Here is a 288,358-nt window from a genome sequence, read left to right as displayed (position 1 = left end):
CAACGCTCTGGCGGCCGCCGATTGCAGGAAAGTGAGACAGAGAGCAGCTGGAAAGGAGGACAGAGTGTGCTGCTGGACCCCTCTTCATTGTACAGGTAGCAGGGGGCCCTCTGTGCACATATATATAGCGAAAATCGATAGATATAGATATATATGTGCACATAATGAATGTGGAGCTCGGGGCCCCCCAGGACCGCCGGGCCCATGACAACCATTATGGTTGTCATGCCCTGATGGCGGCCCTGCTGCTGAGTCCATACACACACACACAGACTGCTGAGTCCATACACACACACACACACACACATACAGACTGCTGAGTCCAGACACACACACACACACAGACTGCTGAGTCCATACGTCCAGACACACACACACAGACTGCTGAGTCCAGACACACACACAGACTGCTGAGTCCATACGTCCAGACACACGCACACAGACTGCTGAGTCCACACACACACACAGACTGCTGAGTCCACGCACACACACACACACACACTGCTAAGTCCAGACGTCCAGACACACACATACAGACTGCTGAGTCCAGACGTCCAGACACACACACACAGACTGCTGAGTCCAGACACACACACAGACTGCTTAGTCCAGACACACACATCAGCCATCTTCTGGCCTTTGCAGCAGCAGCATGGGCTGCTGCTTAACGGCGGGGGCAAGGCTTATGTGCGGGAGGCGGGGCTTCGTTTGGTGGCGGGGCCTGTGCTGGGGAGCCTGTTAGTGCTTTCTCCGGCCACAGACAGCCCCCAGCCTCCAGCTGAGCTGCACTGCCCTGCATTCCCTCGGGCTGTCACACACTGTTACAGCCCGAGGGAATATCATTTAGACACATGGCAAGCAGGTTGCTGGCATTTGGAGGGGCACAACATGATGTAGGGGGGGCCATGTCCCCCTCTGGCCCCTCCTAGCGACGCTCACTGCAGCTCCACTCATCCTCACCTTAGAGAGGCACTGGGAGAACATGACAATTCTCATACTGAGGATTATGGTCAAGAAAGCACTAGCAATGAAGGGTAGTTATTTTGAACTTTACAGTTTAATAAAACATGCTACCCTTTTAGCATCTCTGTGCTAAATTCAAATATATTTAACCCCTTAAGGACCAAACTTCTGGAATAAAAGGGAATCATGACGTGTCAGACACGTCATGTGTCCTTAAGGGGTTAAAGTGTCAGTCAGAATCAAGTTTGACAAATTACACAAAATAATTTCAGGAAAATCTGAGACAAGAGGATTGTCACCGTGCGGCATTTAAAAAAAACAAACAAAAAACAATGAAGTCAATTACTGCTTCTTGTTTGAATAATAAATAATGCCGCTGCCTAAAATTTTTATTTTGTTTTAGTACACAATAAGAGGATTCTGATTAGTATTCTTTGTTGTTCTTGTTATTTATTTTATTTGTGCATAGTGGGAACAGACATGTCTGCACCGCCACAATAGCTGGTGCAAGCAAATATTTATACATATTATAACATTGGTGAGGCACAGAAAAACTTTGCACATTTTTTGTTTGTTTGAAAATCAGAATATGGAACGAGATGGATGTTAAACATAGAGCAGTCTCATACGATTCGACATACTGATTGATTAAGTTAGTGCTTGGTTGCATGAGTACAAGTTAACTCGCTATAGTTGTAGTGTGTTTGGCTGAGCTTTCCTGACATAGATTATGTGAAGCAAAAGGTGCTAGATGTTAGGCACGTCTAGTCCAACAGTGTAACAATAATGAACACAGCTTCACTACAGTAGTTGAATGTCAGGCTAGTTGCCATCACGGGACAAGTTAGGTTAAAGAGCATGCTATTGAGCTTGGTAAACGCTTGTGGAACAAATTAGTAACATAGAAAGTCACATATGTGGTTCTAAGGTAACGGCTCATTTTTAACATAGCATTATAAGAGGTACAACTGTTTCGCTACGGCAGGCAAGACTATAAGAGTAAGTTCAAGCAATGCAGGAACACAACGGGTGCCCCAAGTCCTTGGGTGTTCTGAACAGTTGTAAGCATATAAATGTATGTGAACATAAATAAAGAGCATGGCTAACGAGCAAAAGGAAAGTAAATTGGTCAAACAGTGCATATTACATTAGCAAGCTGAGGTAACGATAGACATAGGAACAGTGCACCAGTTATAGCCTGTACGGTGGGGTTATGTATTATCACCGCTCTTGGGCTTGTAGGAGCATAGTCCGCCTCTGGTGCAGTCCTTCTGGATTATCCGATGCCAGCTCTGGAGGCTTGACAGGTGGGCCAGGTATAATAGTAGAGTTGGTGCTGCGGCCATGCTCCGTCCCCCGTAGGGCCTGAAGGGGCTCTCCGTTTGTGTCTGTCGCTTGCAGGGAGCTGTGCTGCATTGCGGTGAGTCACGCTGCTGGCAGTGTTAGTCCTTGCATACGGGGTTGTGTTTTGTTGGTCGGAGGATTCCGGTGCCGCCGGTAGGTGAGTGGGTTGGGCATGCTTGGCGGACTCGCTCTGGTGTGTGCGAGGGCGAGTGCCGGAGTCTGAGGGGTATTTTGCCATTTCCCACCATTCTGGTCTCCGACTTTGTCTCTGTCTGGAGGCCGCTCTGGGGGTCCGGGGTGGGTATCTGCTTAGGTGGCGCTGGGTGACCGGGCAAATCCATGCAACCATTTCCCTCAAGGCCAGGTGGAAGTGCCGACCCTTGGTGCGGAGTTTTGTCCATAGGTTGGCACACAGCCGGTCGAAAAACTCCAGGGTGTGCATCGGTGGCGTGGTGAGGGTGCTGTTTGTTGCCCCCGCGAGGACCGGGATATCCCCTGCTGGGGGGGGTAGCAGGGCAGTGTTTGATTGACGCTTATGAGCAGGTCCCGTGCCGGGAGATTGTCTGATTAGTATTCTTTGTCTCTGTACAATGTCAGGTGAAGCCTTTTTTTAGTTCATTTCCTTCTACATTTCCATTTAATATTAATTGTTTCAGAATTCCCCTCCCCCCCCCCCCCCCCTATTTTCTAAACTTTGAGATTTGTTTAATTCCAAACTTTGAACAATTTTGGGCTGCTTACGTCAGATCATATTCTGACTTCCGAATAGCCATGTGCCAGAATCATGAAACAAGTGCTTGCATAATGCACAAACATGCTCATTTTGATTCATGATTTAGAGCAGGGGTAGGCAACCTTTTAGCAGCACTGTGCCGATATAGGATTGTGATGTCCCGTAGCGTGCCGGTCCTATTTTTTTTTTTTTTAAATTGAGGTGTGTATGCTGCCGGATTCTGCTTGTGTTATATATACTGTGTTACGGTACACCCTGGTATAAGAGGGGTTAATACCGCTGAGGACATTCCCTTTCCGAATGAAGAAGCAGCTAACAGCAGTTCCAATTAGCCGAACAGGAACTATACGAAATCCTTCGCGAAGCAAATAGCTGAACAAGTAAATCATATGAATCCAATACCCCCAAGTACGAGACCAAGCTCCGTATTGAGGTAACCCTCAATAAGCAGAGATCTGGTTTATTGAGGGATACCTGCCCGGTATTTATGCAGGTCGCCCACCTGGTGGACACTCCCCTAGGGGACCAGATGGAAGACTGGGACAATGTGGATACAGTAGCCAATCACAGTGGCACAAGCATAAACACTCTCCTTTGATGTAGATAAACCCTCCTCTCTATCCTAGAGATAATTGGGAAATAATCCAATTATCTCCATGGATAGAGGCTAAACTCCATTTTGTACCTGAACATAAAAATACAATAAAATCAATAACTTTACATTACACGAACAGAATCCCCACATTCAACGTATCCCCAGATAGCTGGGATCTGAGCACACATTATTACCGAATGCCGCTCAGATCCTATGCATACAGTTCATGGAGCCAAAGTCTTTCACATTGTCTTTCGTTATATGAATGGGCTGCATGGGATAGCTATCTGGGGTGCGTCTATTCATGCCGGAAAGTACTGAACGGACCAACGTTTGTGTGTTGGATGGCAAAGAAGGGAGGTCGGCGGCTTCAGCGGTGTTCGTGCAAAATAGTGTCCGTTTTCAGTTCCATAGTTTGGGTGGCGAACACCGCTGGCCGTTCGGGACTTTAAAATGGCCGCCACCACGTTGGAGTAACATGAACAGCGACCTCCCAACGTTCACCAATTCAGCTGCGGTTAACCGAAGGATAGACGAAGGCAACGGAATAGAGCATAGTTCCAAGACAGAGGGGTCTGTCACATACTGTAATTGCTTTGTATTGTTGTATTTGTGCGTATATGAGCTATTATATTGTATATGTTCAGGAGTTTGTGGTATTGCGTATGATACATATGAATGTGGGCTGTGTATGGGGGCTGCTTGTGGAATTGTGTGTGTGGGTGGATATGTCACATTGTGTGTTTGGTAGTGTGTGTATGTGTGGGGCTGTTTGGGGTATTGCATGTGCAAGGCTGCATGTGGGGTTATGTGCATGTATGTGGATTGTTAGCGGGTTACTTTTGTGTGGATTGTATATATATATGTTTGTTTGTGGGCTGTTAGTATTGTTTGTATGAGGGGAGGGTTATTGTGCATTTCTGTGTAAATCTAGCAGTGTAGGTGGCTTCCCTGGGTTCCAGTGGGGACCAAGCTGGCCAGGTACAGGTCAAGGACAGGAACTGCAACAGCAGCTGCAGGCTGCTCTACTACATTGTGGATTCCCATTCACAAGTGTTGGGAGGAAGTGATCTGCAATGCATAAATTGAGGATTGTCCTTCACCACCTTTTCGTATTAGCAGATACCTGAAGTTTCACTGGGACTCCTGATAGCCAGAGCCTGTTTGGCTCTAGCAGCCTTGAGTGCCGTGCAAAGACACCTGGAGTGCCGTGCATGGCACTAGTGCCGTAGGTTGCCTACCCCTGATTAGGAGCATTGCTCCTATTGCCACAACAAACACTATTGGAATGGAGGAGAAACTGGCAAATAAGTAGCTTACCGGTAGTTTGCTATGATAGACAAGAGGTGTGACCAATCATGTGGACGGCATCTCCTGTCCATTTAAGAGATGGAAAACAAAAGATATTGATGGCTAGGGTACAGATTTATTTTATTCACAGATCAAGTGACAACTGATCAAAAGAGGGAAAAGGGAGACAGACTCTTTGACTGCCATTACTGATGGAGACAGACCGGTGTGTTTTACCATTGCTGTGCCTGTGGGGGGATATACATGCAACATAGTCTACTTTTTATGGATCATAAGGGCCCCTTTTTAGTGACCACTTAGAGAAAAGTACCAAGTAGTTTCCCCATCTTGGTGGTTAGAGCAAAGTACCTAAGTAGTTTCCCCATCTTGGTGGTTTTGATAGTAATGAACCCTGTGGTGATAATTGTATTTAGCTCCCTCCACCACTGTAGACACTGTAGACACTGTAGACATAGCACTTTTACTTATAGCTCAGAAGCTACTTGACTATGAGTATGATGAGCCAAACAATTAGAAGAGGAGAGTGTAGAGACGTCAGGCAGCAGCCTAGTCTTTTCTCCTCTCCAGCAGCTAGTGTGCACTTCCCACCTGCATTTTGTCCACCATCTCCAAATCCATCTTTTTTTGCTTTGGAATCAGTTTGTAGAAGCTGATAGAACACTGTTTTTTCCTCACTGTTTTATATTTCTCTATGTCTTATCAGAGACAGATTATTTTAATTGCTATATGCTTTGGTGCCACTGCATGACCTTGAAAAACGTCCACACACTGTGGGGCTGCAGTTTACTGCACAAGTAAAGCCTACCTGCACTGATTGTGTCCAGGGCTGGAGCAAGGAGTTTTGGCTACACAGTCGAAGATGCAGTTTGCACCTCCCCCTTTAAAAAAATGCATCTTCCCCTGGGGCTCTCGTAACCTCCTTTTTAATTCCTTACCCTCTTTAGCGTATTGTATCCCCCCTTTACTATGTCTTCAATGCGTCTTCACCTGTGTGGAAAAAGTCTCAGTAATATAACAGGATAAAATAGGGGTGCAATCCTCAGGAGTTGATCCGTCCCGATAATAAAATATCCGTATATGTGGAGAGACAAGGGGAGATACGACAGACAGACAGGTCAAAGATCCAAAGGTAACATGGATAAAATAAAAGTAGTAGACTCACATTTAAAAGAGCTTAAACCAGCTCTGGAGTGGATGGCATCTAGTGGTACAATCCCCGCCATGGGATACAATGGAGAGGTGTGTCCGTCAATCCAGTTTGGGTATCCAAGGTTCCAGGGTATATAAAAAACAATAATAGTGCTCTCAATTTGAAAAGAATGTAGTATATAAAATATATCAAATATACTCACAAGTATAGAGCAGATGGAATTGCTCTATTGTAGTAGCATTGGTGGAATAATCCCCACCTAGGATTTCTTTGAGTTCAAGATCAATAAAAAACATCAGCAATAAAATAGTTTTTAAAGAGTGTGTATAAAATACAATAAAAAGAGAATTGGTACAGCTTTAAGTAACCCAAAAAAACTTTTATTGCTAAAATACACTGATAAAAACCATTAACGCTTTTCGCCACGCAGGACTTCTTCAAAATGGAATAAACGTATATGTTTACATTATGGTTAATTAAAGCTGTACGAATTCAATTGACATAGGCAGGTTCGACATGAAGTAAAGCATGCTGACCATGGAAGTGTCAATCAGCACACTCTGGTGACATTCAAAGCCGGTGCTCCCTATAGGCCAACTAAGTGGCCACCTAGGCCACTGCTCTATTAGTTCAAGTGTGCCGTCAGCCATGTTACCGGGCGCTAGAGAGCACTTACATTGCTGCTCACTAGCGCCCGGTAGAACACCGGTGCTGCGGCATCCACCTCAGCCCTCAGAGCCAGAACCCCTCCCAGGCACCCAATGCTGAAGCAGCACGCTCCCAATGCTGAAGCAGCAGGCTTCAATTGCTCGCTCTCTTCCCTTCCCTTGTACGTGGGGGCAAGTGGGTGGGAGGATAGCAGAGGCAGGGCTGAGATGGGCCACCAGGTGCAGTCAACATAGGAACATCAATGGAGGTAAGAAATGTGTCAGAGAATGTGTAATAGTCTGCTTCAGTCAGTATGTTTGTGCATGTCAGTCTGTATGGGTCATTGTGTGTCTGCATGGGTCATTGTGTGTCTGTATGGGTCAGTGTGTGTCTGTCTGGGTTATTGTGTGTATGTATGGATAAATGTGTGTATGTATGGGTCAGTGTGTGTGTCTGCATAGGTCAGTGTTTGTGTCTGCATTGGTCAGTGTTTGTGTCTGCATGGGTTAGTGTATGTGTTTGTGTCTGCATAGTTCATTGTGTGTGTCTGCATGGGTCAGTTTGTGTCTATATGTGTGTCTCTGCATGGATTAGTGTATGTATATGGGTCAGTGCATGTGCGTTAGTTTGCATGGATCGGTGTGTGTTTATACCTGAGTCAGTGTGTGTGGTAGTCTACATGAATGGGGGCGGCAAAATATTTTTTGCCTAGGGTGGCAAAAATGCTTGCACTGACCCTGGTGACACTTTGTTTTATTTCATTCCAGTGCAATGTCATAACAGCAGGCTAACATAAATCACCTGCCTGATTGCACAGATTTATAGAGTTATTCTACTGGTCAGCATGCCTTACTTTCTTTGATAACACACTGGTGGTAGCCTACCAGTGGTAGGTAGTAGTGGAGGAGGTCCAGCTTTACTTGCAACCATACGTGCAGGATGATTACAGGAAGATTGCTGTGCATTTCCTCCATAATGTGAAGGCAAGTCAAAAGAAAAAAGGGATTCCCACACACCGTGTTTAACAGGATGTCCCCACATGGTGGAACTCCACATTAGACATGCAGAACAGGCCATTTCCTTGTTATACAAAACACAAAGATAAAGCACCACGCTTACAGCAGCAGTAGCTTAGTATCCAACAGCTTAAAATACATAGTAAAAACAAAGAGAACCAGCAAAGTTTATTGTATGTGTAGAAGCCCCTAAAGGGTTACATGTTAAAGGGTTTGTAAAATACCCCTTCCTGTCTCACTGGAGATTCTTGGCTGATATCAGCATATCTAATGGCTAGTGTAGGACTCACCTATTGAGGCTTGCCTTGACGTGGCTGGTGAGCTTATATATTCAAATGGCCATTGGAATACAACCAAAGAGCCTCCATTTCCTTGTTAAACCACCTCATTACAAAAATGGCTGCTGCTATTCCCATTTTTTAAATGCCTTTTAGTGTAGGGCTTTTTGAAATAAATGCCCTTCTTTATCTCATTTTTCATTAGTACAAGGTAGAAAAAGGAAAAAGATTGCAATAAATCGTTATAAAACTATAAAGTTCTTCTAATTCCTATTCATCCAGATATATCATAATCTAACAATTAAGAATTGACATTGCAAAAATGCCTGGTCTTGTCTAGCCATTATGCTAAGCATTTAGGCAATATTGTAGATGTTTTCCTGCTTTTTGCCTGCCCAAATTTATTTCCATTTTTTTTTCAGTAATGAAATTCCGATGAGCCAGAACACAACTTTGACAAAATTCTGCTGTTCCAAAAATATATATTTTTTCAGACTGAGTGGTGTGAAACTAATTTTCACGCTGTGTACAAATCTTTTTTTCCCCTAGATACTGACAGAATATTATTAAAGTAACAGTGCACCTAGTCTATAATGCTTCCCATTAACTTCCTTCACACTATCATATCAAGATTTCTTTTAAAGTCTTTATTTATCAGTTTGAAGAAGAATAAGAGGTACAATAGCCTTAAAGACAGGCAAAAAAGAAAAAACGCATAGAACGACAAAAAGCAAAGGAAAATTACCCACACAGAAGCCAGTGACCATATAGAGCAATATAGATCTTAAAAGTATACTTTATAACAATTCACAAAGATCCCAGAGAACTATGATGTATGATCCACAAGGGTTATTATAGGGAAAAATAAATGAAAACCATTGGTAGTATAAGGAAGAATGTATCAAATGTGTGTATCAAAGCGCCAATTCTTTCTTTTTAGAGGTAACTGAAATGCATGACTCACTCCCATAGAAGCAGAGTAGATGAGGTGAGCTATAGACATCGAGATGGTTGAATCACAGCAATATAGAGATTAAATCAAAATCCCAGGACCTCACTAAAGTGGCACTTTAGGATGTTTGTATTAGACCTTGGGGAGAAGAAAAGAAGGCAGAGCAAAAAGGGAGGAATCTACAAGGAATGAAGAATGGGAAGGAGAGACCCATATATTATTATTATTATTATTATTGGCATATATATAGTGACAGATTCCATAGCGCTTTACAATATTATAAGGGGGGGGGGGGGGCTAACTATATAAGACAATTTCAAAAAAACTTACAGTAACCATAGGTTAAAGAGGACCCTGCTCAAACGAGCTTACAGTCTATGGGAGGTGGGGTAAAAAACATGATAGGACAGGAGACAGCAATCAAATAAGGTGGGAGTGAAGCAGAGTTGTCCTTTAGGAGAGAGCAAGAGACAGGTATGTGAGGTAGAGGTTACTCTGGGAGGCCATAAGCTTTCCTAAAAAGATGGGTTTTAAGGCACTTCTTAAAAGATTGAAGACTAGGGGAGAGTCTGATGGTGGTAGGCAGTTGATTCCATAGAAAGGGAGCTGCCCGTGAGATGTCCTACAAGCATGAGTTGGCCGTACGTGTGCGAGCAGCGGACAGGAGAAGGTAATGGGCAGAGCGGAGAGACCGAGAAAGGTTATACCTATAGATCAGTGAAGAGATATAAGAGGGGCTAGAATTGTTTAAGGTTTTATAGTTATGGGTTAGTACTTTTAATCGACTCCTACAGGATACAGGAAGCCAATGTAAGGATTGACAGAGGGGTGAGGTGTGAAAGGATTGACTGGAGAGGAAAATCAGTCTGGTGGCAGCATTCATTACAGACTGCAGCTTTTGGGAAGATCAATGAGAGTTACAATAATCCATGTGAGAAATTACTAGAGCATGGGCAAGTTACTCAGTAGCATCTTGTGTAAGAAAGGGGGTTATACGGGCTATGTTTTTAAGAGGGAATCTACTGGTAACATACTGGATGTGAGACTCAAAGGTGAGGCCAGAATCAAGTGTAACGGCAAGACAGCATGCATGCAAGGATTGACTGATGTGGATACCACTAAATTGAAGGGACAGTGAAGGAGGATGATCAGTATTAGAAGGAGGAAAGACAAGAAGCTCAGTTTTAGAGATATTTAGTTTCAGAAAGCAGGAGAATATCCAGTCAGAGATGGAAGAAAGGCAAGCAGTGACACATTGCAGGACGGCAGGGGAGAGGTCCGGGGAGAAGAGATATATCTGGGAGTTAATAAGTTTGTCTAGAGAGGCAGTTTAAAGAGAAAATAGAAGGGGATCAAGGACAGAGCCTTGGGGGACTCCAACCGAGACAGGATGAAGGGAGGAGGTATCATTAGAAAAGGAGACACTGAATAAGCGTTGGGAGAGATAGGAGGAAAATCACGAACAGACAAAGTCACAGAGACAGAGTGATTGAAGAGTTTGAAGAAGGAGAGCATGATCAACAGTTCCAAAGGCAGCAAAGTCTAAAATCCAGAGTGCAGAATAATAATAGGAGGTAGAAAACATTTAAAAGAGCTATGGCCAGCTCTGGTGTGAAGGGCATACAGTGGCATAATCCCCGCTTATGGGATATGTGAAGAAAGTGCGTATATTCATCTACAATTTATTTAATACTCCTGACAATCTTTTGTTGTTCTAGTAAGACTTATGTTATTTTATTGGCGCAGCCCTACTCCATCTTGTTGTATTGCTTTATCAATCTGTTGAAGGATTTGAGGGGTCTCCTTCATGGGTTGCTGCTCGTTTACATCTTTGTCTGTTAATTAGCGCTGACTTCTTGTTGTATTTTGGAAAGTAGTTTAGAGGCTGCTGAGGTCAAGGGTGGGTTAATGTGAATATTAAAGTCCCTGAGAATTAGGGAAGGAATAATAGAGGAGAGGAAGTAGGGTAGCCAGGCAACAAAGTGGTCAAGGAAGAGGAGAGAGGAACCAGGGGGGTGATAAATAACGACAATGTTAGCAGAGATGGGTTTGAAAAAGTGAATTGAATGAATTTCAAATGATGAGAAAGAGAGGGAAGTGGGGGTGGGTAGAGGTTTCAAGGAGCAGTGACATGAGAGTAGAAACTCTACACAACCACCATTACATTCAGAGTGTCTTTGGTTGTAGGTAAGTTGAAGACCACCAAAGGATAGGGATGTAGGGGTAACATGGTCAGAGGGGGAGAGCCATGTTTCTGTTAAGTAAGTCTAGGAAATTAGAGATTAAAAGGTCATGGACAGCAGTGGATTTAGTTATATTGCAAATAGAGCATGCATTCCAGAGGGCAGTATGGAAGGAGGATTTAGAGGAAGAGTAACATGAGATGGGTATGAGATTTGTGTTTTTTTTTTAGTTAATACATGGTGGGTTTGTTAAGGTGGGACCAGGAGAGACATCACCAGCTGCTAGGTGCAGAAGGATAGAAAGGAAGAGAAGGTGGAGATAGGCTGGGAAGGTATAAGTAGAGTGCATGGGATGAATAGAGGATGAAAGGTGGGAGCAATGAAGATGGTGTTACCAGGGACAGGTGAGCAGAAAGATATGGATATTTTAGTAATGAGAGAAGTTAGAGTGAAAGTGAAAAATAGAAGGCAGAACATGATTAAGAGATAATGGGTTTGAAGCAGATAGAATTATAGGAAAAATATAACAAAGAGTGGAGAGGAGAAAATGAGTAATGAAAATGAGATCAGTTCACATGTGAAGGAAAGGTCAGGAGTAAAAGGATTCAGAGAAAATATTAAAAAAAGACCTGATTGTGCAATACGTATTACAACCAGTCATAAATACATGTTGAAATTGTGCAGATAATTTAGCCAATTTTTTTTGGCAACTTTTAGACCTGTCATGGACTTTTAATCTGTCCATCTCCACTGCCTTATTTACAAATCACTGTGTTGAGGGTGGGTATACTAGAGATTCCCCATACTTCTGCAATTGTATGACTAGTTGAGAGAGCAATTTTGGCAATGTTTTTTATGAGTTCTAGTTACTGTATCCAGTGGCTTGTCTGGCAGCCAAGACCATAGGTCTAAGGTAATTTCTGCCTGTAGAAGATCAGATGCTATATGGGAGAACCTACACCACAAGTACTAAACAAAAGAACAATCCCACCAGAGGTGCAAGTATGTGACCCTGGAACCACAGTGTTTCCAACAGGAGTCCAAGGTGATACACCCCATCTTGCAGAAATAGATTAAGGTAGGTTACCATCGGAACAATGTTTTTTTATTCTTGTTCTTTGTAGTTAACAGATCTTGCTAATGTTCTTTCTAGTAAATGCTGGGTTACACTATTATATTCAGTGGCAGCTCTAGACTTGGCGAGCCCCTAGGCAAAACTTAAACATGAGGCCCCCACTAACACCATTAGTGAAAACAAAATAGCGGTTGACTTGTGTGTGTATAAAAATCTGTAGATATATTGAAGTACAGACTTGTAGCGTTGGATGTAGAAACCTATTCTCTGTATTCATCGTTCAGAGGCTTGCATTGTTGCGGCTCACTGTGCCGCTGCGTTATGACCTCTCTGACTGTTATGGCATAAATTGCAATAAACAGATTTCAATTTGCAATTATGCTCATTGTTTATACACAATTGTAAGGTATGGCTGCATAGCCTGGCAGTTGTGTATACATAAGTGCTGGAGTGAAGGGGTTATTGGAAACAGAAATGTTTATTTTGGTTGGGCTTTTAAAAAATCAGTCACAATGTGTAGTTATCTGGCTGTTTGTATTTCTGAGTGTGAGTATCCTTGTATCTGTATGTATGTTTCTCTGAGCATGTGTATGTTTGTGTCCTGCCTGTGGCCTTTCGGCTCTGAGTTTTTGACGAAGCTATGTTTTATGACGGTGTGTATAATGATTGCCTTCAGCAGGTGATAGGGTGATTAACGAGTTAAATGTGGAAGGGTGAGTGTAAAAGAGCAAGAGGGTAAATAATACATGGTTGGGACGTGAGTGTGACAGAATGAGGAAGGGTGTGTGTGACATGGTTTGAAGAGGGAGTGTTGCAGGGTGAGAGGAGGTATGTATGACAGGATTAAGAGGTTAATGTGATAGGGTGAATGTAGCATGCTTGGGGTGGGAGTATCACAGGGTTGGGGTGAATGTGGCATGCTTGGAGGAGTGAGTGTGATAAGTGCTGCATGATTGGATGGATGAGTGTGACTGAATCAGGAGGAGTTAATATATGTGTGTGAGGATGACAGTGTGTGTGGGGGTGGTATTAGTGTCTGGGGAGTGTCAGTTTGTGTTAGGGGTAATAGAGTGTATGGAAGGGGGTGCCAGAATGTGAAGGGGATGACAATGTGTATGGAGGGTGGTGCCAGGGTGTGGAGGGGGTACAGTGTGTATGGAGTGGGGTGCCAGTGTGTATGAAGGGGGGTGCCAGAGTGCAGAGGAGAGTGACAGCCAGGGTGTATGAAGGATGATGCCAGAGTGTGGAGGGGTGACAGTGTGTATGGAGGGGGTGCCAGAGTGCGGAGTGTGGTGTCAGTGTGTGCAGAGAGTGGTGACAGTGTGTTTGGAGGAAGTGACAGTGTGTATGTAGGGAGGTGACAATGTGTATGGTGGGGGGTACCAGAGTGTGGAGGGGGTTGACAGTGTGTATGGAGAGGGGTGCCAGTGTGTGCGGACGGGGTGACACAGTGTGGCATAGTGTGAGAGGGTAGGTGACATCAGTGTAAGAGAGTGGGTGACATTAGTGTGAGAGAGAGGGTGACATAGTGTGAGAGGGGGGTGTGTGACGAAAGCACCTTTATCACTGGAATTTGGAGAGTCCTGCTTGCCTGCCTCTTGCCCTGTGACTATGGCCCCTGGGATGTATTGCCCTTTAAAAGCTTTATTTGGGCATATTTAAAACACTTCTTCTGCCCCTTTAAATCCATGGGAAAATGTGCCTCTTCCCCTCCCCCTTTTTCCTGTCCTATTGTTTCTCCAGCAGGGCGTTATCCCAGGGACACTAACAGACCATTTTAAACTGGCTGCTTTGTCCCTCCTCAATCTCCCATCAGCCCTTGCTATTTTCTGACCCCCACCCTTCCTTGTACTATAGGGCACTCTTAACATTGGACATACTGAGCGCTCAGATCCAAGCTATCTGGGGATATGTTGGATATATAGGTTAAACATTGTATTATAAGAGTTATGTATTTTTATGTGGTTTTTGTAACAATTTCTGACTTGGAGATATTTCCTGTACCTGGAGATAATTAAGTTACCACAGCCACTTAAACCAATTATCTCCAGGATAGAGGAGAAGATAGACTGGCCGCACAGCCTAAATCTGTGGAACTGTTTTGGGCATGAAAGCCATGCTTGTGGTCGGTCAAATGTGACTTCCATAAAAGAGGGTGACATAGTGTAGGGGGGGTGACAGAGTGAGAGTGTGGGTGACAGAGTGAGGGGGGTAACATTAGTGTGAGAGGGGGGTGACATAGTGAGAGCAGGTGACAGAGAGGGGGTGACAGTTTAGAAATGGGGTGACATAGTGTGAGGGGGGTGACACAGTGAGATGGGGTGACAGTGTGAGAGGGGGTGACATAGTGTGAGAGGGGGTGACAGAGTGAGGGGGGTGACAGATTGAGAGGGCGGGTGACATATGTGAGGTGAGTGACAGGGTGAAAGGGGGATGACAGAGTAAGGGGGTGACATAGTGTGAGGGGGTGACAGGGTGAGAGGGGGTAACATAGTGTGAGTGAGTGACAGGGTGAGGGGGGTGAGGGGGGTGATAGAGTAAGAAGGGTTGATAGTGTGAGAGGGGGTGACAGTGTGAGGTGGGGGTTAGGGTGAGAGAGGGGTGGCATAGTGGGGGGGTGACAGGGTGAGAGGGGTGACATAGTGTGAGGGGAGGTGACAGGGTGAGAGGGGGTGACAGAGTAAGAAGGGCGTTACATAGTGTGAGAGGGGGTGACATAGTGTGGGTAGATGACAGGGTGAGATGGGGTGACATAATGTCAGAGAGGGTGAGAGGGGGTTACATTGTGTATGGGTGACATAGTGTGAGAGGGGATGACAGGGTGAGAGGGGGGGTTGAAATGTACCTTTTTTTTTGGTGGTCCAGTGGGCTCCATCTGTCCCTGGGGATCTGGTGGGCTCCCTGTGTCCCTGGTGGTCCAGTTGGCTCTCGGGTCTGCAGCTCCACCGGGTGTGGGCTGCAGACCACATGGTAAATGTCTTGCGATCTCCAGTCAAAACGTTGCCGTGGTAACCCGGGGCAACGCTCTGTTTGGTTGAGATGGAGAGACACTTTAGTCTGCAGCTCACACCCGTCAGAGCTGCAGGCTGAAGACTGGCTCTCTTCCAGGGCAGACCGATACATATAAAGGGCAAGCCGCCGGGCCCCCTCCTGTGTCGGGTCCTCGGTCATAGACCGAGTACCCGACAGTTCAGTCTGCCCTATGGCAATTTAGGTGGCCGTGAGGCCTTAGGTGGCTGCCTAAATCACCTAATTAGAGAGCTGCCTCTGATTATATTGCTAACCAAGCTTTCAAGTCCCTCTCCCAAGCCAATACATATGAGAGCATCCAAGTAGTGGGGCTGGATACCAAGGTTGACTATAAGGAGGAGATTTATCTTTGCTGCGTTGGGGCGTAGCGTATAGGCATGATTTTTCTAACAGAAGTGTATCTAAAAATCTATGGAGTTGCAAGTATCGGGAATGATCAAATGTAATAAAAGGATTTTGGTGTTGAGGAAGTTTGGTAAATGGTATAAGAATTAGGTATTTATTGTTTTAGCATGCCACGTCTGCCTTTTGTTAAAAGGACTATACTGTTGCCACCATTAATACACAATCTCCAAGACAGTCACGCTATATGAGCACACAATAATGTTATGAAATGATTGATCTGAAATGTATTGTTATTTTTACAGTATAGACCCTTTATTTAATACCCAACAGTTGGGTAGAACACAAACCATTTACAACCATTATACATGCCCAGGAAATCTCTACAGTTCTCCAATAAACTTTGAGTATGGCAGCTATATATTTGTTCAAGAAATGCTTCCTTAGTTTTTAAAATATACTTAACTTCAACCACTTCCCAACTGCTCTTTTATACAAATAACGGTTCCCTGTCCACTATTCATGGAACAAGTGTTAGTTTTATGTTACACCCAAATGCCTCATTTTAATTTGAAACTGGGTTGGAACCTTCTTCATCATTGCCTGACTAATTGACTATGGCACCTTTTGGACATTCTTTTGTTGGTTATTTTAGATGGAGCTGTAAAAAATGTCATGCAATCTGGTAAGTGTATTTTTATTAGACATTGTTACATTCATGTTACATTTTATATACTGGAATATTTGTTCATATTCTGCCTCATTAAATGCTGACTTACACTAATGAACACTTATACGTGCTCTTTGCTGATTTGCTGATTGTGTCTACTATAAAATCCTCTTACTGCACATTTAAACGTGCATTAGTTATGAACATGAACAGTTACACAATTTAGAAAGTCTAGAGATTTCTGTAATCCTGGGAGCTGGCACCGAAATGTGTGTTTATAAGTAAAAGATAAACTTTATCCTACTTACTATATTGTATTGTATGTGTTTTGTTATTAAATTTTTCCTTTTTTTGCAACTTATTCATAAATATACCTTTGTTGTATTGGTAAATAGAGACACTATCTAAATCTAATAATAACTAATAATGTAGACTTATTTTTTTTCTCTTCAAAATACATGTTAAGGAGTACTTAAAACAGTGACAATAATGCTGATATGCAACGCCATCCCTATGTTATGACTTATTTTTTATTTTATTTTATTTTCTCTTATTCGATTATTTTTTTTGTTATTCTTAACCCCTTAACTAACACGTCTGTATACTATGTTGTTGTACTGCGGGGGACTTGCCTTCCAACGGGCATTAACTCCCTCACATATTTGCCTTGCTCTGGCCCTGGAAGGCCCCGTACCAATATAATGTTTGTTCTTTTAAGTTTGCATAACTACCAAAAAAAAAAAACCTCAGTCTGCTGCCTTTTACTCTGACGCAATCTGAATGTGATCTGCATTGTACTTCTTGACATGTCAATACCTATTTCTTGTAACTATGATATACGTGCAGACTGAACAAAATAAAGAATATAAAAAAAAAAAACAGTGACAATAATAAAAAAAAGTGACCATAAAAAAATATATATAAACTTTATTAAATTATCTAATTTTAAACCGTTAAAGGAGCACTATAGGGTCAGGAACACAAACATGTATTCCTGGCCCTATAGGGTTAAAACCACCATCTAGCCACCCTGTCCCCCTCATGCCTCCCTAAATATAGTAAAATCTTACTTGTATTCAGGGCCGTCTTTAAGGAGGGGCAAACGGGGCAGCTGCCCTGGGCCCAGTTACTCATGGGGGGCCCAAAGCAGCTGCCCCGTGGGCCCCGCTGCCTGCAATAAAATTTGTTGTTTTTTTAAATATATCCCTACCTAATGGGCCCGCGGTGCTAGTATTGCGGCTGCACCGGGGCCCGCACACTAAGGGGGCCCACCGGGTGGCCCATACCCTTAGGGCCACCCAGTGAGCATGTTCCAGCAGGGGTCCGGTTGGCGCTGTGGCCCTTTAACAGCGCGACCGGGCCCTTGCTTAACGGCTGCATGGGAGGAAGTGACGTCCGCAAATCACTTCCTCCCACCTCACAGACATCGGGACGCGCAGGAGGCTGCTGAGCCAGCATCCAGTGAGGAGGGGGAGCAGACCCCCAACTCCCAACTACCCCAGCCAGCACACTGGACCCCAGGGAAGGAAGCCTCTTTCAAAGGTAGGAAACTGAAGAGTGTCTGTCTGTGTGTGTCTGTGTGTCAGTATGTCTGTGTGTGTGTGTGTGTGTGTGTGTCAGTTTGTCTGTGTGTGTGTGTCAGTATGTATGTCTGTGTGTGTCAGTATGTATGTCTGTGTGTGTCAGTATGTCTGTCTGTGTGTGTCAGTATGTCTGTCTGTGTATCAGTATTTATGTGTGTCTTTCAGTATGTCTGTCTGTGTGTCAGTATGTATGTATGTCTGTGTGTCAGTATGTCTGTGTGTGTTGAATGCAACACCGCTACCCCACACTGCCACTGTCACAACTCACCGCCACTGTCACCCCACAATGTCACTGTCACCTCACACCGCCACTGTCACCCCACACTGCCACAGTTTCACATAAAGTAAAATATAAGGGGAGTTGGAGGCTTTCCATGTTAATGCATTCTTTGCTGTGTTATAAATGGTTTGTTTTTCTGACAATCAGATGAGAAACACGGATTTACCAAGCCAGGAAACGGGGTAAACTGAGAATAAATTGCAAAGTTTAGGCTGAAATACCCAGACCGCGTAAAAATTCTATATCTCAGTTACATAATTGAGTGTGTCAGTATGTATGTCTTTGTGTGTGTCAGTATGTATGTGTGTGTGTCAGTATGTATGTATGCCTGTGTGTGTGTCAGTATGTATGTGTCAGTCAGTATATGTCTGTGTGTGTGTCAGTATGTCTGTGAGTGTGTCAGTATGTATGTGTCAGTCAGTATATGTCTGTGTGTCAGTTTGTATGTCTCTGTGTGTGTCAGTATGTATGTCTGTGTGTATGTCAGAATGTCTGTGTGTGTCAGTTTGTGTGTCTGTATGTATGTCGGTGTGCCAGTCAGTATGTCTGTGTATGTGTCAGTATGTATGTCTGTCACAGTGTCAGTATGTCTGTCACAGTGTCTGTGTGTGTGTGTGTCAGTGTGTATCTGTATGTTGTCAGTATGTATGTATCTGTGTGTGTGCCAGTGTGTATACCTGTGCATGTATCTGTATGTAGCCAATGTGTGTATCTGCAGGTGTATCAGTGTTTGTATCTGCATTTGTCATGTTATGTATCTGTGTGTCTGTATGTTGTCATTGTGTGTGTCTGTGTATCTGTATGTTGTCAGTGTATCTGCGTATGTGTCAGTGTGTGCATGTGTGCCAGGTTGTGTGTCTGTATGTGTGTGTGTCAGTGTGTGTAAATGTGTCTGTATAGCTGCATCTGTATGATTGTGTATATCTGTGTATCTGCAAGTGTTTCTGTGTGTGTATGTGTATCACAGTGTGTGTGTGTGTTTGTGACAGTGCATGTGTATTTGTGCATACATCTCAGCATTCAACACTACACGCAAATACACACCTGCATTCAAATTTCAACACTACATATAAACACACCTCTTTTTTTAAACAAAAAAATTATATATAAACACACCAGTGTATATATAAACCAACACTACACATAAATGCATACTTGCATTTAAATGCCATCTCCACATACAAACACACCCCTACATTCACACAAACATACTCCATACAAAAACATGCTTACACTCAAACACACAAATACTGCTCAGTGCTAAATACAACCCTGCATGCATGGGAAAATGGTAGCGCCCCAGCTGTCAAAGCATTGTTGGAGTTGCATGACAGATGGGGATCTACCTTTTGCCCCCTCTTGCCCAAAATAATTCATGCACCAGAGCCCTCTCTACTTTACGTCCGCCTCTGCGTTTATGTGGGGGGCATGATTGCATGCCAGGGAGGGGACGACAGGGTTCAGGGGGCCCAAGCAAATGTTTGCCCAGGGTCCAATCCATATTAAAGACGGCCCTGCTTGTATTCAATATTGCAGCTGCTTACTTTGTCCCTGTTTCCTTTAGACCTGCCCACTGCCTGCTGACATCAGCAGAAGTGGTAGCCTGATCCAATCACAATCCTTCCCTATAGGATTGGCTGAAACTGACAAAGAGGCTGATCAGGGGCAGAGCCAGCACAATTCAAACACAGCCCTGGCCAATCAGCATCTCCTCATAGAGATGAATTGAATTAATGCATCTCTATGAGGAGATACTGAATGTTTGGATGCATTTTAGGCAGCCGTGACCCAGGAAGGATCTCTAACAGCTACCTGAGGAGTGGCCAGTGCAGTTATCACTAGGCTGTAATGTAAACACTGCATTTTCAGTGAAAAGACAGTGTTTACAGCAAAAAGCCTGAAGGTAATGATTCTACTCACCAGAACAAATTCAATAAGCTGTAGTTGTTCTGTGACTATTGTCCCTTTAATTTTAACAGGCTAAAGACTTCATTATATTTTTCTTACAAAGTGTTTAGGATTAACCTTTTCCAGAAATAATACCAGTGGAGTGCATCTGTAAGCTAATATTCCTGCTAAATGTTAAAGAGCCATCTTTAATAGTGGTATCTATTTATGATTAGGCTAAGCTGTATGTTTATTCATGCATTGCATAACTTGCCAGACATGTATGCTTAAAACTATCAACAGGTATGGGATATCAGGAATAAATACTTATCCATAAGGAAAATACATATCCATACACAGATCAGCCATAACATCAACATCACATGCCTAATATCATTTAGGTCCCCCTTGTGCTGCCAAAACAGCTCTGATGTCTGTCAAGGCATGAACTCGACAAGACCTATGAACGTGTCCTGTATTATCTGGCACTAAGATATTAGCAGCAGATTCTTTAAGTGATGCAAGTTTGTGTTACATGTCAAAGTAAAATCCGCATGAATGCCAGGACCCAAGGTTTCTCAGCAGAACATTGTCCAGAGCATAACACTGACTCCTTCTTCCCATAGCGCATCTTGCTGCCATCTCTTCCCAGGTAAACAATACACATGCACCCAACCATTCACCTGGTCTAAAGGAAATGTTATTCACCAGACCAGAGAACCTTCTATTTCTCTGTGGTCCAGTTCTGACTCTCATGTGCCCATTGAAAGCACTTTTGGCAGTGGACATTGTCATCATGGTCACTCTGACCTGTCTGTGGCTATACAGAAAACTGCAATACACTGTGTGTTCTTACACCTTTATACCATGGCCATCATTAAGTGTGTCAGTAATTTAAGTTACAGTAGCTCTATGTGATTGTTCCAGATGGGCTAGCCTTCACTCCTTGTTAAAGTCACTCCTTGACAGGTGCCATTGTAAAGATATAATCAATGTTATTCACTTCGCCTATCAGTGGTTTTAATATTGTGGCTGATCATCAGTTTAAATCAGTGGTAGTCAACCTTTTTCTTACTACCGCCCACTAATGCATCTTTTTGGTTGAAAAATTTTCCTTACCGCCCACCAGTTATCGCGCAAGTGTGGAATATTTTTTTCGAAAGGAGGGTGTTTTAAAAAAAAAAAAAAATGTACGTTCATTTATCTTTTTATTTCCAATTAATGCATGTTTATAATGTTTTTAACTTTATAAAGTTTAATGAGAAAACAATAAAGTAAATAGAAATTACCTTTACTAGTGATTAATGAGATCCTTGAGGTTGATGCTGCAAGACTAAATATTTGATATCCGGTTCGATTTTCGTAAGGAACAAACAAAGATCTCCTCTTTCGGTGATATTCAGACGACTTCTCTGTTTGCGCATAATAGGATTTCTCATCTGTGCGTCAACTCCCCTCTTCTCCCTTTTTTTCCCCCTTTTTTTAACCTTCCTTATAGCAATGCCCAGTAGGAAGGCTGAGCTAGGTATCCCACTATAACAGACTGGCACACAGGGCCGCCATCAGGGCATGACAACCGTGACAATTGTCACGGGCCCGGCGGCCCTGGGGGGCCCGGCCGCCCGGGCCCCACGTGTATCAGCGGAACTGCCGCCGGTGCATCTGCACCGGGGCCCACACGCTTATGGGGCCCATCAGGTGGCCCAAGCATTTAGGGCCACCCTATGGGCCCTATTATCTTCAGGGGCCCGGTCAGCGCTGTAATAGCGCGACCGGGCCCCTTTAAAAAAAAAATGCAGCCGGAAGCAAGTGACGTCCGGTCACTTCCTCCCAGTTTACTCGGCGCGGGAAGGAGGAGAGAGAGGCTGCGAGGAGAGGCAGCCGACTCACATCATCCCCAGCCAATGAGGTGTATGTGTGTATGTCAGTGTGTGTGTGTATGTATGCCAGTGTATGTGTATGTCAGTGTATGTGTGTGTATGCCAGTGTATGTGTATATGCAAGTGTATGTGTATATGCCAGTGTATGTCAGTGTATATGTGTATGCCAGTGTATGTGTGCCAGTGTGTGTATGCCATTGTGTGTATGCCAGTGTGTATGCCTGTTTCAGTATTTGTATCTGTTAGTGTGTGTGTGTATTCCTGTGGGCAGGATTTGGAGGCGGGCCCTGTGGGCGGGCTTGAAGGGGGGCCCAGACCTTGAGCTGTGTTAGAGGCCCCAAAATTGTTGATGGTGGCCCTTCTGGCACACATACATACATACATACATACATACATACAGACACACAAGACACACATACAGACTGACAGGCACACATGCAGACACACACACAAACATACAGACAGGCACACATACACACAGACACACACACACAAGACATACATACACACATACAGACAGACACAAGAAACATATACATACAAAGACAAGACACACATACATACACACATATATACAGACAGACACACACACACGACACATACAAAGACACACATACATACAGACACACAAAAGACATACATACAAAGACACATACACACAGACAGACACAAGAAACATATACATACAAAGACAAGACACACATACATACACACATATATATAGACAGACAGACACACACACACACACACGACACATACAAAGACACACACACAGACACACACAAGACATACATACAAAGACACACACACAGACATACATACAAAAACAAGACACATATATACAGACACACACAAGACACATACATAAGACACACATAAGACATACATACAAAGACACATACACAAACAAACACACATTATATTTAAGTCACCCTCCTGTTTCCTACCTTTAAGGTGCAGGAGGGTGACTTTCCCTGGGGTCCAGTGGTGGCTCAGGTGGATGGGAGTCAGAGTTCCCACTCTGACTCCCTCCTCCTCCTTCCTCCCGCGCGGGCTCTCAGTATGCTGGGAGGAGTGACCGGGAATCACTTCCTCCCAGCAGAGATGATGTCATCACAGGGGGCCCGGTCAGCGCTGGGCGCTTTACCAGCGCGACCAGGCCCCCTCACAATCCACATCCATCGGGTGGCCCTGACAGCATGGGCCACCCGATGGACCCCTCTATATGCGGCCCCGGCGGATTGCCGCCCGGGCCGGGGCCGCAAGTGGTGATGGCGGTACCCGGTCGCAGGGGTACCGCCGGCTCGCACCCGCCCGCCCGCTCACCCAATCATAAAAAAATTTGAAAATCCCTGCCGCCCACCTGGAATCCCGAAACGCCCGCTAGTGGGCGGTAGGGACCAGGTTGACGACCCATGGTTTAAATAGTAAATATATTGTGGCAAAACTAGCCACTTCATTGTACCAAGAACTGTTCATTCGTTTAATTCCATCTGTAAAGACTATGTCCATTCGTTTATTGGGCACCACGAACAGAACATAGACATATTGTTCGTGGAGCCGAACAAAGTACCGAATGGAGGTCCACACAAGGGAGTCGTGTGTCTACAATTAAAAACTGGCAACATAGGGAAACCGCAAACACCTAGTGGTTAAATGGGTGGTCGCCGTTCGTATGAACGAACACGTGGCGGCAACATCTTGGCGCACGAACGCCCAGCGGTGTTTGGTTGTCGAGTGCATGGAACTAAAATCGTCTACTCAACCTTGCGAACACCGCTGGACTTCCATACCGTTCGTGCAGATAATTCCGTTCATCATAATTGAGCGGCGTTCGTCTAACTTAAAGCACCGACAGTCAGACACACGACTACCCAGTTATAGATGTGTATGTTCGTTTGTTAATTCATATGAACTCCCGAAAGAAGTCCGGTCAAAGCCTGCAATTGCCTGGAACTGTTTTGGGACTCCCTCCTCGTGGCTGACCGGTCCATAACTTCACCCGAGTGGCTTTTCTATTCTAACAAACAGATCTGAGACGTATTTCGACAGATTGGGCGCTAAGACCCCAGCTATTCAGTAAAGTGTATTTTGGGGAGTTCGGATAAATATATTTTAACCAATATTGTGTAATTCTCTGTACGGAGAGATAATGTAATTAAAGATGTGCTCTTACGCAATTATCTCTCCAGTATGGAAAAGGATTAGGGAAATGTTACTGTACACTCAGTTTTCCACAAGGTCCACCAGGGGAATTCCCCTAGAATGTCATTCAATTTTGCAGGTATTCCCCCCAATTCCATATCACATTATTCTCTTCCTATACCAGTGGTGACTTATTATATTCTCCTAATATTTGGTAACGATATACCTTATAATGTTCTGTTAGTACACTGAGCATAATGGGAAATGTTTTTAAATGTGTGAATATAAGGTTAATGATCACAGGTAAATCACGTACACTCAGCTGCCCAGTTGCTAATTTTATGGCAGTCACTGGCAGCTTGCTGTTTAGCATACTTGCCCCTACCTGTGACATGGTATGTGGGGGAATAAGGGAGCTGTAAAACTTTCATTTTACTAATATGGATGTCATTTACTAATATGGTAAGTAAAAAAAAGGCCAATAGAGGGACATGTCCTAGCATGAACTAAGAGCGGATGTATGTGAGCAGAGCTCCTGTTACAGTCTAGGCCATAGCTACAATTGAAACTACAAACAAGCACCACATACTTCCTTTCTAGATCCAGCGATGAGCCAGGGAAGCCCCCCAGACCTCAAATCACCTAACCCATCAGAAAACAGACTGTCAGCATTCCTCGCAAGATGGCGACAATGCGGAGGCTCCATCACCATTATCTGACACTCCCTCAGAGTCAGATATACTCTCAAAATCAGAAACACTCCTGGCAAAAAAAAAAAATACATGGCATGCTACATGATTGAAGAGCTATACTATCCACAGACTTTTGGTTAATAACAGCTAATCTCCATCGAGAAATATTGTCCCTGGGAGACTGCACCGACACACTGTAGGGCAAGTTTGATGAGATATATGAAGTTCATAATGAGGTAGTCGAGAAGTTAAACTCTTTAGAAGCCAGCCACAACACACATCTGCAGAAAGTAACAGACACAGGATATAGACCAAGGCAGAATAATTTAAAGGTGCAGGTATCCCAGAGAAGGTCACATCAGTAGAACTTAAGCCCTATTACTATGCCCTCAGAAGGAATAATGTATTTAAAGTAATGGAAACTAGTCTCAAAGGACCACCCTACACCAAATGGATCCCCCTGTCTTCCCACCCTATACCAAATTGATCACCCCGTCTTCCAAAACTGGCATCCAAATGACAGAGTCTGGACTGTTCCATATGATGAAATACACTGGCTTTGGGGAGAGGGGAGGGAGGACTTAACAGCGTGCAGATAAAGGTTAGCTTTGTAGTCAACACTTTCTAAAGTTATGCATAAAAAAAACAAAAAAAAACATAGCAAACAAAGATACTGTATATACTCGTGTATAATCCGACCCGAATATAAGCCGAGGCCCCTAATTTTACCCCCAAAAACTTGGAAAACTTATTGACTCGAGTATAAGACAAGGGTGGGAAATGCAGCAGCTACTTGTAAATTTCTAAATAAAATTAGATCCTAAAAAAATTATATTAATTGAATATTTATTTACAGTGTGTGTATATAATGAATGCAGTGAATGTGTATGAGTGCAGTGTGTGTATATGAATGCAGTGTGTGTGTGTGTGTATGAATGCAGTGTGTGTGTGTGTGATGCAGTGTGTGTTTGTGTATGTGTTGCAGAGCCTTGGTGGGGTGGGCATTTTTTTAATTATTATTTTAATAATTATTTTAATAATTGTTTTTTGTTATATTATTTTTTAAATATTATTTTATTTTATTAATATATTTTTTTTCGGCCCCCCTCCCTGCTTGATACATGGCAGGGAGGGGGGCTCTCACTCCCTGGTGGTCCAGTGACATTGGCAGTTCAGTGGAGGGGGGCTGGCAGAGAGCGTTTACTTACCTTTCCTGCAGCTCCTGTCATCTCCCTTCTCCTCCGCGCCGGTCCGGTCAGTTCCCCTGTCAGCTCCCAGTGTAAGTCTTGCGGTGACCCCGCGGCTCTCGCAAGACTTACACTGGGAGCTGACAGGGGAGCTGACCGGACCGGCACAGAGGAGGAGGGAGCTGACAGGAGCTGCAGGAGAGGTAAGTAAACGCTCTCTTTTTTTACATTACTTTTAGTGTGGTAAGGTCTTTGAAGGCCACTACTACTGCTCAGTCCACTACTACTGCTTATTAAGGCCACTCCCACAACGAGAGTAATACAAGATAGCACCACTGTCAACCAATTGCTGCTCTCCTTTTGTGCTACCTACTATAGATAGGCGATTGTGTTATGTTTCTCAACATGTTTGCTTATTTTCTAAATTTGTTTCCAATGCTATGTTACAGAGCCTCCGCAAATAGCACAAGTACGGTATATCCCCAATGGTCCACTGATTTACAATATACATGCTGAAAGCCAGAGGTCACACCCACACAAACAGAGTCAACTTTTAAGGGATGCAACTAAGTTCCTGGTTGCTATCATAAGTTGTCATAGGGATGCACTTCTGCAAGGTTAATCCACCTACATTTTTCTATCCCCAAGGCTCAGTAGGGTTCCTCTCACATTCCTCTAACAAAACACTACTAGACCAGTACAGTGACCCAAATGGGCGTTTACGCATTCTAGTTGGCACCTTAAATTCTGAACCAATAATTTTTGTCTCTACTTATTCTACTAAGATTATCTACCTCTCTACCTCTCGCTTTAAGGAAATCCACTCTATGAAAAGGGTTTGACTAGTGACTAGTGATTAACTGTAAACCTGACCAACATTTAGATGTCAAAGATGCACATAAAAACCCACGAAGCATAAAATACAGCTTATTAAATCATTCACAGCCCTATGGTCACTATTCTGGCTCAAAGATACTTGGAGGGAACACACACCCAGTAAGAGTCATTATACTAATTAATTTATGACATACCAGAAATACTCACGTAAAGACCTTTGATTGCAAGTGATTGCTTACCTTCATTCTCACTAGATACTTGGACCAGACGGACTATCTAAAGCTTATTTCATACTCGTTCCTCACAGCTAGCATCTCAAATTACATGACTTTACAACGACTTTAGAGAAACTGACCATATTCCTGAAGGGATGCTGAGAGCTAACATTATTACCATGCCAAAACCTAAAAAAACACCAACAAGTTGTGCAAACCTACGCCTCATTTCTCTACTGAATATTAATATTAAAATCTATGCAAAAATATTAGCCACAAGATTAAACCTGATTTTGCCTTCTCTAGTATCCAAGGAACAGATGGGTTTCATACCCCACTGATAGGTCTCAGACAACACTGTGACGAGTCCTGTCCCTGTTAGAAACAATATAAAGAGGAAAAACATACTTAGTATCTTTGATTCAGATGCTGAAAAGGCTTTCAAAAGGCTAAATTGGTTTTATATGCAACACACTTTAAAGAAATTAGTTTTTCGTCCATCCTTTCTCAAGTCCATAATGGGGTTATACAGTTTACCATCCATACATAAATGTTTAACTCATGCTTCATTTCCACAACACTGAATAGTGAATATTACTAATTGGATGAGGCAAAAGTGTCCCCTCTCATTTTTGTTTGGGTCCTAGTGCCTTTAGTTTATAGGATCTTCTCACGTTATCGCAGTCCATGGAGTCCATGCAATCACTAATCACTATACTAAACACATATGGCTGAGTATCATATTACATAAACAATACCAGCAAGACACAAGCCATCCCAATACATTACCCCACACAGGTTTTACAGGAACATTTTGACTGAAGAGATAGGCAACTGGCATACCTAGGGGTTCAAATAGCTTTCAACAAAACTAATCTTGTTAATGTCAACCATAACAAAGTACTAGTTAAGATAAACACACTTCTGGAAACACGGTCCATTTGAGAGGTTTTGTAGGTGGGCAGGATACAATGTAAAAGATGAGCATCTTACCACTAATCCTATACCTCTCTAGAATGCTTGCAATCTCCTTGACTAACGCCCTATTGAAAAAGTTTCAGTTACTGATCAAGAGAAAGTGTCTTTAAGTTTGGATTCTAATATTGTTGAATGGGTAGGCAGTGGCTGAGTGACTGGCAGCAGAGGGTTGTAGTCAATAGAATACATTGGAAGCAAGGTTTTGTTACCAGTGGGGTACCTCAGGGATTTGTACTTAGACCAATTCTCTTCAATATTTTTATTAGTGATATTGCAGAAGGTCTTGATGCTAAGGTATGTCTTTTTAATGATGATAAAAAGAATTGCAACAGGGTTGATGTTCCAGGCAAATAGCAAACAATCCACATTGGAAAGTTTTGAGAACTAAGGCCTGTTTGGAGAAAGCATCTGTTGGCTATCTACTGTTTCTGCCTGACATCACCGAGATGGCTCACCTATCGATGTGAGGTCGGAGGTGGACTAACCAAGACTGCGGACGCCGTCCTCACCGGTTGCTGCAACACCCACTTGGTAGAAGACGAATATCATCCACAGCCATCCAGCATCATCGGTCAGGTTATTTAGCCAATTTTGCTTTCTTCTTTTTTGGAGCAGTTCTATAATATTTTATTCATCTATATTTAGATGATTTACCTTTTTTAATTAAATAAAATAACACTTTATTTTTCACCTACAAGTTTTTATCTTTTATTGGCATCACACGGATTATACACGGATCCTGTCACGACTTTAACACAGTATATTTTTTTATCTTTGATTGCTACAGCCACAATTATCACTCTCAGGCTGTCAGCCCAGATTTTTTTCGGTGAGAGACTAAGCATTTTGGCTGTTAGTCAGCAATACTAATTAGCCCTTATTTTATTTCCATTTACATTTTTATGTTTTGGTTTATTTACTGACATTTTGGATCTATTTTTTTGAATTATCACTAATTTTCTACTTTTGCACTCGATCTTTCTTGTATTGAAAGTATATAAATTCATAAATACCCCAGTTGATCTTGCTATTTCATCCAGCAGATAAAAGGTGGTTTATGATACACACTCTAAAAGACTGGTATATATTATTCATCCAATTTGGGACTTATATATTTATACTTGGACTATTTGCTGCTATGAAACATAATGCTGTGATTTTATACTGAGTATAACTTTGTCTGCCTGAGTACACACATTTGCATTTTAAGAATTTCCTCATTTTTAGAAATTAGAATTTTATTGTGTAACTATAAGGCATTCTCTTCTTTTTATTGTAAAAGCTCCTGGATAAATTGTATATTTTCTAGGTAAACTGGAAAAATGGTCAGAGCTGTGGTAACTGACATTTAATGTGAATGAGTGCAAGATAATGCATCTGGGGCGTATCGCATATTTGAATCAGTTCTAACTTTAAAATCTGAGGAAAGGGATTTAGAGGTAATTATTTCAGATAAATTAAAGATGGGTAGACAATACAATAAAGCAGCAGGAAATGCTAGCAGAATGCTTGGTGGTATAGGGAGAGTCATTAAGACCGCACTTGAAGTATTGTACGCAGCACTGGAGACCGTTTCTCCAGAAGTATATTGATATAAAGGATATATACTTTGGATAGAGTTCAGAGAAGGACTACTAAACTGATTCATGGATTGCAGGGTAAAACTTATCAGGAAAAGTTAAAAAATCTTAAGATGTATAGCTTGGAGGAAAGACAAGGCAGGGGAATATGATAGAAACATTTACATACATAAAGGGAATCAACACAATAAAGGAGGAGAGTATATTTAAAATAAGAAAAACTACTACAAGAAGAAGATATAGTCTTAACTTAGAGGGGGCAAAGGTTTTAAAATAATATCAGGAAGTATTACTTTACTGAGAGGGTAGTTGACACATGGAATAGCCTTCCAGCTGAAGTGGTAGAGGTTAACACAGTGAGGGAGCTTATGCATGTGTGGGATAGGCATAAGGATATTCTAGATATAAGATAAGGCCAGGAACCAATGAAAGTATATATAAAATGGAGGAGTAGATTGGCCGAATTGTTAGTTGAGTTCCACCTATAACATACCCTCATCCAGCATGTTTTTACATCTCCGTGTAAAGAACAAAAGTTGAACACCCCTGTCAGAATTAGTAATAACCGTCTTCTACAAATGTTACATGGGAACAAAAACATCTATCAAACCTCTCTCTATCTGCTACCACACAATCCTAACCATCGCTCTTTCCACAAAGCCTCCTTACATCTTATAGTGGCAAGAGGAACTTCAATGCTCATTCACACCGGAGGAGTAGAAAAGTTCTGCAATTAACATGAATAATACATCTCAAAGCACAACCCATTGAGAGGCAATCAGGAAAATGTTAAACATGTGGTACCTGCTAGATAAGCCCAAATCTACCCAAGTGTTTCCAAAACCTACTGGAGGTGCCAAGATTAACCTGGAACAAACATTTTGGGTTGCGCACAGTTGAACAAATATTGGAGTTATGTTGTAAAATTATTAGAGAAAATTCTACCTATAACTATTCTATTATTACCTCAACACTTTCTGCTACACATGTTCGTGACACCTTTTGGAGACATCTTGCACATAATTCTGGGGGTAATCAGGAAATCATCGCTACCGCTCCCAACTTATCCAATCATTGATAACTCATAGAATGCTGAACACCACTGGGAAATCTCTGCAAATATGATAGACTTGGAACCAGTTCTACCACAGTAGACATCCGATCAGCCAAACGAATTCCCCAAGTTCCGTGAGTCCCCCTTACCCCTTAACCCTTCATGTACATTATTTTCACCCTCCACCTGAAGTATAAACAGGGCAACTAGGGAACAACCCATCATAGAGGGTTAATTTGTGACCAGCATTATGGACTTACCAAATGATTATAGCATTGTAATGCAATCTCCAAGTTTAAGGTTCTACTATCGCCTACTAGAAAATTAATTGTAACAGCGTGACAATACTCTGATTGTCTCATGCTTATTAAGTATGCCTTGTATTTTGAAACCTCAATAAAAATGATATAGAAATTATATAAAAACTGAGATTTTTTTTTTTTTTTTTTAAGGCCAATAAAGGGAAACTATACTGTCAGGAAAACAAAGTTGTTTTTCTGGCACTTTAGCCCCCCTCCCCTCCCCCCCCTGCTATGTCTAGGCTAGTCTCCTGCCTCCCCGTGGTGCAGAATAGATTTTAAAAAAATCTGTCATTAAGCTGAGTTCAGCACCGAAGTCCCCGGCGCTAGCTGTTGCTCCGCCTCCATTCCTCATCGGCGGGGGAGATCTAAAGGGGGTTTTGGTGACGCTGGATGTCCTCAGCCTGGAAGTCCCTAGAGGTGGGCTTATCCCACAAAGGTCATTATTGCACTGCAATAATTACCTTTGCAGGGTTAAGGAACCTTGTCTGGGTGCCTATAGAGTCCCTTTAAAACCAGTCAAATTCTGAAAACAAAAATTGTTTTTGAAAGCAGTTTATATTTATCAGCTGTTTCCTGCTGATAGAATTTACCTGAGGCCTAAGTAATTTTTGCCATTACAGAGGTCATTTAAAACTGGCAATTTCAATCACATTTTTTCAGTCACATTCCTATTAAAACAATAAAAAGTTTCAAGCACCACCATTAACATTAGTGGCACATTAACAACTTAATTAGAAATTGCCTTTATTGTTGTAGTTATGACAAATGAGATCAGGGACATTTGCAATTTGAAATAGAAGTCTCAATCAGGAGATGATTATGAAATCTGTTTTTCATGATATACTGATGTCATGAGATTCCACTTGTGCTGAGCCACCTACAGCATTCAGAATGCTTCATACAGTAAACAAATATCTGTTTTCACTAGCATCATGGTATAAAAATAAAATGTTATTGCGTGTAATCAGAACTGGAGCCTGTGCTCTAGTTTACAAACGCCGGTGAGTCTATGAAGTTTCATATCTCCCTCAATGTTTAATTAGAAAACACAGCATTTCTCAGTAGATTGTGAAAGGTGGAATGCTCATGAGTTCCTTCTTTTTGAGCAGGTGATGAGAAATGAATTGGGTGGCTCTGGGAAACCGTGGCAGTGCTGGGACCAAAGGTTTAATGATTAGCACCCTGCAATAAAAGCATAGTTTATGGAAAGTTCAGTTTATTGCAGTCATGGTGCAATAAAGATTTATGGGTGGAATTAAGCCTTAACTCTGACCTTGACACTGTTTACACTGGCGGATCTTGTCACATATTTCAGTCACATCAGGTGCCTGCCATTGGGTAGTCTCATGAACATCTGCTACCCCATTGGCCCTAATGCCAAGACGGGCACATGAGAAGGAAGTGGAGTATTTAACTTAATCATTTAATAATTGTTGCTTTTGTTCATTATCTTATTAAGCACTTTAAGTAATGCCATTAGGATACATAGATACTCACCTGAGGCCATTAATTAATTTACATTTATGAGACCCATGTAATTCACCTTTTTGAAATTTATAGCTTTTAAAAGGGTATATAGATACATAGTGAAAGGAATGTAATAACTCATTTAGGCTACTGTGAGACATCTAGTGATTCTCAGAGGATGCTGGGAAGCAGATCTGTCAATCAATATTGTGCAGTTTGTTTCTAGATTTCAGTTTAATAGGCATGCTTTGCTTCCTCACATTATATGGTAGGTGAGATATTTAGATGTAAATGTGTCATGACCTTTTGGAACACTGTAGTTTAATACTTACATTTCTTTACATAAAACAATTCTAAGGTTTATTGATGGCCAGAATTCTCTATCATTTAATGATTGGCAAAAATACACACGTTTTGAGAATGTCATATGTTATCATAAAAAGTGATTCCTGAACTTCTATAGTTTAATAATATTTTATTGTATATTATGTCATTTAGAGAATATTCTGATGCTTTTAAAATATTACGTACTGCATTACTACCACAGGAGAGATTTACTAAGCTGTAATATACTGGCTATTTTTCACATCACATGTAGCTGAGTATTTCTGCTTTTAAGTTGAAAAAAATCTGCTTACTTTACAGAATTGAAGAATGTATTAAGGCTTTTTTTTTACATCCAAATAAGCAAAATATAGATCAGAAAAAGAGAGAATAGTAAAAGGTGGTTGGACTTCACAAATTCCATGCAAAGAGGGAAAAGAGCATGCAAATAGGTAAATGTGGTCTATGTGCAAGTCGACTTCAGGGATTCCAGGTATACGCAATATCAAACAATGTACATGCCTAGTCTGTATACCTTTCAATATAGGCATCTCATAAGTGGGATGTAAACCATCCAAACCAATCAGTAAACGTGCAGTTATTACCTGCAGACTGAATAGCGAGCTATTGTAACAGGTCATGCTGCTAAGCATTTTCTATAGAAATCAGGACTATTGGCAACTATGAAAATAGATCTGTTGAAACATTCACTACAGATGGTGTAATTTCCAATGCTAAAAGGAAACATTATGCAATTATATGGATCTCATATCTCGAAGCATGAAACTGAACTAGATTAGAATGCAAAGGTGTGTACCATATCTACTTTTAATGAACACTGTGTAGCTTTTGTTCCTGGTTTGGAACCAAATATATGTTGAGATGTTAATTATTTGTCTACAGCATAATGTTAAAGTCTACAAAATAAGTGTTCTACTATACATGCCCCACAGGCAATGTGAATGGTGAGATTTTTTTAAAGCTTTTTACGAGCAGAGTAAGCACCTGTGGCCTGTAGCCAGGTGCCTAGTCTGCCTAATGGGAAAACCGACCATGGATTCTGAAAAATAATGCAGATGAGGATTACCCATAATGTGATAGGCAGCTGCATAGGGTCCAAGGGTTAGACAGGGGTCAAACAATGAATTTGCTTGGGCCAATACACCATTCCTAAGTGAAGAATGAAGCGGTGTCCATACTTGTAACCGGAGAAGGGCCCCATGGCCTCCCTCAACATTTGACCAATTCAATATTCATGGAAAAAAGAAACAAACTTACTTTCATATAAGCAGTCATTATATTAGATATTGTCTTTATTAGAAACTTTTTGATATTTTAATAATAATTTTTTTTTGATAATACTGCAATGCATAGGATTGAAATAAGTAACATGAAGACAGTCCCTGAGGAGGCAGGCAAAGCTTACCTGGATCAAGGAACATGTTTGAGTGTGGGGGTGTGTGTAGGGAAAGGGTGATGGGGTGGGGCTGGATGTGGTTGCAGGAAGTGATAGGTGTTATAAATAGGAGAAATGTTAGGTACTTTCCCCCCCTGCCATTTTATAATCAATTGGGAATTATTTCCCTCCCTCCCTTCCTAACACCCTTTTTCCATTTAGTTACGTTGTTTATTTGTTTATGTTTCACTGTTTTTTCTCACTTGCCTTTGGTCACAGCAGGCGGGTGGTTGTCCTTGTCAATTGTGGGTTGGACTAGGGGAGTCCAACGGGTGTGAAGGAAATAGGGGCCGATCCCTCTCCTAGCCTCGGTGAAGTTAAGGTATGGTTTATTACAGAGCCAAAGGTCGGCTAGTGGTTGGCATGGTATTGGTGGAAGGCCAGGTTTTGTGTCCAGTGTTGGTTTGGATGAGGGGGGAGGGCAAGTGCCCGGGTGAGTTCCTAGGTTACGTATAATTGATTGGCAAGAGCAGGTATGTCTATGGAACATTGTTAAGTTATATTGTTAAATTATGTTGTTTGATGTTCAAATTATTAAAGAATATATATTTGATACAAAGTATTGGTAATATCGTTTGGTGATATATTTAATAAAAAGCTGTGGCCTATTTTCACCAACTATGTCTCATTTTGCATTATTGGGATGTAAAAGGGGCACTACACATAACTCCCCACTACGTCCACACAAGGTCAGCTGACTAACAAATCCACTTAAAACTTAATGTGTGTTATTATTATTATTTATAAAGTGCCAACAAGTTCCATAGTGCTGTACAATGGGTGGACTAACAGACATGTATTTGTAACCAGACGAGTTGGACGCACAGGAACAGAGGGATTGAGGGCCCTGCTCAATGAGCTTCAATGCTAGAGGGAGTGGGGTAATGTGATGATTCATGTGTACTTACCAGGTACCCCAAAACCCAGTGTATCTGCAGTAAATACCAAAATCCAGTTGCCAGATGATTTACTAAAAACACCCTAATATTTGTATACCACTTGTGGGTATATTTTATATATATTTTGATATATATACTGCTGCACTTACTAAATCATTTGAAACTACACTTTATTTTATAATTATTATTGGATGTCTTTCTGTCTTCTACATGAGCTATATATATATCTAAACTATCCTGTTTCCTAATATTTTATATTATCAGTGACAGTATGTATTATTTGTTTGGTGTAAACAGGACTTTTGAGCCAGGGGAGCGCTGCACCCTCCCCTTTCCACTCAATAATTCAATAGCTGATTAATAAAATCACAGTAGGCTTTCCATTTCATTTAAAAAAGGTTCATTTTGGCAAACTATTTATGTACAGAGGATGGGGAATTTTCATGCTATAGCAGGAAGCGACCTTTCTAAAAACTGACACATAATGTGTCATTACATGCTGTGGGATTAAGATGTTCTTTCCCTGTAAGTACTGGGTCTAGCCTAAACCATGTCCAGCATAGTACATTGGTATATTAAGCGTATGCACAGCTTTGCAGCCTTGGAAACTCATTATGAACTTCCAACTTTTTTTGTACTGATGTCACTTTCAACTTAATAATACTCAGTAATGGTTGTTGGAACCGAAGACAGATTGTTGTACATGTCTTTTGACAGCACCTACTATTGAATAGGCAGCCCGAGCAGGGTACAAAGGTAGTGATCAATCTCTCTATTATACAAGGCTTCACGCTCTTTTCATTTTATTAAAAATCAAATAGGTCAGGAAACACATATAGCATGACTTAGAAAAAGAAGGATTAAAGGAACACTATAGAGTTGGGTATTCAAACTTGTATTCATAATGCTATAGTGTCCCTGTTAATAACTTAATAACCCAATAGGTCCCCCTACTATCCGATGATTAGAGGGTTGGAAACTCTTTTTAACTTACCTCTTTCCAGCGCTGAGGCTACCTCTTTCTCCTCCTTTACTCAGTCCTACACATATACATACAATAAGTAAGCACAAACTTACCTCTGCAGTACATGCATACCTAGGGTAAGATCATGATGCTACATGCACACTAGTGTGCTTGTAGCGGAACCCCTTTTTGGCTGTCCCATCTATTGTTTTATGTGTTGGCACTGCTGAGGTTTTTCAGACCTGGGTTACACAGATTGACATTGCACCATCTATGGACATGCTTTGTTCGGTATACGAACAAAGTACCGAACAACCGAACCACCCTGATGTATATTAATCATGCAATTTACCTCCCTGATCGTTTCTCTCATTCCCTTGGTTCATACGAACTCACTGCTGTATTCCCTGGGTGGCCGTCATTTCGGCAGCCGAACACATGGCGGCGGCAATCTTAACCCCACGAACAGTGGTGTTTGGTCGTCGAGTGTCTGGAACTAAAAACGGACACTCGACTAGCCGAACACCGCTAAGACCTCCAGGACGGCAGAAAGTACCGAAAACAACTCACGAACTGCCCGTCATTCGGTAGGATGAATCCCACGAACTAGGGGATTCATCCGGTTACCGACTCCAATATGTGTGGCATAGCCTTTCGGGAGTTTGGGGGGAACGAATAGAGACTGACTGCAGAGCCAGATTTCATGGAACTAATTTCGGCATCTTTACCCATGCGGTCGGTCAAAACTTTACCTTTCTATAACTCCCGAACCCCTTGTCTGATCTGGGTGACTTTTGGATATGTTGCTCATCCAGATCAGGGCTACCATGGGGTATCATATTTAAAGGTATATTACACATATTTGGGGTACATCTGGAAAGTGGGGAAAAGTATGTACAGGATAATTGTATTATCTGTTAAGCCAAGGGGAGGAGATGTGTGGGAGGTAACGTCTATATCAGAGGTAGGCAACCTACGGCACTAGTGCCATGCACGGCACTCGAGGTGTCTTTGCACGGCACTCAAGGCTGCTAGAGACAAATAGGCTCTGGCCTATCAGGAATCCCAGTAAAACTTCAGATATCTGCTAATACGAAAAGGTGGTGAAGGACAATCCTCAATTTATGCATTGCAGCACGTAGAGGAAGTGATCTCAGATCACTTCCTCACAGCACTTGTGAATAGGAACCCACACTGTAGTAGAGCAGCTCGCAGTTGCTGTTGCAGCTCCTGTCCTTGACATGTACCTGGCCGGTCTGGTCCCCACTGGAACCCAGGGAAGCCACCCAGACTGCTAGATATACACAGGAATGCAGAATCCTGCATTCCTGTGTAATCCCTCATACAAATAGTACGGACAGCCCACACACAAACATACACATAATCTGCAGAAACGGAACACCACTAACAATCCACATACATGCACACAACCCCACATGCAGTCTCTCACATGCAACACCTCAAACAGCCCCCACACATACTACCAAACACACAATGTGACATATCCATTCACACAATTCCACAAGCAGCCCCCATACACAACTCACATTCATATGTATCATACACAATACCATAAACTACTCATGAACATATACAATATAATAGCTAATATACGCAGGGCCGTCTTTAATGTGGGGCAAACTAGGCAGCTGCACTGTGAGCCCCGCTGGCCTCAACTATTTCTAACCCCCGGCCGGTAATCCACACACACTAAGGAGGCCCACCGGATGGCCCGTGCACAAAGGGCCACCCGGTGGGCTTCTGTCAGCAGGGTCCCGGTGGCGCACTGAGTCGCTTTAACAGCGCGAGCGGGCCCCTTGCTTTTTGGCAACAGGCTGGGAAGAAGTGACGGCCGTGCATCACTTCATCCCACAAAGAGAGGAGCGTGCGGGAAAGAAGAGTAGGCAGAGTGGAGGGGGGCTGGCCGAGAGAGCCAGACCCCAACTCCCAACACCTTCAGCCACCAGCAGGAAAGGTAGGAAACTGGAGGGTGGGTTTAAAAGTTTAATTTTTGTGTGTGTCAGTATATCTGTATGTGTGTATGTCTGTATCAGTATGTCTGTCAGTGTGTGTGTTAGTATCTCTGTGTGTGTCAGTATGTGTGTGTCGGTATATCTGTGTGTGTCAGTATGTCAGTGTGTGTGTGTGTCAGCATGTCTGTGTCAGTATATCTGTGTGTCAGTATATCTGTGTGTCAGTATATCTGTGTATGCGTCAGTATGTTTGTGTGTCAGCATGTCTGTGTGTGTGTGTGTTAGTATGTCTGTGTGTGTGTCAGTAAATCTGTGTGTGTGTGTGTCAGTATGTCTGTGTGTGTGTTTCAGTGTGTATATATCTCTGTGTGCGTGTATATGTGCATACATCTCAGCATTCACACACTAACACTACACACAAATACACCCCTACATTCAAATTTCAACACTACGTACAAACACATGTCTGTGTTACACACCAAAATTATATGTAAATACACCTCTGCATTCAAAAACCAACACTACACAAATACATGCTTGCAGTCACGCCAACACCACATACAAACATATTCCATACAAAAACCTGTTTACATTCAAACACACAAAAAACGCTTAGTGCTAAGACCTGGAAACATGGGTAAATGGTAGAGCCCCAGCTGTCAATGCATTATTGGAGTTGCACGACAGATGGGGATCTACCTTTTAATCACTCGTGCAACAGGGAGGCCCAAAAAAATTCTTGCACCTCTCTACTTTAGGTCCCCCACTGCGTTGAGGTGGAGGACGTGATTGCACGCCTGGGGAGGGGGGACAGGGTCCAGGGGGCCCCAAACAAATGCTTTGCCCAGCGTCCAGTCAATATTAAAGACGGCCCTGCATATACGCACCAATACAACGATACAAACATTACAGTAAAAATAACACAAGCAGGATACGGCAGCATACACACCTCATTTTTTTAAAAAAAATAGGACCGGCACGCTACGGGACATCACAATCCTATATCGGCACAGTGCTGCTAAAAGGTTGCCTACCCCTGGTCTATATGATTGGTGTAATGTGTAATTGATGTGAATCCCTCCCTTGCATGGGAGAATCTCATAAAAGCAGGAATGTTGCCACTAAACTTCAGTTCTACTCCTGATACTGTGTGTCGTCCAGTGATTGGGAAAGGTGATGGGATATTATTGTATTTGATTGCTGACTGTGCTGGATATTCTCTGGGATTTACTACTTGTTCCTGCATCCTCTGGATATATTGGTGGAGTTAAGCTGTAGGAAATCAGCTCTTGGGGAATTGTTAAAAAATGCTGTGCATAAGAGGTTAAATTAGCTATTAGGGTTGTGCAAAACCCCATGTCACAGTTCTACGAATGTCCAGCACATATCAGAGTCATTTTCACATGTGTACTGATAAAATTATTTAAGGAAGAACACATTTAACCCCTTAAGGACAGACGATGGATATATTCCGTCATGATTCCCTTTTATTCCAGAAGTTGTGTCATTAAGGGGTTAACAGTGCTTTAGCCTATATTAATGATAATGACAATGATAAAAGTTTTACACACTGAGCTGATAAGTTGCATTGTTATAGCAAATACTTCTTCAGAACAAACAAAGCTAAAACACTCCAGTGTTCCTTTGACAAATATATTCTACTGAATAAGAGGAAGAAGAAACAAAGGACATGATACAAACAGAACTAAAAGATAACAAGGCAGCAAAGACAGGCAGGATTCAGGAAGATGACATGTATGGAAGTGTGTGTTGGGTGAATTTGTTTGGACAGATAACTCATTTATTTTCATAAAAGATCAATACACCTTAACATCACAAGTATAAAAGAAGCAAAAGAAACATATGGGAATTCTGATGAATTAAACTACTGAAGATAAAATGTTAAACAGAGTTTGTTTTTGTGAATAGGAACTGCTCTGCATTATGTGGATATATACCACCATCTACAGGTTTGCCTTCTGAACTACAAGAGCAAAAAATTATAATTAAAGTGTTTGGCTCAGCAATGTAAATGCAGGAATTACAAAAGCTAAAAAATGTGTTGAAAGAGGCAAATATATATACACTCTGCCCATGGGTGGCAAGATAATCATCTTGATCGCGTTTTCCTTTCCCGGGTTTTCCATTGAGCGCTGATTTTGGGCTTGTCAGGAATGCTTGGAGCCTACTCTAGATTCTGCAAGTCTCAAGTCTTGCAAGATTTCACTTCAGCCTAATCGTACAGACCAAAATCTTGTCAGAATTTCTGACAGGTTCTGTTCCTCCCCCTCAACATCTGTTCAGTTCGCTTTCTGCATGTGCATTCTTTGTTTTTACACCCATTCAACATGTTACATTTATTATATATAGATATTGTATATATTGTTTTATTATTTTCCATGAAATTTGATTGTCAAATAAGGATTTTTGAAAGAAAATCTCCTTAGACGTTGCTACTGCTTCTGTGTCTAATGAATTTATTAGTGAGAAGCATTTTAAAAATATATTTAATGCTTCTATGAATCAATCAGTTTCAAAGGTATTTTTTAGGCCCGTCCTCTATGCAGGAATCATATTCGAAATCTGTTGCTTTAGCGTTGTTAACAAATAATTCTGCCCAACCCAGATTTTGATGTGCAGAGGAGTCTGAGGAATGCTTAACCAGATGTTTTGATCATTCTGGTAAGGCCATCCAGTAAGGAAGCATTGTCCTGTGGTAATTCATAAGAAAAAATTAAGGACCAAGACCAAACAGAAATTAAGCATTTACCATGCAAATCTGACAAGTGCTAAATCACCACACAAACGACTCTCTTCTACATGTGAGGTGAAAATATTGGCTCAGAATGCCTCTAAGAGGAATAAGCCTGACTTCTTCTGTCTGGAGAATGGGTCCACAGGCACACGGTCTCTAAGAACATAGAGACTTAGTTAGATTAGATAGACTGGCTTGAAACAAATTAAAGGGTGAATGCCCAAAACTACAAAACCATCTTTTCCAAAAAAGGGTAATTTCACTTCAGAGTGGGACTTGTTTGTCGAAGTTCTGTGTAAATCTGGTAAAGATCCAAGAAGGTCTGGATAGAGCATTCAAATTATGTCAGGATTAAATACTTGACGTTATTCATCCACTGACCTGTATGTTTAACCCCTTAAATACACATGACATGTGTGACATGTCATGATTCCCTTTTATTCCAGAAGTTTGGTCCTTAAGGGGTTAAACTCACTGAAGAATCGGTAACAAATGGCAAACCATATGAAAATGACACCATGAGAGATTGGATTCAAACCTTCATATTAGTAGTAAACTTGTGTACCCTAAATTAGTTTGTAAACTATCAGCACTTCAATATGGAAGGGATACGATTGAAGATTATGCTAACAACACAGTATACTAACAATCTTAATATTATTAATGACAGGAGGCAAGTATTTTGCATTAACTTTCTTTACTAACTCCAGAGCAGCAAAGAAAAAACAGTTGAAATAAAGAACTAATCAAAACACAGTCAGAGTGTATATAAGTGAAAGCGCATACAGATCACTTCCTCTTGCCAAATGCGACATCACAAGTCCATAACTAAATGGTTAACTTTGTATTAAATCCAACTTGAAAACGGTAAGGGAAACAAATTCCTCCCATCCATGCTGATGACTTGTTAAGCTGAAAGAAAAGAGACTAGTTTCAGTGATACGGAACCGACCGTATGAATATATAACTATGAGCATACTTAAGTCAATGTTAGTAACTAAGTTATCTAACCATAAAGTGTTATCATAAAAGGTGCAATCACACATGCAAGAACAAGATACTCAACCCATAATAATTCTCATACAAGTAAATAGACATAACCCAGAACCAGAATTCTTCAACCTCCTAAGACTTCGTAACTTACTTCATACCAGGGTTGGGAATATCCATAAAAAAGGGCGGGGAGGGGAGGGAATACTCGCCTCCTGTCATTATTAAAATTAAGAATATTAGTACACTGCATTAGCATAATCTTCAATTTTACAACATGACAGGAGGCTTCATATTTAGCAATTTACCGCTTAGGTAGAAGAGAAAACGTGGCGTTAGACAACGGACGGAAATAGAATGTCCGAAACGTAGATTTGCGAGACCAGTCCGCTGCTTGTAAGCAGGGCCGGACTGGGGATACAAAGCAGCCCTGGAAAAAAAAATCTATGCCAGCCCCATAAGTCATTGCGCCATATATTGTTGCATGTAATATGCCACCCCAGATAATAGAGTTATGTTATATATATATATATATATATATATATATATATATATATATATACACACACATATATATATAGCTTTTTCTAATATAATATATTGGTCCTTTCAGAGTAAAACATTTAATTATACAGTAAGCATACTCACATGCAGACACAGACAATCTCACTGACACACACAAGCTCATTGATACACAGCCTCATAGACAAACAATTTCACTAATATACATAAGCTCATTGACATAAAAACCCAAGCTCACTCACTAGCAGGCACACACACACACACACACACGCAAGCAAGCAAGCTCACTAGCAGGCGCACACACACACACAGCTTAATGTAGTGTTTCTGGTGTCTATAGCCTGTCCCTGCAGGCTTTTGAATGTAAACACTGACTTTGCAGAGAAAAGGCAGTGTTTACATTGCTTCCTAGTGACACCTCTAGTGACAGACACTCAGACGGTCACTAGAGGCGCTTCCTGTGTCGGTGCGGATTGGCTGAGATCATCAAGCTTGATGATCTCAGTCATAGAGGCAGAGACCAGCACGACGTTGGAAAAAAAAAAGGTGAGTAAAACATTATTTTTAAAAACACACACAGACACCACGACTGACACACACACACACACACCATGACAGACACACACACACACACACACCATGACAGACACACACACACACACCATGACAGACACACACACACCATGATACAGACACACACACACCATGATACAGACACACACACACAGCATGACAGACACACACACACAGCATGACAGACACACACACACACAGCATGACAGACACACAGACACACAGCATGACTGACACACACACACAGCATGACAGACACACACACAGCATGACAGACACACACACAGCATGACAGACACACACACACACACACCATGACAGACACACACACACACAGCATGACAGACACACACACACACACAGCATGACAGACACATACACACACAGCATGACAGACACACACACACACAGCATGACAGACACACACACACACACAGCATGACAGACACACACACACACACTGACATACATACTCTTTGGTACCTGTGGGTGGGCAGACTGCTGTGCTGGCGGCCGCAGGGAGAACTTGATTGGCGGCCGCAGGGGAAGCTCTTCTGGGCCGGCGGCCGGTGGGGGAGCAGGCTGTTCTGGGGGAGCAGGCTGTTCTGTCTCTGCTCCCCCTCCCTCGCGCGCAGCTTAATGAGACCGGAGCTGGAATATGACGTCATATTCCGGCTCCGGTCTCTTTCTAGCCCGCGAGGGAGGGGGAGCAGAGACAGAACAGCCTGCTCGCCCAGAACAGCCTGCTCCCCCACCAGCCGCCGGCCCAGAAGAGCTTCCCCTGCGGCCGCCAATCATGCTCTCCCTGCGGCCGCAGGTCACCCCGGCCCCAGGTGCCGACGGCCCACCGGGAAATTTCCCGGTATCCCGGTGGGCCAGTCCGGCCCTGCTTGTAAGATATCCGAAAGAGACATGCCTGCCATAAATTCCGACAATGTCGCTGCTCCTCGCACGGAGTGAGCACCGAAAGATGGGTCTATCCCGGCTAGAGTAAGGAGCCATCTAATCCATCCTGACAGTGTGGTGACCGAAACCGGACCGTAAGGCTAACATACGACACCAGTAGTTGCCGGGATGTTGCCGAGCGTAACGTCTCCGTCTCCGACGCCGTCACATATGCCCGCAAAACCGCAACCACACATAGTTGAGGATCCGAGGCGAAGAACGGGTAGAAGACCAACGACGAATCGGATCTAGTCCATTGTGAAACGCGGAATGTGATCCCTACCGGGCCGATAGTAAAGGCGTCCTTATCGAACGCGCGTATGTCCAAGACTCGTTGGAATGAGACGAGGCACAGTAGGAAGGTAAATTTGGCTGTCAGTTGTTGTAAGGATAGAAGTTCGTTAGGTGGCCATCTTCTCAGTAGTCGGAGTACCACATCCCATAGATGCCGATATTTGGGAGCTGGAGGCCGTTTCAGTTTGATGCCTCGTAATAGTCGACAGATCAGGGGGTCTTGACCAACCGCTCTCCCCTGGGACGGTACATAGGCTGCTGATATAGCGGACCTAATGACATTGATGGTGCGATATGACTTACCTTCCTCGAAGATTGAAGAGAGGAAGTTCATGATTGCAGAAACAGGAGCTGTAAAGGGATGAAGGTCCCATCCCACGCACCAACGCTAGGTAGATAGGTACCTCTTTCGTATTCCTGGGCCCCACAGGCCCAGCAGTAGGTCTTCAGTCATTGACAATAAGACGTTGGTACACCATGCACCCTTGAGAGAGTCCAGGCCACTAAGGACAGGTGTCTGTCTAGAAGCAGGTTCCCCACTGGGTCCCAGAGTAGGGTTGAGTCATCCAGCAGGAATTGGATCCTCGCAAGACATGTCGAGGGGGTCTGGGAACCAACGTTGGCTCAGTCTTAGTGGCGTCAGAAGGGCTATGGTCACTTCCTGTCTCCGTACGTGGTGGAGTACTCTCGCAATCATTGCTAATGGGGGATGGCATATGCCCCTTGTTTCGGCCAGTGTTTGGTGAAGGCATCCACCGCCATGCATTCCGGGTCTGGGAGCCAGCTGTAAAACCTTCGTAGTTGATGATTGTTGCGCAAGGCAAACAGGTCCAATAGGAATGGCCCTCTCCGCTCATTCAGGCAAGCGAATATCTGTGGATTCAATTGCCAGTCACTGGCGTCTCTCCAATGTCTGGAGTACCAATCCGCTGTAAGATTCGACTCTCCTGGTAGATGTTTGGCCCTGATCGTGATGTTGCGAGGGAGGCAACAGTCGAAATCTTTTTTTTTGTTAACTCTACCAATGTCTGGGAGCGAGTTGTCCATCCAAAGAAGAATGCAACAGTTGTTTCGTCCATTTGCCAGGTTGCGGATAGCGAACGATTCAGCCAACAACTCCAGGCAGTTGATGTGCATCGTGAGTTCCTGGATCGTCCATGTTCCTCCTGTGGATGCATCCCCATTGGTAGCACCCCAACCCCTTTGGCTTGCGTCTGATTCCAGTATGAAATCCGGGTGGTTGCCAAAGATGGCTCGACCATTCCATGCTTACATGCAGTTGAGCCACCATTTGAGTTCCTGACTCACCTCGTCTGTCAGCGGAACCGGCTGGTTGTATGTGGGGTTCCGTTTAAGGAAGCGGGTCTTCAGCCAATGCATGGCATGGTAGTGCAGAGGGCCTGCAAATATGGCTTGGATTAAGGAGAGTAGGCCAACGATCTGAGCCAGTTGTCAGAGCAAGATGGAATTGACCTTGAGGACCCTGCAGATCTCTTTCCTGATGGCCTCACTTTGGAAGACAGGAGGTGGAGCGTGCAGGACCGGGAGTCTATCTCAAAGCCCAGGAATTTAATTGTTTGCGTGGGAGTCAGTGTGGACTTGGCCCTGTTGACAATGAATCCCAGAGATTCCAATAATTGCACCGTATAGTCGGTATGTTGTGATGCCAGGTCACTCGTTCTGCATAACCGGAGTATGTCATCCATGTAAATAATGCATCGGATCCCTTGTGTTCTGAGGGATTGATGTTAGAAATGTGGCCATCACTCTATTAGAGGAACTACAGTATTGGGAAAAAAGAAAGTACACCCTATTTGAATGCTATGGTTTTATATATCAGGACATAACAAAAATAATTTGTTCTTTAGCAGGTCTTAAAATTAGGTCAATAAAACATCAGATGAACAACACCACATGACATATTAACAATAATAATAATAACTAGAAAAGCTACAATTTCTGGGGAAATTGTGTGGTGTTCTTGCCTCCATCAGTAGTCTACAACTAGAGTGGGCGGAGTAACTGTTAGTATTTATTTATATAGCACATTTAATTGCAATGTTGTTGCCCAAAGTGCTTCACAGTTACATTAAAACATACAGTTATAAAAAATTAGCAGGTGTAAAACGCTTTGTCTATGACATCACTTGCTGCTGCAGCCTTGCACAGGTCAGAGTATTTTGGCGGTTGCCATCTTCAAACGGTCGTATTTTAAAAACTATAAATCCTACAGTGAAGAGCTTTATATTGTGAGAATCACAAGACCCAGACCTACAATTTGGTGTATAGTATGTCTCTGAGATATTAACAATGAAGGCACAGTCGCAGTTTAGAAATTGCCCTTCAAATGTGAGCTTTGCAGAGTGGAGTTTCAATGAATGTCAATGGAAGGCGTGAGTTGCAAACAAATGGTCATATTGTGAAAACTATCAGGACTATGGCTTAGCCGTGGACATTTCTAGTGGCAGCAGGGATAGCTGAACGTTTTGATATAAGATTTGTGTAGGTGGGCCTGAAAATGAGGGAGTGGTGGCAGTTTAGAAATCATGTCCTGATTTTTCAGCTTTTGCCAGCTCCCACTCTAGCTTTGCCATTCATTCCTATGGGACAAATTTCGCCACAAGAACGACGATATTCCGTGAACCATTCGGCGAAACGTTCCACAAAGTAATAGCAATCCGATCGGGAACAATCTGCACGTTTTGGTATATTTTTGTCTATGTAGTGTAAAAACTGTGGGAGGAGTTAGGGTGGCAAATTTGGCTATAATAAGAATAATAAGAATAATAATAATAATAATATATATGTGAGATAACATTAAGTGGTCTTGCTATGCAAGAACACTTAATAATAATAACAAAGTATTTAACCAGGAAAGGCACATTCAGATTACTCTGGTTTTCAAGTACGTCCTGGGGATGTTACCTTAGCACAACATCCAGGGGTTGTTACTGTGTCATGATTTATTTAAAAAAAATAAAGTCAAAATGGAGAAGCCATGTGTGAAAATGATTCATACCTTGTAGAACCACCTTTAGCAGCAATAACTTGAAGTAATCGTTTTCTGCATGACTTTATCAGTCTTTCACATCATTGTGGAGGAATTGTGGTCCACTCTTCTTTACAACGTTGCTTCAGTTCATTGAGGTTTGCTGGCATTTGTTTAAGCAGAGCTCTCTTAAGATCCCACCACAGCATTTCAGTCGGGTTGAGGTCAGTACTTTGACTGGGCCAGTGCTACGTCTTGATTCTTTTCTATTTCAGCCATTCTGTTGTAGATTGACTGGTGTGCTTGGGATCATTTTCCTGTTATATGACCCAATTTCGGCCAAGATTTAGCTGTCTGACAAATGGCCTCACATTTGACTCTAGAATACTTTGCTATACTGAGGAATTCATGGTTGACTAAATAACTGCAAGGTTCCCAGGTCCTGTGCCTGCAAAACAAGCCCAACTCACCAGAGGCGGCTCTAGACTTTATGAGGCCTTAGGCAAAACTCAAACATGAGGCCCCACTAACAAAAACGTGTCACATATACACATTGAGGCACTGTCTACCTGTGTATGTGCCTGAGAGTGTGTCTGACAGAGAGTATCCTTGTGTGTGTGAATGTATGTCTCTGTGAGCATGTTTGCGTTTTTGTCTGAGACCGTATGTGTATGGGGTAGCTGCTTGAAGTGTGTATGGGGGGTTGATGGTGAGAGGGAGAGGGGGGTAATGGTGAGAGGGGGTGATGGTGTGGGGGGTGATGTGAGAGGGAGGTGATGGTGATAGGGAGAGGGGGGTGATGTGAGAAGGAGAGGGGGATGTGAGAAGGAGGGGGTGATGTGAGAGTGGGGGGGTGATGTGAGAGTGAGGGGGTGATGTTAGAGTGAGGGGGTGATGTGAGAAGGAGGGGGGATGATGTGAGAAGGAGGGGGATGATGTGAGAGTGAGGGGAGGGTGATGTGAGAGTGAGGAGAGGGTGATGTGAGAGTGAGGGGGGTTATGTGAAGAGGAGGGGGGTGATGTGAGAAGGAGGGGGGTTGATGTTGATGGTGAGGGAGGGGGGGTTGATGGTGAGGGGGGATGCTGAGGATGCTGAGGGTGGTGATGCTGAGCGTGGTGGGGGGCTGATGCTGAGGGTGGTGGGGTGTGATGCTGAGGGTGGTGGGGAGGGGATGCTGAGGGTGGTGGGGGGGTGAGGCTGATGGTGGTGGGGGTGAGGCTGAGGGTGGTGAGGGGTGGTGAGGCTGAGGGTGGTGATGCTGAGGGTGGTGTGGGTGTGATGCTGAGGGCGGTGAGGGTGGTGGTGTTGGGGTGATGCTGAGGGTGGTGATGCTGAGGGTGGTGGGGGGGTGATGCTGAGGGTGGTGATGCTGAGGGTGGTGGGGGTGATGTTGAGGGTGGTGGGGGGGTGATGCTGAGGGGGATGAGGGGGTGATGCTGAGGGTGGTGGGGGGTGATGCTGAGGGTGGTGAGCAGGGTTGTGAGGCTGAGGGTTGTGGGGGGGTGGGGAGGCTGAGGGAGGTGGGGAGGCTGAGGGTGGTGGGAAGGCAGAGGGTGGTGAGGCTGATAGTGAGGCTGAGGGTGGTGGGGAGGCTGAGGGTGGTGGGGCTGGGGAGGCTGAGGGTGGTGGGGAGGCTGAGGGTGGTGAAGCCGAGGGTGGTGGTGAGGGGGTGGTGTGGGGGGTGAGGCTAAGGGTGGTGGGGTGGTGAGGCTGAGGGTGGTGGGGAGGCTGAGGGTGGTGGGGTGGTGAGGCTGAGGGTGGTGTGGGGTGGTGAGGCTGGGGGTGGTGGTGGGTGGTGAGGCTGAGGGTGGTGGGGAGGCTGAGGGTGGTGGGGAGGCTGAGGGTGGTGGGGGTGGTGATGCTGAGGGTGGTGTGGGGTGGTGAGGCTGGGGGTGGTGGTGGGTGGTAAGGCTGAGGGTGGTGGGGTTGGTGAGGCTGAGGGTGGTGGTGAGGCTGAGGGTGATGGGGGGGTGGTGAGGCTGAGGGTGGTGAGGCTGAGGGTGGTGGGGGGGTGGTGAGGCTGACGGTGGTGGTGAGGCTGAGGGTGGTGAGGGGGTGGTGAGGCTGAGGGTGGTGGTGAGACTGAGGGTGGTGGGGGGTGGTGAGGCTGAGGGTGGTGGTGAGGCTGAGGGTGGTGAGGCTGAGGGTGGTGGGGGGGTGGTGAGGCTGACTTTTCAAACCCATGCCTTGCTGCCATGTTCTTTTTAGAGAGAAGAGGCTTTCTCCTGGCAACCCTTCCAAACAAACCATATTTGCTCAGTCTTTTTTTAATTCTTTTTTTTAATTATACTGTCATGAACTTTGATATTTAACATTCTAACCGAGGCCTGTAGATTCCGAAATGTAACTGTTGGGCTTTTTGCAATTTCTCTGAGAATTGCACAGTCTAATCTTGGGGTAAATTTGCTGGGAGTCCACCCACTCCTGGATGATTGGCAACTGTCTTGAATTTTTTTCCAATTTTGAATAATCTCACTGAAGAATGATAGACTTTAACTTGTTTGGAAATGGCCTTATAGCCCTTCCCAGTTTGATGAGCAGCAACAATTTCTTCTCTAAGATCATTGATGATGTCTTTCCTCCTTGGCATTGTGTTAACACATACCTTAAAGCTCCAAACCAGAAAACTGCTAAAAACGTTGGCTTTTATGGAAGCGGTCACACTTGCTGATAATCAATTAATCAAGGGCATTTGATTAGCAGCATACTTGTTTCATACTTAGCCTCTTATTTCCTAAGGAAGCAGTAAGGGCGTACCTAGTTCTTCACACATGGCTTCTTCATTTTGGCTTTATTTTTGTTAAATAAATCATGACATGGTGTAATATGTCATGTGTTGTTGTTCATCTCAGGTTTGTATTTACCTAGTTTTAAAACCTGCTAAGGGACCGATAATTGTTGTTACCATAGAATTCAAAGAGTGTGTACTACTCTTCTTCACATGACTTTATGTCCACTAAAGCTTTCCAAGCTGGAGATTCACTTTCTGATATCCTTAACACTGCTGATTTGTCTTCTGATTCAACTTTTAAAACTTTATTATTCCATTCTATTTCTTTGTGTATATGGTAACTTTTTAATAATGTTTTCATTTTATATTGTAATGTTTATTATAGCTTTTAACTGGCATAGTAGAAGCCTCCTGTCTCTAATAAAAGTTTAAGATTTTCCCTATTGTAGTGTGCAGAAAAAAAGATTTTATTAAAGACAGGAGGTGAGTATTCCCTTCCAACATTAACCCATCCTATGCCTTATTTTGTTCTTTTTTGTACAGTTTAACCTGGATGGTGTTCAGGGGATCTTCCTTTGTTTCCCTTTTTTTTTTGTGAAGTTTATTCTTTCTATTAAATTTCTACATTTATGATTTATCTTTGGATGTTGCAGCCTAAAAGAGGATTTGGGTTACCTGCTTGGTATTATATTACCTATGCTGCATGCTGATTGGTTACCTGTATTCTATGTTTAGTTGTAGCTGTTCATTTTTTTTTTTTTTAATTTTAGTGCATTTAAACTTTTTATTTTACTCTTTCATTGCTGCTATTTGGAGTAGTAAAGTTAGTAAAACATAATACTCTCCTCCTGTCTGTAATATATACCATATTTTATTTGTAAATAGATTTTATTGAGTTTTGTAGCAATTAAATGCGGCAAAGTAGTAGGACGCGCAGGTCCCCTGCAATCGTATATTCTCTCAATACTATAGCCACGCAGGGCTGCGATAAGCAAATCAATTTTTTTTTTAACAATGCCATTGCTTGTGTAAATCACAGAAATCATTAAGAGTTACATAACAAACCATAAATTCAAACAGCGTTAGTGGCGTCAGTATGCGTACTGTACAATCTTCTGCTAGTGTGCCGTTATCGGGGGTTATTTTAACGTGACATAATAGTCTAACCCCTGATTTCTAAGGTCTTGCAGTGAGTGTGCCTTAGGGTTAATTGAGCCCTTTCTTAGGGGAAAGGTATGGGTCTGCATCATGCTATGTAGTTTTACCATAGACTGTGCTATGATTCTCAGAGACGGTTGTGGTTGTTGTCAGTCTCAAGGGTTGTTTTGTGGTCATTATATGGGTTGTCATCTCGAACTGTGCTATCAGAGGGGGTCTCCCTCGTGCCTTTAGTAGCCTGTATTTCATGGTTTTGTTTTTGTGTTGTGTTTCCTTGTGTGTTTGTTTTGTTCTTTTCGCTGTGCTAAGATCCGTAATGTAGTTAGGGTGGGGGGGAAGGATCAGTCTGAGTTAGGGAAATAGACAGGATAGCCGAGGGGTGGATAGTGTAGTATGATGTAGTTAGGTGGTTTAGTGGACGGGTGTAGAGGGAGAAGAGGTCTCTAAGGTAGCGGTGGAGGTGGGCCAGCGCACGTGGGTCTCCCCATCTCGCCACAGTCGGCATTTCCTCCTCCAGTACCCTATCCAGTGCCCTATCTAGTGCTTGCTAGATACATGTACCACGGGCGCCATTGTTCCACATGTTTGTCGCTTTGATTTGTTTCGCCTCAGCATTGTGGATTTCCTCCACCTAAAGCAGCAACTGAGCAAGCGTTGGTAGATTAGCACAGGGTCGGTATCAGTGATTTGGCTGTGTAGATCAGGTGTCGCAGAATCTCTATTTTTTGTATCATGAGATGGGTAGTATGGTTGAGTGTAGAAGCACATTTGCGATATCGAAGTCCGCTGTCTCCCTCAGGAACACCGCCGTTGTGGTTTTAATCTCGTTCCAGTATGGCAATATCCTAGTACAGTCCCACCAGATATGTCTTGTGGTCCCCACCACTGCCTCGCACCTCCAGCAGAAGTTAGACACCGTTGGGAATATCCTGTGGAGTAGGGCTGGAGTGCGGTACCATTGTGAGAATAATTTATTGTTTACTTCTTGATATTTGGAGCTAATCGAGCTTTTATGTTGCAGGAGGAGAATTTTCTCCCATTGGGCTTTGGAAAAGGATTGAGACGTTATCTCTTCCCATTGTCTTTTGAACGAGTCCTTGCATTCTAGGTTACCCACCAGTAGCCGTTGATGTAGGGTGGAGACACTGGAGTCTGTACCAGGTGCGCTCCTGCAGAGCTCTTCAAACCGAGTTAAGTCTCTGTGAATTTTTGTTTTGTTTGGTAGGTTGGAATAGAAATGCTGTAGTAGGGGTTGGTGGTTTATCGTCAGGTCTCGGAGGTCTCGTACCCCTGCGTTTGTGAGTGCCTGTTGGAGTGGTATGTGGTCTGCTTGTGGTCTTCTCCCAGGTCCGTATTATACATCAAGGGTATCAGCGGGCTGGGTCTCGGAGCTAGGTTCTGTTCATGCCTTACCTTATTCCACACTTTCAGTGTATTTGTGATAGGTGAGGTGCGTGTCTGGGCTGATGTGGCATATGTGTCTTTATACCAAACTGATGTCTAAGGCAACCCATAATTTGCGGGTTGGGGCTTCGTGCCATTCACGTATTCGTTGTAGGACCGTTGCTTGGTGGTATTTTCGGAAGTCAGGCAAGGCAAGTCCACCCCATTCTTTCAGAAGGCATAGCTTGTCGTGTGTTAATCTGGCTCTCTCACCTCTCCATACATATCGTAGTACTGTTGTTTTTATCGTGGTGAAGAAAGCCCTCGGCCGACTCAAGGGGATGGTGTGAAACAGGTAGAGGAATCTTGCTGCCCTGCCAGGAAATGTGTGCGTAGTTCCAGTCTTTGAGAATGTCTTGTACTGTCTTTAGGAGTGGGAGGAAGTTCTGCTGATAGAGGTGTGTTGGTGTGCGTGGCACCCATACCCCAAGGTAGCGCATTTTATCTGTGCACCAATGGAAGGGAAATTCAGCTTTTAGATGGGTGTACATTTCCTCCGTAACGGTAACATTTAGGATCTCACATTTGGTGAGATTTAACTTGAGGCCCATTAGTTTGCCATATATCAGAAACTCCTTAAGGAGTGCCAGCAGAGTGGTTTGAGGTTCTTCCATGTAGAACAGCATGTCATCTGCGTATGCAGGTATCTTGTGATCCATGCCTCTGTATCGAAACCCCTTGACCGATTGTGCTTTCCTAATGGTGGTGAGGAAGGGTTCCAGAGTCAGGGCGAACTGCAGGGGTAAAAGGGGGCACCCCTGTCTGGTGCCATTGCGTGTTTGGAAGCAATCCGTTAGTGCCCCATTGACCCTCACCCTCGCCGTCGGGTTATGGTAGAGTGCTCCAATCCAGATGAGTAGTCCCCTTCCGATCCCTACGTTTTGCAGAGTTGCCATCATGAAGTTCCAGTCTACTCGGTCAAAGGCTTTCTCCGCATCTGTGGAGAGCATGAGGAGCCTTCTACCCTCTCGTCTGGCCATGTGTTGAATAGAGAACATTCTCAGTGTGCAGTCTCTCACCTCCCTCCCTGGCTTGGTCTGGGTGTACTAGTCTTGGCATGTAGGTTGGTATACATGTTGCCAAGATCTTGGACAGTATCTTCACATCTGTGTTAAGTAGAGATATCGAGAGGGAGCATCCCTCCGGGTTTTTCCTCGGCTTTGGGAGCACTGTGATCGTCGCCACCAGCGATTCTCTATGTAGGGTGGACCCCTTTGTCAGCTCATTTAGCGCTTTTCTTACTTTGGGAACTAAGACAGTTCCGAATTTTTCCTGCCGATAGTCCATCCGGCCCTGGTGCTTTCCCAGTCTTTGTCGACTTTATCACTGTCTGCACTTCGTCTTCCTAGATGCGGGCTTCTAAGAGTTCTGCCTCCGCCGGCGAGATCTCCTCCGGTTCATACCCCTAAAGGTATCTTTCTATATCCCTCTTTACCAAAGTGGGATCTCGGTCCTCGGTGGTAGGTTTGATGTTGTACAGTGTCTTGTAGTATGTCCAAAATTTGTCTTCGATCTCTTCAGGGAATGGTGTCAGGCCCCCCCGATGTCTTCCTTATCTTGTGTACCTGTGCCAGGGCTTGTTGCCCTCAGAGCATTCATGCCAGTAGTTTTCCGCCTTTGTTCGTGTAGGTAAAAGAAGGCTTTCGAGTGTTGCAGTGCTCGGTGGTATTTGCGCTCTAGGAGTTCTGTCAGTTGTTGGCGTGTAGTTATTAAGTCCTTGTATACCTGTTCTTGTTGATGTCTTTTGTGCTGTGTTTCCAGTTGGGCTATTTTTGTGGAGAGATCACAAATTAGTTTCCTGGTTTCTTTCTTCTTGTCGGTTGCTATTTTAATGAGGTGCCCCTTAATGACACTTTTATGCGCCTCCCATATGGTCGTCTCTGTCATTCCCTCGGTTGTGTTCTTTGCAAAGTAGAGACTTAAGCGCTGCTTTACATCTTCTACTGTAGCTAGGTTCATGAGCAGTGACTCGTTAAGTCTCCATGCCGTTTTGGTGGGTCGAAACAGGAGTCCAGCAACACCGTAACGGAGCAATGTTCTGACCAAGGGGTCAACGTTATGTCCGCTTTCTGTCGGTGTGTGAGTCCCTCCTGCTGTATAAAAATGTAATCTATGCGGGAGTATCTGCGATGGAGTGCCGAATAGTATGTGAATTCCCTTTCGTCCGGGTGTAGTGCTCTCCAGGTGTCCACTAATCTTAGGTTATTGAGGGATCTCCGGATGCTTCGGATGGCCGTTTGGGGTATACAGGCTTGGCGAGTGGAGGAGTCCAAGATGGGATTGAGTGGGACATTGAAGTCGCCACCTAATATTAATGCTCCTTCTGTGAAGCTGTAGTATTCTGTGTAGGAAGTGGGCTTGCCTGCAATTCAGTGTGTATATCGATGCAAATGTGTATATGCGCTGTGACACCTCCTCTATCACAAACAGGTATCTACCCGCTGGGTCAACCATGGTGTCCGAAATTTTTAATCGTATGCTCGCTGCCAGTAGGATCACCACTCCTGCCCTGCGGGCATCCGGGTAGTTACTGAAATAGTTGTCTGAGTAGTGTTTGCTGGTCAGCGCCGGTGACGCATTTTCCTTAAAGTGCGTTTCTTGTAGTAATGCTACGGAGATATGTTGTTGTTTGAGTTCCCATAGAAGATATGAGCGCTGTTCCAGGATGTTTAAGCCTCAACTGTTCTGAGATAGGAGCTGGGGCATATGCCATGTCGTGCTGGCTGTTCTCTGACTCCCATGTGCCACCAGATGTGTTATGTAGTGTCCAAGCTGGTACGTGGTCCCTGTTAGACTTACTGGGATGTTCCCCTGCGCGCACCGGCCGTAAAGGCGGGGGGGGAGAGGGGAGAAAGGAGGAAGTGACATGGGCTAGGGATCAGAGGTATAGGGCGAACTGAGAAGGGGAGCGGGGGATAGAAGGTAACATGTAGGGAAATGTTCCCTTTGGTCGAGGGAACCTCATGTGTCTGAGTGGTTGGTTGGTGCCAAGCCGCTCCCAGGAGTTGCCTGGTGCAGCCTTGGCGTCAATGCCCTCATTGTTCAGTCACACATAGGTATAGTGGGATGCGTGTGTCTGGTCCGTCTGGAGCAACATGTTTTTGTAGTCAGTTGTGATAGTGTGTTCGGTCGATCGATCTAGTCTCATCGTCCACTTTTATTAGCGTGTTGTGCGTGCTCCACGTCAATTGGTCGGCGGGTACTAGTGCTGTAACCGCGGCTGGTTCCCTTATTTACCACTATAATGTCTTAAAGCATAGAACTTAGTAGGGCTAACCATACAGATATATTTAATTACATATATATATATATACATAATTGTATATAGTTAGTAAGAGATCATCTATTTACATATATAAATAATTGAGAATACAATATAAAACTAGAAAAGCTACAATTTCTGGGGAAATTGTGTGGTGTTCTTGCCTCCATCAGTAGTCTACAACTAGAGTGGGCGGAGTAACTGTTAGTATTTATTTATATAGCACATTTAATTGCAATGTTGTTGCCCAAAGTGCTTCACAGTTACATTAAAACATACAGTTATAAAAAATTAGCAGGTGTAAAACGCTTTGTCTATGACATCACTTGCTGCTGCAGCCTTGCACAGGTCAGAGTATTTTGGCGGTTGCCATCTTCAAACGGTCGTATTTTAAAAACTATAAATCCTACAGTGAAGAGCTTTATATTGTGAGAATCACAAGACCCAGACCTACAATTTGATGTATAGTATGTCTCTGAGATATTAACAATGAAGGCACAGTCGCAGTTTAGAAATTGCCCTTCAAATGTGAGCTTTGCAGAGTGGAGTTTCAATGAATGTCAATGGAAGGCGTGAGTTGCAAACAAATGGTCATATTGTGAAAACTATCAGGACTATGGCTTAGCCGTGGACATTTCTAGTGGCAGCAGGGATAGCTGAACGTTTTGATATAAGATTTGTGTAGGTGGGCCTGAAAATGAGGGAGTGGTGGCAGTTTAGAAATCATGTCCTGATTTTTCAGCTTTTGCCAGCTCCCACTCTAGCTTTGCCATTCATTCCTATGGGACAAATTTCGCCACAAGAACGACGATATTCCGTGAACCATTCGGCGAAACGTTCCACAAAGTAATAGCAATCCGATCGGGAACAATCTGCACGTTTTGGTATATTTTTGTCTATGTAGTGTAAAAACTGTGGGAGGAGTTAGGGTGGCAAATTTGGCTATAATAAGAATAATAAGAATAATAATAATAATAATATATATGTGAGATAACATTAAGTGGTCTTGCTATGCAAGAACACTTAATAAGGATTGTCTTGGAAGCAATAGTTTTGTCTTTTAGATATTTATTATATAAAAATATAAATATAGACATATAAAATCCATATAGCAGAGTTTATAAGATGAAATTAAATGCTTGCAAATATCATTAAAAGGTTAACATACCCTTCTGAACATGTCATCATGTCAGCCTCTCTGTCATTTTTAGATGGAGCAGCGTCTGTCTCCAAGTCTCTCCTCTGTGTCTTAACATTGAAAAGTACACCTATTTATACCTTAGGTGTCTCCATTTTAGGGTTACCGTAGTTTATATATAAAAAAAGTAACAAATCTTTTACTTTATTCATTTTAGGACCTCCCTTAATTAGGCAAACGTACAAGGCCATAACTAAAGGGTGCATACGTCAAGGAAATTTTCCTGACTTAGTTCAAGTCTTAAAGTCTTAAAGTCTTAAAGTCTGAATAGCTTATCTGTTGTTTATACTAAGACGTAAGTGCATAGTCGTGGGAGATTCTCGGATTTGGGGAAGTTCCATTAACTTGGGGTTACCACAGTATATTGGGTACTGAAAGAGTCGTAGTATAGCCTTGAAGCTTGTTTATGCATTATTGTTATTGTAATTCGTCTGGGACAAAATGGAGCAAACATGTTATTGCTTAACCCCTTGAGGACACATGACATGTGTGACATGTCATGATTCCCTTTTATTCCAGAAGTTTGGTCCTTAAGGGGTTAAAGAAACATCTATGAAAAACAATATGTTCCATTTCTAACCCCTTATCAGTTTGCAATATCTCTTAAAGACAAAGTACACAGTTTAAGAAGTACAACATTTCATTCAAAACTTGTAATATTTGCATTTGCCCATAACAGTGCCAGTGGGTGTTTTAGGGTTTTGGGTGTTGTATGCAATTATTGAGGGTCCCCCCGGGAAAGGGTCCCATGTGCCCGCCTCACTGTTAATGGGGTGGCTAGGGATCTGGGTGTCTGGTGCCGCAACAGTGTCGCGTTTCAGGGTTCTAATGTTCTGCTTTGCCAGAAATTGCCCGTCCCTGGGCTGTGTCACAGTGAGGTGTGTCAGTGGTGTGGTCGTTGGCCAGCATAGCAGCTGCGTCTCATTTACTCATCAAATCTGGGAGGAGGATGGGGATCGATAGTTGTCAGGTTGGGGCTACTCTTAATAGGGCATGTGTACTGGTCTCTCGACACGGTGGTGTGAGGAGTATCTTGCTAATCGACCGCTGGGTCTCTGTGTGGGTTAGCCTATGTCGGCTGGGGAGTAGGGAGTTTGGTGGGGATTTGAATGTTATGTCAGGGGGTTTCGTGATAAGCGAGGTGTGAGTGCTTCCATAGCTATCCTGGGTCTTTTCGTGATTGGCCTTAGTTGGCCCTTCATAGCTAGGGGAGCGGATATTTCGGGTTCTTGCATCTGTGTCCGTAGTCAGCTATTAGAGGGGGTGATCGCATATATCTTAATACAGAACATAACAGATATGGGTACATGTGGGTTTGGGGTGTTATGCAGTGATGAAGCATGTCTCCCATACCTTTTGGGGGGAGACAGATATCATATTAGCCCCTTCTTCCCATGTTGTGTATATTTTGTCTGTTCTCTCTCTTCCATTCTGTGGCTGTCTGGGTCTCTCTCTTCCCTTGTTTGTCTCCCCCTTTTTTGTGCTCAGTTTCCACCTCCCTCTCCTCCTTTGTCCTTCCTTTAACTTAGGTGTGTTCCCCCCTTTCTGCGACTCCCCCTATATGCGTCCACCCAATGCTCCCGCTCAGCCTTCTCTCTCTCTCTCTCACCTATGAAGTAACTTCTTGGTCCGTGGGTCTATTCCTTCCGCTTCCCTCCTCTTTCCCTCTCGCTGTGTACCCCTCTCCCCCTATCTCCCGGGTGTCAGTGCGGTCTCCCACTGCCTGTATCTACTCGTCTCTTCCCCACTACCTCCGTGTTGCAGCTGTACTGATCCCAGTTAGTTTCCTTCTAGGTCTTGTGTAGATGAGAGCGTTTATATGCAGTAGTTAGGTCGGTATCCCTGCCTAACAAGGGATAGGGATACCCAGTCATTGTTGTGTCTGGCAAGAAGGCTGAAAGGAAATCCCCATTTGTATAATCCGTTCTCGAAATTTGAGCGTCACGGGTCTCAGTGCTCTGCGATCTTCCAGTGTTAGGGGGGATAAGTCTTGAAAAAGGCAGACCTCTGCTCCTTGGAATTGCCATGAGGTTCTGGCTCTAGCCTTGTGCATAATTTTCTCCTTTGTGGAAAATGAGTGGAGGCAACATATTATGTCTCGTGGTGTCACCTCTTCCATTCTTGATCTTGTCACCCTGTGTGCCCTGTCGAAATCAATACGGGCCGGTGCGTCTGCACCCAAGATCTCCCTGAATGTTAGCTATATCTTCAGTGCCTTGTGGCTCAGGGAGGCCTCTGACACGGATTTTCGACCGGCGGCCGCTGTTGTCCAGTGAGTTTGGAGGGACAGTGTAGATGCCTCCAGGGCCTGTATGTGGCTCTCCTGGGATGCCAACTCCGTCCTCAGTGTGGCTACTTCTGTGCGGATGGCCGAGTGGATTTCCTCCGACAGCATGTGCAGGTCCAATTTAGGCTGTGGTGAGCACCCTAAGGTCGGCGCTGATATTGGCTAGCGTGGGTCTGTCCCTGTCTGAATTAGGCGAGTGCGCAGGTGAGTCGGCCATGTTTGGGTCTAGCACCTCGCGGACCGGGGCCTGTGGTGTGTGCAGGTATCCGTCCATTGGTCCGGGGTTGGACGGGCCAGGGTGATTCATCAGAGCCTGGCCAGTGTCTGGACACTTAGTGTAACGGACCGTTTCAGCAGACAAGGGGTTAAAATCGTTTAGGCGATAATCCCCTTTTCACAAACAGGCACAGCTACTGTAAAATCACCAAAACTCACGAATTGGATATAGGTGAATGCACCAAACTCCCGAACTGCATACAAGGGAATAAGGTAGCACTCCAAACTCCCGAACTGGAACCTCACGAATTGCTGCTAGCAGACGAACAGGAAAAGCTCCCAAGCGGCTTACACTCCTGGCAGTCAGTCCCTATCAGCATACAGTGAATCCCCCCAAGAACGAGACGAGGCTCCGTGTTGAGGGTCAAGCAGTGGTCTCTTTATTGAGGGCTACCTGCCCCTGTATTTATGCAGGTCTCCCACCTGGTGGACACTCCCCTAGGGGACCAGGTGGAAGACTGTAACAAAAGACAGACAAGTACCAATTACAGACATACAGCAGTAAAACATCCCCACAATGCATCCTGGCTTCCTCCCCTCTGCCCTGGAGAAGTAATTCAATTATCTCCCAGGACAAAGGAAAAACTCCATTACACACGTGGGGACACAAAGACAGACTATCACTTTAAAATACATAAAGACACATTTTATACATAAAACACAGACATGTAACATATCCCCAGATAGCTCAGGTCTGAGTGCACATTATTAGGTGAATGGCACTCAGACGAATACAGTTTAATTGCCATGGAGCCAATGTCTTTAATTACACTAATATGCTCCATGGCATGGCTATCTGGGTTACAACATTCACATAAAATAAACTACCGAATTTCCCTGCATTCACCAAATCCATACGAATTAGAACCAGGGGTTGGAGGTTCAGCGGTGCCTGCACGTAAAAGTGTCCGATTTTGGTGCATGAAAGCCGGGCAGAAAAGCGCTGGCTGCCCTGGGAGCTCCAGAACACCGCCACCTAGCGGCCGCTAAGTGTAACAGCGGCCACCCAGTAACAAGCAATTAAGCTGCGGTTAACCGCAGCTTCAGGGAGGTAAATTGGCAGCACACTCCAGCTCCTGGGTGGCCAATTAACAGCACCGTTCGGCTTCCCACGGCACTGGGGAGGTTGCAAACAGGCTGTTTGTTCGGTAGATAGAATCTACCGAACGGCTGTTTGTTCGGTAGATAGAATCTACCGAACGGCTGTGCAGAAAGGGAGAAATAAATCCCTCTGCACAGTAAAATTAACCCTTTAGCTGCCGGTCCATAATCCAAAGGCAGCAGGCGGGCAACCAGGCTCCTCCAATGCAATGTGGCGAGATTGGTCTCGTCACATCTCTCCCCCTTCCAAAAAAGACTAACAGGGTACCTGACCTCCTGCCGGTCAGTGCCCTTGTTAGTCCAGCAGCCCACCCACAAAGCAGAAAAATCAGTACAGCCCACCCACAATACATGGTTACTACACCTGGGTAGAGGAGAAGCTTGTCCGCCCCGGGTGCCACTGACTAGGGGGGTGCCATGACGTCCAGTGTCATGTGTCACCCCCCATCATTACGCTGCGGCGGCTGCGCACAGCCGCAGCACCTTTGCGGCCCGGCGGGACTTACTTGAAGGAGAAGGGGGAGGAGTGTTGCGGGCCGCGGCGTCGCGCACTGTGATGACGTCGTGCGCAGCGCCGTCAGCCCGCCTTCATGGATATCCAGCTGAAGGTTCCAATATCCGGGCGGTGAGGCACCCAGTCGGTCAAGGCATCATCAAAATGTGAGTAGATTAATTAAGGGGGCTGTGAATTAATTAAGGGGGTGGATTAAGGGGGGTGAGGATTAATTAAGGGGGTGGATTAAGGGGGGTGTGGATTAATTAAGGGGGTGTATTAATTAAGGGGGGAGTGAGGATTAATTAAGGGGGTGTATTAAGGGGGGTGTGGATTAATTAAGGGGGTGTATTAATTAAGGGGGGAGTGTGGATTAATTAAGGGGGTGTATTAAGGGGGTGTGGATTAATTAAGGGGGTGTATTAAGGGGTGTGTGGATTAATTAAGGGGGTGTATTAATTAAGGGGGGAGTGAGGATTAATTAAGGGGGTGTATTAAGGGGTGTGTGGATTAATTAAGGGGGTGTATTAATTAAGGGGGGAGTGAGGATTAATTAAGGGGGTGTATTAAGGGGTGTGTGGATTAATTAAGGGGGTGTATTAAGGGGGTGAGGATTAATTAAGGGGGTGTATTAATTAAGGGGGTGTATTAATTAAGGGGGGTGTGGATTAATTAAGGGGCTGTATTAATTAAGGGGGGAGTGAGGATTAATTAAGGGGGGTGAGGATTGATCAAGGGGGTGTATTAATTAAGGGGGTGTATTAATTAATGGGGTGTGGATTAATTAAGGGGGCTGTATTAATTAAGGGGGAGTGATGATTAATTAAGGGTGTGTGAGGATTAATTAAGGGGGTGTGGATTAATTAAGGGGGCTGTATTAAGGGGGGAGTGAGGATTAATTAAGGGGGTGTATTAATTAAGGGGGAGTGAGAATTAATTAAGGGGGTGTATTAATTAAGGGGGTGTATTAATTAAGGGGGAGTGAGGATTAATTAAGGGGGGAGTGAGGATTAATTTAGGGGGGTGTATTAATTTGGGGGGGTGTATTAATTAAGGGGGAGTGAGGATTAATTAAGGGGGGTGAGGATTAATTAAGGGGGGTGTATTAATTAAGGGGGGTGTATTAATTATGGAGGAGTGAGGATTAATTAAGGTGCGTGTATTAATTAAGGGGGTAGTGAGGATTAATTAAGGGGGTAGTGAGGATTAATTAAGGGGGGTGTATTAATAAGGGGGGTGTATTAATAAGGGGGAGTGAGGATTAATTAAGGGGGTGTATTAATTAAGGGGTGTGTGGATTAATTAAGGGGGGTGTATTAATTAAGGGGGTGGATTAATTAAGGGGGAGTCAGGATTAATTAAGGGGTGTGTGGATTAATTAAGGGGTGTGTATTGATTAAGGGGGTGTGGATTAATTAAGGGGGTGTGGATTAATTAAGGGTGTGTGTATTAATTAAGGGGGTGTATTAATTAAGGGGGAGTGTGGATTAATGAAGGGGGAGTGAGGATTAATTAAGGGGGGTATATTTATTAAGGGGGGTGTGGATTAATTAAGGGGGGTGTATTATTTAAGGGGAGGTGTGGATTAATTAAGGGGGGTGTATTAATTAAGAGGGAGTGAGGATTAATTAATGGGGTGTATTAATTAAAGGGGTGTATTAATTAAGGGGGTGTATTAATTAAGGGGGGTGTATTAATTAAGGGGGAGTGAGGATTAATTAAGGGGTGTGTGGATTAATTAAGGGGTGTGTGGATTAATTGAGGGGGGTGTATTAATTAAGGGGTGTGTGGATTAATTAATGGGGGTGTATTAATTAATGGGGGGTGTATTAATTAAGGGGGGAGTGAGGATTAATTAAAGGGGGCTGTGGATTAAAGAATTAAAGGGGGAAGTTTAAATAATGGGGGTGCAGGGGTTTTTTGATTAAGGGGGTTGCAGTATTCTATTTATTAAGGGAGGATGTGCACTGCAGATTTTTGTTTTTTGTTAAGGGGTTGTGCAGGGTTTTTATAAGGGGGGTGTGCAGGTTTTTGTTATTAAGAGGGGTTGTGCACGTTTTTGTTTTTTATTAAGGGGGTGTGCAGGATTTTTATGTGTAGGGAGTGAATGAAATTTATGTGATCGGGGTGCAGGGTTTTTATGTGTAGGGAGTGTATGAAATTTATGTGATCGGGGTGGGGGGGGGGTGCCACACTCAGGGTCCGCCCCGGGTGCCAAATGCTCTAGGTACGCCCCTGCCAGGACCATCAAACTCCTCTCCCTCTGGCTTGTCATGCTCGGCTGTCCAGGGCAGGTACTGTGCCCCATACCACCAGAGCGCCTGGTAGGCATCCTCCAGCCACATTTCCTGCCATACTAGGTGTTCCAATTTCCTCACCCATTCCTCCAAGGGCTGCTCTCCCAGGAAGGGCATCCGCAGGGCTACTCGCTTCTGCAACCGCTGCTCTTCCTTGGGGAATCTCCCGTCCTGCTCCCGACCAGTGCCTGGTACCAGATGCCTTTGCGTACTGCATCTCGGTCATCCATGTCACCCTCATCGTACTCCACTGCTGGTTCCGTGCTGGTGCTGTCAGGGTCGCTGTACTGAGACATGTGTTGCCCTCAAATTGTACAATCCAAAGAACTGGTGTCTCCTGTAGCTGTCCTTCTGGCTGTAGGAACGATCCCGCCGCTTGCCACCAATTGTAACGGATCGTTTCAGCAGACAAGGGGTTAAAATCGTTTAGGCGATAATCCCCTTTTCACAGACAGGCACAGCTACTGTAAAATCACCAAAACTCACGAATTGGATATAGGTGAATGCACCAAACTCCCGAACTGCATACAAGGGAATAAGGTAGCACTCCAAACTCCCGAACTGGAACCTCACGAATTGCTGCTAGCAGACGAACAGGAAAAGCTCCCAAGCGGCTTACACTCCTGGCAGTCAATCCCTATCAGCATAACAAAAGACAGACAAGTACCATTTACAGACATACAGCAGTAAAACATCCCCACAATGCATCCTGGCTTCCTCCCCTCTGCCCTGGAGAAGTGATTCAATTATCTCCCAGGACAAAGGAAAAACTCCATTACACACGTGGGGACACAAAGACAGACTATCACTTTAAAATACATAAAGACACATTTTATACATAAAACACAGACATGTAACATATCCCCAGATAGCTCAGGTCTGAGTGCACATTATTAGGTGAATGGCACTCAGACGAATACAGTTTAATTGCCATGGAGCCAATGTCTTTAATTACACTAATATGCTCCATGGCATGGCTATCTGGGTTACAACATTCACATAAAATAAACTACCGAATTTCCCTGCATTCACCAAATCCATACGAATTAGAACCAGGGGCTGGAGGTTCAGTGGTGCCTGCACATAAAAGTGTCCGATTTTGGTGCATGAAAGCCGGGCAGAAAAGCGCTGGCTGCCCGGGGAGCTCCAGAACACCGCCGCCTAGCGGCCGCTAAGTGTAACAGTGGCCACCCAGTAACAAGCAATTAAGCTGCGGTTAACCGCAGCTTCAGGGAGGTAAATTGGCAGCACACTCCAGCTCCTGGGTGGCCAATTAACAGCACCGGTCGGCTTCCCACGGCTCTGGGAAGGTTGCAAACAGGCTGTTTGTTCGGTAGATAGAATCTACCGAACGGCTGTGCAGAAAGGGAGAAATAAATCCTTCTGCACAGTAAAATTAACCCTTTAGCTGCCGGTCCATAATCCAAAGGCAGCAGGCGGGCAACCAGGCTCCTCCAATGCAATGTGGCGAGATTGGTCTCGTCACACTTAGTACGACCCATCTGTCACGGTTCTGTACGGTTGAGCGTGCTATTAGAGAGCTGTAAGGTCAGGCGAGAATCGCCATCGGCATCCAGACCACGCCCCATAAATACCATATTTTCCTACACAATATGATAGGGAAAAACTTCACCAGAATTGCACTCTACTTAAGAAATTATTGATGGGAAAATAGATGATTGATTGATAGGGTACAAAGTGTTGATTTTATTCACAGATCAAGTGAGAAGTGACCAAGAGAGAAAAAAGGAGGAGCTGTAAAAACAAAATCTATATTTATGTATATTATATATTTAATATATAAATACAGATATATTTTGCTCCTCTTCCTCCGATCTACTCTTTTGATTTGGTTCTTTCACTGCCTTATGACTTAAATTTAGCCATACACGTTTTGTTTATTTTCCAAACAGTTGTTCAGCCAAAACACATTTTTACACAATGCACAAGTCTAGTGGTTATCAGAGTCCACCTCTGCGTGCCATTGTTTCACCCATTTGCCCTGGGTGTTAGTGTCTAACACTGAGAAGGCTTTTAGCAACATTTTTATCAGAGTGGATTGCAGCGTTCTTCTCTGAGATATAGTATTGCAGAAATTCCTTTGACCGCATGACTTTGTTTTTGCTCTGATTCACAGCTGTGAGACCTTAAATATATTCAGGTGTGTGCCTTTCTAAACCATGTTTAGTAAATTGAATTTGATGAACTCCAATCAAAATGTAGAAACATCTCAAAGATGATCTGGAGAAATGTGATGCTTCCAAGTTAAATTTCAAGTGCTATAGCAATGTGTCAAAGTGATATGTCATTTTTTTTCCCCATAAATTCGACACATTTAAAAAAAAAAAAAATGTTTTCCTTTGCCATTATGAATTTTGAGTTTAGATTACAGTATGAAGTGCAGATTGTTGTAAAAAAAATGTGAAACAATTGTAGCATAATGCTGTAACAAAAATAAACATTAAACAAATCATGGGGTCTGAATACTTTCTGAATGCACTGTATACCTATTTTAATTACATTTAGTAGACATAAATCAAATAAAGAAAGAAATAAGAACACCTCCAGACACACAGTAGACAGCATTTAATTCATTTAGGATTGTGCCATTTATTGAAATCAAACATCAAGATTCAAATATACAGCCAGAAAATGTGCCAGATTATTTACCGAAATCTAACCAGTGTAACAACCACAGGATAGATAAAAAGGTCAAACAACTTAAACAAATACAAAAAGCAACACGTTACACCGGCTCACGGTTTTCAATTACTTAACAAAACAAAGAAAGATGTCTTTTATTACCTTTTGCAGTTCTTTTGAAAACAATTTCTACCTAGAGCAGAGTGACTATTGTGCTTTAGCCTCTCATCCTTTGTAGAGCTAATATATTTCAAAGAAAATGTGAGTATCAATTTAAAAATAAATTAGAAGGGTAAAACTTTGCTTGGAATTCAAAGCAGTAAAATGGCTTTATGCAAAATAAGTTAATATATTATTTAGTCATTTACTGAATTACTTCCCCATTTGAGGATTTTCTATGAGTGGTGGTGAGTTCAAAGCCACACTGCAAACTTTACACCCTAATAGTCTAATTTGTAAAAATATGTCCAGCTTAACCAAAAGTAGAGTTTATTCCTGTTTGGATATTTTACCCTGTAATTTTCCATGTGTTTGATTGTATATAATTTATTTAATCCATTCAGTATATAAAACAGATAATATTTAAAATATGACAACAATATGTAGTTATATCCAAGTGGATACCATGATTAGTTCATCATGTTTTTCCTACACACCTTAAAGTGACCAATTCGCAAAGACCCCCGACAGTGACATCACCACTGCAGGTTTGATTGCTGGGGGAAGGCAGGTAAAGTTAGATTTACTAATCTTAACTAGTCCTTCGTGGGGGTTAACATCACTGCATTTGCATATGCGAGAGTACAGAATTGAGGTCTATGGAGGGTCCCACAAGACCGCACAGACCACACAGCCATTTCCCGGCATTTCCCTGGTGACTGGTGATGGCTGTGGGGATTGACACTTAGACCGTCCTGAGTCTAAGAAAGTCAGGAGAAAGGTGGAGGAGAAATACAGAGACAAAGTAGTCCTTACTTTGATTCTGTTTATCTTTTGACTGGGTTGTAATTTCAGTGAAATTCCAACGCAATCATAATGACGGTGTTGGACTGGGTGGGGGGTAAAGGGGGTTTGGGGCCTTTGCCACTTTAAGGATCACACTAACTATTAATTTTCACTTTATTATAATAGTTTCAACTTTATTTCAGCTATGAGTACTGGTTTCCATGTTTACTTAATTACACACATTTTATTTTAAAACACAAGCCACCATAAGGAGTTTAGCGATAAAATTATTAAATATTAGAATATGATCTGTCTTCATCTGTTAACTCTCAGTGGATCAGGCTAATATTAATCAACACTGTCTTTCATACTCTATACAGAAACTATTGGGGTGCAGATGAGGCAGAAAATGTTTGATCACACACGATAATACATTCATTAATTAGTAATATATATTCTGCACCCCAAATATTAGACAGTAGCTAGATATTGTGCTTTTCATTCTTTCAGTATTTAAAGTGTTAAAATGTGGCTTGCCTTTACTGGTAGTTTTCAGCTTTTATACCTCTGTACATCAAGGAACAATGGATTGCAGATATAGGATGCTCTGGGCAGGCAGATTTAAATTTTAAGAGATATTTGGATTTAAAGGCTTGTTTCTACAAGATGAGATTTGTATACATTTCATCCAGCTGAACTAGTGGGTGTCATTGGAAACTTGAAACTGTTGATAAATGTTTGGCATATGAAATTCTAACTGTTCACATTTCAACTCACAAGATTAATAGATAACTCAATGCATCTCTTGGCTGAAATCATCTGAATTGACAATCTCAGCCAATCCAATACTTTCCTATGAAAAAACTTTGTGATTGACTGAGATCATCAATTCTGACGGAGGCAGATCGGGGGCAGGGCCAGAGCCGGTGCAGCCAGCACTGTCGAACATACGTGGCACTGGAAATAAGGTGAGTTTTCTTATTATTTAAGGGGCGCAAGGGACCCTGTATGTGTTTTTAACACTATAGGGTCAGGAATACGTTTGTGTTCCTGACCCTTAAGTGTTCCTTTAAGAATGTGCTACTGTCCAACTAATGTATAAATGAGTTATTTACGATATGTATTATTTTGTTTAGATAAGCAGTACTTTAATTACATATTTCAACTGGCATAAAATGCCAGTGGTAAAATATGAACTGTACATATAACACCTTCCAGTAGAATGCCCTGAATGCGTTATGTACAGCTTTGCAAAGTTGCAAACCACCGTTGAAGATGCTGACTGGCAAGGCATTATGGGAACTGTACTACTCTAGACTCACTCATTGAAATATTTTACTCTGTAACAGTTGAGAGGGTATTTGCTGAAGCAGAGGTAAAACACTATATATTTATATTTTTCTTTTTTTTTTCTTTTAATAGGTACAATATTCGGAAGACTATAAACAAGACATTTTGCAAACAACCCAACCCAGTAATTTTATCAACCCACAAAAAAAAATGCAAAACTGTCTGGTTTTAGAAATTTTTGGCACAGCCAATGAATTGGCAATGATTAGAACATGCAATATTTTTTTTTTTTTAATCTACTGGTTGTAGAATTATGACACTTTGTTAAATGGGCCATATATAAATTTATCTGCAATACATTATTTATAACACTTTTTTTTAGAAACAGTAAATATGTAGAATATATTGGCCTGTGGTAAAATTATAACAAAATCATTCAAAGAATCAATCAGCATCTACATTTTATAATGGTAAAGAAATAAATGTAGACATGCTGAAAGTCTTATCCAATTCCCTTTGTGAATATTGTCTTCTTATTTACAGGATATTCAACGCAGTCAACTAGAAAGCATCATGGTCATTTGAAAGAACCAATAAAAGATGATTTCCAGGACAAATTTCTTCCACGATGGATCGCCAACGACTACACAAGCAAGGGGGAAAAAAGCATGTGGCAGCCGAAAGGTTAGTCCTTGAATTCACAATCTCAAATTAATATCTCCAATAACAGGCAGTCAGATAAGATCAAACGATAAATCATTGTATATTCCGTGTTGGTGATAAGGGTTAAATAAGTTAAAAAAAAGCCACAAAACTGAACATTTTAGTGGCACCGTGACCCTCTTAAAAGTGCTTGAAGATGTTATAAAAGTCTTGCAATATAAAGCATTCAGATTTATTTATAAGAACATTCCCTAACTTTGTAGACAACAGGAGCAAACCCACTTATTACTGAACAACTTGCAGTTCCTTCATGTAGTTTATTTGAAAGCCATATTGTAAAATTCCATAGGCTAGCCACTAAAAACAAAAAAAAACCATCTTCAGGAACAGACAAGTATTCTCTCTCCGGGAGGATATGGTCCAACCCATGTTATCCTACGTTTGTGTAACAAACACCTTGACTGTTTACATTACAGTAGTGTCAGTTCTGTTGCAGAAATGCCTTCAACATTTGGCCTTTTGTGTTAACCATGCATACATTTTTTTATTTTATAAACCATTTAAAGAAGACAATATAGCTCAATGATCCCAACCCCTCCTTCCCTCCCCATTTTTTTTTTTTTTTTTTTAAAAACAACAACTTTTTACAAAAGAAATTAAAGCAGTGACTGAGCTATAATCCGAAACTGCTAAAAAGCAAACAAAAAAATTCTAGTTATGAAAATGCAACACCACACACTCCATTCCATATCTCATTGGGTATATTATGCAGGCAGCATCAAATCAAACTTTCAGCAAAGTAAAATGTAGGCAGTAACTAATCTACCAGCATGAAGACACACAAGATAACACACTACTTTTTTCCCAGCCACCCCCCCCCCCCCCCAAAAAAAAAAAAAAAAATAATCAAAACATCTAATACTATGGTGGCATAATATTATTACAAGAATGGGTTACTTCTATAAAAAGCATGCATATAAGATATTTGCAATAGAAATACAGATTTTTATTATCTCCTAAACACACTGATGTATTCCCACAAAATATATATGTATATTTCTATAATATTATTTTTTATTATTATTATTACTATAGTTTGCATTATCATTCAGCATTGAACATTATTTTCTATTGTTACTCTGTTTAGTGTACAGCACTGTGTATAGTATTTTGCATCACCATAACAGAGTACAGTTGGCCCTTTAGCTGAAAAATAAATATACATTCATACAATTAGATGTCAGATTACAGGAACACACTTATAGTAAAAGTTCCTGGAGGGTTGGACATCAGGTTTAATTTATAAGATGCTCTGTGTGTTTAAGGCAATCTTAGATAGCTCAGACCTCCATCTAAAGAAAAAAATAAATATGGAGAATCGTTTTAGAGTTTTAAATAAGATGGTTCAACACATGTCAACATAACTCTTGCAACATGCAAAGAATGTTGTTGTCTAAGATATTAAGGGGTGCCTCTAAAAAGAGACTCAAAACTTGTGCTTATGTTTTTTTGTTTGTTTTAAAGGAGTCATTTTTTTCCTTTTGAAAATCAGAAAATCAGGTTTCTCTAGACAGAAGATACACACATTTTATTTGCAGCAAAACAAAAAAACAAACTCCTCACTGTGGATGTGTTAAGTATTAAAAGGGATAACACTGATTTTCACAGCCACCTATTTCAATGTTCTTTGTTAAAACAACTAAAGATCTACTCAAATACTACTCAAAGATAAAAGTAAGTCAATAGTGTGAGGGACAATCTGTTTCGGCATCAGGAGTTTCCATAAACTGCTGATATAAAAACCCCTTTCATGTAATACGTCATTTGCAACGCAGAAACACCCTTTCTCTCCCTTGCCTCTTATTAGTGGGCAACCAGAATTGTGCTCTGTGGACATTCGTACACACACACACCCACACACACACAAACGAGCATGGACACTCAAACATCAAGATTAGCCAAGTCTTCTGGTCCCTCAGCAGTGAAATAAATAAAGTAAAGTTTGACTGAATCTGTAGATAAGAGGGGAACAGAGAGAGAGGGGTAGGTGCAGATGTATAATTGGGGCTTTTTCCTCTTGCTTGTTGATAAGACCCCCACATCATGCGCAGCAATTTCAGCTGTAAAACACAAAGAAAAGATTATTTGGTGTTTTTCATTCACACCACAAACTATATAACCTGCATTCCTCAATAATGCTTTGGTGATAAGCTTTTCCTGGAAGTGACATTACTTTTGACCTCTATGTAGACATTGGGGGAGATTTATCAGTATGCTGTTCTTAAAAGTGGTCTAAAGTACTGGAAGTGGGGCCATTACGAGACAATAGAGGGAGATTTATCAAAGCGTACTGTTCTAAAAAGTGTTGCAAAAATGTAAAAGGAAGAGGTGACCCCTCTTCCTTTTAAGTTTTTGCAACACTTTTTAGAACAGTACGCTTTGATAAATCTCCCTCTATTGTCTCGTAATTAGAAGGACACTAAAAGCACTCAGACGACTTAATCTCAATGAAGCAATCTGGGTGCAATGACCCAGTCTTTTTATACCTGAAATTTAAGGCACTACCAGTGCCGTAATTACCACGGCTGCAGGGGTCACGGTAGCAACCAGGCCCATCACTCCAGTGGGCCCAGCCGCCGCTGCGTCCTTTGCGACTATGGGCCGCCGATGTACTTTGAGGCTCAGTGCACTGCTGCATGACATAATGTGGACTTTATCTACAAATATTTTTGTCCTCCCCACTCTACCAGTATTCTCTTTTCTCTAACTCGCCTATTCAAAATTATTATTTAGCTGTCAGTCAGTATGGAGCAATGAGCTGGCACAGATTTCTAGTGAAATGAGTCTCTTGATAACAGGTAGAACTGACCATGTATTCTCACTTTAAAATTAGAGGGGGAAATGAAGCACACTTGCTAACCAACAAACCAAACCAAACATATCAGGAAGTATTACTTTGCTGAGGGGTAGTGGATGCATGGAATAGCCTTCCAGCTGCAGTGGTAGAGGTTAACACAGTAAAAGAGTTTAAGCATGCATGGGATAGGCATAAGGCTATTCTAACTATAAGATAAGGCCAGGGACTAACGAAAGTATTTTGAATAGTGGGCAGACTAGATGGGCTGAATGGTTCTTATCTGCCCTCACATTTTATGTTTATATGTTTCTATTACAACAAGAGTCTGGCGGGACAGTCCCAATTTCAAGGTCCTTTCATAGTATTGTGGGTTTGTTACTTTTTCTCTCACTTTAAGGGACACCAATGAACTGTCCTCAGAAATCATAGTGCTACCTTATGTTGGACATGCCTGTGCTACTCTAAGGGCTCAGGAGCATGCAGAACGTACTGTAACAGTGCTCCTAATGTGGCTGGCAGTAAAGCCAGACTGACATACCCTTTCTTCAGGTAGGCCTGTTCCCATTGGGTGGTGCAGCATTGTATACCATTTTATATTGGGAGGTAAGTTAAAAGAGCATTACAGAAGTGTTAAAACATTCTTCCTATATTAACCAAAACAAGCTTAGAGCCTCTCATATCTTCTCAGGATATGGTTCTAGATTATCTTCACATGACTCCACTCATCAAAGTTACGATACTAGAGAATTTGTTTTATCACTATTAACATAATCTCAAAAGCTCTAGATCTTACACACGTTGTGGTACAACAATAGGGGAACTCAGATTCACACTTATTTTAATCCAAATATTAGAATGTCATTTTACTTGTGAAATATTTCATCTTTAATTTATGTGTGATTTGTGTAATTTATGTGAAATTGCTGTACCTTTTAAATGATATTGTAAAATGTACTCTTGCTGTGTTTATTTTCCTAGCAAAATGAAAATTAAATGTAAAAGAAAAAAAAGAGCATTACAGAAATACTTGTACATGAGCAGAGAACTGCAAATCTCCGAGCAACCGGAAAATTGTATTACTCCCATCAGAACCAGTAAAATTGAGAGATCTGCACACTATATGCATACATAATACATACAACCAAAGCAAAGAGACTTCATCAACCAAGAGTCTTACTGTGGAAGAACAGAAGGGGCTCCTGATCGATGGAAGTGAACATTTTGCCATTTTCCATCACGGCGGTGCCAAATGCATGTTTCCTCTGACTGGGCAGTGCGGGGGACGCCACTGGCATCAAGGTATTGGGTGATACGGATATAGGCAATGCAGGCTGATTCATCTCCCATTAGATGTATGTGGGGATTCAGGATGGTTGTGTGAATGGGTTTATTGCTTCGTGACCATACTGGGAAGGAAAGAGAGACGGAGAGAGACAGGAAGAGAAAGAGAGAGGGTGGAAATGTTACGGTCCAAAAATTACAGTTGGGTATCAGATGTGAAATTCATGTACATATATGCACGTTTTATACTATCAAAAGTATTAATTTAATTTAAGAAGCATGTCTGCCATTTATCATTTGAAGAGTTGTTCATATAATATACAACCAAGGGGGAGGCAGTTTTGAATAGTTAGAATTAAAGAACAACACAGCAGCTATGTTTGAATTTGGGTGTGCACAAGCTTGATGAGAGTCTAGTTGTAGTAACAGGACCACAAAATTCTTAGAAAAATGAAGTTAAAATATTAAATTATGTATTTGTAACCTTAGATCCAAAGATTTCTGCCAACCATTAGTGAATAAATTGCCTCTTCTTAAAAGGATTTTTTTTAATCCTTTTTTTTTTTTTTTTTTATTCCCTGAATAATACCCTATTGGCATTATTCTGCAGGGTCCCTGTTCCTGAACACTTGAAAAGCGTTTTAAAAGAAGGTTTTACTCAATCAAGGCTTCTCACACAGAAGAAGGAGAAGGGAAAGCGGGAGAAACAGAAAATATTGGATTGGAAAGAGAGGTGGTAGGGCTACAATTAAGGAGGGTTTGAGGGAGGGAGAATCAATCTACCCCCTTGCAGTTGTACTGCCTGAAAGGAGGAAGATTTGAATGTCTGTCAGTAGCATGCTGTGCGTGCTGATGGCAGACATTTTTTATACATATAATTTACATTAGGAAACCCGTAACAGAGTTCTAGGCTACCAATGTCACGAGTGCTGGGGAAGCAACTAGTCCCCAGCACACAATTAAAAAGTACTCTGGATGTTCAGTGTTTGAAGCTGAAGCCCTGCAAATCTACACCCCTACCACCACGACCACTTCAAATCATAGGATGTGCATCTATGCATGTTCTTATAACAGAAGAATTCCAAGGGGAGGTAAAATTAGGCATTTTTACATATTCTGCAACAGAAAATATAGAATATCTGTGAAATTGCACTTTGTATGTTTTTTTTTTTTTTTTTTTTAAGAATACAATTTGCAAACAGGAAGATCCTAAGTGGTTTACCTGGAGTTCCTGTTGAAGGTGAAATACACCAAAGATTTTCCCCACTTGTTTCTGAGAAATGTCACCTATACCTGTTGATACATGCTACCTTTTATTGTTGTCATATCTTCACAGTTTACCTCCAGGCTGATCCTTGTACTCTGGAAGTAGCCATCTCTAAGGGTCAGTCTAAAATGCAGCAATGCCATTTAAAAAAAAAATATTCTAGGGCAGGCATAGGCAGCCTTTGGCACTCCAGATGTTTTGGAATACACATCCCATGATGCTTTGCCAGCTTTATGGGTGTAAGAGCATTATAGGGGGTGTAGACCACAACATCTGGAGTGCCGAAGGTTGCCTATCCCTGCTCTAGGATGTAGTTTGTTTTAGGCATGTGTCAGCTTCTCTAATTAGAAACGTAACAATTAACGATGTAGTTACTTTGAAAGTCCAATGGTCTGTACACAGTTTGCAGATGATAAGTACACTTTTAAATACAAGACAACACATTATGTCATCAACATACAACCTGTGGTTTACATCTATTTCTGTTCCTTCAGTGTTACTCACAATTCTCAAAGTAGAATCGATGGAAATCGAGGCCCTCAACCAGGTTTCCCAATGCTTCTGGCTCAAAGGCAGTCATTCCAGGATCACACATCTTACTGGTTTGTTGCACATAGAGAGATAAACATGTTAGTGTGGAGAATATTCTAATAGATTTAATTAATTAAATATTTGCATTAATGATAAGTACTCATTAGGTCAGTGGTCTGTTTTCAAAGTTCAGTTTTGAATTCTATATTTAATAAAGGCATGAGGGCTACTTCATAGTTTAAATTTCCTTGTGATGTCTAGTTCTGAGGAAGAAATTATTCACAGTTGCTGCTGATCCATATAGGTTATTGAAATGTTATCATATGGTAAGAAGGAATCTGTTGGCGCTATATAAACGGCAATAATAATAATAATAATAATAATAAGTGCTGATACATAAAAATAACCATTTGTGTGCTTAATTTTCCAGTTGGCACATCAACAGTAACATATATATATAGGGCAAGGATGGCACATATAATTTCATCTGCATCAATGTAATAGAGTATTGAATGTGCAAAATGCAAATTAGATAGTTCAGAGGTTAGTCTCCAGCTGCAGTTTATCAAGTGTCTGGTCAAAGTTCAGCGACAGAGACTAAATAAATAAGCTTTTACATTGACAGATAAATCCATATTTTGCCATGCCTGCTACACACATTGACATGACCACTTGAAGAAGTTCTATTCTAAAAATATAGTATCTACATTTTTCCTTTGTTTGTCCACTCTTCGATTCCCTCATGATTGGCCATATAAGAATGCTTGCCCACAGTAAACCACAGAAGACTCCTGTATGCTGATTTCACAGGTAGATGTTAATCAAAGCACCATAACAAGTTTTTTCTCATTGGATAATCTATGATGTAGCGCACATCACATATGCAAGTTAAAAACCTCATTAATATCAATGGAAAAATCTATTCTTCCTCTTTTACTGTAAACATATTTGCATTGCCAGCCAAGTACCTACCCTCCTTCTCTGGCTCTTGAACAGGGAATGTGTGCATCCGCTCTTGGTGGCAAACACAATGCCCACACAATTGATTAGTAGCACCCATGATATGTCTGTTGTTGAGTTATTCAGTAGTTTTAATTATCTCATCTGATGAGCGGAACTGCTGCCAGAGTAAAGATATAAAAACTCCTTTAACTACTAAATGTAAAACCTTCGATGGTCATAAGAATAGATTGTTCAGAAATAGAAGATCAGGATTTATAGAGCCTTTTCTTGGTCTAGTAGGAGCACTCTGCTGTTGCTGCTGTTTCCATGTACAGCAGCAGGAACGTGAGAGGGGATTGTCTTTTTTTTTGTAAATTAAAATTTTATTGTAGTCCAGCACAGTAAAAAAAAGCATTAGGAAAGGGAATGCAGGCCCCACTAACAAAGTAACAACGTTTTTTTATTTTTTTTCAAGCCATACATGGCTATATAAAAGTATAGAAAAATGAACATGGACGTGACAATAAACTGGAAAACAATATAAACAAAATGTGAAAAAAATCCTATTGAATGGTTTCTTAAATTCATGAAAAAACTGAATCTTACTGCTATATCTCATACACCACTTTTTTTCTTACAAATCTGTAGTTATCTACATATGATTACATAAGTCCCTGAGCTGAAAATGTCAATTCCTCCAGTCGTCGTAATTCCTCCATTTTGTAAAACCACGTATTGAGGGGCAGAGGTACGTATTATTTTCAAAATTCGGTGTATAACTTGTTTCGCAGTATTTTGTAGCCGTATGGTAAGGAATTTCTTGTATCTAGTTGTCCGTGTAGTGGTATGATGCAAGAGGAAAGGAGCAGGCCGACAGGGAGAGGGTCATCTGAGAACTTCTTCAAGATGTGATAAATTTCTTCCCAAAAAGTTGTAATCTTAGGGCATTCCCACCACATGTGTAAAAACGTGCCTGTAGTAGCATGACAATGCCAACAGTCACCATCCAAGGCTGGATTTACACTCCGGAGAAGCTGTGGTGTTCTGTTACACAATGACAAAACTTTATAAGATGTTTCTTGGGTTTTACTGGCCAATGCACAATGGTGAACCAAGTCAAAAAATACCCCACTGTTGTTCTGTAAAAGTCTCCCCAATTTCATTTTCTCATATATGGGGTGATGGGAAGTTCCTATTTTGTAGGAGCAGGGATGTTATTGTGGGTCATCTCTCAGAAGCTCAAACATGGTTGGAACACTACACAAGTCAGGTTGTTGGTAGCCCTCTTGGTCTGTACAGTAATGTTCAGCATATTGGATTTAGAGTAGTTAATCTTGAAATTGGATATCTTTCCATATTGATAAAATTCCTTCATTATGTCGGGAGCATCGTTTTTAGTAAAGAAACAAAATATAAAATCGTCTGCATAGGCAGCTACCTTATGCGTCATGGGTACCACTTTGATTCTCCGAATTTCAGGGTTGTGTCTCACCGCTTGGAGGATTGGCTCGGGGACAAGGTCAAAGAGCAGCGGCAACACCGGACAACCCTGCCTGGTTCCGTTTCAAATCTCTAATGGTTCAATGAAAGTGCCATTGAGGAAAACCCTTACTGTTGAGGTATCATAGAAATCAGTTCTCCAGGTATACATATTCAGCCAAATTCCCAAGACCCGGACAGTACAAAAAAGGAAGTCCCAGCTCACCCTATCAAAGTCCTCACGGCATGGGATTATCGTTTTATGTTTATTGCTATTTGCTATTAAAGAGACTCAATAGGCACCCAGACCACTTAATCTCATTAAAGTGGTTTGGATTCAGTGTCGCTATTCCCTTAACCCTGCATTTAAAAACATTGCAGTTTTAGATTAACCGCAATGTTTAAGTTGCAGGGTTAAGACTGCCTCAACTGGCTGTCTACCAGACAGCCACTAGGGGCATTTTCTGCTGTTCCACAGTTTTTAACTCCATGAAACGACACTGGACGTCCTCATGCTTTGCTTGTAAATCCCCATAGGAAATCATTAAGTCAATGCTTTCCTATGGGGAAGGCCTAATGTTAGTGTGGCAAGCTGCGTAGGTCCCCTCTTGTGCTGATGCCGGAGGAGGTGGAGATAGAGCCAGTGCCAAGAGACCTTGTCGATGGATTTAGGTAAGTGTTTTTAATCCTTTGATTGCCGTGGTAGGCTCGGGGAGGCTACAGCACTAACAGCACTAACACTACAGTGTTCCTTTAACATTATACAGTGTTCCATTAACATTATATTTATTTTCTTTTTTATGGGTCCATCAGATCTGGTTTCCAGTTGTTGAACCATCCTGTTTTTTATTATGGAGCCCCACCAAGTTTGATAGTCCCCAACTGGTATCATACAGATTCCATCCCCATGCTTAGTTGCTAGTTTTTTAATTTAATGTTTAGTAGACATGCCTACATCCACATTATATATTATAGGGAGGTTTCAAATCTCCCTTTACTTAATTACCAAGCGAGGTTTGTCCAACCAGTTAAGCCTCATGACACTGAGGATTTACTAGCTATTTGCTTGCTGGCTGCTTGTGTACCTAAAATTATCGTTTACTTTGAAAAATCAAGTGAATTACCATTTGTAAATGCTTTGCAGATTTGGTAGAGCTGGATGAATTACGAGAATTACCACTCTGCTTGGATTTCTGAAACTTTCACCTAGGGTTTGTGAGTACCTAATTCACTATTTTATATATATTATTTATAGTACAGACAGTACTGCACTATATACCCCCTTCTGTACCTATATAGGATTGGACTGCAGAAATAAGAAGAAGGGAGAGGGTCGCCTACACGGACCCTAAGGCGCTAATATCTGAGCTAGATTGTGATGTTGTGTATCTTTTTTTGTTTTACCTAAAGGTTAACAAGAAAAAATTGACTACGTAAAAAAGAAAAATGTATTAGGTAAAAGTTTATTTGCTCCCATATCTATTTCATCTTATACATAAGCGCTTCACCAGTACACCTTTCTATTTTCACCTAAGACCATCCAGACAAATTTGTAGTTAGAGAATAACTCTGCCAGTATTGTCCATGTATTTGCATAATGTGTCATATGTACTTATCCTTGTGCATTTAATTAAAAGTATATCGTGTTATGGGGTATTTACTAAGAGTTTTAGCTTTAGATTTTTTTTTCTTTATGAATTTGTAAAATCACACAGTTTAATTACTTATTTTAACATCATATCTATATCTGTTTTCTTTTCGAAAGAAAGACATTACTAAGGCGAAAATTAAATATTTCAAAAAAGAATGTGTGTCAATATTGTAGCTTGCTCACTGATAGATATCCAGGTGTTCTTAAAGGTCAACCTCATATTATTCAAGTACTTTATCTGTAGATATAGTCAATCATTATTGTCCTGGTGCTACAACAGCTGTGGTCTGTGGACCTACTTCTTTGGCCATCTCTGCAGTAAGGAGTTTGTATTGTCAGCTTTTTCCATAGTTACAAGTGAATGGAGCAGGATGGTCAAGTTCAATTTGTGAACAGTGATTATTGTGATTGATCAACATGACATTGTGTACCAACTCTATAGTCAACAAGTGCTGTTGTGTCCTCAAGGGACTGACATGGACCTGGCAGCAAAAAAAAAATTTGGAAGAGAGTATTGTATTTAAGATTTGAACACACTAAGACATTTCTCCTTTTCTGTTGTTTTACAGTTTCCAGTATTATTCTTCCTTTAAACCCTCTTCAAAATGCCCGTGATGACAGATACTATGAAGAAATATACAATTGGTCCAACCAACTACAAGTCTGTTTGAATGTGGGTGTAATTATGTATTACTCACGTGTAGGACTCAAAGTCACCATTGCTGATTGCTTCTATTAGTTGTTCCGTCACTTTGATAATCTCTTGTTTTCTCACTGCCACAATGGAAAAAAAATCCTATGTCAGACTTATAATAACCCAGGATTTAAGACACTGTGGAAAGGATATTTTGATAGCACAAACCTAACATTACCCACTAATTATATTACAGACTCTGTAATACCCTCAAAAACCTCACTCTTCATGCCATTTCTTCTCATTCCCTTTTTCATGAGTTTGAATGTAATAATACATTTAACAGATCACCTATTTATTCCAATATCGTTCTCTTTCTTCTCTCCATCTCTAAGGTAACATTCCCAATTTTATGACCCGTCCTAATATGTTACTCTTTATTCAATTACATTATTATGAAGGGCATGGAAAAGAAAGACCAATGCTAACTAAAGCTGCAGGTGAGTTCTGGAAAAAACAGTATTAGTAGGTGCTACTGATATCTAACCCACGTGCTCTTTTAAAAATGACTAGAGTAATTTACTTTCAGTGGAACTTCCATCTAATTGGTCCACTTTATTCTGGAAAGATTGCTGTCACAATAAGTCTAACTATGAACAACACTCTGATGATGCTAGGTGCTTAGTTGATGCAATAAGAATTACCGGTACTTGTTATTTATCTAATGGGATATATATCATACATTAATAATGTTCTTCATATTCTTGGTAGTTATTGCATGCTGTGAGAAGCAGAAATATCTGGGGATAGTCAATAACTGTGTTTTGTCAAATGTTGTTAATTCAATCCCCCCCCCCCCCCCTTTGCTAAATTTGCCAAAGTGTACCACAGGTGGTATAATTCCTGGGTGCCATGTGATAATATTCACCTTAGGTATAGCCGGTGGTCCATTGGTGAATATTATCACATGGCACCCATATTGATGGCGAGCTCAATGGCGAGCTGATGGCGAGTGGATGACGCAAAGTACTGTGCAGAGCACTGTCCCTTTTAGAGTCATTATAGCCAGGCCCATGTATAAATAAATAAACTCATTCATATAAATGTGTCTCAGGAGTTTAATTTGTGTCTTTTGACCTTTGAGAACCCAATGATCTTTGAAGAGAATGCATACATCCCCCATTTGTTCCGGCATTTTAGAACTAAAGCATTAATCATTTTTTTAAAAATAGTTTATCCCTCAGAAGCAATTTCACTTGTCACAAGGGATGCCATTTATAGCAGTCATACAAGTTTAAGTGAACCAGGCTGTCCATTGATTGGCAGAGATCAGACCAGTTTGTGCACATGCCATATGCACATACAAAATTGATATAGGCAGTTAGTACCCAGTCTTTTGGGCTGTATTATAAGGACACTCCACAGTAAAAATATCACTGTTTGAAAGATATAACACAAATGAAAACATGCATGCATTTAACTATGCATCTCATTGGGGTATAACTAAAACAGCTTGCAAAAGTTGTAATTCTCGTCTCAAGCTTTTGCAAGCCCTCCCTTTCTTCCCCAGCTCAGACTTGAAGTGGCTGTTCAATCACAGACTTCCCAATGCAGCTTAAAGGGAAACTTTAGTGCTAGGAAAACAAAGGAGTTAAAAACGGCTTCTGTCACTTACCTCATTTCAGCACCAATGTCCCTCGGTGCTGGTACAGACTCTGCCTCGCTTGCATTAGGACTTCCCAAAGGAAAGCATTGTATAATGCTTTCCTATAGGATTTTGGGTGACACTGGATATCCTCATGCATAGCGTGAAGACGTCCAGCGTAAGTTGGGTGACCAAAAGTTGCTTAACCATCAGGAATTGCCTCTAGTGGTTGTCTGATAGACAGCCACTTTAGGTGGTGTTAACCTTGTAATGTAATTACTTCAGTTTATCAAAAATGCAGTAATTACAATTGCAGGGGTAAGAGACCTTGGACAGTGCACCTAGACCACTTCATCTAGCTAAAGTGGTTTTGGGTGCCTATAGTGTCCCTTTAATGAGAAGTCATTGCAAGGCAGGTGCTCTGGGCAATTGCTGCTTCTTGAGTTCATCTCAACTGAGAAAAACAAACCATGAAGTAACAGGACCTGTTGTCTGATTGACAGCCAAAGTAGCGTAACAAGGTTTATTTTAAAACTGCCTGGAGTGCTTTAGGAGTTTGGAAGCATGAATGCATACTGCAATATTGAAGCATTCATTTGTAAAATAAACATTTTTACTTTTCAGCCCATAAAATATAATTATATGAAATGCCTATTGTAAAATCTCAAATGTGATGAAGTTTCATGAGATTTCAGACATTTCATATTCCTATACATTGTCTCCTTGGCTAAATGTTCCCAGGCTTCCTTTTTATTCAAACAAGCTTGTCTTTTTATTTACCTTTGGTATCTTCATCCTCAATAGTAGTGTTTGTGCTCTCAGAAGATTCCTGGCAAAGACCAAAATGGAGGAAGAAGTTTGTTAGTTCAACAGAGGCAGCAATGTAATATACTGGGGTACCAGAAACATTGTATTTAATATACATTAGTGCACATTGCCTTGAGTCTCGAAGTGTAGATGTGCATTCTGTTGTCCCTGCATGTTTTGCAATTGACCACTGGATGTCACCACACACAAGGAAAAAAGTATGTTAGAAACACTGTTCTTTTGACCCTGTATGGTTCTACTGACTACAAAAACAAATCGTTTTCTACCTAGTAATGGCAACAGAACTGGGATCTCAGAAGTAGGGACTGAACATAGCTTAACGCCCTTTCCCTGTCTGTGCAGTCTGCCATTTTGATTTTGGAAATTATATTAATTGCTCCAGAATATTAGCCCAATACCTGCTGCACCTGCTGACTGTGCACACAGCTGCGGATACAAACACCAATGCTCCTTCCTCTGTGAGTCCCAGGCTAAGACTTCAGCCAACCTTTGCTGGGCATGAAGTGAAACCGTTAAAGCACTTTATATTCTTCAGGTCTTTACCACTTCTTGCTCAACAAAGTATCATTCATTTGTAGGACACAGATAAAAACACTGCTTAAATTGGCACAGAAGTGTAATATGGGCAATGAGTATACACTTTTCTTAAGTTCCAGTGTCGCAATTCATAGACAAACTTATGAAACTCTGTGTACTTTGAATTCTCAGAGATGGTCCTAAGATATCTCAAACAGTTCAGACATTCATCATATCATCGCTTTAGAATAGGCTTGTCAGACCTATCCTATAGAAAACACTATTCTTGTAGGCCAAGCAACTAGTACCCATGGGTGAAGATTCCAAAAATCTGCACTGCCAAGGTGGCAAGGAGACTTTTTTAGAAAACCGAAACACAAATTAAACTAAAATATGTGAATCTAACCAACTTGGATGCAATAATGGCCTGAGAGCACTGGATCGCGTTAGCCCAGTGTTCTCAGCTTATCATTGCCGTTCAGTTAGACAAATTTGCACTTAATAATACAGAAGTGTAATGATCTTATTATGAGTACAACTAAATAGCAGGCATGTGCTGAGGAGAACAGTGGATAGCTGATTTATAGCACAATAATCACTATAGTTGGTATGGTGCTTAGTGTCTTTTTAAAAGGAGATTTTTTTTATTGCCAGTGAAGAACAACCGGACAAAAAGAAGAAAGTGCAGTATGAGTTATACGAATTACTAGGGGAGAGGGTTTGGGGGTTGAAGCCATGGATGTGGGGTTGTTTAGCCCCCAATCTCTACAGTGAAAGGGGCAAGATGATATTAGTGTTTTTACTTTAATTTCACATCAAGTAGCTGTTTCTCCGCCTATAAGAAAGAGAAAGGTCGGAAGTATAGTGCCGTGCCTGGCCACATAGAGGAAGGGTAGGTGCTCCCCCCCCCCCCAGGTTACTGTCAGAAGGGGGTGCTAGAAAACAGACATTCACTGCACAATCTATTAGGTAAGTAGGAAGGTAGAATGGTACTGCACAACTGGCTGTACAGCACGTGCTTGATTTGGCTGTGCTTTCCTTGAGAACATCAGCAGCAATTGTTTATTTGTTACACGTTGAGCGTGAGTGTATAAATCAGAACCTTATCTGCTCTATGTTTGTCAGTGACCATTTTTCCTTTGTATCTATATTTCATTGTTGCTAAAAGGTTTAAAGGGACACTATAGTCACCAGAACAGCTTAATTTACAGTGTAGATGTTCTGGTGAGTATCATTATTGCCTTCAGGTATTTTCATGCAAACACTGCCTTTTTAAAGAAAAGGCAGTGTTAACATTGCCCCCTAGAGACACCTCCAAGTGGCCACTCCTCAGATGGCCACTGGAGATGCTTCCTGGTGTAGTACTGCATAGTAGGCAGCACTGCCATTCAGTGTCTCTACACTCTGCATGGAGACGCTGAATTTTTCTCATAGAGATGCATTGATTCAATGCATCTCTATGAGGAGGTGCTGATTGGCCCCGCCCCAACCTGCCTCCTTGCCGATTTTAGCCAATCCAATGCTTTCATGTAGGCAAAAAATCAGCAATTCATATTATGTCATCAAGGAGGCGGATCGGAGACGGGGCCAGCGTCAGCAAATCCGCGCAGTGCTGGAAATAAGGTGAGCTTTAATTCCTTTTAAGAGGGCTGAGGGGGAGCAAGCCACCTAAATGGTGGGTTTAGAACTATAGGGTCAGGAATATGTTTGTGTACCTGACCCTATAGTGTTCCTTTACTACTATATTTGTTTTTTTCCTTTCTCATATATGTCCTGTAGTTGATTTTAGTTTCAAGTGTTGCAAGTGCAATTTCCATTGTGTGCACTTTTTAATAATTTGCTCAACACACCTTTTGGGAAGTGTGTATTTTAAAAGTGCAATGCATTTTATTTATTTATTTACTTATTTATAAGTTGTTTATAGCAATAGAGAAGGAGATACAACATAAAGAGGTGGGAATATGCCATAACATATCCCGACTTCTCTGCTACTTTAGGCAGGGCCGGATTAATATAGGGGCTTATGGAACTAGCAGAGCATGAAATGAGTTAAAGTAAAGTTGACTTTGCTTATTGGGCAAATGCTCTTGCTGCTTTGGTCTTTCTAGCACTGTGGCTTGTTCCCTATCTTCTTAACTCACTAAATCCACATTTTCTGTGGCTCAGACTGCATACCAGGAGCTTATGCCTGCTAGTAAGAAGGTAAGGAGAGGAGAAGGCCGGTGAGTGCTATGGGACAGTCCCTAGAAAGCGTAGGCCTAGCATTTGCAGGAAGCTCGGACACTGTCTGCAAAGTAGGCCCTTAGTTGGCAAGCCTGCATGATTGGTCGGCAACCAGGCATTAATTCATGCTTGTCTTCCAATACGGTGCCAATGCCCCCTTTATAGACATGGGGTGGAGGTTATATGATTCACGTCAGTGGCCCCCCCTTTTACACCACCCACAGACATCCTGCTTCATCAGACTCTGCTGTTGTGGGATATGGATTTGCTTGAGAGATGAAAGAGATTGGCATAGGTTGTTTTCTTACAGCTGCATTCTGTGAGTTTCCTTTCAGCACCAATTCCACCAGAAGCATGACTCTTAGGAGGCATAGCTGTTTTATTGTTTTCTGTTGATAAGATTCTGTAGTTAGGCCCATTGTAATTGTCAGCACCAAGCCCAATGGGCTCTTAATCTGGCCCTGAGTAGGGGTCTTCAAATTTTCCAGGGACCTATCAATGCTTATAGGATGAGTAAAAAGTCAGGAGCCATCCAAATGCCTGTAATTAATCTAACCTTAAGAATTTTTGAGTTTTAAAGTGGTTCTTGACCTCTCATTAACAGTGTATTTGATGTCCTCTCTATATGCTGATTGTTGTTGAACTATTGTCTGACTACAATCCCCACGGTTCCCAACCTAAAATTTCCACACAAACTGTGCGTATGAATGAACCTAGACTGTGCCATGAATTGTTTTACGTAGAGAGACTTCTGTGCCAGCTTGAGCAGTCTATAGTCCTTTCTGAGACTCAGAAGAACAAGCACTGGAGAAGACAAAACAAAGACTCACCATCAACTGGACACTGGAACTTGACTTTCTTTTCTGGAAAAACAAGGAGAACAGATAGGAAGGAAAGTGAGACACACAGCCAGCAGCACAGTGACCACAGGGAGAAGGACAAGAAACATCATGGGCAGCAACAGTTAAGCAAGCAGCCAGTAGCACAGGAAATTCACACTGGAGTCAACAAAGAGAGCTACATGGAACATAGACTGTTAATCTAGGAGGAAGAAAGATAAATGCTGTAAAGGCAACATGTAGCGTAAATGCAGCACTGGGAAGGCATCAAGCACAGGTAGCATGAAGCAGAAGGTTATGTATCACATTCCCTTTTCAAATAAATCTTCAGATTCATATTGGGGAAAAAACTGCATCTGATTATATAAGTAGGGAAGTATAACCACATTGTGTGTTTATGTGCACTGCTCCCTGTGAACTAGGGAGTGATTGATACATAACTTTGTTAGTAAAGAGCAAGAGAAGAGCAAGACAATCAAAGAAAGCAAAAAGGGGAGAGCACAGAGGGAGACATAAATTAAAAAAATGCATCCTATTGTTCAGTGGAATGTCAACCTGTACAAAGAAGTGAATGACACAAGTAAGAAATATATACATGGTAACGGTTCAGGACAGATTGAAGTGACCAAAATTTATCCACATGAAAATGAGAACATGAATCAAAGTGAGGCAATGATTAGCAAAATGTAGCATATAAATATCTCCTGTATGAAGGTGCATTTTGTATTACATAGAAAGTATGTTCGAAAAAAGGTCCATCCCTAAATGGAAATGAAAGGGGCTCTGTCACTTTTTAGAATTTCTAAAGTATATAATCTTTATTAAATACTGATGCTGACTGAGTTTGAAATGTCATTGCAATTTAAATGCAATCTAAAGATATGATAAGAGAAAGTAGGGACTACTTTGTCTTTTGGTAAGTGCTGAGTTTAACAAAAATTGACAAAAGACAGAGTTCTGAGGTCAATTGTTGTTCAATCCCAGCAGCTGTCACAAATGAGGCTGTTTGATTCGGGCAACATTTAATTTATCGCGAGATGTCATTTATGGAGGTTCTTATGGCATCCACTATAGACCTCAGCATTATAATCTCTCCTGGCAAATGAAGCTTCAGAAGCTGAACAAGACCTCCTAGAAGAAGATGACACTGGTTGCAAGGGACAGCGTCAGGTAAGTAAAACAACATTATACGGCACCCTGTGGCCACTGGACTATAACCGGAGATGTCACCTTGGAGGTCTTTGCAAAATATGCAAAGAACCCTGAAAGATCTGTTTTAAACAATAATAAGAATGGTGGAGATTTATCAAGGCAACATGTGCTATTCTGTGTGTGAAGTGAAAAACATACAGAAATAGTCTATTGATTGCCATGGTGATTAGACCATAATCCTACTTCCCCCCAGGATACCACTTGTTTTAGCCTTGTTTAATCTCCTTCCATGTGTGATACTCTATAGTTTGCAGAATAAAACTTTCCATGGCATTCTTTATTTAATGCTTTTAATAATAGCTTCTTGCTCAGGAATAAATGTCCATGAAACTGTGCATCACAGCCTGCACATGTACATTTAAATATTATGAGTTCTGCACTATTTAACAATTTTAGTGTAATAAAACATATTAAAATGCTCTTTCATATAGGACCGTTTACAGATTATCTATAATTTTCAGTTATGGGTGAAAGCAACATGAAATTATCTATCTATTTTATGCATTACAATGTACCTAACACATTCCTACGATGTTAGGCAGCATGGCTGCCGATGCAACGGAGGTGTTGTGTAAAGTAGCACACAGCATAGCTGGTAAGGAAGGGCATATGATAAGAGATTCCTCTCTTGAGAGTGACTGGAGGTTTTAGACCAGCCTTTTCTCCATATTGTAGTTTTTAATATAAATACTAACAGGATTATTTACTAAAGTGAGAATTGAAAGTGCATTCTAAATTCCAAATTTAAGGCCAAAGTAGCACAGCTGAATTAGTGAAGTTTTCAGATTTTACTATTTTGACCATAAATTTGAAATTCTCTTTGAATTCTCACTTTAATGAATAACCTTGATATATATATATATATATATATATATATTTTTTTTTTTTTTTAAAGAGTCACTTTAAAACTCAAACAAATGTACTATAGACGGGATGAACAACTCTCAGAAATCCAGATTTTGTGGACTTCATCTCACCTGATGCTTTGTCAGCATTTTGGCTTTAAGAGCATTATGGGAGATGTATGACAAAAATCTAGAGTGCAGAAGGTTGCGTACCCCTGTACTATAGCATAGTTAGTTGTCAGTTGATAATTATCAGAGCCTATTGGGAACCTAATTTTATATATAACTTGGAAAATAACAAATAAGGTGGAACCGGGATTCTTATAATATAAATGTTAATATAAGCTAATTGATAAAGGGGGAGATCATGTTGCCATTTAGTGCCAATATCCTGGCACTAAAACAAAGCTGGCACTAAGATAACCAATACCACGCATGAGATGAGACACAGAAGGTTCTCTAGTATGATGAGTGAGGAAGCAGAAGACACTTAGAAGCAACAAGCAATGTAAAAAAGTGTGCAGGAGTGCAGGATACGGCAGTGTTGACTTTGGGTGTCAAAGTGTCAAAAATTAGGTATTTTATATATAGTGCCAAAGATGGAAGCATCTGTGACCCTACACTCTTACAGAAATATACCACTAGATGTCATCCTCTACAGCTGTCTTGAGACATTCTCATGAACAAAAAAAGTCAGATGTTTTCTCAAGGAAAGCTTGGATGCACCTCCAGATGACTGCACGCAGATCTTGACTGTTAACCCACAGTAGAGCTACATCATGCTATTCTTCAGCTTGTTATAGAGATGAGTCACCATACTTGTACTTGTGCAGAGTATGAATCCCATTCACATACGGATGACATAAACCCAGTATACAGAATTCATATCAAAATATTTAAAGGAATATGTTTTGATATCTATATGGTTGTCTCATTCCCAAATTTTTCTATACTGGTGTACAGCACTTGATTAGGATTATCCAAGTGCATGTGTAATATATTGCGGTTTGCAGTTTAAAAATCTGAACTGATAACACATCGCAACTAAAGGCTAAAGCTTTAACGATTATAAAAATTGATTGACAATAGACCTCTTCTCTGAAACAGTATACGCCTATTTTAATCACGCTGCTCTTAATAATGCATATTTTGGAACTGTTTTACTACATGAACTCAGTGGTGTGGAGAGGGGTTAAAAAAAGTGTCCGGACATGAGAAAGTTATCTTATATACAACAGCATTCATTTATTGGGTTTAGTGATTTAGTGATCTAAATATCATTTAAGAATTTTAGTTGCAGGTGCTATATATACCGGTAAATAGATTTTTTTTTAAAAAAAGGTGCACCAAAAATGTAAACATTTTAGAATGCTTTTTCTAAATCAAATAGATAGATTTTTAAAGAGACAGTGGTAAATTACTAAAGATTACAGTTTACATTTTAGTAATCTTCTCCTGTACTTCAATCAGGGAAGTGCTAAAAATATAAATTCAGTTCCCTGTTGTCTAGGGTGAAAGCAAAATATACTGTACGAGATGGGAATGAGGCATACATTATTTATAAAAATGAGAATTGAAGGTGAATTAAGAGTGAAATTTACATTTAAGACCAAGGTAGCTAAACTAGAAACATAGCAGACTTACAGAATGTTTCTAATTTGGATAGTTTGACTTTAAACTTTAAATTCACTTTAAATTCACCTTAAATTCTCACTTTAGTGAATAACCATGCTAATGTTTACACATTTAAGTATTTGTGTTCCTTTAATTTTCAGAAATTAGGCTTGACTCCAAGCTGGATTTCCCAGTAGAATAAAACTGACCTGTAGTTTACAGGTAGGGAGCAATGTAATAGACATTGTTACTTACTGGCAAGATTAATTATATTGAGGACACTGACAAGGACACTTTGACCCAGTTTTCTAAAAGCCACTTCTGTCTCTAACCCCTATTAGACTTTGACTGATCTACAAATACTGCGGAGAATGAAACTGCCTGAAAACACATACTCTGTTGGTCACAACTCATGTGGAGAATCTATAGTGAGAACAATATGCAGTGCACTGGTGCATCAGCAAATGCAGTGGGCAGTGAGCCAGCTCAGTAAGCATGTGTGGAGCAGTTAGACAGCCAACAAAAACCACTGTAGGGATGATTCATCAATCTTTACTGTTCCTGCCAAGATAGCAGTTGGTTTCAAACAGGTAACAGAGTTTGACAAATTATCCCGCAGTGTGAGGCATGTGCAGTGAAGCAGCAGGTGAGTCCGTGGGCAGCAGAAGAGCAGCTGATGACAGGCGACTGGTTTGTGGGGTCTTCTTTGGTCACCTGGCCTCGGGGCCAACTAGCGATAATTGATTAAAAATGTTTCCTCCATACACAGTGCAAATTACTGTAGCCAGAATAAGACTGTCTTTTAAGAAAAATAAATACACATTTTATTTTCAAATCGTTATTCTTATTAAGCCTTTTATTTTAATCTAAACCGCAGAAATTAACATACACATACCTTTAAATGAAAAATTATATACTTCCTGCTTCCCTCCTTAACATGGACATCTCAAGCTCCGCCCCCCACTCCCCCCAGATGTTGTTAAACTACGACTCCTATGATTTTCTGGCCATCTATTGTATTCAAAGGATTCTAGGAGTTGTATGACCTCAACATCTGTGGTGACAGTTCCTTCCCTAGAAGAGAGCATTGACTGCTAAAATGTTGATGTGGATATTTACAAAAGAGTGAATTGTTAGAATCTTAAAGTAAATAATAGGTGATTGAATTTTCAAATCTAGACTTTTAAAGTGGATTAAAATGTGCACAGATTTATTTACTAAAGTGAGAATTGTTGAGAATTCAAAGTAAATTTTCAAATTAAAGGGACACTCCAGTGTTCCTATTATGCAGGCTAGGCACCTTCCTGCTCTGTAAGTGCATCTACTCTGCCTATTATTATCCTCCCCCCCTCTCCCCCACCCCCCACAAACCTCCCCAGCTCCTGACATGTTTCTGATTGATCCACCACTCTGGGATCACTGTACAGTATTCAGTCTGAAGAAACAATAATACAGAGCAATAGGGTGCACCAGGGGGTTAGGGATCAAGGTGTTACTCAATAAGACAAATGAAAAACAGATAATACACTGTCCATAAGATGATATAAAATCATATATACGTAAAAAAGACAAGCAAAAAGTCCAGGATGAGATATAAAAGTGTGAGTAAGTCTATAAAAGTTTGCCTGTATCTTCGGGTAAATATGCCTTTCAGATAATCGAAGTCCAGGGACATAAAAGAGAAAAAAGAGTACCAATAGTGCAATATGTATAAAATATAATAAAAAATCCAATAAAAGGAAATCCAAAATGGCCTACTCACATGCGGTAGAGCTAAAACCAGCTATAGTGTGAAGCGCTTGCAGTGGATTTATTCCCCCACTTAAGGGATATAATGGAAGGTATTGGCCGGTACGTTTCTTGTTGGCAGGTAATATGTGGAAATAAAAGCAAGGGGTGCAGAACTAATGCTCTTTGTATAAAATGTATGAAACCAGGGGTAAGAATAAATTAATAATACTCACATTTATCTGAGCAGATAACCCGCTCAATATAATTAGCATGGGCGGTATAATCCCCATCAGGGATACTTTGTGAGGTCCTCACTGGAAAGATAAAAACTGGATGCCAGGTAAAAAAAGAAAAAAAAGTATATGGTACTAATAGTGGTAGTAAAATTTACCAAAAACCTTTATTTGCACAATAAGAATGATAAAATTAGTCCACAATGCATTCTGCACCCCTTTCTTTTATTTCCACATATTACCTGCGACAAGAAATGTACCGGCCAATGCCTTCCACCATATCCCTGAAGTGGGGGAATAAATCCATTGCAAGCGCTTCACACTAGAGCTGGTTTTAGCTCTACCACATGTGAGTAGGCCATTTTGGATTTCTTTTTATTGAAGTTTTTTTATTATATTTTATACATATTGCACTATTGGTTCTTTTTTCTCTTTTATGTCCCTGGACTTTTTTTTTAAAAGAACTATACTTCCAATGAAAAGATAAATGCATTCAATTATGTATATTTTGTATTTTTTTTTTATTTAGGTATATTTCAAAATAGCCTTTGCAAGTTCCCCTCCCCCTTCTTCTCCAGCCCACACTTTCTGTGTCTGTCCAATCTCAGGCTTCTCAATGCAACCAAATGAAACGTCTTTGCAAGGCTCTGAGCAATTGCTGCCTCTTGAGTTTATATCCACATAGCTAAACAAAACACGAATTAACAGGACTAGTTGTCTGGACAGACAGGGGGTAAAACAAGGTTAATTTACAAAAGTGCCAATTTCTATTGAGTGTTGCACTTTTTGCAAAGTGAAATAAAAAGACCAATAGAGGTGGTCTTTTAAATTTCAAATTCTAGATAAAAATATCCAAACTTAAAATGTAAATGACTTGTCAATTTTTTGCATTTCTTCTATTGAGACCTAACACTTCACAGCAATTCACAGCAAGTTCCACTGACTAACTCTGATAGTTAACTCACTCAAAATTCACTTTGAATGTCTAATATTTTACTCTTTGATAAATAACACAGTTTAAAAAGAATATTTCAAAATATAACATTTGTGTAACCCACACCAAAAAGGAAATTTGTATGTATAGTTAATAATAAAATTACGCATTCACTAACCAGCACGTTGTGGTGGTTTGAGAACTGGCTTACAAAATATAGGACAATAGTTGAAATTTAAAAAGTATATTAATCCTAATGTTTACAAGTTTGTTTTAATGCCACCCCAGCTCTTGAGTTAGTGGATAGCCCAGATAGTGTAACTGTTTTATTGTACATTAAGCAAAGCATAACACAGGGTCAGCAGAGAAAAACATTGTGTCTTAGTTAATATATTCGTATGTGCAACATTTCATTTTTACATTTTCATATTTCAGAAAAGAAAACAAACATGCAAAAAATAAAAAACACAATGGTTAGTAACAAATGTTAAGGGAAACTCCTCCCTGAATGCTGTAGGTAAGGATGTGATCTTGTGCAAAAAAAAATCTGTATAAAAACAACTATGCAACAATACCATAAATGACAGAAATTAGATGTCATTCTTCAACACAGAGATTACCAAGTCATCACAATAAGACATAGTAGCTTATCTTGTTGAAAAAGTTACAAATATAATATTATAAAATAATACTCTCTCTCTTTCTCTCTCTCTATATATACATACAAACACACTAACCTTTATAGGGACACTATTGGCACCCATACCACTTCAGCTCATTGAAGTGGTCTGGGCGCAGTGTCCCAGCACCGTTAAAAGTGAGCAGGTAATTATGGAAGACAGCCACTAGAGGGACTTCCAGGTGGTTAGGCAACTTGTAGTCGCCTAAATGATGCTGGACGTCCTCACGCTGTACCTGAGGACTTCCAGTGTCACCAGAATCCCCATAGGAAAGCATTGAATAATGCTTTCCTATGGGGAAATCCTAATGTGAGCGCGGCCATTGCAGTGCATGTGCGTTAGGTCTCCTGTGCTGACTAACGTCGGCAGGGAAGGAGTGAAGGTGGATCCGATCCAGCGCCGAGGGAGACATCGATGCTAGACCCAAGTAAGTGACAGAAGGAGTTTTTAACTCCTTTTGCACCACAGGGGGGCCTTGACAGAGGGGGAATCTATAGTGCCAGGAAAACGAGTTTGTTTTCATGACACTATAGTTTCCCTTTACTGCTATACCTTGACATACTAATCCTAAGCTAAATAAATAAGGTTATATGAAAGGTACTTAATGGAAAAGTGTGTATTAGGAGAAAATAATACCATTATGAAGACATTTATACTTTACTATTACTATCATGTCTCTAGAATATATTAGATAGATAGATAGATAGATAACACATAAGCAAATTAATGGTCATCTGCTCTTAGTATGTATTATATCTGTCACTTTAAAAACATGCCTAAGCAAGCCTTTAGGATTAATGCAATTTAATTGTCCTGGTCAATGCATTAAAAAAAGCTTTTGGTAAGAGTGTATAATAAATACATTTGAATGATGCCATTTAACCTTTTGCTGTCTTCTTTGCCCCTTTTTTCACTGTAGCAGATCAACTATCCTCTTGCCCAGTAAAAGCTTTGAACACTGGTTTTCTCAGACGGTCACTCAGGTCTAAAGCACTAACCTTGCAAACTACCCCTCGTTTTCACAGTCTCATATTCATATCTTATATAGCCACTTGAATTTAAGTGGAAAACCTCACGTGTCTTACAGAGCTCTGTATTCTACACAGATGAAGCTTTCATGTTCCTATTGAGTACTGCAGGAGCAATAACAGACCCATTGTGCCATTCTAAAAACATTTGGCTCTTGTGCAAGCAAAGGATCAAAGGCATGCCGGATTTCCAAACTCGATGTGTATGTCCTGAAAGTTGTGCATAATGTACTGATCTCTGGGCTTGGTGAATTTTAAAAACTGGATGTATGACATGTGACATGCTTCTAAGGGACAGACCTGAAAAGAGTATTATTGTGAGAATGATGTAACCCAAAGTGCCAAATGTGGCAAAGAGTCCACCACTAGCAGGACACAATATCAAATCAAGGAGACTTTGTATTCTACTTCTGTAAGGCCTTCATTAATATTTTTTAAAGAACAGATATGTATTTTTTTTATAAGAAAGCAGTGTATGCTATTCTCTCAGCAAGTATATTGTCTGTCCTCAAAATGTAAATCATCCATCAGTCGCTGCATATGATTTCTAGCCAGCAGATGCTGCAAATAAATTCCAGTTAACGTCTTTACCAACACTACAAAAATAATTAGAATGGTATATACCAACCCTCCGGCCCCTCGAAAAATAAAAAAAAAACTGTAGAACTGTTCATTTAACACATAATTTCACATGGAAGAAATGTTTATGTTAATTTAAAAGAATCTTCTGAAACAATGTTTTGCTGTATTTATTCAGCCAATGGCCCATCAATGGTTTTGAAACTGCTATTTCAGACTGTTTATAATCCATTAGTAGACTTGTTGCTATTTAATAAAAGCAACAAATCAATATTTTTTCTGAATTCAATAACCATATCTATCACAACCCAATCCTGTTTGGAACTTGCAGAGAAAGGAAAATGCCTCCTTACCCTCAGGTCAGAAAATATGAAAGCAACATATTCACTACATTAAGTTGCATTTGGCATCCACAATAAAGCTTCATCAAAATGTACACATCTTAAATGGACACCACAGTCACCAAAACAACTTTAGCTTAATGAAGCAGTTTTGGTGTATGGATCATGCCCCTGTAGTTTCACTGCTCAATTCTTTGCTATTTATGAGTTAAACGTTTTCTTTAACCCTTTAAGAACCAAACTTCTGGAATAAAAGGGAATCTTAAGGGGTTAATCAAATATTTAGACTTCCTTCATTTAAAATAGAAATTTAGAATTTCTTATCTTCTCCTTTGTTAATAGTTTGCTAGACCCTGCAGTAGCCTCCTGTGTGCAATTCAAGCTCAATTTATAGAACAGGAGAAACACTTTTAAAGTAAGTTACATCTGATTGAAAATGAAGCTATTTTTTCATGCAGGCTGTGTGAGTCCCAGCTAGGGGAGGTGTGGCTAAGGCTGCATAAACAGAGTCAAAAGTGATTTAACTCCTAAATGGTAGTGAGACTTCAGATGCTTGATCTATACACTAAAACTGCTTCATTAAGCTAGAGTTGATTTGGTGACTATAGTTTCTCTTTAATAATTTAATCTTAAAAACGCTTCCCAAAGAAAACAGTGTTGTGATTTTACATTTGTCATGCCAGTAGATTTATTGACTAAACAGTAAGTTGTCATGAGTTGACCCAAATGGTCTTGTAAATCTAATGAAAAATGGACAACAGAAACATTCCTAAAAGACACGTTTAGTTACTATAGATTCAATTGTTGTATGGCACTTGATTTTTCTGTCCTGTGTTTTGTTCTACAGGATGGTACTTAGAATGACTGATCTAAATAAAATGTTCAACGGTTTAATAGACAAGTGTTTGATACCTTTATATAACCTTATAGCGTGTGATGCCTGAACTGCTGTGAACCTACTTCTCAAAATTTGTGTTAAAATATCAGGTGGAACAAAATTTCCATAATTTAAGAACCCTGCATAACTGAGCTCAATCAGTGGTGCTATTTTCTTAAAGGATCACTATAGGGTCAGGAAAACAAACATGTATTCCTGACCCTATAGTGTTAACAGCACCATCTAGCCCCCCTGGGCCCCTCGTGCCTCCATAAATATAGTAAAGATCTTACTGTATTCAAGCCTGAAGCTGTAAATCTGCATGCTGTTAGACTCAGAAAAACAAGCAGTCTGCTGACATGTGGTAGCCTGGTCCAATCACAGTGCTATCCCATAGGATTGGCTGAGACTGACAAAGAGGCAGATCAGGGGCAGAGCCAGCATGATTCAAACACAGCCCTGGCCAATTAGCATCTCCTCATAGAGATTAATTGAATCAATTAATCTCTATGAGGAAAGTTCAGTGTCTGCATGCAGAGGGAGGAGATACTGAATCACAGGATGCTGTGCACAGTGCTGCCCTGTGCTCTGCTGACAGCAGATCTGAGTGGATTGAGGCATATTATGCCTCCATCAACTCCGAAGTCCCTCTGGTTAACTCTGAGTGACTGCAACTGGAGGTGTTCCTAGCTTTCAATGTAAACACTGTATTTTCTCAGAAAATACAGTGTTTACATGAGAAAGGTTGCAGGGAGCTATAGTTCTCACCTGAACATTAAGCTGACGTTGTTCAGGTGACTATAGTGTCCCTTTAACGTAAGTGCTAAGAAAGCATGACACTAGGGAAAGAGCAGGCTATGACCCCTATTAAAATATAAGGGCCTATTAAAGGGTCCAGTAGATGCTCAATCTCCTGGGTTCATAATGTGACCATCCCCCACCCCTTCCTCCAAGCTGACTAGGGGACCCCAAGCCCCTAGACACTATCTTCAAAATATGTCAGTACTTAACCCAGTCAGACTAATAATCATGAAGGGGGCCAAAGAATCTAAAAAAAGTATTTTAAAAATATAGAATACTTAGAATAGGTGATACTTACCTTAAAGTCTTTATTGGAGAACTTCTTTCTTTAGCTCCAAAACATACCAATTTAAAAAATCAACATATCCAGGGGAAACAGTATACAGTATACAGTAAATAATAATAAAAAAGACCCTGGACATTGTCTGATATTAAACTAGACTTGTTTTATTTATTTATTTTTTGGATGGCATTTGTTTTGTGCTGAAGTTTATATAGCTCAGTTAACTTGCACACAACTTTTTGTTCTGCATTCACAAAAAAATCAACAAAAAAATAATCTGGCAAATAAAATAAATTAATTTAACTGCTTTTACACTGTTTCAACAGAATACAATGTTTTTAGCCTTTTTTGGAGGCTAAATCTAGAAAATTGCAGAAAGAAGGTCTTCAATGAAGACTTAAAATGGTGTTACATTTTTACAGATTTTCTTTTTTTTATCTGTTGGCCTCCTCACTATTATTACAATGAGTTGATAGGTCAGAACATATTTTGGGGAGGTAGCTACAGGCTTTGGAGAACCGTAGCCACCATGAAGGGGTTATTGCATAGGCCTAGGTGATTGGGCATATCCTGTCCCTATTTAATGTATTACTCTACACCATATAGCCCACTGGGTGGGGAGAGAGGAGAAACATGGTCTCACTGGGCATAGCATTTATACAGGGCCGTCTTTAACGCGGGGCAAATGGGGCAGCTGCCCCAGGCACAGTAACTCCTGGGGGCCCCAAGGCAGCTGCCCCATGGGTCCCGCTGCCCTCATTACCTATTCCCCCCCCCCCTTGGGCCCCTGGTACAGCCTGGGGCCCACACACTAAGGAGACCCACTGGATGGGAATTTAGAAGCAGGGGCCCGGTCGTGCATCAGTGTATGTCTGTGTGTATGTAATTATGTTTGTCTGTGTGTATGTAATTATGTTTGTCTGTGTGTGCAAGTATGTCTATCAGTATGTGTGTGTCTTTGTGTGTCAGTATGTCTGTCAGTGTATGTGTGTGTGTCAGTATGTTTGTGTCAGTATGTCTGTCAATGTGTATGTCAGTATGTCTGTCAGTGTATGTCTGTGTGTATGTCAGTATATGTGTGTGTCAGTGTGTGTCGGTATGTCTGTCAGTGTATGTGTCTGAATGTGCATGTGTCAGTATGTCTGTCAGCGTATGCGTCTGTGTGTGTCAGTATGCCTGTCTGTGTATCTGTCTGTGTGTCAGTATATGTGTCTGTGTGTGTCAGTATGTCTGTGTGTGTCTGTGAATATGTCAGTATGTTTGTCGGTGCATATATGTGTGTCAGTATGTCTATCTGTGTGTGTTTGTGTCAGTATATCTTCCAGTGTATATGTCTGTGTTAGTAAGTATGTGAGGGGTGTTATATTGCATGCCAGGGAGTGGAGGGGGGAGAGGGGGCAGGATCCAGGGGTATCAAGAAAATGCTTTGTCCAGGGTCCTATTAGACAGCCTTGCATTTACATCAGTACAAGGGTTTTTTTTTTTTTTTAGCTTGTGGCTAGTGATTACCAAATGGCATTGTGTTTTTTATGGATTCCTAGAGTGCTCCTCTCATGTCAGAGTTCTTTATTAATAAGTATCGCTGCAATGTTACGCCGGTTAGTACATAGCATTTTGGACATAATTTTGTGCAAAGCCCAAAAAAACGTTTTTTTTATAAATTGTTAATCGTTTTGTATATGTATTATCATACAAAAAGAAATTGATTAATAAATTTAGAGATAAGCCCAGACTCAAGGACTCCAGTTAGACAATGGTCAGATTTGCATTGCTAGCCTACTTTTGTATGTTCCCTACAGCTCAAACCTTGAGAACAAAACAGTGGGAAGTATCCATATATGTGAATGTTTGTAAAATAAAAAAGCTAGATTCCTTTACATTGTTTGAGAAGTCGAGATAGCCAACATCTTTATACTTTATCTGCTTCCCAGCAGCATTTATTAAAATGAATACATCCAAACCTACTTTAAGGAAAGTTTTAACACTGTCCATTTGAATTGAACCATAACATAACATTACATTTTCAGCCACTTGCGCTTACCTTTACTCCATCGTTCTTCTTGTTACTGCCACTCTTACCCCCTAGAGACACGAGGTAGGCAATGAGAATACCAAGCCCAGGCACCACCAGGACACAGAAGGCGAGGAGAAACATAGTGATACAAAAAAAAGAGAGAAATGAAGACTGAGAGAGACTTCCTGTGTGTACACTGAAGCAAAGATAGCTATCCAGCCTGGCCAGCACACAACGTATCCTGTAACTGTAGAAGAAGCTTGTCAAAGCAGAAATTTAAAGGACAAGTTCCAAAGATATAGGTTACTTTTGATCAAAAATGTCAGTAAAGTGTATATCCTAAAATGCGAATGTCTAATGTTGGATCATCTACTTTGACATTCTTTTCAGGTGTCTAATCAGTTGCCCCTTAATCGGTTGCATTCATTTTATGCTTGTGTCTCTTCTCTTATCGGTTCATCCCCTCTCCTTGCGAACTCTCTGTCTCCAAGCCTCTCTTCTATTTTTACTTGCACATTCTGACATCCCTGTGCATGTTAAATGCTGTCCTTTCTCTCCTGCTTTTGACACGTCTATCACTCTGGCATGCTCTGCTAGAGACTTTAGAGAGTATTTTGTAGCTTTCCATCCCTTTCTGATTTATTGAAGTTTTCATTTCCATTGTTTCCTGAAGTCCTGCCTCCTCTACGCTCCTCTCTCTAATTTTAGCCTAATAACTCTGTGGTCATTTGCAGCAAATATCTTTAGAGGACAGCTGCAAAAGTGGAGGATAAAAGTGCTTTAGTGCTACATTTAACCCTTAGACAAGTGTTACTGTAAAGAGAACGGGATGTTGCATTTTGGTTTTAGTGAGATAGCTAAAAAGAGTACTGGCTATATAATGATAATCACTTTGTGTGTTAGGGTGCCTAGTTATGCTGTCAACGTTGTGTGATCACCTTATATCCATTACAATGGGTTGTTGAATATGCTACACATTTACATTAAAATCAGTGGGACTCTATAGGGTCCATTATATGTAAGCACTACAAGGAAAACTTAAAGAACACAACGGGTCAGATTTATAAAAGCAACACAAGCGCTCTTCTGGGGCAAAGTGCTAACTGTTGAGTAATTTTATTATTATTATTATTGGTATTTATGTAGTGCCAGCTTAGTCTGCAGCACTCTACATTATGAGGGGAATTTAACAAATTAGACAATAACAAAATGTTACAGGAACAATAGGTAGATAAGGACACACTATTCTATCAGTTTCCATGGTGATATCTCCTTATTTAGCACTTTGCCACAGACAAGCACATGTTTTGGCTTGATAAATATGGCCCATTTGGGTTAATATCCATTGTAGAAGTATGCTATCCATTATTTATACGGTGTAGATGGCTTTTGACTTATCAGTGGTATCTTTCATTTTAGTGATTGTTTTTGGCAATATATGTTATATATATATATATCATACAAAATCCAAAACATTCATTCATTCATTCACTAAACAGCCATTTCAAGTCTCACAGAATGCAATAGTTTATAATGAACTATTGCAATATTTTATATTTAAACACCTCACCTAGGCAAACATAATAAGGGTTTAGTTACTTACAACATATGATCATACATTGCATAAGCCTGCCACAATCTCACTGAACACCATTCTTGGCATGGCCTACGCTAACAATGTAATGCCTGCTCTAATATATATATATATATAAATACCAAAAATGTTGTTCCACTCGAAGTAGTTAGATAGTTAATACATTGCTAAACTCAAATACACACACCAGTCAAGCCATAAGACTTGCTTTTCACACAGAAATCTCACTTTAACAGGGCTCTCACTACTGCTTGGGATTCTGGGTAGGCGTATGCAAATAAGCTCAACAAAGAACCACGTTTTTGCCTCATAATTCCACCTTATACATGGATTCCTTGGAGTAACCTCATGCTGGTGATTTGCATTAACAATGAAACAGCTGTCCATGAGTGGGTCACTGGCTTTGCTCCTCTTCCTGAGTTGTGTTTCAAAGCTGTTGTATACAGCAGACACATACTCCAAGGAAGACCAGCAAAACCGCTAAATGACATTAAAAGATGTAATAAGGAATTTTAAAATAATATTAGCAGAACTTATGACTAACTTTTAGCTAGCTATTAGACTGTGCTACAATTAAGGAAGTGACAGTTCCTATTTAAAGTCACATCTTAAGAGATTGAAAAACTAGACCAAGAATAGAGATAGGCAACAGGTGCAGGCTGACTACATTAGCTTGCTGGGGTGATCCAACTGATGGCCCAGCAATACAGTGTTACTTAAAATATGTTTGTATTGCTACTCTAGCATGTGTAACACATAATACAGCTACTAAATAAAAGGGTTACAGAGAAAGAGCAGTTAGTTACCAGCTTTTGATATTTCTTAAATATCAGTTGTGTTCCAGATATTCCCTGTAGCAATCTTTTATACTAAAAGTTCCCATTTGGCATTGCAGAGCTCCTCAAGTAATAGATGGTGTTGCTGACTTCCAATTCCCATGATGCTTAGTTAAAGGTACACTATAGTCACCAGAACAACTACAGCTTTTTGAATTTGTTCTGGTGGGTAGAATCATTCTCTTATAGCGGTTAGAGATCCTTCCTGGGTCATGGCTGCCTAAAATGCATCCAAACATTTAGTGATTCCTCCCATTGCATGAAGACACAGAACTTTCCTCATAGAGATTCATTGATTCAATTCATCTCTATGAGGAGATGCTGATTGGCCAGGGCTGTGTTTGAATCATGCTGGCTCTGCCCCTGATCTGCCTCCTTGTCAGTCTCAGCCAATCCTATGGGGAAGCATTGTGATTGGATCAGGCTACCACTTCAGCAGACAATTTGTTTTTCTGAGTCTAACAGCATGCAAAGTTACAGCTTCTGGCTTGAATACAGTAAGATGTTGCTATATTTATGGAGGCATGAGGGGCCCAAGGGGGCTAGATGTTGGTTTTAACACTATAGGGTCAGGAATACATGTTTGTGTTCCTGACTCTATAGTGATCCTTTAACTGGGACCTTACTGTTGAATATCATTGATAAATATTTGATATATAGACTATTTAACTGCACTTTCAGCATGCACACAGTGAAAAATGGCAGCTCTGGGGCATTGGGTCATGGTCAGCTGGCATTCCCATAAATAATGGTACATAGTCTGGCTGGCCTGTTTTATATAATTTAAAATGAAGTACAAAGTGTCCATTAAGACAATTATCTTTACAACAACATTCTACTTAGTGACATAGAACTGATTAATTGAGTAATATTAATTAGTGAAATAAAAAAAAATGTGTCCTTGCCAGTAGCCCCATGATTAATCAGGAGTTGGGCAGGAGATGGTGGCTGGGAGTAGAATGCTAATAGCTGATGTGACAATATCACTATGTCTTGCTGCCATGTCTATATAATTATGCCTTACTACCATGCATTTGTCACTGTGCCTTACCCTTTGCACTTCTCCAGTGCACGTGTCTAACATACATATCCTAGTGGTTTTATTACATGTGCTTCAGCAGGGAGGAGCTTCCATAGATATCAGTAGAGCACCTTCTCATACACTGCACAGTGACAACTTTTTCCATTATCTCAATATATATATATATATTGCAAAGTAGTCCCACATCCATGACTACCAACTATGGATGCTCTTGCTGCATGTTTAATAGCTACTCAGTCCACCATTTCATCGTTACTGGTTAGACACCTCTTCATGCCTCTGGAACAATTGGATCATTTGTCTTCCCTATCCTATTAGATCTGAGGTTGCCAGATAATGATTTTATTTTGGACAATTTAGCAAATGAATACTCTTTTTGTACAACTTAGCAAATTAATAATCCCCCCCCACCCAAAATACACTCCTGAACTAAATATTTTTATGGGTGTCCTTAACCCCTTAAGGACCAAACTTCTGGAATAGAAGGGAATCATGACATGTCACACATGTCATGTGTCCTTAAGGGGTTAAACCGAATCATGATCTGGCAACACTAACACTTTTCTGAGAATACCAGAAGGAATCTGAAGAGGCCTGTCAGACGAATGTGTACATACATACAAACTATTTCTGCAAACAGGCCTGGTAGGAGACTAGTAGATGGACTAACTGCTGTAACCACGCCTACCAGTATCACAATTAGCAGTTTCGTTCATACGTACAATTGTTGATACTGAAATGGACAGAACAGCAGTACTATTAGCAAGCTTGAAACCAGTATGTGGTGTTTCCTGTCCTACAGTTTCTAAAATGTTCCAGGAAAACAGTTTAAGCTATTGCACCATCTTAAAATGTTTATGTGACTTTGGAAGAAAATATTACCTTATTCACTTCCCACAAGGATCACATTTTAGTATACACCCAGCTTTATTTTGTTGCAATTTACACATGCAGTACATGGGGTAATTCCCACAAAGAACTACAATTTCTAGAATAGAATTATGGAAATGTTAGCATGATTCACAGCAACCAGTGCATGTACAGACAGCTGAGTCACTTATCTTATAATAGTGCCTTGGAAACCATTTTAGGAGATTGTGACAGGGAGCCATTAAAGTACCAGCACACAATACAATGGCGTCAACCATTAATACAATATGAAAGACCTAAGATCTTCCATATTGTATTAATAACACAAACAAGTGATAAACGATACAGATTTAACACCTATACAACAACACTGTCGAGATTAGTCTCTATACTGAGAATTATATAGAAATTTCTTCCTAGTGAATTTCAACAGATTTCAATTAACGCTATCTTGGCCTAACACTTGAAGCTCACTTTGATTTCCTGACAATTTGTGAGACACAGCTCTAGAGGAAACAGTGGGCATTGCTCATTGCATTTTAATATTCTCTTTTGTATAACAGCATAATAGGATTGTATACATGTTTTGTATAACTCTGTACTATTTGATTTTGTTTGTGTGGGTTGTACTTAAAGGGAAAACACAATTCACAAACTGCGTGGATGGCAAGTTCATCTTTATATAAGTTTACATGTAATATATGCATTGTATCTGCAAAATCCTGAGCACATTTATGATATTCTATGATGGGTGGGTCAGATTCACAGGCTCAACTACAACACTGAAATAACCAAATAGTACATAGTGCATCCCACAATATGTAGTATGACATAATATTAGTAATCTTTTAACAGAACAACTTTTTGTCGATATGCATGCTGGCATAGTGTATAAAATGAGTGTTATTCAGCATGAAGTCATATTTATGTTTCAGGTGCATTATAATCAAAACAAGAATTTAGTATAATTAAAGCTTTGTGGGTTCCAGAACACCAAAAAAATCTAAGCTGTCAGATGAAAAATACTTTTGTTTATTATTAAGCTATAAACAATTTAGTTAGGCTCAGCTATTTTAAAAATAAATTTAAAGCTACCTGCTCTATGGATTTTGGCTACATCTCTACTTAACTACTGCATTCTGCACAAGTTATCAAAAAAGTTACAAATGTCTTCCAATAAAAAAGGTGGAAAAAAGCAGCAAATCCAGTCAGGTGTACCCTGGGAAATATTATATTCTGATCAGAAATATATCTGATAATATGTTACTGAAAATATCTTAAAAGCTTTTGAGTAGATAAAAAAAAAAAATATTACTTTTTTATTGTGTAACAATCAGTGTGAAGATTTTTGGGGTATTTTCTATCAGATGAAAGAAATTTGAAGTAGTTTTGTAATAGAGGAACTAATACTCAGGTGTGAATCAGATGTAAAAAAAATTAGGAGACTGGTTTATTAGGTATATGATTTAATAATTAGCATGATGTGCAACTCATTTTTTTTTAATTTCTAGAATATAGCTTATAATAAACCTTTGGCATTTGGTGTTTAGTCTTTGTCTCTTTGCCATCACCAAATGTCAATTAGCATGTGTCTACTGATCTAACCAACATAGAAGGAACAAAAGCAATTCTCATGTAAGTAAGTAAATATTGTAATCAACATTTGCTTGTGGCTTTGCAACCACTATCTATAGATGGAATTTCTGTGTTTTCAGTCAATAGAAATTAAAGTACTTAGTAATAAAACAATACAAAAATGAATATGATGGGGAAACCTTCTATTCAACATTTTGTGTCAGGGGTCAGGAGTTAATTTCATTGTTCAAGACAGGATGATCATAGGGATCTAGTATTGATTCATTACAATTACACCTGGAATGTCTATATGGCTATTCCAGGTCTTATATTGTAAATAATGAGTACGTACCTGAGAAGTTGCGCGTTGCCAGCATTGTGGTCAAAATAGCTCCCTACATAAATGACAAATACATTTTATATTTAGTATGAATGTAATTGGACAGTCATGAGATTAAGTAACACAGTTTCTTCCTTATACAGTAGATTGTCAATAAAATTGGGAATATTTGCTAAAGAGTAAATGGTTCATCTTAAAACTGAATTGTAAAATTCAGGCCAGCTAGCCAAGGAGACACAATTGTCGGGAAGAGAATATTTCCAAATCAGCTATTTAGGCCTTAATTTCACAAGTCAGCTGGTACTGAAGTGGACAGAGCAGCAACACTATTAGCAAGCTTGAAACCAGTATTTGCCCTTTCCTGTCTTACCTCTTCCAATCCACTAACTAAACCCTAAGTTAATGTCCCAGTAAAACTGTTTCCGCAAGCTATTGCACCATCTTAAAATGTTTATGTGATTTTGGAAAACACAAGGATAAAATGTTAATTCACACTCAGCTCTATTTCAAATTTTGCAAATTTAAGGCCAAATGGCTGAATTAGAAAGTTTATCCTAGTCTATTTTGTTTTCAGTTTTGCTATTTTGGTCTACAATTTGAAATTCATTTTGAATTCCAAACAATTCTCTCTTTAGCAAATAACCCTATACATATTACTGTAAATATTATTTCTTTTAATAGAGTACTCATGTATTAAGTGTTTGTTGTCCGATTTATCATACTAGAAGAAGTTAGATCTGGTAAGCTGCGTCAGCCAGCTCTTGCTACAGAGTAACCACGTGTGTTATTTCTATCTAATTCTGTTAATCTGTAAGTCCTCTCTTTTGTGGTCTTGCATACATATCTTTGTTTGTATAACTAAATGTTAATGTGTATTACTGTTATTATTAATAAACCAGACTATACCAGCATAGAATGCCTGGTGCTCTGGCAACAGGAGGATGTTCCTGCTGCTTGTCATCCATGCAAGACCCCCCCCCCCCCCCCCCAGGTTAGTACGCCACTGTTTGCATACCGTTTTCCCCTGCAAATATGCTACTGTATGTATGTGTATACTGTTTTTCCACAAAAATAAGCTATCCCCTGAAAATAAGCCCTGGTACATTTTTTGGAGCAAAAGTTAAAAACAAAGTTAAACAAGTAAAAAAAAAAAGCAAAAGTCCTGGTCTTATTTTTGGGGAAAACGTTATATGTATATCTCCTGTCCAATTGTGTTTTATACCCCACCTCCTCAAGACTGTAAGCTTATTTGAGCAAGGTACTCGTCAACCTTCTTGATCCAAGGATAAATTTAACTGGCATTTTGGGGTCGAGAGGGAATTTTTTCCTAGTTTGTTGCAGAATTGGAAGTGCTTCAAACTGGGTTTTTGGCTTCTTTTGGATCAACAGCAAAGAACAGATGTGAGAAAGGCTGAACTTGATGGACACATGTCTCTTTTCAGCCTATGTAACAATGTAACTATGTAACCTATTGTTTCTGTAACATTTTGTACATTTATTGTTAAATTCCCCCCTCTTATAATATTGTAAAGCACCGCGGAATATATTAGCGCCAAATAAATGCCAAAATTAATAATACAAATATGTGCATATTGCAGCTTGTAATGTATAGTGTTTGAATCTGTGAGTATAGCTAGTGTATGCAATAAGGCCAAGCTGAGCGTAATGGTGCACTTTAGGTTTAAAATACAATAAAGCTAAAACACATTAAATATAAATAAAATATTTTGGCCCATAATTATAATTTATTGTAATGTATTTTTATAGCTTTCATTGCAATGTGCTGTAGTATTCGATTACCAGTTAAACTGATTACATTGAAAGAATAAGAATGACTCCAATCTTAAAGATAAAAGCATTTTTGCTGCCGATAGAGTGTAGTTTCTTTTTTAAATTGAGTGTTTTGTCATTACATCATAACTATTTAGATTCAGTGATGAGTTCTCTTTGGCCTTTACCGTAACATTATCACTTCAGGGGTTTATGGCCTGTGAGAATTAGCAACTGAACATATGAGCTCTTTGAGATCTGCTTGCTACAATGGAATGTCCACTAAAATTAGCAATAAGCAGAAGAAACTCTGCAGCAAATTATTCAAGGACACATGTACAATTCTGAAAGCAAGGCAGCAGGGAGAGGTCAGTCCCTTGTCAGATGTCCCTTTGTAGTCCACCTAGTATAACATTAAAAAAAACCTGCAGAATCTCGGACTGGTGCACTGTAAGGTGGATCTCTCCGGCCTGAATAGGCATTATGCTTTTTTTGCACTTTAATGGTTTATGTGCATATCATTTTGTTTTTTATTTAATAGTATGTTTTATTGATTTATTTTTTATGTGATTTCGTGTAGAGTAACTTTACTGTGCCATGATTTATTATTATGTTTTTCCCTTTTTATGTTCTTTTCTTGATCGCTTTATGGTTTATGTATTAACTAATACACTGGTTTCTGACCCACTATGGCACTATTTACTTTGTATAATTTTGGGGGTTCATTTGGGAGTAACCTTTTGAGTGGCAGCATTCACCGGTATTTTTTACACTTTATTTACACCAATTAAGCTGTTTTCTTTGTAATGTCTTGAGTTGTTCCTTTGACCCAGTAGAGGATATGACCTTGTAATGTATACTAGATGACACTATATTAGACTGACTACTAATAGCACTGAATAGTCCATCTGTGTCCTGCATTAAATAGTACATTTAGCTGGAATATGGAATGCTTATTTCCTCAGCTGAGTTATTTTAAAATGAAATGATTGTATATTTGGATTATGTGCACTAAATATATTAATACAGTATGTGGTTCTTTGTAACATACAAATTAGGTGTCACACCACTGGTTTGCAAAATAGACCAAATAAATGCAGATTTAGCACTACAGTGTTTTACTATTAGCAATATGCTTTTTATTGCTGCATACATGAGGACATAAAAGTGTATATTTACATGCAATATTTTTTGGGGCTTGGTCATATTTTTACAATGTTGGTAGTTTTTATTTGCGCTTTTAAATTTCTCTATTTAGTAACCCCTTTATGACAAGTGGCTTGATGTGATGTGACGTTTTTTCCAGCATTGTTTGCTAGAAGGTAACTTTTTCTTTGTTTTATTTTATGCATTGGGGCTGATCTGTACTATCATCTTTGTTGCTGCCCAGGAGTAGTGGAAGTTTAAGCGCAGGGCTTAATTTTGCATGTTTGTATTTGCTTTTGTGTTACTCAGCCTTGTTAAAGTACTCCCGCCCACCCTATGTATGACCTATTAAAGGACCACTCCACACCCCAAAAGCACTTCAGCTTGCTGAAGTCCTTTATGAGTGAGGAGTAGCCTGGTTTAACCCCAGTTTATAAAAGTGCTGATTTCTATGAGAAATCTGCACTCTTATAAATTTGCTAGGGAATAGGGATGTGCATGGACAAAAAATTTGGTTCGGTTCGGCACTTCTGAAATTCGGGACTTCGGCAATTCGGCACTTTGGTTCGGTTCAGCACTTCGGTTCGGCACTACCGAAATTCTGGACTTCTGCACTTTCGAAATTCGGGACTTCGGCAATTCTGGAATTCGGAACTTCGGCACTTTGGGAATGCGAGACTTCGGCAATACCCTAACCCTATCCCTACCCCCAACCCTACCCCTAACCCTACCTCTACCCCTTACCATAGCCCTACCTCTACCCCTAACCCTACCCATAACCCTAAGCCTACCTCTACCACTAACCCTTATCCTACCCCTAACCCTACCCATAACCCTACCTCTACCCCTAACACTTCCCGTAACACTAACCCTACCCCTTTCCCTACCACTAACCCCTAACCCTGTTCCTAACCGTAACCCTACCTCTACCCCTAACCCTTAACCTACCCCTAACCTTACCCCGCATCCGAAATGTCCTAATTGCTGAAGTTCGTTCAAATTTTAATTCGGACCAAAACAAATTGCACATGTCTACTAGGGAACAACCCCGTGGCTGTCAAACAGCGAGTCTGAGCTAACGGAAGTGTCAGACCTTCTCACAGACCTCAGACCAGCTGCAGACCCAGACCAGAGGCGTTTGCACACACGAGCCGGCGTGCACGCACACTTAACTGTGCATGAGCCGTTATGCGCGCATGTACGTGTGTGCCAATTGAGAAGCCTCTGATTGGTTATTTCCCTGTGAAAAAACTGCAAGTCTCTTCTGGGGGAAAAAAAGGGGAGGTCTTACAAAGGCTGCAGTTCATGAGATGTGCAGCCTTTGCAAGCTCTTTTAAGATATACCCCCAATGAATGCATGCATGAAAATTCAGACATGTATTCATTGGGGGTATATCTACTAAACAATTGTTTTTTTTTCTTGTGGGCAGTGGAGTGCTCCTTTAAGGGTTAATAAGTGTGTATGGGTTTAACTCAGTGATTTTACATTCCAGCTTAAAGAAACAAGGTGATTTGTTAGTGTAGGACTCACCCAAGAGGTTTTGTGTGACATGGCAGGTAAACTTACACTTTAATAGCCATTGGATTGATATTAAAATGTACATATGGATTTAGGATAGTACAAAGGTAACTTTTTCCATGTTTTTTTGTTTTTTTTTGTTACATGATTCTATATAACCGGGGGTGACTATGAAATTAAATCATAGGACAGAAATATTAAACTGCTTTCTCACCTTTAACTTCCTTCTGGCATTGAACTTCTTCAGGCAGTCCACTGTCTCCTGTCTGTGCATACAAGAGGCCACTGTGGACCGATGCTGAAAAAGTATGTGGAGAAAGTAAAAATGTAAATATACAGCTAGGAAGTTTTAAGAGGAAAAGGAAGTGGATAAAAAAGATTAGGAAGAAAAAATACTCACTGAAATCCATGGATGCTTCAGAGCTTCTGCAGCAGTGATTCTCTTAGCAGGATTAATGGTAAGCATCTTGTTAATGAGATCTTTTGCTTCTGGGGTCACTGTGTCCCACTCAGGTGAAGGAAACTGGGATGAAGAGAATAGAAAGGACCATCTCTTGTAATAAATGTATACAATATGAGTGTACTGAAAACATTATCCTGAGAGATAAATAAATACCGATGGTCTATTCTCTAGAGGGAGCTTTTCAATGATAAGTTAATGGAACATATCCCCAAGGTGGCAGCCTGTGATTCTTCTATGAGTTGAGCTGCTGAACCCAAAGGCCAAGTGACTTTTCTGAGCACTTCACAAGCTGAGGTGATGGTTGGAGCCAGTTTATAGACTTTTCCTTAAAAAATGTTTTTTTTTTTGGTAACTTCATACAGAAGTATACATATAGTTTTATATTATTTTCTCATCTGGCCTTAACAATAAAAATATAATTTTATATTCTAACTTGATGAATTTCATGATTCATTGACACCTTTACTACCAAGCTCTTGTTAGCTAAAAAAAAACAACAACAAAAAAAAAAAACAACAAAACAGAATAACACTTACTGTATTTGCAATGTGGAATGCAGAGATAGAACATATTCAAAAGACAAAATAGATTGCTTTTGAGGTACACAAAAATACAACTTTGTATATTATTTTAATGTTTCATTATTTACAGAAATATTGGGGCATGATTATAAAGCTATATGGTATGACTTATTATTAAGGTAACTGTAATACCAATTTTCGTCGCAACAGTAATTACAAAACACAGTTACATAGCAATGGTCATACCATGCTTTTGTATATTTGTAGGGAACATATTGTTATTTTCTGAAAATGGTGAATTCTAAAATGTTCCTTCTTCATGTAGTGATTTATGAATATAATTTTGGTGCATTAATAAGGCACATCAAGTGATATTGAAATATTATCCACAGTTCTAGTAAATGGGTTGAAGTAACTAATTACCTGTAAAATGTGGTCTGAATAGCAGTGCTTTTTTTTTTTAGATAAAAATCATACCTGACTGTGTTGTGCTAAGGTTTGGTTATAATAGTTTACATTTGTGTTAATTAACTGCAACTGTTAACTAACCGTTTCTAATGGCACTAGAACCATTAGAATGAATACTGGATATGCTACTCTCTGTTGCTCTCAAGTTTAAAATATCTAACAATGAATAACAAAAAAATAAAAATAAGTATTAAAAAAAAATAACCATGGAGAGTATTTGAAGGTAGAGATCCAATATATTGGCTGTACTGTAAACAGATATCCTTTTTTGTTACTGTTGACCAGATTTTATAAAATATTACATATTACTACTCATGACTGATCAGTGATTTTGAAAAAGACAGCTGTAGAAGAAATATAAAACCAATATTTACTTGAGAATATAGAGTCAACCACACAGTAAACATAGCCACAACTTCTTCCTCTGCTGACTATCATTGGTACTCCAGCTATTGACAGCCTTATAATTATAATAATTGTATATACATACACCTCCATCTGTCCTTCAACATTGCTGCCTCTGTTTGGGAGGGACCTAGATCAAATAATCCGTGTAAAAATATATACAACCATTATAAAAAAAAAATCAGTAGAAGGTACATATATTTTTTTAGTTTATTTTATTGCGTATATTAAAAATAATATTTGGGGATTTTTTTTATTTAATGTCATATATATATACACATATATGTATTTGGTTCACCCACATATGCACGTTCTATGTATGTATTTATTTTTAAGAGCAGTAATAATTCTAAACCGACTTACAATAATACACATCATTATTGTTCATTACTATTTGCACGTGAGTCAGGGTTTGTGGACATGAATATTGTAACAGTAACTAATGTCACATGGTTTATGTGAATCCACTTACATCATAAGCACCCGCTTTGATCTGCTGATATAGCCTGTGCTGGTCTTCATCCCAGAAAGGGGGATAACCAACAAGTAAGATATAAAGAATAACACCTGGTAATAGAGAAAACACAAGCAAACTCTTGATATAAATGTCCCTTCATTTAAAATAAAATGAAAGGAAAAAAAGAGAGACAGATATATGTAAGCATTACCATATATAGGCCTCAATTCAATATTTTTTAACACGTTTTAATATTTTTAGATGGACTTTTCAAATAGTTGAATATTTTGAAACGTTTTGATATTTGTTTTTGTTTCCTGAGTTAAATGTGATATATTTTTTGACTGTTTAATATTTTCAAAATATAATTTTAAAAGTTTATACAAAAATATGAAATAGTTTCAAAAGCTTATCCAAAAATAATAAAGCAAGGGTCATGGTATATACAGATATGGTCTATAAATATAATAAATGATAAATTGTATTGCATATTATTATTACAAATATCCATCCTTTTCTCAAAGTACCAGCTGCTCAGGGCACAGTTGGGGAATGGGAATGGTCAGATGCATGGTCACTAGTGCTCTAAACATTCCCTGAGGGGAACATTTTAGATGTCCTTGCAGGAGACATTGCATAATAGAAATTATGATTTTTGCCTTATTTCTCTATTTTGGCTTTTTAGTAATTGCACAATCTATGCTTCATGGTACTGTCAGGACATGCAACACTGCAGCAAATATATTTAAAGCATTGCCATGGAAACTCTATGTTTTAAATGCCAACCATGGTTAGAATGACAGTGAAACATTGCTGCATTTATAAAAACAAAGCTTAAATACAGAGCAGCTAACAAGGACACTGTTTTAAAATCTATGTTAAGAAAATTAGAGTTAGGTAGGGGGATTTCTATTAAGGGGACTTAAGGTTAAGTTTAGGGTTCTCCTGTGCTTGTCAGGGGAGATGGAACTAGAAATATTTGTATGGGAACAAAAGTAAAAAATATCTTACTCTCTTGCAAAAATGAGAGTGCATATTCCTGCAGTTATACGCAACTGTCTGCAAGTGACAGGGCAGTGACCCTCCATGCACAAAGAAACAGTAGTTTTCATGGTGTTTGGAGTTTCCCAATAAATGTTTATATGCATGGACAAAGTATTGTTTCACTTGCAGTGGGCAAAAATAGTCACTTTCCTCTTATCATGTTTCTAGTTTGCTGGTCTTGTTTTTTTTTTTTTTTGGTCTTGAAAAAAACGCTTGAAATGGTCTTGAAAAAAAAAAATCACTAACTTAAAATAAAGTAGAACCACTAGTGTATTTTATTTTGACTTTTCATCTTACCAGTATTTTAGCATTTCACATAGGTTCAGTAATTGACTTAGTTTTAAATTACAAACAGTGACAAGCCATCCGTCAGCATCTATGAGAGGGATAATGTCTTAGACCCCTTGAAAACAAAATGTATACAAACATGCGAAGTAAACAAGAAGGATTTGTTTTTACCACAAGCCCAGAGATCCACAGCCTTTCCATAGGGATCTTTCCTTAGAACTTCAGGTGATAGGTAACCAGGTGTGCCAGCAAATCCTGCAATGAGAAGACAGCAATCAATCAGAAAATCTGTATAAATTATAGAAATAGTAGCTTTCTCTAGATTTACCAAAGACATTGAAAAATGCAAAGTAAAAAAGAAAAAAACTAATATTATGCCAAATACCACATTTAGAATTTCTGGAATGGGAATGTGTACTGGTGACTGGTCTTTATGGGCATGTGTGCCCATACCTGTTCAGTTTTTGTTACACATATAAAATATGTTACTGTGATAAGGAGTTAGAAGTGTAGGTTAGAAAACAATAAGTCTGTTGTGATTATACTGTATATGCAGTTACTTCCCCATTTGATAAATGCCTGGAGATGTAGCTGAGAACCAAGATTTGGGAACATTTTGAAAAAAAAAAAAAAATCCCCTCAGACAGTCTTTGTTCTAACAGGATTTGATTTCACCAACTGGCTTTGTATTTGGTCATCACATTCTGGATGTCCTAACAGACAAGTCTGCATATTGTCTTGTCTTATGGGTCTGTCACTGAGTAACAACATCAAGGGATGGAATTGGACATCTTTAAATGAGTTGCTTCCCAAATACATGTATCTAAAGGCTTATGGCGTTACACATGTGTTATTAGGTTTAGGATTGAGAACATGGAGTTACCTGGGTACAAACGAGTAACCTTTAAACTTCATCAGCCATCACTAGAAGTGCATTTATTTGAACAACAGATTGTCAAGATTTCATGACATTGCAATGTAAGATATAAAGCATTTACTACATTTCATTAACATTACAAGAACATTAAACCAGAGCTTTATTTTAAAATTGTTTCAGATGTCCATAGTCTACTTTACGACATTTCAACACTGCTGCTTAAAGAACCACTAAAGTCACCCAGACTTTAGTTTTGGATACATTGCAATGTGTACATTGCTGGTTTAAGCACACCTCCAGTGACTGTCATACTAAAAGCCACAGGAGGCACTTCCTGCTGCAGTATCAGAGTAAAACACAGTCGTGACTGCAACCCCCATAAGAAAGCATTTATTCAATGCTCTTCTATGAGAATTTGATGCACACACAGCGCTTTCAGTGCTTTGCTGTTCCTTTAAAACATGTGTTATGTACAAAAACAGGCCATTAAGACATGATCTCTGTGATCAATTAGGTTACAAACAAATACATCCACCTTTGACATAGACAGTATAACAAGAAAGATATTAACAGAGACAACCATTAATCATTTAAAAAAAATTGTCTGCAGAGGTCAAAGGTTGCATTCTAACATTTTTTTTAAATGGCATTGCCGAAATAATTCATCTACTGAACCAATTTTTGTGAAATTAAAGACAATTTGTACATTGCAAGCTTTAAGATACATTTAGAATTTTACAGTGGAGTATATGTTATCTCCTTTATTGGCAGTGCTTTCAATCGCAATAATTAATATATTCCATCTATTTCCCTACTTCTCTTCTCTTCTATCCCTATCTTTTCTACCTTATCATATGTCTTCTCTCGTCCATCCCCTTCCTTCATCAATCACTCTGTGCTGCCATTCCTTTCTTTCCCTAAAGGAACACTCCAAATACATGAACTACTACAGCTTGCTGTAGTGGTTATGGTACAAAGAGTGCCCTTGCGTCCTCCCCAATGTAAGGAGTAAATTGATTTTTTAACAGTTTTACTTCTTACCTAAGGGCCTCTAGGGGACACTTCCTGCCTGGAGATGCCTCAGCCCTGCATTGCAGGGTTTAATTTAGGAGAGCTAATGGAAGTCCCTTCTGAGGAACCTCTTGATCTCTGGAGATAGTAGTGGAGGCAGGTAGCGGCACCCAGCAGACTCCAGGTACAGCTCACTGCAGTGGTTATGGTCCTTGGAGTGTTTCTTTAAAATCTGCTAGTAGTATGGAATTCATATGAGGAGTTAACATCAGGAAGTACAGTCCAGTGATAGAGGTAAGGGACATGTGCATGTGTGGTAGGTTATAGGGTTAGCTTTAGGAGGCAGTTAGTAGTACATCAAATACTGTCACACTGTGTAAGTAAAATGGCTCACTTTTCTGCCATTTCGAATAACAGCAGATTGTGGTTTGGTATCATATTCCTTTGTAATGACACAAATGGTCTAATAGTGGGGACTATTCAAAGACACATTTTGTGACAGTATATAAAATTAGACAAGTATCTCACCAAACCAGGCTTGCTGTTCACCTTCCACTTCAATGGCTAACCCAAAATCTGCAAGTTTGACAGCAGCTCCCTTTAGTTTGGAGGCCAACAGGAGGTTCTCTGGCTGTAGGAGGAAAACAAAAGAAAATATTAATTAATATGCCTAGATCTACAATTCACATTAACATAAACATAAAAATATTAATTAATAAAAACACTCTAGGGCAGTGGTTCTCAAAAATTACCAGTGGCCTGGAAATGGCACTTTATATTAATGATTTAATTATAAATGAATTAAATTAACCATCCTCCTCCAAAAAGAGATTAAAAAAAACAAAACATAGAAAGCTGCACAGTGCATGCAATGGGGAAAAATATGTGAATGAAATACAGTTATGCCTACAATCTTATTTATTTGGTATATACAACGGAATTGGTATATAGATATGGAATTAGCTGACACCTAAAATAAAGTAGAACATAACAGTGTAATACAGACAGTACATACGCATAATGCAGTGCCAAAATTAATTGCACTCACAATATTCCTCAATAATAGGCACACAACAGGTGCCTCCCCCCAAATATGGGGCCCAGTATCACCTCTAGGGCCCAATATCACAAGTACTTCTCTGAGCTTGCTGCAGCAGCTGTTACGTATCATAGGAACCACAGACTCCAGCATGGATATTATTTCTTTGTTTGCTTAATTATATTTAATGAATTAATACATGTTTATTACATTTTAAATTATGTGTTGTCTATATGTAATCGCATTAGCAATATCTTTTAGTCCCAATCACACTTGAAATCAGTATGCCTGTGCCAGTAATGAAAAGATATGGCATTGACTACATGATTTACGAAGAGATTTATTCCTAGATGTACTGCCAAAGGTTTTCTTAGCCATGAAAATGTATGACTGAGAAGGTGGGTGGTTTTAAAATGGTGATCTTGGCAAAAACACGAGTCACTCAGTAATTTAAGGACAGAACAGAAATGATTACAACAGAAATAATTACATTTGTACATTTGCAATGTTTCACTTTTTGGAAGGTATGGAGCTGAAAGATTTGCAATGTAATTTGAATGGGGGTTTGTGAACAGACAAAACTGCAAGATTTCGGATATAGTTGCATAGAAATGCCAGTTTCATTTATATGCAAATATTCTCATTTCTCAGAAAATCATATACTGGGTACGCATTGCATTGAATATAAGTATCTATCTAGCTAGTTGATCTACAAATTTAAAGTGGCTGTTGTGTAGTATAGCAATATAAAAAGGGCTGATAATAGGGTTCCTAATTGTCCCATTTTCAATGGGACAGTTTGTTGCTGCCCAGTCACTAGAAAGGCCTCATTCCATTTGGACTTTACACCTTATACCGGCACAATTGTGGATACATTTCTGTTACTTCACAATTACCGTATATTTTCTCCCCACAACCTTTTGTCTCAATATACAATTCCCCTCTAGACTGTAAGCACACAAACAGGGTTTTCTTTTAATTTAGTTTAATTGTGTTTTTAGGGTACTCTTCTCTTTATGTTTCACTGTTTGCATAATTACAATGTTATTTTTGTATAAATTGTAAAGTGCTATATAAGAACTGTTTAAATAAGCATTCAGTATTTCATTTTCGATACATAGATATAGCTCTAGATCATTATGAGACAAATTTTAGATTTTTAGATTGTTAGATTATTAAAGGGACACTGTAGGCACCCAGATCACTTCAGCTAGTTGAAGTGGTCTGGGTGATGTGACCCTTTTGCACATTGTAGTCCCAGAGAACTGCATTGTTTACATTGAAGCTCTAAGTCTGCCCTCTGTGGCTGTCTACCAGACAGCCACTAGAGGGCTTCCAGAATCCAAACAGACTAAATTAAATAATGCTTTCCTATGTGGAGGTCTAATGCGCACGTGGCGATTGTTGCGCATGCTTATTATGTCTACCAGACAGCCACTAGAGGGCTTCCAGAATCCAAACAGACTTAATTAAATAATGCTTTCCTAGGGGGAGGTCTAGTGCGCGCGTGGGGATTGCTGAGCATGCGCATTATGTCTCCCCCGCCATCTGACGTCGGTGGGGGAGGAGCGTGGATTCGTCGCTGGATTCAGGGCTGCGGGGAGGGTTCACGATAGAGAGGGGCCCTCCAGGAGCCTATAGTGCATGGAAAATGGGTTTGTTTTCCTGGCACTATAGGATCCCTTTAATTCTTAAATGGTAATTAATTGTAGTTTTAATCAACAGTGCAATTGTGGGCACCTGTTTTAGAGAAGGATATCATAAAAATCAAAAAGATGCAGAGGAGAGCTTGAAAATCAATAAGGTAAGCTAAAACTTTAATATCTTAAAGGACCACGAAAGTCACGCAGGTCACTTCATCTCAATGAAGTGACCTGGGTACAGTGGGCTTGTCATGTTAACCTTGCAATGTAAAACTTTTTTAGAGACAGGGTTAAATCCACCTCTAGTGAATTCGTATAGTTGACCAATGCTTTCCTGATTCAATGCTTTCCTATAGGGAGGCTTGGACGTGCTTTGGTATTCATTTAAATATATACAAGGCAGTAAAATCAGTTCTCTTATGTATTTTTTTTTTTTATAATAATAACGAATGTCTTTCATTTGCACAAAATCTGTAGGTTACAACTGTTCTTCAATATCTTGTTTTTCAACTAGGAAATGTCTGAGAAATGGATGTTATGTGCAGCAGAGGTTAATGGAAACATGTAGAAATGCATGAATTCACAATTGAAGTGCTCACAGCTGCTCATTCGCTGAATTCTGTTGCACAAATAGTTTTAATTTATGATTTTATTCCATGAATATGAAGCGGCACGTGGCCTATTCTTCATGCAAACTGTTCTAATTGGCTTTAATTAAACATCATTGTATGTTTATAGGAAACATACTTCTGTACAGTTTTTTGTGTATCACAACTTTATTCTGGCAATAGACGACAATAGGCTAGATTAAAGTGCAATAGATTTGCTTCTGCATCCATGGGCCTACAATCATGTTCAAAATGTATAAACCTCAGAGTGCACTGTTGTCAATCTCTATTGTTACTAAATATATTTTTCCAGCACAAAAACAACAAAAGATTTGTTCCATCGGTCATCTATTCACCTAAATAGAAAAAAAAACAGTTTGATGGAAACTCTCCATTTGTCGTTGGTAGTATATTCACATCTTAAGTGTGAATTATACATTTCTGAAACATATTTTAAAAAGAGAGAATTTCCAACATGGTGATAATTTATGACCTCTAATTCTCAAACAAAAACCCTGTGCAAATATGAAATTTATCTAGTTTTCACTGGGGCTCCAGCAAAATGTTACAATTGCCATGTTTTCCTTCCTTTTTTTGCCAGTCTCTCTTGAACTGTATAAAAATAATATTTAGTGACTCTGTACAAAGTCATATTCAGAATTCCTTGCAAGTGAGAAGTGATTTAAGCTTTCTATGTTACCTAGCTAATAGTTTCCCATATTGAAGTTAACAGAAAATGTACCTCTATTGTGAGAGTTCAGTCTACCATATCAAGGTACTGAGTTAATTGAGACATTTTCTTGTTTCTTTTAATATTTTTTTTATTTTTTTTGGAACACTGACTTAACAATTTCATTCCAAGTAGAACACAGCATGAAGTGGAAAGCTCTACAGATGAGAAAAGGACGGCGATAATCCTGCATGTTGATTGCAGGACACAAGCAGGGTTAATTACTAAAGTGAGAATTCAAAGTGATTTTTGAATTTAAGGCCAGAGTGGACAAATGAAAGCACAGGGAATTTTTCCATTTCAGCTTTTTTGACCTCAAGTTTGCTTAACTTTAATGACCAACTGTTAATGAAACCTACACATTTTACCCACCTTCAGATCCCTGTGCACCACGCCCATCTGGTGACAGTGTAGAACTGCTTCTAGAATCTGCTGAATGCAATGACTGAAAGAGACAAGGTAACCATAAGAGAAGCATTGCAAGTCCATGGATTTTTATATTAATACTGTTTATAGTATTTTATTTATATATTATGCACCAACATAGTCTTCCATATTATCGAAATGGAATGGAAACACCAAAACACATTAATGCAGGAAAGAGTTTATCAGTAATTAGATGTGACAATAAAACATGACTGGCTTCAATTAATTTGACAATGACTCTGTTTACACAGTAAGCATCAGCTAAATATTTCAAATACTCAATCCACCTAAACAAGATGTATCTTTATTTTGTCTTCATGGTGTTGAAGATACCTATAAACAACAGCCAAGGATAATTCAATCTGTCCCCAAACATACTGTTTTTCAGTAATATTTCATTACCAAGCCAACTCATTAATGGTACATGCATTTGTATTGAAACTGCTACTGAACAAATGATTTTAGTTTAAAACTAACTTGAACGTCAAAGTGCTAAAATGATCAAGTCAAATGTGTTGGGAGGGCAGCATAGCTAACTTACCTTAGACCATAAAGTTCTTAAACCTTTAATCTGATTTTTCTCATATATGTTTGTTTAAAAAAAACATCTTTATTGTCCATGGACATAAGGTATAGCACAATAAGTGATATATTAATATCTCACAATAACAATAAGTCACTGGTGACTGCTGGGGGATTGACACTTCTAAATGGTGGCAGCTCTAACCTGTGTCAGAGTCAGGAGTAGGAAATATACAGAGACAAAGTAGTCCCTACTCTTTCTCAGTATATCTCTTGACTGGGTATTTGGCCAGTTTAAAAAACAAACAGTGCCGCTTTTAAAAATTTAACATGTGTGTGTCTACAGTGCATTTGTTTAAAAGTATATACAAGAAACAAAAACGATTATTTTTAAACTTTGGAGCTCTTAAAAATAAATGCTCATTAAAAGTAATGTCTAGCTTTCAAAGAAAACAATACAGTATACGTTTTGTGATATTTCTTTAAAGGGACACTATATTCACTAGAACAACTACAGCTTATTGTATTTAGTCTGTTTAGTATATTCAGTCACTTCAGGCTTTTTGCAGTAAACGCTGTGTCTTTTCAGAGAAAATGCAGTGTTTACATTACAAACGAGTGACAACTCAACTGGCCACTCCTGCTTGAGGAGCTCCCTGGGGCAGTGCTGCACAGTGTGCAGTACTGCCATTCAGTGTCTTCACCCTCTGAATGGAGACACTGAACTTTCCTCATAGAAATACATAAATCCAATGCATCTCTATGAGGAGATGCTGATGGGCCAGGGCTTCGTTGACAGTCTCAGCCAATCCTATGGGAAAGCTCTGCCCCTGATCTGCCTTCTTGACAGTCTCACCCAATCCTAAAGGAACGTATTGTGATTTGCTCACAGAATCACTTCTGATGATGTCAGCCAAGCAGGCAGATCAGGGGCAGAGGCAGCAGCTGCAGACTTGAATACAAGTAAGATTTTACTATATTTAGGGGGCCAAAGGGGTTAGGTGGGGCAAGATGATGGTTTTAACACTATAGGGTCTTGAATACATATTTGTGTTTTTGACCCTATAGTGTTCCTTTAAATAGATAATATATTAAACAGACCAATGGTTACTGGTAGCTCCACCCACTGTCTTGAAGTGTCAGGGGTAGGAAATAAACAGATACAAAGTAGTCCCTACTTTGTATCAGTATATTTCTTAACTGTGTTGGAATTTTATGAAATACTCATTTTTCAAGGGGGGAGTGCTTTAAAAATCACAAGGCTTGTGTGCCGGCAGTGCATTTGTTGAAATTTTTATACAGGAAACAAAAATTATTATTTTTAAACTTTGGAGCTCGAAAAAATATATGCTTATTAAAAGTAATGTCTAGTTTTTAAAAATGCAGTACAAGTTTTGTTCTATTTAAACATGTTTTTTAAATAGATAATATATTAATATAGGGAGCTTGACCGCGATCGCGAACGGCCGCCATTTCACGGAGCTCCGTGTGTCCCAGCCGCAAAAAACTGACAAAAGGGGACAGATCATCTCTCCCTACCTGCTACAGGCTGTCACCAAACAGGGCAGACGACCGGGAGAGGACCTATGCCGTTTTTTCAGCCGGCGAGGGTCAGGAGACAGAAACGAAGCCTTGAGGCCTACAAGCCCACTCTGAACCCGACCTGGTCGGATCTGCTGGACTGCTGGCGGCCTCCAGGGGCACCGGAGGCTGACTTCTTCCAAGACACCCCTCAATCACACCCAGCACAGATGGGTAAGCGGACCCAGAAGCCCCCCATGGAGCCACAATCAGGTTCCAGGGATATAGGGGCCCTGTTACAGAGAAACCAGGCAGCAAAAATGGCGGATCACAGATCACCTCAAACTCCAACAGAGTCTGCACAACCAGACCCCCAGCCAGAACAGGTACCTAGTACTGCAGAGAGCGCAGAGGGGTCGGCACCAGTCACTCAGCGGGACTTCCGTAATCTGGTCCAAGAGCTTAAGACGCTTCTGGCGACAGACGTGGCAAGTATCAAAGCAGACATTCAGGCAGTGGACACCAGGGTGAAGGCCTCAGAAGAGGACATAGCATCACTTAGACAGGGGCTCTCAGACCTCCAAGCTACAGTTCTAACCATGCAAACACACCAACAGGCCCTCTCACTCCATTACACCGCTCTTGATGACAGGTCACGGCGCAACCACCTGAAAATCAGAGGGATCCCGGACACAATCATGCCGGACGAACTGCCCCACTATGTGAGGCGCCTAGTGTCCGCCATACTGCCCCAGGCCCAAGCCAAGAAATTTTTAATAGACGGGATATACCGCCTACCGGCTGCTGGCGGACCCACCTCTACAGTGGCGAGAGACGTGATAGTCCGATGCTCCACTTCACATGACAAAGGAATCCTGATGACAGCGATGCAGGGCAAGACGCCACTACCCTTCGAGGGGCACAATCTCTCATTCTACCAGGACCTCACCAGGTCCACATTGCAATGGCGACGATCCCTGCAACCGGTCACAAGCCACCTAAGAGCAACCGGAGTGGAATACCACTGGAGATCCCCTAGGTTCCTAGTGGTCAACCATAAAGGGACTGTGCATAAACTCTCATCGCTGGCTGAGGCATCTACTTTTTACAAAGCCCTGGGAATCCAGAACCCGCAGACTCAACCTGAGTGACACCTCAGAGCTAGAGCAGAAGTGCCCTCAACGACACCCGACCCGGCAACTAGAAACTTGAACTCTCAAGGGAACATACCTACCCCATAAGGCACAAGCACCGAAAGTTCACCCCAGTTAACCCCAGCTATTCCTTTTGCATAGCAGACATGGCGACATAACACACACCAGACGGACACAGTTACGTGACAACATAACACAATGCAGTGCTTAAATGGTGCAGACACCACTCATAAACCGCAGACCGAACGCAACACCCCCCCCCCCCCCGACACCCCCTTGGTTAGGGGCACATGTAGAAGACAGCCCGCCATCACCACCCCGAATGGGGTACACACCTTCATACACACGCTAGCGACTGATCTCCCTAAGCTAACTATACCCACTTGACAGAATACCAATGCACTCGGACTGGCTACGGGGACGCGTACGACAACCCAGTCCCACACATATGCCTGTAATGTATGATTACGTACTCCCCAACCTTTTTCTCTTCTGTATCCCAAAATGCATTGATATGAAAAAATTTCAATAAAAAGAGATTGACAAAAAAAAAAAAAAAAATATTAATATATAAAATATCGTTTTTCCCTCAATATAATTTTTGCATCGAAAATAAGCTCTACAGCGGCAAAAAAATTATATAAGACTCTTAATGTTTTTATTTAAAAGAAAAAAAAAACGGTAGAAAGCAGGTCTATGTTCGGGGGAATTATAAGGGCGGGTGTGGCAGGCTCATGGAGAGTTGAGGGAGGGAGGCGGGCGGCTACTTAAAGCTGTAATCTCCCTGCTCTGCTCCCTTGTGCGCCTTGCTGTGATGCCAGGAGCCGGAGTATGACGTCACTCTGGCCCCACATCACTAAACAGTGCACGATAGGGACCAGAGCAGGGAGATGACAGAAGCCCCACCGGACCCCAGGAAAAGATAATCCACTCCAGCTCTCCTAAAAGGTAGAATAAAAAAAAGTTATTATTCGTGTATGTGTGTCTGTCTGAGTGTTTGTGTGTGTCTGTGAGTGTGTGTGTCGGTCAGTAAGTGTGTCTTTGTGTGTGTGGCGGTCAGTGAGTGTGTGTGGATCAATAAGTGTGTGTGTGTCGGTCAGTGAGTGTGTGTGTGTGTCGTCATTGAGTGTGTGTTTGTGTGTGTCTGTGTCAGTCAGTGAGTGTCCTTATCAAATCAGTGTGTGTGTCTGTCAGTGTGTGTCTCTGTCAGTGAGTTTGTGTGTGTGTATGTGTATGTTTAAATTACCTGATTCCCTCCAATCACATGGGAAAGGTTTTTTTTGGCATTGAAAAACCTGGCTCCTAACTTTTTTAGCTGGCTTCTAGATTCGAAGTAAATTTTTCAAGCCCTGCCTTAATAGTTTATCCCTTTCTTCCAAGAAGCAATGTCAGTTGTTTACTCTTTTACTATTAGTATTGGGGAGCTACTCTAAGTGTTCCTACAGATGAGCCACTACCGGACAGTCAAAATGTTAAAACCATCCAACAATTTTTTATGATCTATGCATAATGCACATAAAATTGGCTTACAACGCATATGCAATGTGCATAAATAAATTGACAACACAGACATGTGAATGGTGATCCATATTAAATATGAATAACTATATTTGTAAGATTTATTGGTGATAAATACTAGTGGCTAAAGGAAAGCATATTGTTGCATTGTGAGTTACCTTGCAGGACTCCATTTACAGTCACAGAAAATAATAATAAAGAAACGGTGACTTGTTTGGCACATACTGACCTGGCATCTGCTTCACTGTAATATTCCCTGGCAACAATATCCTCGAACAGCTCTCCACCCGTAACCCTTCCGAGAGAAACAAGATACAGTGCATGTAAGGTCACTCATATTAACTCACACTTAGATATAAACACAACTCGAAGATATATTTGTGATGATTAATGCACAAAGGGTTTCTAAGGTAAATGATTCCTGACCTGTTTTCATCTCATATAACATGAGACCTGTAGATGTAGATGTCCACATGAGTTGGAGGACACCAAAATGGGTGCAATTATGAACTGAGCTTTGATGGGCATAGTATTTTATGATGTGCATATTTTTTTCAAGATAATGTGTTAATTTTTGTAATTCTTTCTGAAGAAAGGAAGTAAAAATGAGGGCATCACTATGACAGTGTCATATGTACGTGGCACATATTCTTTATACGTTTACAAATCCATGCTATTTTACATTGATCTTTGAGTAGTAAATGCTCAGGCGTTAAGGATGCACTGGTGCAGTCATCACACTCCCATAAGAAGAAGCAGCGGAAGTTCTGTCTCTCTGTTATTTCTATGTATAATACACCTTTTAACACCCACAGTAATGGCCAGAAAATAAACAAAATATCTTGTTATTTTAGTGTGTGGATGGCAGTGTTTCAAAGAAAATATAATATTTGCATAATCATTTCTTGACAATTTGTTCTTGTAACAAATCTGGCAGAAAGATTTAAAACGTGTGTCATAACAGATGCTCATCATACCGTTGTGAGTAAAAACAAAATCATAAAAATCCCCATATACAAAGTACTTGAATGACACAGAATGCTTCTGGGTACAGCCATATGTTTTAGCAGTTGAAAAATCCCTGCTTTTAACACATACATACACAACACAAGATATTTCCACTTCAGCCACAGATAGGAGGCCAAGGCATGTTGCTGAGAAAAGCTGCAGCATTTGAAACAATAGGACCAGAATGAAAAGTCATAGCCACTAGGTTGTTAAATTTTGAATACTATATGGAGATATTAACTACATTATGAATTTGAGCACGGTTTGCCATTAATGTTTTTGTTTTACCCTGTTTGCTCTATCCTCACTACAATAACTGAGCTTTGAGTCTGACAGCTGATTGAGTTCGAAGTATCTTCTATGGGTAGAAAGAATGGTGTAAGCACTACTCATTAACTGGCCACTTTGGGACATGATTTCCCATTTTCTTTCTGACACTAGCTTTTTCATTAGTACGTTCTTCTACTGGAATAATACAAAAGGGAAGATCTTCAAGGCACAGGCAGCAAATGTTTCAAGGCTTTCCCACTTAATCCTAATGCCCCAAAACTCTTGAAATCAGTTTAGGGAACTGGAGTTGGTGGTGAGTTCCCTGTATTTAAATCCTTAGTATAATTTGCCCTCAGTCCACCCACCTAGGGGCCCCACTGTATAAAAACGTCAGGTTACCCGGACGTGGCCTTTATCATGGCCAAGGGCATGATGATTATGTTTTGTGTTCATATTATAAAAGTTGGGTTTGGTAATTAATCCCTGGGAGATTACATATTTTCTCGCTGACAACCTTCCATTGGTTTTATAAATAATTAACCACCCCACCAGTATCTATACATGGAAATTCATGGATATAAAGAAGTCACATGCTCACTATTTAATGTTACACTTAGAATAAATGTATACTTACAAATCAAAGATCAGGTAGTGATGCGCTTCTTCAGAAATACTGTCATGTAGCCTCACTATGGAAAAAGAACACATAATATAAATGTTTGTTTTGCTTTTTACATATTATATTCTATTTTTTTTTTATATTTCTGTTATTATTCATAATTTTCTTCATAGCACTATATGCTTGTTTATTACTAAAGGAAAATTGATAGAATAAAGGAAAAAGGTACATAGATCATGTTATGTATCATTGGGCAGTCATATCAAAGCAATTCTCTAAGCCAGCCAAAGCTAACCTTTGCATCTTAGGTGTTTGTCAACTACATTTCCCATGATGCTCAGCATTTAGACTGGTTGAGTAGCAAGAAAAATATGCTTCACAAACATTTGTGTGCACAGTTAACCATCACTGTTTCAAGAAATAAAGATAAGATTTAGTTCAGTGGGGGCGGGGCCTGAGCATCATGGCGGCTGGCTGCACATCGAGTGAGCTCCCAGACTGAGCCACAAACTCTGGCTAATTTGTCGGCAGCCAGCCCGCCACACACGAATCAACCAACTGTTTGCTCATAACCGGAGATCGGTGGGAAAAAAACTAGGGACCTTACGCAACTCATCAGCCCAAACTCCACACAGAGACCCCACTGCGGCCTATCGTCGCTGCAGGGCGGGTGAGGTGGCTGATCACCCGCTCAGCGCGGCGTTGCAAGACGTGGAGGCTATCTACCCCGTTACCCCCCCCCCCCGGACCGGTGGGGGTTATCCCGGTCCCCACTGGGCCCATTAAGCCTGCACCAAGCCTGTACCTAGAAAAACCGCTAGCCACGCGGCACCCTCAAGATGGCTGCCGCATTGAAACCCAATCACAGCCAAATAAGCCTGTCAGGCCAGAGCTGGAGTGAGGCCTTTGATGCACGGTTCGAGGCAATATGTCAGGCCTTCTGGGCCCGCCTTGCCAAGCGGGGGCCCTTGCTCACCCCTCCCGAGATGAAGACTGTCTGCCAAACAGCGGCTGATGCCTGTACCTCTGGTGGGCGGGGGGCCCAACAGGAGACCTCTCCACGCTGTAACCCACATACCTGCGGGGAAGACCGCCACCCGGAAATCCCGAGGACCCAAGATTCCGTCAATCGGAGAGGGGAGATCCACGGTCCAAAGGCACTGGCGCCCTTTACAGCACGGAGCTGCAGAGCCAGGGACTTGACGCACTGCGAGGCGCCGACACCCACCTCGCAACATTTGCAGCACAGCTTGACTTCCCGCACGCTGGATAGGGGGACCGATACATCCAAGCATGGGATGGACTGTCCACTATGGCATGCACGGGGTATTGGCTGAAGACAGCTAACACTGCCTCCCTCTGCGCCTCTCATGTTGCCTGGCAAACGGACTGATTTAAAACAAACCTCATGGGAACACTGACAGTTCATACCTAGCTTGTGGCTCATATATGACTTCTCACAACATAAAAGGCAATGTTAACTTGTTAACTTTTTGTTTCCAATTAGTTATGCCTTAGTTTAACCTTATATGTCGAAGCTCATGTGATTTCAAGCAACCCAGTGGTTTACTAGCTCTTGACACTTGGGTAGACCCTGATCTGAAAAAATGGCTAATTAAGCTTTCTTAGTCTCACAGCGCTGCCTGACAACCAATCTTTGACACACATTTATCCTGTAGCAGCCTATCCTCTTGCCTATACTGACACACAGTTCTCTACCTAACTACTAGCATGTTTCTCTTACCTTATGCTAAAACTACATTTAAAAATTGTGCAGAATCACTACCACAATGTTTGCAATGCTATAGTATTCTGTTGCGTACTACTGCTTTTGTGGCAAGCTAAACTTGTTATGTAATCCGTCCACAACAAAAATAAAGAATTATAAAAAAAAAAAAAAAAAAGATTTAGTTCAGTGGCCTCAAAATGGACCCCAAGCTAAACTATGTTTGATGACATTGCTTGATTGACAGATCTGTGTCATTTGTGATTTAAACATGGCTTTTATGACTTCTTTCCATCCTCAATCCTGTAGAACTGTTTTTTTTAATTAATTATGAATTATTTTCTCAGTTCCTAAAAAAAAAAAAGATAATAGAATATGGTTCAAAAGAAACACTTAAAGAGGGGCATTTGGAAAGTATAAAAAACAGGAAATAAGCACTCACTACAAGAATATAAAGGGGCAGCAGTAGATCTGTGAGGATTCCCAAAACCTCCCAAATATTACAGAAAAAGGCAAAACAGAGTGATAAACCACACCCAAAAGGGGGTGTGAGAGTGAACTACAATTATGTTAGTATATGTACATATGCTTCTATCACATCAGAGTATACTGGTATTTTGTAGTTCTCGGTAACCTTTAAATGAAAGAAGAGGAAAAATAAGTGCAATATGTAATCAAACTTTAAATGTTCCTATAAAGTGTATAGAAGGCCAACTCACACTTTATTGAGCTACTAAGAGCTCTGCTGTTATTCGCCTGGACAGTAAAAACCCTGTCTGTGGATATATGTAGCTCTGTGGTGCTTGTAGTCCAATATATATAGGAGAAACAAAGCAGAGAGTGGCCTTTGGGTGTAGTTTATCTATACACAAGATAGGTAACAAAATAAGTGATATCTTACTTAAAATATAAAGAGCAATGGCCTGCTCTGGTATGGATAGCCTTGGTGGTATTATTATATTGAGGAAGAGTTAAGAAGAGACTGATATTTTTATTTGTTTTAAAGTGAATCATGTTGAATTAGAGAAATATTTAAACAAAACTGCAACTCTTTAAACGTTCTTTTTTTCTGTGTCTGAGAGTAAGAAAAAGTCCTATTATAGATTTGTTTGGAAAAATCCAGACCCAAATCCAGAATGTCCAAGTCCAACTTAGATGGAAAGTCTGGAAGTCTGCATAAGCCACCAAAACATTGTCATAAACTATAGTTTTGATATTTTTAGTGAGGAAGCATTGCCATGTAATTTGATTAGATAACAGCAAATAGAAAAAAGAATATGAACATACATATAACAAAACACACTTTATTTCCCACCCTGTCTCTCTGCAGATATATATATATTTATTTTTATTTGTCTATCAATACTGAACTACAACGTTAGATTGTATAGAGAATTTACATTTGCAAACATAACATTTGGTAGAGTTTTATAAGTCATTGTTTAATTTCACTACACAATGATTTCTCCAGCTTAACCCCCGCAGCCTTAGAAAACCCCACACTGTGAGAGGAGGAAAAAGGAGGAGGGAGACTCCGTACAGAGACAAGCTAATACCAAGTTTGGAGGCATTGTAAAACGAGGGAATACTGGTCTATTTCTGTCCTGTGACACTGAAATGCATGTTCGTGCCCCGTAATTAACTTTTGATGCATTGATTGTAGTGTTACTCTTTCATTATATGTTCTACATTTATACAGTCAGAAGAACCAAAATCCACGCAGAAACTCCCTTTTAAATACACAGCCAAATAATCTGTACATGTTAGAGTTTGGAAATATCTGCCATTCAGCTCCTATTTCCAGGCTTTATCCAGGTCTCAGCCTGCATCTTGTTTCGCTCATTATGTGTAACCTTTGCTAAAATTGCAAGACGCGTGGACAAACTAATGAAACTGCCTTCTTCCTTGATGTTAGTCATTGAGTTAGCTTTTCAGAACATTTGTATTTTATAGCTGGGAGTAATCTTATCAATTCATTATGGGTTTTTTTTAGAGAAAATTACTATCTTATTAAATGAAGAATAAAGATTTCAGCCATTTGTCATTGTTGAAACAGCTAATTTCTTTTTGTTCTAATAAATGTATCATTTTGTCCCTAGTATTAAAGGAACACTACAGCATTAGTAATACAAATATGTATTGCTAACGCTCTAGTGCACTGGTCACCATTTAGGTTACGGGCCCCCGTTGCCAGGGTTAAAAAGGAAAGTTTTATTTGTCCTTCACAGCTCTGTTCTCCAGCATTCGGTTCCACCTCTTTGGCTGAGATAATCAAGATCGATGGTCTCAGCCAATCCAATGCTTTCCCATAGAACAACACTGAGAGGCTAGTGTGCATGTGCAACAAAGCACGGCACCAATCAGATGGTCTCTGGTTGAAATAGTGGAGTTTTACTTCACTATTTCAGCAGAAGTGCCTTTAGCAGCTATCATTATGATGGACACATGTGTCAGGCAATGTTTTCAGCTGCAGGACTGCAATGAACTGGGTTCCTATAGAGTCCCTTTAAGATTGTTCTTGTACTCCAATCCCCTATAGCTTTCCTTTTGAGTAAATTAAATTTTGACAGTAATGAGAAAGGGCAATTGATAAAACGAAGGACTAATAAGAAGCCATTTCTTCAAAAGGAAGGCATGAGTCCCAAGTCTTTATCCTGCAGAGTAATGGTAAATATAAATAAATAGTGACACACACATAAGATGATGCTATAGAGTTGTTACATTTTAGTTAACACTCTACACCAAGGGTAGGCAACCTTTGGCACTCCCGATGTTGTGGGCTACATCTTCTGTGGTGCTTTGCCAGCATTATGGCTGTAAGAGCATGATGAGAGATGTGGTCCACAACATTTGGAATGCTGAAGGTTGCCTACCCCTGCTCTACACTCACATGCCTTTTTCATGTAAGTTGCATAAAAAACTCTATGTAACTAAAGAGATGCCCATATTGCACTGGCCCTACTCACACCCGAAGAAATACATGACTGCTCGTCAGTACGGTCAACCAAGGCCTTTGAGTTTCTGTGGTTGGTAAAAAGAATGCCATTAAGATGGTTAAAAATAACCTTTACCAATTATCTACTAATTCTTTTGAAATCAGAACATGCAAGCTAGCTACAAAATTGCACTTAGCTACCTCTGCAAGAGAGACGCTACGTATAAATGGATTATTATTATTATTATGGCTATCATTATTATTACTGGCATATGATTCATCACTTGACTACAATTTGATTTTTGTTATTTCACAGAGCAGATTCTATGGCTTGTGATTCAAAATAATATGAAAGAATACTTGTTGAAAAATAAATATATAATTCAAAAGGTTAATGGCATCCAGGTATATTTGTAAATAGAACATTATATTTCATTTACTGAGTCTTGCAGGATTTAGAAAATTCACAGCAATATAAAACATCAGCAGAAGTCATAAGCAGCTATATTCAAAGAAAAGTCTCATAGCTGAAGAAAGAATAGTTTCTGATGACAATACACTAAAGTGCCTGACCAAATGAACCATTGTAACCAGTAAGGCGATTATGAAACAAAATGCTGTATGTTAACCAAAATGCAAAATAGGAGAAGGCATTATGCAATCAGAAAGTCCATTGTACACAATTTAACTAATTTATTATAAACATTTTTTTTATTGAGTCTGTAGTATGCAATAGTTTATGGCAAATGTTTCAGTGATTTTTTTTAATTTTTTTTTTTACATAAACCCTCTACTAAGTGTTGATACCTTAATTTAACCAATTAAATATCCCCTAAAACTTTGCCCCATCTCTACCCAAGATTAAAGCTTACTCTTATGGGATAAGGAGTGTATATCATTAATTAACATGTGATCTGCCCTTTATATCTCTCTGAAGATACCAATTAGTACTGGCAAATAGATTCTTCAAGGTTTCTCTTCTGTCCATCTCAAGTGAGTTTAGATAGGCATGCCAGGTCTGGGGGAAAAAAAAAACTTCACCTTTTAATCGTACATTCGAATGACATGGACAATGTATATCTTTCATTAGGTTTAAAATTGGGCCTCAGATAGAATCCAATTATGTAAAATTGATTTCCTAGCAGTAGCTAAGGCCATATGTATAAATTTGAGGCATGAAGGAGGAGGGCAGAATGTCTAAAAACTATATATAGATTTTTTTTGGTTTAAGTAAATTGTTAATGATGTGGAGGCTTAAAGTAATCGGTAATGTCTTTCCAGAACTGGATCACCCGAGGTCAAGACCAAAAACAGTGGTATAGATCTCCTGACTCCAACTCATACTTTGGATGATTCAGCGAGTCTCTGAGTCCTAGTTTATGTTGTTGTTTCAGTGAGTAGCATGCATAATGGTATGAGTTTATAAAGCTTGAGGTAAGTCGTTTGCAGGTGTAGGCCGTGGAATGGAGTTGTGCATCTTTTTAAGACTATTATAGTAGTGTCATAAGACAAAAGTATGTGTCCAAGCTTTAAGTTAACTTGTAGAATAGGAAAGAGCTAGGTCGGTGAGGGTCTAAATGTTATGGTTTTAATCTGTATTCTGCATAAAAGACGTGATTGATTGCACAAAACAGCAAACTTGGAAGAAGCTTAAAAGAAGAATGTCATGGTGGGTAATTTATCCTTTAATTGAGTATGTGAGTGATTTTTATGTTTTTATGGTGAAGTCTACACAGTCCCAAACCCTTGTCAACCCTACCCTTGACAAGGCCACCAATAGGAGAGAAGGTTCTCTATTTTGAAAACTGGGACTGCTTTGTAAAAAATGTAACTGATTTAAACTGGTCACTATTATTATAAGCCATATATAACATTTTATTTATTTAACACTCATACCTTTCAAACACATGTATTGCAATGTAAACATTGATTAGTTAAAGTTTTATTGCTATGGTACCCTCTGATACATTACCATACATTGTACATTTCTGTGTGTTTTGTTGCTGTGTAGACCCATACCTCCAAAACATTAGACATGTGCACTTCGTTTCGGTCCAAATTCAAATCCGGCCGAATTTTGGCAATTCGGACATTCGGATGCTTCGGAATTGCCGAATTTCCGAAGTGCCGAACCTAATTGCCAAAGTCCCAAATTGCCGAAGTGCCTAATTTCAGAAGTGCTGAACCAAACTAAAGTGCTGAATTTCGGAAGTGCCGAAGCAATTCAGATTTATGAAAAGTGGCAAAACAGGAGAGGGAGGGAAAATGAAGGTAATGATGACAGAAATCTAACCCTAAACCTACCCCTAACCCTAGCCCTTACCCTATTCCTACCCCTAAACCTACCACTAAACTAAACTTTACTGTGAATTGTATTGCTGTAGAGCTCATACTTGACCTTTAAAGGAACACTATAGGATCAGGAACACAAACATGTATTCCTGACCCTACAGTGTTAAAACCACCATCTAGCCCCCCTGGCCCTCTCTTGCCTCCCTAAATATAGTAAAATCTAATTTGTATTCAAGTCTGCAGCTGCTGCTTCTGCCCCTGTCTGCCTCTGACCTGCCCCTGTCTGCTGACATCATCAGAAGTGGTGGTCTGAGGAGCCAATCACAATACTTCCCCATTGAAGTGGCTGAGACAGTCAATGAGGCAGATCCAGGGCAGAGCCAGCAAAGGTCAAACACAGCCGTGGCCAGTAGTAGTAGTAGTAGTAGATACCATGTTCGCCTATTTCCTCCCGAACTGCTGAGTCTGAGTGATTATAGCTTGCAGTTTGAGTGTAGAGTGGAATGGTTCCAGACGAATGCAGCATCCAAGTAGTTTCTCCCCATCAAGTAGACAGTTACCCAAACATGAGCCTAGACTTCATGAAGGGTACAACAGGAATTATTTTGGTGGCCGCCGTTTTCTCCTGCACGTGGCGTTTGACTATATGAACCGAGGCCACACAGGGAGAGCGCTTAATTGACTGTTTTCTTTGAAGATAATGAGCTAGAGGGGTGGTCGGTGTTCGGTAGTTACAGATTCCAAACCAATAAAACATAAAAGTCACGAATAACATGCTAGTTTCATCACAGAAAGTTTTTTTTTTTTTACATTTCTTCAAAATATATAACAGAGAACAATTGAAAAAGTAAAGCACCAGAAAATATAATGTGACTGATTAAAACAGACAGTGATGAGAACTACCATAAAATATGACAATAGTGTGGCAAGAAACTGCAGACATTTTTGAGCAAACAAGGTAGCAAAATGTTAAAAAAGACAAAGACAGAGGGCGGAGCCTAACCAGCGAGCGAACAGGTCATGCTCTGTCTGAGCTCCTGCTGGAGAATGCACAATCCTCGGATTAACTTGTGCTAAAGCGACATAAACCCTTGGCAAAATGGACCACTACGCTGGGGAGTGTTACCTAAACATGGCGATGCCAAAACCAACACCCAGGACTATCGGGAACTGCAGCAGCAGAGTGAGGCCTACCGCGCGTGGCGGCGGGGAATGGCGGATGCTTTGGCGGCGGGGAATGGCGGATGTTTTGCCGCCAGTCGCACGCAACTGCACAAAAACATTACCCCCCCTATGGACCGTTGGGAGAAATCCCGGTCCCCACCAGACGGAGTACCTTCCACCCCACAACCACAGATCCAGCAAGCGACACATACAAGCAATGTGGGGAGCGGGACCTCCAAAATGGCGGATACAGCGGCTCCAACTCATCGAGACAAACCCCAATCTACCCGGCCGGGTACTAGAGAAAACGAGAGGGACCCGATAGACATCATCTTTGAGAACTTTTGGGCCCGACTACTGATACGCATGCAGGCTGCTGGGCCAAGTCACATGAAGTCCGCAACATGTGCAGCCCCGGCAGAGAGGGGGACTAGACCATCACCTCCAAGCGTCTGGGAACCCCGAGCTATGTCCTCCCGAACCAGAGGCCCTCCTGGTCCGAGAGCAAGAAGGGAAGTGTCCCACAGGTGCCAGCCACACCGGCGGAGGGTGGCAGAACTTCACTGACGGCAACCAAAGACCAAGACCCACCGCACAGAACCATGTGAACTACAAATAATGCCTCAATATGTGCGAGCACTAGCAGCCAGACCTTACCAGTCTTAGTGACATTTACTCATGTATCAACACTTTAAGTCTGACAGCCCAACTGTTGCACTGTATATACCCACTATCTGTATATGCATATCCGAGCTTGACGTTCAACTATAGGGACCCATATCTCACTAACCGGCACTCCACCCAACGCTACATAAGCCACATAAGCCAAATAACCATAACTACCGGCAGGCCGTGACAGCCACACACACTGAGCAGCTAACGTGACGGGTTAGCTTATTACATTTATATACCACTCTGTGACTTATCTTTTAGAACGCGACTCTACTAACTACCAAAAAATTTGTGCAAGTACAATGTATACCCCATTGTAATGTATGCCTGAATAGCATGAGGATTGCCTTTGGGGTACCCCGTACAAGTCTGTTACCATATGCACACTGCAAAAAAAAGACAAAGACAAAGGAAGAAAATAAGAGAAAGTAGAAAAACAAGAGAAAAAAGAGAATGTATTAACCCAGTTTTCCTCCGCAGGAAACCAAACCAGGATTATACTCTAAGCACAGGCTTAATGAGTAAAGGGCTGAGACTAGATGGAACTGAACAGAACTCTTTCTACATACCAAACATTAAATCATAGGTGCCCATAATTTAATTGGTGGAATGCAACGTTTTTTTCTTATCTAAGGTAAAAGGCATGTTAGAAATGGATGGAACTAAAGTGTCCTTTTAAATTAGATGGCCTATAAATTAGAAATCAGGCCTATCGTAAATATTTACAGTAAAATGAAGGAGAAAATGCAAGAAAACGGATTATCATTTCCTTTGGTTATGTGTAATTTCCTTCGGAAGGACAAATCTTTGTTTCAACACTTAACAGGGAATGAGTACAAGAGAAAAAGTAATTTTTATCATTAGTTATTTTTCTTATTCTTATAACTCAATATTCATTGTTTACATGTTCTATGAAAGAGAAATGATGCAACGATTGAAAGATAAAATTAGAAAACATTGTTACACAATCCATACTAACAAATTCTCCCCAAGCATTTCCAATATGACCATCAAGACTTTTAACAAATAATGGTTCAAGTCATTGATGAAGTATCAAGGCCATTATATGTGTGTATGTAGAGGAGGGGGTTGTAGGTGGAAAAAATGCAAAAGAAAGAGGGAAGCCTTTTGGATCTATGAATGGTTCAGCTTCATGGGATAAGTAGGGAATACAACTTTACCTATTTTCTTAAATTTATTGCGTTCATCTGTCATCTCCTACTGATTGAGAAGTTTGCGTTATGGTGAAAGATCCACTGTCTCCAGCTGTTTCTGTAGATTAAGTTTTGGAAAGTTGGCTTCTAAAGTGTAAATTTTCCAAGTATTATTTGGGATCAAGTTTTTTTTTATTCTTAAATTGTACACCACTGGTACAGGAAAAATGCATGAACTTTTTGTAATTATAATTGAATCACATGTTTTTCATTGTGCACACTGTATACTTCTTTTTTATAACCTTCCATCTTTAGGCTTTACAAAGACACTAATGTCAAAACATTGCAGTGGGTATGTGGGCTGAATAAATATTAGTTCCCTCCACTGAAAAAGAAAAATGGTAATAATTTAAAGGGTGGCGCTTAGAAATGTGTTTATTAGCTAGATAAAGACCAGTACTGGAGTAAAAGTAAAGTTAGCTGGGATTTAATATAATATGCAATGAAAACCATGACTACACATTGCTGCAAGTTAACAGAAAGAAATAAAGTAATTCAGTAGGTTTGAAAGGGCTGCATGTTTGTTTGTGTGTGTGTTTAAAGTAGTATATTCTACACACATATTTACCGAACCCTCCAGCTGCAATAACAGTTATTTATTTCAATAGAATTGCCTTATTTGTTATGAAAAAAAAATACATATTATTAGTAGAAAATAAATTGAAATAGCTTATTAATGCAATATGACATTCAACACATGTCAATATACTGTTCTTTTTGCATCAGGACTATATTCCCCCCCCCCCCCCCTCAAATTTCAAGTTATCCAAAAAATATCTCAAAACCATTGAAAAGGAGATATTAACATAGCGCTACTCAAGGCTGAATTCCGTTGGATTTATCAGTTCAGAACATTATACCCAAAGGGACTGAATGAGGAATTAAATTTTGCTCCATTCATTTACTTCTAGAATGAATGCGTGGAGAGTCTTTACAACATTATATATGGCTAGCTCTTTTGTGTTTTAGTTCTTTTTGCAATTGGGGACCCTCTCCCCATGACAGTATTGGACTACTGTAAGAACAAGACGACTCAGCCGGACAATGGTTCATCAATTTTGGGTTATTTGTATCAGTGATCGTGATCTCTCTCAGGTTATTCCACAAAGACAATCTCCACTAACCTAGATGTTTATATACTGGACAGCATGTACAAACACTCAGTATTTATGATTATTTTTATTACTTATTACAATTTTTTGTTTATCACATTTATCTTTTTTTGACCACCCAGATTGACAACAGAAGGTCTATTCATTTTATTTTCCATTATTTCATTTAATTTTATTCTATTCAATTTATTTTACTTACGTTTATATGCACAAATCACCCCTATTAAATACATTAAATATGACATATTTTTAAAAAGGGTTGTTAAGCTATATGTATATGTTCCCCTTTCTTTCCCTACTGCAGGACAGCTTCACTATATAGAGTAATAGACCATTTCCTACAATAACTGTTACTACTATAAAGTATACACTGTCAGATACTGAAGACCAAAAATGTCATGTATCAGTAGCTACATAGTAACTTTTGTTGCAAGAGGCATCTCAAACTTTACAAGCTAACTTATGATTTTATCACTGTTGAGATAGATTGGTACTTTTACCCTGCACAAACTGATATTCGTGAGATGGTATACATCCTCACTTATATCTCTGATTACGGGTTAAACACTACTCTGCATATTCCCTCGCTTTGTGTTACATCTGTTCATGAAATTGAAACAGGACACTGTACCAATATTTGTATCCTTTAAGATTACCCTGTTTACAAAGGGTTAACACTTATCACTTACGTCATTTCTTGCCCTACAGTCCGGTTGGTGGAATTGTTATCCAATCGGTGCTGAGGGCAGTATATTTAAACTACCTTTATACTTTGACTTGGTTTCCCTGGAAGAGCCGGTATTCGGCGTCATGCGCATCGGGATTACTTGAGCAGTGGGTGGCATGGTAGATAAGGGACAATGCTGCAGCTATTATACACTTTATATCTCCTAGATTAGCCACTTTGCTATATGTTTTTAACTTTAATATTGTTCGTTGATACTTAGCTATTAGTTAGTTACGGCTAAATTTTTATCAAGGGGTCAGGGATTTGACGCTATTTCGGCACTGTGAGTTGGGGGTTGGAGGCGTGTGGGAATTGGATTACACGATGGGAGGGTGCACTTGTTGGTTCTTTTGGATCTTTACATTATTAATGTATTTGCCTCCATGGTCCCAGGTGCTATTTATGTTTTGTACCTTCTAGCCGAATACCCCTCCTCACCCATGTATATATAGTATTTATAGCCATAAGATTTTTTAGGTTTTACAGTTATCTATAAATGGTTATGTTTTAATTTATTCCTATTCTCTATGTGTCGCTTCAGCACTTGTAAGGTTTAGGTCAAGAGATAGTAAGGATTTATCTATCTCAGACCCTGCCTTTCTTTCTCGCTCTCCTATATAGAGGTTGTACAACACCTTTATTATTAGCATAACTGTAAAAAAACATAGAAACCGGTCTTGGTACAGATTAAAGAGGAAACATAAAAAACAGGAGAATAAAGTTGTGTTTGTAATATTAAATAGTCTATGCCTTCCAAGTTTGCTGCAGACTCATTTTAAACAAATTGCAATATTCTTGCGTTTGATAGATGTTTACTAACATATTTAAGAATGCTCACTTATTCCTGAGGAGTAAGTATAATGGAATTTGTGTTGTTAATAGATCCATGTTATTGTTATGACAGAAATTGGTTACAAAGTGCTTCTGTGAAATATTACTGCTGCTGATGCACAGAATGTGTGACCTCTGGCCATATGATTTAAACTAGACACTTCTTACAACCTCACAAAAATAAACAATATAATAGAATACACTACATTACCTGCTTATCCATGTTTGCTGTTTACAAGATAACTTACCACTGTGTACTTAACTGCATAAGGAAACTGATCTTATGGTTAGGGATCATATACAACAATCAACACGGCATTTAAGGATTGTCACAGCGCCTGCTAGGCGTGTTCCAGTGTGGCGCATGCCGGCACAGCTCATACTCATGCGGTACTCACTTATCTCCTGTGGCCGAGCTGTGCTCCGGCGTTCTGATAGACACCAGCCGCTGCCAAATGTAGCCTGCATACAGCTCCAAATTGATGTAAATGTGCGTACCTCGTCGAACAGATGTCATGAAGGCACATTCCGATGTCACGTGACAGCTGATCCCTATCTCCTAGGGCAGGGATAGGCAACCTTCGGCTCTCCAGATGTTGTGGACTACATCCCCCATAATGCGCTTACACACATAATGCTGGCAAAGCATCATGGGAGGTGTAGTCCAAAAGATCTGGAGAGCCGAAGGTTGCCTATCGCTGTCCTAGGGCTATTAAAGCTCATTTGACACTTTTTACAGTACCCTATCATGGTTTTCCTTGAGGTAAGCTGAGAGAGCATCATATTGTATTTTGACCTACCCTTTTTTTCCTTCTGTATTCCTTGATCCTGGCTTGTCTTACCATTTACGTACTCTCTGTCTTCCTGACCTTGGCATGTCTGTACTATTCTATATTATTAGTGTTAAATCCAGCCTTCTGCATGTTTGGCATTTGTTAAATCCTGAAAGGGACTGAGTGACTGGAAAAAACAAAACACTTTTGAAGATAGGACATCCTTGGACTTCATTAAAGTTTATGGCAATACATATTCCAGTTGAGAAGAGGTGGGGACAGGGCTCATTAGCTCTTACAACACAGGATTTTTTAGATTAAGGTTTGCTTTCACCATATGGTTTAATGAGAATGTTTCCTTTCATATAACTGGATATTTTCATATTTCATGATATTGTGGATATAATTGTTTCATGTTTAACTTACTAGTTACTATGGTTTCATTGATGCTCACTGGAGTTGGCTTTACTTTTCTTTTGTTTGCTTTTTAAATTCTTTGTGTTGTGGCATCTTAACAATGAAGTCAAAAGTATCAACAGAGGCACATGTTTTGGGTAATGAACATTGTCATACATTCAAACAGTAAATACAAGAGATATCAAAGTTTGGCACAAAAATAGCAGGGCAGGTAAAGATATAACTATAAAAGCATTTACAACCATGCATGCAGTCCCTATATGTTTCTCTACACATGCTCCAACATGAACGTTCTTCCACGTCGCTCATGTAAATCATGCTTCCTGACCCCCGGAGCTGCATTCACTCTCCATGCCTTTCTCTCTACCCCCATGCCCCATCAGTCATCCCCACATCCGTTGATGTGTTTCCTACTCATTCTTATCCCATCTCCATGTGCTGTCACATTGATGCCACTCTCCCTAGAAGACATAGCCCCTCTGTGTTGGTAAGCCTAGTTTTAAGATGTTAAAGGAACACTATAGTCACCTAAATTACTTTAGCTAAATAAAGCAGTTTTAGTGTATAGATCATTCCCCTGCAATTTCACTGCTCAATTCACTGTCATTTAGGAGTTAAATCACTTTGTTTCTGTTTATGCAGCCCTAGCCACACCTCCCCTGGCTATGATTGACAGAGCCTGCATGAAAGAAAAACTGGTTTCACTTTCAAACAGATGTAATTTACCTTAAATAATTGTATCTCAATCTCTATATTGAACTTTAATCACACACAGGAGGCTCTTGCAGGGTCTAGCAAGCTATTAACATAGCAGGGGATAAGAAAATCTTAATTAAACAGAACTTGCAATTTAGAAAGCCTAAATAGGGCTCTCTTTACAGGAAGTGTTTATGGAAGGCTGTGCAAGTCACATGCAGGGAGGTGTGACTAGGGTTTATAAACAAAGGGATTTAACTCCTAAATGGCAGAGGATTGAGCAGTGAGGCTGCAGGGGAATGTTCTATACACCAAAACTGCTTCATTAAGCTAAAGTTGTTCAGGTGACTATAGTGTCCCCTTAAGTTGGTGAGTGGGTCCTTGCTGTGTCAGTTCCCAATTTGTGGGCTGTTCAAAGGGGTGCTCGGTGATCTCAGGCAACTAATTAGCCTGTATGGGTGTCTGATGACGGCTGTGGTGCTATAAGCTGTTACTTGTAGTGTTTGGGTCTACAGTGCGTCTCTAGTGTATGTATCCTGGTCCTCTCTCACTGTGCCTGCTACAGTTGTGCCCAGCTCCCCCACCCTCCTCCACTCACTCACTCACTCACTCACTCACTCACTCTCTTATGCTTCCCCTACATTCCCTGTTTCGCAGGAGAGGGACCGTCTCTAAGGAACCAGGAGTACTTAGGTGAACTCTTAAGTAAAAATAAAAATAAAATTCAGGAGGAAAGACAAGAAAAGTAACATAAAGAGAGTGAGTGCCATTGCGTGTGTGATTTTTATATATATATATATATATATATATATATATATATATATATATATATATAAAATGTGCTTGACATCAGTAATGGTAGATAGGAGTAGAGGCCAGGCTGGAGCTGTGTCTACAGGCAGCAAGGGAATCCAAAAAAAGTGTGTTTGTGTGTGTCTCTGGTCTGCGATTGTTCATGTCTGCTCCATAACACAGCATCTGGAATGGCTATAAACAATCAAAATCAAAGATTGTAACATAAATATCATGTAACATAAAAGTTACGTAAGGATAAAAAGTATGCAGTTGGAAAATATTGCAAACTCTGGGATCTGGAGACATCTATAAATCACCCAACCTTCACTCTTGTGGTTTCTGATTTTTTTTATTACTGCAATGTATAATGGTGAACATCTGAGAGAACTGGGTGGGTTTTTCTAGCTCCCTTAATGAAGCATTACTCTGTAAGGTTGCTTATGGACTGATAAACCAAGCAGCTTCAGGATAACCATACATTAATAAAGCATTCTAAAATATTTTTTTTACCAGAAAACTGTGGAATAGTACCTGGAGACTCACAGCTACTACAATAAGTTCACCTTTAAAATCATCTTTAAAGATTGTATAGTGTTAAATAGAAATTATATGCCTCTTGCTAACAAAGTTGCAAGAAGAAATCAGAAAATCAAATGCAATTCCCAGCCTGGTTATCAAATTAAACCCGTTTGAATAAACTGGGGATTACTGAAAATATTGTTTCCACGTTTTTTTTATTATTTTTACTTTGTCTCCATTGCAATTTTCTCTAACAGAACTCCCTACACAGGAATGATTTCCTGCATTATATTTCCAATTTGACTGAACAATCTTCTGTAGACGGAATCCACTTTGTGAAATGCACATAATCTTGAGGTTCCCTGGAGAATTTACACTTTGTTAGGCAAATGACTTATTTTTGTATTAGTTTTTGTCTCTGTAATAATCTTTTGTCATGTAATCTTGTGTTTTCAGTGAATGAACTTGAGTTGAATCTCATTGTCAGCTCTTTTTGCGAATGTGCCCAAATCATTTTATCTCTCTGTGCCTCGGGCATGAAAATTAGATGTTAAACTCCATGAGACATAGACTTAATGTGCCTTAAAATTCTATATTCAGCACAGTGTACACAGCTAGGGCTATGTAAGAAATAAAAAATATTACTTCTCTAAAAATACACAATTCTCTGGAGAACACACTGTTTTCTTAGCGTCCATAATTTTATATTCTGGAAACTTCCTCCTTGCACATGGAATTCCAAGAATTCTCAGGTACACAGAGCACATCTTCACACTACAAGAAACACATTGAGTTTAAACTCTTACTTTTAAATAAACTATATGGTACAGTGCGTTATTTTGGTGTACAATTAAAATCCTGCCTTGTTTTGATTCGTGTCAGAATAAAATATATATTTTTGTTTTGCAGACAAACATCGCATTGTCTATATGGAATAGTTTCTCACTGTTAAGTACCTGTCATCAATGTGGTAATGTTGCCTGATTGTTGATGTTGAGTACTGACAGGGTGGCAAAACCTTCAACTTTTCAAAATGGGATCCTTAGAGAAATATTAGTCTCTTCTGACCTACTTATTCAGAGCTTGGAAAACAGATGCAAAAATGCAGGGGTTAGAATTGCTGTAGACACTTGCACCCTTGAACTAAGGTATATTTTCCTGGATGGCAGTTGACAATTTAGACATTAGACTTAAACTGCATCTGTCATGCCAAACATGAGTTTTTGTCACTTTACTAGACAATCTATTTCATATATACATTGTGCTAGTCAAATTGCTAGCAATTGTAAAATAAAATTGTTTAACATGTCATACCTGTTGGCAATAATACTATAACTTTGGCATAGCAGTAAAGGCTACATCTATGAAGCCATGCTGCTTTCAGGTGACATAGAGGCATTCTGCAAATCCAAACATATACTTCTGGGATACCACTCTTGTAATCTGAAGGTTAAGCATCTACTTACTCAGCTTCTTCATCTATACAAGGATCACATATTGCAGGAGAAAGGAATGATCTTTGAACATATATAGCATTTAATGTATTAATTAGATGGTGATAGTAAGCTTTATAGATTTCACACAGCAGAAAGAGCTTAAATTCTACATTTACTAAGTGCAGGATATATGGTGCTCCTTCTTAAAGAAACACTATAGGGTCAGGAACACAAACATGTATTCCTAACCCGATAGTGTTAAAACCACCATTTAAGAGCAAAGAATGAAATCGGCAAGGAGGCGGAATTGGGGCGGGTTCAAACACCGTTTTGACCAATCAGCACCTCTTCATAGAGATGCATCTCTATGAGGAAAATTCAACGTCTCCAATTTAGCGTCCTCCATCTGAGGAGTGGTCACTTGGAGGTGTTCTTAGGGGGCAATGTAAACACTGCCTTTACTCTAAAAACACAGTGTTTGCATGAAAATGCCTGAAAGCAATGATTATACTTACGGGAACAACTACATTAAGTTGTATTTGTTCTGGTGACTATAGTGTCTCTTTAAGCAAGTTAACCATACAGTCTCTGGCACCACCCCCTCCCACTGGGCCACTCTGATTAAAAAATGACTGGGTCAAATAATTTTACAAGACCTGCCCTGAGCAGTACTGCATTATCATATTGATTTGGCAAAAGCTTATTAGTAGAAATGCTTATATTGTATTGCAAGAAGCACATTACTAATGGTATCCAGAGGTCCAATTGCTTTTTATCACTGTTAAAAGTTTGGTGTCTATTTCTATACTTTTTTTTGTAAATCTTTATTTTATTATGGCATATGCGTTATGGGGTACAGAATAGAAAGAGGATGCATTGTGGGGTAACACGAGTTAATGATAACAAGATGGTGTGCAATACACCTCTAAGAAAGACTGCCATTTTTTTTTTTTGAAAACCGTCATGCAAACATAATGGTACAAGCTTGGTTAAGTAAATAACAGGACATGTGACAAGTTATATGCTAAACAGGTACATGGTTGAGATAAGCAGATTGTATTCCGCGGTGGAATATTTGCTAGACTTTGTAATGTACATGCTGACTAGTCCTGGTGATGCTTTACTTTATTGTATGATTGACTGGCAGATGGCTAAGTGGTGGACGTGTATGAGTGTCCCTGAGTAATCAAGTGTACACTACAGACAATGGTGGGAGGCTCATTGCTAATTCCAATAATAAACTACGAATGTAGTAAGCTTAACTATGCAATGTTCAACTGCATTTGCCCAGACTCCATATTCTTAGTAATGCACTGGCTTGGGTATATCATAGGTGCGGTTATCTGAGTGAGAGTAGAGGGGACAATCAATGTGAGTGAGCAACAATAAGGGCTTAATCGTGCTTTTCACCCAAATAATGTGGGAGTGTGAACATGCTGTATATAGAGCTGACTGGGTTCAAGCTTAATTAAGGCGAACAGTCCTGTCTGAGTGGCGATGCAAAGATGCAAGACTTACACCAGGGAGAGACAGTGTGATGTACAAGAGGAGTGACAGCAGGACATGGAAAATATAGGCATATGTTGAGTAGGTGCTATTGTTCACGCTTCATATTCAGGATTAATTGTCCGTTCTCTAACCCCTGCACCTTTCTGTGCTGTGAGCTGTGTAGTAAGTGTCCAGCTGGGCATGTAGTTGATAGAGGGCATGCCATGGGAGGACATTCCCTAGTTGGAGCGATGCAAGAATGCTTGTGTGAGTGTGTGTCAGCAGGCAACAGGCGGTTGTTCTACGTGGGGTCGATCCGAAATCCGACATCTAGCTGTGTGATCTGTGATCTGTGTGTCATATGTTGGGCTCCACTGTAATCTCACCGTAGAAATCACACTGTCTCTCATGCTCCTCTTCATCGTGCTGCTGAGCAGGTTATAAAGCAGGACTTGCTGAGTCCTTCGATCTTGCGGCTCACCCGCCTCCAGCCCGGTGTTGTTATGAGTGGAGGATTAGTTGGAGGGCCGGTCCGGTGTATTCCACTGTGCAAGCCCCGGGCTCTGTTTGAGCGGCCGCCTGTGCCCTCGGTTCCGGTTCCACTTCTGGGTTGCCTGGCTGATGGAGTGTGCGTGGGCTTAGGGCTGCGGTTAGAGGGACATCCTCAAGGGGCTCAAGGCCCAGGAAGGCTGCTGTGGAGACCGGATCCAGATCCAGGGTATGTGAGCCGGGTAAGCCAGGAGGTTGCTGCGGTGTGTAGCTGGGCTATGGTTTTATCTTGCTGCCCACCGGCGGTTTGTGTCCTCGCGCCTGGCTGAGGCCTTCAGGTCGCCATATTGGAGGCACAGAGTACCTGCGTACGCACTCTGCTTGCTGGTCGGGGAGCCTGTCGTGCCACCATGGCTCTCCTCTGTGGGGACCGGGATAACCCCCCCGGCCCAAGGGGGGGGGACCGGGGCCTGTGAGGTGTGTTACAGGACCGTGGTAGGGCGACCAGGTTATCGCCGGGCAGCGGCCGTCTGCCCCGCGTCTACCCCGAGTAGGCCGCAGGCCCCGAAGTCCCGTACCTCTGGGGCCCCGAAACTCCCGATCTCGGAGTCCACGGTGGTGCCCACCTCTATCCTGCACACTTCTGCGGGCTATTCCGCCTAATTTGCAGTGGTAAGCCCATGTTTTCCATCAGTTGTAGGTGATAGTTGCTGGAGCCTCAGGGCCATGCGACCGGTCAGCATGGCGGTCAGGCCCCGCCCCCCTCTATTTCTATACTTGACTTTCTAAGTTGTTGTAGTAGAAAGACACAAAAATATTTAGACCTGTGTGCCAGCTTATACTTGTTGAGCGGTTTGCATTTTCAAACCTGCCCTGGGGAATATATGCTTGAAAACATCTATTATGTCCTTGCAGTCGCTCAGAAAGGTGTTTAAAGAACTTAACTGAAGATGAGGTGCTTGTATGGCTATTATAATTAAGTAGTGAAGAGTCTTTTGTATACTAACTGTATGACTGAGAAAGATCAAGGGAGAAACAAATAGCCTGCATTAAGTATCAATTTTATATACTAGTTACCGTATTTATCGGCGTATAACACGCCCCGGCGTATAACACGCACCTCATTTCCAGAAGGAAATTCCAGGAAATTTCCACCCCTCCCATAGTATTCCCCCCCCTCATCCCATAGTGTCCCCCCCCCTTTCCATAGTAATCCCCCCCCTCCCATAGTATTCTCCCCCCCATAGTATTCTCCACCCCCTCCCATAGTGTCCCCCCCTTTCCATAGTATTCTTCCCCCCTCCCATACTATTCTCCACCCCCCATAGTGTGTCCCCCCCCCCTCCCATAGTGTCCCCTAGTGCACTTTCCCTCTGTCCCATATTTACTTACCTGTCTTGAAGCGTGGGCCGGCTTCACAGCGCGCACCGCGGAACTGGAACTTACATTTCAGGTTCCGGTTTCCGGCGGGACTGAAAGGAAGTGTGCACACAATAGTGTGCACACTTCCTTTCAGTCCCGCCGGAAACTGGAACCTGAAATTTAAGTTCCAGTACCGGCGGGACTGAAAGGAAGTGTGCACACAATAGTGTGCACACTTCCTTTCAGTCCCGCCGGAAACCGGAACCTGAAATTTAAGTTCCAGTTCCGCGGTGCGCGCTGTGAAGCCGGCCCACGCTTCAAGACAGGTAAGTAAATGTGGGATATCGGCGTATAACACGCACCCATGATTTTCTCCCTATTTTCAGGGAGAAAAAGTGCGTGTTATACGCCGATAAATACGGTATGTTTTTATTTTTTTATAAAAATGAACAAAGACCTTTACAAGCCGCCTGGCTTTCCAAGTTACTTTCTGAAGAACCAAAAATGGTCCATGTGATCATTGTATAATCTAGTTGTAATATAGTTCATAACTGTATGTATGTATGTATACATATTATCATTATTATTTTTATTATTTATATAGCATCAGCAAATTCCGTAGCGCTGTACAATGGGTGGACTAACAGACACGTAATTGTAACCAGACAAATGGACGCACGGGAACAGAGGGGTTGAGGGCCCTGCTCAATAAGCTTACATTCTAGAGGGAGTGGGATATAGTGACACAGAGGGTATAAGTAGGGGTAATGAAAAAGTTTGCTAGAAAAGTAATCACTGAGACCTTAGTAAGCTATTTGTGACAGTTACAGGAGAGGTGTCATGGGGGGAGAGGAGGGGAGGGGATGAAAACCCACTAACAGTTTATATGATATGCTTTCCTTGAGAAGTGTGTTTTCAAAGATTTTTTGAATGAGTGGAGACTGGGTGAATGTCTAAAAGTCTAACGGAGAAGGGAGTTCCACAGAAAAGGTGTAGCCCTGGAGAAGTTTTGGAGGCGAGCATCAAAGGTGGGAGTACGGGCAGAGGCTAGACGTAGGTCTTTGGCAGAGCGCAGGGGCCTCAACTGGACATACTTTGTACTATGGAGGATAGGTAGGTTGGAGCAGCATTATGTAGGGACTTGTTAGCAAGCACCTGAGTCTTAAATTGAGCCCTATATCTAACTAGGAAGACTAACTAGGTCTTCTAACTAGGAAGAGGGGACTGAAAGAGGGAGGAGGCGTGGGAGGTGCGGTCAGACAGGAAAATTAGCCTTGCCTCCTCATTCATTATAGATTGCAGCAGTGCAATCTGGGAGCACATAAGACCACTGAGAAGGGGATTGCAGTAGCCAAGGCGAGAAAGAACAACGCCATGGACCAGCACTATAGCTGCATCTGGTGTTAAATAGGGGCAGATACGAGCTATGTTTTTGAGATGGAAGTGGCAGGATTTGGCTATCGACTGGACACGAGGGGTGAAGGAGAGGTCGAAGTCAAAGAGAACACATAGGCAGCGAGCTTGCGAGGTAGAGGTGATGGTGGCACCGTTGACTTGGAGGGAGACAGACACGGGAGTAGTAACACTTGATAGAGGAAAGACCAGAAGTTCTGTTTTGACCAGGTTGAGTTTCAGGAAGTGAGCAGCCATCCATTTTTTTTATCTATTATTCATTTAATTCGTTTTTCAAAATACAGATTACCTTTAAGGACTGATAATCAGAGTAAAAAGAGTCCATAAGCATTCAAACTCCATGTTCCTAAAACCTTAGTGGATAAGAAGTGAAGATCCTGTGATAACTAGCAACTGTGTATTAAAGGAATCTTTCTAGTTTCTCTTCCAAGCAGTAATTAATGACCTTGAGCTTAGGTAAGCCCCAAGCATTTGCTTAGTTTACGAATCTGGGTGACTTGTCGGATTCATTCCCCATAGCTTCTGTCTTCCACTTTCCTTTGTTTCCTCTTGTGTCATCTTACTCTCTAATTATTCAAATAGCAGAGAATAAAATGACATATTTTTGAATGATTTCAGGCAGTGAAGTAAAAGAATGGTATAGGGAAAAGAGAAAGAAAGGGTATTTTAGTGCCCTGGGACTTAAAAAAAGAATCTCATTAGTGGAATGCAGGGTAAGCCACTGCTGCATAAATACAAGAATAGGCTGATATCACATTGTTTATGGTGAAAAAGCCTGCGGATTTATATATTTAAAGAGCAAAGAATGCTAAAGTGTCTTTATAATTTGTGAGTGTATTACTTTTTTTTATAACTGAAGATCCATTGGGTCTTCTTCTACAGATTCTGGAATAAACATCTTTTGGGCTATTTTCTAAACCTGGAACTATGAACAATTGACAAGGGAACTGCAAATTTTAGAACAAAATTACTGAACTGCTCAGCTATTTTGATCTAATGTGCAGCTTGGTCAACAATAACAACTAAATTCCTCACCTCTCTCAATGGTACCTCTTAGCTGGGGATAAGAACGTCTTTCTAGCTCAGACCTAGGCAACTCTAGAAGACCCTTAGAATAACACAAAGTGAGGTTGCATCACCTTCTGACTTGGTATCATATAGATACACTGACATAGGAACCAGACACCATCATATACAGGGAGTGCAGAATTATTAGGCAAGTTGTATTTTTGAGGATTAATTTTATTATTGAACAACAACCATGTTCTCAATGAACCCAAAAAACTCATTAATATCAAAGCTGAATATTTTTGGAAGTAGTTTTTAGTTTGTTTTTAGTTATAGCTATTTTAGGGGGATATCTGTGTGTGCAGGTGACTATTACTGTGCATAATTATTAGGCAACTTAACAAAAAACAAATATATACCCATTTCAATTATTTATTTTTACCAGTGAAACCAATATAACATCTCAACATTCACAAATATACATTTCTGACATTCAAAAGCATAACAAAAACAAATCAGTGACCAATATAGCCACCTTTCTTTGCAAGGACACTCAAAAGCCTGCCATCCATGGATTCTGTCAGTGTTTTGATCTGTTCACCATCAACATTGCGTGCGGCAGCAACCACAGCCTCCCAGACACTGTTCAGAGAGGTGTACTGTTTTCCCTCCTTGTAAATCTCACATTTGATGATGGACCACAGGTTCTCAATGGGGTTCAGATCAGGTGAACAAGGAGGCCATGTCATTAGATTTTCTTCTTTTATACCCTTTCTTGCCAGCCACGCTGTGGAGTACTTGGACGCGTGTGATGGAGCATTGTCCTGCATGAAAATCATGTTTTTCTTGAAGGATGCAGACTTCTTCCTGTACCACTACTTGAAGAAGGTGTCTTCCAGAAACTGGCAGTAGGACTGGGAGTTGAGCTTTACTCCATCCTCAACCCGAAAAGGCCCCACAAGCTCATCTTTGATGATACCAGCCCAAACCAGTACTCCACCTCCACCTTGCTGGCGTCTGAGTCGGACTGGAGCTCTCTGCCCTTTACCAATCCATCCATCTGGCCCATCAAGACTCACTCTAATTTCATCAGTCCATAAAACCTTAGAAAAATCAGTCTTGAGATATTTCTTGGCCCAGTCTTGACGTTTCAGCTTGTGTGTCTTGTTCAGTGGTGGTCGTCTTTCAGCCTTTCTTACCTTGGCCATGTCTCTGAGTATTGCACACCTTGTGCTTTTGGGCACTCCAGTGATGTTGCAGCTCTGAAATATGGCCAAACTGGTGGCAAGTGGCATCTTGGCAGCTGCACGCTTGACTTTTCTCAGTTCATGGGCAGTTATTTTGCGCCTTGGTTTCTCCACACGCTTCTTGCGACCCTGTTGACTATTTTGAATGAAACGCTTGATTGTTCGATGATCACGCTTCAGAAGCTTTGCAATTTTAAGAGTGCTGCATCCCTCTGCAAGATATCTCACTATTTTTGACTTTTCTGAGCCTGTCAAGTCCTTCTTTTGACCCATTTTGCCAAAGGAAATGAAGTTGCCTAATAATTATGCACACCTGATATAGGGTGTTGATGTCATTAGACCACACCCCTTCTCATTACAGAGATGCACATCACCTAATATGCTTAATTGGTAGTAGGCTTTCGAGCCTATACAGCTTGGAGTAAGACAACATGCATAAAGAGGATGATGTGGTCAAAATACTCATTTGCCTAATAATTCTGCACTCCCTGTATATTCAGCAAATGTATAATATGGCAGCACAGATAATTGTTGACTTGAAAAAGATTGTTATTATTGTTTTATATAAAAAGTTGAGTCAACTCATAGTTTGTTTCATTTTCCATTATTTTTAAGTTCTGTTTATCACAGTTAATTTATATTTTAGTAGTATCCTTTTCAAATGTCAAATTTGAAGAGCACATCATAACAATGGTGCTAAGAACGTTTCTTTAATTATGTATGCATTAGTATTAGACTACGAACTATGAGATATAGTGCCAGGCTATTGTGGATGTTATAAATTAAGATTAGGCTAGAGTTTATGGGGGTTAAGGTTTGAGATTTTGGTTAAGCTAACACAAAATGCTATTTTGTTAGATATTCCTTCACTGGTGTTTTAATTAGTGACCCTTCTGCATGGCACTTTATTTCCATACATTGAATTCTTAAACATATGCATTGGTAAATGTTTATGAGGAGATGGTAGAAGTATTTGTTTATTTATGTTCTGTATATATTGAAGAAGAACCAATGGCTGCAGGTAATCATATCAAATTACAAAGACATGGCAGCAAGCATGTGATAAGTTGACAAAGGACAAAGAGCAAATACAATTAAACCTAATTAAAACAGATAAGGCCCAATGCCAGATGGTATACACCCACAGGTAGGGAACTTAGTATAATAATAACAACCAGGTCCCTTAGTTTTAATATTCAGGGTTTTCTCTTCCAGGGTAATGGTGGTAATGGTATCAAAAGATTGTTGCTGTAAAAGATATGGTGCACATATGTAGAAAAGGAACCTGGAAATTAGAGTCTTGTGAGTTTGATCTTTGTGGAATATAAATGACATGAAAGCTTATTAAGCAAAAGATAACAATGCATTTTGAACAATGAAAACACTGGTGGTAAAAACCATGGTCAAAATGGTCAAAGAGGTTAGTGCACATGTTTATCAAAATGTCTCTGTAGATGCATTCTCTGTAGACTTTGCTAAAGTATTTTAAACACTTTTACTCCAAAACATGTGGTACAAACAGGATTTAAAAAGGATTAGAGGTAAAGATGATATGTAGTCTCTGGACCTCTTTTATAAATACATATATATATATATATATATATTATATATATTATGGAATTGGTGTAACTAACAGTAATGGAAAGTTACTAGAAAACGTTGACTCTTTGATGGGAGATGGTAACATTATCTAAATATAACTAGATGCAATAGCAAAAACTGTTCATTAGGAAAACTGTAAAAAAGAAGGCAATCTTTTGAGACTTGAAGTAATGAAATTTCACTCACTACAATGGAAAGCTCTTACAGTATGAACATTTAGGATAAGTAATGGGGAAACTGACACATTCTATAGATGCCTTTGGAAATGGGCTAAATTAGCCAAACACAATCTAAAATTAGAATAATCAATCTAACTATTAAAAAAAAAAAGTTTAATATCAGCTCTTTTATCTAATGTGATAACACAATACAAAAAAAGTAGTTTTTATTGTCTTCTTTAGGATCAAAATTAGTAAGATTGAGGACAAGGATAGTGACATATCATGACAGTCTTGGCATGCCATCGGTTGTGGGTAGGAGCTTGTATGCAGTGTGTGCAGAGAACATGGCAGAACCCCTTTGGAGTAAGAGACATTCAACGGTGTCACAAGGCCAGCATCCAAGTTATGTAATCAAAGAGGGAAAACCATTGGCAAATTCTAAGGTAAAGGGTCACTCTATATGGCAAATAATTTTGAATCCAAGAAAAAGACCAAGCCAGAGTACACAAAAATACACCAAAAGAGGATTGGGTGGTATAAGAAACCCACACACTGAAGTGAAGGTCACAAAATATCTGAGCAATAAAAGAGTTAGACAGTTTATGAAAGTGAACCGCCGAAAGTGCAGGACTGATACCTCTATCTGAATCTGAGAATATCTAGCCGTGGCAAGTACAACCTCCTTGCTATTGTGTCATTACTGCACCCTCTCCATAACACCATGATTCTGCAATATCTGGACAAAGCCATGCAGATGCAGCAGATAGACGGTCATGGAGTTGAGGACCCCTGCCTAGGTAATTGGCGAACATCCTACCCACATCTAACTATGACATATAGTCACAAAAGATTTAAAGAAACATTAAAGAATTAGGAATATAAACCTGTATTCCTAATGCTATAGTGCCCCTGTCCCTAGTTTTAGAGGTTGACCAATTAAATGGCTAAAATATTTCATTAACTTACCTCTTTTCAGCTACAAGGGAGCCTAATGGTGGTTGTGGAAGCGAATTAATTAAATCAATGTCCTCCTATGGTGAATTTAAAGATGATAGATGTCCTCATGTAAAAAGTGAGATAATGTATAACAGAGTAATACTCCATTAGGGACCCGGTAGCACCTCTAGTGGCTGTCTGGAAGAAATCCACTAGAAGTGGGGTTAACCCTGCAAGGCAATCATTACAGTTTCTAAGAAACTGCTAAGCTTTACATTGCAGGGTTACACAAACAGGGGCACTGCACCCAGACCACTTTATTGAGGTGACATGGTATGGCTCTCTATATTATGCCTTTAAACTGAGTCTATACTTGTTTGAGTAATAGACATACTAAGAGTTTAAATATGTCACTAAAAAGTCACCTTCAAGTAGAAATTTTGTGGAGTTCCAAACATTCCAATTAACCCACCCTTGACCTTAGTAGCCTCAAAACGTCTTTCAATTGCTTCCTCCCTTGGGCTATCCCAATTGACTAATTCTCCCCTGCATGTAGCTGGCAATAACCTTGATCTTATTTTTTTCAGGTGCATGCATCGTCTCTAATCTCTGTAACACTCAATTTCCTTTCTCAAATCACCAAATCTTACCATTTGTTTATGAGAGCCCCCTCAACCAACATTCTCAGCTTAACTCTCCTCATCTCAGGAAGAACCTGAATTCTCTTGACCTCCAGCAACTGTCAGCTAATGTCTGTTCTCAGCTCTCATCCATCTCTACTTTCTCCTGCCCCTCTCTGGATATCTCTTCATATGACTACCTTCACCTCTGCACTAGATGCTGAATCCGCACTCCAAACAAACATTTCAAGGAAGACACGCCTCCAAATATTCTACACTAATTCTTCTTGACCTCTCTATTGACCTTGCCCTCCTTCCTATAAAAACAAATTACCCCTCTCTGTCTCATTAGAGATATCTATGCCAGAAGCTCAAGGAAGCAAGGTGAATGGTTAGTGTAGGACCCACCTGAGAGGTTTGCCTTGACGTGACAGGCGGGCATTCCCTCCAATGGCCATTGTAGTAAATAAATAACCTCCATTTTTTTAAATATACATAGGGATTTGGGAGAGAGCACAGGTAACTTTTTTCCTTTACTGTATGTATTGAGGCTGATGTGTACTATGGTCGCTGCTGCTGCCCAACAGTAGTGGGAGTTTGAGCGCAGGACTTTGTTTTTTTTGTATTTGTATTCACTTTTGTATCACACAGCTATGCTGCAATGCTGCTGCCCATCCCATGTGTTCCCTATTAAGGGTTAATAAGTATGTAGGGGTGTATATAAAAAATGACCCCTATCTCATTAGAGATAACTTTGCCAGAAACTCAAGGAAGCAAGGTGAATAATTAGTTTGCCTTGACATGGCAGGTGGGCATTCCCTCCAGCCGTTGGAGTAACTACAAAATGGAGCAATAAAGTAAACAGAGTGCAGGTCAGGAGTCTGGATACAAGTCAAGGGCTCATGAGCTGCACCACTGCAACCACCTAATAGGGAGCTCCAATGAGGTGGTAACCCTCCAAAATATGTAGGTAATAGGAGTAGGTGATGTGTAGAGTCCCACAAGGGGAAACCAACATCAGGAAAGTTCCACTGTATCAGAAATGAGGAAGGGAGATAAAAAGGGATATGCAAACAAAAAGTATAACTTGGTCTAAACGCAGATGAGAAGCCTCACACAAAAAATAAATAAATAAATACATCTCTCAATTCACCCTAAAAGTTACCTCGACACATTGGTCTGACCACTAGTGTCTACCTGAACCAACTCTCCCTACTAAAGTTATAATTAAATAAACACCTAAAAATCAATACAATAACCATAGCGGTAACAAAAATAAAAAAAGTGCTACCAAGTGCAGAGATTAAAGAAAAATCTCTGCACTTTAATCTCTGCACTTGGTAGCACTTTTTTATTTTTGTTACCGCTATGGTTATTGTATTGATTTTTAGGTGTTTATTTATTTATTTATAACTTTAGTAGGGAGAGTTGGTTCAGGTAGACACTAGTGTTTAGACCGCAGTGTCGAGCTAACTTTTAGGGTGAATTGAGAGAATTTTTTTTTGTGTGAGGCTTCTCATCTGCGTTTAGACCTGATTACCTGGTCCCTTGTTCTCTGGGGACCCTGTGCCCTTTCTCTCTCCCTAACCTCGTTTACACTACCTTCCTGTCAGTCGGACACTAGGGGAACTGGAACTTGGATGCTAGCTAGTACTCCAGACAATTGATCCCCTGGGCACCGTTTAGTAGATCTCCCTTTTTTTCAAGTTATTCTTTTTGTTTGCATATCCCTTTTTATCCTTAGATTGATTAAAGGTAGGGCCTCCCTCTCCTAATTTCTTATACAGTGGAGCTCTCCTGATGGGTGGGAGAGGGGGAGTTCTTGTGTTTATTAAAATGAAGGAACTAAAACAAATGGCAGGTTTTGCCTACAATTACATTATTTAGCAGATATGGGCACTGGACTCACATGAGTAATATATTCTGTCCTACATAAGCTGAATCTAGGTTATCTGCCCCTGTCGTCCTGTGATTTATGTATGTTTGCAAGTAGGTTTACTCAGGCATATATGTGCAAAGGAATGTTCTTGGTAGTGTTGCTGTGTGTCGCTGATTTTTGTTTCCATGGAAACCTTGCAGCAAGAGGCAGTTCTTCTGTCCCATATGAAAAGGGATTTTTGCACAGAGCTGTAGAGAGACAGATTGAGCCTGACGGGCTGTTCAGAAATCATATGAAACATTAATAAATACATTGCACTGCAGTGTTTGCATGGATAAGTGTTTATGCATTGAAAGACTATTAGTGTAAGATACGTATAATTATATATGTACACCATTGCGGAATCTGTTGGCACTTTTAAATAATAATACATTTCTTTTTTTCTTTTTTTTCCCTTATGAACCTTTATTCCTACTTTTTTACTGTGACATATGGAGATTTGTTAACATATATAGGTGACAAAAGGGAGAACAATGTTTCAGTAGAATTATGGAACTCTAAATGTTAATGCTGGTTCCCAGAGCTGCATGAAAATGATGTAACACTGCAGAAAACATTCTTTAGATGAGTGCTGTAGTAGCCCTTAGATTGACAGCATAGTGGGAGTCAAGGGATCAATTTGATAATGCAACATTCCCCATCTAAAATAGGAACTAAGTTTCATATCTACCTTCATACAGGTGTTAATCTTTAAAGAAAGATTGCACCTACATAGTCAGGGCTCTGTTCTTTCAATCTAGTGTGAAAACACAACCCTTTGATTATTCTCACATATATTTCAAGGAATTGACCTTGCTTACTCCCACATGATCCTTTATTATTGTCCCACAAAAACTCCTACTTATTTCCCCCTATTCTTATGTTAGATCACTGTTCTCAAGCTCCGTAAAGCAGTGGGCCTCCATTTGTACATGTGTGGGTGTAAACACTCAGTAATGTAAAACAGAAGAACCTTTACAATTCTAAAGGGACATTCTTTCTGCACTAAAACCATTTTTTCTGTACTCAAACTTCTGGAAAATTCCTATAAGCTCATTGGCAATTGTGATAAACTCCCCTGTCTTTATGAGTTTGACACAAGCTCCTGGAGGCGCCTGCTTGCCAGCCTCCTGCCCACCGACTATGGGCCAGGTGAGCGACTGTAAAGACCCATATTTTATTCCCCCTGGTTCCCCTGCTTCGGCACTTTCCATTCGTGCGCATAGAACAAAACGCTAGCTCCCTGGTGGCTATTCGCCATTAACCAAAACCGCAAATAGACTTCAGGGGGACTTAGCCGCGAAAGCCCTGGAACTATTTTCGGCATGAAGACTCTGCGGTTCCCGGTTGGTCCCCAGCGGCACTTAGCCGCGATTCCATGGAACTATTTTCGGCATAAGGACATTGTGGTTCCCAGTCGGTCCCCAGCGGCACTTAGCCGCGATTCTATGAAACTATTTTTGGCTAGGGGACCATGCGTGCGGTCGGACAAATTATGACTTCCAGGAAATTCCTGAAACCCTGAACCGATCTGGGTGATTTTTAGATATGTTGGTCACCCAGATCGGGGCTATCAGGGGATGTAACTTGTGAGGAGTTTTATGTATTTTTAAGGTACTTTAATACAGTGCTTGACTCAATTATCTCCCAGGCACAGGGGAGGGATTATCTTGTTTTGAATTGGAGTGTCCTGGACCTGAGAGCCAATGTAATTGTGTGTATATTTTTACTGTAGTCTACTCTCAGGTCCAGGAGGGAGTGCCCTTTGCATGGGGACCTGCTTATAAGGCCAGTTGTGGCTGCCATTAAACATATTCCAGTTTGTACTCCAGGAACTATGTGTCGTCTGGTTACTGGGAGGGGAAAGGGCTATTCTTTAATCACTGTTCCAGTGTGGAGGATTAAATGGGGAAAGTCCTTGTAAGGACTAGAGTTCCCAGGACTGAGTGTTGTCCAGTTCCTGGGGGTGTCTAAACCCAATTCCTGCTTCGGCTCCAGGAGGGAGCGGTTCCAGGACTAGAGCTCCCAGGACTGAGTATCGTCCAGTGCCTGGGGGTTGCTAGAGCGGGTTCCCCATTCGGCTCTAGGAGGGAGCAGTTCCATGGCCCCAGTAAAGCCACGGCGACTGAGGGCAAGAGTGCTGAGGTTTGTCCTCTGTTCCAGCTAGGGAGCGGTCCTTGGCAGAGGTACCCAGTCAGGGGTACAGGGAGCTCCGCTACAGCGATAATTCTCAGTTATTTGTACATTGTTATGTATATTTGCACAGGTCAGTATGTGTATGTATTGGTGACAGTACGATAAGCCAAGATTATTAAATCCAGGATCAAGTTCTGAAAAATCAGTATAGGAACCAATCAAAATCAAGTTTCACCTTACTCAGCCCATTTTTGTGATAATCTTAGCAGCTCCTAACTGAATGACTATGTCAATATTTGGGAGATGTTCTGTTCATCATAAATCACAAAAAACTGCTGCCAAAGCTTGTAGCAGCCATAGAGCTACAGAAATCTCCCAGTGAGATAGCTCAGTGGGCTATTGCATCACGAGTAGAATCTGTTAGACCCTTGGGTCGCAGCAGGGTTCACACAGCCCTTCATCCTTTTGAGGTAGATAAAATGAGTACCATTAAATCCCCAGGACGTACTTGAAAACCAGAGTAATCTGAATGTACCTTTCCTGGTTAAATACTTTGTTATTATTATTTACCACCACTGGTCTCCTATTCATATTACAGTCCCCTATGCCCTCTCAGAGTCCCTTATGCCCCTCCCATCACACACAGATAGCTAATTTACATAATTTGTACCCTAATACCCTAGACAGGTCCCCAATTTCAGTCTACAAGTCACCCAATTGCTTATTCCCATTTCCCTTGTTATTTTTTTCTTATAACATGACCCACTTTCAGGCACACTTGAGTTAAGTACAGTTAATTGCTTTCTATACCCCAATTTCACGGATTAGGAGTACTCACAGCTTTCCCTCCAAAACATTGCAATTTTTAGGAAGGGGGTACAGGCTACCATTCAACTAGTGTTCTTATTGCAACATCTGAATCCTAAACTGATCAACAAAGCATGTCCAAAGCTATAAAAATGAAAATATTAGTAAACTGGTTAAGGTGCCCTCCTTGCCAGGTGCCTCAGATGCTTGCCTGGTTTGCCTGACGCAATAACCACCTCTAATGTGCCCTTCACAAATACGCATTAAAACTTATAAACATTCCTATAGCGCTCAAGCCCTGGTAAACTTTTAATGCAAAATGAATTCTAAAGCTTATCTACTTTACAAACATCTACCTGTACCTCAGGGAGAAAATCTCTCTAATAATTCTGCCCAGGTTTCTTCAAAATGTGAATTATTATCTACCTCTCCTTGCCCATTTGCTTACACCTTTGCCTTAGATCTCATGTCCTTAAGATCCTTCTGCTTCCCTCACCTTCCAAAAAAAAGTCAAAGTGTACAGTGAAAATATAACCAACTACAGGTGATACTCAAAAAAATTGAATATCGTGCAAAAGTTCATTTATTTCAGTAATGCAATGTAAAAGGGGAAACTAATATATGAGATAGACGCATTACATGCAAAGCAAGATAGTTCAAGCCGTGATTTGTCATACGTACGATGATGGCTTACAGCTCATGAAAACCCCAAATCCACAAGAGGACTTTGGACCACTGAGCAACAGACCAGGTCTGTTTTTCTTTAGCCCAGGTAAGTCGCTTCTGTCATTGTTTGTTGTTCAGGAGCAGCTTGACAAGAGGAATACGACATCTGAAGGTCACGTCCAGGATCCGTCTGAGTATGGTGGCTCTTGATGCACTGACTCCAGCCTCAGTCCACTCCTTGTGAAAGTCCCCAACACATTTGAATGGCCTTTTCCTGACAATCCTCTCCAGGCTGCGGTCACCCCTGCTGATTGTGCACCTTTTTCTTCCACACTTTTCCCTTCCACATAACTTTCTAATAATGTGCTTTGATACAGCACTTTGGAAACATCCAACTACCTTCGCAATTACCTTTTGAGGCTTTCCCTCCTTATGGAGGGTGTCAATGATGGTTTTTGCACAACTATCAGGTCCGCAGTCTTCCCCATGATTGTGATTCATACTGAACCAGACTGAGAGACCATTTAAAGGCTCAGAAACCCTTTGCAGGTGTTATGGCGTACTTAGCTGATTAGAGTGGGACACTGTAAGCCTAGAATATTGCACCTTTTCACAATATTCTAATTTACCGAGATTGTGGATTTGGAGTTTTCATGAGCTGTAAACCATAATCATCACACATATGACAAATCACGGCTTGAACTATCTTGCTTTGCATGTAATGCGTCTATCTCATATTAGTTTCCCCTTTTACGTTGCATTACTGAAATAAATTAACTTTTGCACGATATCTAAGTTTTTGAGTATCACCTGTATGCTCTGTTCATTAAAATTGCTGGAAGAGCTCATGCCTGCTCACCCTTACTTCTGTTGCTAAGTATAAACTAATTATCTCTACTTGCTTTTACTCCGTTTTTACTGCTCCCTTTAAATTACACATGCCTCAAGCACCAACATGGAAAACCCTCTGGAGAGAGACTTTTGCAAATAGGGATTATGCCATCAGTAAATAGTGTGGGTGTTAATTACTTGAGCTTTCCTGTGCAAAAACTAAACACACAAATCAATACAATATTGATTATAAAAACATAGATTTTACATTAAAAGAAAATGGCTTATTTGGGAAAACATAAAAGCCACTTAGTTTTAGCAAAACACAACAGCATTTGAAAAATTTGGCAACCATTATTAAATTATACTCATACAATAACCCATAATAAGGCAACCATTATTTTGTTTTATTGGTATTATTTTTGTTACGTGTTATATTTTGTGTCTAACCATATTTACCTTTGCAAGCATTCCCTAGTAAAAAAAAAAATGTATTTATGTACACGCACACATTTACAAATATATACCATTAGGTCAGAAAATATTTGGACACTGACACTGAATTTTTTTTTATTTCGTCTTTTTAAATGTAAAATATTGCAAAAAGCGCTAAAAAGGCATTCAAAGAAGCAAAGAAAAATGGTTAAAAAAACAAAATATAATATATTTTCGTTCAACCACTGGAATTAAAGCTGAAAGTCTGCACTTCAATTGCATTTCAGTTGTTTCATTTCAAATCCATTATGGTGGCGTACAGAGCCAAAATATTTCCAGACCTAAATGTATTTGTATGTATATATGTATGTATCTATGTATATGCACCTCCTCAACCAATGACAGACACATACACACACACACGCTACATATATATGTGTGTTGGATGGTTCTACCAAAACAAAAACAAAAAACAGTCCAAAATTGTGCTACAGAGATATACATACATAATGAATAAATATCACAATATAACTAGAAAAGCTACAATTTCTGGGGAAATTGTGTGAAGTGTTCTTGCCTCCACCAGTTGTCTACAACTGGAGTGGGCGGAATAACTGTTATTATTTATTTATATAGCACATTTAATTGCAACGTTGTTGCCCAAAGTGCTTCACAGTTACATTAAAATATACATTTATAAAAACATTAGCAGGTGTGCAAAAGGCCCTGTCTATGACATCACTTGCTGTTGCAGCCTGGCACAGGTCAGAGTATTTTGGCGATTGCCATCTTCAAACGGTCGTATTTTAAAAACTATACATCCTACAGCGAAGAGCTTTCTATTGTGAGAATCACAAGACCCAGACCTACATTTTGATGCATAGTATGTCTCTGCAATATTAAAAATGAAGGCACAGTCGCAGTTTAGAAATTGCCCTTCAAATGTGAGCTTTGCAGAGTGGAGTTTCAATGAATGTCAATGGGTGGCGCGAGTTGCAAACAAATGGTCATATTGTAAAAACTATCAGGACTATGGCTTAGCCGTGGACAGTGCCGTTTTAGTGGCAGCAGGGATAGCTGAACGTTTTGATATAAGATTTGTGTAGGTGGGCTTGAAAATGAGGGAGTGGTGGCAGTTTAGAAATCATGTCCTGATTTTTTAGCTTTTGCCAGCTCCCACTCTAGCTTTGCCATGCATTCCTATGGGACAAATTTCGCCACAAGAACGACGATATTCCATGAACCATTTGGCGAAACGTTCCACAAAGTAATAGCAATCCGATCGGGAACAATCTGCACGTTTTGCTATATTTTTGTCTATGTAGTGTAAAAACTGTGGGAGGAGTTAGGGTAGCAAATTTGACTATAATAATAATAATAACTAGAGAAGCTACAATTTCTGGGGAAATTGTGTAAAGTGTTCTTGCCTCCCTGTCTACAACTGGAGTGGGCGGAGTAACTGTTATTATTTATTTATATAGCACATTTAATTGCAATGTTGTTGCCCAAAGTGCTTCACAGTTACTTTAAAACATACAGTTATAAAAACATTAGCAGGTGCAAAAGGCCCTGTCTATGACATCACTTGCTGCTGCAGCCTGGCACAGGTCAGAGTATTTTTGCGGTTGCCATCTTCAAACGGTCTTATTTTAAAAACTATGAATCCTACAGTGAAGAGCTTTATATTGTGAGAATCACAAGACCCAGACCTACATTTTGATGTATAGCATGTATGTGAGATATTAACAATGAAGGCACAGTTGCAGTTTAGAAATTGCCCTTCAAATGTGAGCTTTGCAGAGTGGAGTTTCAATGAATGTCAATGGACTGCGTGAGTTGCAAACAAATGGTCATATTGTGAAAACTATAAGGACTATGGCTTAGCTGTCGGCATTTTTAGTGGCAGCAGGGATAGCTGAGCGTTTTGATATAAGATTTGTGTAGGTGGGCCTGAAAATGAGGGAGTGGTGGCAGTTTAGAAATCATGTCCTGATTTTTCAGCTTTTGCCAGCTCCCACTCTAGCTTTGCCATTCATTCCTATGGGACAAATTTTGCCACAAGAACGACGATATTCCGAGAACCATTCGGCGAAACGTTCCACAAAGTAATAGCAATCCGATCGGGAACAATCTGCACGTTTTGGTATATTTTTGTCTATGTAGTGTAAAAACTGTGGGAGGAGTTAGGGTGGCAAATTTGGCTATAATAATAATAATATATATGTGAGATAACAGTAAGTGGTCTTGCTATGCAAGAACACTTAATACTAGAAAAGCTACAATTTCTGGGGAAATTGTGTGAAGTGTTCTTGCCTCCACCAGTAGTATACAACTGGAGTGGGCGGAGTAACTGTTATTTATTTATATAGCACATTTAATTGCAACGTTGTTGCACAGTTACATTAAAACATACAGTTATAAAAACATTAGCAGGTGCAAATGGCCCTGTCTATGACATCACTTGCTGCTGCAGCCTTGCACAGGTCAGAGTATTTTTGCGGTTGCCATGTTCAAACGGTCGTATTTTAAAAACTATAAATCCTACAGTGAAGAGCTTTATATTGTGAGAATCACAAGACCCAGACCTACATTTTGATGTATAGTATGTCTCTGAGATATTAACAAGGAAGGCACAGTCGCAGTTTAGAAATTGCCCTTCAAATGTGAGCTTTGCAGAGTGGCGTTTCAATGAATGTCAATGGAAGGCGTGAGTTGCAAACAAATGGTCATATTGTGAAAACTATCAGGACTATGGCTTAGCCGTGGACATTTCTAGTGGCAGCAGGGATAGCTGAACGTTTTGATATAAGATTTGTGTAGGTGGGCCTGAAAATGAGGGAGTGGTGGCAGTTTAGAAATCATGTCCTGATTTTTCAGCTTTTGACAGCTCCCACTCTAGCTTTGCCATTCATTCCTATGGGACAAATTTCGCCAGAAGAACGACGATATTCCGTGAACCATTCGGCGAAACGTTCCACAAAGTAATAGCAATCCGATCGGGAACAATCTGCACGTTTTGGTATATTTTTGTCTATGTAGTGTAAAAACTGTGGGAGGAGTTAGGGTGGCAAATTTGGCTATAATAAGAATAATAAGAATAATAATATATATGTGAGATAACATTAAGTGGTCTTGCTATGCAAGAACACTTAATAATAACTAGAAAAGCTACAATTTCTGGGGAAATTGTGTGAAGTGTTCTTGCCTCCACCAGTAGTCTACAACTGGAGTGGGCGCAGTAACTGTTATCATTTATATAGCACATTTAATTGCAACTTTGTTGCACAGTTACATTAAACCATACATTTATAAAAACTCTAGCAGGTGTACAAAAGGCTTTGTCTATGACATCACTTGCTGCTGCAGCCTTGCACAGGTCAGAGTTTTTTGGCGGTTGCCATCTTCAAACGGTTGTATTTTAAAAACTATAAACCCTACAGTGAAGAGCTTTATATTGTGAGAATCACAAGACCCAGACCTACATTTCGATGCATAGTATGTCTCTGAGATATTAACAAAGAAGGCATAGTCGCAGTTTAGAAATTGCCCTTTAAATGTGAGCTTTGCAGAGTGGAGTTTCAATGAATGTCAATGGACTGCGTGAGTTGCAAACAAATGGCCATATTGTGAAAACCATCAGGACTATGGCTTAGCCGTGGGCATTTCTAGTGATAGCAGGGATAGCTGAACGTTTTGATATAAGATTTGTGTAGGTGGGCCTGAAAATGAGGGAGTGGTGGCAGTTTAGAAATCATGTCCTGAGTTTTCAGCTTTTGCCAGCTCCCACTCTAGCTTTGCCATTCATTCCTATGGGACAAATTTCGCCACAAGAACGACGATATTCTGTGAACCATTCGGCGAAACGTTCCACAAAGTAATAGCAATCCGATCGGGAACAATCTGCACGTTTTGGTATATTTTTGTCTATGTAGTGTAAAAACTGTGGGAGGAGTTAGGGTGGCAAATTTGGCTATAATAAGAATAATAATAATAATATATATGTGAGATAACATTAAGTGGTCTTGCTATGCAAGAACACTTAATAATATATATGTGAGATAACATTAAGTGGTCTTGCTATGCAAGGACACTTAATAATAGAACTGCACTATTCTGGACAGTGATATCAGATGTCACACTTGGAAAAATAAATAATAACATAATAATAATCTGGTTACAGCCCTGAATGGTCCTATCACATTTAAGACTGCCTTCACTTTCCACATAATGTCTAGCTCCTCTTTCTGTCCTTGGCATTTGTCCACCTTCTAATGTTTCCTTCTTCTTGATGTTATGGTCACTGGGTATTACCACATCCACCACCGCTGCAGCCTTCCATTCTTTGTCTACCACCATGATATCCAGTTGGTTGGCAAGTACTTGCTTTTCTGTCGTAATCTGAACATCTCACAGGGGGTATCTTCATGATGTAATTGTGGATGCTTTGTATTTCATTGAGGACTGTGGCCTTGAAACTGATCACGTCCCAACCTCCTTACTTCCAGCTGGTGTGCAGTGTCTGGATGTTAGCTTATAGGTGGAAGCCTCCATTCATAGTGAGTAATTTCCTGGTCTTGATATCTATGGTGTCCACCTATTTTTATGGCCTGGTACCAGCTGTTTGGTAAGGTGTATGCATTGATTGTATGGAGCTTGTTCTTGTCATTGAGCTGGGGCTTCAGAGCTTGCATTACTCTATGGAAGCAACTGGGAGTTGCTATCCTCTCTGCCTCTTTCTAATGGTTGCCATATGTCTGTGTTATCCACAGGTACCTGTAGTTGTTATCTGCATCTCCTATTTAGCCTTCTGTCACATAAATCTCCTTCAGTTCTGATCAGCTCTCCTCTTTTTGCTATCATCTGCCCACACTTAACTAGTTCAAACAAAACATGACCTTACTCTATATTCTAGTTAGGTGGATAAGTATCAGGAACATTCGGGGATCCTACACGCAGATTGCAAATAGCAGTAATGTATACCGGACCTTAGGATGGCCAGACTAACACTACACACACAAAGTTTCTCTTTAAATACTGTGTTCAATTAGGTAGGTAATCACGCCCCAAAATGTTCTCGTTAGAACACCTTGGCGGGCCGTGGCGTTCTTAGCGTCATGCCGTTGGCGCTCATTAGGCACATCATAAAAGGAGGAAGGGTTATCGCGGCTAGCGTGAGAATCGCTGGGGACAAGCTGAGAGTTGGTAGGAGTGTCCCCAATACCCTGCAATGTGATGCCTGTGACATGCCCCTGACTGATACACAAGGTAACCTGGCAATAAGTCAGTCAATGTACCGCTCACTCTTGGCATACAGCTTGATGTAGTCCATGCAGAGGTGGCTGATCGTAGCTCCTCTCTTGAACCTGTATTCATATCCATTCTTCATGGTGACCTGGGGTATAAAGGGGTTGATGTACTGTATTTCACATTCATGTGTGTGGCATTGTTTCATAGGCTTTCTTTTAATCCATTAAGGCTACGCACAGATCGGTTTGTCTGGTCTTGGAATGCAGTGTGACTGCTTGGTCTACCAGCTACTGGTGGTTTGTGCCTTTTATGTTGTTTACATTTCCATACCGACAGAAGGGGAGCACTTACAAATCTTACAAAATGACTTCATTGTATTGAAAAAAATTGTAAAACGTTTCGGTTCAGACTGGGAGCAAAATGTCAAATGATTTTTATTCAATAAGATTAAGTAATTTTTTAAGACTTCTATCTGTGAAACCGGAGACTGCACCATGGTCCTCGAGCAAAGGTCCTTGGTTCTTAACCATGCTCATATAATAGTCCAATAAATGATAGCACTCACATGACTTCCAGAATGTGATTTAGTGTGACAAATTCTAAACATATAGCAAATGTTCAGTTCAACATTGTGACCTCTTGCAAACACTATTTGAAGTATGTCAATACTCATTTATCTCATTTATCTTTAGTAAAAATATACTGAAAACAAATATACTGAAAAAATATTTTTTTTTTAGACCTAGGTAGATCCTAAACTGTAATTTCCTAAGTTGTCAATCGTGACAGCTCATATGTATTCATCTTTGTGAATTAGACATTTAGATCAATTTAAACTGCATTGTTAATATTTATTGCTCAAATATTACTTCCAACATCAGATCCAGCTTATGTTTGATAAATAGGCTGGATATGTTGGACGTCTTAGTCAACAGTCATTGACGAGTGCACTATAGCGAGAATCCCATTAATATTTACCATAAAAATAAGGATGTTATAGATGACAACGTGGTATGAATATAAGGGCCCATAGGAGCAGAACAATGTAGAGGAACCTCACAATGCGTGTCCTATTTCTTCCATGTGTTCACCAGTTTTTGTTGGTTTAATCTTAGGTAAGGAAGAGACCTTTATCTCTGTTGGATCAAGAAGTTTCTTCCAAAATCGTGCTCATCCATGGCCCACCACCATCAGTCAGTAGTTTCTTCTTGCTAGACTACTCCAAAAGAAAGTATGTGGGACTGTAGGGTCTCCAGAGATTCAGAGCCTGGTTGAAGCTGTGCTTCTCACAATCTGTGTGGATAATTTGTCCTCAAGAAAAAAAATCAGTTGAGTTTGATTTTTGGAAAATAATGATTTGGAGAAACCGAATTTTGTCTGAATATTTTGTTATTTTTTTGTTAAATTTTGATACCTGTTATTCCCTATGGGGAATGAATAAAGGTGTCAGACACAAATTTATAAAGTAACAAGTGCCAATTTAGGAAGTTACCGCTAAACCGCTGAAAGATCTAACTTAAGAAATGCAATTTTCTTAACCCCTTCCCGACCGTGCACTTTTTGATTGAAAAAATATTAGCATAACATATATTTGAAGCAGGTGATGTATAACTAGCAAATATACTGATATCACAACAATTCTGTGTATTGAGCAAATTTACACAATTTTTATTTTTCACTTATTTGTTAATGCTTCAGAAAAAAAATATTTTGGAAATGAAAAGCTTTAGACAGTATACAGTGTCCTTTATTTTGCAATATTTTGCATAGAAGCAAAAATATTTCCCCCCCCCTCAAATACAGTCAATGTCTGACAAAATATATATAATTAGAAATGGCCCAATACCCAGCAGGGCAGCTTACTATAAATGTACAGTCTGTAAAAATATCTGCATGTGAGCATAATGCCCACATACAGTAAATAGTTCAATCCATATTTCTAAAACAAAGAAACTGGTATTGCTGTCTTTATCAACCTCAGGACTGCTAATGTAATGCTGACAGTGAAATGGTTGAGTCCATTTACTCTGCCCCCTCTCCTGTATTGTTTGGAAGCAGGTGGTGAATTGACATTTTCAGCATATTTACAGATACTATATAAGCGACTAGTCTGTGGCTTCTGGCAGAAAGAGTTATTCCTCTACAGGCTGGTAATCATAACTAGAGAATAAATGAGGGTGTGTGAGGCTTTATGACCTAGATTTCATACTGCAAAATACATGAAAATAATGTTTATACTCATTTTGGGTATTCAACTGTTTAGTAGATATTTCCATATTTTGATTTCCTTACGTTAGATTGCCATAAGGTTTCAAGGCACTTGTCTGGTTTTAAACTAAAAAGAAGATAAAGCACTTACCTATGTTAGGATGCTTCAGGAGTCGACAGATCCGGGCCTCTCTTTCCAGCTTCTGGTGATCTGCAGGAAACCAAAAGGCAAACAATAAATGTTAATACATTTGGGAAGCTATATCAGCTCTATCAGTCATTATAAAGATTTTATTTACAGTTTTTATTCCAGAATTTTAAATATTCAAAATTTTAAAAGAGAAATAGGTGTAAGTAAATACAGCATTACTACTTTGATTTACTTTTATATACTTATTATGCATCCTATATTTTAAATAAATGTCCTTTTGTTTTGCATAAATAATTTGGAAGCAAAAGGGTTAACATGCAAAAATGAAGAATATGTTACTATTTCTTAAACTTTTTAATGCATCAAGATCCTTGTTCTTAGAAACATGTGGGCAACACTGAACCCTCCCTTGCCATAAACTGTCTTATTGAATCACAGGCCGTGCAATGAGGCACTGAGTGGGTAGAAAGAATATCAACCCCTTCCTACACAATATTATGCTTTATAAATCTTACTGGATTGACAGTTATGCACAGCATCAATGTAAATCAATTTAGAATTTCATGAATATACAGGAGAAAGACCAGCAAATAATATTAACAGTTCGGGGTTCTTTTTAGTATAATGACATGCAAAAACTTTCCCCCAGACACAGAAAAAAAAGCAGAAGCAAAAAAAACTGTTCTGCAGAATTATCCCTCCCCCCCCACCCAAAAAAAAAAAAATAATGGTGAAAAGGTCTGATAGGTCTGCCATCAGGGATTGAGAAGCCATGATTTGTTAAGGGCCTGATGAAACAATGAACAGTCAGAGCCATGTGACCACAATGGGACCTGCTCGGCTGGGCTGGAGGCCATGCAGGGGTTTCACTGGGAGCCCATAGGGTCCCCCTTTGCTTCCCACAAGCCAGACATGGTGAGCCCTCTTTTCAGTTTCCCTCTATCAGAAGCAAAACTGTCAAATATTACATGTATAGTGTAAAATAAGGAGATAACATGAAAAAACAGAGGCAGGGTATATTAATGAGCTTTTGAGTGATTGGGCTTAACACAAGAAGCCTAAAAAGGTACCCAGAGATAATAGCTAAGAACAGCCAGGATAAGGGTTTAGGCTAGGGATACAAGAGGCTCACGGAACAATAAAACTAGGATGGTCAGGGGTAAAAGAAAATGCCAGGCAAATGGATAAAAAAAATTAGGAATGAGAAGGCAATCCTGGTCAAAACCAAATAAAATACAGATTATAGAAAAGTGCGCACACAAAAAATTTCAGTTTTACATTTTACAGGGCTACTTAAAAACACCTATCTATCAGCAAACAAATATGGGGATCCAGTTCCACACTATGGCCATATCGTGTTAAGCCCAGCACTACGTCACCGTAGTCAGGCCGTTTCCGTGGGCACAGACATAGCAGGCCGTTTTAGTGGGCACAGACATAGCAGGCCGTTTTAGTGGGCACAGACACAGCAGGACATTTTTTTTTTTTGTCAATCTTTCTTTTATTGAGGCAGACAATATTAGGGGTACAGAATGGAAAGGAGGGAGTATACGATAGATATACAGATTGGGTACATGCTAACACATTTCGTCAACTCCTATATGTAGAAGCCTCATTTTATATTAAGTAAACGATCTAACATCAGAGTAACACAAGTAAACGTAGATGCGTATTAAACAGGTTCCATTTGAAACGGTTGTACCTATACTGCGTCTGTGCTCTCTAAAGAATTACAAGTAGCGAAGGTCATCGAGTTAAGCAGTGGGATATACAGGTATATTCGGTAGTGTCCGCTTCTTGTCATGGGTTGAGGATAAACTCCTCAGCGGGATAGTTGGGCGAGCACGATTAGTAGATAGGAACAGTGCTTTAGTGTGTGCGTGACATGTCATCTTTCGCTTTAGTATGTGTGTGACAGGTTATCCCTCGCTTTAGTATGTGTGTTTGACAGGTTATCCCTCGCTTTAGTATGTGTGTGACAGGTTATCCCTCGCTTTAGTATGTGTGTAACAGGTTATCTCTCGCTTTAGTATGTGTGTGACAGGTTATCTCTCGTGTTATTATGTGTGTGACAGGTTATCTCTCGCTTTAGTATGTGTGTGACAGGTTATCTCTCGCTTTAGTATGTGTGTGACAGGTTGTCTCTCGCTTTAGTGTGTGTGTGTGGTAAGTTGTCCATCGCTTTAGTGTGTGTGTGACAGGTTATCTCTCGCTTCAGTGTGTGTATGACAGGTTGTCTCTCGCTTTAGAGTGCGTGCGACACATATTTTAGTTTGAAATCAAGCTGAAACATTTGGCTTTAAACACAGATCGGAATTATAAGTACGTGAGAACGGTGCTATAATCACGCTATAAACAATTCTAGTAACGTAAATGCAAATCAATTAGCTATATCTACATAGATGCAGAGTGGTAGTGCGTGGAGTCATTTAGCTAGTGAGGATTTTAATGTCGGCTATCCTAGCTGTCCTTATCTTGAGTGACTAAACATAAAGCATACGGTATGAAACTTTGCTTTGCCATTAATCAACTGGGTGAGCTAGCAATTATAAACATGCTGAAATAAAATAAAATGTCTGACTATACTGCGACTGTGTCTCTGAGTCTCAATAGCAGCTATGGAAGTAGCAACAACATGCCCTTAGAGCAGATTAATCAGTGGAGAAAACCAAATTCTGGCCCGCGTCCCCAAGCAATACAATGGGTCTTAGCTACTTCCGCATATACACCGTTTTGTGGGCGAAGGTGTTTGCAACGTTTAGTTATGCAGTCCAGATATGGTCAACCTAAGTACAGAGAACAAACAGTGAGATGATCTGAGAGGGTCAGTTGTACATACAGTTTGTAAACGTCCCAGTGAGGTCTGAGTCTGTGGTGAGAAAAAAAAAAATAAATGAGGTCTCCTATCGGGATCTGAGGCGTCTTGAAACAAATGGAAAGCTGGTGAAAGCCTTAAGGCCAACTCCATAGTGAGGTGGTATGGCTCAACGGGAGCTCAGTGGGGGTTTCTCTGTTGAGGAGTGAGAAACTAAGGGTAACGCGTGGTTCTCTGGCCTTGTGTCGGTTTCAGGGATCCAGATCCGCAGTGTTCCGGCTGGTGTCTTAGCCGGTCTCCGTTCATGTAGTGGCCGCTACATATGGATCGGGCGTCAGTCCTTGAGGTAGGAATGGGACTATTCTCGTCAGGTCCCAGGAGTGCTGTGGCGAATCGGTGCCTTGTTGGGCTACCTGGTTGAAGGAGTCTGGAGGTAGGCCCAAGGCCTGCAGTAGTTGCGCCGAGTCTGCTGGGTCTTGTAGTCTGTGGGATTCTGTTCCCCGCCGTACCACTAGCGTGTGGAAAGGCCGCCAACTATACAGTATGTCATGTCTGCGGAGTAGCGTGGTGAGCGGCTGGAAGGAGCGTCGCCATGCCAGGGTCTCGTTCGAGAGATCGGTGAAAAAGGTTAGCGTCATGTTATTGAATTGAAGGGGTGTCTTACCCCGAAGGGCCGTGAGGATTGTCGATTTGTCCCGGGTGTTGCGAAAGACAATTATTAAGTCCCTGGTGGCCTCGGTCGGCGCTTTAAGTGGCTTGGGGATCCTGAAGACGCGTTCAGGGCGAACGTTGATGGTGTTCGAAGGCGCCATTATAGTAGCAAGCAATTGCTCAACTATTCGCGGGAGTTCTGCCTCGGGTATAGCCTCCGAGACCCCACGCACCTTTAGGTTGGTTCTCCTCCTAGCGTCCTCGTATTCCGCGAGGCGAAGTTCTTGTCTACGCTGTCTTGTATGCAGGTCATTTACAGCCCGCTGAAGTTCCCCTATATCGTTGGTGTTGCTTATGGATGTCTTCTCAAGGGCGCCCATGCGGATCGTCAGGCCCTTCAGGTCTCCTCGCACCGCTGTGATGTCCTTTTGCAGTGTCGTTTGTAGGTCGTTCAGTAGTTGCTTTAAGACCGCTGTAGTTACTGGAGCTGAGTCCAGGTTAGGTTTGAGCTGTTGTGGGGGTTGTCTCGTTGCAGGTGTTGTCAGATATTCCTCTCCAGATTCATCTTCAGAGAAGTCTGAGCAGCCTCCGTGGAGCGCTGCCATATTAGGTCCGCTTGGGCCTCGCGCCTGCCGCCACATTTCTCCAATGGTAAGCCCTGGGGATGGTTTGTCCGGGGTAGTTTTCCTATTTTTCCGACCCATTTCGTTGGGGGGTAACCTGGGAGGGCCCTGGCCTTCGTTTGGAGGTCCGTTTAGAGGGTATTTGCCCCCGATTTTTAGCTTTGTGCCCGGAGCTCTCGTTTGGTGCGACCGCTCGCTCTTGTAGCTAGGCTCCGCCCCCCACAGCAGGCCATTTTAGTGGGTACAGACATAGCAGGCCGTTTTTGTGGGCACAGACATAGCAGGCCAATCCTGGTAGCGTCTAAATGGGTAATAAGGGACCCCAGTGTTAGGGTAGCGTTCCCTAAATATCTGTAATTCTTCAGGGTATCTTGTGACATAGGACCCCCAGACGCCAACCCCTTTAGACAGCGTAATACTGTGTGAATAAACCTTAACTGGGACTAGCAGTCCCTAAATGCCCAGAAGGCAAAATAGTGGTATTCCAGCTGTAGTGGATATAGTCTGAAAATGTTCCAGTGAATATAGTGTCCATTAAATTACGATATACTGAGTGATTCCTTTTTAACTGTGAATAGGTTATGCACATGAACATGCAGACCTGCTTGAGATTTCTTCTTCAATATTATGTGTCATCAGCATCCCACCTGAAGGGTATTGTACCCGTGGCATATTTCAGGAGTAGGGTTAAACAATTGCCAACTCAATGCGCCCCCTTATTGAGTTTGGAAGGTACCGCCTTCCAACTACTAGTCACAGAGCCTGATAAATAGAAAAGTGTCAGGCTGGTCTCCCATACCAGTGAGAGCCAGAGCTAGGTCTGCTTAGCTTAATACACTTGCCATAGACAGTGCATATCACACTATAGCCATCTCATTGCTGACTCAGTGAAGGAAGGCATACATATATAGTGAAGCACAAGGATAGGAACAGAAGAACACTAGATGAATAGTGCAAATAAATACTTTCCTAAATCTATAATATATTAAACTCATAACAAGCTAGAACCCTGGTCACTTGTACATAGCCAAAACCAGCTGGTATAAAAGTATAAAAATGTGCTTACCCCTGATCTAAATGGCGAACTGGCTCTGCATGCTAAGTGAAAGCCAGAATCCCAGCAGGGGGAAAAATCTTGCGGTCCAACTACCGTGGGTGGAGGAGGGGCCGCGAGCAAGCGCACCCTCTTCTCACCGGTCGGGTGCACGTGGCTCTAGAAGGAGCCGGCCGCGGTGAGGTGGCCATGTGCGCGAGCGGGTCCGGCCGCCGGGTACTCGCGTCCGACCACGAGTAACCCTGGGCGGTGACAGGCTCATACCGGAGCTCGGGGAGTCAGAGGAGACAGCCAAACGGTTAGTCTCCTGACACCCCGAGTGAAAGCACCGGCTGCCCGCGAAGGGCGCTGGAAAGAGGGGGCGAAACAAAAAGGGGGGCGACCCTGGCAGCATCCCCAGAAACCCCCATAAAACCGCCACTGAAGGAAACCATCCCCAAAGTAACAGGGGACCAACTAAACATGTATAAAAGACTATAAAGCCTATAATATAGAAAAGAAACACAACATGATAACTAGGTAAAAGGCATAGAAGCCATAAAATCTGATAACTACATATAATGTAAATAATATATAAAATAAATATATTCTAATAACTAAATATAGAGCAAATAATATGAATGTATATAATATGACAACTAAAAGAAAGTATATAATTTATCAAATAAATATATAATAAGATAACTAAATACAGTGAATATAAATCATAAATAAGTCATAATAAAACCCAAAGCCACCCACTATAAGCAGGAGGCAATGGTACTCTGACCTGTACTGTCTGCGGAGCAGCAAAGAAAGAGGAAATTATGCATGGGGAGGGGAGTTTTATAGTACCTAACTTTTTTCTGATTGGTTGTTTTTCTGTGCTGCTGTGGAGTTCTAGTAAAGAGAGACTAAAGCAAATACGAAGCCTCCTAAAATTCAGTTATACCTCCAGAGCTGAGTATCGTCCAGTTGCTAGGGATGAGGTGGGAGATTGATGGATTGATGGATTACTTTGCTGTGTCTGATTGTTACATTGGATTGTTTTACTTGTTTCTGAGTATATTTTGGAGTAACCAGTGGAGGAGAGTCCCTGCTAGGACTAGGTCGATGCTACAGACATATTTTAAGGTATTTAGTGCTTGGATGGGCAAGGGAGGGGGGTGGGCGGGGGTGGGGGGCTGTAAAGCAATCATTCCTTGTATAAAATTGCAATATTTGCTAACCAAATTCAAAATCAGCAACACTATTAATTAATAATGAATTGTAAATTCATAAAAGAATGTAATCAAAAGTTATTTGCTTTTTAGAGATAAATGGGTATTATTCATTGCCCTAAAATTTTGATAGTGGCTTTACTCTATTTGGAGTGGCCCACAGCAGGAAGGTTAAATACCGAATTATCCATTGCTTTATCACTGCCAAGGTTTTAATCGCTCGTTATTGGAAAAACACCTTGGCTCTTACCTGGGTACACGTTAAATCATTTTTTTTAATGCAGCTGTCTATGGAGAAAAATTCTATTCAAATGACTAATCCCTTCGCAAAAAAAGATAAATGATGGATAGTCTCGAGCACATCCTTGCACATAAGACCTAAATCAACCTATAATCTCTATTTACAAAGATGGTAACTTAGTAGTTGAATATGTTTGCCTCTGTTTCTTTATTGTTTGTTCCTGTTATGATGCACTCTTTATTGTTCATTGGTTATATCAGCGGTTCCCAAACTGGGGCGCCACGATGTGAATACAGGGGTGCCGGGGAATGTTTCGCCAGTGCAATGATTATAGCACCAGGGAAACATTACTGCTGAACAGGGGCCCGGTTGGGTGACGCGGTCCTTTAAGACCGCGACCGGACCCCTGTAATGTTGGCCTGCTGCGAGGAAATAACAGCCTGTCACTTCCTCCCAGCATCCTGCAAAGAGGCAGCGCGGGAGGAGGCAGCCGCAACGTGAGGGGAGAGGAGCACGAAGAGCTCCAGACCTCTCACTCCCACAGCAGCAGGACTCCAAGCCACAGTCCTGGCACATAAGGTAAGCTGAAAGGAGGGTGGCTGGACCTATGAATAAAAAAAATATCACTTGTATATGTGCAGGGCCGGACTGGGAACTAAAATCAGCCCTGGAAAAAAATTCTATACCAGCCCAATAATGCGTCGCGACAGCATAGTGTGCTGATATAGAGGGTGAAAAAATAACTTGAAATTGAAAGCGCTTACTCCAACGAAGGAACGCATATAGGGCTTCAAAATAAACAAAAGAGCGCCTTTATTTTAAGTAGACGTACATTTGCATGTAATCAATGTTTTAGTACAACTACTTTGGCTTATTAAGGACATTTTAGTAATGGTACTGAAATGCTGAATGTCTGCAGTTGCACAACTAAAAAAATGAAGGGATCTGGTTAATTTTGAAGTTCTATGGGTGCGCTCTTCACTTTGAATATGTTATTGTGCATGAGTATGCAACTAGCAACAAGACTGGGCCAATACGTGCTCATTACACACACACACACACACACACGTATATATTAATGACATTTATGTGTGTATTACTGTCAGGATCACATCAATTTACTTCTATTACCTTTTCCTCGTTTAGTGTATCTTGTCTCCAATTGTCTCCTTTTTTTTCTCTTACAGCGACCCTTGTGCATCTTTTACTTTATCCCAGTCCATGTGTGTTTCTTTTTACCCTTCTCCAGCCTCTGTATTTCTCTTTCCCCCAGCCCCTTTTGTGTTGTTCTTAGCCCCAGACACTTTGTCTCTTTCTCCCCTTCCAAATCTCATCTGTGTGTCTCTTTCTAACCCCATACTCTGTGTGCCTCTTTCTCTTCTCCCAGCTACTCTCTGTCTCTTTTTCCCCAGCCCAGCGTTGCCTCCCACAAATCTTGTGTCACTTTGTCCCCCTTCCCTACTATATGTCTCTTTGTCACCCCAACAAACCTTCTATGTGTCTCTCTTCCCCATCTCCTCCCTGTGTCTCTCTCTTACCCCTCTGTCTCTTTGTACCCCCATCCCCTGTGTCTCTCTATTACCCCATCTGTCTCTGTGTCCCCCCTTCTCCTGTGTCTCTCTATTACCCCTCTATTTGTCCCCCCATCCCCTGTTTCTCTATTACCCCTCTGTCTCTTTGTCCCCCCTTGCCCTATGTCTCTATTACCCCTCAGTCTCTGTGTCCCCCCTCTCCCTGTGTTTCTATTATTCCTCTATTTGTCTCCCCCCCTTCCCCTCTATTTGCCTACCCCATCTCCTCTATTTGCCTCTCCCCTTCCCCTCTATTTGCCCCCTTCCCCTCTATTTGTCTCCCCCTTCCCCTCTATTTGCCTCTCCCCTTCCCCTCTATTTGTCTCCCCCTTCTCCTCTATTTACCCCCCTTCCCCTCTATTTGTCTCCCCCCTTCCCCTCTATTTACCCCCTTCCCCTCTATTTGTCTCCCCCTTCTGTTCTCTTTACCCCCCCTTCCCCTCTATTTGCCTCTCCCCTTCCCCTCTATTTGCCTCTCCCCTTCTCCCCTATTTACCTCCCTTCCCCTCTATTTAACTCCCTTCCCCTCTATGTGTCTCCCCCCTTCCCCTCTATTGCCCCCCTTCCCCTCTATTTGTCTCCCCCTTCTCCTCTATTTGCCCCCCTTCCCCTCTATTTGTCTCCCCCTTCTCTTCTATTTACCCCCCCCCTTCCCCTCTATTTGTCTCCCCCTTCTCCTCTATTTGCCCCCCCCTTCCCCTCTATTTATCTTCCCCTCTATTTGCCCCCCTCCTTCCCCTCTATTTGCCCCCCTTCCCCTCTATTTATCTTCCCCTCTATTTGCCCCCCTCCTCCCCCTCTATTCCCCCCCTCCTTCCCCTCTATTTGCCCCCCCTTCCCCTCTATTTATCTTCCCCTCTATTTGCCCCCCCTCCTTCCCCTCTATTTGCCCCCCCTTCCCCTCTATTTATCTTCCCCTCTATTTGCCCCCCTTCCCCTCTATTTATCTTCCCCTCTATTTGCCCCCCCTCCTCCACCTCTATTTGCCCCCCCTTCCCCTCTATTTGCCCCCCCTTCCCCTCTATTTCCCCCCCCTCCTTCCCCTCTATTTGCCCCCCTCCTTCCCCTCTATTTGCCCCCCTCCTTCCCCTCTATTTGCCCCCCCCTTCCCCTCTATTTATCTTCCCCTCTATTTGCCCCCCCTCCTCCTTCCCCTCTATTTGCCCCCCTCCTCCTTCCCCTCTATTTGCCCCCCCTCCCCCCCCTCCTTCCCCTCTATTTGCCCCCCCTTCCTTCCCCTCTATTTGCCCCCCCTTCCGTGTGCCTGCTTAACTTGTCACAGGAGGACTGAGGGAGGGGGCGGAGCTAACGACCATGCTCCCTCGCGGTCCCCATAATTCCTAGCATCTACACATCATAGAGTAGTGATTACTCTATGATGTGGCTGAGCTGGGGATTATGGGAACCGCGAGGGAGCTTGGTAGTTAGCTCCGCCCCCTCCCTCAGTCCTCCTGTGCTGACAGCTATGTTGCTGTCAGTATCAGTGAGTGTGCCGCCGGATCGCTTAGGCGGCCGCCCGGCACACTCACTGATACTGACAGCAGCATAGCTGTCAGCACAGGAGATGGGGCCGCCGGCTGCAAGTATAAATCCTCAGAGTGTGCCGCCGGACCGGCCACCCGGCGGCACCGACAATGCGGCCGGCGGCCACAATATTATTAAAATATAGGGAGCAGGGCTCCCTCTCTCCCTCCAGCCCCCCAGGTGCCACGGCCCACCGGGAAATTTCCCGGTATCCCGGTGGGCCAGTCCGGCCCTGTATATGTGTGTGTGTGTGTGTGTGTGTGTGTGTGTGTGTGTGTGTGTGTGCGTGTGTGTGTGTATGAGTTTGAGTGTGTGTGAGTATGAGTGTGAGTGTGTGAGTTTATGTGTGTGAGTATGAGTGTGTGAGTATGAGTGTGTAAGTATGAGTGTGTGAGTGAGTATGAGTGTGTGTATGACAGGGTGTTTGTGAGTGTGTGTGTGTCAGGGTGTGCTTCTGTCTTTGTGTGTATAAATATATATATATATATATATATATATATATATATATATATATATATATATATATATATATATATATATATATCAGTGTGCTTCTGCGCACACATCTGTGTATGTGCATCTGTGTGTCAGGGAGTGTGTTTTTATGTCAATGAGTGTATCTGTGTCATGGTGTGGGCCTGTATCAAAGAGGTTTTTTTTACTGTAAGAACAATATGGATGTGGAATTCTCTGCCTGAAAAAGTGGTTTTATCAGAGTCCATACAGGTGTTCAAACATCTACTAGATGCATACTTGCAAAAACAGAATATTCAAGGATATAATCTTTCAATATAGGGTAATAACTGCTTGATCCAAGGATAAATCTGACTGCCATTATGGGGTCAAAAAGGAATTTTTTTCCTAGCTTGTTGCAAAATTGGAAGTGCTTCAAACTGGGTTTTTGTTTGCATTCTTTTAGATAAACAGCAAAAAACAAATGTGTGGAAGGCTGAACTTGATGGACGCAAGTCTCTTTTCAGCTATGTAACTATGTAACTCATATATTACATACAAACACACCCCTGCATTCAAACTAAAAAATATACTAACACACCCCTTCACTTAAACACAAATACTTCACACAAATGTACATCCGCATTTAAAAGTGAACATTACATTCAGACACACCCTTTCAATCAAATGCAAACATTACATACAAACACACCCCTGTATTAAAACACAATAACTATATACAAGCACCCCTTCAAACACCAACACTGTACATTACACTATAGCGCCAATAAATGCTGCAGCGCTGTTCAGATATACAACCTAGAAATATTGACTTTGGGTGCCTTGGAAAAATACTGAAATATTAAGGGTGCCTTGAACCTAAAGATTTTGGGAACCACTGGGTTTTATTGCTCTCCAGACTATGGAAATGTTTTTGTTGTCTGTTACTTGTCTTTACTTTTTTATGTGCTTATTAAAAATATCGAAATAAAGAATATTAAAAAAATAAAATTAAATAATAAAGAATTATAAATATGAATATCTATATGTACATAATGTATTGGTACAAATGTTCACTGAAAATAACAGTGAAAAACTCCATGAACGAAAAGTCACAGTTGTAAACTACAGATATAAATGGTAACATTGTTATAGTAAAAATAAAAATATAGTGAATACATCAGAATACCTCAAGTGGAGTTCCAGGCTTCTGTCAGTACCTTAAAGTTGCATAGCATTATATGTTCATTATGTAGAATCCCTACTGTGAAACAGATAGGAACCGTTTCTTTCATTATTATAGCAGGCTTAAGATATCTACTATTTATGGCTTTTATGCCCAAGGGTGTTTTCCTGTTTTGGAGGAATAGCTTGGGTTGAAGTAAAGTATAGTGTCACAGGTAGTAAAAGCATAATGTGCAATATAGAAGAGGACAGTGACATTCCACACAAGCCTGTCCCCTTAGGTTCATATGTTTTCAGGTCTTTGTGGGAATTTCTTATGGAGGAGACCACACTTGGCACAATATAAACAGAAACCCCTCATTCCTCTATGTTTCTGAACAAAAGATAGTTTAGTAAGGCTTAACTAAATAGGGGTTTCCCTAAGTAGTAGAATGGACTTCAAAATTAGACAATTTAGGGGTTTGTCTCATAAACAACTTGGAGTACCTATCTATAGTAAAATAGCTAGAACCTTGAGTAAGACCCTTTGGTTGCAAAGAGGCAGTACAGTTTAAGAGAGTCTGTAAGGCTGACAAATTAATCCATTCCTCACAGGCATAGGCATAACTAGAAACCACGGGGCCCTGGTGCAAAAACTGCCCTTGGCCCCCCCAAACGTCTACCCTCCCATACGTTGCCCCGCCACACATGTAGACAAACAGATACAAACATATACAGAGACACACACAGACACACACATACAGACATACACATACATACATACATACAGACACATACAAACACACACACACATACAGACACACAAAAAGACACACACATATACATACAAAAACACACATACACAGACAGACATACTCACACACATACATACAGACACACACACTCACAGACACACACACACAGACATACATACACACATACATACATACAAACACACATACATACACATACATACAGACAGACACACATACATAGAAACAAACACACACACATACAAAATGTTTTAGTCACCCTCCTGTCTCCTACCTTTTAGGGCAGGAGGGTGACTTCCCTGGGGTCCAGTGGCTCAGCCTGATGGGAGTCAGAGTTTCCTCTCTGACTCCCTCCTCTCCTTCCTCCCGGTGGTTACTGGGAGGATGTGGCCGGGGCAGTCACTTCCTCCCAGCCTCTGATGTCATCACAGGGGTGACCAGGCCCCCTGGAAATTCATTTTTATCGGGTAGCCCTAAGAGCATGGGCCACCCGAAAGGCCCCTTAAGGTGCTGTCCCAGTGGTTCTACCGCGCGGGCCAGAGCCACAACACATGGTGGCGGCAACCGTGGTCACGTAGGGCGGCTGGCCCCCCTGGAGCAACGGGCCCAGTCGCAGCTGCAACCGTGGTAGTTACACCACTGCTCACAGGATGCATGCCTATGGTAGTAGGATCCATAGCAATGAACTATGATACAAAATGCTATATATAGGTCAAATAGGGAGAAAATATGGAAAAGACTCAGGGTGTATTATCAAGCCTTAGAGTGGCCAGACTTTGCTATCTAGACTATCTGGAATAATGATACTACAAGATTGGTGGAAACCAAATATACTCAAGAAATTCCTTAACCCCTTAAGAACACATGACATGTGTGACATGTCATGATTCCCTTTTATTCCAGAAGTTTGGTCCTTAAGGGGTTAAAGAACACAGGGGACTGAAGACCATAACAGAGCAATATCCATTGCATTGCATTACTGGGGAATTGGCTATAGAACAGACTTCATTCCTGCACCATTCCTACATTTGCTGTACGTTAAGACAATTCGCTATCACCAGGATTCCCCTATAAGAATGAACACTGATCTATGCAAATATACCGCTGCAGATAAGTATAACAGGCTTCCTGCCACTGCCAAAATAAAATAAAAAATAGTTGAGGAACACTTGGTACCTGGAGGGGGTGGGGAGCTAGTCTACCTATCTCCTATTAGTCTAATCATTTGAGGAGGATAAGGATGGAATGTGATAGCTAGCAGCAGATTTTAATCCACTTGGGGAGGGGGCTACCTGGCAGGGGATTTATTATTCAGTGTTTAGATTAGATAGTAAAATGGAAAGGGGGACACATCACAGGGGATAGTACAGCAATGGGTAGTCTGGCTGTATGTTTAATACATTTTGACCAAAATATTAAGGAGTAACTATGTGTGAGGACAGGAAGAAGCCATAGGTGTGATAAGAGGCTACACAATTGCTGAGTATTGGCAACAGCACCATAATATATATATTGGAAACATTTTCATGCTTCAGTACATTAAAGTGGGCTGGGTGCATATTTTCAGGTCCCTTAACCCTACAATAGTAATTATTACAATTACTGAGAAATATGTGTGTGGGGGGAAGAGGGGGAGAGGGCACTATAGGGAGCGTTAGTGCCAGAAAAACTCCTTTGTTTTACTGGAACTAAACTTTCCCTTTAATTGTTTTTCTATTCACTGCAGTACATATTTTGGGGTGTATTTGTCTATAGTGTTGGCATTTCAAGGCAGGGGTGTGTTTTTGTATACAGTGTTTGCATTTGAATGCAGGGGTGTGCTTTTAGTAGTGTTAATATTTTAATGCAGGGTTTGTTGGTGTGTATATTGGTGTTTGAATACAGTGGTGTGTTTGTGTGTAATGTTAGTGTTTTTACATGTACACATATATTGCCACACACACATACAGATGCACAATACCACACACACAGCCACACACAGAATCACACACACACACACACAAAGGCTGACAGATATGCACAAATCCATTGGTGCACAGATATTTACAAATCCACCCACAATGCTGGCATACTGACATACACACATGCATCGATCCATAAAAAACTAGCACACATGCACAGATACACGCACAGATACACAAACACTGACTCACATGCCTGGATACATACACTAAAGCACACACAAAGATAATACTCACCCTCATTTCCAACCCTCTCACCTGTAATGCACACTTTAATTTTCAGTATCTTTAATCTTGTGATGTGTACAGGGATACATTGATTCTATTAATAAATGCTAATCCACTGTTCGTGCAGCCTTAAAGGACCACTCTAGGCACCCAGACCACTTCAGCTTAATGAAGTGGTCTGGGTGCCAGGTCCTTCTAGGGTTAACCCATTTTTTCATAAACATAGCAGTTTCAGAGAAACTGCTATGTTTGTGAATGGGTTAAGCCTTCCCCTATTTCCTCTAGTGGCTGTCTCACTGACAGCCGCTAGAGGCGCTTGTGTGATTCTCACTGTGAAAATCACAGTGAGAGCACGCAAGCGTCCATAGGAAAGCATTATGAATGCTTTCCTATGTGACCTGCTGAATGCGCGCGCAGCTCTTGCCGCGCGTGCGCATTCAGCCGACGGGGAGGAGAAGAGGAGGATCGGAGGAGGAGAGCTCTCCGCCCACCGCTGGAAAAAGGTAAGTTTTTACCCCTTTCCCTTTTCCAGAGCCGGGCGGGGGGGGGGTCCTGAGGGTGGGGGCACCCTCAGGGCACTCTAGTGCCAGGAAAACGAGTATGTTTTCCTGGCACTAGAGTGGTCCTTTAATACAGCTATACGTACTTTAAGGAATGCATTATGCCAGTGGTAAGATTCCCAATGCAAGATTCCCAATGTACTGCAATTATGTTTACCTTTATTAAATGTTTATAAATTTATATCTACCTGCAATCTTACTAAAGAGTTGTGTAACATGCATAGTGCATACGTACTGCTAACATGACTTGAGAAAAATAGGACTAATGGGTGGCAGATATAGAACAATCTGTCTCCCAAAAATACCTTGTATCCTTTTAAATATGGCTACTCTGCAATAAACTGTAGAGATAGAGTGCAGAGAGCCGAAAACAAAAAAACTCTTTAATAATCCCTCTTGGGGGAGAAAAATAAACCACAATAAAATATACAAACAAATATTAAAAATTAGGACCTAATGGGGTAAAGTATCGACTAGTCCAAAAGATATACTTTACAAAGTAACTATAAATATATGTGTGGCAAAAGATTGCCAATAATAGTAGCTAGTTACTTATAGAGGGAGAAAAAGATACAATATATGTATGCATCTAAGGTTTGGAGTTCGCTACATATATTGTATCTTTTTCTCCCTCTATAAGTAACTAGCTACCACTATTGGCAATTTTTTGCCACACATATATTTATAGTTACTTTGTAAAGTATATCTTTTGGACTAGTCGATACTTTACCCCATTAGGTCCTAATTTTTAAAATTTGTTTGTATATTTTATTGTGGTTTATTTTTCTCCCCCAAGAGGGATTATTAAAGAGTTTTTTGTTTTCGGCTCTCTGCACTCTATCTCTACAGTTTATTGCAGAGTAGCCATATTTAAAAGGATACAAGGTCTTTTTGGGAGACAGATTGTTCTATATCTGCCACCCATTAGTCCTATTTTTCGCTTTATATTCTAGGGGTTAGGCCCCATTGTATCTTCTAACCATCACAACCCTGGTGGATGGATTTTTTCCATTTCCTCCCATTGCTGTTCTTTCTTGCTAACATGACTTGGTTATTTTAATTAAAGGAAATCTCTAGCCCACTGCAGCCTACATAATCCTTCCATCTCAATGAAGTCACTATGGGGGCTAGCGTTCCTGGGTGCCTTTTTACCTTATGGGGTTAACTTTTTCAAAGTACACTGATCAAGAAGGATAGCTTAGGGCAGGGCTGGGCAACCTTCAGCACTCCAGATGCTGTCGACTACATCTCCCATAATGCTCTTCACCCACAATACTGGCAAAGCATCATGGGAGGTGTAGTCCAAAACATCTGGAGTGCCGAAGGTTGCCTACGCCTGGCTTAGTGCATCAATGTCAGCTGAGAGTATAGGCTGACACTGAATGGGGGTTGTGTTTTCCTTAAATTACCAGATGGGAATCACAATTGTAATGCTGGCACTTATTTAAACAAATATTTGTTTATGTAGTGCATTTAGCCATATGCCATCCTGACCAGATAAGGATTAAGATCCCACTGGGCCCCAGGCAGGTTTGTGCCGTTGGGGCCCCACATTCTCTCTTTAGCTAGGGATGGTGAATAGGGCCAGGCAAATGTATGGTCTTAGGGCCCTTATGATTATGGCATATATACCTGAGACGGAGTATTGTTCTATGTAAGCCATTTTATTCGCAATTCAGTTTTTATTTCACTACAATCCGTGGTTTAATTTATTGTTTATTGTCACAGACCCAGCTTCTTTTTCTTAATTTCTATTTCGCCCCCTACTCTCTTAAAATGATTAGTCAATTTAAATCTTCATCTCCTCAATTGTATAAATACTTTCTTTATACTATAGATTACTATCAGGTTTTTTTACAGGCACTATTGATAAAATGTATTATTTATGCATTATATCTTGAGCGTGGGAGAGAGGTATTTAGTGTCTGAGTACACCTTGAATTTATATGCACACCAAGTGCAGACCATCCAAATCCCATAAAAGATCATCTTTATCTAGCATACTATTTGTCTGTATTCAAACGCTGCCAGTAAACATATAAAACAAACCTCATTACCATATTCACAATTACTGTTTATTGGACGTCAACTGTAGGCCCGAGTACAATATTTTTTTTCTACATCTTAAAGTCAATTTGAACAGTACATGTAAATCAGCTTGTAAGATGTGTTTTTATTGCAAGGGAAGACCAAATCAAAGCAAACTACATTGAAATACATCTGCTAGGAGACACATGCTCCCTGCCAGTAAAATGCTAAGCCCTGTACTCATATTGAAGGAACAACGTGTGCAGCCGCAGAGCACAAATACCAGATCCAAGTCTTCACATAAAATGCAGAAGCTACATGCGTAATAGGAGTGTGTGCACTACCATATCTCTGTAGAGTATTACATTGAAAAGCCCTTTAAAGTTCTATAAGCAAGCAGAGAAAACTGCCAACTGGGAGCAAAATAACTGCTCATTATTATACATTCTCTATGAAATATTTGTCTCCATGGTTCGTTCTATAGTCCCTACCTGTAGCTTCTTCTGTAGCTTCTGCCTTTGTTGCTATGCTGACTTTAAAATGGCTAGAGAAACTGATTTATTTAAGGGAGCTGCACAAGACAGAGAAATATTTAATATTAAATATGGGAGATCTAAGAAACAGATGTAATGCAACAAAGATGTTGACTCACCGTTAGGGAAATTAATCTCCCTGTAGTGGTACACTTTAGGGTTTTCCTCATGGTGTTGGCGAAAGAGGTGGTTGTAGACTTGTGGATCAACACTGTACAGAGAGGTACCAATGACAATTCCAGTACACACTCACAAAAGTGTTATCAGTGTTTTTTATAGAACAAACCCTATTATTTAACCAGTCCCTTGATAATTCTGTACTGTATTAATTAGGGACACTGAACAAAATGATAAGTTAAGTGAAATAATCAGAGTTGCTGGTGAGAAGCAAAATATTTTGGACCTTATGGAAGACTTAAGCACGATGAAAGAGAAGGAGGGAGGGAAATAAAGGTACATGCACAATGAACACTGAATATATTTTAACTGAGTCCAGCCACCCAAAATATAATGTTCCAACAACTTTAAACCTCAACTGATGGGAAGCCAAGGGATCTGAGGTCAGGGCTGCAGAGATGAGTTACATTTCATAACAAAGGCCTAGCTTTTAGGAAGTAAACAAAACCCCAGCTGCTCTATAAGCTATAGAATGTTGCTTTAGTTGTAAGGTGATGGAGCAGTGCAGTGTGAGTGGCAGCCATTTAATGGGGCAGTTTTAGATATATATACAGACCAATGGATGAACAGACAGGATGCACATTTGGGTCATCAGTCCCACTAGGAATATAACTCCCAATAATTTTAGACAGGCTGGAACATATCCCAATACGGACTGATATTTGAAGCCTAACCACTGAGGGTGTCACTCAGATTGTGCTTTACTGAGAATAATGCATGGGGTAATTCACCCATTAGCCTATGCAGGACTTGAACACAGAGATTTCAGAACTTGAGAGTCAACAACAACAATAAAACCAAGATCAAACTCCTTTTCCACTGGCTAAACAATAACTAAAGAACTTGACCATTTTTGAACAGTTGAGTAAATACTGAGTTTAAGCAACATAGGGACTTTGTCACCTGCATGGTTTGTAATAATATTATGCCATATGCCCTTTAGTACTTCTTTGCATGTCGCATTGAGGGGCCTGGCAAGAAAAACTATTTGCAAGATGGAAGTACAATATTTCAATAAAGAGTGGGAACAGGGCTTAGCATTGAGCACCGAGACTGTAGATCGAATAGAAATGTTTTAAGACCATGATGATGAATCCATACACATTTTTAAAAGGTACTCCAAGTACCATTAACACTTTAGTAATTTGAAGTGGTCATGGTGTCTGCAGTCTGTATGTATCACTTTAAAATGCTGCACATACAGAGTTTAATCCCTCTGCTGACTGAAGTGTAACTCCACCTCTGGGCATCACTGGGGCGTCACTGTCCAATTCTGGGTTGGCTAATGTCAATTCTACGTATATTTCAAATGAGTTAGTAATGGTAATGATGGTTAGAGTAACACTTTGTTGTTATTTGAGTATAAATTTAGGTTCTTCCATTTCACACATAAATACTGCAAAAATATTAATTGAAGCATCTTGTAATTATTATTTTACAAGTTTACCAACTTCTATAACTCACAATAAAACAATATAAAGAAACATATTGGGAGATAAAATGTGATTTACTATTTGAAAATTAAATGATTATGCTGGTGAGGGAACGTCCTATTTTTAAAAAAATATTCTTACACTGAATTAATGTTCATGCTGTATAGCTTTTAAATTAAAGTACTATCGGATTTAATCTCAGTTTAGTAAATGATGTAAGATGGCAAACACCCAAAGAAGTCTCTTATGTCCCATGTAAAACTTTATGGAAGCAGAGACCTGTCAGAGACAAAAACAGATCATGAAATAATAATGCTATGTGTAAATATAAACAATACTTAGCAATATATGATAACGTTTTCTGCTGTCTAAAGAACTCAATGTTCAGATTTGTGTAACAATACATGAGCGTGTTCGTAAGTATCCCCAGCAGCATATTTTTGAAGAACACGGTCAAAATGATTGCTCCTCAGAGAGACCTATTCCCATATGGAGATGAGATAACTTTAAATCCTGCTGGGCAGGAGGTGTACAAAGATTATTGCACATACAAAAATCACTGTTCTGATGCATTGGGACAATTATTCATTTTCTTTGTTCGTTGCACTGGTCAATTGCAAGAGTTGCTTTAAAGTGTTTTATTTTAAATCATTTCCTTTTCTGGCACTGTGATAAGGTAATTGAATAAAGTAACAGTAGGCAATCAAACAGTGGGGGGACACTAGACAATAGTCGAATAATCAAAAAGATTTTTTATGCCTACAGCACTTTTACTTCCCATTTTTATTGCCTGCCCAGAGATTTAAAGAGAACAATGCTTTAAATAAATCCATTTCTCAAACTCAGTTTAAAATGTTTTCATAATCATAGCAGAATATGCTTTTTATATCCTTGTTTTGTGTGCGTCCTGTGTGCTCCCTCCAGATCAGGGATTGCCAAAAGATAGAGCTCCACTTTTCATAAACCTATATTTTCTGCTTTACCAGTTATATAAAAACATCATGAGAAAAATAGATCTGCTGTAAGAGCAACCCTTCAAACACTCTTCTTCCTAATATTATTTCCGCAAACACTTTGCAGCTGTACAAACCTTGCTTTAACCTGAGTTATTGTGAAATGAATCTATGGAGCTAGCATAGAATTCTTAGTGGTATAGAAGTTCTTATTGGGCATTGACAGAATGGGACGAGACCCACAGTCGCCATTTTGTCTCAGTTTGTCTAGCAATCTCTCTGATGAGTGCTTCTATAGCTACTGACTGCTTGAGAAGCCATTTCAAGTCATAATTTTCACAGTTGTATGAGCTTATCTGTTATACGTAGCTAATGTACATTTACGGGAAATGCAGTCCTTATTATATCATTTAATTTGATTTGTTTTTGTTGCCCATGTTATAATTTTACTCTAGGTTTTATTATATTAAAAAAAGATTGAGTCTGTAAATACTTTCTGATTTTGAAAACAACACTTTATGCCTCAGGAAGTAATGACTCGGTATAATAATGTCGCTAAATAATTTGTGGATAAACACGTGGCACACAATATCCACAATGTGGTATAAATACTTATAAATCAGTACAAAATTAAATACGTGGAAACATTATTAAGAAGGTGCAAACTTAGAGGAAACCTGGAAAAGTAAATAGATTACTAATGCTGTTTTACACCTTGACACTTAGTCATAGGTCTTATTTTTCCTGACTAAATCTTTACCAATGTTCAAAGGGTTGAAGTTTCCAGTCTGTGTGATAAGTCAAGTGCCATTAAACATGATGATTCACTAAATTAAAGTTCGGTGCAACCTGACAGTATTGACTGAATTCAGTGTTTGGCCAATTGCTCATTCCTGTTCTTTGATTTACTATTTTTTATTAAACCGTTGACCTGATACTTGGGGTGTCTGCCACATGCAGATGGGAAGTGTTTAACCTGAATTTAAATTATTACCTGACAAATAGCTCAGTTCTCTATTACCAAATTTCTTATCCAGGACAGAAGATATAAGCAATCCTTGACACTCCTAACATGGTGGACAATGACAGACATTGTGCACAGCAAATCAACAAGAGTATTGCTCCATTACTTTGACTTATTAGTTGAAAAATGGGTGATTCATAATTAAAGAAAGTCTAAACCACACTTGCAAAATGTGTGAATTTTGCTTTAACTGACTCTAGAGACAGTATAACCACTTTGGCTTATTAAAGTGGTTATCACATCTGGCCATGGCCCTGTAGCCATTTGTTTGACAAATTTGTGAAATCACATCTGGCCCTGTCGTCAAAGAGCTAAGAATTGCACTTCTCCACTTATGTAGGACTGACGTGGAAGGCATACTGCAAGTCAATGTCTCTTTGATGATTGGTGATGCATTGTGTGCTGAGAGGTGGAACTCTAAACTTGGGATTTGTCAAATTAAAGGCTGAAGGGTCAGTGTCCTGTCTTGATATCATAATCACTTTAATAAGCTAAAGTGGCTATGGTGTTTAGAATGTTCTTTTTAAAGTTTTTATATAATTAATCTTAGACAACTCATTTTACTTTCATAACAAGCATTTTAAAAAGGTAATTTGGGCTATTTAGTTTTACACAAGATCTCATTGCTGCTATGGATGTTTAAGAAGTTTAATCATTTTTAAATTATTGACAAATATAATAAGTAAAGTATTTATCTGCTAACTAGAAAAAATAAGGCAATCAAGCAGAATCACTAGAAATGTCAAGCTCCCGATGAGGCTCGTGGCGAGAGACATTCTAACCATATATTATTTTATATGTGCACAGCGACTGTCTGCTGTAACTTGCTGTCTTATTTAACATGGTTAAAAGTTCTTGAGAATGTTACAGGCTGAAAATCTTTATCTTAGAGGCACTAGATACTATTTCAGTGGGCAAGCTGTCAAATATGCTGTCATTCTCAAGTTCTGTGTGACAGAAATAAGGAGGTATTACACCTACACTGACAGGTTTGATCATTTTCAGCTCTATCTCTCGATTTCCCCACCGGCTCACTTCTGCTGTTAAGTCACCCAGCAACTTTGAAATGAGTGAAGCTCCTTTCTGCCTGCTGAGCACGTGTATGGTTTCATGGAGCAAGGGAAGGGGGATTGAGGAAACCTCATTGTACAACAGATGAGTCCTTTTTTTTTACCATCTCTATAACATCTAATCTATTTACATACTATAATTTTATGGTAGTATTAACTCTTTGTTTTTATTTAGTATATATATATATATATGTATATATATATATATATATATATATATATATATATATATATATATATATATATATATATATATATACTTGATACTTAGTCATAGGTCCTATTTTTTGCCTCGGTGTTTTTTTTTTTTAAATTAAACTATTACATTCTTGAAGTTGCTGTTTTGTAAATGAGTGTGTGCGCTAGATCTTGTATGATATATATATATATTTTAGTTATGGTTTGAGAAAATTAGCCACAAACTAAGAAAAGCATTATCGAGCATTCTGCAATCATGAACTGTCTTATTTAAGTGAGAATGTTCAGCAGAACACTTTAGAAGCATTACACTTATAACTAATCACAGTTTTCCGAGACAATCTGTTAAATGAAATGCTAGGGTTTCAAAGTGACACACATAATCCTTTGAAATACTAACACGTTCCACTATTGAACAGTATCTGAGCATGTGAAGTAAGGTTCTATTTCTGGAATCAATACAGCCATTGTAGAAAATAAATACAAGTGTTTATCTGCAGGGAATCATGCTGACTGGTGGACTGAGTGAAATAAAAATAGGGAAGGAAACATCTCAAGGACAAAGCCCAGACATACAAGCCCCAACCGACAAACACAATTCACACAGGGTTTGAAAAACTGGATGCATATTTCTCTTTCTAAGAGCAGTCATCAAAAATGTACAAAGATTACTGTTATGCATCATTTGCAGACTTTGCCCATCTTAAGCACTGAAACTCGAGAAGACGTGTTTCTACAACTATCCCTAGCTTAAATACAAATGAGCACAGACAGGCATTGTGTTTCATACTTTATATATGTGTATATATATATATATATATATATATATATATATTTTCAATTATTTATTTTTCATTGTGCATGAAGTAACCGTAAACCTGCTCTGCCCCAACGGCAGTTGCAAGTTGTATAGTAACAGGCATAACAGGCATGGCATTGCATAAGAATAAACAACACATTTTTTTTTTTTTTTTTTTTAAGTAAGTTAAGAGGACATTATAACTGTGGATTTGACATATGAAACATTAGCATTTTTCTAGAGATAAGTAGCAGATTGTATGAGATAAGCAGCACTAAAACATGCATGCTGTAATGGTTGAAATCAAGCCTATAGTAAAACAAAAGTATGCATGCTTCATGTTATGAGCTTGCCATTGAAAACGTTCGCCAGTCAGCTTTAAAGCATACCGAATAACTAATCAATAAGATGATCTGTCTAAAGGATTATAGGGGCATTTTTTGCCTAACTGTGGCATACAAGCTTGGGGGTTCTGCTGGCCCATAGCCGTTTAGGTTTCACACTGGCTATTCCGGGTTGTAACTGGTACCTGGCGATTGGTAGCACTCTGGATTTAAACAGTGAGGGTCAATATATACTTGAGCATGTATGTATATCAGGACAACACGTGCATCCATGTACTACGCAACATGGAGCTCACGGTTGTTGATAGGTCCGAGTCCGAGTGGTTCACCCTATTCCTGATGAGTGTATGGTGTTGCTGGCATGATGGTCGTTGTTGTGAAGGTGCTGAGCTACCTGTGCTTACAGATATAAAAGCTATGCTTAGGGTTGAAGGTGTATGGTGTAGCAGGTGTGAGGCATAAGAAACATTTTATAAAGTTTAACAAGCTGGAACATGTGAGGAGTAGTGTGAGAGCTATCAGTGTGTGCCTTGGGCTTTGGTACGTTTGATAGCAAATTGATAGTGTCAATAGATAAATCAAGCATTTCAAATCAAATCCATAATGTCCCCTGGGGTCCCCTAGGCGTAAGTCCCGCTCCTGCCAAGTCGGCAGTTATGAGATGTGCCCCCAAGGTCGTGAATTCCTGCTATTGCGTTGGGCACTGTGTGAGGTCTCACGGCCAGGAAAGCTAGTGTCCCGATTCAGCCTGGGTGATTTACCTGATGCCTCGTTGGGGCTGCTGTTGCCCGTGATGTTGCGTTGCGGTGTAGCTATTGGGTGGGTCTGTGTATGGTCGTCATACTTTATATTTGCAGATATCCTTAGCAATGGATATTGTTCTAAATGCAGCTTTTTTGTTTCCCAACCAAAGCATGGGCTATGATCCAAAAGGATCAGTGACCAAAAACTAGCTATAGACTACAGTTTTCAACTTGTGGGTTTCATCAGCATGGCACTGGGTCTTGTCTGGAAGTTGAAGTCTCTCTGAAAGCATATAGCTAGGTACTAACAAGATTGTGGTGAGACCAAGCACAATAAACTCTCCACACGGCAAATACAAAAATTACTGATATGCACCACCTGCATATTTCAAGATAGACTTTGGAAAGTCCTCCTCAAGAAATCATGTTTCCACAACTATCCCAGAGTTCCTAGCTTGCCATACAAATCTAATAGAGTGGCAAAATAATTCCCGTAAAATTGACCATACTAGAAAGCAGAGCACTGGTAAAAGGAAAACTATGTACCCCAGTATCTATTTGTCTATTGGTCTGATGGCTCCATCCAGTCATAAATCCATCCATACGTCCATCCAAGTTATTTCTAACTTTTGAAACTCTTTTGAACTTCATGAACTAAGGGACACTATAGTCACCAAAACAGCTTTAGCTTAATGAAGCAGGTTTTTTTGGTATAGATCATGTCCCTGAAGTCTCACTGTTTATTCTATGCCATTTAGGAATTAAATAATTTTTTTCTGTCTATGCAGCCCTAGACCTTCCTTGTCTGTGACTCACGTGTCCTACATGAAAGACATGGTTTCATTTTAAATCAGATGTTAACTTACTTTAAAAGATTTTGTCTCCTGCTCTTTAAATAACATTTTAATCACAGACAGGAGGCATCTATAAGGTCTAGCAAGCTATTAACAGTGCAGAAGATAAGAAATACTAGATAGTAGACTGGGCAATAAAGTAAATATAAGCATTAGATCTCTCTTTACAGGAAGAGTTTCGGAAGGCTGTGTAAGTCACAAACCTGGAGATGTGATGAGGGCTGCAAAACAAAGTGATTTAACACCTAAATGGCAGAGCATTGAGCAGTGAGACTGGAGGGGCATGATGTATACACCAAAATTGCTTCATTAAGCTAAAGTTGTTTTGGTCACTATAGTGTCCCGTTAATTCTCAAATAGTCACATTGTCTACAATTCTACATCATGTTCACTACTAATGCATACAGTAAGTTTCCCCTCCATTGTATTTCCTTTAACCCCTTAAGGACACATGACATGTGTGACATGTCATGATTCCCTTTTATTCCAGAAGTTTGGTCCTTAAGGCGTTAAACATGCATTCTCTCTTATACTGTATTCTATATTTTAATTTGTTCACCATATTAGACAGAATCTACATTTAGCTCTGATAGCCACCAGTATGAAGGGTAACTCAGATATCTGTCACAGGTTGACATCAAACAGACTCACCTCTAGCAGAAAGCTTCTTAGTGTTAATGATTTTTGCTGCATACTCCTGGCCTGATAAAACTTTCACGCATCTACGAACAATGGAGAAGGCACCCCTAGGAAGAAAGAAACTATATTGTCAAAGTTCTGTTGAAGAATTAGTTAAAAAGAAAAAAACTTTGTCATGATGCAAACTAAAAATAAAGACACAATGTTAACTGGTTTCATAAGAGATAAAAGACACTCTTGACCTTAAAAGACCAGTTCTACCACCAATGGGTGCAGTTAAAGGTTTTATCCCATCTTGAAATCAATGTTGACAGAGCACACAGAGAGTAAAGAACACTGCGCCCGTTTGATGTATTTTGTGCCTTCTGGCTATAGAGCGTAGACATTGAAAATAACAATATCAGAAATGTTAAACTTCTATGGCATACCAATTAAAGAGCTGCTCTAAGTTAGCTTAGGACCTGTATGCATGCAATGGCAGTTTAGTTTCCAATTAATCTGTTCCTTAAGGTTCTTTATCTCCAAAGTTTGGTACACTGTACAATTAAAATTTGAATTTGAATCTGAACAGGCTCAGAAAGACATACTCCAGAGCTTGACTCCTTGGGCAGATGCTCAGTTAATTCTAACTGGCTGCTGTGCTTTTGACTACCTGTGCGTCACCATGTTACAATGATTTCCAGTTCAAAGCTATCTCACTGGGTGAGATACTTGGCTGAGATACAGCTAAATATTTCAGAATGTCTCCTTTCTCATGGCTCATCATCAAATAAAACGAAACACATCAAAGTCTTAACTATATTTCCTCCTAAAGCTAATCATATACTGTACTTAAATTGAGTATAAACGGGGATGCTATTCATTTAACCTAGTACACAGCATGTTAGCTAGGGGTAAATCAGGGTTAATTACTTTCCTTTAATATCCACATTAATAAAAATGCTCAAATGCTTTTTTCTTCTCAACATTATAACATATTCTATTTCATCTCATAATCTGCAACTATATGTGCTAATACGTTCTCCTTATTTGTTAGTTTAACTCATTATCATACTATCCTCTAAAACATACTCCCAGTTCCCCATAAACATACTCTCAGTTCCCCCTAAACATACTCCCAGTTCCCCATAAACATACTCTTAGTTCCCCCTAAACATACTCCCAGTTCCCCATAAACATACTCTCAGTTCCCCCTAAACATACTCCCAGTTCCCCATAAACATACTCTCAGTTCCCCCTAAACATACTCCCAGTTCCCCATTAAACATACTCTCAGTTCCCCCTAAACATACTCCCAGTTCCCCATAAACATACTCTCAGTTCCCCCTAAACAAACTCCCAGTTCCCCATAAACATACTCTTAGTTCCCCCTAAACATACTCCCAGTTCCCCATAAACATACTCTCAGTTCCCCCTAAACATACTCCCAGTTCCCCATAAACATACTCTTAGTTCCCCCTAAACATACTCCCAGTTCCCCATAAACATACTCTCAGTTCCCCCTAAACATACTCCCAGTTCCCCATAAACATACTCTCAGTTCCCCCTAAACATACTCCCAGTTCCCCATTAAACATACTCTCAGTTCCCCCTAAACATACTCCCAGTTCCCCATAAACATACTCTCAGTTCCCCCTAAACATACTCCAAGTTCAGTCACCAGAATTTTCTTACTATTCTTCAGAACACTGCTTAACTCTGTCCTATTATAATAACTATGATAGGTTCCCACACAGAAATACCGGTACATGAAATTAAAATTCCATCTTATTTTTAAAACTGTCAGTTCTCACCCTGGCCTTTATCTCATCCATGATAGCTTTTACCTAAGTAACCCTTTTATCAGCACATATTGGATGTCTTCATTATTCTTCTAAGATATGAAGAATAAATAATGGTTCAGGCACTCCGGTATTACAGAAATATCAGCAAGCTTGATAAAGACTCGGTAGGGTCGAAATGTTTCTGCTGTTGCCCCTATGAAACTGCTATTTCTGTTAACCCCGAGTACCCGAACTGTTATTTATTCTGCATATCTTGGAAGGGAGGCCTGGCCAGCCCTGGCTTTGGAGAAACTGGGTTATTTGGTTAGTGCAGTATCCAATACATCTCTTCAATATTCTTCTGGCTCTCCCACTGTTGTATCCAAACTAAAACTTTTGTCACCCCATATATATGGAGACACTCACTTGAACGGTTTAACCGCTAAGTTACCTCCAGTGGCGATGTCCACTCCCCCCTGGTGGCATCTGGCTTCTAAATTTTCAGTTTCAAGAAGTTTGAAGTGCATCCTGGCAGGGGTGCTACGGATTTGTTGAACCAGTTTTGTAAGTGGTGCGTCACTGACTGCTCAGCGCTTCTTGTATCTGGAGAGTGGACATCCCAGCTGAAGGCAACTTTGGGGTTAAGCCGTTCAAGTACAATTTAACCCCTTGAGGTAAAAGTGACAAAGGAGGCCTCCTCACACCATAATAACTTCATTTAGATGAAGTTTGTATGGTGCATGGAGTACCTCTTTAACCCCTTAAGGACCAAACTTCTTGAATAAAAGGGAATCATAACATGTCACACATGACATGTGTCCTTAAGGGGTTAAGTCCTTAGGAGTCTGATGGTCTTCATATTTGGTGTTATTATGCACTGCACCATGATGCTGAACAAGTCCAATGCTTCTCATATAGAAGAACTGGATACAGTGTTTCTGTATGAGAAGCAACACATTGTCAGAGTGTAGCAATTGCCACTGCTACGCATAGATCCCCAGTGCTTTTCATTGAGAAACATTAGATTGCACTGAGATTATCAAGGATGATGATCTCAGCGTAAGTGAAGCGGCGGCCTGGTGTAAACTGTCACAGCACTGGATTACATTAAAGTTTAGCAGTTCATTTTTATGAATTTGTTTTTTTTTAAGAGAGAAGGGGGGGCATAATCCATTAAAGGGTCACTACTTGCTGAAGTTCTTTATGTATGAAGAGTGTGTCCTCTTTTTTTTTAATTTTACAAAAAGCTCATATTTCAATAAAAATTGGCACATTTATATATTAATCTTATAAACTCCCTCTTGCTGGCAATCAGACAATCCTGTTACTTCCTGGTTTGGTTAGCTCAGTGAAGCTAATCTCAAGAGGCAGCAATTGCCCAGAGCACCTGCCTTGCCAAGACTAACCATTGAGCTGCATTGGGAAGACAGTGATTGGACAGCCACATAAAGCGTGGGGCTAGAAGGGGAGAGCGTGCATATCTTCATATAAGATATTTACAGCTTGTGCAAGCTGTATTAGATGCCTTAATGAAAACATGCATAATTAAATGCACGTATGTTTCAAGGAGTTATATCTATAGAACAGTGCTTTTTTTGTATCTGAGCAGGGGAGTGTCCATTCAAGGAGCAATTTAAGGTTAACATATATTTAAATTTAACCTTTAGAGTGTTTATGTAAGAGTTTTGAAGCACCCACTAGTCACCTTGTCCTTCCATATGTCTTAATGGCCCCACCACCCATTCCTACTTAGATTGTAAACTATAATGGGTAAGGTACAATTTATATATTTACATATTACCGTGTTTTATAAAATATGCAAATAACTGCTGTTGTTACGGCACTTTAACTATTTCATGATGTTACTTGTAAAGAGGAAATTACAAATTTTAGTGGTATATAGTTTAAATATAAATCCATGCCTGTATACACTTAACCGTTTAAGTGCCAGAAGTGAGGTCCATGTTTTGTAGCAATAGTTCACAGCTCTATCTATAGCTACTCTTAGCTGGCAGGTTATTTAAAGCATATGTTGCTGCTTTTAAGAACAACACAGGAGCTAAGTTGCTGTTTCAACAATTTGAGCACTTCGAGTGCTAAGTGTTACCAATCATCAGCATGTAAAAAATGTGATTTCCTTCTTCAAAAACCTTGAACATCCAATTATACTTCATTCAAACCAATACGACAATCCTAAAACATAATTCCATTAAAGAAAGATATAAAACATACTTTTTATGATGACACAAAAATAACCTGCTGGTTTATTATTTGTTCGGTCTGTTTTTCCATCTGCCTAAAAAGTCGATACTGATTTGTTTTTAGTATAACCTTGAGCATACTCTGTGTATTATTTTTAAGGACATGTTAATTATAGACACAAACAGGTTACACATTTTAGGTACATTGCCAGTGAGACATTCCAAATGAGATATTTAAATTATATCATAAACAATAAACTGAGCCAGTTATCTATTAATGAGGTAACATCAAGAGGTAGTAGGGGGGTGGGGGGAAGGGGGTATGAAGTTGGAGGGGATCCCGGACTTCACAATTTATTTGTACTGATATTGCTAGCTCACAGCAAAACATATCCTGAAAACAGTTATTGTGTGAAAAAAACTGAATAGAGAATCATGTTTTTTTCTTTCAATTGTGCGCCCTATAATTTCTTCTCCAAAGCAGGCCCAGGCTTCTATAATACATAATCCCTAATACATACCACATTTCACATCAAACATAAGACTAACATCCGGGGCTGGCCCAAGTCATTGTGCTGACTGGGTCCAAGGATGTACTGCTGCCTCTTCCCCATCAATACCACACCACCCCAAAACACGCCCACGTTCAGTATGTTAAACAGTATGTGTAGTGAATGCAGTGCCTTGTGTAGTGGATGCAGTGTATGCAGTGCCTATGTATTGCATGCAGTGTGTGTAGTGAATGCCTTGCGTATGTGTGTAAAGTGGATGCAGAGTATGTGTGTTTGTGTGTGTGTGTGTGTGTATGTAGAGTGGATACAGAGTGTTTGTGTCTATAGTGGATTCAAAGTGTGTGTATGTGGTAGTGGATGCAGAGTGTGTATAGTGGATGTAGAGTGTGTGTATGTGGTAGTGGATGCAGAGTGTGTATAGTGGATGCAGATTGTGTGTATGTGGTAGTGGATGCAGAGTGTGTGTATATAGTGGATGCAGAGTGTGTGTATATAGTGGATGCAGTCTGTGTGTATAGTGGATGCAGTGTGTGTGTAGTGGATGCAGTATGTGTGTATAGTGGATGCAGTGTAGTGGATACGGTGTGTGTGCATAGTGAATGCAGTGTGTGTATAGTGAATGTAGTTTGTATGTGTATAGAGGATGCAATGTGTGTACAGTGAATGCAGTGTGTGTGTAGTGGACACAGTGTGGGTGTGCATAGTGGATGTAGTGTGTGTGCATTGTGGATTCGGAGTGTGTGTATATAGTGGATACAGTTTGAGTGTGTATAGTGGATGCAGTGTGTGTGTGTGCATAGAGATTATAGTGTGTGTGTGTGTAGTGGATGTAGTTTGTGTCTATGGATGTATAGAGGATGCAATGTATGTGTATATAGTGGATGCAGTGTATGTGTGTGTGTGTGTGGGGGGGGTTGTGTGTAGGGGATGCCATGTGTGTGTGTTTAGATGATGCAATAGTTAATGCAGTGTGTGTGTGTTATTGTGTGTGTGTTGTGAATGTAGTGTGTGTGTATAGAGGATGCAGTGTGTGTGTGTGCATAGAGGATGAAGTGTGTGTGTGTATATAGTGGATGCAGTGTGTGTGTGTGAATAGTGGATGCAGTGTGTCTGTATATAGAGGAGTAAGTGTGTGTGTTTATACAGTGGATGCAGTGTGTGCGTGTATAGTGGATGCAGAGTGTGTGCATATAGTGGATGCAGTGTGTGTGAATAATGTGTGTGTATATAGTGGTTGCAGTGTGTGTATTTGTATAGTGGATGCAGTGTGTGTGTAGTGCATGCAGTGTCTGTGTGTGTGTAGAGGCTGCAATGTGTGTGTATGTAATGGATGCAGTGTGTGTGTGTGTGTGTGTGTGTGTGTTGCAATGTGCATCTACATACATGCAGGTCCCGCCGGCAGTACTTCTAACGCTGCACGCTCAGATGCAGCATTCTTATATGTGCACCCGAGTCATCCACCTGACTCGGCGCACAGTGATGACGTCAGAGGTCATAGTGGAAGGTGCATATGCCTTCCACGTGTCATAATTAATTCCAATTAGAAACTAGCCAATAAGACTTACCCTAAGTATATTTAAACCTGACCCCTCTATGTCTCATTGCCCTTTTGTGGTCTTTCATTAGCCCAAAAGCGTGTTATACTTTGATTGATATTTGGTTACCGAACTTTGGCTTTGTTTCTCGTTTTCTCTGTCTTCTCTAATCCTTGACTTCGGCTTGTCCAATCGTGTTCCGTATCTCTGTTATCCTTGACCTCGGCTTGTACTATTCTTTCTTTTTGCATAGCCTGGCCACTCTAAGGATCGGTATTGCAATTCTATCTGTGTGTTAGGTTCCTAGGTTCGCAAAAGAAGAGTACCTGCTGCTGTTGGAGATGTAAAATGACACGTCCGGGACCCTTCTTCACTGTACACACCACCAGGGCCCATAACTGCACACATATATATGAACAAATAGGTGACCCGGGACCCTCACTCCAGATTTCTTCAACCTACTTAGGCAGCAAAATGCCTCCCCTGTCACAGTGCCATCTAGAGCCATGGAACCAGTGAGGCCAATGGACCGGCCAGCCCTCCTTACATTCTTAAAAATTATCAAGGGTGGAAATAAAAAGTGCTGGTGCATAGGCGATCCTGAACTCCTGGGTCAGGACTCAAGAATGTTTTTTTTAATTTGTCCCCAAAGGTTTGAACATGTATTGATTGAGCCCTAGGTGACTGCTTGGAGCAGTACTGAAGTCGTCATTCTGTCAGCTGATATACTAACCTTCTTAAAATTTAGGGTTCCATTGAAAGTCTACATATATTTACTAGTAGATAAGTACTGTAGAAAGCAACTTAAGCAAGTTTATTGGAGCAGAAAAAAAGCAAACTTTTGACCCAGCTGGGTCTTTTCAATCTTGAAAAAGACCTGGCTGTGTCAAAAAATTGCTTTTCTTCTGCTCCAACAAACCTTCTTACCTTGCTTTCACCTTGATTGTCTGGACCACCATTTGTGACTCAGAACTGTAACATGTGGTTTGGCCTATCTCAGGCCAAGTTGCACCCTGGTGACCAGGAGAGTGCGGTGTCCTTCAGCATTTTGCTAGTAGATAAAGTAGGTCAGCTCATATCCTAGCTTCCTAAAATCTTAGAGTTCAATTGAAAGTCTACATATATTCACTGGTAGATAAGTATGTCTTATCCAGACCCCTGCACTGAGCAAAATACCTTCATTTGGCCTTTTCTCACAGTTACATATCCAATTCTCATCTTCAAGACTTCTCTAGGTCCTGTATTGCCAAGTTTACACTTCTTAAAAAAAATAAAAAGATTAAAAACATATACATTTAAAAAGAAATATCATTGAAACTGTTAATAGTTTTTCTCCTTTGTCCTCTACCCACTCTTCACTAACTATTCAGCTGCCGATTTGGTTAATTCCGAGAGCGTGCGCTGAAAAGCGCTTTGAGTCCCACTGGGAGAAAGGCACTATATAAATACTAGTTATTATTATTAGTTATAACCCACTTCTTTCTCCTCTAAATGTGTTATAAAATGTCCACAGATTTTATAATACTGTGAATATACCTTGCAATCAATCTTCGCTGTGGATAGAATGCACTTTAACTTTTGTGTAATTATATCTCACTCCCTTTAGACTTCCAGCTCAATTAAGCAGGATCCTCAACACATATTTTTCCTGAGTGTCCAACCAAATACTCAATTGTTTGTCCACTTATTCTGCAGCCCTACGAAATATGTTGAAGCTTTATAAAGGTGATGTTAATAGTGATAATGATGATAATAATTTTCTGAAACGTTCTAATGCATACCACAAACATTATGTATTGTACAAATGTAGAACATTCATCCCCTAGAGAATATTATTCTATCATGTGTGAAATATGGATTATGACTTCTGGGAATAAAATGATGTAGCATGTGTCAAGAATACAGCATACCCATAAGAATATGTGAGCAAGACAGATATAGTAGAATGTGAGATTAATTAAGCAGTATAAGTTATATACTAAGCAATGACAGTATATTATCAATTATGAACTCATGAAATTCACTGAACCTCCAGTGAAATAAATATCATACTGTTAGGTTATTAACAGAGAGACATATTCACATGTGCATCTACATTAGAAATGGAACGAGAGAGAGAGAGAGAGAGAGAGAGAGACAAACAGACAGACAGAGAAGAGAGATCATGAAAGAGACAGAGGGGAATAACGTATCCATTGTTATTTCAGATACAATGAGATTATATTATTTCATTACTATATTGAAGGCAATGATTGCCTCATATGCAACATCTGTAGATCATATTTATTTTCAGATAAGGCACTTTAGCAAATAGGTAAGTGTGCACGCAAATTTAATGATGAAGGTATTTCATACGGCCTAGCTCATGTCAGACATGGCTTATGACAATGTATGTTTTGGAATGTACTGGTGTAGAACATCTAGAATTGGAACCAGGCTTCAAATCCAAAGGATGCTTTAACAAATAAACAGTAGCAGCAACTTAAGTTTGAAAGTTCATATGGCATAGATATATCTCTTAGTAGTTTTTGATACATGTAGACTGTAGAGTAAAGGACATGGTTATTTGACTACCAGCCATCACTCCCTAGACATTCACCTAGTTAGCAAGGGATAATACATACCCTTCAAGCCCCAGTGTATGCTTGGCATCTGGAGACCCCTCTTCTGGGGATTTCTAAGAAAGGCAGACATTTAAGGGAAAACTGACACAGTAACCACTTAAATGACAACATTGACACATATGAGATATACTTCACAATGGTTCATTTGCACCCATATATTCATGACTGTAACATAATAACAGATCCTTGGGCTAACTTGGGATATCATAATACATTCACAGATCCTTGGGATAACTATGCCAGTTCGAACGAATTTAGATTTTATTTTATATCAGCAAAAATAATTAAAATTAACCAAAATGACACAAAATACAGTGTACTGCAATATATAAATATTATGTATATGTTTTTAAGTACACCAAGGGAAAAAGGGGAGTAGCATTAAAACAAAATCTATTATTATTATATTATATTTTGATAAAATATATTACACAATTGATCTGTGTTTAGTCCCCAAAGGTTTGAACATGTATTGATTGAGCCCTAGGTGACTGCTTGGAGCAATACTGAAGTCGTCATTCTGTCAGCTGATAAACTAAACTTCTTAAAATTTAGGGTTCAATTGAAAGTCTACATATATTTACTAGTAGCATAGGCGTGCGCAGCCTATTGCATTAGGGTGTGCACCCTAAAGCACAAACACACGCCGCATGTATATGTATATATATATATATATATATATATATATATACACACACACACATATATACATACACTGCTGTGTGTGTGTGTGTGTGCTGTTAGTGTGCTGTGTGAGGATGGTGTGTGTAAGGGTGCTGCTGTGTGTGTGTATGTGTGAGGGTGCTGCTGGTAGTGTGCTATGTGGGTGAGGGTGTTTGTGTGTGTGTGTGTGAGGGTGCTGTTTGTGTGTGAGGGTGTTTGTGTGTGTGTGTTAGGGTCCTGTTAGTGTGCTGTGTGAGGGTGCTGTGTGTGTGAGGGTGCTCTTTGTGTGATGGTGCTGTGTGTGTGCTGTTTGTGTGATGTGTGTGAGGGTGTCATGTATTTCTGAGGGTGCTGTTTGTGTGTGTGTGTTTGCGAGGGTGTTGTTAGTGTGCTGTGTGTGAGGGTGTTGTGTGTTTGTAAAGGTGCTGTGTGTGTTTGTGAGGGTGCGGTTAGTGTACTGTGTGTGTGAGGGTGCTGTATGTGTACTGTATATGTGTGGGTGCTGTTTGGGTGTTGTGTGTGTGAGGGTGCTGTGTGTGTGCTGTTTGTGTGAGAGTGCTGTATGTCTGTAGGTGCTTTTTGTGTGTGGGTGCTGTATGTGTGTGTGTGTGCTGTATGTTTGGACAGATTGTGGAGGTGGGGGCAGATTAGTAAATATCCCCCCTCCCTTCTTACCTTATGTAGGGAGGGGGGATCCTTGCTGCCATGTGCCATCCCTGGTGGTCCAGTGGAGAGTGAACTCTAGCCTGCGGGGCTAGAGTTAACTCTCGTGAGATCTGAGCGTTGCCGCGGCAACGCTCAGATCTCGCCAGAGGAACCTGGCGGAGCTGCTGTCTAGAGCTCCCCAGGTCCTCTCCTGCCTCCCTTCATGCTGCTGTGGGCCGGTGAGGTAGATCTTTGATCTCCCCGCCGGCCCATGGAGGCTTAGAGCAGAGCTGACACTCAGCGCCGGTTCTGCGTGAGCCGACAGGGGAGAATAAAGTCCTGGGGAATAAAGTGTGGGAACCAAGATTCCCACCCCCCCAAAAAAATAATATACACTCCATTGTGTGTATGTATATGTGTGTGTGTGTGTGTGTGTGTGTGTGTGTATATATATATATATATATATATACACACACATTGACACGCATACTCAAACACACACACATACACTCACAGACACACACACACTCATACATTCATAGACACACACATTCACAGACACACATATTCACATACACTGACACACATACACATTCACAGACACACATTCACAGATACACATACACACATACACTCACACACATTCACAGGCACACACACATTCACAGACACACACATATTCACATACACACACACATTCACACAGACACACACACACACATTCACATACACACACACAGACACACACACATACACAGTCAAAGACACACACACACAGAGACACACACACACACAGTCACAGACACACACACACATTCACACACACACAAATTATTATTTTTTTAATTAAAAAAATGTCCACCCAGCCTCCCTACCTGGAGTGCTGGCGTGGACTTGACCCTGGGGTCCAGTGGGTCGGGCGGCTCTCTCAATATCAGCCGCGGCGAGGGAGCTGTGAGCTCTCTGCTCCCTCTCGCCGCGCGGGCTGTCTGCTGTAGCTGGGAGCTGGAATATGACGTCATATGGGGGGAGGAAGGACTCAATCCATAGGCGTGCCGTGGGGATTAGGGTGTGCCCAGGCACACCCGGCACACCCCGTGCGCACGCCTATGACTAGTAGATAAGTACTGTAGAAAGCAACTTAAGCAAGTTTATTGGAGCAGAAAAAAAAGCAAACTTTTGACCCAGCTGGGTCTTTTCAATCTTGAAAAAGATCATTCAATAATTTTTCCATCATTTATGTTTTTTTGGTGCTATAGATAAAACTCTGACCCACAAATATAGCCATTTTGTTTGCTTTGTCCTATGTCCATATACATGTTCGGAGTTTAAAAATTTGGACGAGTCACTGATTCCCCTAAATTTGGAAGAATCATGATTTGTAAGAAGTCGAATGTCCAAGTGACCTCTCTAGTTACACCACTGCAAGATCTATGCTGTAAGGAGCAATACCTAAGTAAGTAAGGCTTGTGTATAGTTTATTAAACCAAGATGTGTGTGTCTGTTTGATTAGGTTTTGTACGTAACTAGTTTAATTATTAAATTATAACCACATTCATGTGATGTTATGTTTGTTATTTTTAAATTTGTCTAATTTTATTCGGCAGCATAAAACAGCTGCCTAATCTCTTGCATTTCATTCTAGATTATATTTAAGGCTCATCAAATGTATTGTGGTAAAATTAAAAAGGCACATAGGACTATATCGGTCAAGAATAGAGCAATTGTGAGACAAAGTTCGAAATTGGTACAAATAGCAAAAATGTTCAGTGGTTACTATGGTGATTGTCACAAATTTAGCATTTTGCCTGGGTTTACTAATTTTTTTTTCTCGCAAAAAACATGTTTGTTTGTGACTAAGCATTAACTTGCATACAGCTTTGCTCTTTCTAGGACAGAAAAAGAGGAAAAAAATTAATTAATTAAAGTCAATGGTTGGACATTGCTTTTAAAGATGATTCGAGTCTTTTACAGACAATATGTCACAATATGTCACAGGTTGTTAAAAAAAATCTTGCATGTTTTTCTTTATGCACTGCTGACCTCCTGCAGAGAATTCTCCAATTAATTAGCTGAATTATTGGCCTAAAGGAACCTCAATTCATTCTGTGCTTTCATTAAAGGGAAACTATAGTGTGAAAATTGATCTTTTATTTTTATGTAATAGGTCCCTGGAATCAATGTCACGCTGTGCACTCACCCCATTTTACATATAAAAATTCAAAGATAGCCATCTGATCACCTTTTCTTTATCAAAATGCTTGCTGACATCTTACTGACATATTTTGCAATCAAATGCTTCTCACAGAGAAGCATTGTAGATGAAAAGCTCATGCATGGCATTTGATGCGCTCCGCCAATCAAATGCATGTCACAGAGAATCACCAAATCCAACGTTTTTTTATTTTTTTTAAAAGAAGCATCAGAATTGACATGATAGGACATTCAATCTTCTCATGCAACATTTGAGTACATTGCGTGTCAAGAACTGAGTTTGATTTGGTCTCATTGCTGATGCACTATCTAGTAGATAAACATTATAAACATTGTTTTATCTCCAAAATTCCAGTGTTTTACATTGCACACATAGTGCCATTGCACATAGACCACTTCATTGAGATATTCCTTTAAATTAGCAAGGGCATCATGGACACGAGGGAATATTCTGTGCAGCTCTTTTTACTACTGTGAAACAATAGCTTCATATAGATTTACCATATATACTCGAGTAGATTTACCATATATACTCGAGTATAAGCCGACCCGAATGTAAGCCGAGGCCCCTAATTTTACCCCAAAAAACTGGGAAAACTTATGGACTAGAGTATAAGACTAGGGTGGGAAATGCAGCAGCTACTGGTAAATTTCTAAATAAAATTAGATCCTAAAAAAATTATATTAATTGAATATTTATTTACAGTGTGTGTATATAATGAATGCAGTATGTGTGTGAATGCAGTGTGTGTGTATGAATGCAGTGTGTGTGTGTATGAGTGCAGTGTGTGTATATGAGTGCAGTGTGTGTTGGAAAGCAGTGTCAGTGTGTGTGATGCAGTGTGTGTTTGTGTATGTGTTGCAGAGCCTTGGTGGGGGGTGGGCATTTTTAATATTTATCTTTTTTAATTATTATTTTAATTTTTTTTGTTACACTATTATTTTTTATTTTATTTTATTATTATTATTATTATTTTTTGTTATAAGATTATTATTTATTTATTCCCTGGTGGTCCAGTGGCATTGGCAGTTCAGTGGAGGGGGGCTGGCAGGAAGCTCTTACTTACCTCTCCTGCAGCTCCTGTCAGCTCCCTCCTCCTCCGCGCCGGTCCGGTCAGCTCCCTCTGCAAGTCCCAGTGTAAGTCTCGCGGCCGTGCGGAGCGTTGCCACGCTTTGACCCCACGGCTCTCGCGAGACTTATACTGGGAGCTGACAGGGGAGCTGACCGGACCGGCGCGGAGGAGGAGGGAGCTGACAGGAGCTGCAGGAAAGGTAAGTAAACGCTCTCTGCCAGCCCCCCTCCTACACAGCCCCATTGTCTGTATTATGGCAATGTACTCGAGTATAAGTCGAGTTGGGGTTTTTCAGTACAAATAATGTGCCGAAAAACTCGACTTATACTCGAGTATATATGGTAATAATGTCCGTTTAATTATTAGACAATCTCTACATAATGCTGCTCCCACCTATCTATCCTCCCTTATACACAAGTATGTCCCGTCTAGGCCCTTACGATCTGCTGAAGACTTACGTCTATCTTCTGTCCGTACTCCCACCTCTGATGCTCGCCTTCAAGATTTCTCGAGGGCTGCACCGTTCCTGTGGAACTTGCTTCCCTCCTCCGTTAGATGCTCACCCAGTCTCCACTCCTTCAAAAAATCGTTAAAAACCCACTTCTTCATAAAAGCGTATCAATTAAACTGTTAATAGCTCCCAACTCATTCCTCTTCTGCAACTGTCACTAGTCTAATACTATCCTTACCTTTTTGTGTCACTTTACCCCACTCCCTCTAGCATGTAAGCTCATTGAGCAGGGCCCTCAACCCCTCTGTTCCTGTGTGTCCAACTTGTCTGGTTACAACTACATGTTTGTTCGTCCACCCACTGTAAAGCGCTGCGGAATTTGACGGCGCTCTATATATATCATAATAATAATAATTATGATAGAAACGATCAAAGCTCTCAACTCACTACTTACAACTTACTTGTTTCTACATGCCTATCTGCCTAGATAACATCAGTAGACTGTAATATTGACATATTCCTTCCACACACATTAAGCTTTCAAAAAAGTAGGTGATGTTATTGTTAATAATACTTAAGTTAGATTATACCAGCAAATTCAAATGAACACACAAAAAGGCCAACCATGCCTACAGTATGTATAGGTGTATCCTACCCATCTTGCAATCTAGGCAGGCAGCAGAAAGCATTCTACTGTTGGGGAGGAAATTAAAACTTTACTTAATAATAATATATTTTTAAGCGAATCGCATATACATAAAAATAACATGGGATATTTGAGCACAACCAATCGAAAGTTCATTGTATTATTTTATAAACAACAGATCTTGTATGTGGTCAGGTGCAATGTGACATTCTAAACCCAGGGCAAATGTAACAGGGAAATCAGGCAATGTTGTACAGAGCATGTAAATGTATATGATCCGTTTCTCGGAAATAAAAGTGCTTCATAATTAAACATTTCGGGTGTTACCGTGGTAACTATGAAAAGAAAAAAACCTCTTGAACAAATTTACATAATTTTTGTCTTTATACACCTCTGCAGAGAATTATCATTCTCTATTGCACCTTCATAAAGGTTTTGCAATCTCTATGTCGTGTAATGTGATGGAAGGCTCATTATAACATTTAAATGATCAGAATAATGTGTTCAGGAAGCAATGGAAAGACCTCTGCACAGTACCTTCTGAATTACACTTTAATGAGCTGTCTGACCCACCGGGGGGAGCCAGAGTTTAATACAATGGAGAGTACTCAGATTCTAGAAAGGCACATCATTTAACTAATGGTTTACCTCAAGGGTCATATGCTAAGAAAGTCATTCTTGCACATAGCTGACTTGGTCACTGATTTAGCCACTTAATGCAATTAATCTCTAGCCTTTCAATATGGGATCTTTAAATGCCTATCGTGTTAGCAGGACTTGAATTTACAAATGTCTGTCTCTAGTGTGGCTTTAATATAGGAGAATGTTAAAATACTTCAGTATTTTGGAACACACAAGCATGTATTAATAAGTGAGATTAAATGGTCTGAGGAAAATGGGGGTTGTGTGAATTTGTAAATTGTAGTGATCTGAGTGTTTTTCAGTTTACTTGTTAGATTGTGAGATTGGTGGTTTAATTAAAGGGGCACTATAGTCACCTGAACAACTTTAGCTTAATGAAGCAGTTTTGGTGTATAGAACATGCCCCTGCAGCCTCACTGCTCAATCCTCTGCCATTTAGGAGTTAAATCCCTTTGTTTATGGACCCTAGTCACACCTCCCTGCATGTGACTTGCACAGCCTTCCATAAACACTTCCTGTAAAGAGAGCCCTATTTAGGCTTTCTTTATTGCAAGTTCTGTTTAATTAAGATTTTCTTATCCCCTGCTATGTTAATAGCTTGCTAGACCCTGCAAGAGCCTCCTGTATGTGATTAAAGTTCAATTTAGAGATTGAGATACAATTATTTAAGGTAAACTACATCTGTTTGAAAGTGAAAACAGTTTTCTTTTCATGCAGGCTCTGTCAATCATAGCCAGGGGAGGTGTGGCTAGGGCTGCATAAACAGAAACAAAGTGATTTAACTCCTAAATGACAGTGAATTGAGCAGTGAAATTGCAGGGGAATGATCTATACACTAAAACTGCTTTATTTTGCTAAAGTAATTTAGGTGACTATAGTGTTCCTTTAAGAGGCTTACAGAAATGATACGCTTTGGGGCCTTATAAAATACATATCCAAAACAGTTAAACATTTTCTTTCAGCATCCCTGATTTTTTATTATTTTCCCATGTGCACATATCTGACTAAGTATGTAATAAGCAAACCTAAAAAGTTTTATGCAAGCCAACTTAATTGCAAAGTAAATTATCAGCTTAAATTTAGAATACCACTCAAACCAAATAACTGCACACTGGGCATTCATTCTAGATCCTGAAAAATCCATTGGTGGTGAAGATTACCTGTAACGTGGTTTGTATTTTATCTTATTTCATGTGGCCACATGGAACTACAATTACATATACAGTACTGATGTTGTATTTGTGTATTCCCTTATAGCAACCACCCAGTTTGAAATAGAAATTGTTTAAATTAATCCATAATACCAATGATGCCGTTATATTTATGATTAAGTAAAATGGAAATTAAAATATTTGGCAGATACATCCTTTCCAACAGGCTCAAGGACAGTTTTGTCCCACGAGCACTACTAGAACCAGAACAATTAACAGGAATAAACCTGTGTTTTTGAACACTAGGGACTCTACTATAAAGTTAACTGTATGAAACGTCCAAGGATTTTAATAATAGATTCTCAATTAATCACCACCTCACAGTGAAAAGAACCAGTATAAGACAGTGGTTAAACATTAGGACTGTATTTATAGACCCTTACAGCTGCTGGGGAGGAATTAATTGCGATGTTAGTGTGATGCTGTGAAGAGAGGTAAAAGGGGCATTGACTTTTCATGTTATAGGGGCAGAGTTGTATTAAAGAAAATCATTGGTTTTAGAATGTGGTAGTTTATAGTGAAATATGCTTTTTGTTAATGATCACTATACTTTTGTATGACTGTAACAAGGCCAGTGTCTTGTATGTCAAAGGAAAGGGTCTACTCCTATAGTCCACCGCTATAGAGGGCAACACTTGAGCCACAAAGGTGGACTTTGTAAGGTTGAAAAATAGAAAAAAAAAGCTTGATTAAGAGCCAGTTTTTATCTGAAATGTTACCTTTTGAGTGGGGACAAAAAGTTTCTTATACACCATAATGCAAAATTGTCTGCTATTACAAATGGTTGATTGATGGGATCTTATTGGAACATTAGGAAATATTGTTTTTATGTCTTCTCAGCCTTTATCAATCTAGGAAACAATGGATGTAATAAGGAATAAATCTGTTCACACCAATTAAATGTCATCTAAAAATCTGTAACCATAATAGTAAAAGCATCACCTGGTGATCAATAATGAATTCATTAATGGGAACATACATCTAGTACTATGACAAAATAATTTAAAAACAGCACTATAGCTTCTATCAGGTTATTGAACAGTGGAGATGCCTGTTGGTACATCATCGCCCTGAACTAGGAGGTATCTTCTGATGAAGATACTTAGCTGTGCAAGCTTTACAACGTTTAAAGATAACTTTTTTTTTTTTTTTTTACATTTACTTATTGAACCAAATTCAAACCCCAAAAATAATAGTGAAGTTACCTAATCAGTTTTACTTTATGGCAGGAGAAACAATGTCTCACTAATACTGTTCCAGATGTTCCAGATAACTGATACTGTTCCAGATAACTGAGTATATAACTAATTTGGGGCATTTATTAATTATTTTGATAAAGGAGTTGGATTATTTTTCCATTCCATGAACCTAAATAAATAATGTGATGTATCTATAAAAATCCAAAGATGATTTTGTAAAAAATATATTATATGTTGTAGCATAAAAGTGGCTCTGCCACCTCAAGCTGTCCTTTCTCCTATTGTTTCTTCAAACACAGGGACTAATTGGTCTTTTGTATTTTTCCAATGCTTGACAATCTTGACAAAAGGTGGAGTTTAAGGCATGAGATAAGCTAGACTTACTTTGTCAAGGTAATAGAGCTTGCCTTAAGCACCAACCTTTGTCAAGATTGTCAAGCGAAGGAAAACTACACAAGACAAAATAGCCCACATTTTGTCTAATGTTTTAAAGAGAAATAAATCAGAAATGAAAAAAAAGACAGATTCTGCAAGACAAAGAGAAAAGGAAACAATAGGAGAAAGGCAAGTTTGAGGTGACAAAGTCACTTTAAGTAAAATGACAAGAAGCTTCACTGACAGATCCCAAGGCAACATGACAGCCTCCCTTTAAGGACTGATATTTTGCATTCAGATACATTTTTTTTTCTTTTACAGATTATCTTGACCTACTTGAGAATGCCTGTTTTGATGTGATTTGAAACCGCTAACAATGGTACTTGTATTTGATTATAATTCTCTGATTTGATTCATTGAATGTGATAAATATTTATTAAGGCATTTAAATTTATATGAGAATATATTTATATTCTCTTAATAATAATAAATATCTCAATAATCTGTGGAGATACATATGTATATTATGCATTTTAATGTATCTTGTGATGTAAATTAATGTTCCTTTTATTGTGCTTTTAAAAATGCCATACATATTCTCCTTAAAATATTTTTTTCCTCATACAGAAAAGATCACACAATTTTATAGTGATAGACATTGCGCAAAGTTTGAATTGAAAATTAAAAACCAAATTGCAAAAGTCAGGTAACAATAGCTGATTCTGAAAAATTCTCTCTTTCAGTTATAGTCAAAGCTTGGCTATTTTCATCCAGATTTTGGAATTTGGTTTTCATTTTTAAAAATAAACAGTTCAGAATTTAGAAAACATCTCCCCTTGCATTTCTATATTCAACATTTAGAAGTGGTTTAATTACAAGTTACTATTTACTTACAATTGCACTATTTTACTTACATTTACATATTTATGCATAGTATTCAGAAATTAACATCAACTTTGAAAGTAGGGCCTGACGGTATCCATCTACGAGTACTTAAGGAACTAAGTGTAGAAATAAGTGAACCTCTGTTTTTAATCTTTCAAGATTCTTTTCTTTCAGGAAGTGTTCCAGAGGATTGGAGGAAGGCAGATGTGGTTCCTATACTGAAAAATGGTTCAAAATCCTCGCCTGGAAATTATAGACCTGTGAGCTTAACTTCTGTGGCTGGGAAAATATTTGAAAGGTTATTAAGGAATAATATTCAATAATTCCTTGAGAAGAACATGGTTATCAGCAAAAATCAGCACGGTTTTATGAAGCACAGGTCATATCAAACTCACTTGATTGCATTCTACAAAGAAGTAAGTAGAAGTATAGATCAGGGTGTTGCAGTGGATGTGATCTATTTTGGATTTTGCCAAAGCATTTGATACAGTTCCACACAATAGATTAGTGTTCAAACTCAAGGAAATCGGTCTAGATTAAGATGCTTGTTCTTGGGTAGAACATTGGCTTAAAAACAGAGTACAAAGAGTTGTCATTAATGGTACATTTTCAAGCTGGACAGAGGTGGCAAGTGGTGTCCCTCAGGGATCTGTTCTGGGACCCATTCTATTTAACATGTTTATAAATGAATTTGAAGACAGCATTGAAAGTCATGTTTCAGTGTTTGCAGATGACACAAAACTCTGTAAAATAATACAATGTGAGCCAGATATTACTTTGCTGCAGAGGGATTTAGATAGACTGGGGGACTGGGCACTCAAATGGCAGATGAAATATAATGTTGAAAAATGCAAAGTTATGCACTTCGGCGTATAAAATACACAAGCAACGTATACCCTTAATGGAAGCGAATTAGGGATAACAACACAAGAAAAGGACTTGGGAATTGTTATAGACGACAAACTAGGCAACAATGTGCAATGTCAATCAGCAGTGGCCAAGGCCAGTAGGGTATTGTCATGAATGAAAAAGGGCATTCATTCTCGGGACGAGAATATCATTTTGCCTCTTTATAAATCACTGGCAAGATCACATATTGAATATGCTGTGCAATTTTGGGCACCTGTTCTAAAGAAGGCTATTATGGCACTAGAAAAAAGTGCAGAGGCGGGCTACAAAATTAATAAAAGGAATGGAACATATCGGCTATTAAGAAAGGTTAACAAATTTAAACCTATTTAGTTTAGAAAAACGTCGCCTGAGAGGGGATATGATAACATTATACAAATATATTCGGGGCCAATACAAACCATTGTGTGGAAATCTATTCACAAATCAGACTTTACATAGGACACGAGGTCATGCGTTTAGACTGGAAGAAAGAAGATTTTGTCTAAGGCAAAGTAAAGGTTTTTCTATTGTAAGAACAATAAGGATGTGGAATTCTGCCTGAAGAAGTGATTTTATCAGAGTCCATACAGATGTTCAAACAGAACCTAGATGCATACTTGCAAAAACAGAATATTCAAGGATATAATCTTTCAATGTAGGGTAATAAATGCTTGATCCAAGGATAAATCTGACTGCCATTCTGGGGTCAAGAAGATTTTTTTTCCTAGCTTGTTGCAAAATTGTACTTCAAACTGGGTTTTTTGCCTTCTTTTGGATCAACAGCAAAAAACAAATGTGAGGAAGGCTGAACTTGATGGACGCAAGTCTCTTTTCAGCTATGTAACTATGTAACTATGTAACTATGTAACTATGAAATAAATCAGGTCTACAATAACAAAACCCCACACAAATGGGGCTTCAGTTTTTCCTAAGTAGAAATATAAAAACACATCATAGTGAAGAACTAATACATATTATATTGTGCCTCAGCCATAGTTTGCACTCATGGGATTTAAGTAATTATATGCCTCCAAACCACTCAGGGTTTTCTCAGTAAGTCACCAGCACAATGTGTCTACATTTCTTTGTGGTACTTATTGTATTTTTATATGTTTTAAATGTGAATGGTCCCTGAGGAAGTCCAAGACGAAGCGTGTAGGACCTGTTTGTTGCTTTTTTATATACACTATTGGAATAAATTCTTCTTTTACCTACACTGGTGTCTCTCAAGCATTCCTGTGGAAAACGAAAATGGAGCAGGTGTGCTGGTAGCTTACTGAGAAAACCCTGAGTGGTTTGGAGGCATTTACTTACTTAAGAAGAAAAACTACCACAACAAGAGAACATAGTCTTAAATTAGATGGGCAGAGGGTAGTGGATGCATGGAATAGTCTTCCAGCAGAAGTGGTAGAGGTTAACACAGTAAAGGAGTTTAAGCATGTGTGGGATAGGCATAAGGTTATCCTAACTATAAGATAAGGCCAGGGACTAATTCAAGTATTTTTAAAGATTGGGCAGACTAGATGGGCCGAATGGTTCTTATCTGCTGTCACATTCTATGTTTCTATGTTTAAATTCAGTAAGTGCAATCTATAGTTGAGGCACAATATAATAAAGTTGTAATCAAAATTATTCAAACCACATTGAAAAATCAGGTTTGTTGTCAAAATTTGCAGACTTTCAGCTGTTTGCAATGAACAAATCAAACAAAAGCAATAAAAAACGCTCAACACAACAAACGCTTCAAGTTTTTGCTCCAAATTCAGTTGAAAATACAACTTACAATTACTTTCCCTGTCTCAAAATTATTCAACCCCTTTATTGCAAGCATATTTAGTACTTAGTAGAGCACCCTTTTGCTGTTATAACCTGCTGCAAATGAGCTGCATAGCCAGACACCAGCTTCTGGCAGTGTTCCTGAGGAATCTTAGCCCATTGCTCATGAGAAATGGCATCTCATTCAGTAATATGTTTGGGTTTATACCCTTCAACTGCATTTTTCAAATCCCACCCAAGATTTTCTATGGGGTTCAAGTTAGGTGACTGTTATGGCCACTGTAGAATTTTCCAGGACTTCTTCGGCAACCAAGCCTTGGTTGAATTTGAGAAATGCTTGAGATCATGATCTTGTTTGAAGCTCCAATAATGACCAAGCTTCAACTTTCTCACAGCCTATATGACGGTTTCAATTCACTCCAGTTCAGAATTTAGAAACTAGCTTCCCTTCCATTTTTATATTCTACATTTATAAGTGGTTTAATTACAAGCTACTATTTATTTACAATTGCACTATTTTAATTACACAACGGCTATTCATCTCCTGTAGCCAGAAATCTGTGACACTGAGTTAAGCATGGCCATGCAGGCCACACTCATTGGCTGTGACAACTCAACTGATGCTCTCAGCATGATGCATGGCAGGGCTTAGCTCAGTGGCACCAACTGGAAGCTTCTTCTTCTAGGACCTTCCATCAACAGAGAAGGTGGTGGCACGTGTCTACCAGAACCCAGGTAAGTTTTCAAACTGTTTTTAAACATCTTGACTGCATACTTTGGGAGGGCTCCAAAGCACCCCTGGCTCCACAATCACTACTTCTTGGAATTTTCCTTCAATAAGATTGGAGAGAACAAAACCTAAACTTTTTTTGCTGATTTGTTACAACAACACCAGGGCCCATGCAGATCAGGGGTCTCGCCAACGCCCTCCCAAGAAGTATAAGGAGTAGATGCCATGGGGAAGAGGATCTAGAGAGACTGGGTGAGTGTTTTTATATGTGTGTGTCAGTGTATATGGAGCTATGTGTGTATATATGCATATGTGTCAGTGTGTGTACCTGTGACTGTGTCAATTTGTCTGTGCTGTGTGAGTATCTCTTTTTTGAGTATATGTGTATATATTTGTCGTTTACATCTGTGTGTGACAGGGTATTTGTATATGTAAATCTGTATGTGTGTGGTAGTGTGTGTATATTTGTGAATATATACCTGCATGCAGCCACCAACATTACACACAAACATACCCGTGCATTCAAATGCCAACACCGCACCCAAAAAGAATCCTTCATTCAAAGATCAACAGTACACACAAGCAGAACACTGCATTCAAATGCTAATACTGCACATAAACACAACCCCAGCATTCAAACATCAGCATTATACACAAATACACAAACATTTACAAAAACATATGCCTCACAAAAACACTCCGACATTTACACACACATACACTGCACACAAATGCACTGCAAGACGTGGGAAATTGTAGATCAACAGCTGTGAAAGCATTGTGGGAGTTGTACAACAGCTGAAGATTTTTGTGGCCAGCTCTGCTCTATATGTGGGCCCCAAACATTTGTTTTTAGCACAAGTGCCCTCTGTTCATTAGTTCTGTCACTGCTAATGTTTAATTACTTGGCTCTTGTGTGAGCAGAATGTTCTGAAAAAAAAAAATCTGCTAATCTTGACCATGTGCAAGACACAAACCTAAAGATATTTCTGCTGTATATTATGTCATATTAAAATAATGTGGCTTTAATATCTACTTTGGAACCATAACTTAATACCAATGTAAACATTAAAGAAATTTACTATATTTACTATAGTTCAAATGATCATTTAGTAGGGTTGAAAAAAAAAAAAGCTAAAGTAATTATACATTCTCTACTCTCACCTGAACTAAAGCAGGATGTCCTTCATTCTAGCTTTATAACAGCTCTCTTTATTGAATCACTGACCCACATTTGTCACAATGCTTATATTTAGCTACTGATTTTTTTAAAGGTCACAAATATTGGTTTCTGAAATTCTTGTGTGAACATGTGAATTTGCTGACGTCTGTTTTATTTTATTTTTCTAGTGACTGCAGAATTAATACATTTGAGTTGTTAAATTATTTAGGGTCACAGGCCATGCATTGGTAACAAAATTCAATACCTCACAACATTGGGAGGTTTGTAAACAGGAAGAAAGGAAGTGCGTCCGCCTGGCGTCAAGTCCCGGTTGGCCCCCTGCAGAGAGTGCTGCCAATGCAGAGAGTGCTACTCAGTGGCGGAACTACCGCCAGTGCAGTTGATGTGGCTGCACCGGGCCTGCAAGCTCAGCGGGCCATTGCACTTAAATCTGGTCAGGCGCCATGGGCCTTAACAGGCCCTGCTCTGCGTAAAGCCGCCATGCTGGGAGGAAGTGAGCACAAGTCACTTCCTCCTAGCTTACCAATGAGCCACGCAGTAGAGAAAGGAGGACAATAGAGAGCAGGGAGAGCCTGACCAGACTCCCATCAGATTTAGCCAGATGCCACTGGACCCCAGGGAAGCCACACTCCAGCCCCAAAAAGGTATGAAAGGAGGGGCGGTGGCTAGAAATGTGTAAAGTGATCTTTGTGTGTTTGTGTTATTTTTGTGTATGTGTTATCTGTATATGTTTATGTGCTATCTGTGTGTATGTGTTATCTGTATTTATATGTGTTATCTGTGTGTTTATATGTGTGTATATGTTATCTATGTGTGTCTACATGTCATCTGTGTATATATGCATGTATGTGTTATATCTGTGTATATGTGTTATCTCTGTGTGTGTATGCTATCTGCGTGTGTACCTTTGTGCATATAGGTATTATCTGTGTGTGTGTGTTATCTGTGCATATTTGTTATCAGTGTGTGTATCTGTGTGTGTATATGTTATCTGTGTGTGTATTTGTTATCTGCATGTGAATATGTGTTATGTGTGTTTATATGTGTTATATGTGGGTGTATAAGTGTGTATAATTGTATGTATATATGTGTTATCTGTGGTATCTGTGTGTGAATATGTGTTATGTGTGTGTGTGTGTTTTCTGTGTCTATGTGTGTATATGTTATCTGTCAATGTGTATATACTTGTTATCTGTGTTTATGTGTTACATGTGTATGTATATGCATGTATGTGTTATATGTGGGTGTATTTGTGTGTGTGTCTGTGTGTATGTGTATCTGCATGTATGTATGTAAGCATACGTATGTCAGTGTGTGTGTGTATGTGTCAGTGTGTGTATCTCTGTGTGTTTCAGTGTGTATAGGGGCACTGTATGTGCAAAAGGGCATACATCTCAGCAATCAAACATAAACTCTAAATACAAGTACACCACTGTTTTAAAATAGCAACAGTGCATACAAGCATACAGCTGTATTTATTTGCCAAAACCACATACAAATGCATATATATATTCAAACACACAAAACATGCTTACATTCAAACATAACCCCTGCTCACAAAACATGCCTACATTCAAACATAACCCCTGCAAACATAGACACATGGTAGATCCCCAGCTGGAAAAGCATTGTGGGGGTTGTATGAAAGATGGGGATTTACCTTTTGTCCATGCTTGCAATAGAGGAGGCCCCAAACAAATTCTTGCACGCCCTCGCTACATAAGTAACTACATAGGAAACTAAAAATAAATGTGCCTGTTTGTTCTTATTAGCATATTCTGCATGGCATTCTGGGAGAATTGTGAGAACATGATCATTCAGAGTTGCTGTGTCTGAAGCAGAATTTTTCAACTGTTTGACTTGCAATGCCATAATGGACAACAATATATTTCAGAACCAGATTCTTTCAAAAGAGTCAAGTTCTCAATTAAAGGGACAGCTTACAGAGAATTCTGCATGTGTCATTCACACATAAAAATAAATTCTGTATAATTGGCTTGTTGCCAGAAATATGGGGAACCTACTGTAGTTTTAAGAATCTGCTATATTATGCATTTACAAGATCTTTGGTTAGAGCAACACAGTAAAACCTATTTATAGATTAAAATGGCACTGTCATGTTATGAAACAGTTGACATTTTTTGGCAGGAATAAACATATAAGAAGAAATCAATAGTAGTAATCTGTTTACCAGTCCTACATTTAACGTGCACCATCATGCAAATATGACATTTACTTTGCAGAGCATGAAATACATTCTATATTCTGTGCTAGCCAAATAAGTGGTAAATGTATAAATAACATTTAATTGTTTCTTATAACATAGCATATAGCTCTATGCAGTGGCGTACATACCAGGGTCGCAGGGGTCGCGGCTGCGACCGGGCCCGGCCCACCAGGGGGCCCGGCCACCCCTGCGACCTGGTATGTACGCTCTGGGCCAGCCTCTTCTCCTGGGGGGCCCAGGAGCCGGCCACCTCCGGGCCCCCCGAGGCTGGCCCTGCTTACACCAGGTGGGCAGGCAGGCTGGCCGGTGCGCGAGGGAGCACTCTCCCCTGAGTGCTTCCTCTTCAGCTCCCTCGCGCACCGCAATGATACCGGAACCGGAAGATGACGTCATCTTCCGGCGCCGGTATCAGTACGCGGCGCGCGAGGGAGCTGAAGAGGAAGCACTCAGGGGAGAGTGCTCCCTCGCGCACCGGCCAGCCTGCCTCCCCGCCGGGTGATCGCCCCCCAGGAGCCCAGCAGCACCACTGGACCCCAGGGAATCCCCTCAGCACTCCAAAAGGTAAGGAGGCTGGGGGGATTAAATAAAAAAAAAAATGCGTTAGTGTGTGTGTGTGTGTGTATTAGTGTTAGTGTGTGTGTGTATTAGTGTTACTGTGAGTGTTAGTGTGTGTGTGTGTATTAGTGTTACTGTGAGTGTTAGTGTGTGTGTGTGTATTAGTGTTACTGTTAGTGTGTGTGTGTGTATTAGTGTTACTGTTAGTGTGTGTGTGTGTGTGTATTAGTGTTACTGTTAGTGTGTGTGTGTGTATTAGTGTTACTGTTAGTGTGTGTGTGTGTGTGTATTAGTGTTAGTGTGTGTGTGTGTGTGTGTGTGTATTAGTGTTAGTGTGTGTGTGTGTGTGTGTGTGTTAGTGTTACTGTGAGTGTTAGTGTTACTGTGAGTTAGTGTGTGTGTATTAGTGTTACTGTGAGTGTTAGTGTTACTGTGAGTGTTAGTGTTACTGTGACTGTTAGTGTGTGTGTGTTAGTATTACTGTGAGTGTTAGTGTTACTGTGAGTGTTAGTGTGTGTTTGTTAGTATTACTGTGAGTGTTAGTGTGTGTGTGTGTTAGTGTTACTGTGAGTGTTAGTGTGTGTTACTGTGTGTGTTAGTGTGAGTGTCAGTGAGTGTGTCTGTTGAGTGTGTGTCAGTGAGTGTGTTACTGTGTGTGTCTGTTACTGAGTGTGTTTGTGTTAGTGAGTCTGTTTGATGTCTGTTAGTGAGTGTGTGTTTGTCAGTGAGAGTGTATGTTTTGTAAGTGAGTGTGTATGTATGTCTGTCGCTGAGTGTGTCTCTGTCAGTAAATGTGTGTGTCTGTTAGCTAGTGTGTATGCATCTGTTCGTGAGAGTGTGTGTCTTCAGCACTTACCTTTCTCCAGCGCCGGACTCCCTTGGCGCTGGGGATCCCTCCGCCGCTCAGCTCCGAATGCGCATGCACGGCAAGAGCCGTGCGCGCATTCAAACCGCCCATAGGAAAGCATTACTCAATGCTTTCCTATGGACGTTCAGTGTCTGAAAATCGCGGAAGCTCCTCTAGCCAGTGAGACAGTCACTAGAGGCTGGATTAACCCTCAGTGAAACATAGCAGTTTCTCTGAAACTGCTATGCTTTCAGCTGCAGGGTTAAAACTAGAGGGACCTGACACCCAGACCACTTCATTGAGCTGATGTGATCTGGGTGTCTGTAGTGGTCCTTTAAGTGTGTGTGCATCTGCGTGCACTGGTGTACATACCGCAGTCGCAGCCCTGCAACCCCTACGACCAGGTGCCCGCCGCCATGTGTTGCGGCCCCGGCCTGCGCAGAGTAAGTGTGCGTGGGGGGGGGCACGGATCAATTTTCGCACCAGGGCCCCATAGGTCATGTGTACGCCACTGGCTCTATGACATTGAAACATAAGAATGAATTAAAGTGCACACAGATGTAGCCTGCTGTAAAGAGGCGGATTCAAATTTCAGGTTACTAGAACATTGAATTTGATTAAATATTAAAATAATTTAAGTTACATTTGTTAATTATTTTGCTAGTACAATGTATAGATTACATTTTAAAACTTACCTGCAGCACATCTTTTTAGACTGATCCACTCTAATAAAACCAGATCGGGGATATATTAATTTACCCAGTCAATGTGTTAAATAGAGGAAAAACTAAATAAATCAAATTATTGATCTCGGCAACTGAAAATAATGTTACATTCTAAACATAATTAGCAATAAATGTGCAATGTCAGCGACCTCTATTCACTGATACACATGAATCAATCTAAAAATTTTTTGTCATCTCTACCTGTTTTATAAAAGTGTTACATACTCTTTATCCTGAATACATGGATAAACAATAGAGTAGCTATATTAGTTCAATAGCTAAATTAGCTTCCCAAATAAATGTTTGACTCCGGGATACAATTTGATCATAATATTCAGCCAGACAGCTTTGTGGACCTAAAGATGTGTCCAAGGATTTATCCAAACTGTGGGATTTGGAAGGGTACTTGTGCCCTCACTTATCGAAAATATGCTCTAAGAAATTATGTAAACTCATGATCTCCTCTAAAATCCATGCTTTGACATCAACTGACAGCTAGACATGTGCAGTTTGTTTCAATACGACTTAAATTTCAGCCAAATTTATTTGAATTCAGCAAATTAGAAGCATCTGAATTTCCAAATTCTTTGCAAACTGAATTTAACCAAACACAAACTAATTTGAATGAATCGAAACAAATTATCTCGGATCCATCTGTTTTCATTAGAATTGCAAATTAAGGGGCTTTTTCTTAATTTTGCACTCTCAGCTACTTAGTACATTTCTCCCGAATTTGGTATCTTTACATTGGATTGCCATAATTATTTACTAAGCAACTGAAAGAGGAAAATGAAGAAAAAGAGCTTTCAGCTGTTTAGTAGATAGCTCAATAATTGTGGTGCCTTTGTGTATTGTTGTCATAGTTAGGAATATTAAATAAGGGTGCTGTTTAGCAGATAGCTGCCTTATTAATTATCCTTAAATATGTAAATCGCACATAAGGATAGCAAATTATGGAGTTATCTAATAAACAGCTGAAAGATAAAAATTAAGATGAAAAAAACATTTTTATTAAATTTGATCTCTCAGCTATGTTTAGTATACAATTCCCTCATTTAATACCCTTATGTGGGATCACCAATTTAAAGGCACACTGTAGGCACCCAGACTACTTCAGCTAATTGAAGTGGTGTGGGTGCTGTGACCCTTTTGCACCTAGTGCTGCAATATAAAACTTTGCAGTTCCAGAGAACTGCAATGTTTACATTGCAGCTCTAAGTCTGTCCTCAGTGGCTGTCTTCCGGACAGCCACTGGGGGACACTTCCGGATTCCTAACAGACTTTTGGTCCGTTATCTGACGCTGGATGCCCTCACGGACCTCCAACGTCAGATTTTCCCCATAGAAAAGCATTGAACAATGCTTTCCAATCGGGAGGTGTAATGCACGCGCGCGACCACTGACGCGCATGCACATTAGGTCTCCCCCGCCGGCTGATGTCGGCGAGGGAGGAGCGTAGGTGAAGCCTAACCCAGCACCGAGGGACATCGGCGCTGGATTCAGGTAAGTACCTGAAGGTTCAGCAACATGAGATGGGGGGCACTCCAGGATTCTCCAGTGCCAGGAAAACTGATTTATTTTCCTTGCACTGGAGAATCCTTTTAAGGGTAACAAATTAGGGAAGTACCTGCTGAAGAGAGCCATAATTTCATATCCTTTAGAATAATGGGAATAATGGCGTCCAAATTTTGGCCTTGATTTCATAAATTTGGGTAAATCTTTCTAATGATTTCATATTTGTGAAAAAATATGTTCAAATAATTTAATATTACGAAAAAAAATTTCATTTTGTAATTTTTTTATATATTTTGTTATATTTTAATACTTTAAAAAAATATGTAATCATTTGAAAGCCATATCCCACAATCTTAAATCGTAGCCTTTGTTCGCTTCCTTTATTCGTCTGTTTTCCTATTTAATGCATTTTGCGCCTATAATAAAAATAATGGCTTTCCTACAAATATTTTAATGCAAATAATCTACTATACATATGTGCTTTCATTTGATCTATTTCATATATATATATATATATATATATATATATATATATATATATTAACTTTTTCTTCTTATAAACTCATCAAATGGCAAAATTCCTGCAACAGATTGCTCTCTATAATCACACAATGGGGGCCTACAAGCCTCTGGATTGCCTAGTAGTCCTAATGCCTACATATCATTCTGCAGGATCAACAAAACCGTTAGGGGTCCATCATCACATAGGACATAGCTGTCCATATTATCTGCAGACATTCTAAACTTCATGGGCCTGGCCTTGGAATATATTGGATGGACCAATAAAATTTACCATATAATTTGCAAAGAATTATATGGTAAAGAATGAAAGAGGGACTAATTAATGTTAAGATTGCTATATTCAAATGAACCAAATGCACTGTGATGTTGTTTTGATACAATTACTTCTGTCAATTTTTAAAGATGTTTTAGTGCGTCAGTTTTGCAGCCATGTTTGTTTCTTTTCAGCTGTATTTACACACCACATCTGACAAAGCAGAATGTGACATCTGTTAATATCCTGGGGCTGTGAAAGGGAACGTAGAGATATGTAGACATATACTGACTAATGCTAGGTTCCTGGTTTACTACATGTATTCATATCCTATAAATGATCCCTATAATAATAGTTTACTGGTAAATAAGTATCTTGCTACATTTACCTTGTGACAAGTTCTGGAGATAATATCTCCCTTTGCTGCAACTATCCATAAGGCAACAGCGTTGTAGGTAAATGTAAATACCCCACATTAAACACATTGATAGTTTTGGCAGCAGTTAAGAATATCATAAATTATTATTAACTAGCAAGTTTATGAATATTATTTTTTCGTATCACTTTTTTGATGGAATTCACAAAAATCTGAAGTAGAAATATATCTGATCCCTGACTAGATACAGTAACATATCCATGTGCTAGAGGTATCTAAGAATCCAGAATGTATATTTCCTACATTTGACAACTGGGTGGAGCTTAAGGCAAGCTCCACTTCATTTGCAAAGCTAACAAAGAGTGAAGCTCAACTTAAAGGGACACTGTAGACACCCAGACCACTTCAGCTAACTGAAGTGATCTGGGTGCTGTGACCCTTTTGCACCTAGTGCTGCAATGTAAAACAATGCAGTTCCAGAAAACTGCAATGTTTACATTGCAGCTTTAAGTCTGCCCTCAGTGGCTGTCTACCAGACAGCCACTGGGGGCGCTTCTGGAATTCAAACTGACTTTTGTTCCGTTATCTGACACTGGACGTCCTCACGGAATTCCAGCATCAGATTTTCCCCATAGGAAAGCATTAAATAATGCTTTCCTATAGCGAGGTCTAATGCGCGTGCGTGGCCATGCATGCGCATTAGGTCTCCCCTGCCGGCTGGCGTCGTCGGGGGAGGTGCATGGGCAGATCCTGATCCAGTGCCGAGGGACATCACTTTCAACCCTGCAGGAGCAGGGCCCCGAGGGAGGGGAGGTCTTAATAACCCTATAGTGCCAGGAAAATTGATTTGTTTGCCTGGCACTATAGGATCCCTTTAAGCTTGAACCTTTGTGAAGAATTCCAAGTGTAGGAAAAATACATAAGACAAAGTAGTTCCCACTTTATCTTTTGTTTTAAAGAGAAATGTATTGAAAATTAAAGAAAGTAAAGAAGAATAAATTCTGAAAGAGGAATAGAAAAGGAAACAAGAGGAGAAATATACATTTGAGGTGACAGAGCCACTTAAAATACCTTTATGATTTTCATTCTTTTTCCACTTTTGTTTAGTCTTATGCAGGGCTGATACAAATGGAACACGTGCAGCTCTAAGAAATAAAAATATCCCCCTGAGCAGACTATTGATTTTACTGTTGTAATTAAAAGTATGTTAAAAATACCAAGATATGGCAATCACCACGTGGGCAGGGATATGCTTTATACGCTACGCAGGACCATGGTAATCCAGAAGGTTATAAACAAAAGCAAAAATAAGATCCAGCACACCCAAAATTCCAAAACAATGGATTTATTCATACGTTCATAACCCTCCAGAAATGTTTCATCCCCAATAAAAGCCCTTATTAGAGCTGGAACATTACTGTATGGTGCCCAATAAAGTCACTGTTGTGGGAATCTGTTGGTACTGGATCTTCTATTTGCTTTTGGAATGAATGTATGGTCTGCTAATTCAGAGGTAGAGATCCCTGTCAGCATACCCTCAAATTTGGCTCTTCTCAGTGATTCAGGGCACGTGGCAAGTACCAGGGATCATGCTTCTTTGCCATCCAAAATATATGCAATAGCAAAGAAGTGAATAACTTTACTTTTTTACTAATAGACTGCAATGAAAGTGAGGTCTATAAACCCCACCTCATCACAACAAGCACAACAAGCACCATAAATAACTTTCAAGCACACACAACAGAACAAGCAACCTTCCCATAGACATAACACCTAAGGCAGACTCCCCCCCATCCTTAGGGGATCAACCCCACAGCATCATCCACGCAGTCGGAAGGCCCGGTGCCATCTGTGGTGAAGCACCACCAAGGCCTCCTGCTATTTCCCAACAGGGAAGGACTTAGACTCCAGAAGCTCCCGAGTCCACGGTTACGCGATGCTGACCCTCATCCAGGCCTGGAGCTTGAGGATTGGCCCAGCTTGCTTTTACCTTGCCACTGCCACCAAAAACCTCCCCATGACACTGTCAAGATTCCCAGAAGTGGTCATAGGCTGACTGCGTCTATGGATGGCTCATGTCTGCACTCAGTCCACAACTCTCTTTTGATCGGTGGAGGCCAACAAGCAGCTGCTGAGAGCCTCAGGCTTCCCATTACCTCCAAGTTGATTTAAGTTGATGTACTGTATGCCCATCTTCATTTTATTATGTTTTTTTATTTCTAGTTCGCCCATCTGCTGAACACTAATTACAAATGTCTCGATAGCACTGCCTTTCAGCATACAGTGCAGAACTTGATGATTAAACTGCTGTTGGGGGTAGTGCTCTGCTGTTTGCACTGTTTCTGTACGGCAGGTCAGTAACAATTAACCTAACCTACGTCAGTCCTAACTTTTACCCATGTATTACTTATCCTGATATGTCTCCTATCTACAACACTCACTTGCATAAGTTTGCACATCGCATGTATACTTATTAGCTGGGCAGACCTGAGAAGACATGTTCCTACCCTGTCACCTTTACTAAATTATAAAAGCTGTGCTGTCTTCTAAAAACACACTGCTTTCTCTTGTTCGTATAACTTCTTAGGTGGTACCTGTAATCATAACAACAGTACATGTCTCAGACTAACCAAATACCGACTATCATCTGTAGGCGTGGCCCTTATCTTGTTTCTTTTTTCTCGTATAAAACGCGCAAAGTTTATTACAAGCATGTTTATTATATAAAAAACTGTGCAGTCTTTTCTTATGCCATACTACTGTTTACTTTGAGTTGCCATTATCTGCTATTGTGGATTACCGGCATGTATGTACCTTTTATGTACATCAAAAATAAATAATGTAAAAATAAAATGACTGGATACATTCAGGACTCTATTTGAGTGTTGACTGTGATTTGAGGGAAAAACCCAGCCCCGTCCAGCAGACAGCTTAACCAGCCCAAGATACAGAGCTGTTCGTAGCAGAGATTGCTGTGATCAGAGAACAATTCTTAGCAGCAGTTAAAGGTGCAGGCTTTCCCCTTCCTGAATGGATTTGATTGCAAACTGTGAAATGGTAAGCTTCAAAACCTCAATCCCTGTTTCACATGACACCCTGAAACTACTTTCCTCATTTAAAGACCTTGATCTCCAGTTTTACTGACCGGGGTAAGATTTCAGTACAACCCAAGTCACATTGTATATGACAGTAGTTATGGGCCCCAACTAGGCTCCCGACTGCCACTAGGGTGAAGCGTAGGTTGGTATTGGTTGTGGGTGGGTGAATTTCATTGTTTGCTGCATTTATTTATCTGTTATATCCTTGCATGGAACTTTACTGTGCAATACAAATTCATATTTAAGTTTGCATTATGTGTTGCATTATGTGCTGTATCCGGGGGGGGGGGGCAACGGGGCAATTGTCCCCCCCCGTCCCCCCCCCCGAGATTCTCCCCTGCTGGCTAATGTAGGGCTGGCATTGCCCAAGTGCCAGCCCTGCAATGTGCCTGCGGACCGGAGGGGAGATCAGAGTTCTCCCTCTCCGGTCCGCTGGCACAGTGCTGGCAGCCATCTGGGGAGGGAGAGAGGACCCGGGAGCTCAGCCTGCAGCTCCTCCGGGTCCTCCTCTCGCGAGATTTGGAGCGTTGCTGCGGTTACCACGGCAACGCTCCAAATCTTGCGAGAGTGAACTCTAGCCCTGTAGCTGGGCTAGAGTTCATCTCACCACCACTGGGATCACCAGGGAATCCCCACCGGACCACCAGGGGCTAAGAAATGTCCCCCCTCCTCCCAGTAAAGGTAAGAAGGGAGGGGGGACATGAATATCTTAATTTTAATTAAAAAAAAAAGCCTCCTTACCCCCTATACATACACTACACACACTGCCCCAGAAACACTGCCCACCATACACACACTACACACACTACCCCCATACACACACTACACATACTGCCCCACAAACACTGCCCCCATACACACACTACACACACTACCCCCATACACACACTACACACACTGCCCCACAAACACTGCCCCCATACACACACTGCACACACTGCCCCACAAACACTGCCCCCATGCACACACTACACACACTGCCCCACAAACACTGCCCCCATACATACACCGCCCCAAACACACACACACTGCAACTCTCACACATACTGCCACCCTCACATACACACTGCACCTCTCTCACACACACACACACACTGCCCCACACATACACTGCCCCCTAACACACACACACTGCAACCCTGACATACACTGCCGCCCTCACGCACTCGCACTTCACCACTCACACACACACTGCACCTTTCACACACACTTCACCCCTAACACATACCACTGCTCCTATGCCCAATATCCCAGCAGACCCCAGGTAAGTTGTCAAACTGTTCTTAAATGGTTTGACTACTTACTCTGGGATGGGATCCTGGCACTACTGGCGCCATAACTACTACACTGAGCTGTAGTGGTTATTGTGCCATGGATTATTTCTTTAAATAATCTACAAGTGCCCCTCCCGAGATCAGGTTCTGGATCCGCCACTGGCTGTATCATGACATTGTAACAAAGTCAGAACCATGAAACATATCTCAGAACCACTATACCTGCTCAGCCATTCTTAAGGTAGGTAACATTCTACTTGTATCTGACAAACTCACAGTCATTTGTTAAACTGCCAGATTGTAAGGCATGACTCATCTCTCCAAATAATTCATTTACACTGCTTGCTATGCCCACAATCTTCACACTTCTCCAGCCAATGCTTAGCATTTTGCATGGTAATCTGAAGCTCGCATGTGATCATGGAACAGTTCATATATATGCTGCTTCCAGAATCAGTTTACAGCTATGCTTTTCTGTCTCAGATATAATTTTACAATTATAATAGACATCCACAGATAAAGCATTATCTGCCACCAGAACTTATACCTGCATCAATTATGATATAGGTCTGTACATTTACAGCACAGATTGCTTTGATGTCAGAACAAGTGTTGCTTCTATCAGTTAATGTGTTCTCCCCTTCCACTCAACATCAACTCCCTGCCTCACATTGCTACACTGCCGATATAGCATGTTCACATGTTTGGTCTGACAATCTTAGAAGCAGTGCATAGGCTGTAGACTGTAGGAGGCAGGGGTGTTAAAGGGACACTGTAGATACTATAACCATTTCATCTCTGTGAATTGAGTATAGTGCCCGGAGTCCTTTGGCACTGTCCCTCCATTAAGTGTTAAGAAGTTTAACACCAAATGAGGCTTCCTGAGCATTCACGGTCCGGTCCTTACTGGAGGTATGGTTAAGGCAAAGATTACACACTTCCTTATAGCCATACCAATTCATACTAGCAATGGGCACTGTGATAAGGCTAACACTCTCAGACAATCACAGCCACTGATTGCTGCTCAGGCCAATATTTCCTCATTTTCCGAGTAGCACAAAGGGAATAGGCTCCTGGGAACTTTCATTTAATGTTAAAACATAAAAACATTAACATCTGTGACAGCCATATTGAATGTTGCAAATCTTCTGAGCTCTGCACATCAGATTGAATTTAATGATTTTTAAAGGCCTTTAATTCTGCTTAAGCAGATATTCTACATACTAACCTTACAAAGCAACACTGGCAAAAGCTGGTAAGCATCTTGGTGGCAAATTTGTCCGTTCTGAAGGGTTTTCTGACAGGGCATATTCTGCAGCTTACTTGTGGTCCTCGTGGCAATAGTGAGAGAGTAGGCTAATCACTCTACTATTAGCCTACCAACATACAGAAGCCTCTGATCTGCCTGCCATCCCCAGACCCCTGCGGGTGAGGGAAATTCCAGCACTTGTTGCCACGTTTACATGTGGAAGAGAAAGCTGGTCAGTGTACTCAACACTTTAAGATGGTGGATGCCATGCATTTCTCGACACCCCAAGGCCTACTCGGCCCAGCTGGATTGGCTTTTTGCTGACTTATAGTGTAAGTTGGATGATGTATGCTGGATGCAGCCGTCTACGCACCAGCGACAGACCCATACCTTAACTCCGTGTCCAACGCAGCCGGTAATCAAACATTTTACTGCATCTCTTCAGGAGGGAGCCCAAATTTAAAGATTAAACCTCCTCGCCAAGGCTGTTTGGACCCGGCCTCCTCACGACCAGACAAGCCTCATAAGAAGCCATCCTTATTGCAAGTATGCGGCAAACAGATTACCTGTCCAAACCGTTGAGGGAACAAGTTACACCAAGCGCGCATTTTGTCCTTCTCCTGTGTCTGTCTATGGTCGGGAAGAATATGAGATCCAATCTATTGTAGACTCCAGGTGGTCGCGTGTGGTGTTGCAATATTTAATTCATTGGAAGGGTTATGGCCCGGACGAGCGTTTGTGGGTTCTGCCTCTGATGTACATGCTGCTAGGCTGCTGTATGCTTTTCATGTCCGGTTATCCAATAAGCTGGCCCCTTCTTGCCAGTGGGCAGTTTTTGGGTAGGGGTTACTGTCACGCCGCCCGCTCCATGTATTATTGCTGCGGCATTCCCACATCGCAAAGGGAATGCCGCCGAATACTCACCTTATGTCAATGTGCCCCCTGTTGCAGCGGGCATTCTCATGTGGCAATGGGAATGCCACCAATTGTGCACCTCCTCCTGGGTCTGTAAACATTAGAGATGCCGGCCGCTGCGAGTTAGAACCTTTCAAGGTTCATAATTAAGCCTTCTAGTGCCTAACCATTTGGAACGTGTGTGACATCACATGTTCACTGTCACATGCTTCCCTGCAGCCAATCAAGGAGCACCCAGTGCAAGGATTTTTGCCGCCCTAGGCAAAAGTAAAGTTTGCCGCCCTCCCCCCCGTGACATCACAATGCCCCATCCATATGACCTGCCATGTTAACTTACGCTAGCGCTGCAGTGCCGCCATGTTTACATTAAAAGGCCTGCAGGGACAGGCTATAGACACCAGAACCACTACATTAAGCTGCAGTGGTTCTGGGGACTATAGTGTTTCTTTAATGTGAGGTAAATTAGAGATTAGTGCCACGAATAATATACTAGATTGCCTACTTACAACCAGATGAGGATGATGACGGGCTCTAGCTGCAGTCTGGCTCCACTGGTCTGGTGTAGAACAGGATCTCTGGAGGCTGTTTGTAACTGTGGTCACAAAAATCAATGTTCTGGGAGAACGGGAAGCAGCTCCATTTTTTGGGGGCCCTTTACACAGCTCAAGGTCTGGGTCCCAGGGTCCACCTTCATGTTCCACCAATGAGTTTGTTCACAGGGGGTGGAGTGTGTAGGGGATGTCCTGATTTGTGTGTAAGGAATACATTGTGTGAATCTGTGTTTGTATGTGTAAGGGCTGCAAGGTGTGTTTCTGTGTATGTAAGGGATGAAGTGTGTGAGTCTGTAAGGGGTGCTTTGAGTGTGTGTAAGGGGTGCATTGAGTGTGTGTAACAAATGCATTGTGTGTTTCTGTGTGTGTAAGGGATGCATTGTGTGTAAGGGTTGCATTGTGTGTGTGTGTGTGTAATGCATTGTGTGTGTAATGCATTGTGTGTTTTTCTGTGTGCAAGGGGTGCATTGTCTTTGTGTGTAAGGGGTGCATTGTGTGTGATTGTGTGTGTGTGTGTGTGTGTGATGGATGTCAATCTCTCCCCCCTCCCTTGTCACTCTCTTCTCCCCCCTCCCTTGTTACTCTCATTCCCCCTCCCTCCCCTGTCACTCCCCCATCCCTGCCAATATCTCTTTCCCCGTCAATTCCCCTCCCTGTCAATTTCTCTCTCCCCCTGTCAGTTTCTTTCTTCCCCCGTCAGTTTATTTCTTCCCCCCCACTGTCAGTTTATTTCTCCCCCCCTGTCAGTTTATTTCTCCCCCCTGTCAGTTTCTTTCTCCCCCTGTCAGTTTCTTTCTCCCCCTCCTCCCTGTCAGTTTCTTTCTCCCCTCCCTGTCAGTTTCTTACCCCCCCTCCCTGTTAGTTTCTCCCCCCGTTAGTTTCTTCCCCCCACCTCCCTGTTAGTTTCTTTCCCCCCTCCCTGTCGGTTTCTTTCTCCCCCCTCCCTGTCAGTTTCTTACCCCCTCCCTGTTAGTTTCTCCCCCCCTGTTAGTTTATTCCCCCCCCTCCCTGTTAGTTTCTTTCCCCCCTCCCTTTTAGTTTCTTTCTCCCCCGTCAGTTTCTTTCTCCCCCCCTCCCTGTCAGTTTCTTTCTCCCCCCTCCCTGTCAGTTTCTTTCCCCCCACCTCCCTGTTAGTTTCTTTCCCCCCTCCCTGTTAGTTTCTTCCCCCTCTCCCTGTTAGTTTCTTTCCCCCCACCTCCCTGTTAGTTTCTTTCCCCCCACCTCCCCCAGTTTCTTTCTCCCCCGTCAGTTTCTTTCTCCCCCGTCAGTTTCTTTCTCCCCCCTCCCTGTCAGTTTCTTTCTCCCCCCTCCCTGTCAGTTTCTTTCTCCCCCCCTCCCTGTCAGTTTCTTACCCCCTCCCTGTTAGTTTCTCCCCCCTGTTAGTTTCTTCCCCCCTCCCTGTTAGTTTCTTTCCCCCCTCCCTTTTAGTTTCTTTCCCCCTCCCTGTTAGTTTCTCCCCCCCTGTTAGTTTCTCCCCCCTCCCTGTTAGTTTCTCCCCCCTCCCTGTTAGTTTCTTCCCCCTCTCCCTGTTAGTTTCTTTCCCCCCACGTCCCTGTTAGTTTCTTTCTCCCCCTCCCTGTTTCTTTCTTCTCCCTCCCTCCCTGTTTCTTTCTTCCCCCTTCCTCCCTCCCTCTTTCTTTCTGCCCCCTCCCTCCCTGTTTCTTTCTCCCCCCCCCCTCCCCTACCTCTGTTGTAGCGGGGCCGAGCTCTGTATGGTCCGTGGGTACAGGGTGCTTTTGTTTCCTGTACCCGGCCGGACTAACAGGAAGTGCACACTCAGTGTGCACTTCCTGTTAGTCCGGCCGGGTACAGGAGACAGATGCTCCCTGTACCCGCGGACCATACAGAGCTTGGCCACGCTACAGTGAGGGAGTAACAGGAGGGAGCGCTGTGCGCTGAGCGCTTCCCTCCTGTCAGCCCCTCTCCTCTGGCTGCGCCCGGGTGGTGCACCCTCATGGACGCACCAGCCCTGGCAAAGCTGCAGCCGCCTGAGGCTCTCTGCAGAGCGCTCGGGCAGCTGCAGCACGAGGGGGGCCTAACAGGTAGCACCTTAGGGTACTTAAACCTTTTTTGTCCATTTCTCTGTGCCCTGCCGTGGTTTCCATTCTGGTTACCCGAGAGCACGACTCTTCCCACGGTCCCTCTTATGTCTCCAGCGGTTCAGACACTGGTCGCTATAGCTCCCCCCATTTTATGATGCGGTGCGTGCATGCCAACGTCATGTACATAAAGTTTTTATATTATATATAAATATATTTTATGTATATATGTATAAAAAAACACTTTCTTTTTCATATTACAAATTTATTTACTCATGACAAGATTTCAACAAATAATTATTTAGCTAATTAATGCTAGTCTCACAATGGCTACAACTTACCTACTTCGATCAATGATATATAAAGAAAAATTTAATTGGATAAAAGGTTAGAGCTAAATGCTTTGTTCAGTGGGTTAATAAGAATAAATAGTGCACTAGCCAATATAACCTGTACGGAATGTAGAATCCCTTCCATGCTTCTTTGAAATTAATGTATATGGGCTGGATACTGGAATATCTAGAATTCAATCCTGGATTGGATCTCAATATAGTGAAGCAAAGATCTGGAATTTGACAGATTATTCTAGATCTATCCTTTAATAATTTGACCAGGGAGGCACAAAACAGAGGTATATTCAAGCCAAAGCATATAAAACCAAAAAACATGTATTACCAAAATTCCTTGCTCGAATGGGTATAAAAAATAAAAAAGACATTTCTGAAGATGCCCATAACAATAACAGCACTTACAGCTGACTGGAGACACTCTAGCAAGGTAGAAATTTGATTAACTGACTTGTAAAAAAAAAAAAGCTTCTTATGGTACCCCATTGAAAGTCACTGAGCTGTGCAGGCCATTCTACTGCAACTGTCTGCCTGTAGAGATTACTTGGCTGTGCTCTCGATTGTATTCACTTGTGAGCAATATGATTACACAAACCACATAATTAGAAGGGATATCAACATACGTTTGACTATTTTGTGTACTTGTATAACTTTTTTATAATGTATCTTTCCTATATGGTTAGTAAAATTAAGTTGGACCCACTGTAGTAATTTTTGCATCTTTTTTCTATATAATAAAATAGTACAATAATGATCTGCTCAATTTAATAGAGTTACACATTTTTTATGTTAATGGACATCAAATGTTGTTTTAAGAAAGTAGAATGTTGTTTTGTCAACCAGCGGAAGGCATTTTATACAAAATAACCTTCTTTGCAAATACCACGGCTTACATGGCTAGAAAGGAGGAAAATGTTATTTTAGCAGTTTTGAATGATCTACAAAATGTTGTTTAATGGGACACTATAGGCACCCAGATCACTTCAAACTGCAATTATTACATGTGTCTACCACACAGCCACTAGAGGCGCTTCCTGCTGTTTTACGGAGTTTGACTCCATGAAACAACGCTGGACGTCTTCATGCTTTGCATAGGAAAGCTTTGAATTGATGCAAATTAGGTTCCCCCCGATTGCTGACATCGTAGGAGGTGGAGAAGGAGCCAGCACCAAGGGATCTGGAAAGAGGAAGATGTAAAATGTTTCTTTTAACCCTTACAACACTTAAGGTAGCATTAGGAATACAATTGTGTATTCCTAATGTTTTAGCGTTTCTTTAATATAAAGAAATGCTGCTGCACTAGGCCTACTTAAAACTAGAAAGTTTTTCAGGCAATTAAAAACCTGTCAGACTATTTACATGAGAATTGTAATGTAAATAGGTTAAGTGATTTTTAGTTCAGAGTGTGTGCGTTAGATACATGGATTTATTAAACTGCACATCTACTGAGGTGTATACAGAAACAGATACAAATAAAATGCTGGTTTAGACATATATTACCATCACATTATGGCAGTGCAAGGTACTAGCAAGCTTAAATCTTGTGATTCTGACTATGGGAGAAGGACACTGAGATGGCAGTCAGATAGGAACAACCTACCTGTTCATAGCAGGGTCCAAGTGACATAAGGAGGTGGTGGACAGGGCAAGTGACAGGTGCAGAGAATGTTCAGAGAGAGCATGTTGGGAAGGTTTGGATGAGACAAGTCACATATGTACGGAGTGAAGGAAGGAGTGCAAAATTGCAAAATGCAAGTGACATTATTATAGACCATATGGAGGTAGTGGGGATGGAAAAGACATGTTGCGTTGATAGAAAAGGAAAAGTATTATAGGGAGAAAAGAAAACGATAGGAGTGGATGTACAGTAATTTAGCCAATGAATATATAAGTGATAATGGTGAAGTAGACCAAGTAGCATGGGGGAAATAAGTCAAAGTATGATCTGTAAGTGTGTAACCTTGTACGTATTATATATTTTTTTTATGTTTCAATTATTATTGACGTTTTTGGGAAATACAAGTACGAACAGTAACAAAGTGCATCACAATACAGTTGGCACACATTTGACAATGATGACCCAGTCATATTGACCCTCATGGACTACAAACACAGATACAGTTTGGGCCCTACATTATTAGTCCAAGCAACTCTATGCCACATGGTTTCAAATGGGAGAGTGTCATGAAGGGTGTTCAATACCATATTTATCATGGCTTAGGAGACATCCAATGCTGAGCAATTCACAGCTTTGCCTCCACCATCACATGCATGATCATTTGTATTTGGGTTCTCCGGGTTGGAGTCTGAAACCCGTTCAATAAGAATAATTCAGGGGACAGTGGTAATTTGACTTATAGTTTGACTACTAGTTTATGGATCAAGTCTTGGCGTTTGTATCAAAATTGGCTTAATTGTAGGCAGTGCCAGAAGACATGGGAGAACTAGCCGCTGCCCCAGTGGCACCAACAATGGGGGAAGATGTTAGGAACATATGAACCAGTTTTTGTGGCACCATATAACATCTTAACAATAATTTGCAATGGGTCTCCAAGTAACCAAGGGTCTACAAGACCCTGATGATATAATATATTTTAAAGGCTGATTTGCACATTATTAAGTTAATCAACTTCAGTGAATCTGGAGATTATAATTTGGAGGAGGGGTAGATAAGGCAACTATTGGAAGCTAGTTTTAAATAATAATTTATTATTGATTATTACTACTATTTATTGATATATTGTATGTTGTTTTAAATGTGTCTCATTCTATTAAGATTGGAGGTGCCAATATCCTAGTTTACTAGAATACTTGAGCCACAATTTCAAACTATTTCCAATTCTACATTGATTCTTATTATTAACAAAGTTATTTTGGTGAATTAAATCTGAAGAGCACCATCTTACTGGAGACTCCAATGGTAGTCAGGCAGCTTTAATGGAGTTTGGGTCTGTCTGGGCTTTGCCTAGCAAAGAGCGTTAAAACTGATCCATTACAGCTAGACTGATATAGATGCAGGCACTCAGTATGGATGGATGATAGCATCTGCTCTGGGTGCCCTGAGCTGCAGCGCAACCATCACTCACAGACTCCATCTGCTGGCCACGGATGCTTGGTTCAAAACTGAAGACTGCTGCATCTATCTCTTTAGGCTAGGCTGTGGCTGTGTGAAAAGTCACACGGGGAGAAGGGACCAAGAGAGTGGGGATTAGGGAGAGAAAGAATTGGGGCAGGCCAGCCAGGTAGCAGCAGCCAGCCCAGCACCAGGACAACAATGCAGAGTAAAGTGGGAGGGAGGAGGAGCCATCAAAACAAAGAAGCTGCTTCCTTTGTCTTCAGCCCCCATTTCCAGTACATTGTGAAGAAAAAGGCCCTAGAGCTTATAAGTGAGCCTGTCCATAAACCCCACGATGTGTCATTGGTACGTGTGGGACATTACTTACTACTTTGATAGCCAGGTAAATAATTAGTTGGAACTTGAAAATTGAGATAGAGGGTGGGTGAACAGTGATGGTCCTGAGCAGCTGCAAGCAGGTAGACTCCAGCCGCCAGACAGAATGTACTGCCTACATAGCTGAAGAGAGGAACCACACCTGCCAGATCTTCCCCTTATCCGGTGGTAAATAGGCAAAATTATGGCACAAATCACTGATTTACTAGTACTACTAATTAGAATTGCGCACAAATCCTTTTCACCTGTGACAAACAAATCAAATTCTTGTTAATCTGCACCCAAACAAACTGGTCCATCTTGGATTTATGTTCCAATTGATTTGCTGGGGCATAAATTAACAGGCATTTGATTTGTTCACTACTGGTTATAAGGATTTCTGTAAACGTTTACGGACGACCCTATTTACATTACCACTGACATATACATCTTTGTAGACGGTACAGTGCAACGTACACCTCACAGAAACCCTTTAATGTAGTGCGTGCTAGAGGCTGACCAGGAGAGAAAAGTGACAGGGTGAAACAGCAAGGCAAGGTTGTGCACAAAGTATCTCCAACTTGCTAGAGCCAACGGCACCTTGTGGTCTTTTTCTACTCTGACAATATGCTGTGGAGCCGGGATTTCTGTGCACAGCCTGCACCAATTCCTCATGTACTGATGTTGGCAGCTGGGGTGTGAAGTTTACCCAGCATCAGCACAGAGCTGGAAGCAGCTGTGCTGTTAGTGCACAACATGATCCCAGCACTACCCCGCTGGACCCCAGGAATTATGATTTTAATGCAAATCAGATATGTGTGTGTGAATTTGGGTATATTAGTGAATGAATGTGTGAGTATATGAATGGGAAGTATCTTTTGATTAATGTAAATATCGTAAAAGGGGTGAGGCATGTGTGATCTCATGGCATGGGTGGATCATATGGGGTGGGCATTGTAAGTATAGGGGAGGCAACTTTTGTTATGCCTACTGTTAAAACATTCTTGCACCAGCCTTATGAACTATGGTGCTAGAACTGTGGTATTTATTCCTGCAGTTGTGTAACCTCTATGTTATACTTTGTGATGGAGCACTAAAGAATTCATATTTTGTTGCATTTGGATGGTAGTTAATTTAGAAAGTTCTCAATCACACTAATATAGTATACTTATGCTAATTTGTTTCTTCTTCTTCTACACCTAACATCATATGTGGTAGCGTCTTAGTCCAGGGCTGGACATAAGGTGGAACCCTGCTGTGAAGGCAATACATATTTCTTTGCCAGATTGAAGGTTGGAAATGCTTCTTGGAAGTTGAAGTTCTTTTAGTCACATCTTGAGCCATCAGTTATGTCCCCCTTTTCTAGTTATAGGCAGCAGTTTGCTTTCAGTATGTTTTTTTTTTATTAAATTCCCCATAATCATCAATCAGCTTTCAGTTGTGAGCATGCTGGCATATCATAATGCAAATTGATTGGAAATTCTTCTAAAACCGGATAATATTTTATTGACATAAGACCATTATAAAGTAAAAAAGCAAGAATAGATAAACTCTGTTACCCCAAATACTCTGGAAATGACCCTTAGAGAGCTCATCCAAATGGTTAATGGGAATAGTTTTCCGGAGTATCAATATTATTGTAAATGTATTATATATGTTATAAAATGTTTAAAGCATTTTTAGTTTTTCATATTTCAAACTGTGATACAAGATACCACTCAAGGGGATTAACAGTATACTGCTAAAGAAAAAGTTATCTCAGAATAGAAGATACCTTGTCTTTTAATGTTTAAATCTCTTTCTGTAAATTAATTCTAAGCCAGAAACAGTGAATACGAATGTTTGGCTTTTTTTGTTTTTTTTATATCACTCCAATCCCACTGAACTTGGCACTTCAGTAGCTGACAAGCAAAACTCATTATATTGCTGTCTTTCAAAAGCCTCTTATTGTTATAGAGTGCCATCTATTTCAACCCAGCAGACATTAAGCAGACGTTTTAAGACTTTAAGACTTAGATCAAGGGTGCATTGCCAAAAGGTAAAACCGTAATTTGTCTTTTTTTTTTTTTAATTAATCGGATAATTTTATTGAGAAAATGGTTTACTAGGAAATATACACTGAAATGTGCCTCATTGTCAAGTATGTTCAGGGAAGAATGAAAATCAAATATTATTCTCATGTTTGAAACTTGAAAATTCAATAAAATGGTAAAATTAATGTATAACTGGGAATTCTATGGGCTCTGCATTGAGTGTCATGGAATGTTCTCTAAGCATCGGGTGAATGGATTGATCCCAGGTGTCAAAGCCAATAGATAGCTCCAGCATATTCAAGATTGTTATTTGAGCTGCTCCATTGTTGATGTCCTTACCAGTAAGAAGTAGCTGAAATCTATATTTGAATACAGGTGAATTAATTAAGGTTATCTTACGGTCATTAAGTAGTAGAACTGGGGGTTTGTTTGAGAAAAGGCATGTTTTTTTTCCACCTTAGGTTGCCTGCATACCCGTCAACTTTCTGGATTGGCGCAGTAGCCACCAAATTTAGCAGCTGGTTTCTGGGACTCCTACAGAAAAATCAATTTTCCAGGAGGAGCATGTAACATACAGTTTTGCCTTTTCTTGAAGGGCAACATCCTAAACTTGGAGATGTAAAAAGTTTCTTGACTAACCAGTACCTATTTTAGAATGATAGATTTTGGTATTTTAAGATTACCAAGTTCTTGTGTCAGAGATTACCAGAACTTGGTATTAGGACCATTTGATAGCTACAAGTGGTAATGTGCTACATAGAATCTAAGTGGCGATCTCTTAAAGAAGGAATCTTGGAGCCAGATTTTTTACAACGTTCCAATGAATGGACATTGTGGTAGCATTTGGTCAATCAATCCACAAAGGGTTCACATTGACTTTAAAGGGAAAACAAAAATGACACACATTAGAGTTTTTATATTAAAAATGTTATTTCCCTTCCGTGAAGATGCAGTGCTAAAAACAATACCCACTGTATTAAACTGAAAATGGTCCTTCACATTCCTCTGCGAAGTACCATTCAGATGTTACATCTCAAGGGGCAGGTTTGGAGAGCAGCATGGGGTCTCCCACTAAGCCTCTCTAAGCTGGATTTCATTACACACACACACACTGCAGTGGTAAGGGAAAAAAAAATCACAGCAGAATCCGTTCCATTTATTAATATATATAATCAAACTATTCACTCTGCTTTCATACCTTTGGATGCCAGATGGGATAACAGATGCCTTGTTCGGAAAGGGTTAGAGTGCCTTGCATGCATATTTATGCCTGTATTATTTTCTAAAAGTTGCTACTCTGCAATATAATAATTACAAATATTTGTATCTTTTTCTTTCCATGGTATCTGTGGTACTGACAGAGTTAAACATTATTTTAAAAACCATTGGAATAATGCTACAAATCTACACTCAGGGTGGCATTTCTCTCTACAAACAAACTACTGAAAACAATACAGATTGATTAAATACACACACTGTTAACCTGTTAACCTGTTAACCTGTTATGTTCTAGATTAAACTACACGTTTTGAAACAGTTAAAAAATGATGCATGGATGTGTGGATGGATGAGGGTGTTTCATATGAAAAATGTTTTGCTGAACATCATATTGTGATAATCACTTCCTTTCACTCAACTATTGCAGTTCAGAATCTTTCTTAAAAGGCTAAATAAAATCTCATTCATACACATTGCTAATCGTATGCACTACACTAAAGCACACTGATTTTCTCACATTCTGTTCAGCACATAGATGTTCTAATTGATTGAACAAGAATTTTTATTTCCAGAAATAGTAATGAAAACATCTTGTGTCAACAGGAAAAATAAGGTTCTTTGTTATTTGTATTTGTATATTAGAATGCAATGTCCTTTCATGATATTTCTTGACTGCAAGCAAATTTGAAGTGTTAAAGTGTCCTTGATTCATGTACAAATTACTAGTAATCCAGACAATTGTATGTCACTAGTAATTTCCTAAAATTGATCTTCAAAAGTTGACCCAAGCTGCCATTAGCAGATACCACTCACTAATAGATTGCCATACTAATATTTGGGGGGAGATCTGTAGTCCATTCCTCTAGCAGCAGTGGAGTGAGGCATGAACAAGATTCCCCTTCTTTTAACAAATTCATGATAGACAGAGCATGTTGCTGAGGCTGAAAAATATTTTTACTTTCACTCATCTTTTGTCAAATCCAGGGAGTTATCAATGTCTGAGTTGTAATTCCTTGCAATAAAGGCATACAATGCTACCTAAATAAGATAGATATAGACTCAGCAGCTGCAGAGAAATGACACAAAACATTATTCAACGTGGCCATCAAGTAGCCTGGTATTCGAGTCTGACCACACAAGTATTGTGTTCAATGAAAGGGTTAAATGTAAACATTTAAACACATGCATCTGCCTAGTAGTAAACCCAAATTTCAGATTTTAAAAAAAAAATGGAACTCCATTGAACAAGAGGTTTTGGAAAATACATTACAAAATAATTCAGCTCTTATTTTTTTTATTTCAGTTCATTTGATTATTTAGCTGAGCATAAAGTTACCTTATGACAGTGTGTCTCAATCTTTTGCTAACCAACCACAAGAAACAGATTTTTCCAGTCATCTGCCCGATATCTAAACTTTTATTCGGCCAATACCACTAATATCAATATTTTCCAAGCAAACACCACTGAAGTCTTAATTATAGTTGAATATGAAGACTCTACATCAGAAGATACATGTACCACGGGGTTTAGAATCTGCCCTGTGGTTCTCTTCTCCTGCCCTGGGTAAACCAACCTTTGTTGTATTTAAGATTCGAATTGTTCACCTCTTTGAACGAGCCATAACATAACCAAGACAACTTTTAATCCAGCCTCAGCGTGGCTACAAAAAAAATATTTATGCCTCGTTGAACTTACTTTCCTAGTTCCTCAAATAGTTGGTATTCCTCACTGAAGCGGGTGCAGGTGATAGTTGCCATGCCTTTATCACCCTGTAGTGAACCTCGATGTCTTGTGTTATGAAGATGTCACAGGCTGCTGATGAAGTGGAAGCTTTCGCTGGATGATTCTCTTGTCTTGTTTGCTGATAGTCGTACTTCCTCTATCAGTAGCAATAAATTAGTGATTGATCCTTCTAATCCCTATAAACCTAAACCCCCCTCTCTTTTTTTGTCGTAATCTTTCCCACTATCTTTTTCTCTCTCTAAATATTTTGTTGCCTGCTCTCCTGCTTTTTATCTCAATTTGTCTGCCTCTTATGGTATCTGTATTTCTCTGCTGAAGCTGGTAGCTTAACTATATCCTGATATCAATATACCTACATGTATCTATCCTTTAATACATATCTTTCTCTGCTTATTTTTTTTTCCCACGGTCACCTTTTCAGTCTTCCTTGACTGCTTCTATTCTCTGGCTCTCACCCTGTCTCCCCCCTCTCTCTGTTCTCTCCTCTTTTATTCTGACGGCTCTCTCGCACTATTTAGATCTATCTTTTTCCTCGTTCTCTTGGGTGCTCTGTGTTATCTTGAAGGTGAGAATGGCAAGGGCTCTGACTGACAAGCCTGCACATAAGCATGAAGCCAATCTGTTGTCCCAACCTTAGCAGCCGTCGTCAGCATCCAGATCTCCATGGCAACCACCCTCTGAAACGCCCTAACTCTGTTGCCAGGGCAACTTCTTCCCAAACATCTGCCCCCCACACTGCTTCTGACTTAAAAAAAAAAAAAATAGAATACTGTAGGATTGAAATGAAATAACAATGCAATGTAAGGAATAAAAACAAATGATTGTAAATTAATAACAATGTTTCATCTTTATCTAGATTATCTTAATGGACAGTTACTCTGCTCGGCACTAGCTGAAAGATCACTATGGTAACAACAGTTTCATACTTGGTCCCAAGCAAGACAAGATGTTGTTACCATGGTGACCATGACTGATACCCTACAATAGACAGGTATAAATTGTTTCCCAGCAATATTCTTGCAGCTGAGTTACATTTTTTTGTACAGGGGCTGCATTTTCCAGTCCATTGTGATAGATATGTAACTTGTAGTAAGCAGACTGTAGTGATAGATTTAATTAACAACAACAAGACTGTATAATCTCTTGATTTTTGCCTCTTAAACACTTTTCCTTAAGAAAAGGGTTAATCTCTTAGTTGAAAATACCCAGATTAGGATGCGTAAAGTCCAATGAAACTGTGCAGAAAAAACTTTTCATAAGTATTTTTTGGAAGACTAATGCTGTTTTTAGTACACACAGGGACTCTAACATATCCTTCATTGATTGACACAGCACCATTTTCCCTTCTGTATAGCATATAGTTGCCCTTTCCATTTAAATTTTGTGATAAAATATTCATCTTATTGACTGTTGTCGATGTTGAAAATTACTTTGTGAGAGGTTACACAACCGTGAAGAGTGCATTATAGAAAAGAAGTTCCATTAAAATATTCTGGGACATTATAATATTCCATAATGCATGCTTCACCGTTATGTAATTTTTTTATTGCATGATATTTTCAGGTTATTTTGTTGTGAACTGTAAAGGTAGTGTAGGGGCTAATTGTTATTATTTTTTATTTTTTTTATTATTTATTCTATTGTGCACGAAAAATACATTGAGGCAAGCAATGCCACAACAGCTATTGCCAGCATGTCAGTCAACATTTAACGATAATTGTTTAGCATATCAGAACATTGCACATTTTATATTATAAAGTAATGTTTCATCAAGAGTTACACCAACGTGTCAGTTACTTGTTATGGCAGACGAGGTACTGATTCTGAGTTACATACTGACATTTTTGTTAGATTATAGGGTCACAAGCTTAACAAAGAGTGATATTGGAGTAAGTTACAACCAAGTAGAATATAGCATACTGGGCTATATCGTCAGTAGGTAGGAAACTAAACCAAAAATAACTTTAACATAAAGAGAGGAGATGCATGCATATCGATAAATGCAACCAAAACCACATCTGGTGTACTATACTGTGTGTGCCTTAATAGGTGTGTAGCGTAAAAGGCTGGGGTTACCGCCAGCTCTGGCAGTGCGAAAGGTAAGAAAGTTAAGAAAAAATCAGCCTATTTCTAGGCATGGGGAGAGTCCCTGTAGAGTATCCCTAGAGGTCCACTGAGTCCCAAAGTCATGCCATAGGGTGCGGTGTCCACGGAGACCGTTAACAAGCTTCCCGGTTGTTGGGTGGGGTTGGACCTTTCGAGCCATAGTACCCGGGTGCCGGTTGTAGCACACTGGAGTTGGTGCATGGGGATGATTTCCCCAAGTGCTCTCCCAGTGTAGGTCACTGGCGCAAGCTTGATGATCGTTGGTGAGGCGTGCTCAGTTAGAGTAGGCCCAGTGCCCGCGTCAAGGGATTTCCGCTGTGGTATGGGTAGGTGTAATAAATGCAGGCTGCTGTGGTTCTTGCCTGTTGTCAATCATATTCCAGGGGTGTTCACATGGGGGGTCGAGAGCCTTCAAGGATCTCCCGCAGAGTCAGCTCGGCTGTGTGACTCATGAGCACTGTATTAGTATGTCACACAGGGTTCACCCTCTCAGCCAGTGGAGTTGCTGTGCCACCTTCGGCCATTTTAGCAAGACCACGTGGGAGCCTTCCACTTACGACGTTGAGCCGCCCAGGTGAGATGCAAAGGTGGTAGCTTGCCTGGTGGGGACCGGGATAACCCCCACCGGTCCAAAGGGGGGGAGAATGGGACCAGGAAGGCGCCAGGTAAGTTATAGCTTGCATTAGCCGGGGCGGAAAGCGAGGCAGCAGTCGTCCGCCCCACCCTCTTCCCAGGTAGGCCTCAGTCCTCAAGCCTCAGAGTCTCTCATGAGGACCCAGAATCATTCAATATCAAGTGCTCCAGCTGCACCGGGACACTCCAGAGTGACTTGCAGCCTGCTGGCATGGCTGCCCGGCCCGCCCCCCTAATTGTTAGTTTTAATGCACTGTATGGGTTTAATGTTGGTGTAGGGGCTAATGTTTAACCCCTTAAGGACCAAACTTTTGGAATAAAAGGGAATCGTGACATGTCACACATGTGTCCTTAAGGGGTTAATGATAGTGTAACATGTTCAGGTAATGAAGGGGTTAATTTGTAGTATACTGTGGCAAGCATTAAGGAGAGTTCTTTACTATAAGGGCAGTATGAAATCGGTGGGAGTTATGTCCCTAGCAGCTGCCATATCACTCATTATTGAAATTGTGGCAGATACCACTCAGTGTAACTCTCACAATTGTCTAGAAGACAACACATATGTTCAGGTCCTGCCTGACATTAGGACCTTCAAATTGCAGGGAGATGATCTGTACATTATTACCTATTTATTATAGTGAATGCTTGCATGGATTATCCCACCATCTGAGCATTTGGGATAAGCCATCTAAGTATGGAATTCTAAAACAATATTGCCTCCATAAAATCAAAATATGCATTTCTATGTGCTGCTATAGACCAAGTTAAGTTCTACATATCAGAGCAATCCACTGTTCAATTTCCAGCCTACCTCTTGATTACAGCTGTTGCAATCAACTTCCACAGAACCTGGAAACCCCTTAGTCTTGATGTCCCGACTATGTTGCCAGAGCATTTAAAGAATATAGGAAGGGTCAGTCCACGAAGGCAGGTGGGTGATAACAGAAACTAAGCCAAAATGCGGAAACAAAATATTGAAAATGTGTAAATCAAATACCATCTAGACTGGCAACTTAATATCCTTAGGACTAGAGGCATCCAACTGAGAATAAAGTATATCTAAAACAATCTTATAAATAAACATGTAATATAGAAATGACAAATGTGAATATGATGCAATAGTGTAGGTGTTCACAATCCAAAGGAGCTACAGTACTCCTATGAATTTCCTTCATACAGTATGCACCACACCAAAATATACAGAAGAAAATTAATGGCGTGATAAAACTACCAACAATTATGAAAAGTCCAGTGCTACCAAAAAATATAAACCACTTGCCCTTATATTTATAAAGATCCAAATTGTACTTGAAAAAATACAAAATTATATACAATAGTGTGACACTGTATAAATTCCCACAAAAAAAATGTGAGTAAAATACTCACATGTGGTGGAGCCTATTATGATGGCTCTAATCTTTCAGATGGCACACCACTCACATCTTACTCACAGACGTCACGGCGTTGAATCTCCAAAAGAAGAACAGAAAAAGAGCCAAATAATTGCAGTATGCTAAAGGTATGAAGGAAATATGTATATAAAAAAGGGCTCTCCTTATAAGGATCCTCAAAACCAGTCTCCAGGTGGATCAATTTGATATGTGGCACTTTCTCATTGCAATATCACATTAGGTCTCAGACAAAGATATCTACTCTTGGGTAAATATTAAATCCGCATATATGGATGTAGCGGAGAGCTGATTTCTCGCAGCTATTCTCCACTTTAGATCCAAGGAAGGCTCAGGAACAGGTCATTAGTAAATCCACAGCAGAGTTTCCAGCAGGTAAAAAGTTACAGAAATATCCCCACAGCACTCCCAATAACTGGACGACACACAGTTTCAGGAGTAGAACTGACAATCGTTTATTCCAAGGTTTCTTATAAAGCCTGCTCCCATGCAAGGGAGGGAACTACAGTAATTATGACAGTAACCAATGCAGTGCTTGTTACCTCCCACACATCTCCTCCCCTCAGAGAGCATCATAATCCCCTTAACTTGTACAGTGCTTTACCCCAAACTTGGATGTACCCCTAAACCATCACATATCCTTAATATTAGGGTACCGCTAGGTAGCCCTGATCTGGGTGAATATAATATCCAAAATTCACCCAGATCGGACCAGTGGTTCGGCAGTTACAGGAAGGTGAAGTTTGACCGACCGCACACGAGTTGGTATCCGAAAAGGGTTCCATGAGAATGGGCCCTGCGGTCGGTCTCCGTTCGGCAGTTAAAACAGACATTTATAACTGCCATCCATACTTTAATTCCCCTAGATAGTGATTCCCTCATTCGGTACTTTGTAACTACCGAATGGGGATTCGTTAACTCTCTCCGTTCGGCAGTTACGGAGCTCTGGAGGTCTCAGCGGTGTTTGGTTGTTTGAGTGTCCGATTTGAGTTCCAGACACTCGACGACAAAACACCGCTGAGATTTTCATGCGTAAGATGGCCGCCGCCACGTGTACGCATGCCGAATGGCGGCCACCCAGACACACTGTTAATGAGCCGGTTAACTTGCGGCTTGGAGAGAATGTGAACCTTAATTGCTGGCACACTTCTCTCCGGGGTGGTCTCTCCGTTCGGTAGTTTCCAGAAGTATATAGTACGGATGGAAACTACCGAATGACATACAATTCACATATTACGTAGGCGAATAGCAATTTCAACATAGGTAAAAATATAACAATTACAGTCACACAGGCATTTTGCAGGACAGGCTTACTGCGTTCCGCTACACTGCTCCCCCTTGCCCACAAGCCGGCATACACAGTCTGATCCCACACGGATCGGCTTGGGGATGACCGGGGTGCTCACGGATTATTTCTCCAGATCAGTTTGTCGTGACAACCCGTCGGCGTTCCCATTTTGCTTACCCGGGCGGTATTGAATGTTAAAGTCAAAGGGCTGCAGCGCCAAACTCCAGCGCAGCAGCCTGGCATTGTCCCCAGCCACCCGGTTCAGCCAGACCAACGGGTTGTGATCCGTGAGCAAAGAAAAAGCCTGTCCATACAAATAGGGTTGTAATTTCTTCAAGGCCCACACCACAGCCAGGCATTCCTTCTCGATGGCGGCGTAGCTTACTTCCCGAGGTAAAAGTTTGCGACTGATGTAAGCCACGGGGTGTTCTCCGCCATCGGCCCCGACTTGGCTCAGTACTGCCCCCAATCCAAACATAGAAGCGTCTGTGTGAACAAGAAAACGTTTAGTTGGATTGGGAGCGGCCAAGACAGGGGCATTAACAAGTGCATCTTTCAAGTGTTGGAATGCCTGCTCACACTCCGGGGTCCAGGTTACTTGGCGAGGAAGGTTTTTACGTGTCAGGTCAGTGAGGGGTTTGGCCAGGGCACTATAATTGGGCACAAACTTCCGGTAATACCCTGCTGTCCCTAGGAAGGCTAATACCTGGGTTTTAGTTTTCGGGGTAGGCCACTGTGCTACTGCCTCTACTTTGGCTGGTTCCGGTTTTTGTTTACCACAGCCCACTCTGTGGCCCAGGTACTGTACCTCAGCCATCCCAATGCTACATTTCGCTGGTTTTAAGGTCAAGCCAGCTTCCCTGATCCTGTCTAGAACCGCTCCTATATGGGCCAAGTGTTCCTGCCAGGTATCGCTAAATATGGCAATATCATCGAGATACGCGCAGGTATAGTCTTGGAACCCATCTAGGAGGCGGTCCACCATCCGTTGGAAGGTAGCCGGCGCGTTTTTCATCCCAAACGGCATGACCTTAAATTGGTACAAGCCGAATGGGGTGACAAAGGCGGACTTAGGGATGGCGTCCGGGGCCAAGGGAATCTGCCAATACCCTTTACACAAATCAATAGTGGTAAGGTATTGACCCCTGGCCATCCGGTCTAGTAACTCATCTATCCTAGGCATCGGGTATGCGTCGGATACGGTTTTCTCATTCAATCTCCTGTAGTCCACGCAAAAACGGGTCGTGCCGTCCCGCTTTGGTACGAGGACTACTGGAGAGGCCCAGGGGCTATCGGAGGGCTCAATGACTCCTAACTGAATCATCTCTTCAATTTCCTTGCGCATATTCTCCCGTACCGCTTCAGGGATGCGGTACGGAGTCTGGCGCATGGGAAGTTGGCCAGGGGTTTCTACTCGGTGGGTAGCCAGAGGGGTGTATCCAGGTACATTAGAAAAGGTCTCCTGCTTTTCTTGCAGTAGTTGTTGTACCTCGATATGCTCCTGTGGGCTTAACCGATCCCCCAGTACAACTGCTCCTAAATCCCCAGCCATCTGTCCGTCCTCTAACAGATCGGGGAGGGGTAGGCTGTCGCCTTCTTCAGAGGTGGGGGCGCAGATAGCTGTCACCTCCTCTGATCGCTCTTGGTAAGGCTTCAGCATGTTCACATGGATCATGCGTCGCCCCCCATTCCCTGCGCAGTGGCCAATTATATACGTGGTGTCACACCGTTGCTCTACCACCTTATAAGGGCCTTGCCAGGCGGCCTGTAGCTTATCGTGTCGGACAGGTTTTAAAATTAAAACTTTCTGTCCGACCTGAAAGCTACGGTCCCTGGCGCCTCTATCGTACCAGGTGCGTTGACGCGTCTGAGCGGCCTGTAGGTTTTCCTTTACCGTCTTTGTGAGAGCTTCCAGGCGATCTCGGAGGGCCAACACATATGGTACAATAGGGGTGCCGTCAGCGCTACGGTCTCCCTCCCAGTGTTCTCTAATCAAGTCCAGGGATCCCCTTACTCTCCTCCCGAATAGCAGTTCAAAGGGAGAAAATCCCGTAGATTCCTGCGGCACCTCCCTGTAAGCAAACAGTAAGTGCGGCAGGAATTTTTCCCAGTCTCGGTGGGTCTCTGCGAAGGTTCGGAGCATCTGTTTTAAGGTGCCATTGAACCGTTCGCAGAGCCCATTAGTCTGGGGGTGGTACGGGGCACTAATGATGGGCTTAATCTTACAGAACTTCCAGAGCTGTTGGGTGACCTCTGCCGGGAACTGAGTGCCCTGATCCGAGATGATCTCCCTGGGTAACCCCATCCGGGAGAAAATCTGCATCAGCGCCTCAGCCACCGTCTCTGCATGGATATTAGTTAAGGCTACCGCCTCGGGGTAGCGAGTGGCGTAGTCCACTACGGTCAAAATGTACCGTTTGCCTGATGGGCTAGGCTTCCGGAAGGGGCCTACAATGTCTACTGCAACCCTATGAAAGGGTTCCTCAATTATGGGTAGGGGGTGCAGCTTTGCCTTACGCTTATCCCCCCTCTTTCCTACCCTCTGGCACGTATCGCAGGTGCTACAATACCTGCGCACCTCCTGGCTTATCCCTGGCCAGAAGAAACTTTGGGTCAGCCGATATCTGGTACGGCTGACCCCCAAATGTCCGGATAGCGGAATATCGTGCGCTATCCGGAGTAATTCGGTTCGGTACCTCTGCGGTACCACGAGCTGTCTTGCAGTTATGGGTTCTGACCCAGCTATCTCTTTACTTGTTTCCCGGTATAATAACTGCCTGTCCCATACAAATCTTTCCCCCTCCGCCCCAGGTTGGATAGAGGTGACCTTGTCTCGATATACTTGTAAGGTAGGGTCAGTGATCACCTCGGCTACAAACTCGTCAGGAGGGGCCCACGGCATACAGTCTAGGGAAGGGGAGGAATCTCTTACCTGGACCTCCGGCAGTGCGTTGTTGTTGTGCTGGGTGCGGGCCTGTTGCCTGGTGACTACTGGGTGTGCTTCCTCAGTAGTTTGTGGTTCAAAGGCGGAGGTGAGTTTGCCCAGATCATTCCCTAGGACCACCTCCGCAGGTAATTGCGGCATTAGTCCCACTTCCACATTCCCAAACCCCGCACCCCAATGCAAATGTACCCGGGCTGTGTCTAGCCGATACACGGCTCCCCCTGCAACCCTGACAGCCACAGTCTTATTCAGTTTGGCTTTGTCCGAAACCAAATGACTTTGCACCAGGGTGATGGTGGCTCCCGAGTCTCTGAGCCCCTGCATAGGCTTCCCTTCGAGATATACGGTCTGCCTATGGTGCTGTCGATTATCCGCCTGTGCTTGTAAGGGATTGGCCTCATGCAGCACTTCCCATTGTTCCACAGTCGTAACTGGAACGGCAGAGCTGTAGGGAAGTGGTACCTCATCTTGGTAGTGATGCGCGGCTGCTCTCGGTGGTGGTGGTGGAGGCCCTGGTCGGATCCAGGTGTTGCGGTCTCTAGACTGTGGACACTCTCGTTGGAAATGTCCCCACTTCTGGCATCGGTGGCATTGCACAGAAGCAGGTGTGCGGTATCTCTGCTGTGCTGCTGCTGGTGCTGGTGGAGGGAGTTGTCTTGGTGGGGGTTGAGGGTTAGGAGAGAAGGAATTCCCCCCTAGTGGCCGCATGGCAGGTTTGGTACTCACTGCCTTGGTCTGTCTGCGAGCGTCCATAAAATCATCTGCCTTTTTGGCAGCCTCGGTGAGGGTGGTGGGGTTGCGATCCCTCACCCATTCCTGTAGTTCTGAGGATATCCCCTCATAAAACTGCTCCAACAGCAGCATTTGTAACAAGTCCTCCATGGACCGCGCTTTACTGGACTGCATCCACCCAAGAGCTGCCCTTTCTAGTCGGCAAGCCCACTCTGCGTGCGAATCTTTGTCCGCCTTTTTCAATTCCCTGAAGCGCCTCCGGTATGCCTCTGCTGTTATTGCATACCGGGCCAGGATAATTTCTTTTACCCGGTTATAGTTCCTAATTTCAATATCAGGCACAGTGCGGTAAGCTTCAGCTGCCCTTCCTGACAGCCGTCCTGCTAATATGGGTACCCACTCTTCCCTTGGTATGTTATGCAGCGTACACAGTCTCTCAAAGTCTTGGAGGAAGGCATCTATATCCTCCTCTGCTTCCACATACGTTTTAAAAGCTTGATAGGGAATTTTGGGCTTACCCTCTTGTGTCACAGCTCCTGCTGCACTTCTTTCCGGTGTTTGTGGTCTCCTATTTCTCATCACAAACTCCTGCACCTCTGTCATTGTTTTAGAGATGATCTCTGTTGGTGGGTTTTCCCCATAAAAGGCCAGTCTGAATTGTAAGTGCCTTTGGAACTCCTCCTGTTCTGTTTCAGGTCTTTGTTCCGTGGCCTGGACCTCTTCTGCTCTGTACTCTGCCATTACTTCGGTGATAAGCGTTGCTTTGGATTTGCTGCTGGCAGAAACACCTTTCGCTTCCAGAAGGTCTTTCAAAGTGGTTCTCTTTAGCGTAGAAAGGTCAATCTCCATTAATCCTTGTTCCTCTGTGAGTCTGGATCCCAGCGCTGCCAACCAATGTAGCGGAGAGCTGATTTCTCGCAGCTATTCTCCACTTTAGATCCAAGGAAGGCTCAGGAACAGGTCATTAGTAAATCCACAGCAGAGTTTCCAGCAGGTAAAAAGTTACAGAAATATCCCCACAGCACTCCCAATAACTGGACGACACACAGTTTCAGGAGTAGAACTGACAATCGTTTATTCCAAGGTTTCTTATAAAGCCTGCTCCCATGCAAGGGAGGGAACTACAGTAATTATGACAGTAACCAATGCAGTGCTTGTTACCTCCCACACATCTCCTCCCCTCAGAGAGCATCATAATCCCCTTAACTTGTACAGTGCTTTACCCCAAACTTGGATGTACCCCTAAACCATCACATATCCTTAATATTAGGGTACCGCTAGGTAGCCCTGATCTGGGTGAATATAATATCCAAAATTCACCCAGATCGGACCAGTGGTTCGGCAGTTACAGGAAGGTGAAGTTTGACCGACCGCACACGAGTTGGTATCCGAAAAGGGTTCCATGAGAATGGGCCCTGCGGTCGGTCTCCGTTCGGCAGTTAAAACAGACATTTATAACTGCCATCCATACTTTAATTCCCCTAGATAGTGATTCCCTCATTCGGTACTTTGTAACTACCGAATGGGGATTCGTTAACTCTCTCCGTTCGGCAGTTACGGAGCTCTGGAGGTCTCAGCGGTGTTTGGTTGTTTGAGTGTCCGATTTGAGTTCCAGACACTCGACGACAAAACACCGCTGAGATTTTCATGCGTAAGATGGCCGCCGCCACGTGTACGCATGCCGAATGGCGGCCACCCAGACACACTGTTAATGAGCCGGTTAACTTGCGGCTTGGAGAGAATGTGAACCTTAATTGCTGGCACACTTCTCTCCGGGGTGGTCTCTCCGTTCGGTAGTTTCCAGAAGTATATAGTACGGATGGAAACTACCGAATGACATACAATTCACATATTACGTAGGCGAATAGCAATTTCAACATAGGTAAAAATATAACAATTACAGTCACACAGGCATTTTGCAGGACAGGCTTACTGCGTTCCGCTACAATGGATTTAATATATACCAAGGAGAGGATATGCCAATAGGACAAAGTGACTATGCATAACTGCATAAAGGAACAAAGGAGCACTGTAGATAGCTTTCGTTAAGTTTGGATAAAGATTTTGTTGCCAGGGTAAGAAGGGGGTATGCTGAGAAAAAATAGAAGTATCATTCAACCAGTGGTCCCATATCTTTTTGGATTGTCACACAAAAAGACAATAAAGCATGTTTATCTTTTCCCCAAGCAGAGAGATGGTAGGGGCGAAAGAGAGAAGGGATGGTGAACACCATAGATAAACAGTGGTGCACCTTGCTGTCAGAGCAACTTCTCAACTACTTTTCTATCTGTAAAAGCTAAAGTTAGAGTTTAGATAATAGGAATACTCGAGAATCTAAAAGAAATAGGTTGTGGTAGATAACATAACTCAAACATGCCTCCCACCATTTCAAATGGGCAAGGCAGGACATTTTTGGTTTATTTTATTTTTTTCTATTTTTTTTCTCTTCTTTTTTTTCTTTTTTTTTCTTTTATTAAACATCAGAAAGGCTTCTGTCCCATGAGTTTCTACCGCTTAACAATAGGATGGATGCCAATTCATCATATGTTGTTATATGCAAGAAAGTTCTATATAAAGGTTCATTGATATTCATTTTATTTGTGTTATTTTTATTTGACGTAAGACCGGCCATGGAGGATCAATATCTGGTCAATTATCATAATCTATATTAGCCAATAAATTGATACCTAACTCCCCTAGTCGTATCTTATCAGACTAAACAAGTAAAACATACATAAGAAAAATACTCATTCACACAGTGCATCAGGGGCATTAGGAAAAAATGGAAACTTATAACTTTAAGGGACAGTTTTCTTTTAGTATGCTGTACGTTATTGGTTAGTGGATATCTCAGTTGCCCAGGGTTCCCATATCTTGATGTGTTTGTTTGTCATATTAAGATTTCGATATATCTGTTTCTCCATTAAACGTTGATATCCTATTTGATATTCCACCTCTCTCCATGAGGGAATATTTACAGTTTTCCAGTATCTGGCAATACAGATTTTAACCGCCATTAGAATATGAATTATTAAATATTTTGTATTTTTAGTTTTAGTAGGGATATTCATATGTAACAAGAATAATTGTGGAGAAAGGTCCATTGTTTTTTTAAGAATGGTATTGATTATTGTAGATGTCGCTTGCGTTAAAGGATTGAGAGCATAGCAATCCCACCATATATGTCTAAACGTTCCACCACATCTTAAGCATCTCCAACAGAGAGGATCTGTGGGGGGGGGGGGGTGGAATCTTGCAACTCTCGCTGGGACCATATACCACCTATGAACCAATTTAATCTGTAATTCCTACAAACTTATACTATGTATCGCTTTCTTAAGCAAATCAAATGATTCCTTCCATTGGTCCAATGAGAACTCCTTTCCAATATAATTTTCCCATTTCAACATAGATTTCATTTTTCCCTTATTGTATCTACTATATAGAACCTTATTTATTTTTGAAACCATATTATTCTTATGTTCTATGTTAAGAATATTATCTATAACTGAGATATTATGTATTGGATTGGATTGTATAAAATGTTTACTTCTAATATTCTTCAATCGCTTGGTCTCTGTGACTCTGTCCTCTCATGGTTTTCCTCTTATCTCTCCCAACGCTCATTCAGTGTCTCCTTTTCTAATGATACCTCCTCCCCTTGCCCTGTCTCAGTTGGAGTTCCCCAAGGCTCCGTCCTTGGTCCCCTTCTATTTTCTCTTTATACTGCCTCTCTTGGCAAACTTATTACCTCTTTTGGATTTCACTACCACCTGTACGCTGATGACACCCAGCTATATCTCTCCTCCCCGGACCTCTCCCCTGCCGTCCTGCAACGTGTCACTGCTTGCCTTTCTTCCATCTCTGACTGGATGTCCTCCCGCTTTCTGAAACTCAATCTCTCAAAAACTGAGCTCCTTGTCTTTCCTCCTCCTAATACTGATCCTCCTCTTTCGCTCTCCCTCCAAGTTTGTGGTACCAACATCAGTCCATCCTTGCAAGCGCGCTGTCTTGGCGTCATACTTGACTCTGGTCTCACCTTTGAGCCTCACATCCAGCATGTTGCCAAATCCTGTAGATTCCATCTTAAAAACATAGCCCGCATCCGCCCCTTTCTTGCACCAGATACTACCAAGGAGCTTGTCCATGCTCTAGTAATTTCCCGCATGGATTATTGTAACCCTCTCCTGATTGGTCTCCCCAATAGCCGTACTGCACCCTTACAGTCCGTAATGAATGCTGCTGCTAGATTGATTTTCCTCTCTAGTCGTTTCTCTCACACCTCACCCCTCTGCCAGTCCTTACATTGGCTTCCTGTATGCTATAGGAGTCAATTCAAGGTACTAACTCACACCTATAAAGCACTGAACAACTCTAGCCCCTCTTATATCTCCTCACAGATCCATAGGTATGTCCCTTCTCGGTCTCTCCGTTCTGCCCGTGACCACCTCCTGTCCGTTGTCCGCACTCGTACGGCCAACTCGCGCTTGCAGGACTTCTCGCGGGCGGCTCCCTTCCTATGGAATAGCCTGCCTACCGCCATCAGACTCTCCCCTAGTCTTGCATCTTTTAAGAAGTGCCTTAAAACCCATCTCTTTAGGAAAGCTTATGGCCTCCAAGACTAACCCTTACCTCACATACCTGTCTCTTGCCCTCTCCGAAAGGGCAGCCCACCTTATTTGATTGTAAATTCCTGTCCTAATGTGTTTTACACCCCACCTCCTATAGAATGTAAGCTCGTTTGAGCAGGGTCCTCTTCAACCTATTGTTCCTGTAAGTTTATTTGTAACTGTCCTATTTATAGTTAAATCCCCCTCTCATAATATTGTAAAGCGCTACGGAATCTGTTGGCGCTATATAAATGGCAATAATAAATAAAATAAATAAATAATATATGTGAATTGTTCGTTATCAAGACCTTTTGTATCTATGAGAATTTGTTGAAACTATTTTATTTTAAGATCTGGTTTTAGAATATCAGCTAATTTTACAAGACCATTGTCTTTCCATTTTTTAATGTTAATGTCCTCTATATATATTTGTATTATTTCAATTGGTGAATTTATAGTTAGGTGTTCTATAATCTGTAGTTTTTTCTTCAGGGTTTGTAAATTAGAAAAAATATCCAATATTATCTTATTTTTAATTTTTAATTTATAAAATGTTGGAGGATCAATCCAATATAACAGTTAAATATCAGATATATTACTCAAGATTTGTTCTTGATCTATCCACAAATTGTCCACATTGTTATAGTTATTCCATTCTAAGATATGAGAGAACATGATTGCGTCATGTACTTGATATATGTCTGGAAATGATATTCCACCATCCCTGAATTTTGTAGTTATATATTTCAGGGCTATTCTTGATTTTTTTTTTTTTCCCCAGAGGTATTGTGAGAATATTTTTTGATATTCTTTTAATATGTCTTTTGGGACTTTCATGGGAATGGTTCTCATTATATATTCAAGTTTAGGTAATAAATAATGTCTAACCGCATTTGATTCCCCTATCCATGATACGTATAGGTTATTCCATTTAAGTAACGTGTCTTTCATATCTTTGAGCAATGGGTAGTAGTTGATTTTGATTATTTGATTCCAATCAAAGCTTATTTTAACTCCCAAATATTTTATGCTCTCACTCGACCAAGTGAATGGAAATTTAGATTTTAAAGTTAGAAGTTGTTGTTCAGGTAAGTTGGTGTCAGGATCGGGACAGGGATCCAACACGCAGAGTACAAACAGTAGCCAGATACGTATACCGGACCTTAGAATGGCCGGACTAACGTAAGTAGTACAGTATAGAATGGTCAAAGACAAGCCGAGGTCGAGGGTAACAGAAGACAGGTAAGCGAGAGACAAGCCGAATCAAGGGTAACAGAGATAAGCAGAGTAAGGTAAACAAGCCGGGTCAAAACCAAAAGGGATAATAGAATACACAAGCACTGAGTGACTAGAACAAGCTAGAACCACGACAGGGCAATGAGCTAATGAAAGAAGCTCTGTTAAATACCCTGTTCAGAGCAGTAACCAGGCCTCCGAGGCGTCCTGATTGGTCCTGCAGCAATTGACTGACAGGTCGTCAGTGTCCTGATGACAGTGTCCTGATGACTACTTCCTGCCTAGATGCTGTAAAAGGCAGTCACTCCCTCGCGGCCGGCCTAGCATGACCGGATAGACCGCGGGGAAGGGAGCCATCAGACCGTCTGGATGGAGGAACAGCTAAGTCTCTACCTCTTTCGGAGGTAGAGACCACAGGTACCCTGACAGTACCCCCCCTCTCAGATACGCCCACCGGGCGGAATGAACCGGGACGAGATGGGAAGCGAGAGTGATACGCCCTGCGGAGACGGGGAGCATGAACATCCTCCTGAGGTACCCAACTCCTCTCCTCAGGACCATATCCCTTCCAATCAACCAGATATTGTAATCAATAATAGAGTTAACCTCATACTCCTCCTGACCCTCCACCTGAACGGAGCGAGGAGGGGCTATTGTGGAGGAAAATCTGTTACATATGAGTGGTTTCAGCAATGAAACGTGAAACGAGTTCGGGATGCGTAAGGTATTAGGAAGAGCTAAACGATACGCAACTGGATTGATACGGGTCAGCACCCTGTAGGGTCCAATATAACGAGGAGCGAACTTCATGGAGGGCACTTTTAAACGGATGTTCCTCGTGCTCAGCCATACCCTATCACCTGGAACAAAGAGCGGAGCCGCCCTTCTACGTTTATCAGCATGTTTCTTGACCAACATAGAGTTGTGCACAAGGATTTGTCGAGTTTGATCCCACAACTTCCTCAAATTGGCAACATGAACATCAACCGACGGCACCCCCTGGGAAGGAGAATCCGAAGGAAGAATAGACGGATGAAAACCATAATTCATGAAGAAGGGGCTTGAATGAGTAGAATCGCAAACGAGATTGTTGTGTGCAAACTCCGCCCAAGGAATCAAACCGACCCAATCATCCTGGTGTACAGAAACAAAGCATCGTAAATATTGTTCAATTTTCTGGTTGGTACGTTCAGCAGCTCCGTTAGACTGAGGATGATAGGCAGAAGAAAAGTTTAATTTAATACCAAGTTGAGAGCAGAAGGACCTCCAAAAGCGGGAAACAAATTGGGAGCCTCTGTCCGATACAATTTGAGAGGGTATCCCATGTAGGCGAAAAATCTCCTTAGCGAATATCTCTGCCAATTCGGGAGAAGACGGGAGTTTAGGCAGGGGAATAAAGTGTGCCATCTTAGTAAACCTGTCAACCACGGTGAGGATAACAGTCTGTCTTTTAGAGATAGGTAGATCGACAATAAAGTCCATGGCCAAACAGGACCATGGTTTCTCTGGAACCTCCAAGGGGTGCAGGAATCCACATGGAAGCGCATGGGGTTGTTTGGTTTTAGTACAAACTTCACATGCAGCGATGAACTCCTCAATATCCCTCCGTAAAGCAGGCCACCAGAAGTCCTTAGAGATCAACGCGTAAGTTTTGCGAATACCAGGATGTCCCGCCATCTTGCTATTATGTAAACACTGTAAAAGTTCCAGTTGAAGAGCAGGAGGAACGAAATGACGGCCCGCAGGAGTCTGTTTAGGTGCTAGATGTTGCAACTTAATGATCTCGGCCAGTAATGGAGAATGAATCCTGAGACTCGTATTAGCAATGATATTGCATTTCGGAACTATAGAAGAAAGAACTGGTTCAGGTACAGTAGAAGGTTCATATTGGCGAGATAATGCATCGGCTTTAGAGTTTTTAGAACCAGGTCTGTAAGTCAGTACATAATTGAAGTGAGTCAGGAATAAGGACCAACGAGCTTGTCTAGAGGATAAGCGCTTAGCCTCCCCAATATAGGACAAGTTTTTGTGGTCCGTCAAAATCGTAATAGGGTGTAGGGTCCCCTCCAACAAATGTCTCCACTCCTTTAAGGCTTTAATGACTGCTAACAGTTCCCTCTCCCCGATGTCATATCTGCTCTCAGGCCCAGAAAATTTCTTAGAGAAGAAACCACAAGGGTGTAACGGTTTATCCACCCCTAACCTTTGAGACAGAACAGCCCCAACTGCTGTCTCAGAGGCATCGACCTCGAGCAAGAAAGGCAGAGTCGTATCAGGATGGACTAGAATGGGAGCCGAGGCAAAAAGTTCCTTGAGAGTCTTGAAAGCACCAAGAGCTTCCTTAGACCAGAACTTAGTATCAGCCCCTTGTTTGGTCATATTGGTAATAGGCGCAATGATAGAGGAGTATCCTTTAATGAAGCGCCTATAGTCGTTGGAAAAACCAATAAACCTTTGGATAGCCTTGAGTCCTTTGGGCAAGGGCCAGTCTAAAATAGATTGGAGTTTTACAGGATCCATTTTAAAACCTTCCCCAGAAATCACGTATCCAAGAAAGTCTACCTGAGACTGATCAAAACTGCACTTCTCCAATTTGCAATATAGACCATGTTGCAGCAGCTTGTGTAATACCTTTCTGACCTGTCTATGGTGAGTCTCAATCTCCTCAGAGTGTATTAGTATGTCGTCCAGGTAAACAATAACACAATCGTGCTGAAACTCCCTAAGTACCTCATTAATCAAATCTTGAAATACTGCAGGAGCATTGCATAGTCCAAATTGTATAACAGTGTATTCGTAATGGCCATACCGGGTATTGAATGCCGTCATCCATTCGTGACCTTGCTGGATTCTCACCAAATTGTAAGCCCCTCTGAGATCTAACTTGGTGAAGATTTTGGAGCCCTTAAGACGATCAAATAACTCGGTAATCAGTGGGATAGGATAGGCATTTCTGACAGTTATTTTATTCAAGCCTCGGTAATCGATACAAGGTCTCAGCGTGCCATCCTTCTTCTTAATGAAAAAGAACCCAGCCCCGGCCGGAGAAGAAGACCTCCTGATGAATCCCTTTTCTAAATTCTCCCGAATATACTCCTCTAGAACCGAGTTTTCCTGAACAGACAAAGGATATACATGGCCCCTCGGAGGCATAGTGCCGGGTAGAAGCTTAATCTTACAGTCAAATGACCTGTGTGGAGGCAAAGAATCGGCATTCTTCTTGTCAAACACTGCCCTTAAGTCTAGGTAAAGGTCTGGTATTTGTCTTTCTGTGGACTGAGTAGGATTCTCCGGTAGGTTAATATTAGCTAATGGAGAAACCTTGCACAAACACCGATCCTGGCAGCCCTGGCCCCACGAGAGTATCTCTCCTAACTCCCAATCGATAATAGGGTTATGTTTTTTCAACCATGGGTACCCCAGAACTATGGGAACGGAAGGAGACGAAATGAGCAGAAGAGATAAATTCTCCACGTGTAGGATACCAACATTTAACTCAATGGGTATGGTCTCACGAAAGATAACAGGGTCTAGTAGTGGTCTACCATCTATGGCCTCAACGGCCAAAGGTGTCTCCGTTAGCTGGGATGGGAAATTGTTCTTACTAGCAAAGGCTTGGTCGATAAAATTCTCAGCAGCACCGGAATCTATCAATGCCATAGCCCTTACTACTTCCTTCCCCCAAGTTAAGGAAACTGGTAGCAGAAGCCTGTGATCTTTATAATTAGGAGTAGAGGACAAAATAGAAACACCCAAGGCCTGTCCTCTAGAGAGACTTAGGTGCGAGCGTTTCCCGGGCGGTTAGAACAGTTCGAGAGTAAATGACCCTTGGCTCCACAATACATACACAAACCCTCTCTTCACCTGTGCTGTCTTTCCTCCTCAGAGAGGCGGGTATACCCTATCTGCATAGGTTCAGTAAGCAAAGATATCGTGGAGTCAGGACTTGGAAAAGCGGGAGCTAACCTAAAAGAAGGTCTCTGGTTCCTCTCTCGAGTGTTCTGTCTCTCTCTTAGACGTTCATCTATACGAGAGATGAACGAAATTAAATCCTCTAAATTCTCAGGGAGTTCTCTGGTAGCAACCTCATCAAGGATTACATCAGATAGGCCATTCAAAAATACATCCATATACGCTTGCTCATTCCACTTGATTTCTGCCGCCAGAGACCTGAACTCTAGTGCATAATCCACCAGTGTTCGGTTCTCCTGTCTCAGGCGCAACAGTAATCTGGCTGCATTAATCTTTCTACCTGGAGGGTCAAATGTTCTTCTAAAAGCAGCTACAAATGCGTTATAGTTATAAACTAATGGGTTATCGTTCTCCCATAGTGGGTTGGCCCATCTCAGAGCTTTATCTATGAGTAGGGTGATAAAAAATCCTACTTTTGCCCTATCTGTAGGATAAGAGCGAGGTTGCAATTCAAAGTGGATACTAATTTGGTTTAAAAAACCACGACACTTCTCAGGAGCCCCACCATAGCGTACTGGGGGGGTAATGCGAGAAGAAGCACCCACTGTGGCTACCTCTAGACCTGAACCGACAGGAGAAACAGGGGTATTACGTATCTCCTCTGGTGGGTTATTGGCACAAGCTAATAGAGCCTGTAGCGCAAGCGCCATCTGATCCATTCTGTGATCCATGGCTTCAAACCTAGGATCAGGAGCAGCCAGCTGACTGTTTGTACTTGCAGGATTCATTGGCCCTGTCGTAATGTCAGGATCGGGACAGGGATCCAACACGCAGAGTACAAACAGTAGCCAGATACGTATACCGGACCTTAGAATGGCCGGACTAACGTAAGTAGTACAGTATAGAATGGTCAAAGACAAGCCGAGGTCGAGGGTAACAGAAGACAGGTAAGCGAGAGACAAGCCGAATCAAGGGTAACAGAGATAAGCAGAGTAAGGTAAACAAGCCGGGTCAAAACCAAAAGGGATAATAGAATACACAAGCACTGAGTGACTAGAACAAGCTAGAACCACGACAGGGCAATGAGCTAATGAAAGAAGCTCTGTTAAATACCCTGTTCAGAGCAGTAACCAGGCCTCCGAGGCGTCCTGATTGGTCCTGCAGCAATTGACTGACAGGTCGTTCCGGGGGAGTGTCCTGATGACTACTTCCTGCCTAGATGCTGTAAAAGGCAGTCACTCCCTCGCGGCCTAGCATGACCGGATAGACCGCGGGGAAGGGAGCCATCAGACCGTCTGGATGGAGGAACAGCTAAGTCTCTACCTCTTTCGGAGGTAGAGACCACAGGTACCCTGACAGTTGGTATATATTACCTGTGTTTTATTTACATTGATTTTATAATTAGAGATAGATCTGTAATTCTCAATTAGTTCCATAAATTAGTGTAGTGAGTCCTCGCATTCAGTTAATGTTAAAATTACATCGTCTGCATATAATAGAACCCTGACTTGTTTATCGGGCCGATGAATCCCTTGAATTTTTTGATCTAGTCTAATGGCTGAGGCAAGTGGTTCTATAGTTAAGGCATATAACAATGGGGCCAGGGGACAACCCTGTCGTGTACCATTATTTACATCAAACCAGTCAGATGCAATACTCCTACCCATAACCCTAGCTGTAGGATTGGTATAGAGAGACCAGATTGAATCGTATATAAAATCTTGAAACCCAAATGCTTTGAGGACCCTCGACAGGAACAACCAGTTTACCCTGTCGAAGGCCTTCTCTGCATCCACTGCCACAAATATTGATGGAATCTTATTATCCTCTATTAGTTGTATTAGATTTAAAAGCCTACGCACATTATGAGCTCCTTTTCTACCCATTATAAATCCGGCTTGATCTGGGTGGATTAAAGTCAGGACGATTTTTTTTATTCTATCAGCTAATATCCTTGAGAAGATCTTTATATTGATGTTTAGTAACGAAGTAGGTCTATAATTTGATACAAAATGTGGGTCTTTCTCTGGTTTTAGGATACGAGTGATCATTGTTTGTAACATTTCTTTGGGGAATTTTTTCAGATTTCTCACTTCGTTATAAACTTTAAAAAGAAGAGAAGCGATAGGAGTAAGGAATATTTTATAAAAGGAATCCGTTAGACCATCTGGTCCAGGAGCTTTCCCTTTACGGAGTGATTTTATAGCGTGGATAATTTCTGTCATGGATATAGGAGATTCTAAATCTTTAGTCTGTTCTGCATTAATTTTGGGTAATTTACAGGTAGATAAAAAGGTATCTATCTCTTCAGTTGTTAAAGAGATCTCTGGTAGATTATATAATGACTTATAATATTGACCAAATACTTCCCCTATGTCATTTGGTGATAAGTGATCTTTATTATTATATTTGATCTTTGTAATCCTTTGTTGTCTTTTTTTAAATTTTAATTTATCAGAAAAAATGTTACTCGTTCTATTTTCTCCATGGTACCACAGTTGTTTTAGCCTTATAATTGCATTGTTCACTTTATTTGATAGACTGGTTTTAATTTGAGTTTGTATTTGTTTAATTTTGTTTAGTCTTAATATATTAAAGTCTTTTTTATTAGTATTTTCCAATATGGTTAATTCTATATAAAGATCCGTTAAATTTTATTCACCATTATTCACCATTACACCAGTATTCACCATTGTCGATATCCTATTGTGTTCTTAGTATTGTTAATTATCTATATTGTGTGTTATTCCCTTAACATATCTTGTACGTAACCTCTATTCCATTATCTCAGTACAAAAAAAAAAAAAGTGGATTTAAATTATCTATTATTTGGATCAAGTGGTATGTGTTTTAAATGTAAATTCTGTATAAATTATGACCCCATTTCATTGGGATATCTGCTAAATCAAATTTCTTTAAAGATACTCCCCTTTAATTATAAATTTTCCCTGAACATAGTTTCAGTGTTATACATGTCTATCTATTATAGGTGCCAAAATATTTTTTTATAAGAATGTGGAAACCCTGATAATCTCTATTAACCCCTTAAGGACTGTCAGGGTACCTGTAGTCTCCACCTCAGAGGAGGTGAGAGACTTGGATGTTTATCCTCCCAGAGGGACTGTTTCTCCCGTTCCTCGCGGTCCTCTCGGTCACTTACACGCCGGCCGCGAGGGATCCACTTCCCTTTATGACACGACGCTCAGTAGTCGACGTCATGACGCCAACCCGGACCGACCTGTCAGTCAATTGTCAGAGACTAATCAGGACTCGTCGGAGGCGTGATTATTCTCTAGAGCCAGGGTATTTAATAGAGCTTCTCGCTATTGCTCATTGCCCTGTCGTGGTTCTAGCCAGTCTAGTCACTCAGTGCTCTTGTATTCTAGTTATCTCTTTGGTTCCGACCCGGCTTGTTTGTACTACCTCGCTTATCTCTGTATCCCTTTGACCCGGCTTGTCTCTCGCTTACCTGTCTTCTCGTTCCCTCGACCTCGGCTTGTCTCTGACCATTCTCTACTGTCTATGTACGTTAGTCCGGCCATTCTAAGGTCCGGTATACGTATCTGTCTACTGTTTGTACTCTGCGTGTTGGATCCCTGTCCCGATCCTGACATTACAACAGGGCCAATGGATCCTGCAGGTACAAACAGTCAGGTTGGTCCCGCTGATTCCAGGTTTGACGCCATGGAACACAGAATGGATCAGATGGCCTTAGCACTACAGGCGTTATTATCTCGTGCTAATAACCCACCAGAGGAGACTCGGACTACTTCTATTTCCTCTGTAAGTTCAGGCCTAGAGGTAGCCACTGTAGGTGCCTCTTCCCGTATTACCCCACCAGTACGTTATGGTGGTTCACCTGAGAAGTGTCGTGGTTTTTTAAACCAGATTAGTATCCACTTCGAACTACAACCCCGCTCCTATCCTACTGATAGGGCGAAAGTTGGATTTATTATCACCTTACTTGTTGAGAAAGCTCTGAGATGGGCCAATCCATTATGGGAGAATGATAATCCGTTAGTATATAATTATAATGCCTTTGTAGCTGCTTTTAGAAGAACTTTTGACCCTCCTGGCAGAAAGGTCAATGCAGCTAGATTATTGTTACGCCTTAGACAAGAGAACCGAACACTTGTGGATTATGCACTAGAGTTCAGGTCCTTGGCGTCAGAGGTTAAGTGGAACGAACAGGCTTATATGGATGTATTTTTAAACGGGTTATCAGATGCAGAGGCGGCTCTAGACTTTATGAGGCCTTAGGCGAAACTCAAACATGAGGCCCCACTAACAAAAAAGTGTCAGTGTATGTGCCTGAGAGTGTCTGACAGAGTATCCTTGTGTGTGAATGTATGTTTTTGTCTGAGACCCTATGTGTATGGGGTAGCTGCTTGAAGTGTGTTGTGTGTATGGGGGGGTGATGGTGAGAAGGAGAGGCGGGTGAGGGTGACAGGGAGGTGATGGTGTGGGGGGTGATGTGAGAGGGGTGATGGTAATGTTAGAAGGGGGGTAATGTGAGAAGGAGGGGGAGTTGATGGTGAGGGGGGTAGATGGTGAGGGGGGTAGATGGTGAGGGGGGGGTAGATGGTGAGGGGGGGTAGATGGTGAGGGGGGGTAGATGGTGAGGGGGGGTAGATGGTGAGGGGGGGTAGATGGTGAGGGGGGTAGATGGTGAGGGGGGTAGATGGTGAGGGGGTAGATGGTGAGGGGGGGTAGATGGTGAGGGGGGGTAGATGGTGAGGGGGGGTAGATGGTGAGGGGGGTAGATGGTGAGGGGGGTAGATGGTGAGGGGGGTAGATGGTGAGGGGGGTAGATGGTGAGGGGGGTAGATGGTGAGGGGGGTAGATGGTGAGGGGGTAGATGGTGAGGGGGTAGATGCTGAGGGGGGTAGATGCTGAGGGTGGTGGGGGTGGTGAGGCTGAGGGTGGTGGGGGATGGTGAGGCAGAGGGTGGTGGGGTGGTGAGGATGAGGGTGGTGAGGCTGAGGGTGGTGGGGTGGTGCGGCTGAGGGTGGTGGGGGTGATGCTGGGGGTGGTGGTGAGGCTGAGGGTGGTGGGGTGATGCTGGGGGTGGTGCTGAGGGTGGTGGGGGTGATGCTGGGGGTGGTGCTGAGAGTGGTGGGGGTGATGCTGAGGGTGGTGGGGTGGTGAGGCTGAGGGGGGTGGTGAGGCTGAGGGGGGTGGTGAGGCTGAGGGGGTGGGGGTGATGTTGAGGGTGGGGGTGATGTTGAGGGTGGGGGGGCGGTGAGGCTGAGGGTGGTGGTGAGGCAGAGGGTGGTGGTGAGGCAGAGGGTGGTGGGGGTGATGTTGAGGGTGGTGGGGGTGATGTTGAGGGTGGTGGGGGTGATGTTGAGGGTGGTGGGGGTGATGTTGAGGGTGGTGGGGATGATGTTGAGGGTGGTGGTGGGGTGAGGCTAAGGGTGGGGGGTGGTGATGCTGAGGGTGGTGTGGGGGTGGTGAGGCTGAGGGTGGTGTGGGGGGTGGTGATGCTGAGGGTGGTGTGGGGGGTAGTGAGGCTGAGGGTGGTGGGGGGGTAGTGAGGGTGGTGGGGGGTAGTGAGGCTGAGGGTGGTGGGGGGTATTGAGGCTGAGGGTGGTGAGGCTGAGGGTGGTGGGGTATGGTGAGGCTGAGGGTGGTGAGGCTGAGGGTGGTGGGGTGGTGGTGAGGGTGAGGGTGGTGAGGCTGAGGGTGGTGGGGGTGATGTTGAGGGTGGTGGGGGGGTGATGTTGAGGGTGATGCTGGGGGTGGTGGTGAGGCTGAGGGTGGTGGGGTGGTGTGGTGAGGATGAGGGTGGTGGGGGTGAGGCTGAGGAGGGTGGTGAGGCTGAGGGTGGTGGGGGTGATGTTGAGGGTGATGCTGAGGGTGGTGGGGGTGATGCTGGGGGTGGTGCTGAGAGTGGTGGGGGTGATGCTGAGGGGGGTGGGGTGGTGAGGCTGAGGGGGGTGGTGAGGCTGAGGGGGTGGGGGTGATGTTGAGGGTGGGAGGGCGGTGAGGCTGAGGGTGGTGGTGAGGCAGAGGGTGGTGGGGGTGATGTTGAGGGTGGTGGTGGGGTGAGGCTGAGGGTGGTGGTGGGGTGAGCCTAAGGGTGGGGGGTGGTGAGGCTGAGGGTGGTGGGGGGTGGTGATGCTGAGGGTGGTGTGGGGGGTAGTGAGGCTGAGGGTGATTGGGGGTGGTGATGCTGAGGGTGGTGTGGGGCTGAGGGTGGTGGGGGGGTAGTGGGGCTGAGGGTGGTGGGGGGGGTAGTGAGGCTGAGGGTGGTGGGGGGTAGTGAGGCTGAGGGTGGTGGGGGGTAGTGAGGCTGAGGGTGGTGGGGGTATTGAGACTGAGGGTGGTGAGGCTGAGGGTGGTTGGGGGATGGTGAGGCTGAGGGTGGTGATGCTGAGGGTGGTGTGGGGGGTGGTGATGCTGAGGGTGGTGTGGGGGGTGGTGATGCTGAGGGTGGTGTGGGGGGTAGTGAGGCTGAGGGTGGTGGGGGTAGTGAGGCTGAGGGTGGTGGGGGGTAGAGAGGCTGAGGGTGGTGGGGGGTAGTGAGGCTGAGGGTTGTGGGGGGGTAGAGAGGCTGAGGGTTGTGGGGGGTAGTGAGACTGAGGGTGGTGGGGGGTATTGAGGCTTAGGGTGGTGTGGGGGTGGTGAGGCTGAGGGTGGTGTGGGGGTGGTGAGGCTGAGGGTGGTGGGGGGTAGTGAGGCTGAGGGTGGTGGGGGGGGAGTGAGGCTGAGGGTGGTGGGGGGGGTAGTGAGGCTGAGGGTGTTGTGGGGGGTAGTGAGGCTGAGGGAGGTGGGGGTGAGGCTGAGGGTTGTGTGGGGGGTAGTGGGGCTGAGGGTGGTGGGGGGTGAGGCTGAGGGTGGTGTGGGGGGTAGTGAGGCTGAGGGTAGTGGGGGTGAGGCTGAGGGTGGTTGGGGTAGTGAGGCTGAGGGTGGTTGGGGTAGTGAGGCTGAGGGTGGTGTGGGGGTAGTGAGGCTGAGGGTGGTGTGGGGGGTAGTGAGGCTGAGGGTGGTGTGAGGGGTATTGAGGCTGAGGGTAGTGGGGGGCGTAGTGAGGCTGTGGGGGGTAGTGAGGCTGAGGGAGGTGGGGGTGAGGCTGAGGGTGGTGTGGGGGTAGTGGGGCTGAGGGTGGTGGGGGGTGAGGCTGAGGGTTGTGTGGGGGGTAGTGGGGCTGAGGGTGGTGGGGGGTGAGGCTGAGGGTGGTGTGGGGGGTAGTGAGGCTGGGGGCAGGGTGAGGCTGAACCTACCTTAATTTCCCTGGTGGTCCAGTGGGCTCCCTGGTGGTCCGGTGGCCACTGCTTCCGGTCTGCAGCTCCGCTGAGCTGCAGACCATGTAATCTCGCGAGTGAATCAGAGCGTTGCCGTGGTAACCCGCGGCAACGCTCTGATTGGCCGGTTCTCGCGAGACACATGGTCTGCAGCTCTGCTCACTGCGGAGCTGCAGACCAGTGTCTGCGGTGGCTGGCCGGGCAGCCAGGAGGGGCCTCGCACCCGGCGGCATACCGGACAAGCCGCCGGGCCCCCTCCTGGTGTCAGGTCCTCGGTCACTGACCGAGGACCTGACACACTCTGCCCATAGGCGGTTTAGGCGGCCGCGAGGCCCCAGCCAGCGCGAGGCCTTAGGCGGCCGCCTAAACCGCCTAATTAGAGAGCCGCCTCTGATCAGATGTAATCCTTGACGAGGTTGCTACTAGAGAACTTCCTGAAAATTTGGAAGATTTAATTTCGTTCATCTCTCGTATTGATGAACGTTTAAGAGAGAGACAGAACACTCGAGAGAGGAGCCTTAGACCTTCCCTCAGACTAGCTCCCTCATTTCAAATTCCTGAATCCACAACCCCACTGTTTCCAGAACCTATGCAGATAGGCAATACTCGTCTCTCAGAAGAGGAGAGACAGTACAGGAGAAGGGAGGGATTGTGTATGTATTGTGGAGTTAGAGGTCATGTACGCCTAAATTGTCCTAGTCGCTCGGGAAACGCTCGCACCTAAGTTTCTCTAGAGGACAGGCCTTGGGTGTTTCTATTTTGTCCTCTACTCATAATTATAAGGATCACAGGCTTCTGCTACCCATTTCCTTAACTTGGAAAAAGGGAGTACTAAAGACTATGGCTCTGATAGATTCCGGAGCTGCCGAGAATTTTATCGACCAAGTCTTTGCTACTAAACACGCTATCCCATCCCAGTTAAGGGATACTCCCTTGGCCGTTGAGGCCATAGATGGTAGACCTCTACTCGAGCCTGTCATTTTTCGTGAGACCATGCCCGTTAACTTAACTGTTGGTATATTACACGAGGAAGACTTATCTCTTATGCTTATTTCGTCTCCTTCTGTTCCCATAGTCCTGGGGTACCCATGGTTAAAGAAACATAATCCTGTCATTGATTGGGAGTTAGGGGAGATACTCTCATGGGGTCAGGGTTGTCAGGAGAGATGTTTAAGGAAGGTTTCTCCATTGTGTGTAGTTAACACACCAAGTAATTCTATCCAGTCTACAGATGGACAGATTCCGCCTCTGTATCTGGACTTAAAAGCAGTATTCGACGAAAAGAATGCCGATACTCTACCTCCACACAGGTCCTTTGACTGTAAGATTAATCTACTACCTGGTACTATGCCTCCGAGGGGCAATGTATATCCTCTATCCACTAATGAGAACTTAGTTTTAGAGGAATACATCCGTGAGAATCTAGACAAAGGATTCATTAGGAGATCTTCCTCTCCTGCCGGGGCTAGGTTTTTTTTTTGTTAAAAAGAAGGATGGTACACTAAGACCTTGCATTGACTACCGAGGTTTGAATAAGATAACCATTAGAAATGCCTACCCGATTCCTTTGATTACCGAGCTGTTTGATCGTCTAAAAAGCTCTACAATTTTCACCAAGTTAGATCTCAGAGGGGCGTATAACTTGGTGAGAATCCAGCAAGGGCACGAGTGGATGACAGCGTTCAATACCCGCTATGGGCACTATGAATACACGGTCATGCCTTTTGGTCTCTGTAATGCACCTGCTGTATTTCAAGATTTGATTAATGAAGTTCTTAGGGAATTTCAACATGATTGTGTCATTGTGTATCTGGATGACATACTGATACACTCTAGAGAGATTGAGACCCACCACAGACAGGTCAGAAAGGTATTACACAAACTTCTGCAACATGGGTTATACTGTAAATTGGAGAAATGTAGTTTTGACCAGTCTCAGATAAACTTTCTTGGTTACGTGATTTCTGGGGAAGGCTTTAAGATGGACCCTGACAAACTCCAATCTATTTTAGATTGGCCATTGCCTAAGGGACTCAAGGCTATTCAGAGGTTTATTGGGTTCTCCAATTATTATAGGCGCTTCATTAAGGGATACTCTTCTATTATTGCGCCTATTACTAATATGACCAAACAGGGAGCTGACACTAAGACTTGGTCTACCGAAGCTCTAGTTGCTTTCAAAACTCTCAAGGAACTTTTTGCTTCTGCCCCAATTTTAGTCCATCCTGATACGACTCTGCCGTTCCTACTCGAATTTGACGCCTCTGAGACGGGCGTAGGTGCTGTCTTGTCGCAAAGGTTAGGGGTGGATAAACCGTTACACCCGTGTGTTTTTTTTTCCAAGAAACTATCTGGGTCTGAGAGCAGATATGACATCGGTGATAGGGAACTGCTAGCGGTCATTATGGCCTTAAAGGAGTGGAGACATTTATTGGAGGGGACCTTACATCCTGTTACCATCTTAACGGATCACAAGAACTTGTCCTACATTGGGGAAGCTAAGCGCCTGTCCGCCAGGCAAGCTCGATGGTCCTTATTCCTTACTCACTTCAACTACGTGCTTACTTATAGACCTGGTTCGAAGAACTCTAAAGCCGATGCTTTGTCTCGCCAATATGAACCTTCTACTATATCTGAACCGGTTCTGTCTTGCATAGTTCCTAAATGCAATATTATCGCCAACACGAATCTCAGGATTCATTCTCCGTTGCTTGCCGAGATCATAAAGCTACAGCACCTGGCTCCTAAACAGACTCCTGGGGGTCGACACTTCGTTCCTCCTGCTCTCCAACTGGAACTGCTACAGTATTTCCACAACAGCAAGGTGGCTGGGCATCCTGGCATTCGCAAGACGTGTGCTTTGATCTCTAAAGATTTCTGGTGGCCTGCTTTACGTAGGGATGTTAAGGATTTCGTCGGTGCGTGTGAGGTCTGTACTAAGACCAAACAACCTCATACGCTTCCATGTGGATTTCTACATCCCCTAGAGGTCCCCGAGAAGCCATGGTCCTTTTTGGCTATGGACTTCATTGTTGATTTGCCTATCTCTAAAAAACAGACTGTTATCCTCACTGTGGTTGACAGATTCACCAAGATGGCTCACTTCGTTCCCTTGCCTAAACTTCCATCTTCTCCTGAATTGGCAGAAATATTCGCGAGGGAGATTTTTCGTTTACATGGGATACCCTCTCAAATTGTATCTGACAGAGGTTCCCAATTTGTTTCCCGTTTTTGGAGATCCTTCTGTTCTCAACTGGGCATCAAATTGAATTTCTCGTCTGCCTATCATCCTCAGTCTAACGGAGCTGCCGAACGCACCAACCAGAAAATCGAACAATATTTACGTTGTTTTGTTTCCGAACACCAGGACGATTGGGTCGGTTTGATTCCTTGGGCGGAGTTTGCGCACAACAATCTTGTCTGTGATTCTACTCATTCAAGCCCCTTCTTCATGAATTATGGCTTTCATCCATCCATTCTTCCCTCGGTTTCTCCTTCCCAAGGAGTACCGTCGGTTGATGTTCATGTTGCCAATTTGAGGAAGTTGTGGGATCAGACTCGACAAATTCTTCTGCACAATTCTATGCTGGTTAAGAAACACGCTGACAAACGTAGAAGGGCGGCTCCGGTTTTTGTTCCGGGCGACAAAGTATGGTTGAGTACAAGAAACATTCGTTTAAAGGTGCCTTCCATGAAATTCGCTCCCCGTTATATTGGGCCTTACAGGGTCCTGACTCGAATTAACCCGGTTGCGTATCGCTATTGAGTAGAGCTTCTCGCTATTGCTCATTGCCCTGTCGTGGTTCTAGCCAGTCTAGTCACTCAGTGCTCTTGTATTCTAGTTATCTCTTTGGTTCCGACCCGGCTTGTTTGTACTACCTCGCTTATCTCTGTATCCCTTTGACCTGGCTTGTCTCTCGCTTACCTGTCTTCTCGTTCCCTCGACCTCGGCTTGTCCCTGACCATTCTCTACTGTCTATGTACGTTAGTCCGGCCATTCTAAGGTCCGGTATACGTATCTGTCTACTGTTTGTACTCTGCGTGTTGGATCCCTGTCCCGATCCTGACAAGGACACATGACATGTGTGACATGTCATGATTCCCTTTTATTCCAGAAGTTTGGTCCTTAAGGGGTTAAACACTTACACTCACTTACATTCACTTTGAGTGGATTTTAAAAATATATGTATACATTCGACCATTCATCATGTTCCACATCTTTCTTTGAAGTCTTACTAGTGTTATTTTCTATATTGTGTTGATATTTCTATTATTTTATAATTTCTAAATAGACCATAATTCATAAAAAAAAAATAAAAAAAATAATTTAACTAGTGATTCCTTCTCCTCTACCTAATCCCCTTTACATCTCTTTTTCCATATATTTGATAGTGGCGTTTCCGTTTAGAATAGTCCCAGTTTACCCACATCCTCTAGTGGATCTGAGATAATTATAGTTTTCCCTTTGTGAAGAATAATTAATTTTACAGGAAAACCCCATCTGTAATGAATATTATTTTTTCATAGTTGTAGTGTTATATCTTGGAATTTTTTCCTAGACATACATGTGGCCGCTGATAAATCAGGGTATATAGCAAGTCCTGTAAATTTTTCATCATGGGGTCTCTGGTATCTAATTTTCTGTAACAACTTATCTTTTGTGAGGCAGTTCATAAATCGGACTATAACGTCCCTAGGTTCAGAGGGGTTAATTCCCGTTGGTTTTGGTAAGCTGTGCCATCTTTCGAAAGGATGTACTCCTTCTTGTTGATTATCAAGAAATTGACCTACAAATTCTTTAAGATATTTTTCCAGATCATCATGGTTAATGTTTTCTGGTATACCTTTTATACGGATATTATTTCTTCTCGATCTATCCTCTATTTCCGTTATATTCCGTCTATTTCTCTATTTTTGTTCGAGAGTTAGTATTTTAGATTTCATTAAATTATTTTGTTTTAAATATTTTTATTGTTTTCACAATATAAACGCATATATCGAACTGATTTGTAGTAAAGCAAGTAGCTGCCCACGCAGGGGCATAAGCATCAGTAGTTAATACAGATAATCGCCTACGCAGAGGTTCGTAAATCCAACAGGTAAATAAAAGCAGATTGTCGCCTGCGCAGAGGCACGTATAACGGTTCATGTATTTAAAAGCAGATAGTCGCCTACTTGAAGGCGTGTGTGACTAAACATTTAGAATTCTCACGTTCAAGTACTATGTGTTTGCCTATGTTAACGTGTCTTAATAGCTGTATGATGCCTTTTAGGATGCGGTATTAAGTGACATTAATCTAACGCCTGATGGGGCAACGTGACCGCAATACTTAAGTAAAGTAGAGTAAATATAGCTTAAACTTGGCAATTTTAGGTTAGGTATAAATGGTAAGGGTAATGCAATGATCAAGCGTTTCAAAATTATAATAGGGAGCCATGTAATGTTGTCTAGTTCGACCTTAACTGGCAATGCTGCTGCGTTCTCATTAGGCTTGGGTGAAGTTTTTAACAGTGCAGCTTATGTACTTTGAGTTGTTCAACAAGACCATGAATAACTAGCTATATTAATAACATCTGAGAGGACTCTTATATATAACAACTAAATCAATATTATCTGCTCCGCATGGGATTATGCAATACATACAGGCAAGTGTTCCGCCATAACAAACTTTAAAACTTGTATGATAAAAGCGGTGCCTTCGTCTGGCATCACGAGGCTATAGTAAATCCTAGCTCATTAACTTGATAAGCCCTAACAAAACAGGGTCAAAGTATGAACACATATGAACATATAAGTCACTTCGCTGGAGGTGGCATAATGGCATCCGGCATAATGAGGCAGTCTGATGTGGATTTGGCAGCCTTCTTCGTGGCTTTTTTTTTTTTTTTTCAGGCCTCTCTCTGGTTTGACCTTCCCATGGCTACCTTAGGATGGTTCAGCACACGGTGGGTCTGTGGTACCCCCCTGAGTCTTCCCGGTTCCCCCGGGTATGAAAGTCCCCCTCCTTTCCCCCCCCTAGGCAGGTTTCCGTGTCTTTAGTGGGCTCCGCCTCACTGTGGGCACTCGGAGACTAAAGTTGTCCGGCGGCCTCCCCATCTTAGAGTCCGCTGTATGCTCGCCTCTTGCACCTCCCCAGCTTCAGCAGGGCCTTCCTGGGGCCTCAGCCCTGTCTTGCCTCACCCTCCTCCGGCCACTTACATGTTGCCGGCACGTGCCCTCCAGCCACCGGTCCGCCGGCTGGCCGTGCTTCACAGCCCCATCGGGCTCACAGAGTTGGGGGCTCCCGGACCACCACCAAATCCAGGATTCAGGGCCGGCTCTCCATCGACCCGTCCACCGCCTGGGGGAGTCCAGTCGTGGGTACCGTCGCCCCGGGGGTCCAGGCATCCCAGCGCGAGTTACTGTTTCGTGTTTGTGAGTCGCCTCATGGCTGCTGCGTATCCGTCGGCTTGTTTAGCTCCGTGTATCAGAGCGTCACGCACCGGGTGTGCCTCCGCCTCCAGCCTCCGAAGTTCCGACTTTTGGGCCGGGATCACCCCCCCGGCCGGATGGGGGGGGTGGCGGGGCCGGGCCGGATCCCTCGGGCGTTACTGGCGCACCATAAGTCTCGCTAGTGTAGCGTGGTTTAGGCCTCAGGGGTCGTTGTGTGCGCCGAGGGTCCAGTATGTGCTCGTTCGTTGCACTCCCCGGTTCCTCTCCACCTGATCTCCCCTCTGGTTGCTGTTTTCGGCAGGTAACTCGGTATAATATGCGGGTCTTGCTGTTTTTTTGGCTTGTCTCTGCCGGAGCCGTTGTGAGTTGCGGCTGCTCGGCTCGGCGGCCCGGCCCCGCCTCCTCTCATTAAATTATTTTGTACCTGGAGCGTTTGTATTTCATCTTGTAATTTTATGAAGTTTTGATTTTGGTTTTCTAATTTCTCTTTTATTTCTATTACCGTATATACTCGAGTATAAGCCGAGTTTTTCAGCCCATTTTTTGGGCTGAAAAACCCCAACTCGGCTTATACTCGAGTCAATAGTCTGTATTATGGCAATTTGCATTGCCATAATACAGACTGGGGGGAGAGGGGGGCTGGCAGAGCTGTACTTACCTCTCCTGCAGCTCCTGTCAGCTCTCTCCTCCTCCGCGCCGTCCATTCAGCACCTTGGTCAGCTCCCAGTGTAAATCTCGCGAGAGCCGCGGCTCTCGCGAGACTTACAGTGTAAGCTGCCAGAAGAGCAGAACGGACGGCGCAGAGGAGGAGAGAGCTGACAGGAGCTGCAGGACAGGTAAGTACAGCTCTGCCAGCCCCCCTCTCCCCCCACTGAACTACCACTGGACCACCAGGGAAGGAGAGCCCCCCTCCCTGCCATATATCAAGCAGGGAGGGGGGACGAAAAAAAAAAATATAAATAAAATAAGAAATAATAATATAAAAATAATAAGAATAAAAAAAAATTAATAATAATAACAAAAAAAGGGGTATAAGGACCACTATGGGAGGGGGGGGGGTATAAGGACCACTATGGGAGGGTGGGGGTGGGTTAAGGACCACTATGGGAGGGAGGGGGGTATAAGGACCACTATGGGAGGGAGGGGGGTATAAGTACCACTATGGGAGGGAGGGGGGTATAAGGACCACTATGGGAGGGAGGGGGGGATAAGGACCACTATGGGAGGGAGGGGGGGTATAAGGACCACTATGGGAGGGAGGGGGGGTATAAGGACCACTATGGGAGGGAGGGGGGTATAAGGTCCACTATGGGAGGGAGGGGGGTATAAGGACCACTATGGGAGGGAGGGGGGGGTATATGGACCACTATGGAAGGGATGGGGGGGGATATAAGGACCACTATGGGAGGGAGGGGGGGTATATGGACCACTATGGGAGGGAGGGGGGGTATATGGACCACTATGGGAGGGATGGGGGGGGATAAGGAACACTATGGGAGGGAGAAGGGGGATAAGGACCACTATGAGACGGAGGGGGTGGGATAAGGACCACTATGGGAGGGGAGGGGGAAGTAAGGACCACTAGGGGAGGGGAGGGTAAGGACCACTAGGGGAGGGGTGAGTCAGGACCACTGGGGGGGGGGGTGAAGGAACACGGGGGTGGGGAGGTAAGGACCACTGAGGGAGGAGGAGGGGAAGTCAGGACATATGGGGGGGGGGGGGGAGGGGGCGGCAAAAATTTTTTTGCCTACGGCGGCAAATATCCTTGCACCGGCCCTGCACACACTGCATTCGCACACACTGCATTCACACACACACACACACACTGCATTCATGCACACACACGCTGCACTCATACACACACGCTGCACTCATACACACACGCTGCACTCATACACACACGCTGCACTCATACACACACACTGCATTCATTATACACACACTGTAAATAAATATTCAATTAATATATTTTTTTTAGGATCTAATTTTATTTAGAAATTTACCAGTAGCTGCTGCATTTCCCACCCTAGTCTTATACTCGAGTCGATAAGTTTTCCCAGTTTTTTGGGATAAAATTAGGGGCCTCGGCTTATATTCGGGTCGGCTTATACTCGAGTATATACGGTACTTCATTTTTGAGTTCAGTTGATGTTACTTGGAGGTCTTGTTTTATCTTACAATATAGATTGTCCTGCTTCTGTATTGATTTGGAGCAGAGAGTCCTCTGGTGTAATAGATAATCTTGATTGTTTTAGTGGGGGATTATGTGATTTTGGGGAGTAGAAGGTATTTATAGTTTTTGATTTGTCAGCTTTATCTGATTCCACCTGTTTCTCTTTCCTGGGGGCCATTATCTCTTAATTTTAAGTCCTCCTTTTTCTCTTCCTCCCTTCCTTTTCTATCCCTCTCCCTTTCCCTTTCCCCCCTTCTCCTCTGTCTCACTCTCCCTACAATCTTTCCCTGCTTTCCTCTCTCTTTCGCCTCTTTAATTAGTCCACCTTCTCTTATCTCTCTCGTGTCTTCTCTTTTCTTTCTTATAAAACTGTGATTATATTGTAAAGGTAAGAGGATATTCTGCAGTTTCCGCCAATATCTCTGATACGGTATAACTTATTTTATAAACTACTCAATAGTTATTTTTGTTTCAGAATTTATACAAGCTTCTCCTTAAATCTTCTCCTTAAATCCAATAAGGTCTTACCTTAATGCATTATGAGACCTTTTTCTTCAGCAGAGATTCAATATCAACTCATACCTTAGATTTGATGTTGTGAGGCAACCTTCATTGATCGGTACCTGACAGCGTTATGGAGATTGTTGACAGATAGCTCACATTGTACGCCGATGTTCCTCTGATTTGTCTCTGATCGTGCCCACAGGCGTACCTTAGGTTTGGTGTTGCAAAAAGCAACGTTCCTCAATCGTTACCTCTCGAGGTTGTGAGATTATTGTAGCACCCCTCACTTAGAAAACGCCACCACTCCTCTGGTTTACTCTCCCTACACGCCACATCCACGCTCGCGCAACGCCTTACTTCCGGTTGACGTCCCACGTCATGCCGTCATGCACCCCGCAACCTAGGAGTGCCCCGGCACATTTTTGGTTTAGGTTGGTGAGTGGGGTCCTGCAGTGGTGTATCCTGGTTTTGTGCTGCCCTAGGCAGGAAAAAAGTCAGGCGGTCCCCTCCCTCCCTGCCCAACCCTTCCCCCCGCCCCGCCTTCTAAATACACACACACACACACACACATTCACTGACAGAAACTCACACACTAATAGACACACACACACTAACAGACACTCATACACTAACAGACACACTCACTAACAAACAGAAATACACACACACACACTAACAGACACCCTCACACTCACTAACAGACGGACACACTCACTAACAGACGGACACACACACTAACAGACGGACACACTCACTAACAGACGGACACACACACTAACAGACGGACACACACACACAGACGGACACACACACACACACAAACAGACAGACACACACACAGATGGACACGCACACACACACACACTAACAGACAGACACACACACACACACACTAATAGATACACTCACACTCACTAACAGACATACACACACACTAACAGACTAACAGACACACACACACACACACACACACTAACAGACACACTCACACTCACTAACAGACACACTCACACTTACTAACAGACAGACATACACACACACACTAACAGACACACTCACACTCACTAACAGACAGACATATACACACACAGACACACACACTCCCTAACAGACACACACACTAACAGATACACTCACACACACTAACAGACACACTCACACTCACCAACAGACAGACATACAAACACACACTAACAGACTGACCCACACACACACACACACACTAACAGACACACTCACTCACTAACAGACACACTCACACTCACTAACAGACAGACATATACACACACTGACACACACACACACACACTAACTGACGCACTCACACTCACTAACAGACACACTCACACTCACCAACAGACAGACATACAAACACACACCAACAGACTGACCCACACACACACACACTAACAGACACACTCACTCACTAACAGACACACTCACACTCACTAACAGACAGACATATACACACACAGACACACACACTCCCTAACAGACACACACACACACACTAGCAGACAGGCATATACACACACACTCACATTAACACTTTTTTTTTATTTACCCCCCCCAACCTCCTTACCTTTTGGCATGCTGGGGGGGGGGTTCTCTTTCTCCCTGGGGTCTAGTGGGGCTGCCGGTCGGGCTGCTGGGCGGGCGAGGGAGCACTTCCCCTGAGCTGTCTGCTCAGCTCCCTCGCGCGCCGCCCGCAGAGTAAGGCTGGGAGCCGGAATATGACGTCACAAGCTCACCTCAGACTCCGAAGCACCTGCGCTGGGCCTTGCTGACCCCACCCCTGCAGCCCCAGCTCTGCTTGTCACCCATGCCTGGGACCCAGAGTCAGTGATCCTGTTCGTGGGGAGAGCCACACCAACTACCTGACTGATCAAGAAGAGTTTGAAGCTACCCCACACCGAGGAACAAACTACGCCTGACCACCAATGTTCTTGTTTTAGATGTTATGCTTTGATAGTCTCTGTTTTGACCTGTCTTGACCTACTGTTTTGTTACTCTTTTGCTGTTTGCATCTTCTACAGCCAGGTCCAGAAAAGAGCAATCTAAGACCTGTCTCGCACACACACACACACACACACACACACTAGGCACACCCACAAGAGGTGTACAATACCCCTTCCCCCCCTCCGACACCCTCTTGGTTAGGGGTACTTACCTGCTCGGAGAGCCAAGACCATCCACATGATACCCTCACTACTACCTTGGCTACCCATACTCTCTCCTCAACTTTACACTCATGATTGATTACGCTGCAACACCATACTCTACTAACACTTTCATGATCTACCATCGGCCCACCCACAAACACCTAGTATACCAACACTCAGTCTCCATGTAATCTTTGCAAAGCTTGTATACTACTCAAAACCGACCTGGGAGAGGAAATTAATTCTCGTAACACGGAAGCTACACAGTTAACTCCCTCCTCCTCGCCAGGGGCTAAACCCCAGATATACACAATAAAAATTGTGCATAATGTTTAATGTGATGTCATGCCTATCACTTATGGTGTTACTCTATTTACCCTGCATTATTATGACAGTGCTCGTTCTGACTGTTGTGGCTAGACAGGCTTTTGTAGACCTGAATGTACACCAAAAATAAGGTATTTAAATATAAAAAATATATACATTACTGTGCGTATTATTGCTGTTGAGCTATGTTATACATTTAGACACACAAACAATTGGAGCTTCTAGAAAATACTAGATACTAGATACTATGATACAAATGGGAAGGAGTAAGGGATTTGGGCCCAGAATAGGGACTGTGCCTCTTAACTAGGGAATCTTGGGTATTAGGTATAAATTGAACTCTTACTGGAGTTTTATAGCAGCAGTTGCTAAACTACTAGTCATTCTTCTGTAAAAAATACAGGTCAGTTTTAGGTACCATCTAATTAATGTCTTCTTCCTCGTGATTTACACCTGATAATAATGTGTTGTAATTGTTTAAGCTGTGTTTTTAAATATAAATGCAACACTATAGGTATAATTAACACTTTATTTTATCATGAAAATAAAGATAGGTGATTGTACACAAAGTCCAAATTTGCCCCTAACCCTAAACATCTGCTTAAACTGATTAGAGCACAGTACCACTCTGAACACAGTATTTAAATGTAAATAAATATGTTTATAATGATAGCTTTAACAAAAAGAGATCTATTTTTGTTCACTTGCAATTTCAATTGACTTCTTTATCTAATTGCAATTTAAAGTGTAGTTTTTTGTCTTGTACTCTTGTACTACGGTAGGTGGTGTTTGTATCATCCTTCAGGAATAAATATATCTAAGTAAATAAATGTATGAATGAGGGCGATAGCTCAGTTGATAAAATACCAGCCAGTATACTGTTTAAATTATACTGTTTTCAGGATGGTTTGGTGTCTGGTGTTTTGTGCTGCTGAGATCAATAACATGATTACTGTTAAATTAGCTAATTCTAGCACCAACTAAAATTATTTGTTTATTTTTTTTAGCATATCTACTACTATTATTTGTGTAATTGATTTGATTATTTTCAATGATTTTATTTGTAATAAAAAAAGGAGAAACAGATCTGTGGAATGCATTGTAGACTGCTTCATCATTATTATTATTTTTTAAATATATTCATTGCATTACTGTTTTACCTTTTTTTGTTTTAAAGCGGCACTGACATGCCGAACTTACCTTTCCTCAATCTCTTCCTCTTCTCCCCCTCTCTCGGGATCTGTTATTCTTTTCTTCCTGTCTTCTTTAGTTTTCTTTAAAATCATAAGACAAAGCCTTATGGAGGATTCCTCCGCTTGACCAGCTCTGACCAGCGGAGGAGCAAAGTGTGCTTCATTTCCGCTGGGCAGAGCAATTTTCCCATGATCCCTAGCTTTCCTCCCTGTTCCCACAATGCTTCCTGTCAGTATTGCCGAACGTCCTGTCACTTAGACAGAACGCCGGCAAAACTGCCGAATTGCATCCTAACAGAACGAGAAGAGTTTCTCCATTGGTGTTAGGATGCAATTCGGTACTTTATTCGTATCGGAATTTCATTCTAATGAATGAAACTCCGATCCTATTCATTGCCGCGGCTGCATCTTGCAGCCGCTTAGTAGATAACTCCCTAATTCCCACGGTATCAGGGAGCTATCTATAAAAAGGCTGAAAGACCTAAACTGGTCTTTCAGCCAAATTTACTAATACTAAGTAAAGATTACTTAGTATTAGTAAATAATATGCCCCTACTCGCTATATCGCGAGTAGGGGCATGTGTAGTAAGCAGTGAGCAGCCTATAGCTGCCTATAGCTGCTCACTGTAAAACACAAAAAACCTAATACCCCCCCCCCTGCATGGCTGGAGTCCTGCCCCCACCCCTGCGCAGTGGGTGGGGGCCCTAAATAAAGATGGAGGGGGACCTACTGTCCTCCCCCCCCTGGCCCCCACCCCTGCGTGGTGGGTGGGGGCCCTAATAAAACAATAAGGGGGGGGACCTACTGTCCCCCCCTGCGCAGTGGGTGGGGGCCCTAATAAAACAATAAGGGGGGGACCTACTGTCCTCCCCCCTGGCCCCCACCCCTGAGCGGTGGGTGGGGACCCTAAATAAAGATAGGGGGGGAACCTACTGTCCTCCCCCCCCGGCCCCCACCCCTGAGGGGTGGGTGGGGGCCCTAATAAAACAATAAGGGGGGACCCACTTCCTCCCCCCTGGCCCCCACCCCTGAGCGGTGGGTGGGGGCCCTAAATAAAGATAGGGGGGACCTACTGTCCTCCCCCCCGGCCCCCACCCCTGAGCGGTGGGTGGGGGGCCTAAATGAAACACACACACCCCCCACCCAATCAAGGTGACTAGGGGTCCCAAGCCCTTAGTCACCCCCCCCACCCAAAACAAACTATCCCCTACCTACCCCCCTCACCCTAAAAATAGTGAAGGGGGAATAAAATGACTAATCTGTAAAAAAAAAAATAATAAACTTACCATTTGACGTCTTCTTTTTTCTAAAATCTTCTTTCTTCAGCCCCCAAAAAGGCCAAGTAAAAATCCATCATACCCGTCGAACTAAAAATAAAATAAAAAACCCGAGCGCAAAAAAAAACCTGACGAAAAAGAAAAAACCCGAGCGCAAATAAAATAATCCAACTTCACCCATGGAGGGCTCCGCGCAGACAGAGCTCCGCAGGGCGGGGGAAGGCTTATAAAGCCTTGCCCCGCCCTGCAATTAGGCTAAGAACACTCTGATTGGTGGGTTTAAGCCAATCAGAGTGCTCTTTGTCATTTTACACAGCGTGGGAAAATTCCAAAGAACTTTCCCACGCTGTGTAAAATGACACAGAGCACTGTGATTGGATGGATTTCAAGCCATCCAATCACAGTGCTCTGTGTCATTTTACAAGCTTCTATGCCGACCTATCAGGCAGTACCCTGGCTTGGCGCAGGGAATTTCGGCCACCCACGTCTGTACTACAGCAGCACAAAATCCGCTACCGCTGGCACCTCTCACGGTCCCTAACCATCTTCCATGGAGATGTAACTCACACAGCCAAGGACGTTAAGGAGGCGGCGGCTATCCTACAAAACATGGGCCAGCACCACTGGAACCCACAGACGGCAGCAGTGTTTGAGCCCCGATCATCGGCGGCGGAACCCTATGACCGAGCCACTACCTAAAGGCAACGGAACTCATCTCCCACTGAGCATCTGCTGGGACCGGGACATTGCAGCTACAATACCCCTAAAACGGACAGGCTCTGGAATCAGCTGCCCTCTAAAGCACTCTCCCCCTCATGCCTATGGGGCACGGGAGGAACTCACCCCAAGTTAAGACAATTCCGCAGATTGGATGGGAAGGGGGGGGGGGGGCAAAAGCCTTCCACAAATGACTGTGACCCCCAGCTACTGTCACACCATAATTGTTATTTTTCTTGAAGTTTGTTTTTCTACTTAAAATTTCAGCATTTGCTTAGCATCAGACACAACATTTAATTTACCCTTTAGAGACAGAATCCACGACTACACCACCACGTTATCACCCACAGCAGGACACAGGCACACACCACACTACCACGGCCCATATGCAAGCCATGTACAACTCTCACGTTTTACCGGCCCTCATGCAAACAACTCGCCTGACTGTGGCGACACAGTCTTATTTTTTAGTTCCCCCTCTGTTGATAACTCCACCACTGTAATTACTGTAACTACTGTTTCTCTGAAACTGCTATGTTTATAAAAAAATGGGTCAACCCTAGCTGGACCTGGCACCCAGACCACTTCATTAAGCTGAAGTGGTCTGGGTGCCTAGAGTGGTCCTTTAATGTTCTGTCAATGTCTGATGTAATGGGCAAAGGGTTCAGAGGACAGAACAAATAGCAAGGGAGATAAAGGGCAATAAAGTCTCAATGGCAATATCAAATCTTTTTGAGGTGAAACCAGCAATGAACATTTGTGCAACCGGGAAACTATACAAAAGCCATAATCCCGTGATTATGAAGTATAACAAATTGAATATGCTCAATACTTGTTGCCTGTAAGTCCAGTTGAGCCTACTGAAGGCCTTTTCTGTTTCCAGCGCTAACTGGAGGCCCCCAACTCTATTAGAATTCATGTGATCAAGTATATTAAACAATTTACTGGTATTCTCCGTGCCCTACAGTCCCTTCACAAAACCCAACTGGTCATAATAAACTATATTTGGTATCATAGGAGCCAATCTATTAGCCAATAATTCGGCATAGTTTAGTATCTTGGTTCAGAATTGATATTGGCCTAAAGATTTGGCATTAGTGGGGAGGTTTGCCAGGTTTAGGCAAAGCGTCTGTAAAAATGAGGGGTTTTCAGGTGGAGGCTACCTTGGATGATGGTATAGTTAAATAAATAGGTCAGGTAGGGTACCCAAACTTCCTTAAATGTTTCGTAGTAAACACCCGGGAGATAGTCAAGTCACCTGTTGGCTTATAAGGTGGCAATGACTAAACAGTCTTCTTGGTCAGTGAATGGTTTAGCCAACCCTGCTTTGTCATCTGGGGAAAAGAGCAGATTCCTCTAAATAATTTTTTTATTTAGGGATATTGCTCAATTTTTATGATGCTATACTCAGTGGCGTCCTTAGGGGGGGCATGGGGGGCGGTCCGCCACGGGTGCCACCAGTTAGGGGGGTGCCACCAGGTAGGGGGGTGCCTCCAGGGCTTGCATGGCTTGTGACTCTGTGAGCTGTGTGGCTGCACAGGGCGCCGGGAGCCACACAGCTCACACACGCAGGGGCTGGGAATTCAGCAGTACAGAAGTACTGCGCGGAGAAATGGGGGTGGAGCCAACTCCGCCGTGGGGGTGGAGCCAAACCGGATGTGGGGGCGGAGCTACAGCCAGCCTCCATTTGCTGCCTTTCACTGCAGCACACTGAGGGGAAGCAGGAAGGAGTTCCTGCTCCCCCAACTCCAACACACCAGGGACTCACTGACTGGACTCCTCCACCAGTAAGTGCGAGAGAGAGTGTGTGTGTGTGTGTGTGTGAAACTGCTTGTGACTGTCTGTGACTGTGTGTGTGAATCCCTGCCTTTGACTGTCTGTGACTGTGTGTGTGAATCCCTGCCTTTGACTGTCTGTGACTGTGTGTGTGAATCCCTGCCTTTGACTGTCTGTGACTCTGTGTGTGAATCCCTGCCTTTGACTGTCTGTGACTGTGTGTGTGAATCCATGCCTTTGACTGTCTGTGACTGTGTGTGTGAATCCCTGTCTTTGACTGTCTGTGACTGTGTGTGTGAATCCCTGCCTTTGACTGTCTGTGACTGTGTGTGTGAATGTCTGTCTGTGACTGTGACTGTCTGCCCTTTGACTCTGTGTGTGTGTGTGTGTGAATGTCTGCCTGTGACTGTGTGTGTGAATGTCTGCCTGTGACTATCTGTGACTGTGTGTGTGAATGTCTGCCTGTGGCTATCTGTGACTGTGTGTGTGAATGTCTGCCTGTGGCTGTCTACCTGTGACTGCGTCTGTGACTGTCTGCCTGTGCCTGTGTGTGTGAATGACTGCCTGTGACAGTTTACCTGGGACTGAGTGTGACTGTCTTCCTGTGACTGTGCGTGATACTGACTTTTGGTGACTGTGTGTGTGACTGTCTGCCTGTGCCTGTATGTATGAATGTCTGCCTGTGATTGTCTACCTGGGACTGTCTGCATGTCACTGAGTGTGTGTGACTGTGTGCTGCCTGTAACTATGTTACAGTCTGCCTGTAATTGTGTGTGTGTGTGTGTGTGACTGTGTGTGTGTGTGTGTGTGTGACTGTCTGCCTGTAGCTGTGTGTGTGTGACTGTCGGTCTGTAACTGTGTGTGTTACTGTCTGCCTGCAGCTGTGATTTGACAGTGTGCAAATGACTGTGTTTGGTACGGTGTGCATGTGGCTGTATTTGACAGAATATGCGTATAACTGTGTACATCTGACTGTATCTGACTGTCTTCGCCCTGCAGTGAGTCGGCACATAACATCATCCAAGCATCGGCGTCATATTACAGGATGTGCAAGGGACGTGTGCATGAAGAGCACAGAGATCCCAGCAGCAACCACTGACTACCTGGGACTGAGGATCCACTCTAGCCCTCCCAGAGCAAGGTAGGGAGGCTGGGTGGACCACTTAATTATTAAATGTGTGCATGTATGTGATGTTTGCGTGTGTATATCTAATTATGTGTGTTTGTAATTGTATGTGTGTGGGTCTGTGATTGTGTATGTATTTGTTTATGTGTGTGGTTGTGTGTGTATCTCTGTAGTTAAGTGTGTGTGTGTGTGTGTGTGTGTGTGTATATATACACACATATATACACACACACACTTAACTACAGAGATACACACACAACCACATACACAATCACAGACCCACACACATACAATTACAAACACACATAATTAGACATACACACGCAAACATCACATACATACACACGTGTATATATATACATACACACACAATCACAGATATACACACACAGACATACACCTATTGTGTTATTGTGTGTGTATATAAATGTGTATGTGTTTGGTACATAGCTCCCTTATTTGGTGTCCTTAAATATTGCAATCCCACATAAGGATAGCAAATAAGGGCGTTATCTACTAAACAACTGAAATTAGGAAAAGGTTTTTTTTTTTTTTTTATTGATATTTTAGCTGTTTAGTTGACAATTCTCTAAATTGGTGTCCTTATGTGAGATTTCCATATTTAACCCCTTAAGGACACATGACATGTGTGACATATCATGATTCCCTTTTATTCCAGAAGTTTGGTCCTTAAGGGGTTAAAGATACCAAATTAGGGTTCTGTTTAGCAGATAGCTCCCTTATCCTTATTTGGTGTTCCTAAATATGGCAATCCCACATAAGGATAGCAAATAAGGGAGTTATCTGATAAACAAAGATCGACGTTAAGAGGTGTCAGCTAGCCCACGAACAAGAAATCTGGGTGGCTAATGTGAATTATATGCAAATGTGTTGACTGATGCCAACGTGCACTGCATGCTGCCAATGGCAGCACATTACCCCATCCCTTAGTGAAAAGTTTTAGTGCCCCCCCCCCCCCCCCAGTTTGGGTTGTGGTATCTTACCCCCTATATATTGTTCCTATGTGTCTATGTATCTGCATGTGTGTCAGTGTGTATTTAGGTGTGTGTATGTGTATATGTGCATACATCTCAGAATCTCGCCAACACTACACACAAATACACCACTGCCTTCAAAAACCACACTACATAAAAATGCATGCCTGCATTCAAACGCCAACACCACATACAGACACACATCCTACATTCACTCAAACATACTGAATACAAAAACATGCTTACATTTTAAAGCATAAACACTGCTTAGTGCTAAATACATAAAAAAAAATGTGTTGCTTTTTACATTTTAAAGTTGGGGGTGGAGGTGCCAAAAATAGGACCCGCCCCGGGTGCCAAATGCTCTAGGTATGCCCCTGGCTATACTAATTCTTGATTATAGTGCTGCCAGTGTATATGATGCCATGATGATGATAATGATACATAACTGCCTTCGCAGAATATTAGGTTTAGGTGATTTAATTTTATGCCAAATACAGTGGAGCGCTTAAATTTGTGAATATCAATAAATGAGACACCTAGTGCAAACAAGGAATGTTGTTATAACATTTGTTTATGTATTCTTAACAATTCAATGGCGTGTATACCTTTAAGATAGATGTAAAAGACAAATAAAGTGCAGTACCCTTTTGTACACAAATATAATATACACACAAAATGGTATAATAACATTCCTTGTTTGCACTAGGTGTATCATTTATTGATATTCACAAATGTAAGCGCTTTTGTGTGTTTTTTGGAGAATTGCACACCACAGTATGGTAGCAACAAAGGGATTTCTTTTTTCTGCACATTTAATTATTACAACACTTGCACATAATAAGCACTCATATACATTATCTGTTTGTTTGTTTTTTTCCACATGTGATTTAATACTCATTATTTACTTTATCTATTTGCTTTCTTTGTTTCTATTTAACAACTCAACTTATTATCTCATCTCTTTCTTCTTGAAGGCTGTCCTGATTTAAATTGATTACCTTCTTTGAATCTATTTCACCTGCCATGATTTTCCACCTGGCAGACCTTATGTGGTGGAATCTCGGTAAAAATAAATTTAGTAGGCCGAGATTACCACGTGGCATGTGTACGTGCATATGCTGACGTATCGATCAGTTGGTTGCACGAGGCAAGATACGATCAGTAGTGTACGGAGCATGTGCAAGAATACAGGATGTAGTATTCCCCTCCTCCATTGTGCTGGACAGGCCATGCGGTCAAGCAGGAAGTTAATTCTTATTTGTATTGATTGGTCAAGAAAATGTGCGGGTGGAGCTTAATATGGGAGGAGTTATGTGCCTATATAAGGAGCCTGCACTATTGTCCGGGGCTCAGAACTTGTTGTATTTTGGTGACATTAGTCCCTCTGAGTCCCGATCGGTGAACCGAATAAAGAATCTCTTCCTTCCTGAAGAAACCTGTGTCCATCTCTCTGTGCTTGGCTTCCGTCAGTTTCTCCGGTATCATTTGGTGCATTGGCCGGGAAGCTCATCGTTCAACGGTAGCTGAGAGGCAGAGGCGTGAGACGGTCTATCTTTGCCCACGTTCTCTACGGCTGCACCCCTGAACTTCTGCGTGGACCTCCCTTCGTCTCGGCGCCACTGGTCTGTTGTCCAGGAGATCAGCGGCCTCTACGTAAGAAGTGCTGGGGTGTCCCCGTCGATGAGTGTGAACTCAGGTTCAGGAACGAGGAGGTAAGACGACCGCTGTTTTAGACGGCGGACCCATTAGGGGTATACCGATTGTGCGGTAGGCC

The 288,358-nt window shown here is 41.4% G+C and overlaps 1 protein-coding gene across 4 annotated transcripts; it reads right to left on the bottom strand.

The window, feature by feature from the left end:
- Positions 1 to 65,888: 65,888 nt before the first annotated feature.
- CAMK2A (calcium/calmodulin dependent protein kinase II alpha) lies at positions 65,889 to 242,437 on the bottom strand. 4 transcript variants are annotated; one of them, XM_063447894.1, is made up of 20 exons: positions 242,413 to 242,437; positions 241,733 to 241,916; positions 193,657 to 193,751; positions 168,033 to 168,092; positions 126,014 to 126,068; positions 124,331 to 124,396; positions 119,333 to 119,405; positions 115,469 to 115,571; positions 113,224 to 113,307; positions 111,736 to 111,830; positions 109,807 to 109,929; positions 109,621 to 109,704; positions 104,984 to 105,026; positions 98,742 to 98,782; positions 85,534 to 85,566; positions 81,917 to 81,965; positions 79,556 to 79,631; positions 74,759 to 74,853; positions 72,884 to 73,112; positions 65,889 to 70,969 (listed from the first exon to the last, which is right to left on the bottom strand). In XM_063447894.1, the coding sequence occupies exons 2-20, from the start codon at positions 241,792 to 241,794 to the stop codon at positions 70,966 to 70,968; spliced, it is 1,470 nt and encodes a 489-aa protein (XP_063303964.1). In that variant the 5' UTR covers positions 241,795 to 241,916; positions 242,413 to 242,437; the 3' UTR covers positions 65,889 to 70,965. The 4 variants fall into 4 exon arrangements, with proteins under 4 accessions (XP_063303964.1, XP_063303963.1, XP_063303965.1 ...); XM_063447893.1 differs by lacking the exon at positions 242,413 to 242,437 and adding an exon at positions 242,194 to 242,388; XM_063447895.1 differs by lacking the exons at positions 85,534 to 85,566; positions 242,413 to 242,437 and having other exon boundaries at positions 241,733 to 242,388.
- Positions 242,438 to 288,358: the final 45,921 nt, after the last annotated feature.

Source organism: Pelobates fuscus, chromosome 3 (genome assembly GCF_036172605.1).
Source record: "Pelobates fuscus isolate aPelFus1 chromosome 3, aPelFus1.pri, whole genome shotgun sequence".
NCBI classification, from domain to species: Eukaryota; Metazoa; Chordata; class Amphibia; order Anura; family Pelobatidae; genus Pelobates; species Pelobates fuscus.
This window is presented reverse-complemented; position numbering and strand designations above follow the sequence as displayed.

Bases quoted from the DNA above. Each gene is read 5' to 3' on its own strand.
- CAMK2A (XM_063447894.1), bottom strand. From the start codon at position 241,794: ATGGCAACTATCACCTGCACCCGCTTCAGTGAGGAATACCAACTATTT. The intron at 124,397-126,013 runs GTAAGTATACAT...TTCTCTCGGAAG, and splicing joins CACTACCTGATCTTTGATTT to GGTTACGGGTGGAGAGCTGT. The intron at 109,705-109,806 runs GTGAGTATTTTT...ATACTTTTTCAG, and splicing joins TGAAGCATCCATGGATTTCA to CATCGGTCCACAGTGGCCTC.